General features: G+C 35.2%; 4 protein-coding genes across 6 annotated transcripts; 2 read left to right on the forward strand and 2 right to left on the reverse strand.

Moving 5' to 3' along the window:
• Positions 1 to 1294: 1294 nt before the first annotated feature.
• Positions 1295 to 38938, forward strand: LOC148951041 (beta-1,3-galactosyltransferase 5-like). The gene is made up of 3 exons (XM_089090579.1): positions 1295 to 1862; positions 14227 to 14664; positions 38680 to 38938. The coding sequence occupies exons 1-3, from the start codon at positions 1301 to 1303 to the stop codon at positions 38907 to 38909; spliced, it is 1230 nt and encodes a 409-aa protein (XP_088946705.1). The 5' UTR covers positions 1295 to 1300; the 3' UTR covers positions 38910 to 38938.
• On the reverse strand, positions 19579 to 41378 carry Rpp25 (ribonuclease P protein subunit Rpp25). 3 transcript variants are annotated; one of them, XM_089090584.1, is made up of 4 exons: positions 41295 to 41378; positions 30447 to 30757; positions 26123 to 26239; positions 19579 to 19757 (listed from the first exon to the last, which is right to left on the reverse strand). In XM_089090584.1, exons 2-4 carry the CDS (start codon positions 30728 to 30730, stop codon positions 19685 to 19687), a joined length of 474 nt encoding a protein of 157 aa, XP_088946710.1. In that variant the 5' UTR covers positions 30731 to 30757; positions 41295 to 41378; the 3' UTR covers positions 19579 to 19684. The 3 variants fall into 3 exon arrangements, with proteins under 3 accessions (XP_088946710.1, XP_088946712.1, XP_088946711.1); XM_089090586.1 differs by having other exon boundaries at positions 41344 to 41374; XM_089090585.1 differs by having other exon boundaries at positions 30447 to 30848; positions 41295 to 41350.
• A 38420-nt stretch (positions 41379 to 79798) lies between these two features.
• LOC148951043 (uncharacterized) lies at positions 79799 to 182109 on the reverse strand. Its single transcript, XM_089090587.1, has 12 exons — positions 181750 to 182109; positions 178788 to 178902; positions 176243 to 176458; positions 168199 to 169189; positions 155528 to 155699; positions 125266 to 125403; positions 102742 to 102837; positions 100348 to 100440; positions 98295 to 98410; positions 94160 to 94317; positions 85453 to 85637; positions 79799 to 79934 (listed from the first exon to the last, which is right to left on the reverse strand). Exons 1-12 carry the CDS (start codon positions 181990 to 181992, stop codon positions 79860 to 79862), a joined length of 2598 nt encoding a protein of 865 aa, XP_088946713.1. The 5' UTR covers positions 181993 to 182109; the 3' UTR covers positions 79799 to 79859.
• LOC148951044 (uncharacterized) lies at positions 119375 to 124591 on the forward strand. Its single transcript, XM_089090337.1, has one exon. It carries the CDS (start codon positions 119420 to 119422, stop codon positions 124589 to 124591), a length of 5172 nt encoding a protein of 1723 aa, XP_088946463.1. The 5' UTR covers positions 119375 to 119419.
• Positions 182110 to 207582: the final 25473 nt, after the last annotated feature.

Consider the following 207582-nt stretch of genomic DNA (forward strand, 5'->3'; position numbering starts at 1 on the left):
ATTATTTCAGGCTTTTTAGTATAATGAATTAAATAAAGATGAAACATCTTGCGTAATAAAGTATACATTTTTGTGAAAGTGGAACCAGATGTTTTTTTGCAGGTGTCAGCTGTGTTTATTATGCACCTGACAGCTACTTTACTAGCCCACGTGGGTGAAAAAGTAAACATAGACACCGTTTTATAAACTTCTAGAGTCCTATAGCATCTGTTGTAAACAGGGGCGTCGTTTGGGGGAGGGGCAAGGGGGGTAGTTGCCCCCCAATAGTTTGGAAAAAATATTATACAGCCAATGCCCCTTGACTATCTGGATATGAAGCCCTCTTGCCCCCCTCCCTCCAATGAAAATGCTGGAGATTTGCCCCTGATTATAAAATAACCTTTTTGTATAGCATGTGATGACAACACTAGTCTTCGTATTGTACGTGATGAGAATCAGGTACAATATTGTACGTGATATCTTCATATTGGTATGATGAGCTTAACTTCATATAGCAGCGGCTTCAAGTCTAAACCCATCTCTCAGCTGATTTTCTTAAATTAACTACTTTAGTCTACCAAGTATGGGTTTTTACTTTTTGCTTAGTGTTTATTTTTTTTCATTTTATGCTATTTTTTAGCATGTTTACTGTTTAATCTAGTTACTTTTTTCCTCTTTCTTTATTTCGCTGATAAAAACCGTATGTGAAGAGCTATTCTAGAGGTGAAGAACATTGGGACTTTTATTTGTCTATGCATAGAAAAAACATCAACTTTCATTATCTTAATGGAATCTTTTATCCGTCATTACATTTTCATTTCATCTAATTAAATAAAAAAAATGTTATTTTATTAAAGCCAACACTGGTAGTACCACTTCTTTTTGCCATTTTTTCATTTCATTTTTTTTCATTCACTTTAATTTATGTTCGCATTAGGTTTCATTTGCTCATTTTGTTCCCTGTATATTGGACTTTGTGTTTTTAATTTGCTCTTATTATTACTGTTTGTGTTTTTTTCGTACTTATTATTACTGTTTTCTTTCACACGCTGCGGAAGCAAGCCGGAATATTTCCCAGAGAGACGGTCGGAGAAGAAAATGTATTGTAAAAACACGGCAACGTTTAATAAAGTTTCTAACTTTTATGGAAAACCTATATTATGCCATTTGATAAATTATCATATAGTGGACTAACCTTTGTGATATGCCATGTTACCCGACCGATAACAAACGCCCACATATGGTTATGTCCAAAAACGGAAAGAAGTTACCGACTGCTCGCTTCCATATCTAAGTGCCAACATCCGTTTCTCAGTATAAGATGAATTCTAAAATTAAACTAGTGCTTATATTCTTATTAATTCCAACTGTTGTGATTATTATAGTGATTATCCTTAATGAACAACAGAAAGTGTTATTAAGAAACCAAACTTTTGATATTTCCAAACGGATTGATATTATATTAAATAAAAGGTGTAACCAAAGTGTCCGGATTGTCTGCTTGATTTCGTCAGACCCAAAAAGAAAAGATTTTCGAATGGCTTTGCGAAATTTCTTTATTAAAGTAAAAGAACTGAGGATAATCGGGTACTTTTTGATTGGAGAAGCAAAAGAAGAATCCCTCGATCAGGATGTTTATTCCGAAGACAGGATATTCCAGGATATTATTAAAGGGTCCTTTATAGATCATTATAAAAATTTAACTTTGAAACATTTAATGGGGTTGCAGTGGGCAAATGAAAGTTGCCCAGGAGCTGAATACTACATAAAGCAGGACGATGATACAGCAGTTGATATTATACAGCTAGTAGACGAGTTTAAAGTCAGGGTGAATGACGAAAATAAGACCAAGGAGCTCATAATTGGCGGAATATCTATTGAAGGTTTGATTTTTTTTAGCATTAGCACAAGTAAGCTGGAACTTAATTTTTAAACGAGAAAAACATAGCATTTGAGGCTGAATAATTGCTATTTCTGTCAAATTTAGTTCAACTGAAAGTACATAATCATCTGATCAAATATAAAATCCTTTGTGTGATAAAAATATGAACTTGCGAGAAAGTAGAATCCTTTTGCACTGGGAAGTTTTAGATTCATATGTATTAAATTCTCCTCTGAGTGGTTATAAATCTTGCGTCATGTACTGTATTGAGTTTGTGAAAGCCATGTCAGCCAGGGTCAGTTCCTGAAGTGCTACAATTGCCTAAATGTGCGTGCTAAACAGCGATTTCTGGTGCTACAGTAAAAAAAAATGACTGTAATAGTGCTAAAATAGTAATAAAAAGCACTTTTGTGCTATTTTAGTGCTATTTTAGCAGCCCTGAGCTCATGCTACAGTGCTAAACATAAAGAATAGTGTTAAAATGGCACTTTCGTGCTACAGGAGGCAACCCTGGTGTTAGCTGGTAAACAGATTTTTCTGCCGATACACGCGGTACTCATTTTCTTTTCAGCTGCGCCTCCCTTTATCCACTTAGTCATAATCGGTAAACACCAATTGATCAAAGGCATGAGTTTTTGGATCAATTTTTCCGTCAAATTCGTTAAAGACCTCGTATTGATAAATCTACAAGCTGCCAAAAGGCTTTGTCTATGAAACTTTAAAAGACTAGGAATTTATATCTTCAAAAATTGAAAAAATCGGAAATTTAATTCTTAACGAAAAATACCTCCATATACACTTATACCTTTTTGGTATTAATAGAGGTCTAGATTAAAAAAAAAAAAAAAAAAAAAATGTCGGTGAAAAATTAACACAAATTAACAAAAAACAAATGACTCCAAACAGCCTAAGACGCCGGAGCTTTCCTTTGACTAAAGAAAAATCAATTTTTTTTTCAACTGAAGCAACATTAAAACGCACATAAATTATTATTTATATTAGGGGGGCTGCCCCATTTTCAGTACCTAGCTCTTTAGTCTACGCCAAAGTTGGACTTTTTGTTCTAATCATTTATAAATGACTCCTGAAACACAGGGGGCGTTGAGTTAGAATAATATGCTGTTTTAAAAGTTATAAAAAAAGCTTAAGCGTAAAGACCGAGGTGTTGAGGATCCGTAATAATCTCTGTGCGATTCAAGTTTTAATGTTGCTCCTTTCATTTAGTTGAAAAGACCTGTTTTTTCTACTTAATTTCTGATTGATTGTTAAATGATGCCAGGAAATCCACCCCCTTCCTCCATGGACAACTCCCTTACCCCATGAAAAATTCCTCCATGGAAAGATCCTCCCACGTACCTCCCCCCCCGGCCAGAAAAATCGCCCTCCCACCGAAAAAATGTCTATATATTTCCCTTTAACAAATACTATATGTAAACAATGGACAAAGTTAATTACTTGCAGCCCTTCCCCTGGGGATTGTGGGGGTCAAGTCACCCTCAATCACACAGCTATTATATTTTTCGACTATGCTGACCAAAATGGCCATTCTAAAACTTTGATCAAGTAACTTCAGGGAGAAACGGGCGTAGGAGGGGGGATAGCTGCCATCCAATATGTTTGGTCACTTAAATAGAACACTAGAACTGTTTATTTTCGATCAAACGAGCCCTCTCCCGATCTTTTAGGATCACTGGTTCGATACAACCACCTCTGAAAAAAAAAAAACATGCATCCGTGGTATTTCTTCTGGCAAAAATGCAAAATTCCATATTTTTTTAATATATAGGAGCTTGAAACCTCTAAGGTAGGGTTGTTGGATATGCTAAATCTGATAGTGTGACTTTCATTAAGATCGTAAATACATAAATGTGATAAATGCGAGCAGGCCTCACAAAGAAAATTAGAGGAAAATTCAGCTTGGTCGGACTTCAAATAGTAAGACGAATTCCTCCGTAGTTCCATCCCAACTTAATAATATTCCCATAATTTGTCCGCTGTCCTCCTTTTCTCTCAAGCCCGGTCCAGTCCCGCCTTTTAATAATGCCTCAAAACTACCCCCTTACCCACAGCATCCTCCTCATAAACTTCAACCCCAAATAACTCCATCCCGAATTGAGAAAAAATCCCAATACCCAAATCGGATTAAATTTCCAACTTTCCTGCTTACCAATGCCGAGAGCCTGAATTTTGATAAAATTACAAAACTCGAGGGTATCTCTGAAATTCATAAAATTAATATTATTGCTGTGACAGAGGTTCAGTCCCAGAACCCAGATTTCCTAAAAATCAGCAATTATGCTCAGTTTATAAAACTTCGCCCTCCCGATCACCCTCTTGGGAAAAAAGGGGGTGGTATATTATTTTTTGTCCGAGATAACCTCCAGCCTAAACTCAACCCCACCACCAACTTATCAGATTATGAGGAAATTCTATGGCTGAGCCTTAGACCGAAAGTACTTCCCCGCCCTTTCAATTTAATTGTAACCGCCGTCTTTTATCATTCCCCTAACCAAAGTATTGACCAGAAACGCAAATTTATACAACAATTTTTTATAAGTGCTGACTGTGTTATCAAAGTATCCGAACGCTGGTATTTGCTTACTTGGCGATGCGAATGGCCTGAGGATAGACTCTATCTGCACCTCTCTTAATATTAAACAACTGGTTAAAATATCTACAACAAAATGTAACACCTCTCTCGATGTCCTTTGTTCAAATATGAGTAAGTATTACAACTCCCCGCAAGCGCTACCACCATTAGGAGGCAGTTACCACTATTGTCTTCTTTTTTTCCCTCTTCAGCCATTGAACATTCCTTTACTACTTCCATTGGGGTGTGCCGTCCCCTCACTGACACAGGCCTTTTTTCTTTTGGATCATGGCTGACCAGTGAAAGTTGGTCAGACCTTTATAATTCTAATAACCTTGATGATAAAATTTTGATTTTTCACAAAAAACTATATGATTCCTAATCATTATATTTCCCAGAAAAAAAAATCAAAAAATGCTCCAGTGATAAACAATAAATAACCAATCACATACAAAGTTAAATCCGCACGAAACTAAGATTATTTAAAAGGGTTAATTAAGCTGACGCAAACAATTCAATAAGGTACATATGAAGTAAAATTAGAAAAGATGCCCAAACCTAATATAAAAATAAAATTATATACTTTCGACCTCATAAGCAAAGAACCAATACTCTAAAATCAAAAAAATTACCAGCAAGAGTCAAGAACAACTAAATTTTTATATAAATGAACCTCCAAAGACCACAGCTAATGACCTCAATAAGTTTCTGGCTTCTATTGTCTAGAGTCTCCCACCACTATCTTACGCATTTCCAGATATTCCTGATCCTTTTTCACTCCCACATATTTCTCCACTTGATGTTGTAAAAAAAAATTGAAAAAATAAAACGATCAAGTATTTACCCTTTAGATATTCCTGTTCCTCTGACTAAAGCTTTCAGTGATTACCTCTCAAAACCCCTATCCACCCTGTTTAATGAAATTACCAAATCTGGACAGTTCCATCAATATTGGAAACAAGGCTTTATTACCCCAATCAAAAATAAAAATGGAAAGCCTGGCTTTGATGGCATTCATCTTATTACCCTCACCTCAATTTTTCAAAATTGTATGAAAGTTTTCTCGTAGACTGGCTTAAGATGAAAGTCCTCCCCCTCATTGATCTTAGACAGTTTGGTAATCTTAAATCCACATCAACCTCTCATTATCTGATCTATCTTGTTGATACCATGGGTAAACTACTTGAAAAATCTAACAGTTGGCTTAACCTGATTTCAATTGTTCTTCAAAGAGCTTTCGTTTTGATTAACCAAAATTTACTCATAGATAAACTTATAAAAGAATTCCACATTAAAATTGTCCTTGTTAAGCTCGTTGTCTCTTTTCTCTCTAATAAATCTCAAGCAGTAACATATCTAAATTGTTTCTCAGATCATCTCCCCACATTTAATGGCATTCCTCAGGGGACTATTCTAGGCCCTCTCCTTTTTTCTCTTATGATTAATAGCCTTTCAACCCTTTATGACAATAGGTGGAAATTTGTCGATGACTTGACAGTTTAAGAGATATGTCATAAAAACATGTTTAGCAACCCAATGGGCATAGTCCAAGATATTGCCTGTGAGGCCTCTTCCCTTGACATGACAGTTAACCCTTGTAAATCCGCAATAGTCCCAGTAAGTTTCCTTAAATCCCCTCCCCTTTTTCTTGCTCCTATTCCTCCTGAAACCTGTCACATCTCTTAAGCTCCTTGGTGTTACAATTTCTTCAAATTCGAAATGGGATGCCCATATAAATAATATCCTACGACAAGCAAACTCCTCGCTTTCCCTCCTTAAACTTTTAAATAAATTTTGTTGCCCCCAATCACATTTACTACAAGTATACACTTCTTTTGTGCGTCCCATATTAAAGTATACTTGTCCTGTGTGGCACCCTGGCCTCTCAACTGAAGCAACACAAAAAATTGAAAATGTCCAAAAGAGAGCTCTAAGAATTATTTTTAAAGAGGGCAAGATACCATATTTGTATTTGTTAAATATTTCAAAACTAGAGACCCTCGAGAGACGAAGAAATAATTTGTGCCTCCGTTTTGCAAAATAGGTCATAACAAACCCTCGGACGGCAAGTATTTTCCCCAAACATCACTCCCCATCCGGATTATGGCCGCCTCGAGCTGTTTCTGAGGCCATCCCTGTTTTGTCCCCCATTCGCTGCGTCACTCAGTTGCTATCAGGTGAACATCTAAAGCAGATTAAATATATAACGGAAATTAAGGATTATAAGTTGACGGAATTTAAATTATATTGTGAAAGTTATTGGAATTTATTCGAACTTGACATTTCACATGTGCAGAATTCCAGCTGTTAACATATTGATTTCGACTATGCGTTTGATTGATTAAGCCCTTGCTAGGGGTGCCTAGTGTTTATGAAGAGTGGATTTACGATTTTCTAAGTGGCACTTCGGATTTTTTTTTTTCTATTTGAAATTTGGAGCAGTTTTTATAAAGAGGGGTGAAAGCCGTGCCCAAATTAACGGTGGCTTAGCAAATTGCACGTAACGGATCCATGTGAATAAAAAAATTGGTCCTTAATGAGGTAAGCAGATAATTAAATCTAATTTTGTTGTCTGGAAATAATCATGGGACGTGAAAGAAAGCAACCTCGTAATATTGGTGATGATACAGAAAACACTTGGAGGGGAGAAGGGGAATGGGATCTCAACGTTACTGCTAGTAGCACTGATTCTACAAATGAATTCATGATTTCAGCAGTTGCGGAGAGTCTAAATGCTGTTATCAGTTTGGTAGTAGAAAATGGGAAAAAGCTCTATTCTTTAGAAAATAGGATTAAGGGATTTGAAGACAAAGTGGCAGATTTGGAGATATCATATGTAGTATTTGCAAGGCAGCTGACTGTAAATGATGAGCAAGTGAGGCAGCTTCAGCAAGTCAAAGAATCTCTTAAGAATCAAGTAAAAGTAATTTCTGATGATTGTACAGCTCAGAGTACAGAATCAAATAACTTGAGTATGAGATTGGCCAGGCTGGAGTTTGATAAACTGGAAAAGAATATTATTGTATGGAATGTCTCTTGTAAATCTGAACAAAATGCGAAAGATATCTTCAAAAGTATTTTTACGGAAGGACTCGAAATGGCTCCAGTCCCAGCATTCAAGGTAACCCAAGTGAGTGAGCAACAGAAATTTATTCGTGTTGAAGTATCTGATAAAAAATCGAAAATTGATATTTTGAAAAATGCCAAGAAATTAAAAGGTAAAGCAGTGTCGTTGTTCCGTGATATTTACCTCAGTGATGATGTCCCAGCTGAAGTTCGCAAAGCAAGAAATAATTTGTTGATTAAAAGGGCGAAATTGCGTAAATTAGGAATAGACGCTTGGATCTCGAAAACTTTTCCGCCTGTGTTACTTTTCAATCGCCCCAATGGGACGCGTGCTAAACATTCACCAGGCAATTTGATTCCTGAACTTGATTATGCACCGAATAGTCATTCATTCCGTAACCAACATAGCGGTAATTAATGAAGCTTACAAGGAAAAATAGTTGTTCGAATTCATGTTCCCATTGATTAGGGAGTATCTGGTGATTAATTAGTGATAAAAAGAAATTTTGGCGGGAAATTGAAATAGATAATAGTTGATTGTTTGTAGCGTAAAAAATTTAAATATATGAGAAGGCACCCAATATGCAAGGTGTACCCTTTTGAGTCATTGTTGTTGTTGTTTTTGTTTTTTTTTTTTTTAATATTTCTTTATTCTTTTTCTTCTGTTTTTATTTTTTTATCTCATTATTATTATTGGTTTTATTATTGTTATTTGGCAGCATTTAATATATTTATATTTATAATGTATTGAATAAAGATTGGAGTCTCCTCCAGGACAAATTAACGTATTGGGGCTGGAAAATAAGAAGGTAAATTTTGAAAGTAGGTATAATGAAATTTTTGATGGAAGTGGTCGGCCTGGTAGTTATTATAGGTTGGAGTTTGAAGATTCTAAATATTTATTCGTAAACCAAATGCAGATGGCATGTAGTAATATTTTGGATAGATTTAATGTGTTCCATTTGAATTGCCAAGGATTGAATTCAAGTTTAGATTTTATAAATGAAATTTCCAGTTTATCTCTTTTTCAGGTAATTGGACTGACTGAAACTTGGTTAAATGATTACAATTCGGAACTTTTACATATTTTAGGTTATAATCTTTACACGAAAAATCGTCAACTTTGCCGACACGGGGGACTGGCACCGTATATACGTTCTGACATACGGGTAAGTGTACGAGAGGATATTTTAATATATAAGGAAATGGTTTCTGAGTCTTTTATTTTGCAGTTAGGGCTGTCTGGATGTTGTGGTTATGTTCTGATTGTATATAGGCCACCGTCAGGATCTCTTATTGAGTTTTATGAGTTACTTGAAGAACAATTTGAAAAGATCCCAAATCGAAGTCCTATTTTTATAATGGGAGATTTTAACGTTGATTTATTGGATAATGGATCAAATACAGACCGATTTTTAAATTTGATGATTTCATTTGGTTATATCCCTGCTATTAATATTAGTACTCGTGTTACGAGGACGTCATCAAAATTTCTGAATAATATATTTTCAAATTATATGTTGGGTAGTCCAAGTGTTCTCATAAGTGATACTTCTGATCATTTTGGTGTATTTGCAAGTTACTCGGTATGCGTAGATAATAAAAACTCCACAAAGAAGAGCAGTCTCAAGCTGAGGATGTTACTCGATAAAGATGCACTTCTGAAATGTAGAAATGAGCTAGCCAATAAGGATTGGAATACAGAATTTTCAGTCTCTGCGGATATTGACTCTAAGTTTAGAGTCTTTTACCAAATAATTAAGCAATCCCTGCAAAAATGCTCTATGAATATTAACAACAATAGAAGAAAACATTCAAAGAAGCCTTGGATTACTCCGAGTTTATTGAGATTGATAAATAAGAAGAATAATTTGTATGAGAAAAAGGTACGTCATCCCTGCGATATAAATGAGCGAATTTATAAGAATTATCTTAATGCCCTAAAAAGACTCCTGCGAAGAGCTAGACAAGATTATTATAAAATAGAATTTGAAAAAGCATCTGGAAATCCGTCGAAAACATGGAATGTGAAAAGAAGCGCTTTAGGACAATCATCTGGAGGAATCTCTCAGGAAATATTCCATAAAGATGGAACCAGTCTTACAAATCCAGAGGAAATTTGTGAAGAATTTGCTAACCATTTCTCGACAGTTGGATGGAGAGTGAAAGAGTCGATTATAAGCAAAACAGGCGACCCTGCTTTTAAAAATTAACTTAATAAGGAGATTGAAATAACTTTAAATCTACTCCCAGTTCAGGAATCTGAAGTTTGAAAAATTGTTTATGGCATGAAAGGTACCGAATCTGACTCTGATATTGTTTCGATTAGATCAATGAAAGCATTTTGGTAAGTGATTGTTCCAACTTCTGTTTCATTAGTTAATTAGTGTCTAAAAGAGGGAGTGTTTCTGCGTTTTTTTAAATCAGCGAGAGTTACACCAATGCATAAAGAAGGGAATACTCGTGATGTTGAAAATTATAGACCAGTTTCGATTTTACCCATTATGTCTAGGATACTAGAAAAATGCTTTTCGGTCAGAATTTATCAGTACCTGGAAGACCAGAGAATATTTACTCCTACGCGATTTGTATTCCGTCAAAATCGCACTACTGAGCAATAAAACATATATTTGACTAGTATTGTTAATATGGCGTAAGATAATGGATATAAAGTGGCAACTGTATTTTTAGATATTGTAAAAGCTTTAGATATTGTCAGTCACGATATTCTGTTAATAAAGTGTGAAATTTATGGGATTAGGGGTCCAGCTCTTTCTTTTTTACTTTCTTTTTTGTCTTGTAGAAAACAATATGTTCAAATTGGTAATATGGGTTCTCATGAAAATGGTATTGAGTGTGGAGTTCCACAGGGTTATCGCGTAATTTGGGGATGATTCGTAAACTTAAATATATGTTTCCAAATAGTATACTTAGGCTTCTCTATTTTTCGTTAATCCATCCCTATATTTTGTATTGTTCTTCTGTATACATGGGTACATTTTCTTCAATTGTTAATCCTGTGCGAATTATCCAAAATAAGTCTATTAGAGTCTTATCAGGAAAATCAGAGAGAATCGGTTTGAGAAGTCTATAGGGATTTTAGGATATTGCCAGCGGCTGGTCTTCATAATTTTTATATATTAATGTTAATGTATAAATACAAAATGAAGCAGCTGCCGGAGTGTTTTGACGGTTGGTTTTACAGCCGATGGAATATAAATAACCTAAATACTAAGGGTTAAAATGATTATTATACTCCCCCTATAGTGTCTGCCAGGTCCACGTTTTCTTTTGTTATGAAGGGTATAAATTTATGGAATAATTTGGATAATGATATGAAGAAACTAGAAAATTTTAGTGGTTTTAAAGCAAAATTGAAAGAAAAATTATTAAGTAAGTATGAATTCTAGTTTTGTTTGTTTTGGAGGTGACTTGATTTGATTTAATTTAAATTAAGTTGTAATTGCTTTTTGGTTTGTGAGTGCGACCCCACAACATGAATATGGTATGTAGTTGCTGTCCCTGTACTATTATTATTAATCTTTATTTATTTTTTTTATTTTTTTTCTTTTCTCTCTTTTTATCTTTCTTTCTTATTATAGTGTGTTTGAATGATGTTACATGTATGTATTATTTTTTTTTTTACCTGTTTTACCCCACGTCAACCGTTTGGTTTTGGGTGAATCATATTGATTTTTGTATTTAAACTTTTTGTTAATTACATATATCACTATCACTACTTCGAGTACAAAAGAACTTTTGTCCCCTTTATTACAGAAAAAATGAATAAAATGTCCCAATAGTTTCTTTTTTCCCCCTATTTCCCCCCCCCCCCCTTCTTGACCAGTTTTTATTTTTTAACTCTTTTATTGACTTACTGTAGTTGGATTATTGACACTTTCTTAGTGTCCCTTTTAATTTATTTGCATTTATGTCTCGCTCTTTTTTTTGGGTATATTTGCTTATTCCCCCTTCCTTTTTTTTCATATCCGTGCTAATTATTTTTCCGATTCGTATTTGTGTAAGTTTAGTTTTACCAGTTTCGATCTTTTTAACTTTTAATTGTATTTTTACAGTTTTGATTATTGACTGTTGAATGATTGTTCATAATGATGTTTCTATTTCGTTGTTGTTTTTTGCATTTTTGCCAGTTTTAGTGCAACCATTTATAATGTCGACTCCGAAGTCCGAATTTGGCCCTTTGTGGGCTTGTGATAGTGATCTTTTTGAAATAAATATCTTATCTCTTAAACAAAACTTTGGAAATTGATACAATAATGACCCTTGTTCGTCTTTGCAACAAGTTCTCCTTGTATTTTAAATTCCGACAACAAATTTCCCTTCAAATCATGGGCCTATCCATGGGTACTGTCTTGTCTCCTTATTTGGCAGATTTTTACATGGATTTCATAGAACAGTTTGCTTTGAATAGTTTCCACTTAAAACACTCTATCTGGTTTCGTTTCGTTGATGATATCCTTTCTGTTTGGGAACATGGACAAAACTCTCTAAGAGATTTTTGGCACATTTGAACTCTTTTGATTTGAATCTCCAGTTCACAATGGAACTCGAAGATTCAGGTAAGCTGCCTTTCTTGGATTTTTTGATTATAAAAACTACTCCTAACCTTGAATTTTCTATATATAGAAAGCTGACTCATAATGATCGATATCTACATTTCTCTTCCCATCACCCTCCTTCTGTGAAAAAAGGGGTAATAACTTCTTTAGTCTACAGTTTTAAAAATTTGTTCCATATAAATTCTGAATTAAACTATGTCAAGAATATTCTTTTCAGCAATGGTTACCCGATCAAACTTATTGAAAATATCATAGATAGACGATTAAAAAAGATAAAACAACAAAATAGGGAGCTCGTCTCCCTTGATTCAGTTACCCCGACAATTGAAAAAAAAACTTTCATCACTTTACCATACATCCTGAAACTTGGCGATAAACTTGTAAAATTAAAAAAAAAACATAATCTCTCTGTTTCTTTCAAAACCGAACAAAAAGTTGAACATTTTTTCAACTCAGGAAAAGATAAAACTGACCTTGTACTGGGTAGTGGTGTCCCCCAGTACATTATATTAAGAGCACCATTTGATGAACTAAGCACTTACCAAAGCAAGTCTCACAGTGCTATTAACATTTCCAGTTTATATGTCAAGGTCACGAGTATCATCACGAAAGTGTCATGCAAATATTGTTACTACTACTACTACTGCTAACAACTCACCGCAGCACCAAGCCACCTGAGGCCAACACAGCTACGCCCACTCCTCCTCCACCCTAATCTATTCAAAGCCTCTCTTTTTACACCCGCCCACGAAGTTCCCATTTCCTTTAAATCTTTCTTTATGACGTCCTCCCACCCCAGACGGGGACGACCTGCTTTCCGTTTAGCCCTAGATTGTTGGCCGAATTGAACAATCTTCGGCAATCTGTCATCCTTCATCCGCACAACGTGTCCTAGCCACCTAAATCTTTCTTCCAATATAGCCCTAGAAAGTGGTACTAATCTCAGTTTTCGAAAAGCCTATTGCTTGAAATCCGGCCAGTCAGCCGGGTGCCCACACCAGTACCTGTGCAATTTCTCTGGAAAACATCTAGCAAATTTTCATCCGCTTTTCGGAGCGTCCATGCTTCAGAGCTATATTTGACCGCTGTCATCACTGTAGCTTCTAATATTCTAATCTTGGTTTGCAGACTTATCTTCCTATTCTTCCAAACTTGTTTTAACTGTGAAAAAACACCCTGAGCCTTGGCTATTCTATATTTGACATCTTCACTGCTTCCAACATCTATACTAATAATACTACCAAGGTAAGTGAAGCTGCCCACGTGATTAATCTTTTCATTACCAAACGTCACCTTTCCATCTTCACTTAGTCCTAGCCTTAGTGACTTAGTCTTCCTAACATTAATTTTCCAACCAATTCTAGGACCCTGAACTCGTAAAACCTGTAAAAATTCATTCATATTATTCACACTTTCATCTAGGATGCTTTAATCATCAGCATAATCCAAGTCGAGGAGACTTGTTCCTCCCCATTTGATTCCGTGGTCTCCCATTGCCTTTTCTGTACTCCTTAAAACAAAGTCCTTCAAAATAATCCAAACAAAGGGGGATAGAACACAACCCTGCTTAACTCCTGATTTAATACAAAACCAGCTGCTAACCTCATTTCCTACCTTAACCGCAGCAGTGTTATTCTCGTACGTAGCACTAATCACTTTAATTTATATACTGACACCATCGGTGTCAGGCTGTTGGAAATCTAGCAAGAAAATACAAATAGTCAAAACTTGAAATAAAAAAGCTATGGGCCTAGAGTGCAGATGGACGAAGGGCAATGCCCCTCTTGGGCGAGGCTTAGGAGGGACTCAGCCTCCCCCATGAGGCTTAAGGTTCTGGTTTGTCTAGAAACACTCTAGTGTTTTCGGTACTAGCCTCAAGCCTCCTCCGGAAAGGCATCACATTGATCTTCGAACAGGTAAATTTTAGCTGCTGAATGTCATAAAATATGTGACATTGATGATGAATTGAAATCAGCGGTATTAATTTTTCTTATTGTATGAAGTGTCAGGATCACATCCAAAATTGGTCATAATATTGTCTATCATCATGATAGATTTGAGCAATTGTTAACTTAAACCAAGTAATCAGTAAAAATAAAGCTTAAACAAAGAAATTTATTACTTTTTAGGACATTATAAAGCACCTCAGAGGGATCCAGATAGCAAGTGGTATGTTAACAATCATGAATACAGCAAGGAAGTATATCCTCCATTCCTTTCAGGATGGGCTTACATAACAAATTTACAAACTATAAAATCGATACTGAATCAAACATATTGCCACACTTTCTTCTGGATTGATGACGTACTAATTACTGGGATACTTGCAAATGCTGCAGGAATAAAGCATACAAGCTTGAATGAAAGAGCTGGCAGCACAGAAGATGATATAAAGTGTTGTAATCGATATCCAACTGATAGATGTTGGATAGTGATTGGGCCCACTTCTCATCCACAAATACTTAATGAATATTTAATGAACGTTGAGGCATGTATAATAAGTAAAAAGTGCGTAACCAGTGTTCGTCGTGTTTGCCCAAGACAAAAAAGCAAAGCAGTTGGAGGAGGTAGGTCAGAAATAAAGAATATGCATATATTTGATTAGAAGCGCATATATAATATTGAAATCAAAACATAAGTGATACAAGTGCCGTGAATCTGGGGAGCTTACCGTTAAACAAATTTCCGCGTAATGTCTGGGTTTCAGGTGGGGGCGGAAAATACCTGGTGCAGCTCCAAGATTAAGAAGAAGAAGTGACATAATTTAGAAATTAATTGGACCTACTTTAATCCATAAGTATTGGAAATGCCTACTAAAATAAGTACTCGGAAATGTTTAACTAAAAACGAGCTAGAAATGAAGGCTCTACTTGCCATTCACATGAACGAAACATAGTTGAAAGGCATTTAGGAAAGTACGCCAAAATTAATTCAACGCTTCGATTAACGCCTCAATTCACTAAAACCAACAGGAATTTTCGAGTTGAGTAAAAAAATTATAAATGTATACTTGCCTGTTAGAATAAAGAATAAACAAGTAACTGAAAGAAGCACACAAGAATTTGGTTCTAAATACCCTAGAATGTCACTGAGCAAATATTCATTTTAGTGGACGAAATGTCGCTAGAGAAACAATCAAAACTGATGTTTAAACAACCTAAGTTATCTTTACTTCTTAATCTAATTTTACAAGGTTGAATAAAATTTAGAAAAGCTTGAATTCGTCTTTCGGTCACCCTAGTTGATTAGATGAAACAGAGTTTATATATAACCCCTACCTTAAAGAACTGAGATACAGGTAAAGGTAAGAAGCTACATTTATCTACTTTTAGGGTTCTTCTCTCTAGATAACGTTTGAGCAGGTTCAATGCAGGTGTACATACACTGCAGTTTTTCCAGCTTACTAAAAAGTATATGGCAGAGACGGAGTTAGGTTTTTTCTCAGAAGGGGGGGGGGGCGGTAGACTTTTCCGCCCCCTGCCGCATTATCAATACTATAAATATTACAATTTTTGTCACAAAACATTACAATTTAAGCTTGTCATAGCGCCCCAAGGCGTGCCGCCTGGGAAGCTTCCCACCTCTAACCCCTCCCCTAGACTAGGCCCTGGACTATGATGAGATATTAAATATAATCTTTGTTTACATTGAAATAAATTTTTCAAATAAAGCTTTTGGTATTAATATTAATCTTGATAAACTCCCCTTTCCCCTTAATTCCTTTCTAAGGTCTCAAATAACCCTCTTGGTATTACTGTTAATCTTGATAAACTCCCCTTTCCCTTACTTCCTTCCTTAAATACTGGAATGGTGATAATTCATCTTTTATACCTCCACCAGAGATGTTCAAATAACCCTCTTAGCATTAATACTAATCTTGATAAACTCCCTTGTCTCCTAATTCATTTCTTAGTTGCTAATATGGTGATAAGGTGTCTTATATTCCTCCACCAGACAGGCTCAATCAACCCTGGCATTCGTCCACAACAAGCATACAATTTTACTTAAAAAAAAGTGGGTTCGAAAATAAACCCTTCTGAAAAGAGATGATGTTTAAGCAGATAGTTTTATTGATACTATGTTTTCAGATCTCTTTGTTATAGACACAGTTTATAGAATTAGCAGTTTATAGTTTATAGATAATTAACACAGTTATAGATAAGTAACACAGTTTATAGATAATTCTATAAACTGTGGTTATAGATTACTTCTTAGCTGATTATTCTACGGCTTACCTATTCTGATTTCTTTTTCCCCAGAAAATTAATAGCTCAGAGAATAAAAATATAGTGGCAAGAATCTGTAACATTTTGTTAACAGAATTTGCTGTCATCCCATATTCTTGATTAATTTTACAATGAAAATTTGGGTACTTGGGCATTATATGGGCCTTTTTAAAAAGTCAAGTTTGGTTAATGCTAATTAAATAAAATAGGATGAATATATAATAGTCTATAAACAATTTTTGGCTATATATTTGCACATTAGGGGGTGGGGGGTAAAGCAAAGAATATATTAAATACGTAACCTAACCTAGGTACCTCCCTCCCCCCGAAACCCAAAAAAACAACAGTTTAACTTAAATATCGTATACGCAATGAAAACCATGCTATGAATTGCATTACTCTATGGCCGTCTCTTGAATTAACCCGTCAAAAACGGGTTTTTCGTGACTGGTTTCCTTGTAAAGGCCCATATAGTACCCAAGTACCAAAATTTGCAGCGTAAGAAAAGACTAAATAGAGACCGAGTACTGGGAATGTGGCCTCCAGCTCTCTTCTCTATTTATGGTAAATTCATAAAAAAGAACTATTCCATAAAAAACAGTTTTCAGAATTTTTTTTTGTTTGAAGAAGAAATTTTCTCAAAGAACTTTAATACCGGTATCAGTAATAGCTGTAGCAGATATAGTATTAGTAGTAGCAGAAGTAGTAGTTATGATAGCAGGCAAAAACTGCCTTTCGGATACGAACTGCCTTGAAAATGCCCTGTAAATTTTAAATTACTACTCAAAATCGTTTCTGAGATATTGCTGATACGCCCTTCTGACAAAATGCAAGCATATTATGGGTTGTGATTTAGTTCCCTCAAACACTTCTCTCAAAATTCCCTGAGAGCTTCGCGTTAATACCATTAGTGTTTTTGGACACCAAGAATAAAATATCCCCTCTTACCCTATAATACCTGCTATATGAAAGCAATTAGTAAACTGCATAGCCTATAACCCTTGCCCCAAGGGCTCTGTGTGCCTTGCCCTCTCCAGAGGCATAGTCACTAGACCTTTCAACTATGCAGAACGAAATACCACCTAAAAACTCTTTTCAGGTGTCTTTGGGGAAGTAAAGCCCGTAAAGGGGGGGGGGGGTCTTCTGCTATTCTTCCCATCATTGTTTATTCTTAAATTAAATAAAAAAAACAAGTTTTTTTTAACTGAAAGTAAGGAGAAACATTGAAGCTCAAAATGAACAGAAATTATTCCGTATTTGAAGGGGTTGCCCCCTCCTCAATACCTGGCTCTTCAAGCTAAAGTTTTCAGCATTAAAAAAAACTGTCCTATTTTAATTAAACGGCGTTTGTCAGGAGCCGTTTTTAAAAATTGGGAAAAATAGTCAAACTTTGACGTAAGGAGCAATGTATTGATGAGGGGGGCAACCCCTTCATATACGGAATAATTTATGTTCGTTTGGACTTTTAATGCTGTTCCTTACTTTCAGTAAAATAAAATGTTTTCTTATTGAGTTTTGATCGTTTTTCAAGTAATGCCGGTAAACCTGGATCACTTTCCATGAAAAATGCCCCCTCCCCTCACAGGAAACTACTCCATTGAAATTTCCTCCAACGTAAAAGACACCCACACACCCCTTCGTAAAATTCCCTCTGTGCAATTCCATCCTCGCTGAAAATCCGACTTCCCTGAAAAATATCTTGCGAACGATTCAGCCTGAAGAAATCTCCTTGGCATACTTTCATTTAAAAAAGACTTGTCGCTTTTCCGATCGTTCTGAAAATCCCTTTTTTCATGGAAATTTTTCCCGGAAATCCAAATACGCTGAAAATAGCCCCCGGATAATTCCCCCGCAATATCTCCAAATGCGAAATTGAGTTGGCAAAGAGAAAGATAGACAAATGAAAAGAATTTCGTATTGGAATTCTGTCAAATTGCTCAGTGTAAATTTTCCCCTGGAAAGTTCATCCTCGGGAATTTTCATCCCCATGGAAAATCATTTGTGGTTTCTTAGCTGGAGTTGTAAAAGTGTTTTGTATGTGTTTGTCAAATAAAATTATCTTATCTTGTTCGTATTAAAAGGACCCCGAACCAGTTCTTTCTTTCTATTTTTTTTTCCTTCTATTTTTATCAAACGCTTTCTCAAGTTTAAGTTAGAACAACTGTTATAATGGTTTTATCCATGGGTAATTCGGATTAAGTGATTCATCAACGAACTACACTGGGGTAAAATCTTTAAATCCCAGGGATAATCTTTAGTTTTTAAATAAAACCTCGTGGACATTAGAACCTTCCTCTCTCTCTAATCTGTATTAAAAAGCGTCTGATAAAAAAACATCATCGAAGGATATTCATCGACGAATTATCTAAGGATAGTATCTTAAATTCCCTGGGACATTCTGGTTTAAAATCTGCAGATCCCGGGGATAAAATTTTGGATTTTAGTAAAATCCCAAGAATATCAGAATCTTTCTGACTTCCCAGCCTAAGTTTATATTCGAAAAAAAAAGGAAATTGTCCGAAAAAAAACAGTGAGTACTTATTCAAGGTCCCTTTCCAGCTCAATATGATGTTGTGCTATATATGATGAGCAACAAGTATCCAATAACTAAAACTTCTTACTTACAGCAAATACTTTTTTTATTTAAGGAACTAATTTTAAATCTAGCAATATCTAATATATCAACAGCCCGAGAACTATCTGATACCGTCTATCCGAGGGTATGAAGTATATACGGCTTTTATTCTATATGCATCAAAATATTTTCACTTAAAAAGTAATTCAATTATAGACAAACTAACCATGAAATTTGTTTCATCGCGTTTTTTTTTTTTTACTCATGACGCTTCAAGATGGAATTTTGAGCATCTTTTACTCAGAGTTTGTAAAAAGCACATAAAATTTGAGTTTATTTTAAGGGGAGTATTATTATTATTTTTTTTTTTTTTTTGCATTACGTCAATTTTTGCATGCTACAACAGCGTAGCTTGCTTCTACAGGCGGAATTCACTGGCTTGAAAGTCAATAGATATAAGAGTCAACAATAATTTATAGATATAACAAAAATATCCTGTGAGATAGAGATTTTTAATACCTAAGCGATGTTTAATATCTTAATGTTTTAACTAAGTTCCCTAAGCCACAATAAAAAGGTTGGCATCCGGATATCTACTTTCAAGTACAGCGTTTTTTGTCACGGGATGAAATGCCTTTTCAAATTCACAGATTGCCGAGGCATTTGAAAAAAAAAATCGGTAAATAAGGAATCCTTTATTATGTGTGTCATCCTCAATCTCAAATACAAAAATGTATCAGCGATTTCATATTATTCTTCAGATACTGCTTCCTTTTCTTGTTTTTTTTACTTTCTAGCTCTAGGTTTTTTCTTCGCAGTCTTAGGCACATCGAAAAGATTCGAATCATGGGCTTGATACCTGAAAGTAATTTACGAAGAAAAAGATGTATCACAGCTATACATACATACCACCCATCATAACTATTTATTAATAGCCTATACTTATTTGCTAGCACAGCTCAGCTCTGGAGGGCTCAGACGCTTAACGTCCTTCGTCTATTCTTATAAATCTAGACATCTATCTAAATATAGAGTAGACAAAAAAAAACTTCACACGCATTTCAAATAATTATTAACATGGTGCTTAATACATCTTTATTATTTCAAATATTTACAAGATCTTTCATTGCGCGCGCTGTTTTGTTATTACATCTTCTTAAACTGATGTCCAACTTTATGCAGACACTGTTAACAACACGAAGCAATTGAATCGCAAACAGGATGGAACAATTCCGCAAGTATTTTGTTTAAGCATGGAGGAATGGAAAAAACGGCTTTGGCGAGAAAACCTTTATGTTTGTATGAATAATGCACATTTTGCCTATTCAACTGAAACCCCCTATCTCCGCCTCCAGAGAGAGTATAGGAGGTGGGACCCTCCTCCACAAAGATATTTGTGTAAAGAACCCGTGGAATATATTCGTGTAGAATTAAAGTCCCGCAGAGTAAAATATGCTGCAAAAGAATGAGATTTGATTACACTCAAGTTTCAAGAAACAAAAAAAAGACCATTTTACTTTTGAGGTAGTTGATATGTAAAAAAGATATGATATGCATTCGTTATCATCTACAGATAAATATCCAATGGCTGAAGCTCGGCCGAAGCCGTAATGTCCGTATTTCAAAAATCTGAAGCAATTGTTGAGGACCTGTTTTAAAGAAAATAAGTGATGAGACTTGTGCAAAACGATCTCCCTTATACTACGAGTATCATGGTTTCACCCAAAATTTTCCAACAATTCTGATTTAAATCCTGCGTTAATAACTCCTTTTTGTGAATTCCCTCAAGATTTATTCTTAAGCAACATGAGACTTTTCCATCAGGAAAAAGGAAAAAGGTTATTTTCCTCAGCTCCTTTCCCTCAGGAAAAAAAATAAAGATAATGAATGTTGGACCAAACTTTGTTTACTTGACTTATATAATAGCAATTGTTTTCTCTTTTCACTCTTAATAATCAAATCCTCATTTCCGTAGCATCAAAAACATTGAACAAACCTTCCAAACCTTTGCTATGCAGACACAAAGGTTAATATGAAAATTGCTATCAGCAAAAGCACTTTATTTTCTCTCAGGGTGAGAAATGCAACATTTCATAACTATTCAAATGACAATTTTATGCAATGACTACTCCAAGTCTTATATTTTAATGTCAAATGCCTGATAGAAAAAAAAATCTTTTAGTTTTAGAACATTTTGAGATAAAAACTTCATTTTTGTAGATGGCACCATTAAACTTTGTTCTAGGGTTCTTGGCTGTGTTAAATATAGTGGTCTAATTGTCACCAAGGTCACAGTTCTCAACGGAGGTGTTTATCTCCATTTTATAAAATCATGTAAATTTTAAATGCAGATAACTATTTTTTGGTAACTTTAAACTTAACGAATCTTGCAAACTTAGAATCAGCATAAAAAAAAGCAAAAAAGTGTACATGGTAATTAAAATTCATTTTTAAGAGTTTCGGCTTTTATTGACAATGACCACTATACGGTAACAATTCGTTATTTCATCTTTTTGATCCAGGGATCTCTTAAATATGAGGGGCTGGTGCCTCCCCCCCCCCCATGTTTGTGTTCAAATTTCATTTTTGCTTTTAGAAACACTGCCGAACATAAAACGCTGCTTCGAGAAAATTATCCTCCCTGCGAAACCGCGCCATTTAAAATTTTCCTGGGGGGGGTGGTGGGGGGGGGGCTAAAACTAAAAAACAATTTTTAAGGCCCGTGACTTTCACGTTTTTCAGGGAGTATTTTTATAAAAATCATATTTTTAGGGATGTCTTTCACCCCTCCTATTTCTTTGCAGGTGAGTATATGTATATATTAAATTCAATATATTTGCGTAATGAGAGGGGATCTGTCATCCGGCAATACCCATGCTTCAAATATATTTTTAAGACTTAAGGAGTTTCGGCGGTAAATGCCACTAGCTTTAGGTGGATATACAAAAACTTAATGAATAATGCATATTTGAAATTACAATGAAAATTACTTTCTTTTAACGTTTATGTTAGTACTCAAAATTCCTTACTAGGGTTTATGTTGCTATTAGAGCGACTTGCTCTTTACTAACAGTCTAGTAGCTTTAGATGGATAAACATAAACTTAATGAATTATACATACTTGAAACTACCACGAAACTTAAATTCTTTTATCGTTTATGTTGGAACCCGAGACTCCCTTTTAGGGTTTAGATTGCTATTAGAACGTCTTGCTCTTTATTAACAGTTCATATCCCACGAACTAGTTGATATATATATATATATATATATATATATATATATATATATATATATATATATATATATATATATAAAATCAAGTGTATTTGTTTATATGAGTCCGTGTGACCTTGGGGTGAATACAAGCCTAGACTATTCTTTCACAAGGACCAAACGTGCGAGCCATTGACAGTAGTGAATGGAAGGTGGGTCCACGTAGTTGGTGTTTTCCTCGATAAAGAGCCGGCGCTGGACGATTTTTCTCAACAGTAGGCGATTTGGGTATTTAGATTAAGGAAAGACTCATTTTCATTTAGAATACTAACCTTGCAAGTATCCCTAAGTTCTAATCTTATCATGTTTACAGTTTAACTGTAAATACCAGTTCATTTTTTAAATTTGAATTCTTGTTTCTAGAAAATGTTATATTTGTATGAAGCACACACTTTTTTTTATAATAAAAGTCAGAAAGAATCATTTTTAGAAAATCAAAAAAGCCACTTGGAACAGTAGAACTAAAAAGTTATTTCTGCAATAAGACTTACAAGGGGTGCAATGCCTCTCATTATATATATATATATATATATATATATATATATATATATATATATATATATATATATATATATATATATATATATATATATATATATATATATATATATATATATATATATATATATATATATATATATATATATATATATATATATATATATATATATATATATATATATATATATATATATATATATATATATATATATATATATATATATATATATATATATATATATATATAGATCTACCAATGTTTTTTTTTCTACCAAGTAATAATTTATTTATAAATCAACATATTATTTTATAATATGTTTTACTATTAACATTTAATAATATTATTTTATATACTCTCTTTAAACCAGCAATTAATGTTGATTTATTTAGATTTTTTTTGGAAAAAAAAAAAATTCTCCATACTTTTTTTGAAAATTGACACCTTGAGATTTTCTGGCCTGAAAAAAACCATCTAAATAGGATACGAGTTTTAGAGAATTCGTATGGAGCCTTAATCTTGGAGAAAAAAATTTCATATGAGTTTCGTCATATTTATGAGCGTATTTCCAGAGCATAAACTACATCATTTCTGGCCCAGGAGTGGTCGTATCGTTTTTAGTATCTATGACACATGCAGAATTACACAAGATAAAAAACTGTTTTGAAGAAAATTACAGTTGAATAAGGACCGTGATATTTTAGCGCCAATAAAGGATAGAAGGAGGAACTAGTATTTAGTATATATGACACATGCAAAATTTACACAAAATAACAAATGACTATGAACAGCTAAAGTTAGACACGGAACAAGAAACAGCAACAATTCGCGTTGAATTACAAACCAAAATGTGACTTAAAACTGCAGAACAACACGATAATTATGCTATTGCGGGGTTTAGATATTTCAGAAAATCACGATTGAATAAGGAAAATGTTATTTTACCGTCTGTAAAGGATAAGCAGGAAGGGGGAATTTAGTTTATGACGGAAGTTCTCAATCCGATCAGAACTGCTTTTTTCCTACCCTATGAAGTGAAACTAAAGAATAAAACAATGATTGTGCCAATAAATAAAAGTTCAAATAGGGATAAAATCCTTTGAACAGACAGTGATAAATTTCACAAAAATACTAGATATTTCGGTCACATATGCAGTGACCGTCATCAGTGTTAGTTCATTCAATGCTAACGAACCGGATCCAAGAAGGCCAAAGAGACTCGCTTCCGTTTTTGCTTTGGAAAGAATAAGATCGTTAAACAATATCTAGTTTATTTTATTTTGTACATAAATTATTTTTTTTTAATTGTTTTAGTTTAGTATTACTACTGATGATGGTCATTGTATATGCGACCGAACTATTTATTATTTTTGTGAATTTTATCACTGTCTATTAAAAGGACTTTTATCCCTATTTGAACTTTTATTTATCGCCATGGAAAGGCAGTTTGGTCTTCGAAATTAATTATGCCAATGCGTATTTTAGATTTCAGAGGGCATAGGTATTGGAAGACATGATTTTGAATGAATCCAAACAGCTAAATTAAAAGGCATAGAAAAAAATTGAAGGTAATGATGCACAAAAATGAAGCGCTAGTGAGATGTGACAACAGAAACTTTACAATCAGTACCACAACGAATACATCGAATCGTTAATAAAATCTGCGGTTAGAAGAGAAGCAACGGTGAAAATCAATACGAGTTCCAGAAGAAAACAAATCCTATAAAATGGATGATTCTTTGATGCATTAACAGGAAGGAGAAATTGAATTCACGCCAGACCTTCTTAACTCAATTTTTATTGCTTAACTGACACCTCGGAACTTCAAACAAAAGAATAACAAATACGTATACATTCCCTTTAAACAAGCAATTGTGTATTTATTTAAAACTCTTATTGTTAGAATTATATGCAATTTCACAAGAAAACTTTTGTATAATTTTTATAGAATTCGTTTTTTAAAACAAGATACAAAGGGAAGGTAATTTTCAAACTATAGGAGTCAATTTTCCCTTCCAATTGGCATACCTGGTAATTTTCAATTAATGTAAAGTTTCTGCTGCAATGATGCCAAGAACTGTTCAGATTTTCTGGATATTCTTCGTCAAACAATGCCCAATGGATAAGTTAATAATTCTAACTTTATTTTTCGAATACTTTCAAATTTGAAATATGGTCGCTCTTTAAATGTGGGGAATAAGTCACAATATAATGTTACACAATCTGTGACAATACTTTGACTTATCATGTATATTTACTTAGACAGCACTGTTGCACTGCCTATAATTTTTGTTCGGCTTTATGTACCCCGCTCATATTAATGCTATTTATTAATATAAATCGCCATACCCACAAAAAAACTCTTTAATAAGGAATCATAAAAAAAATTTCAATAAATCACGTATATTAAAAGTTTAGTACAATAAATTAAATATTACAGAGTCAAAATCCATTCAAATTACGAGCAAATGAATAGCGCGATACCCGGGGCTATAAGAACAGAGCTTGGTCTAATTATGAGATTGAACATCCTGTCCTGGGCGTGGAGGTTGGGGAAAGAGGAGGGGGATGTCTACTGCAGCATTATTGGTTAATCTGGCTGAAAAAAGCCGAGTGTATACGACATTCACTTTCGCCCACCCGAAATTTTGTTTACGCTATACTACTGTCGTCTGCAGCAACTCATTACTGACAATTTTAGTAAAAGCCAAGCATGAGCACTTACATTTATGATTGTTTAATGTTTGTTTATTGTTATAATGTATAGCGTAATGTTTTTAATTCACCAAGTAGCGTGTTTGTTAAATATTTACTTTTCTTTGTTACCACTTGAATAGAACCTACTTCAATGGTACCCCTTCTTGCCTCCCCCCCTGCCCTAGTAAAATACTGTAGCTAAGCCCCTGTATATATATATATATATATATATATATATATATATATATATATATATATATATATATATATATATATATATATATATATATATATATATATATATATATATATATATATATATATATATATATATATATATATATATATATATATATATATATATATATATATATATATATATATATATATATATATATATATATATGCAAATGAAAACGGATGTCAAAACTTGAAAAGAACAGAAATAATCCTATACAAGGGGGGAGGGGGCGGTTTGTATTTCAACATATGAGGGGTAATGCTGGTAAAAAAAAATAGTATAGCCACAGTTCTTGAGTATCTAAACAACCCCAGGGAAAACCCTCTAATCGTCCCCGCTCACTCCCAAGGGTCAGACATGTCCTGGCCTGTAGTCCCAAAAGTTTTATATGTACCCCCAATTTTTTATCCACCAAACTTTTTAATTGAACAAACTTACTCAGCCTTATAATATTCCCTAAGTGTATATTCAGTAGTATTTTTTGTTTTGAACAACAATTCAAAGAAACACTTACCCTAATTCTTGAGGATCCAGAGGTAGCTTAGACAATAGTATATGTACTACTGGGACTTTCCGAACGACTTTCAATTGATCTAGTCCTTCATCTTTTGGATCCCAATATTCTTCAAAACTGAAATTAGTAGCAACATTTTCAAGTAGAAGGAAATGCTTATATTTGTATAATTAAAATTTTTGTCTACAACTCAGTATCATAAATGCTTCAACATCAATAGATTTTTAAACTTCAACAAGATAAATATTGTATATTTAAAATACTTTTAATGAAACAATTACAATCACGAACGTTTTCAATGAGTTAGGAGGATGTTTTCCATGTTATTATGTTGCAAAAGACATAGCTTATCGGAAACAAACAAGTTCAAGTTCAATCATTTTATTATTAACATATACATGTATATAATTAACATAGGCCCATGGGGAGACAAGCTCGAAAAACTAGGCCTAGACAAAGATACAATAAGAAATTACACTACACTACAAAGATAAACATGACGGTAAAGATACAATAATACAACAATAATATGAAAGTAGCAGCTAGCCCAGGATCCATAAATAAACATAAAAAAAAATTCAATATGATTAAATATAAATTAATACTAGAAGGTAGCCGAGAGGCCCACATTCACCCAGAACAACAAACCAAACAAATAACTTATGTCCTTTTAGAAAGATGCTTAATCAAAAGTAATCCTGAACTAAATGAAATTTAAGATTCCTTTTTATTAAATGGATAGAAGAAAATTTACCAATAAGATCCTTGTGAGCATTCCAGCACCGGGCTATTGACACTAACGGAGCGAATTTAGATCTCTCAGTACTATACTTGTCAATGTAGATACTATTTTTTTGTCGCGTGTTATAATGATGCGAATCATGTGATTGGGATAACAAACTTTGATTGAGGTAATATGGCGGTAATTTCTTAATGTCATAATTGAACTTGAAAAGAATCGCTCTGAAAGTAAATTGTTGAGAAACTGAAAGTATATCTAGATAAGTATATAAAGATGCTGCAGAAGACTTATTTGGAAGTGCAATAAGCGATGGAATAAAAGTTTCAGGATTCTTAGGGCTTTATTTTGTAAAATCTGCATTGGTTTAATATGGCTTTTAAATGTAGATAAATATACTAGGGAACAATAATTAATATTAGACTAAATCAGGGCAAAATAAATGCTTCGTAGAGCAGAGTAGGGCAAATAATGCTTCAACCTCCGCATTAAACCAACATAGCTTGAAATCTTTAAGCGTATATTTTTAATGTGTGTTTTAAAAGATAATCTTTCATCAATCATAAGTCCAAGGTACTTTATCATTTTCATCCGAAATATTGATAATAGATACTTTGAAGAAGTAACCCGGTTAATACGAGGGCATATATTTGACTTTCTGCCGTAAATTATGAAATTATTTTTTGATAAATTCAAAGCAATAAAATTTGAAGAACACCAATCAAGAACATTAGAAAATGCAGTATCAAGCTTTGCCTCCAACTTCTCGTCATTCCTCTCAGAAATTGAAACTGCCATATCATCAGCAAAATATTTGCTGAGGCATGGGATTGTAAAAGCGCGGTGAAGATCATTTATATAAATTAGAAAAAGCAGAGGACCTAGGACTGAGCCCTGAGGTACCCCAACCATCGAGGACTGAGGAACAGGCGAAGAGAGGAAATTACCTCTATCTATTTGTTGCTTTCTCTTATCAAGATAATATTTAACTAGATCCAACGCCGGTCCGCGCACACCACAATTATCCAATTTACGAAAAAGAATACAATGGGATATTGTATCGAATGCTTTTTTAAAATCTAAATATATTGTTGCTGGAATTTCACCTCTATCTAAGCATTCATGAATATACTGGATGAGAGCAATGATAGCATGTTCAGTATTGTGTCCAGACCTAAAACCAAACTGGGAATTTGTGAAAAATTAGACGATTTAAGAAAGTCATAGAACCTCCTATAAATTGCCTTCTCAAATATTTTAGGAAATGCTGAGAAAACAGAAATAGGGCGTTAATTTGATGGGTTTTCAGGAGAGTCACCTTTGTGAAGTGGAATTATCCTCGCTTCTACATTGGTAAAGATGAAAAGACAGCAGCCATATGGCTGCTGTCATTTCATCTTTACCAATTAAAGCAAATTTTGCTGTTTTAAGTGATATATCGGATCATTTCCAGCTTGTTTCAGATTTAGCTTTTACTTATAAAATACCGCAGGTAAGTAAGGAACGTCAAGTACGGTTAATAAATTAAATTACATTAAAGCACCTGAATAAAAGCCTTGGTCTGTTGTTAGACAGACCAAGAACACTTTCTTTTAGACAGAACACTTTCTCTGTTGTTAGAGCCAAGAGAGACAATTAGTTAACAATTTGTGACTCACATTTCTGTTGTAATACTGTTCCAAAGGGAGGAGCAGAAATTCAAGCTTCCAGGCGTTCAGATACATCTTAATTAATTTAAATGGTCGGCATTCTTAGGAACCAATTTATCTAAAAGGCCAATCCAAAAAGTTATCGATAGTGTGAATCTAACTTAATATAAATAACTCAGTTTAAGAGGTTATGAATAATAATAAAAAACCAGTGGTGTCAATTGGTTGAGGGAGTAGAGTTGTCCCCTTCTCCTAGATTTTAAAGGAGTGAAAAATCCCCATTGCTGGTGTTATCATTGAAAAATTTTTGAAAAACAGCAAAATAATCACCTGCCCCCCACATTTAAAATATATATATATATATATATATATATATATATATATATATATATATATATATATATATATATATATATATATATATATATATATATATATATATATATATATATATATATATATATATATATATATATGTTACCCCCCCCCCATATTTTCGTGAACTGACGCTACTGTGGACAACACATAAATGATGAAAATCATTTAAGTATGGAAGTGTTAGGATTTTATTCTATTTAGAAAGCCTCAAAGCCTTAACCATAAACCGCAAAAATAAACTATCAGCTTCCAATATTTTACTTGATATGAGTACGGTATTATGTTCCTATGAATTATAAGCTTTTATAATTTCATAAGCTGTGTAATTATACATGGATTTCAGTCTAGTTATTGACAACTTATGGTCAAGCCACACTATAATCCCACTTCTTGATAAGATAAAAAAGAGCTGAGCATGCTTAACGTCTTTGTAACGTTGCGCTTCAGAAGTAAACAATCTAAGTGACAAGAGCTTGGTTTTAAAATCCTATTCCAACGCTACTTTGTTTCCATGTCTTTGTTGTTGTTTGTCTTGTTTTATCTTTTTGTCTTGTTTGTTTTGTCTGTTTGCGTCTTTATTTCGTCTTTTGTTTATTTTATATGTCCTTTACTTTTTTCCACACACTATGTCTTTGTAGCCTATATTTGGTCTAACTCAGCATAAAGATACAGAAACTGTTGTATCAGGCTTCCCTATTCTCTAATAAAAAAAAAAAAAAAATTCCCTTAAACCTTTGCTGTAACTGATAAATCATAAACCTCACATTTGAAAGTTGAAGACAGATCAACTCCATAGATTGCGTATGGATTATTATTGGTGCTGCTCATGTGTAATTCCATTTTTATCCACAGGTGTGGTCATAGTACGGCTTGAGCTGCATACAAGTAACTTAATTTGCAAAACTTCTTCTTTTCATTTATAAGCTTAATTACAAATTTTGGAGGAACTTCGATATAATATACAGGACGTGGCACTGGTCTAGTGCTTTACGTCCCAATAGATATTCAATTGAATATTGGCCAATTAATTGCCTAAATATTCAGACCTTGACTGACTAACTTGCTACCTCAATTAGCTAAAGAGAAAAAAACAGTTTTGAAACCGATTCATGCATTCTGACATAACTGTCCCAGGGACAGTCGTAGTTAGTAAAGTCAGTTTTGAATTTCGAAATGGAAGCCAAACATTCCAATTTTGCAAATATTTGCTTCAAATTTTCAATTGAAAAATTGGCGTTTGAATCACTAACTACATAAAGCAAGGCAAGCTAGGAAGAAATACAACCAGTTTTAAGCCCAAACTGAGCCATGGCCATACATTTATTTATGTAAGCCCCCCCCTCTCTACCTTTTATAAGAATTCAACCTGTAATGCACATTTCAGCATTAAAAACCAGAAACAAAACAGCAATGGAAATTGTACAAAATCCCCAACAAAGAAAAACTGTAAATGAATCCCCAATTTGATGCTAGCCATCTGCTTTTTATGGTGCAATCCCAAGATACCGATACTATCCTTCTTTGCAGGAATTTTAAAGACTGAATATGTATCACTTACTCAATATAAGATATTTTTGTGACCTGGCAAAGTTGTTTCTTTCTTCTCTTCATCATTTCAGCACAGGATACAACTTTTCCAACAGCATGACCAAATCCAGACCATATTATATAATTCTTGGTTTTTAAATCATTAAGTGCATAGCTCATTAAATTGTGAATTTTACTTCCTGCTTTGACTTTCATCCATGTTACCAATGAATCTTCACCAATAATTGTACTGAAAGGATGTCCAACACTTTCAAGTGAGGGTTCTGAATTTTTCCCTTTGGTGTAGTTTTCCATATCTCAATAAGGTAGTACCAAAGTATCCTACAAGCCAAAGAAGAAGTAATTACAGGCATAAAATCTTTCAGTGAGTTGGGGGTGCGAAAGCTTTTTTAGAGACAGAGGGAGACCAAACCTCAAAAAAAAAAGAATTTCAAGACTGAATTCTTTCCATATCCCTAATAGGAGCCTGGTCCACTATTATAAACAGGAACTACCGCCCCCCCCCCCCCTGTCCCCATTTCTGTGTGTGGGTATTGCTTCTTACTTAAGGCTCTACAGCTCCCATGCATTTTTTTTACCCCTTTCTGTAGAACTGGCGGTCAAAAGAACTAACGAAGGGGCTCATTTGATGGAAAATCGTACATCTTGATTAGAAGTAAGGTTCAAAGTTTTTTCCCTTTTGTTTAGTTTTCCGTGTCAAAAACTGGATCAAAATATTCGAGATTCTTATTCTCCCCAAGATGGTCAAAAAGTCCAAAAATATACTTCCAGTGTGCACATAACCAAGAGTGCCCCAGGTATAAGGGCGCAAAATCATGGAAATGACCCATTCTTCACTGGAATATTTTAGCAGAAAAGTTGTGTGCGTTAACCTTCTTAAAACTTAAATCACGTGAGGAATCAAAAATTGCACAGATCAAGGACCTAATTGAGCCCCTGATCCCTCAAACCCTGCCTCCTTGACTAACGCCTTTTTAGCAAGAAGAAAGACATCTTGCACTTTGTTAATTTTTTAATCTACACCCAAAACGAGCTAAGAAAAATACTAAGCCCTAGTTTGGAGCAAAAATATGCTAAGTTTTGACTCAGTTCAAACACAAAATAAGCACTAATTCGTTGCGAAAACGAGCTAAGTCGTGATGTAGTACAAAAGTGAGGTTAGTTTGATCTACAGACTGAGTTAGTACATAAACAACTGAAAACCGAGGTACAGACAGACTTTGTGCATAAACAACAATCTAAGTCCTGACTTGGTGCGAAAATAAGCTACATCCAAACTACAAAATTACTATGCGACTTGGTGGAAAAAAGTACAAAAACAAACTAAGTCTAGATCAGTCAAAAATTGGCCTAAACCCTGTTCAAAAACCAATAAGGTCTGAACTGTAGAATTTCACAGCTTCAGTGCAAAACAAGCAAACACCTGACTTGGTGAAAAAGCAGGGTGAATACCTTACTTGGTGGAAATTGAGCTATATCCTAAAACTAATGCAAAAACAAGTAATGTCCTGAATTGGTGTAGAAATGACTTAAACTGAAAATGCAAAGTTTCAGGGATACATCACAAAAATAAGTTAAGTCCTAACTTAGTGCAAAAACAATCAATAGACTGACTCACTGCTCAGGCAACCTAAGTCCCAATTCACTGTAAGAACAAGCTATGCCTTGGCCCAGTCCAAAAAGAGTCCACGGTCCCTCCAACAGCCTCTCACCTAACAATACCATTTTTTTTTAAGAAGGTTAGTCATGTGGCTTACTAACTTTATTTTTAACAGGAACTAGATGCTGCTCTGCCTCACCCAATCTCCATAATTTCATCAGAAAATGTTTTCCTTGAGGCACAGTCTTCTGAAACAGCTTTGACATGATATAGCCAGTCCTTGTCCAAGAGCCGACTGAAGAGGCAAAAAATTCCGAGAAGCTTTTATACCATTGACCACCAATCTTTTTTTCCGGGCTCCAGGTAGTCACTTCCAATTTTTGAGCAGCTGTACTTTAACAGAAGACCTTGAGATGCACAGGTGGTCTTCACAGCATCGACAATGACCCACCCACACAAGCTATTACCTCTTTACAATATTAATCTTAAAAAAAAAAAAAATCCACAAAACAAGTTTTTCAAAGAAAAGTTATTTCCCAGGCATAAAACTACCACAAATCATCATCAATAAATAAATGAAATCTAAAACGAACAGAAATTACGATAAATAACCAAGCCAAACTCAAAACAAGCAAATATTAACATGAGTAGTGCTGACAACCCCCATGACTTTTCAAGACCAGAACATAATTAGCATTTTACTGAAAACGAAATACATTTTAATTGTTTTCACTTTTTGACTTTAATAAATAAAAAATCCACGGTCATTTGTTTTTTGTTTTATTCGGTAAAGTTCATATTGATTTCACTAGAAACTAGATTCACTAGAAACTAATGAGGCACAAACCTTGAGGTGATGGGATAGAGTTTTTAAGGTATATATCATTTTGTAAGCCCAACCTAACTTCTGAAAAGTAACCTAATCAACTTCAATTTAGTAGGAACACAGCTTCAGTCAAGAAAATTTTCCTCAACAGATTTTATACCAAATTATTCTTTAGGCTGAGGCCCTAATAGCAGCCTTAATGTTTTAGATGTTTGAGATTCGTGAAGCTCTAAAACTTTGAAACCAAGTAGTGTCTGACCAGTAAATGTCAACTCTGGTACTACTCAGCTTATGCTCTAGTGCTGTCAGTAAAAATCAGACAGCTGACAGAGAGACCCACCCCATGTCTCCAAGGTTGTAGGTACCTACTTACCAATTTTCGAGCAAAGGTTAGCCCTTTTGACTTTTCACAAAATTCTGCAATAAGCTTCCCTAGAAATTAAAAAGTCCCTGGTAGGGTAAAGGTGCCAAAGATTTGACAGTTTTTGTAAAAAAAAACAGCTTTTAAGACTTTTGGTTTTGAAAAGAGTTTCAGTACATAGGAAAAACATCTAAGAATCTAATTGTTTGATGAGAAGCTTGAAGGTTTATCTGAAAAGGATGCAAAACTCTGATTTTCCAAAATTAGAGCATTTTCACTTACAAATTCGACACAACAAAAAAGTTACCTGTTTTTAATGCAAGACAGAAATTCGACACGTGTCGAAATGCTTGGGGAATATCTGTGGGTGGAACCTGGTGTATTTGACATGTATATTCTTGTCTCTTTGTTTTTCTTCAACTTCATTTAATGTATAAAAAATAAAACACTATTCAAAAAATAGAAGTAATAAAGCTAATAAAATTGTTTCAAGTATATAGTATTTAGTATAACAAAATTGGTTAATTTATTTATTTATTGATTGACAACCCGTCTACAAAAACTTGAAAAGGACGGAGCAAAATATAAGAAAAAAAGAAAAGAAAACAATAGTACGAGACAAATATTGACAAAACCAATAAGATCAAATAAGAACGTCAATTATAAATAAATCAAGGATAAAATAGGAACAAAATCAAACAAAGCAAAAGCAAATTCACACATAGAACATCAACATATTCATACATAATTATATATGTAAAAAAAAATAAGAAAAAAAAGAAACAAAAGAAAAAAAAAAAAATCAACAACAGACAAAGGTATTGCACTAGAAGTGGGCCTAGCTCATGACCAGCTACTTTTCTATTGTATTTTCCAATAACTCGAGAGATAGCTATTTCTGGGTCTGCAATTTTGTATATTTTAACTATAGGTGAATTTCTGTGAAAAGGTGGTAGACATAGTAAATATTTTACAAAACGGAAAAACAGCAAACGAATTTTTTACTTTTCAGAATTTGTAAACATTTTCCAAAATGGGGTGATAGACAATATATGGGGGAGGGCTACTGCATTGAACAGGCTAGCTAAGAGATGACGATTGAAGCAGAACTTGCAAATGACAATATAGGTGTAAGATGCTGAAATTCGACGGTTAAGATGCTCGATGAGAAGAGATCTAGTGTGATGTAATGAGGACCCGATGGGGAGGCCTAAGTATACTATATGATCAGCAGGCTCAGCCGTTGAGCTCCCAAGTGCTATTAAAGGGGGAGTAGGACTCTTCCAGTTGAAAAGAACTATTTCGGACTTTGCCAAATTGAACTGAAGCCCAACCTTTAGGTATTCATCTTGAAGGATAGCAAAAATTTCACTGATTCGCGGTAGCGTACGACTGAGATTCAGAATATGATCCGCGTAGCACTCAAACTACAGATTAGTAGATGCCAAAATTAAAGAGCAGGGGCATTGGTCTTGAGCCTCAAGGATGTAATTATTGAAGAAATTGGGGGAAGAAACTGCACCTTGTCGAGCACCCTTTAAGACTAGTATGAGCCTTTTATTAGGAATCGGAGGCAAATTTTTATCTGGCGGAAGTTTCAGTCAAATGGATAACTGTGTATACATATCCCTAAGTGTACAAATTATAACCGGGTTCAGTCCGAGCCTACCAGCTTTAAGAAATATTGCAGAGTGACTGAGTGAGTCAAATGTGCGTCTTACGTCGTGGCCAGCAAGAACTAGACTTTCTCCCACAGAATCGACATCAATAAGAGCATTTTCTACTGCAGTAAGAGTGTCAGCACAGCCAGTTCCTCGTTTGGAGCCAAATTGGTGTGGGGGTGTATAGCAAGTTGCTTCGAGTTTGTCCCTAAAGAGAAGCTCAAAGAGCTTACAAAGAGAGGTTGCGATTGTATGGGCTGAAACGAGGTACACTGGGGTGCTGCTTTTCCCTTCTTAGGGATCGGAGTAAGGTCACCAATACAGCATATTGAGTGAATATCATCTGCATTAGCAGTGTGAGATATTGGGTTAAAAGAGGGCTTCCGTTCTTTAGATGCATAGCTCCCACACAATCAACGCCGCTGGAAGATTTCCACTTTAATTTTTGGGTTGCTTTTTTTATTGCTTGAGTTGTCATGGTGTAATGAGTTTTCAGTGAAGAAGCTAAGAAGGCATCTAGATCTTTATCATAATGATCCTGAAGATGGGGATCAGGAAACGGAAACTCTGATTCAAAGTGAGCATGCCATTCATTGTCAGGAATATCAGAGGGATGCACAGAGGGGGCGTGGTTACGTGACTGGGAAACAAATTTGAAGAGTAGTGCATGGTCATGTCTGGCTCTAGCAGAGTTCCGATCGACAAGCATCTTCCAATGAAAACCAAGAGCCTTCGAAAATTGTGTTTTTGTACTGAGGCGTAGATTATTCACAATACCAGATCACGGTTTATTGCAATCTTTCCACAGATTGAACCAAAATTTTGCTTTTCTCCATGATCTAACTAGATCAGGATTTGATGACCAACCCATGATAATACCTTTATAATTTCTTTGGAAAGGAACTGCTTGGCTCTCGGCAAAACGAAGGGCATGGCAAATCTCGGCAGAATACATGTCCAGGCTAAGGCGTGTTTCTTTTTTGATAAATTATCTGAAATCTGTAGAAGATGAAATGGTACTCGAATTTTATTTAGGATAAAATCCAAAGAAGACTTAAAAAGATCACTTGACCAATCACATGACTTTCGCGTGATTGACCAATCACGCAAAAGGGGAGGTGTTCGAGGATTAGTTTGGTGTGTATGCTGGGGTGGTGTGTGAATTATAATGGAAGATGAAATGGGAAAATGGTCCAATAGCTGGTATTCACTCAAAACAGAAACTTGTTCCATCTCAAGGTTGCAAGATATCGCGATGTGGTAAATTTACACTATATTTAGTTAGGAAATGTTCTTGTATAAAAATTACAATGTAATTTGCACGAAAACCATTAAGCACAGGAAGTCTATTCGCAAAAGAGCCGTTGATGTTCCAGGTTAGAAACCTAACTGATGAGCTCATGTATTCACGACCTTGCGAGTTTTAGGGCAACTAACGTTGTAGCAAGTATGCCCAGGAACTTTACAATCTACAGAGAAAGGACTCTTCTTGTAGGGAGAGTCAAAGCTCAACTTATGGTCACTGGAACCACATTTAGAGCAGATAGCACTGTTTAAACAATTCGCAGCTACTTGGCCAATCATGTGACAATTAAAACAGTGACGAGTCATGAAGAAAATTCTTGAACCAGCAGTCTCTCATATCCTATTTTCAGAGAGTCCCTTAGAAACTGATCTCGCTCAGCACGAGTTTGGAAATAAACTTTGAATGCACGAGATTTTCCGCATTGTCCAACTTTGCCACACTTTGGGATTAAGTCTTTAAGAATTGTGTCATTTAAATCCCTGGAACTTGCTTCAGAATGGCAACAAAGAGTGGTTCTTTGACAGAGAGATTCAGACTGGGATCAGAACGTTTTACAGTATTGGCTATTTGATTCACAGCTTTCTTTCACAAGACGACGAGCTTCCATTCACCTTTTTGACGCCTGAGTTCACATATATCACCACCAGAAGTAGGGCATAGATTGTCTATAAACGCTTTATGCTCAGATGGATCTTTCAGGTATTTTGGTGGATTTTTCAGAATCACTGCAAATAAAGGCTTGGGGGTTGGGTTTGGCTGGGAGGCTGAGGGGGAGGGGTACTTGATGAGGGATGAGTGATGTTCATAATAAAACCATCAAGTTTTCTGGACAGTTCATTAACTTTTGACACAACTGTAGAATTGACAGCATGACCAACAGTTGGAATGTTACTTGGGTTTAAAATCACGAATTTTGGGATATTGGCATTTTGCTTAACCTGTGAGACCAGGTTCTTACACATATCAAGAATTTTCTCTTCATGCCTAGCATGAATCACAACTCGCGATGTGATGCTTAACTCTGTGCATAGAATCTTCTTTGCTTGTATAATTTGATCATGATCAAAAAACACAACAGTTGCCTTCTGAATTGTCTCTTGTTTGACCTCATCAGTCAAAGACCAACTCAGGAAATTCAAGACAGGGCTCAGAATCAGCTTTCCCACCATAGTGCACAATAGTCCAAAGCACAATCTGTAAATCATATCCAAACAAGCAGGCAGTGACGTGACAGTAGGGTTATAGCTTTGTAGTCCCAGAAATTGTTTTCAAGGTCACAGAATTAATGAGATTTCAAAATCTAAAAAGATAATCTCACACTGAATCTAGGTCAGACATTACAATCACTTAAGTTCCTTATCAAATATACTTGGGTTGCGCAATAAATTATCTTTTTGTCACTTCGAATATAATCCAATTAAAAATACTATTTATTTGGTTAGATGTTCACAGCGTGGGAGCTGAAAAAAAGGAGTGTGACATTATGACCTAGATCACTTACACCTTCTTTTTTTCTAAGTGTTGCATATATGCCACAGGAATAGCATCTCAGAATGCTATCTGGAATGGCCCACTTCCTGTCAGTTTTAATGGTCTGGCAAAGATTTGTTCATTGTTGACAGTGTAAATGTCATCAACATTTGGTCTTTTCAAAGTGTGATCTGCAATTCTAATCCACTTGAAAAATTTTAGTTTGCCCACTGTCAGTGGCCAAAAAAATTAATGTGGCATTAAAAAATTTTAACAGCCCAGCAAAGATTTGTTCATTGTTGGCAGTGTAAATGTCATCAACATTTGGTCATTTCAAAGTGTGATCTGCAATTCTAATCCACTTGAAAAATTTAGTTTGGACTGTCCTTTGTCATGAAAGTCCAGAATCCTACCAACAAAATATGGCACCTTGCTTTTTTTGTCACTAAAAAGAAAGGGAAAAATGACTTCTATGTGAACCTCTGCAATTTTTGGCAGTAGCAGGCACCCATAAATTTGACAGCTATATTTTTGTCAGTGGACTGTGGAATTTTGACACCAACTATTTCTTGTTTGTTTCACATGTTCAGTGAAGTTTTGGCAGTCACCTATATTTTGACAGGGCCTGTTGCTGTCTGTTGAAAATTTTGACAAGGTTACTACAAGATATTCACAAAAGAAATAAATCAATTTACAGAAGCCATTATCTACCTTTGAATTTGACTAAAGGACCATTTTTAGTGTGCCTGGTTTCCTACTACATTAAACAAGAATTTTCGACACTTTGAACCTAGTTTTGACAATGTAATATCTGTTGCAATTTTAATTTTATCAAGAAAAAGCTAATGTGACTAGAATTCTAGATAAAATCAGATGTATCTTGATGCATTGGTGCTAGTCCAAACTTTTTTGTAATAAATGACCAAGTAACAGCAGCTTGAACATTGAAAAATTGTCGCAAGCTTGTTTCTTGTCAAAAACAGGAAACTGACTGAATTAAATGTTCTTTTCTTATCTAGGTGTACTGGATATTGTGTCAACGTTTCCTATTGTTGAAATACAGAAACGGCTTCAAGAGGTGGCACTCCAAGTTACATCTAAGCAGAGTTATTCTGTTTTGAAGGAAAATATCAACAGGGGTTCCAAAATTGCACTGTTGAATCATAGGTACCTTAACCCTATTTGTTTGAGGGCCAATTTTTGCTTACCATGCTACAGTGTGAATCTCAATATATTTAAAGAAGATTAGACTATGCAAATTAATAAAATTGTTTCTTTTGAAAAACTTATTGTTTCTCTCTTTTACTCAGCTGTCTGAATGTTTAAAGCAATTTGTACAATATGATATGTTTTGTAATACTTCTATTTAAAATAAAACTGGAGCTTTACAGAAATATTTTCAATATGCTAATAGACATGATATTAGCCTTCTGGTAGTGTTATAAGGTTCATAGTTTTTTTTTCTAAGCATTTTCCATATCAGTTCAAAAACATCAAAGTTTTCATTGAAATCAATATGTAAGCAAGGAAGTTATACACAATTTTCCAAAGAAACAGAACTTGGTGTGTATCCTCCATTATACAAAAAATCCATGCTCAGAAAATTTTGAACTAGCAGTAAAACTAAAGCCAAAAAAGGTAGTGTACACAAAATAAATTTGCATGGTCAAGTATATATATGAAATGAATTAACTTATCAAGTTTCATCAATATCTATGACCACGGGTCTGAAACTTTGTTTTTATATACAAAATATTTTTTTTGCCCAGCTGTACAAATTCTGTTGCATTGGATTAGTTTAAAAAAAAATCCTAATGATAGGCTGAGCCACACAAAGTGGTTAAGTTAGGTGAATGAAGCTTTCAGCAATAGGACTAATCTAAATAATGCCTGAGCCTTAAAAAGAAAAAAATTACTCACAAAAAGCAAAATAAAACAACAATGTGACAGGCAAAAGTGACAACACAAAAGTGACTAAATGTTTAATTTTTCAAGGTAGGCTATGACAGGTCAGTTTTATCTTTATAAGAAAAAAAAAACTTCATTATTTTTGTTTCTATCTGGTTTTCTTTCATTCAAGATTTTGAAAACAAAACTTTAATTAATTGAATAGGATTTTAAGCAATTTTTTCCAAAACTATGAAAAACATTATAAAATCTTTAAAACTATATAATTAGAATTTAATGAATATGTGAAGCACCAACAATTTTTCAAACCCAAAAATATTTCCACATATATTGCCTGTTAAAGGCAGGTTTATTTTGAACTGATTTTTTTTTGAATTGATTGCCATTACTGTTTAAGTAGCCTAAATCCATTACTTTTTTAACCCCTTCTACATGATACCCATTTCTAGTAGTGGTCACTATTTATGTGGTGACAAAGATAACTTTCAGGGTTACTTTAAGGGCTCAAAAAGCAATTTACCCTCAGATGATTATAATTTTTGGAAAGAACATAAAAAAGGAATCAAGTGATGTTTTCACTTTCCTTTTAGCTAAATAAGGCTATAGAAAAAATTATCTAATTATTATGGTTAGAAAGAGTAGGGGCAAAAAGTAATTGAGTTGTATGTTCACCCTGTTCCTATGTCAGTTATGTAATCTTATAAATATGTACAGAAGTAAACTTTACCAAAATAGGACCTTGATAACACATTCTGGGCATGAAATATCATGATGGCTGGTGTTTACCCAACCCCCTCTCCTGCAGAAAATTCCCCCCCCCCCCATTTTTTTATTTCTGCAGGGGGAAGGAGTTTTGGTACTTGTGTATTATGCACCACTCACTCAAGTTAATAACAAACCAGTTTCTTTGTTAGTTTTTTATCAGTTTAGTGAGAGACAAGACAAAGGACAGAATATGTGAGAAATATATAATTTGGACTATATATTTGCACACAAGGGAGGGGGAGTAAAATATATGGACATTTTGAGGTCAGAAAAACAATTCTTTCTAGGTATATGGCCACTAAAAAGTACAGAAGAATAGCAAGGTATCTGGAAATTTTGTCAACTTTGAAAAAAAAAGTCTCACAGATACAGGCTTTAAAAAGTGATCTTGATAACAATTTAGAGAACAAAATGAAGCAGTTGATAGTTAAAGATAGAGACAGGGAGTCATGCAAGATGAACCTTGTTGTGTTTGGAGAGCCAGGAAAACCAGGTGATGATCAGTCTACCCAACAGTATTTGTCCCAAGATTAAAACCTCCCAAAAATTATTACCTGCTTGTGGAACTCCCTCAGTTATAAAAAAGTGACATATACCAGCATGGACACATTCAATCTATCAGCTGGCAGACATAGGATTAATCCTATTACTAGCAAGTGCAATTTAAGAAAATTTAAGGTAGCCTAATAAGCTAGGCTAGAGGCATCAAGGCTCTGAATTCATTCCTGTTAGTTATGAACTCAAAACTACCCTAAGATATAACATTTTATGTTGAAATATAGGCATTTGTCATTTATGCAATCTTCAGGAATTATATATAAGGAAAAGCTAGAGATAATAGGCTAACTAGATAACAACTTCCCAATGTAGCCTCAGTTTTAGGTCATTGGTCCATTCCTGAAAGTTTCATTCACAAGATTAATTTCTAGACAAGCAAGAAGCCTCTTAGCTAGACATTTACCATCTATACTAGCCAAAAGGGTATGTTAGCATTAGACTGTATTATTTACTTCTCCTGTTTTTAAAAACATGAACTCGTATTTTAAAAGTTTTGCTCAAATATTCTAGATGACGTTTGAATTATTTTCGCGGTGCTATGCACAGAGCACTGTAGATAGATATAAACCAAAATACCAACTAAATATTTAATTAAAATATATCTACAATATAGTTTTCCAACGAACCGAAGCTAATTTTCTGGTACAAAGACCGTGACAACCAATTATTGTCTGATCTTCTTGATCCAAAATCTTGAGTGTATAAAATATAATACGGAAGTACCAAAGAAAATCCTTAAAAGTGCGCATAACAGGAATCATTTGTTTTTGCTTCTGCAAAGTTCTTCTGCTATGAAATATTAAAGCTTAATAATTAAGCTACAGCAAATTATACAAGCAAGGACATTGGTGAATTTAATGAGGGCTATACCCCCTCCATCTCGCTCTAAACATGCCCTGGACAAAAAAAAGTTTGATTAGCAACTGACAATAAACTTGGTAACTAGAACGATTAAATAATTTTAAATAATCTTAACACAATTCTGAAACATTCCAAGCTTTATACCAAACTTGCAAATAACCCAAAACTGGAAAGATAATGAAAAGAACCGCGAGGATTAACTTAATGAGTTATAAAAAAAATGCTTTCGGATGAGAAGTTTTATGTAGTATGCAAGTTCATGGCAGAATACTTGCAACAATAATAACAAAGAGAATTACTTTATATTCTTCTTATAATACAAATACAGTTTTTTGTAATTTCGTTCAATTTCCTGAAAACTCACTAAGAATTTCATGAAAAACAGTTCTTAACACACGTTTAGTATTTTCTTGGATAGGGCTATTCCATAAATTATTAGAAGAAAAACAAAGGTCATATATTAAATTTCGAAGAACAATTTTATGGCCCAAAAAGAGTATAAAAGAAGAAAAGTTAAAGGGAGTATTTCTCCTTATTAAGAAGAAAAAAGTTTTGACACTCAATGGCACAACATTATTATCTAAGACCACAGAGTATTGTAAAACCTAATAAATAATATGTGCTATAACTATTAGGTTGCTCCTTTTTGGTAAAACATTTTTTGGCAAATCTCTAATGCTCCCGCCACTTTGAGGATCCCTCTGCCTCTAATTATGAAATTATGGCTAGGAATTGAGATTATAAGCTGGCTTCGTGTTAGGAATTAAGCAGGGTTGTGTTCTATGTTCATTTATTCGGATCATTTTGATGGACTTTGTCCTAAGTAACACGACAAAGGCTATGGAGAGCACTGACTCGAAAGAGAGAGTAGAACTCTCTTGGACTAATATTATGCTGATGATGGAGGAAATTTCAACGGATTGCTTTGTGTACCTGTATGACTCACCGTATTTGAAACAGTAAATTACAAAAAAAACATGATTCTATCCCACTTGTTCGGGCCATAATGAGAACAAGACTGAGATACAGGGACACGTTTAGCAGTTGAAAGATTGGCAAAGATCGTCCTTTTCTACTATCCATCTAGGGCCCAACAAAAGGCAGGTTGTCCTTCAAATGGGTTGAGAAGAAGTCGTAAGAAAATATTTGAAGGAGATGGGAGCTTCTTCAGAGGGCACAAAAAGAAAGCTTCGAAGAGATTTAGATGGAGGATGAGCGCCCGCAGTTGTATTGGCCTCAGGTGGCTTGATACTCCAGTAAGTTGTTGGCAATAGTAGTAGCATATATATATATATATATATATATATATATATATATATATATGTGAGTGTGTGTGTGTGTGTTTGTGTATAATTAAGAGTGCCTTGGGCACTCATAATTACTAAGTATGAGTGGCTAGGGAGCGACAGTCCTCCTCTTTGCGAACACGATAACTTATTCTGCAGAATTATACTTTATTTTGAAAAGGAAATACGCTACTTAAACTCTTTTCATCAGAGTTTTGCTGCGAAAAAAAAATGATTTAAAGAGTCGGGCTTACGTCGGCAGTAGTCTTCCTTGCATTTGGTTAACCTTGAAAATGCTGTTAAAAACTAATAGACATTAAATAAAAAAAATATATAGATACAAGTAAAAGTGACATTAAAACTTAGAATTAACAGAAATACTACAGTGTTTAGGGGACGCTGCTCCTTGCTTCATCTCCTCGCTCTTTACGCTAAGGCTTGATTATTCTCCCAAATTCTTGATGAATAAAACTGATGACTTAAAACTTGATGAATAAAACTGGATGAATAAAACTGGACTAAGATGTATTATTATAGGTGTTATAAGAGTTCTTTGTAAAGAGTGGGGAAGTCCCCTAATATAAAAAAAAATATGTCCGTTTTAAGTTTTGATGTCTCTCTTCACTTTCATCCCAAAAACATTTTTCTTTTTTATTTAATTGAAACCTTAATTGAGCGAAAATTATTGCTTCACAATTTATGCAACAAATAGCTGCAGAAATCAAACAGTTCGCGATAACGAACTGTAAGTAAGGAGCGACCCGGCTCAATAGTAACCAAAACTCTAAAAAACGGAGTTTTGATACCAGTAGATACATCAATACAATCATATTTTTATTCTGATTTCAAATATATAAGTTACATTAAGTTTAGTCTTACCCATCAAAAGGTAAGCGCCTGAGGAAATTTGCCTTATTTTTGAAAATAGGGGGAAACACGCCCTAAATGTCATAGACCTTTAATGAAAATCACAACGTCAGATTCAACATATCAGAGAACCTTACTGTAGAGATTTTAAGCTCCTATCTGCAAAAACGTGGAGTTTTGTATTTATTGCCAGAAGAAAGATCAAGGATGCATGTTTATTTGTTTTTTTTTTTTTGTTTTCTCCTAGAGGTGATCATATCGATCCAGTAGTCCTAGAATACTGTGAGAGGGCTCATTTGAACAGAAATTAAAAGTTCTAGTGCCCTTTTTAAGTGACCAAAAAAAAATGGAGGGCAACTTGGCCCCCTCCCAAGGTCATGTTTTTTTCGAAGTCACCCAATCAAAATTTTGAGATAGCCATTTTGTTCGGCATAGTCGAAAATCTAATAAATATGTCTTTGAGGACGACTTAATCCCCCACAGTTCTTGGGGGAAGGGCTTTAAGTTATTAACTTTGCCCATTGTTTAGATATAGTATTAGTATTGGTTAATGGGAAGTATACAGACGTTTTCAGGAGGGATTTTTTCTAATGGAGGAGGGGGAGGTCAGAGAAGGGGGTTACGAGGGAGGATCTTTCCATGGAGATTTTTTCTTGGGAGAAGGGACATTTCTATGAAGGGGGGGGCGGATTTCCCAGCATTAATTAAAAAACCATCAGAAATCAAATAAAATAACTAGTTTTTTCAACTGAAAGTAGAGGCAATATAAGAAAGAAATTATTACGAATTATTAGAGAAAGAAATTATTACGTATATGAGGGGCTTCTCCCCCTAGTCAATACCTTGCTCTTTACGCTAAAGTTTTTTTAGTACTTTCAAAAGAGTTATCTATTCTAATCACTGTATATATAATAGGCAGTATGATCTTTCCCTATCTCACCCATTATAAAAACCCGGACCGAGCTACGAGTGCTCCAGAGAACGTAGAAACATAAGCAACATTAGATCTTTTCACGGGTAGACAAGTCAGATATCTCTTGAACGCGAAACTTGGCTTCAGCGTTGGAACACTAAATTTTGAAGAAATTAATTTTAAATTAATTTATTCCAAAACATATATGAAAATCGGTGATTAGTAGTGCAATATTATTATTAGATGTTCTTAGAAATTAATTAAAAAATACTTTCTGTATAATATTTTTTAAAAATAAATTTAAAGGCATTTTTAAACTTAAGATCAGCATAAACAGATACCTGTTCAAATTAAAACTGAACACGACCAGTAATTCCTATTAAAGAATAAATGAAACCCAAAACCGAACAGAAATTAAATAAACAATCATAGCAAAAAACATACAACAAGTAATAATATTAATGAATAAATACGTCTCAAAGATAGTAATGCTTAAATTGAATATGAAAATCAAGCTTAAACCGAAAACAAATTTTTCTATATTCAATTATAAATGAAAGTTAGAAATAACATAAATTAGATAAACAATCAATAGGAACAAGCATAGAATATACGTTAATCTAAATGAATAAATAAATCTTAAAACGAGTGAAACTTAAATTGAATATGCAAATCAAGTTTGAATCGAATAAAAATAACTAACAATAACTAAATAACAAACAAGAGTTTGGGTATCGTCTCACTGCAGAAGCCTAAAACCTACTGGGTCATTGGCGCTTTACTGAAAACAATTCTTTGAAATACTTTCACTTTTGTAACTTTAAGAAATCAAAAATTAATTAAGATTTTATGGAATAAATATCAGCATATGTATATTAAATTGACAATGCACATTTGTTTTCAGTAAACTCATTTGAATTTTTTTTCAGTAAAGTACAAATTATATTCTGGGTTTTAGAAAGCATAGGGGTTTTGAACCCTACTCAAATTAATCTAGGCTCGTTTTTAGTTTGATTCTAAAATTTATTTTAATTTTTTTTTGTCTTGGGTTTCATTTATTTATTGATACTGATTTGGGGTAGTTGTATGCTTGGTAGATTATATGAGAGTCCGGACACCAGGTGTTGAAAATGTGAACCATACCACGACAGAATGGGGCTGCTACGAGAATTAGCCTACCCTCCACCCCCTAAATTGACCTTGTGGATTCAAAAATACCAATGCACTTGCTTGCGAGTGGTGGAACACTCCGAAACTTGACATTTTATTATACTTTGGTGTTTCATGCAAGAAAATGCATGTTCCACAAAGTTTGAGGTGCAGTTTTCCGCTCAAATAGAAATGCCTAGAAGCCATAGAATGTTTTCATAACAAACTAACACGATTAGTTACAAAAAATGGTAGAGTTAAAAAAATGGCAAAACTATATGAGTCTTGAACAGTCATGGAAAGTATAAACAAAATCAAATTGACTTTCACTGTAATTTTTATTTTCATTTTCAATGCTGTAAGAACTGGGAAATAATAAATTTGTAATATACGTATTGGGGTGTATTTATGGGTGTCGCCACTTATTGATGCAAAAATGGCGCAAAAAGGTTGCTATGCCACTTACTCGAAGGGGAAAACCCCTTGTCGGCCCAAATGTTAGTGAGATTCCCGCTCTTACCCCAACGGTTCTGCAAATATCGGGTTTGGTACTACCGATTTACAGTATACCCTGTCCCCGGGTATGATAACGCGATCGAGTGGTCAAATGGCCACTTTCTAAAGCCAAATGTACCCGCCTTGGGTTACGGCTAGAAATTTTTTTAACTCTCTACTTGGAGGTAACAAACCTCCCTGTCAATATAATAATGACGGTACCACGTAGCTCTATTCTTACCCTATCTGGGTTACGGAAACTAGTACACAGTTTGTAGAAAATACCTTACTTGTATTCTTCCAAAAGGTCACAATAGTTCCACAAAAATATATATATCCCCGAATGGGGTCAAAATGCAGACTAAAACAAAATAAATAAAAATAATAATAATCTTTACAGCACTGTTCATATGGGTGGACCTCCGCTTGGCCCAGCCAATCAGCTACATCCCCATTCAAACCCAATTCACCCTCTTAGATTTATTTTTCAATGACTCCCAAACCCGGAAGTACAAAAATAACTTGGTTCAAAGCTTACCTATTGCAAAACCACTATCGCTTAGTAACGGGAATTTAACCTGTCTTGTGAAATTATACTATAAGCAAATGTAATTAAGAAAAAGAAAAAAGGTCATTTATATGAAAGGAAAAGAAACAGGGGTGGAACCCCAACAATACGACTAATTCGTTTTCAGTGAAGCACCAATGACACAGAAGGCTTTAGGTTTTCACAGTTAAAGAAGATGACAGTATCAAAATTTTCCTTGTAGTGAAACTATATTTGTCTTGACCAATCTTGAAAAGAACTAATAAATTAAATTGAATATTTGATGCATAATGATATTAATTGCTAAAAGCTCATTAGTTCAAAATTTCACTGTAATTTTAATATTTATTTTCAATATTAAGTACAAAAGAAAACATTTGTAAAATAATTCTTTTTCAGTAAAGCGCCAATGACGCAGTAGGTTTTAGGCTTCTGCAGTGAGACGATACCCAAACTCTTGTTTGTAGTTATTTTTATTCGATTCAAACTTGATTTGCATATTCAATTTAAGTTTCACTCGTTTTAAGATTTATTTATTAATTTACATTAATATATATTGTATGTTTTTTCGCATTGATTGTTTATTTAATTTCTGTTCGTTTTAAGTTTCATTTATACTTTAATAGAAAAATATTTGTTTTCGCTTTAAGCTTGATTTTTATATTCAATCTAAGCATTACTCGCTTTAAGATCTATTTATTCATTTATATTATTACTTATTGTATGTTTTTTGCTATGACTGTTTATTTAATTTCCGTTCGTTTTTAGGTTTCATTTATTCTTTAATAGTAATTTCTGGTCGTTTTGAGTTTGAATTTTAACAGGTATTTGTATCTCCTGACTTTACGTTTAAAATTGCCTTTACTTTTCTTTGAAAAACTTATTTTTCGAAAAGTTTTTTTTTAATTAATTTTTGTTCGTTTTTTATTTCAAGAAGCTTCAAGTTTGTATGGCATGGGATGGGTTGCTTAATGTTCGATTATTAGTCACTTTAAAAAACGGATATAGAACTTTCAATTTAATTCGAATGAGGCTTTTTTCAAAGTATATACGATTATCTCTTTGATAAAAACCTTATATATGAACAATAGACAGCTTGCATAACTTGTGGACAGCGATTGACAGCAATGAATGGATTGAAAAAATAGCTCCAATAAGGGGGTTTAGACCATTTAACTTGCTGACACAAAGGGATCACGACTGTTTGGAATTTACCTTAATAGGATTTTGTGTGCCAAAGCAATTTTGCATCTATCACAGAGTATGTATTTTAACCTTATAATTGGATAATTATAATAGATTTCCTATGTGTTCTTCCCATACAAAACCCCTTCCCATAAGTTATAAACCCCCCTTAATAAGTTATGCCCCAGGGCATAACTTACAACGCCTACCCCTGGGCCCTGGTCGGCTGTGTCGACACCAGAGTTTTTTGTTATCAGAACTTTGAACTATTTTAACAAAATCTCTATCTCAAAATTTTTATCTGATGCATTTAGGGCCTGGAAGAGGGAGAGGGGCTAGTTGCCCTTCAATCTCTTTTGACTCTTAAAAAGCGAACAAGAACTTTTAATTTTCAATCAAATGAGCCCTCTCTAGAGTTTATACGAGCATCCCTTCCATAAGAAATAATATGAAGGATTCGGAGAATCCTTAAATTATAACCCTTGCCCTGAGGGCTTCGGGGGAGTTGTAATCTTCAAAGACCTAATTTCCAGAACTTCAAACTACGTTTAATAAAATGGCTGTCTTAAAATTTTGATTGGATGTGTTTGGGGAAAAGGTGGGCGTGAGAGGGGGGTTAGTTGCCCTCAAATCACTTTCGACTATTACAAAGGGCACTAGCCCTCGGACTTTCCAATCGAATGGGCCTTTTTTGAAGTTTTTAAGACACCGCCTTCTATAAAATCCTTATATGCCCCCGGGGCATAATTTAAAACCCTTGCCCTGAGGGTTGTGGCGGATTATCCTCCTCAAAAACATATTTTCTATCTGGAAATCAACGACGTTGAACAAAATGGCTGTCTCAAAATTTTGATTGGATTTGTTTGGGGGAATGATGGCCGTGGTGGGGGGGGGCTAGGTGTCCTCCAATCACTTTCGACTGTTAAAAGGGACACTAGCCCTATGAACTTACAATGGAATGTGCCTGTATTGACGTGTCTATGACAATACCTCTATAAAAACCTAATATGCCCCAAGGCCTAACTTAAAACACTTGCCCTGAGGGTTGTGGGGGTGTCCTCCTCAAAAATATATTTTCAATCTGGAAATCAACTACGCTGAACAAAATGGCTATCTCAAAAGTTTGATTGGATGTGTTTGGGGAAATGATGGGCGTGGGGGAGTTAGTTTCCCTCCAATCACTTTCGACTATTAAAAAGGGCACTAGCCCTTTAATTTCCAATCGAACGAGCCTATTTTGAAGTTTCTACAACAAAACCTTTTATAAAAACCTTAAATGCCCCCAGGGCATAACTTAAAACCCTTGCCCTGAAGGTTGTGGGGGTGTCCTCCTCAAAAATATATTTTCAATCTGGAAATCAACTACGCTGAACAAAAATGGCTGTCTCAAAATTTTGATTGGATGTGTTTGGGGGAATGAGGGGTACCGGGGGGGGGGCGCTAGTTGCCCTCCAATCACTTTAGACTATTAAAAAGGGCACTTACCCTTTGAATTTCCAATTGAATGTACCTTTTTTGAAGTTTTTATGACAACGCCTTCTATAAAAACCTTATGTGCCCCCAGGGCATAACTCAAAACCCTTGCCCTGAGGGTTGTGGGGGATTGTCCACTTCAAAAACATGTTTTCTATCTGAAAATCTACTACACTGAACAAAATGGCTATCTCAAAATTTTGATTGGATTTGTTTGGGGAACGGAGGGGCGCGAGGGGGGGGCTAGTTGCCCTCTAATCACTTTCGAATATTTAAAAGGGCATTAGCGCTTTGACTTTCCAATCGAATGAGCCTTTTTTAAAGTTTCTAGGACAACGCCTTCTATAAAAACCTTATATGCCCCCAGGGCATATCTTAAAACCCTTGCACTGAAGGTTCTGGGGGACTGTTCACCTCAAAAACAAATTTTATATTTGGATATCAAATACGTTGAATAAAATGGTTATCTCTAAATTTCTATTGGACCTGTTTGGGGAAATGATGGGGTTGGGGGGGGGGGCTATTCGGCCTCAAATCACTTTTGACTATTAAGAAAGGCAATAACCCTTTGAATTTCAATCAAATGAGCCTTTTTTGAAGTTTTTACGACAACTCCTTCTATAAAAACCTTATATGCCCCCAGGGCATATCTTAAAACCCTTGTCCTGAGGGTTGTGGGGGAGTCTCTTCCTCAAAAACATATTTTCTATCTGCACATCAACTACTCAGAACAAAACGGCTATCTAAAAATTTGATTGGATATGTTTAGGGGAAGGTGGGGCGTGGGAGGGGGGGGGCTCGTTGCCCTCCAATCACTTTCGCCTATTAAAAAGGGCACTAGCCCTTTAATTTCCAATCGAATGAGCCTGTTTTGAACTTTCTACAACAACGCCTTCTATAAAAAACCTTATATGCCCCCAGGGCATAACTTAAAACCCTTGCCCTGAGGGTTGTGGGGGAGTGTCCTCCTCAAAAACATATTTTCTATCTGGGAATCAACTACGCTGAACATAATGGCTATCTGAAAATTTGTATTGGATGTGTTTGGGGAATGATGGGTATGGGGGGGGGGGGTAGGCGGGCAAGTTACACTCCAATCACTTTCGACTATTAAAAAGGGCACTAGCTCTTTAATTTCTAATCGAATGAGCCTGTTTTGAAGTTTCTACGACAACGCTTTCTATAAGAACCTTATATGCCCCCAGGGCATACGTTAAAACCCTTTCCCTGAGGGATGGGGGGGAGTATCCTCGTCAAAAATATATTTTCTATGTGGAAATCAGCTATGCTGAACAAAATTGCTAGCTCTAAATTTTGATTGGGTTTGTGTGTATGACTGATAGGCGTGGGGGGGGGCTAGGTACCCTCTAGTCACTTTCGACTATTAAAAAGGGCACTAGAACTCTCGATTTCCAATCGAATGAGCCCCTTTTGAAGTTTCTAAGACGAACCCTTCCATATGAAGTGCCTCTGGGGAAAAAATAAATAAATAATAAATCATTGGAGCCGTATGGCCTTTACTATAGGCAACGCTACAGCGTTGCCTCTGATTACAAGTAGGTTTCGAAGTCTCGAGTTGGTTTCAAAGGCGTTTTCTGAACGTTTCTGCCAAAATACGTGTTCCAGGGTAATTGGACCGCTGATGGCAGATCAAATGAGAGGAGCTGTTTATACGCGCCGATTTATATATATATATATATATATATATATATATATATATATATATATATATATATATATATATATATATATATATATATATATATATATATATATATATATATATATATATATATATATATATATATATATATATATATATATACTACGAAAACTTTACGAAAAAGAATTTTTTTTTTAAAGAAAAGTAAAGGCCATATTAAACTTAAGATCAGTAGAAATAGAAGCCTACAATAACTCAAACTCAAATACGTTTACAATAGCTCAAATACGTTTGGTATTTTCTTGGATTGGGCTATTGTGGCAACTTGAACCACAGCAACCAATAATTAGAACCCAAGTCCTAAAATTGGTCTCAATCGAGACCCTTATCGCTATCTAAATTCACAAAGTGCAAAGATTTTCAAACAGAGGTGTTTATTCTTTAAAGTTCAGGAAAGGTCTGCCCATTTCATACGAAAACATTGATTGAAAACGAAACTAGCTCTTATCTCGGCATTCCGCTAAAACAGGTAATTAGCCTTTTTCAAGTCACACACAAACTACAATCTGAGAAAATAAATATCACGACGAAAAAAAAATAATGATGAACCATCCAGTGGCGGATCCAGAGGGGGGTATCCCCCCCCTAACGTAGTCTAAAGTAGTGTAATTAACCTAATTAACTCAAGTTTGCCTTAATTAAACTTGCTTCTAACGGAAGTTTATCGGATCAACCTATTTTGCGCCCCCCCCCCTTAAAAAAATCCTGGATCCACCCCTGAAACCATCACATCTATTCTACCATTTATTAGAAGAAAAACAAATATCCTTTATCAAATTTCCTATGACATTTCTATGGCCCAAAAAAGAGCATAAACGAGGAAAAATTAAATGAAAATTAATGGAAATTAAAACGAAAATAAAATAAATGGAAATTAAAGGGAATATTTTTCCTTACCAATAAAAAAAATTATAAGGAAAAGCTTTGATGCTTCTTGGCATAACATTACTACTTAAAACCACAGACTATGGTGAAACCTAATAGATAATCTGTGCTAATACTGTTCGGTTGCCCTCTTTTGCTAAATAATTTTGTGGCAAATTTTAAAGACTCCCCCCACTTCCTGGATCGCTCTCCACTATGAAATTTCGGCTATTTCCCTGTTGCGGTATTGATTAGAAGTTAACACTAGAAATTTCCTTTGGTAATACCCAATTTACAGTATACCCTTCCCCAGGGTATGATAATGTGATCAAGCGGTCAAATGGCCACTTTAAAGCCAAGGTTACCCACCCTGGGTTACCGCTAATTTCTAACTATCCTCTTGGAGGTAACGAATCCCCCTGTCAATATAATAATGACGGTATCTCGTAAATCTGCTCCTACCCTGCCTGGGTTCCGGGAAAATTAGTACACAGTTTGTAGAAAATATCTTACTTGTATTCTTCCAAACGGTCACAATAAACACATCTATAAATTCCCATTACAGACTCCCTATACGGGGTCTCTTAGTAGACTACTCAAAAATAATATTTTGTACAGCAACTTTTCATAGGGGTGGACCTTTACTTGGCCCAGCCAATCCTCTCAATCCCCATTCAAATCCCATTCTACTTTTTCTTACCTTTACCTTTCAATGACTCAAACCAGGAAGTCCAAAATAGAATTTAGTTCAAAGCTTACTTATTACGAAACAATCTAACTTAGCAACCAAAATTCAACTTAGGATTAAAAATTATTTTATAGGCAAATGTAATTACAGAAAAGAAAATGGGTCATTTATCTGAAAAGAAAAGAAACAGGGGTGGAACCCCGAGAGCATTGTTATATGTTCTTTGGACCATTTTCATCAAAATGACTATCTCAAAGTTTCTGTTGGATGTATCTAGGGAAAAGAAGACGTGGGTGGAGGGGGTGGATGGTTTGCTTCTGACCACTTCTGACTCTTAAAAAGGGCGCTAGTACTTCTGATTCTCAATCCAGTGAGTCCCTCCAAAGTTTATAAAACCATCCCTTCCATAAAAATCTTAAATGTTAATAATTGGGAACTAGTATAAGTCGTACCCCTTGCCCTGAAAGCTTTGGGGTGGTATCATCCACAAAAACACAATTAATGGACCTTTCAAATATGCTGAACAAAACGGCAATCTCAAAATTTTGATTGAACATGTTTGGGGAAATGAAGGGCGAGGGGGGGCTGTTTTCCCTCCGATCACTTATGATTCCTTAGAAAGGGCATTAGAACTTTCAATTTCCAATCGAATTGCTTTCGAAGTTTCAACGACAACCCTTTCTACACGATGTGCCTTGGTCACAAGTAAAAAATAAATTGTAACCTTTTCGCTTTTTCATTCATTAAATAAAAAAAAACTAGTTTTTTTCTACTTAAAGTAAGAAGCAACATTAAAACTTAAAACGAACAGAAATTATTCCGTATATTAGGGGAGCTGTCCCATCCTCAATACCCCTCTCTTCACGCTAATTTTTTTTAAAGAACTTTAGAAAAAGGTTTTGACGGCCTTTGTGTTTCAAAAATCGCTCTTAAAAAAATAGAAAAAAGGTCGTATATTAGCCTAGAGAGGGGGATATTGAGGAGGGTGTAACCCCCGTCATATACGGAATAATTTCTGTTCGTTTTAAGTTTTAATGTCGCTTTTTACTTTTGGTAGAAAAAACTTCGTTTTTTTAATTTATTTTTAATCGTTTTTCAGATAATCCCAGGAAGTACACCCCCTTTGTGGATAATCCCCCTACGAACAATTCCTATATATAAAGTTCTTCCCATGTAAAAATCATCCGCCAGGAAATTGCCCCCGGACAATTCCATCCCTGCTGCAAAAACTTTCCAGAATTATTTTTTTTTGCTTACAATTCTACCTGAAAAATACTCCTTAGCATACTTTTATTTGAAGAAAGACTTGTTTTCATTTAGTTTCTGATCCTTTTTAAGGTCATTGGAGAAGATATGGAACCCCCCCCCCCAGGAAAGTTTCTCCACCAGAAATTTCCCATGGAGAATTTCTCATGGTGGTATTTTACCATGGAAAAATTCTCCCATGGAAAATCCTCCCCATAAGGATCCCCAGAGAATTCCAACTCCACTGAAAACTTCCCCCTGACAATTCCCTCAAAGTGTTTCCATATGTACAATGCAATGGAATCAACAACGAGAAAGTAAGACAAGTAACACAAATTTTGTATACGAATTCTGGCAAATCCCCATGTAAAATTTCCCCTGAAAAGTTCACCCCCAGAAACTTCCCTTCTCAATGGAAAATTCTCCGCGCAGAAATCCATCCACAGAAGATATCCTTCCCCCCTCAGAAAATATCGGTATACTTCCCTATAACAAATACTATATGTAAACAATGGGCAAATTTCATAACTTGCGGCTCTTTCTCTGGTGGTTATGAGGGGTCTTGTCATCTCCAAAGACATATCTATTGTACCTTTCAACTACACTGAAAAAAATGACTATCTCAAAATTTTGACCAGACGACTTTAAAGATAAAAGGGTGTGGGATGGGGGCTAGTTGCTTTTAATTTTCGTTTGAACGAGCCCTCTTGCGATATTCTAGTACCATTGATTCGATACGATCACACCTGTAGAGAGCAACAACAAAAATAAATGAACACGAATCCTTGATCCTCCTTCTGCCAAACACTACAAAATTTCACATTTTTATAGATAGGAGCTTGGAGCCGCGACAGTAGGGTTCTCTGATACGCTGAATCTGATGGAGTGATTTCCATTAAGAACCTTTGACTTTTAGGGGGTGTTTTTGACCTTTTTAGAAAATTTGGTAAATTTTCTCATGCCCTTAGCCTTGGATGGACAACACTAAACTGAATAAATATTATATATTTGGAATCAGCACAATAAGCTAATTCTTTTGATACATCTATTGATATCAAATTGATTTCAGATCGTCAAGAATACAAATTTTTTCTTTTCAACTTTTCATTTTCAGTTCGTAATACTTGATAAAAATATAGATGTTTTTGCTTGGTTTGGTAAATGTCTTGGCTAAGTGGTTGGCGTGCTGGGTTGAGAATTATATGGCCAGGGGGCACGGGTTCGATCCCTGACGTAGTCAGTTATTTGGTTCGGGACGGGGGTCAGAGGCGTTACTCTGTAAGCTCAGCCAGAGTCAACCCAGCTCTAAATGGGAATTGTCTAAATGAGTTTGATACATCTATTGATATCAAATTGATTTCAGATCGTCAAGAATCCAATTTTTTTTTTTTGCTAACTTTTCATTTTCAGTTAGTAATACTTGATAAATAGATAAATGTTTTTGCTTGGTTTGGTAAATGTCTTGGCTAAGTGATTGGCGTGCTGGTTTGAGAATTCTATGTCCAAGGGGCACGGGTTCAATCCCTGGCGTAGTCAGTTAGTTGATTCGGGACAGATGTCAGTGGCGTGACTCTGTAAGCTCAGCCAGAGTCAAACCAGTTCTAAATGGGTAGCTGGAGAAATATGGGGAAGGTAAGCAGGAAGGGCGTGCGAATGCACAGGATTGCTGGCCCCCAACACTTCCTGGCTGAAGGGCCACGAAACGGAGATCAGCACCACCGGTTTGGACCTTAAGGTTTTATTGCCGTCATACTTACTTACTTTTACTTAAATGTTTTTGCTTGACTATTGGAAGCCGGAAGCTATTGTTAATGAAAAAGGTGCCTGCTTGCCAATTATTTTCACTGCAGCGTAAAAGCAAGGGGAAATAAAGTCGTTTATAGATGAAAGAATACAAACTGGTAAAGACTTTCAAGAGTATTTACAGATACTTGACTACAGGAAAGAGCAAGCAACTCCAGAAAATACAGTATAAAGCGTAAAAAATTAGTAGAAAGTAAGTAATTAAGTAAATAAAGTGCTAGATAAGTAGTTTAACACTAATTTGGTGATAAATGACAATTTTTTTTACAAAAATATGTATCCACCAGGGAAATATTCTATTTTTTGTCATAAATTTGAAAAATATGTCCCTTTTATGTCCCAAATTTCAAAAAAATGTCCCTTTTTTGTCCTATTACGTCATTGTGTTCCGGCACATAGAAATATGTCCTTTGGATATAAAACATGTCCAGTTGGCAACCCTAAGAAGAAGTGGGAAGAGCTGTTTGTTCACACCGAGAAGGAAGACCAGAAATGATCTGTGGTAAACTTATTGCTATATTTTTATACTGTGATTCTAATTAACTAGCCTTTGTGATTCAGGGGTTTGTGATTCGAACAAAACTCGAAATTTAGCGTAAAGAGTGAGGCATTGACTAGGGGGTGAACTCCCTAATATACGTAATAAAGACATACGAATATAGAAGTTCGTTACGTAAGTTAATTCTAAGTTACGTCAGAACAATATTTCGGGAAAGCCATATAGCCAAAAAAAGAAAAATTAATATGCAAATTTCGTTTTAATGATTCATGTACGGTGAGCCAAAATCAAAGCTGCATTAATTCAAAAACGTTCAGAAATTAAATTTTAAAAAACAAGCTTTTTTAACTGAAAGTAAAGAGCGACATTAAAACTTAAAACGAACAGAAATTATTTCGTACATGAAATGAGTAGAGATGGGGGTCCGACTCCGGGACGACACCCCTGCTGCCACCTGCAACTTTTTTTGCACCCCAAATAAGGGCATAGCCTCCCTAGGGAGAAAGATTACGTAATGGGGTCAATGACCTCTTTTTCCAAGGTCGATTTATTTTATGTTTCTATGTGTAATAGCTCCGGAACGAAGGTTGCACATGCGCATTGAATTCTAACGGGAACAATGTTATTGATCTAGGACTCGAGGGGGAAGTGAATTTCCGAGAAATTGATTGCGTGATCGTTCGTGAATGTCATGGTGTCCAGAAATAATATTTGTTGTTGTTGCTCTAGGCAATGTTATGAGTTTCCCGGAATTTGGAACACCTGTGCTGTCGACCTCAATTCACCTATCGTGAATCAATAATTCCCCTTAGAAACAACAAATTAATTTCCCCTTTCTTGACAGATCAATCAATCAATGACATCATCTGTCAGACTTTAAAAATTTTCGCCCTAGAAACATTTCTCCAGGAATAGATCCAAATCATTAATGTCTTTGCCTCGGGAACAACTCTTTTGGTCGAACTCCAAAGGATATTAATAACCAAAGGCCATGGAAACAATTAGGCAAGAAACATCTTAGCGATGAATTGTTTTAGCGCGCGAAAAGGTTTCTTATTAATTTGAAATGCGTTAGCGCAGAGATGCCAATAACAAAGGAACACGCTGAATTTACGTTTAGGGATTATTTGGGCGAAACCGTTTTAGACAGGTTATGGAACTATTTCGGCGAAACAGATAGAGACATTTTAAAAGAAGATTTTTGAAGAGATTTTGGAAGAGGTTTTGAGTGTGGTCGTTATAATACACAAGTTTCATTTGAACAGTGTTGTGAGGTCCTCTAACCCAACCCCCAAGGGTTCTAATCCTCCTACCCCAACCCCGAAGGAAGCCCCCGGTACTCAAAGGCCCCCCAAGCTCCCAAAGGCCCTCCACCGGTCCCCAAATGTCCCCCAGGCTCCCAACTGGCCCCCCGGACCCCCAAAGGCCCATCGAGCTCCCAAAGGACCAACGGGGCCCCAAAGGCCCTCCACCGGTCCCCAAATGTCCCCCAGGCCCCCAAAGGCCCTCCCTGTTCCCAAAGGCCCTCCCTGTGCCCCAAAGGCCCTCCCCCGGCCCCCAAAGGTCCCCCGGACCAGAGAAGCCCCGCCGGGATAATACACACACACACCACACACACACACACACACACACACACACACACACACACACACACACACACACACACACACACACACACACACACACACACAGAAAAAAACAAACAAAAACAAACAAACACACACAAACACACACACAAAAACACACACAGACACACAAACAAAAACAAACAGAAAAACACAAAAAAAAAAAAAAACAAACAAACACACACACACACATAGGTGAGTGTTGTCTGAAACCTATGATTTGGGATATGTAATTTGCTATTTTTGACTTTTCTGAGCTAAGGTTTCTTAGTATTTCGTAGGTGTGTGGTGTCTGAAACTTATGATTTGGGATATGTAAATTACTATTTCGGGCTTTTCTGAGTTGGATTTCTTAGTCTTTCATAGGTGTGTGATGTCTGAAACCTATGATATGGGATGGTTAATTTGCTATTTTCGACATTTCTGAGCTAGATTTCTTAGCCTTTCATAGGTGTGTCCTTTCAGAAAATTATGATTTGGGATGTATAGTTTGCTTTTTGGACTTTTCTGAGCTGGATTTATTAGCCTTTCATAGGTGTGTGTTGACTGAAACCTATGATTGGGATGAGTGGTTTGCTATTTTTGTCTTTTCTGAGCTAGATTTCTTAGACGTTCATAGGTGAGTGTTGTCTGAAACCTATGATTTGGGATATGTAAATTACTATTTCGGGCTTTTTTGAGTTGGATTTCTTAGTCATTCATAGGTGCGTGGTGTCTGAAACCTATGATTTGGGCTATGTAATTTCCTTTTCTGACTTTTCATAACCGGATTTCTTAGTCTTTCGTAGGTGTGTGGTGTCTGAAACCTATGATTTGGGATGTGTGGATTGCTATTTTTTGACTTTTCTGAGCAGAATTTCTTAGCCATTCGTAGGTGTGTGTTGACTGAAACCTATGATTTGGGATGGTTAATTTGCTATTTTTGACTTTTCTGAGCTAGATTTCTTAGCCTTTAATAGGTGTGTCCTTTCAGAAAATTATGATTTGGGAGGTATAGTTTGCTTTTTGGACTTTTCATAGCTAGGATTCTTAGTCACTCATAGGTGTTTGTTGTCTGAAACTTCGAGTTTGGGATGAGTAGTTGGCTATTTCAGACTTTTCTGAGCTAAGGTTTCTTAGTCTTTCGTAGGTGAATGCTGTCTGAAACTTATGATTTGGGATATGTAAATTACTATTTCGGGCTTCTCTGAGTTGGATTTCATAGTCTTTCATAGGTGTGTGATGTCTGAAACCTATGATTTGGGATGTGTAGTTTGCTATTTTCGGCTTTTCTGAGCTAGGTTTCTTAGCCTTTCATAGGTATGTGTTGTCAGAAAATTATGATTTGGGATTTGTAGTTTGCTATTTCTGGCTTTTCTGAGCTAAGGTTTTCTAGTATTTCGTAGGTGAATGTTGTCTGAAACCTATAGTTTGGGATGAGTAGTTTACTATTTTTGACTTTTCTGAGCTAGGTTTCTTAGTCTTTCGTTGGTGTGTGTTGACTGAAACCTATGATTTGGGATACGTAGTTTGCTATTTTTGACTTTTCTGAGCTGGATTTATTAGCCTTTCCTAGGTTTGTGTTGACTGAAACCTATGATTGGGATGAGTGGTTTGCTATTTTTGTCTTTTCTGAGCTAGATTTCTTAGCCGTTCATAGGTGTGTGTTGTCTGAAACTTATGATTTGGGATGTCTAGTTTGCTATTTGAACTTTTCAGAGCTATGATTCTTAGTCCGTCATAGGCGTTTGTTGTCTGAAACTTCTAGTTTGGGATGAGTAGTTTCGATATTTCAGGCTTTTCTGAGCTAAGGTTTCTTAGTCTTTCATAGGTGAATGATGTCTGAAACCTATGATTTGGGATATGTAAATTACTATTTCGGGCTTTTCTGAGTGGGATTTCTTAGTCTTTCCTAGGTGTGTGTTGTCTGAAACCTATGATTTGGGATGGGTGGATTGCTACTTTTGACTTTTCTGAGCTGAATTTCTTAGCCTTTCATAGCTGTTTGTTGTATGAAACCTATAGTTTGGGATGACTTGTTTGCTATTTTTGACTTTTCTGAGCTAGGTTTCTTAGCCGTTCTTAGGTGAGTGTTGTCTGAAACCTAGGATTTGGGATATGTAAATTACTATTTCGGGCTTTTCTGAGTTGGATTTCTTAGTCTTTCATAGGTGTGTGTTGTCTGAAACCTATGATATGGGATGGTTAATTTGCTATTTTCGACATTTCTGAGCTAGATTTCTTAGCCTTTCATAGGTGTGTCCTTTCAGAAAATTATGATTTGGGAGGTATAGTTTGCTTTTTGGACTTTTCTGAGCTGGATTTATTAGCCTTTCCTAGGTGTGTGTTGACTGAAACCTATGATTGGGATGAGTGGTTTGCTATTTTTGTCTTTTCTGAGCTAGATTTCTTAGCCGTTCATAGGTGTGTGTTGTCTGAAACTTATGATTTGGGATGTGTAGTTTGCTATTTGAACTTTTCAGAGCTATGTTTCTTAGTCCGTCATAGGCGTTTGTTGTCTGAAACTTCTAGTTTGGGATGAGTAGTTTCGCTATTTCAGGCTTTTCTGAGCTAAGGGTTCTTAGTCTTTCATAGGTGAATGATGTCTGAAACCTATGATTTGGGATATTTAAATTACTATTTCGGGCTTTTCTGAGTGGGATTTCTTAGTCTTTCCTAGGTGTGTGTTGTCTGAAACCTATGATTTGGGATGGGTGGATTGCTACTTTTGACTTTTCTGAGCTGAATTTCTTAGCCTTTCATAGGTGTTTGTTGTCTGAAACCTATAGTTTGGGATGACTAGTTTGCTATTTTTGACTTTTCTGAGCTAGGTTTCTTAACCGTTCTTAGGTGAGTGTTGTCTGAAACCTAGGATTTGGGATATGTAAATTACTATTTCGGGCTTTTCTAAGCTAGATTTCTTAGTCTTTCATAGGTATGTGTTGTCTGAAACCTATGATTTGGGATGTGTGGGTTGCTATTTTTTGACTTTTCCAAGCTGGATTTCTTAGCCGTTCATAGGTGAGTGCTGTCTGAAACTTGTGATTTGAGATGGTTAATTTGCTATTTCCGGCTTTTATTAGCTAGGTTTCATAGCCTCTCATAGGTGTATGTTGTCAGAAAATTACGATTTGGGATGTGTAGTTTGCTATTTGAACTTTTCAGAGCTAGGATTCTTAGTCCATCATTGGTGTTTGTTGTCTGAAACCAATAGTTTGGGATGACTAGTTTGCTATTTCAGGCTTGTTCATTTTGAATTTCTGTCATGAAATGCAAGAGTTGGAACATTAGGGTCTTAGTCCACCAGCTCAGTATTGGGGTCCCAGTCCACCAGCCTGAACGGTGGAAATTCACTAGCTCAGAAGTGTGGTCTTAGTCCACCAGCCAGAATGGTGGAAATCCACTAGCTCAATATTGGGGTCTCAGTCCACCAGCCTGAATGGTGGAAATTCACTAGCTCAGAATTAGGGTCTTAGTCCACCAGCCCAAATGGTGGAAATTCACTAGCTCAGAATTGGGGTCTTAGTCCACCAGCCTGAATGGTTGAAATTCACATTAGACGACACAAAAACTTACACACACACAAAAACTTACACACACACACAAAAACATACACACACACACAAAAACAGACACACACACACACATGAACACTAACACACCCACACACAAACAAACACACACACTCCAACACTAACACACACACTCACACAAAAACTTACACACACACACACACACACAAACTTACACATGCACACGAAAACTTACATGCACACAAAAACTTACATGCACACAAAAATTTACACACACACACACACACACACAAAACTTACACACACACACAAACACGAAAACACACACCCACAAACCAAAACTTACACACACACAAAAACTTACACACACACACACACGCACACAAAAACTAACACAAGAACACAAAAAAAAACACACACACACAAGCACAAAAACTAAAACACACACACACACACACACACACAAACTAACACACACAAACACGAAAAATTACACACACACGCAAAAACATACACAAACAAAAACTTAAACTCACACACACACACACACACAAAAACATACACATGCACGCGAAAACTTACATGCACACAAAAACTTACATGCACACAAAAACTTACACACACACACACACACAAAAATTACGCAAACAAACACACAAAAAAAAAAAAAAACACACGCCAAAACTTAAACACACACAAAAACTAACACACACACACACACACACACACACACAAAAAAAACTTACACATGAACACAAAAAAACTCACACACACACGCACAAAAACTTACACACACACACAAACACAAAACTAACACACACACACACGAAAACTTACACACACACGCCAAAACTTACACACACACAAAAACTTACACATGCACACGAAAACTTACACACACACACACGAAAACTTACACACACACGTCAAAACTTACACACACACACAAACACAAAATGACACACACACACACACACAAACTTACACACACACACACACACAAAAACTTACACATGCACAATAAAACTGACATGCAGAAAAAAACTTAAATGCACACGAAAACTTACACACACACAAAACTTACACACACACACACACACACACACGAAAACACACACACACAAGCAGAAACATACACACACAAAAACTTACACACACACACACACACACACACACAAAAACTTACACATGAACACAAAAAACTCACACGCACAAAAAATAACACACACACACACACACACACAAAACTTCCACACACACACACGAAAACTTACACACACACACCAAAACTTACACACACAAAAACTTCACACACAAACACACAAAAAAACAAAAACAAAAACTTACACACACACACAAAAAAAAAACTAACACACAAAAAAACTTACACACACACAAACACACAAAAAATAAAAAACACAAACAAAAAAATACAAAAATATCGAAAAAGATAATAACAAAAAAAAAAATAAATCACTAAAAAACAAAAAAAAAAACACGAAAAAACTTACATTAACAAAAAAACTAACAGGCACAAAAAAAATTACACACACACACAAAAACTTACACACACTCACAAAAACATAAACACACACACACAAAAAAAATAAAACAAACACAAACGAAAAATTACACACACCCGACAAAAAATACACACACACACAAAAACTTACACACACACACACACACACACACACAAACAAAAACTTACACATGCACACAAAAACTTACATGCACACAAAAACTTATACACACACACACGAAAACTTACACACACACGTCAAAACTTACACACACACGACCTTAGACACACAAAAACTAACACACACACACACACAAACAATTACACACAAACGCAAAAACTTACACACACACACACACAAAAACACACACACACAAAAACTTACACACACACACACAAAAACTTACACCCACACTCAAAAACTTACACACAAACACACAAAAACTTACAAACACACACAAGAAAACATACTCACACACAAAAACTTACACACACGCACACAAACATACACACACACACAAACTGACACACACGCACAAAAACTTACACACACACACACACGAAAACTTATGCACACACAAGAAAACTACAATATCACAGTTACATTGTCTTAATTATTAAAATTTAATTTTGAATTTATATCGTGAAATTAAAGAGTTGGAATATTTCAGTAGTGACTTGCTGTGCTTTACCTTATCACAGTTACATTCTCTTGATTTTTCGAAGTTCATTTTGAATTTCTGTCAAGAAATGCAAGAGTTGGAAAATTGGGGTCTTAGTCCACCAGCTCAGTATTGGGGACCCAGTCCACCACCCTGAACGGTGGAAATTCAATAGCTAAGTATTTGGGTCAGAGTTCACCAGCCTGAATGGTGGAAATTCACTAGCTCAATAGTGGGGTCACAGTCCACCTGCCTGAATGGTGGAAGTTCACTAGCTCAGAATTAGGGTCATAGTCCACCAGCCTGAATGGTGGAAATTCACTAGCTCAGACTTGGGGTCTTAGTCCACCAGCCTGAATGGTTGAAATTCACATTAGACGAGGTTACCTGCGCACACATACACACAGAGAGACGACTAACACACAGGGACAACACACACACAAAGAGACGACACCTAACCTTTTCCGGCGAGTATGGTTAGGTTAGGTTAGGCTAGATTAAGTTAGGTTAGGCTAAGTTAGGTTAGGTTAGCCCACGTACGCTTCACTTAGGTTAGCTTAGGTTAGGTGAGAGACAGGCAAAAAGTTAGGTGTATGATTAGGTTAGGTTAGGTTAGATTAAGTTAGGTTAGGTTAAGTTAGGTTAGGCTAGGTTAGCCTACGTACGCGCGCGTACGTAGGCTAACCTAGCCTAACCTAACTTAACCTAACCTAACTTAATCTAACCTAACCTAACCTAATCATACACCTAACTTTTTGCCTGTCTCTCACCTAACCTAAGCTAACCTAAGTGAAGCGTACGTGGGCTAACCTAACCTAACCTAACTTAGCCTACGTACGCGCGCGTACGTAGGCTAACCTAGCCTAACCTAACTTAACCTAACCTAACTTAATCTAACCTAACCTAACCTAATCATACACCTAACTTTTTGCCTGTCTCTCACCTAACCTAAGCTAACCTAAGTGAAGCGTACGTGGGCTAACCTAACCTAACCTAACTTAATCTAACCTAACTTAATCTAGCCTAACCTAACCTAACCATACTCGCCGGAAAAGGTTAGGTGTCGTCTCTTTGTGTGTGTGTTGTCCCTGTGTGTTAGTCGTCTCTCTGTGTGTGTGTGTGCACACGTAACCTCGTCTAATGTGAATTTCAACCATTCAGGCTGGTGGACTAAAACCCCAATTCTGAGCTAGTGAATTTCCACCATTCAGGCTGGTGGACTATGACCCTAATTCTGAGCTAGTGAATTTCCACCATTCAGGCTGGTGGACTGAGACCCCAATAGTGAGCTAGTGGATTTCCACCATTCAGGCTGGTGGACTATGACCCCAATTCTGAGCTAGTGAATTTCCACCGTTCAGGCTGGTGTACTGGGTCCCCAATACTGAGCTGGTGTACTAAGACCCCAATTTTCCGACTCTTGCATTTCATGACAGAAATTCAAAATGAACTTCGAAAAATCAAGAGAATGTAACTGTGAGAAGGTAACGCACAGCAAGTCACTACTGAAATAATCCAACTCTTGCATTTCACGATAGAAATTCAAAATGAAATTTGAAAAATTAAGACAATGTAACTGTGATATGGTAGTTTTCGTGTGTGTGCATAAGTTTTCGTGCGTGTGTGTGTGTGTAAGTTTTTGTGCGTGTGTGTAAGTTTTTGTGTGTGTGTAAGTTTTTGTGAGTGTGTGTAAGTTTTTGTGTGTGCGTTTGTTTTCGTGTGTGTGTGTTTGTTTGTGTGTGTGTGTGTGTGTTTGTGTTCTTGTGTGTTTTTTTGTTTGTGTGTGTGTGTGTGTGTGTATTTGTGTTTTGTAGTTAGATTTTGTGTGTGTGTGTGTATTTGATATCGTTTTTGAGTTTTTGTTTGTGTGTGTGTGTGTGTAATTTTTTTTGTGTGTTAGCTTTTGTGTGTGTAAGTTTTGACGTGTGTGTGTAAGTTTTCGTGTGTGTGTGTATAAGTTTTTGTGTGCATGTAAGTTTTCGTGTGCATGTGTAAGTTTTTGTGTGTGTGTGTGTGTGTGTGTAAGTGTGTTTGTGTGTGTGATATTATTGTCGTGTGTGTTTTATTTTGAGTTTGAGTGTGTTTTATATTTTGTGTGTGTGTGTGTGTAAGTTTTTGTGTGTGTGTGTAATTTTTTGTTTTTGTTTGTAATTTTTTTTGTGAATTTAATTTTTTGTGTGAAGTTAAGTTTTGCGTTTGTGTGTAAGTTTTTGTGTGTGTGTGTAAGTTTTTGTGTTTCTAATCTTTTGCGTGTGGTTATTAGTTTTTTGTGTGTTTGTGTATGTTTGTGTGTGTGTGTGTGTGTGTTTATTTTTGTGGGTGTTTATGTTTTTTGTGTGTGTGTGTGTGTATTTTTGTTTTTTTGGGATGTTTTTTTTTTGTGTGTTAGTTTTTGTGTGTGTAATTGTTGGTGTGTGTGTGTATTTTTTCGTGTGAGTTTTTGGTTGTTCTTTTTTTGTGTATTTGTGTGTGTTTTATTTTTTTTGCGTGTGTGTGTGAGTTTTTTTGTTCATGTGTTAGTGTTTGTGTGTGTGTGTGTGTGTGTGTAAGTTTTTGTGTGTGTGTTAGTTTTGTGTGTGTGTGTGTGTGTAATTTTTTGTGTGCATTTAAGTTTTTGTGTTCTTGTAATTTTTAGTGTGCTTGTGTTAGTTTTTGTGTGTGTGTGTGTGTGTTTGTATGTTTTTGTTTGTGTGGGTGTGTAATTTTGTGTGTGTGTGTGTAAGTTTTGTCGTGTGTGTTTTAGTTTTAGTGTGTGTGTGTGTGTTAGTTTTCGTGTCCATGTGTTAGTTTTTGTGTGTGTGTAAGTTTTTGAGTGTGTTTGTAAGTTTTAGTGTGTGTGTGTGTTAGTTTTGTGTATGGGTGTGTGTGTAAGTTTTTGTGCGTGTGTGTGTGTGAGTTTTTTTGTGTGCATTTGTATGTTTTTGTGTTTGTTTGTGTGTGTGTGTGTGTTAGTTTTTGGGTGTGTGTTTGTTTTTGCGTGTGTGTGTGTGAGTTTGTGTGTGTGTGTGGGTGTTTGTTTTGTGTGTGTGTGTGTGTGTGTTAGTTTTTGTGTGCATGTAAGTTTTTTTGTGTGCTTGTTAGTTTTCGTGTGCATGTGTAAGTTTTTGTGTGTGTGTGTGCGTGTAAGTTTGTGTGTGTGTAAGATTTGGCGTGTGTGTGTTAGTTTTCGTGTGTGTGTGTGTAAGTGTGTTTGTGTGTGTGTGTGTGTAAGTTTTTGTGCTTGTGTGTGTGATTTTTTTTTGTGGTCATGTGTTAGTTTTTGTGTGCGTGTGTGTGTGTGTTTATTTGTGTGTGTGTGTGTTTTTTTTGGTGTGTGTGTGTGAGTTTTCGTGTTTGTGTGTGTGTGTAAGTTTTGTGTGTGTGTGTGTGTGTGTAAGTTTTTGTGTGCATGTAAGTTTTTGTGTGCATGTAAGTTTTCGGGTGCATGTGTAAGTTTGTGTGTGTGTGTGTGTTTGTTTATGTTTGTGTGTTTGTGTGTGTTTAAGTTTCGTCGTGTGTTTTTATTTTTTTGTTTGTTTGTTTATGTTTTCTTTTTTGTGTTTTTGTTATTTTTTGTGTTTGTGTTTTATTTTTTGTGAGTGTGTGTAAGTTTTTGTGTGTGTGTAAGTTTTTGTGTCGTCTAATGTGAATTTCAACCATTCAGGCTGGTGGACTAAGACCCCAATATTGAGCTAGGGAATTTCCACCATTCGGGCTGGTGGACTAAGACCCTAATTCTGAGTTAGTGAATTTCAACCATTCAGGCTGGTGGACTGAGACCCCAATATTGACCTAGTGGATTTCCACCATTCAGGCTGGTGGACTAAGACCCCAATTCTGAGCTTGTGAATTTCCACCGTTCAGGCTGGTGGACTGGGACCCTAATTCTGAGCTGGTGGACTAAGACCCTATTTTTCCAACTCTTGCATTTCATGACAGAAATTCAAAATGAACAAGCCTGAAATAGCAAACTAGTCATCCCAAACTATTGGTTTCAGACAACAAACACCAATGATGGACTAAGAATCCTAGCTCTGAAAAGTTCAAATAGCAAACTACACATCCCAAATCGTAATTTTCTGACAACACACACCTATGAGAGGCTATGAAACCTAGCTAATAAATGCCGGAAATAGCAAATTAACCATCTCAAATCACAAGTTTCAGACAGCACTCACCTATGAACGGCTAAGAAATCCAGCTCGGAAAAGTCAAAAAATAGCAACCCACACATCCCAGATCATAGGTTTCAGACAACACATACCTATGAAAGACTAAGAAATCTAGCTTAGAAAAGCCCGAAATAGTAATTTACATATCCCAAATCCTAGGTTTCAGACAACACTCACCTAAGAACGGCTAAGAAACCTAGCTCAGAAAAGTCAAAAATAGCAAACTAGTCATCCCAAACTATAGGTTTCAGACAACAAACACCTATGAAAGGCTAAGAAATTCAGCTCAGAAAAGTCAAAAATAGCAAACCACCCATCCCAAATCATAGTTTTCAGACAACACACACCTATGAAAGACTAATAAATCCCACTCATAAAAGACAGAAATAGTAATTTACATATCCCAAATCATAGGTTTCAGACATAATTCACCTATGAAAGACTAAGAAACCTTAGCTCAGAAAAGCCTGAAATAGCGAAACTACTCATCCCAAACTAGAAGTTTCAGACAACACACACCTATGAAAGGCTAAGAAATCTAGCTCAGAAAAGTCGAAAATAGCAAACTACACATCCCAAATCATAGGTTTCAGACATCATTCACCTATGAAAGACTAAGAAACCTTAGCTCAGAAAAGCCTGAAATAGCGAAACTACTCATCCCAAATCAGAAGTTTCAGACAACAAACGCCTATGACGGAATAATAATCATAGCTCTTAAAAGTTCAATTAGCAATCGACACATCCCAAATCATAGGTTTCAGACAACACACACCTATGAACGGCTAAGAAATCTAGCTCAGAAAAGACAAAAATAGCAAACCACTCATCCCAATCATAGGTTTCAGTCAACACACACCTAGGAAAGGCTAATAAATCCAGCTCAGAAAAGTTGAAAATAGTAATTTACATATCCCAAATCCTAGGTTTCAGACAACACTCACCTATGAACGGCTAAGAAACCTAGCTCAGAAAAGTCAAAAATAGCAAACTAGTCATCCCAAACTATAGGTTTCAGACAACAAACACCTATGAAAGGCTAAAAATTCAGTTCAGAAAAGTCAAAAGTAGCAATCCACCCATCCCAAATCATAGGTTTCAGACAACACACACCTATGAAAGACTAAGAAATCCCACTCAGAAAAGCCCGAAATAGTAATTTACATATCCCAAATCATAAGTTTCAGACAACACACACCTATGAACGGCTAAGAAATCTAGCTCAGAAAAGACAAAAATAGCAAACCACTCATCCCAATCATAGGTTTCAGTCAACACACACCTAGGAAAGGCTAATAAATCCAGCTCAGAAAAGTCCAAAAAGCAAACTATACCTCCCAAATCATAATTTTCTGAAAGGACACACCTATGAAAGGCTAAGAAATCTAGCTCAGAAAAGTCGAAAATAGCAAATTAACCATCCCAAATCATAGGTTTCAGACATCACACACCTATGAAAGACTAAGAAATCCAACTCAGAAAAGCCCGAAATAGTAATTTACATATCCCAAATCATAGGTTTCAGTCAACACACGCCAACGAAAGACTAAGAAACCTAGCTCAGAAAAGTCAAAAATAGCAAACCACTCATCCCAAACTATAGGTTTCAGACAACATTCACCTACGAAATACTAGAAAACCTTAGCTGAGAAAAGTCTGAAATAGCAAACCACACATCCCAAATCATAATTTTCTGACAACACATACCTATGAAAGGCTAAGAAACCTAGCTCAGAAAAGTCGAAAATAGCAAACTACACATCCCAAATCATAGGTTTCAGACATCACACACCTATGAAAGACTAAGGAATCCAACTCAGAAAAGCCCGAAATAGTAATTTACATATCCCAAATCATAAGTTTCAGACAGTATTCACCTACGAAATACTAAGAAACCTTAGCTCAGAAAAGTCTGAAATAGCCAACTACTCATCCCAAACTCGAAGTTTCAGACAATAAACACCTATGAGTGACTAGGAATCCTAGCTATTAAAAGTCCAAAAAGCAAACTATACCTCCCAAATCATAATTTTCTGAAAGGACACACCTATGAAAGGCTAAGAAATATAGCTCAGAAAAGTCAAAAATAGCAAATTAACCATCCCAAATCATAGGTTTCAGTCAACACACACCTACGAATGGCTAAGAAATCCTGCTCAGAAAAGTCAAAAAATAGCAATCCACACATCCCAAATCATAGGTTTCAGACACCACACACCTACGAAAGACTAAGAAATCCGGTTATGAAAAGTCAGAAAAGGAAATTACATAGCCCAAATCATAGGTTTCAGACACCACACACCTATGAATGACTAAGAAATCCAACTCAAAAAAGCCCGAAATAGTAATTTACATATCCCAAATCATAGGTTTCAGACAACACACACCTATGAACGGCTAAGAAATCTAGCTCAGAAAAGACAAAAATAGCAAACCACTCAACCCAATCATAGGTTTCAGTCAACACACACCTATGAAAGGCTAATAAATCCAGCTCAGAAAAGTCCAAAAAGCAAACTATACCTCCCAAATCATAATTTTCTGAAAGGACACACCTATGAAAGGCTAAGAAATCTAGCTCAGAAAAGTCGAAAATAGCAAATTAACCATCCCAAATCATAGGTTTCAGACATCACACACCTATGAAAGACTAAGAAATCCAACTCAGAAAAGCCCGAAATAGCAATTTACATATCCCAAATCATAAGTTTCAGACACCACACACCTATGAAAGACTAAGAAACCTTAGCTCAGAAAAGTCAAAAATAGAAAATTACATATCCCAAATCATATGTTTCAGACAACACTCACCTTTGTGTGTGTGTGTGTGCGTGTGTGTGTGTTTTTTTTACACAAACACACGTGTGTTTTTGTGTTTTGAGTGTGTGTTTGTGTGTTTTTGTGTGTGTTTGTGTGTGTTTGTGTTTGTGTTTGTGTGTTTGTGTGTATGTTTCTGTGTGTGTATGTGTGTATGTGTGTGTGTATATGTGTGTATGTGTGTATGTATGTGTGTTTGTATGTGTGTGTGTATGTGTGTGTGTATTTGTTTGTGTATGTATGTATGTGTGTGTGTGTGTGTGTGTGTGTATGTGTTTGTTTTTGTGTGTGTTTGTGTGTGTGTGTGTGTGTTTTTGTGTGTTTGTGTGTTTTTGTGTGTGTGTGTGTGTGTGGTATCCCGGCGGCGCTTCTCTGGTCCGGGGGACCTTTGGGGGCCGGGGGAGGGCCTTTGGGGCACAGGGAGGGCCTTTGGGAACAGGGAGGGCCTTTTGGGGCCTGGGGACATTTGGGGACCGGTGGAGGGCCTTTGGGACCCCGTTGGTCCTTTGGGAGCTCGATGGGCCTTTGGGGGTCCGGGGGGACAGTTGGGGGCCTGGGGGACATTTGGGGACCGGTGGAGGGCCTTTGGGAGCTTGGGGGGCTTTTGAGGACGGGGGGCTTCCTTCGGGGTTGGGGTAAAAGGATTGGAACCCTTTGGGGTTGGGTTAGAGGACCTCACAACACTGTTCAAATGAAACTTGTGTATTATAACGACCACACTCAAAACCTCTTCCAAAATCTCTTCAAAAATCTTCTTTTAAAATGTCTCTATCTGTTTCGCCGAAATAGTTCCATAACCTGTCTAAAACGGTTTCGCCCAAATAATCCCTAAACGTAAATTCAACGTGTTCCTTTGTTATTGGCATCTCTGCGCTAACGCATTTCAAATTAATAAGAAACCTTTTCGCGCGCTAAAACAATTCATCGCTAAGATGTTTCTTGCCTAATTGTTTCCATGGCCTTTGGTTATTAATATCCTTTGGAGTTCGACCAAAAGAGTTGTTCCCGAGGCAAAGACATTAATGATTTGGATCTATTCCTGGAGAAATGTTTCTAGGGCGAAAATTTTTAAAGTCTGACAGATGATGTCATTGATTGATTGATCTGTCAAGAAAGGGGAAATTAATTTGTTGTTTCTAAGGGGAATTATTGATTCACGATAGGTGAATTGAGGTCGACAGCACAGGTGTTCCAAATTCCGGGAAACTCATAACATTGCCTAGAGCAACAACAACAAATATTATTTCTGGACACCATGACATTCACGAACGATTACGCAATCAATTTCCCGGAAATTCACTTCCCCCTCGAGTCCTAGATCAATAACATTGTTCCCGTTAATGCGCATGTGCAACCTTTGTTCCGGAGTTATTACACATAGAAACATCAAATAAATCGACCTTGGAAAAAGAGGTCATTGACCCCATTACGTAATATTTCTCCCTAGGGAGGCTATGCCCTTATTTGGGGTGCAAAAAAGTTGTAGGTGGCAGCAGGGGTGTCGTCCCGGAGTCGGACCCCCATCTCTACTGAAATGGGCTGTCCCCTCCCAATGCCTCGCTCTTTACGCTAAAGTTTGACTCTGTGTCACAACTTAATTTTTTAAAACAATAAAAAACAGTAGCGTAAAGAGCGAGGCGTTGAGGAGGGGACAGCCCCTTTCATATACGGAGTAATTTCTGTTCGTTTTAAGTTTTAATGTTGCTCCTTACTTTCAGTTAAAAAAAACTGTTTTTTTTTTTTATTTAATAACTCAAATAAACTGTCTTGTTATAATATATATCTTTTGCAGAATTCTGATAAACTTTACTGAAGACATAAAGCTGATGCGAAAAACGGGATGCTCTGTTAAGAGCAGAAAAATACATAAAACCTAAAAAAAAACAAGACTAATTTATAACACCCTCAATAGCCTTTCACCAGTAGTGATATTGATAGATTTAAGTGTACAATTAAAATTCTAAAAAAAAACTCAAGAAAGCTCATTTTTCACTAAAGCACTAACAAAACACTACAAATATAATGTTTCCCAAAACACTACAAATATAGGGAACTACCAAGATTTTATTTGAGCTAGTTTTATAATTATATGCTGCATAAACTGCAAAGCAATAATTTTGTTTGCTTTAAGTTTCCACTTATCTGTTTGCTTCCATCGTAATTTTTGAATTGGTTACTGATATAAACTGGATATGACATAACAGGCTTCAGTGAAACCTGGGTTCTGTATCAGTGGAGTATGTCCATTTCATTCTTACGGTCAAAGTGAAAAAAAGGACTTTTGTCCGTTTCCAAAGAAAGGATTAACTGCTCTTTCAAAAGAAAGAGCAGTTAATTTAATGTGCAATAAACAATCACGTCAGGATTATATTACAGAAACAGATGGACAATATGTTTGTTGTTTTAGACAAAGGGGTCCTTTTTAAAATATGACCCAAAAATTAATATTCTCATAGACACAGAATCTTAGAAGGATACAAGATCCATTTAGTGGGGACTCAGATAGGGGCTAAAGCCTCTTATAGCCATTGCCAAAGTTTTGTATAAATTAAAAAAAAAAAAAAAAAATGAGGAGAATTAGGTGAAGCACGGAGTCCAGTCGATAATTCTTGCATTAAAATACAGATAAAAGATTTATGCATCTAGGTAATATAACATTTTTTTCTTTAATGAACCAGTCAAAAAAGGGTAGCGATTCATTGGAAACCTCTCTTTATCCCCCTTGCAACAAAATGTCCAGCAAGTGCTTCGGGAGCCAAAGCTCCCAGTTGCTCTCAAAGCCGTCTGCAAAGGTTATGCGAGGCATGTTTTTTAAGTAAGTACCGTTTTGCGATTCCGCCGCCGCAGCGCTACGGTTGGCGTTCTGTGCATGCGCGCTGGTTATCTACATCTCTTGTCTACGCACTGACGCCATTACAGTCTGATTCTTCATTGTATACGTTGTTTACTGAGTGTTTAAGATGCCTCCGACAATCGTGAGTCCCGCCGAATCGGAACGTGAGATCTGTCAAGTTTACGGACAAAACATTATGAGTGATGGAATGGTAAGGAAATGGGTGAGAGCATTTAAAGATGGCCGCACAAATGTGCATGATGAAGAACGGAGTTGACGTCCTTCGGTCTTTATTGAAGAGTCTCTTTAATGAAGATTTGGTGCAGAAAGTGGAAGAAAAGGTGAGAGAAAACAGACGCTTTACAATTTCATCAATATGCGACTGGTTTCCTCAATATTCTCGTAGTGTCTTGTATTGCATTTTGTTGCATTGCGTCTTCAAGACGATATCGAAGTCAAAACAGTTGTGATATAGTGGTTAACGAGTCAGGCGGCAGAATTTTATGAGGAGGGTATTCAAAAACCGGTGCCACGTTATGACAAGTGCCTCAATATTCACGGAAATTATGTAGAAAAGTAGATTAAGGTACAGGCTTTCATGTAAAAATAAAATTATTGCGATATCTTCGCCCGTCTTTTTTTTAATTCCAAAACGGTACTTACTTAAAAAACATGCCTCGTATATATATATATATATATATATATATATATATATATATATATATATATATATATATGCAATTATATATATATATATATATATATATATATATATATATATATATATATATATATATATATATATATATATATACTATGTATTTTAGCATATAATTTAGTTAATTGGTTTATTGTACAGAGTAGTACTATTCGGAACGTCAAATAGCCCTAACTTCTACCCAATGAAGTAGGGCTCTCATACCCATAAAGTAAATGCAACAAAAAAAGCAGCTGAAAATGGGCAGATTTTTTATGATAAGAGTTCAGGGCGATAGTAGAAATCCCAAAACAATAACATAAATATAAAAACGATATTTATTGAATGTATAAGATACAAAGAAATTGGTATAAACAATAAGAAATTCCGACACCAGACGAAATTATCCGGGCTCATTCAAGCTTAGGTAATACCAAGCACGCAATACTTGTTCAACCTTTTTGATTAGTACCACAAAGGTATCGCAGCGTTGCCACAGAGGCTAACGTATGGGCGAACACTCTTGCTTATTTCCACCCTGTTAAAAGCGTATGCGTTGGCCATCTGGCTACATAGCAAGGTTGTGAAATAATTTCTTCCGATAAAATTAGTAGAGATAGTTTTTTTTGGAACAGTTGGATGAAAAAAATATAATATATTAATCTTTAATTTGTGTCTTACCAGCTTGTTTTGGTTTTGCACGTCTTATTCAGAAACCGGATAGACGTAAGCTGAACGTTTCTTCCAAGCGTGGCTGTTACATAAAAGAAGCAATAATGGAAATCCAAAGGTATCACCAAAAGCATATAAGGGGGTTGCAAAGTAAAAAAAAACTTTAGGGTCTTTAATATCAAAAAGGCTTATTATTCTGGCTTGGATGCTCTTGCGAAAAATTATATCCAAAGTAAATACACACATGATCGCCATGGGTAGCCCTACTTTTATCGAAACCCTCCCAGCTAGGTATTTTCGTTCTTTTCTATATCTACGTATATCTAATAAAACAACGTAGAAACACATTAATAAATATATAAATAAAAATACAATTAGAAGAAAAAAGAAATGTGGAGTTTTTTGTGCGTGTCCACATTTACTGAATTCCCCAAGACAAAAACAGTAGGTGTCTTTTTTCTTTAAATTCAGGAAGTTCATTAAGTATGGAACTAAAGATATGAAAATGTATATATAACCAATAATGTATTTGTAGAGCTTTCCAGGTTTTGTATGTAAAGCTGTTACCAAAGAAGCCATTAGAAATTGTGCATGCGATGAAGATGAGCCAATTGTTGCCAATTGTGCAAGAAAGGCGGTCGTCCAGCAGTTACTTTGAAGAAATCCAAAGAAATACGAAATTATGTGGATACAGTACCAAATACATGAAAAATATATGACTACTTTTAAATGAAGCTTCAATTTTGTGTTCATTTTTGCCTTTTTAATTAGTTTCATACATGTCGCTACAACAATCCACGAAATTATGGTTAATAACGTTGATATAAAATAAGCATACATAATAGTGACTTTCGTCGTCATACGAAAAGTATTTTTTAAAATTTGTATTAATAGTTATGCAATACTTGGTGCTATCAATGTAATTTCTGAGAAATAGATTGAACGTTTGGATCACTTTGCACATGAACAATCCACGAAATGATGGTGAAACATAGTAAGTGTAAAACAAACATTAGATCGGGTCTTCCCCAAGCGAAAAGACGTAGGTGGTATCTTTTTCGAAAATGCTTCAGAAAACAAGAAAGGTCCCCCAACAGATCTTATTCATATACAATATTCAGTGAATCATATCGACTGTCCCCCTACAAGCTGAAAGGGCTACTATATTTCAAAATCAGACAAAAATACTCAGCTGCGCCCTCAAATTTTATGGAGTACTTCTCATTTAAAGTACGGAGTTTTTTTTTTTTTTTTTTTTTTTTTTTTTTTTTTTTCTATAAAATTATGAAAAGTCTGATATACTGTTTGTTTACGTACAAATATATGTGATGAGGTGATTTACAACCTTAAGCAGAAAAAAAAGATGGAAAATCCACATTACTAAAATTATACAATGTTTGCTACAACAATTAGGGAGTATTACGTTTTTATTCACTTTGATCTTATAATCAGCTTTCGTAATGTCACTATACTAATCCATGAAATGATGGCCAATATAGGTGATGTAAAACCAGAGTACATGTGTCTTTGCGAGCTTCGCCACCGATTCTTCAAGTCAGATGATCTAAACTAGTTGATTCAACCAGTGATCACATCATTGCATCCATATTTCAATATTTTTTCTGTATATTATCTGATATCTGTTTAGATAATAATTATATGTGTACAACGGAAATAAGGAATATAACAAATTTGAGAATGATAATTTTGTCTTTTATTAACAGTTTACATATATATCAATAGTATAGTTAACACGATTCTGTCACTACTACTACAAAATCAGTCTAACACCAAACCGTCTGAGATCAACACACCTGCACACACACCTCCTCCCAATCTTCAATCTTTTCAGAGCTTAATTCTTTACCCCGGCCCATAAGGTTCCATCCTTTGACTTCTTGATGCTTATTAATATTAAAATAACACATTCACTATTCCACGGTAAATAATCCAATAATATCTCTTTCTCGTTGAAGTTCACTTAAGCTACTGTATCGAAAAGGAAAACTAAAAAGAGCCTTCTTGGGTTTTATTTGCTGCTATGATACGGGAACAATGGTATGGCCTAGCTTTTTGTTTTGATCCCTCATTTCGTTTCAATTTAATTACCGAAATAATATTCTATAGTAGCATAAGATCATAGGGTAAACACGTGTACATTGGCGTCAGTTGGCGCGTCACATATATCCCCTCTATTCCTCCCCCTTAGATTGCATAAAATACCTTTTTCGGGATATTTTCACTGGAAATGCCTTATTTTGCTATTGCCATCGAAAACATAGAAAGAAAATTACAAATTTAGTACCCATAGATTTTGAAAATAAAAATTGCCTGCTCTCCATAAATATTCTTGGAGCTGCACCACTGTACGTGTACAGTATTTCATTGGGGGAGCAGCCTCAAATTGCAAGGTGGAGACGTAGGTCGAAAGAAAGTCTTGAGGTTCAGAGCAGTGGCGTAATTTCGTAAAAATTCTGGGGGTGGGGAGCGAGACTATTTCACCCAAAAAAAAGCGCAAACCGCCTTTTTGTAGTATTTTTGTATGTACCGCCTTTTTGTATGTTTCAAAAGATTGGCGCGAAGTTTGATATAACCAGACATGGGTCCTAAGATCAAAATCAGAGGTTCGGCTAAAGGAAGATATTTGTCGTCGCCATTGGCAAAAAGTAACGCTCCTTCATCTAGAAAGAAATTGTTAATTCTATAAGCTGTTGATCTGTGAGTTTCAATAAAAAGGATCTTCTGTTCTGCTTTGAGCTACGAGAGATCTACACCGCGCTGTATAGGTTTGTATACTGGTACACTCTAATAGCTAGTTTTCCAAATCTCTGGATAATAAAAGAAATAAAAATGGTGAAGTAGGGAAGCTACATAAAAATATGTGTTAGAAATTTTTTTTTCTATGTTTGAAATTAATCTAAATACACTGAAATACGGGTGGCGCACGTGCATTTTCCCATTCAGCGCACCGATAGCTCGGGGTGCATTTTTTATTCTTTTACATTTAAAGATAAAAAGTTGACATAAAAACAAATTTAAGTACACTTAACAGACCGTGCGTGCGTCGCGGCGATAGCCGCGATACACTTTTATGAATAAGGGCACTTGTTAATTAAACGAAACACAATCAAGAATTATGCTTAGGTTAGATATGAGAAAACCGGTTTCATAGCCCCAAAAACAAGTGACAGAATAGCTGAGAAATAATTTGAGCTATATATTTGCGCATTAGGAGGGGGGGGGGGTAAATATAGCAACTCTGCTTGCAAAATGTGTTAGCTACAATTATTCAGCATATTATAAAGTAAGAATTGTTTTCTAACTTCACGCTGTCTAGATACTTCACACACCCCCCCCCTAACTTGCTAATACATAGCCCAAATTATATATTTCCCATCTATTCTGTCACTTGTCTTTGTGGCTATGAAACCGGTTTTCTCAGATCTAAACCAAGCATAATTCTTGAGTGTTTCGTTTCATTAACAAGTACAGAATAAGATAAGCGTAAATTTTTTGTGCTTGACCATTTGTGAAGGAAACATGCTAAATAAACAAAGGTGATGTCATTAAATTCCTTATTTTATGCTCTTTACAAATGTTTTGGGTCCATTTTTCTGAGAATACACCACCAGCCCCCCCCCCCCCCTATTCGGATGGTCCCAGATATAGAGGTCTAGAACGCATACAAAAAACTAAAAGAAAACATTAAAACAATAAGATCCTTACTACTTAATATTATGCAGCATGTTTGTATTGACTAGATTATTGTGATCCTTCAATTGTTACCCACTTTTTAAAACCATATCAAATGATATTTTCTATCCAATTTTCCAACCAATCCCAGACGAAACCAGATTTCATCGAGTCGAGATTGCAGAAACCCGCTTTAACAAAAAACATATCACAAGATTCAACTAACAGAGAAATATATTATTAGGGCTATAAATGGGACCATCAGGGGGGTGGGGTTGCATTGGGAAGAAAGCTTTTTTAAGAGATTCCCATTAAAAAAAAAAGTGATTGCTCTGCGTAGAAATTTTATTCATACAAATAGTAAAGGAAAATCTTCCTGTCTTTCAACCCCAAATTAGTTTTCTTCTCAAAATTAAACATGAAGTTAATTATGATACGGATTTGAGAAAACCGTTTCCTTGACTCAGAACTCACCAAAAAGCTTTTGAAAAAAGTTCCAACCAAACCTTTTTATCAACCTTTGTAGGGGCTCCAGGAAAAGCTTGTCGCACGCTCTAAGTTATCAATTAGTTCTTATTTACAAGTTGACTTATTTTTGAAAATATTTTGTTGATAATTATGTAATCTTTTTTATAACGACTGAAATAACTTATTTTCATTACCAAAAAAGTACTGGACTCTAGCTTGGAATAGGATTTCGGCTTATTGTTTATTCTAAAAGTAACTATCTAGACACAAGCTCTGGAATGAACTGATTGAAATTGTGTGCTTTCCTTTCTTGGGAAAAATTAATTTCAGTAATCAATCGTGAGACAATGACGGAGCAATCATCTGGTAGAAGTTTATAGCGCTAACCAAAGTATTGACAGTTAGGCTTGATTTACTATTGTTAGTAAAGGACATCACGTGCTTTTAGATTACTTTCACACCTGCCAATAGATGGCAACAGCCGTGAATGAACTAAGACTTAGCTCATGACTACACTAGATACTAATTCTTGGCTAGATAATGGTGTCGATATTATGAAAATGTCAAAACAGATTGCGCTTATTTTAATTAGACTGGTCCGTCCAAAGCTGCCTGACAAGCGCTGAAAATGTACAGTAATTGAACTTCGGAAAAATGGCGAGGATAAAAATATTTATTCAGTTCCGGTAAAGCGACTAAAATAAGATTAAAAAAAAAATTACAAGCAATCTTCTTCAAGCCAAGCTACGACTTTGCCGTCAAAACCTGGTAATATTCCATCATCATCGGTTATCTAAAAAAAATGGAAGATAATTAATTAGTAGAGGTAATTTAAAAGAGATAAAGGCAAACATAAAGATATTACAAAGTTATATTGGATATCTTTCAAAATCTGGGGGAGGGATTTTTTTTATGAAAATACTAAAATTATTTTTGTGTTTTTCTCGAAATGTGTTTTTCTTACCCCCTACTCCCTCCTCGAAAAAAAAATTAAAAGTCCCCCAATAAAAAAAAAGATTCTGCATCGCTGTATTTTCGCTCATATCTTTGTTATGATCGGGAATGCAACAGTCTACCAAGTGAGGCACAAAAATCCTCGTCTATGTTTGATTTAGTGATCGTCTTCATTCTCCCTCGCTCTCACTCCTTCTTCACCTACTCCTATATCCTCCCTCTATCCTGGAACAAACTCTATTGTGTTGTACTGAATGTGTTTTTTTTTCTACATTGCAAAGTCTTTCGGTTTAAGCATGGTTATCCAATACATCTGTCGTTTTTAGTTGCACTATTACATAGTACAACATACATTGAGTCACGAGTCACTGTTCAACCAGTTAACACCGTAGTGCTTGCTATTGTCTACTCTATGAATGATGTAATGAAATAAATGAAGAATGATTATTGTCAAATTATCTGTATGGTGATCCAACGAAAACTTTATATAAGCTGATAAAAGACGATTTGAAAATACCCGCCTTTCACTAAACAAAACTCAAAAACTGAAATCATTAGATATTATTCCCCCAAAGTGATTTAAAGATGAAACTATTTGTGACATGGCATTAAAGCAATAGTGCACTTGAAAAAACAGAACAGTGGAAAAAAGTACTGATAAAGGACTGGTGGTTTCTTCTTTTGCCGGTAAGTCAGTTTTAGCCATTACTAAGTTAAGATGGGTAAGGAAAAAATAAAAGGAGTCGTCCAGATATTGATTCTAGCGAGGATATTACTACAAGCACAACAAATAAATCAGGAAACCCGGATATTCGGAAGCAAGTGACAACTCAGGTTTCATTACTGACGCTATCAGAGAACTTTGCGAAGATGATGGCCATTATGCGTGAAACTCGTAGCTCAGTCCAATCAACTGAACAGCGATTTATTGTAGTAGAAAATAGAATTCAAGCAATTGAATCGAAGCAAATAGCCTTACGGTCTGAATTCTCCGGTCTGATTTCACACATTTACGTGAGTGATGGTGTTCCTTTTTCTGTGAGAGAGGCAAGAAATAAATTTTATGAAAGAAAACTGTGTCTTAAATTGATGGGTATCATTTCATGGATATTAAACACAGTTCCACCATATCTTCAGTTCGAACGTCCGTGTGGTATGAAGTGAAGTTTACATGTAATCAATGGATTGAGGAACTAGCATTTAAGCCTCCCCCTTCCACAGCTTCCAGAGGTGCTAAGAAATGAGTGTTTTATTAAATGTGTTATTACTGACTAATCTAATATTGACCAATAATGTTATTATTGACAATAATAATTATTATTGACTTATTTATTGACTAATCGTCTTCTCTTTTTCGCTTGCTTTAGTCAAATAAATACAGAAAAGTTGATAAGGATGAAATTGAAAAAGTATTGGTTGCTGCTGCTATTTATTTGTAAGCAAATAACTTCACACTTTTGTTAATGAGAAAATTCTTTGAGTCAGTAGTAGCGGGCGGATGCCTTTTTGAATGGTTTTGCTTCGTGTCATGAAGCTTTCTTTAATATGTTTTTTAAAATTGTATGTTGGCTTTGACGGAATATATTGCATTACTTTGTTTTTTATTTGTCTAGGTCTAAATATATGTTTAGTAGATATTGATTTTTTTGCCGCCTCCACCCTATACCACCACCTGCATTAACTTTTATTGATAATGGTTAGAGATATTGTTTTACCTCCGGGGAACAGTAGTGTCATACAACTTGAAAGTCGAATGGTTAATTTTTCCAGCCAGTTTAATGAAACGATAAATAGAAATTTAGATATTAATGCTTCTGAGATTTTCACAAATGAACCATCAAGGTATATTTTTAAGGAGGATACACTACCCTTGTATTGTGATAAGTGTGATTACTTTGGCCTTAACATTTTTCATTTGAATTGTCAGGGACAGAGTTCTGCGCATAATTTCTTATCAGAATTAATGTCTTTCAGGTGATCGCTTTAACTAGAACGTGGTTAAAAGAAAATAACTCACAATTAGTGAATATCCCTGGTTACGATTATCGCAATGGCTGGATCTCCCTAAGGATTTAATAGGAGAAAATCTTACAATATATAGAGAGAATGTTTGCGAGTGTTTTGTTCTGCATGTTGCTTGAGAGAATTTGAACTTTTGTACTGTTGTGGTATATAGACCTCCACAGAGCCAGCTCCATAATCTTATGGATATATTTCAAGAACAATTAATGAAACTCCCGATTAAATCTATTCCATGTTTTATTATGGGGAACTTTAATATTGACATTATAGATCAGTCATTTGCTAGCATTCAATTTATTAATAGAAGTCTATCTACTCTGTTTCATCCTTGCATAAATATCCCTTAAAGAATTACAGTAACACCAACTAAGCTTCAAGATAATATCCTTTGTAATGGCCTTTGAGTCTTCCCAGGGTCCTTATTAACGATGTATCGACCACTTTGGAGTTTCAGCTAGCTTTAGAGCTGCAACAAAGAAGGTTAAAGGCAAAGAATCAAGGGTTCCTCAAGGGATCAATCAAGAATCAATCAAGGATCAAGGGATCAACCAAACTGCTATGGTAAAACTTAAAATTGATATAGAAAAGGTAGATTTGTATGAGGTTCTAGGCGAAGTTCAAGACGCAATTTCGAGGTTTGTTTTAATTTCTTACAGTTGCAGAGTTTGATACGTCAAGTAGTCACGTTGAAACCGTTCAATAGAAAACATTCAAATAAAAATCCCCTGTAATTTTGAAGCAAAATCACAAAATAAATCACAAAGATAAATTATTTAGAGCTCTAATAATTAACCCGACACAAGAAAACAAGCATTTATATAAAATTTATCGAAATAGGTTGGATACAATTTAAAAAATGAAAAAAAAAAGATTATTTTGAGAAAAAGTTTAAGGAAGTCGAAGAAAACCTGGGGACTAATAAGAGAAGTGATTGGATTAAAAATAAATGTGTAATGGATGAATTAATTAGTGCAGTGGGACAGACTAAAGATTGAAAAGGATATATGTAATGAATTTCAGAGTTATTTTTCGAATATTGGTCCGAATCTAGTTGTGTCAGTTGTACCTGTATGTGGTGATCCAACGTTCGAGTCCTTACTGAGGGACCCCATTGATGTATCTCTTCACCTTGGACTTGTAACAGTTGATGAACTTTAAAAAATTATTTATGGGTTGCGTAGTAATCAATCTGGTGGCGATCACATTACTTTAAAAACACTTAAATGTATTTTCCCTGTTATATCTCAAGATTTATGGGGGTTAATTAATGTGTTTTTGTCAAGGAGAATTTTCAGATTTTTTCAAAGTTGGCCATGTAACCCCTATTCATAATGTGGTATTCAAAATGACCCAGGAAACTATAGAACCGATATCTGTTTTACCGATCATTTCCCTTGTTTTAGAGAAGCGTTTTAGTAATAGAATGATGAGTTTTTTAGATGATGATACGTTACTGGTAGAGACACAATTTGAGTCCCGTAGAAAAAAAAGAGAACAGAATAGGCGATGATTTATTTGACAACTATTTTTAATAATGTATTAGATAAAAGTTTTAAAGTAGGTGCTGTATTTTTAGATGTGATGAAAGCTTTCGACACTGTGGATCACAAACTTCCACTTAAGAAGTGTGAGGTGTATGGTTTGAGGGGATACTCGTTTAATTTTTTAAGAAGTTTTTTAAGTAATCGTTATCAGTATGTCCAACTAAATGGTTCTTCTTCAGAAAAAAAACTGTGTTGAAATAGGTGTTCCGCAAGGATCGTGTCTTGGTCCAATATTCTTCTTGATATTTATTAATGATTTACCAATTTGTCTAAATAATTTTTGCTTATGACACAACAGCCATTAGCACAGATAAGACAGCAGAGCTGCTGCATATTTCTATGAAGGAATCAGTTAATGGAATTATAGCATGGCTGAGGGTAAATAAACTAAGAATTAACATGGCTAAGTCTAATTTTATTATTCTCGCGATCGCCGGACTTTATGTTTATATGTTTTGTCAATAAATCCTTCTCTCTCTCTCTCTCTCTCTCTCTCTATAATGTCTTTGTCTTAAAAAAACTAAATTGTGTACAGATGAATGGAGGTTTCGGAACAATAAAAACAAAGTAGTATTCTTGAGAGGCAAATCAGCTTTCAAAAGTCAAATTCTTTTGTCAGAAAGTTTACTTCTACTGCTACTACAACTCCCTGCAGTGACCTGTCACTTGAGACAAACACAGCTACGGACGTTCTTTCCCCACCTCAATCTATTCAAAGCTTTACTCTTCCCTCTCTACCCTAAGGTCCCAATCCTTTCTTGTATCCTTTTCTTTCAATCCTTTCTTATAGCAGCTTCCCATCTCATTATGGTACAGCCTATTTTTCCTTGGGCTGCATACAACAGTCCACTTGAGTCTTAATTCACCTAAGAACACAAGTGACGTTTCAAACAGTCCGTCGTAGCGAACTGTAAATAAGGAGTATGTTGATTCTAAATATATAAGATCTATTAACCTTAAAGTTACCCATCAAAGGCTATGAACCTTTGAGAAAATTTGCCTGATTTTCGAAAAGGGGGACATACCCCCAAAAAGTAAAAAAATCTTAATGAATATAACACCATCAAGAAGCTGCCGGGAACTAGAGAACAACAAAACAGATTTGGAAAGCAACTATAAATGGAGAAACAAAAAAGGGCAGTTTATCTTCAAATAAAATGTGCTCACATCATCAGAACTTGATTTTAGTTTTTTAACAGATTTGCGGAAGAGCTAAAGCAAGCAAATTTGAATAAAAAGCATGCATTGAATAACTTATTTTGGAAAATATTTTGGAATAATGGTCTTACTAAGAGACTGGAGCAATAGGACAGTTTGCATTCAACAGTCTATACAACCTTGCAGAATTAATTGCCAGGTCCCATTCTTTCTTATTCGTGAGACAATCTCATCTTTCTTGTCATCTAGATCACAAACTTTTTTGAAACGTCGCTTAAATTTTTGGCTTGTTTCAAACACGTTATAAGAACACTTGATCAAGATAATATACTATAAGGTTAATGAAAAAAAAAAAATCCAAAATATAGTTATCTTCCCAATGTCACTCTCAAATGGAAAAAAAGAAAGAAATTATATGAACAAAGTTGTCATGGATAGCTTCCGGAAACTATTTTTGGTGGGTAAATATCTTTTTTTTTTCAAAAATATCCTTGTTAATGTAGTGTTGTATCTTAAAATTTTTTGTTCGGGAGACATGTAAATGCGTGCCAGAATAATAAGTTAAGGGTATCTATGATGTTGTTAGCCAGTATTCATTCTATTATCCTATTTTGAATACAAGATGAACTTTACCTCCTGCTTAACAAAGCCATAATCAGGATCAGGAGTTTTGAACAAGAAACGGTATCGATTTGGTCGGTCAATGGCCATCTTAAAGTCTCGGAGCACAACCTCTCCTAGTCGACCTTGTAAAATGATTAGAAAAGGAGTAAGAGAGCGATCGGTAAAGTATAAAGCTTTTGTCGTTTCTTGAGGACCTAGAAGTGATGCAAATTTTATTATGATGCAAAGTGATGCATCACCTAGAAGTGATGCATCAGACGTTATCAGAAGCATTAAACGTCAGATTCAAAATCAGTCAAGAAGAAGAAAGCTTGCAAGGATCCAAAGCCACGAAATAAATTTAACTAAAATAAATAAGTTTCTATAAAAAAGTATCTATAAAATTTTTCTATATATTTTTAGAATTCTAGAAGGTGCATATAAAAATATATAGAATTTATAGAAATAGAAACATCTATAGAGAATAAAATTTCTATAAGAACGTTGTCGGTCATAAAAGAAAAGGTCGTAATTTTTTTTTTTTTTTTTTTTTTTTTTTTTTTTTTGGAAAATGTGTGCGAAACTGAAAAATATTTCTTTAGTGGGTTTTAACAAATTGGATGACTTAGTGTGAATAAAATTGCTTAATAGAAGCCAGAGAAGATCAGTCATGATTGTAACAACGAATGTTTCAAACCAACTACCTCCGAGATTACCGAATATAGTTGTAAATAATTTCATAGACAACAATGGCTCTCCAATTATAAATAAAATTCATTAAATAAATACAGGTTAGTTTTTTAATTAAGACAGCGCAAAAATGTATATACTAATATTCCCGCAAAAAAAAATCAAACAAACACAAAGATAACATTAATCCGCATCCGTGAACTTTCTTCTGACAAAAAATAGATGTCCGAATTTTTTTCAGATAGGAGCTTGAAACCCCTACCGTCGGGTTTTCTGATTTACTGAATCTGATCGTGTGATTTTCATTAAGATATTTTGGATTTTGGGGGGTATTCTCCTTTTTTTGAAAAATCAGGCAATTTTTCATAGGTTCGTAGCTTTTGATAGGTAACATTAAACTTAATGAATTTTAAATATTTGGAATGAGCATAAAAATCCAATTCTTCCATTGTATCTATTGTTATCATAATCCCGTTTTTAGAGTTTCGGTTACCATTCGGCTGAATCGCTCCTTACTTACAGTTCGTTTCCCAAACTGTTTGATTTTCTTATATATTTTAACAGTTCAGTCTATTTTTGCTCTTTTCGTTTACAAAGGCTTTCAGAAGTAAAGCCACTGCTGGGAAATAAAACCTATCAATTGTATTGGAATTGTTATTATTTTTATACCTGGTGTTATAACGTATGTTGCTATGATACTTTTCATCCAAGATAGACGCATAAAGATAAAACATGGCATTTTTACAACCTCTTCAAAGTCCTTACCGGTAGCCAAAGACAAGAGAAATCCTATCAGAAATTGGGAGTGTTGAAAAACAAAGACTTCAAACAGACATAACTCAATGACACTACAAAATAAGCAGCAAAAATAGCTGAAAGTAAAGCAGAATGGAGATTAAAAAAATATATATAAAAAAATGTAAATATACAATTGAGTTTTTGTCCTGTTTGGTCTGCTTGGCTTTAGATCTTTCACATTCGAGTTCCCCCACTTATCAGCTTTTATTACTCTTTGGATACTAATTCTTTAAGTTAAGCAACAATAACAGCGAAGACTTTTGGGAAGAACAGAGATCAACAGAGATTCGAGCACTAAAAAGAGAAAGCTCCAGACTTCATATTCTTCTTCATTGTTGCGGAGTGATAGTCATCATAAACGAAAAATGTGTATTTTTAGGAGCAGTATTACTGGGAGGCTTGTTGCATTTTCGGAATTTTTATATCAAGCCATAAGAAATATTCAAATACAATCAAGATAATCAAAAGATAGACGGGGAGCGAAGTATGCATCTAGCAGCAGGATCAATTGAGTGGGGTGCCCGTGTCCTTCTAGATTTTTTAGCCTCAGCCTCTCCCCAGGTTTTTAAAGATACATTTGAGGGCGACTTTTATTAAAAATCCCTTTTATTGGTATTTCCAATGAAACTTCTTTTTTTTAAGTCGAATTCCCTCCCCCTCCTGATTTTTCAAGAATTTGTTTTTATTTTTTAGCAAAGCCCATTTGAAAATATAAAAACAAGTTCTCTCATCATTTAGCATTAAAATAAATGCTTAGAATTCTTACATAAAATAATTGGAGAGAAATGAAGTAGAACATTAAAACCGAAATATTCACAGATTTGGTAGCCCTATGTTCAGCATATTTGAAATGAGAACAAAATCCCCTCAAATTTATATAAAAGAAATGACAAGTGACCCAAATGCGTGTCAAACAAATATTTTCTGTACTAAGCAGTGATTCTATAAACACCGATTAATCGTGCTATCTCAATATTTTCTGGAAATCTCACGATGTCAAATCCACTTTCAAGGTCTGCCGGCAAACAGCCAATACCAAGTAAATTTAAGTCAATAATCCAGAAAAAATTAACGTCAGTTTTATTCGGTATTTTAAAAATATAGCTCAAGCTTATATAGCTCAAATTGCAGACTTTGAACAAAATTGTTTTGTAATAGAATATTTTTTTTTACAAATTCACACCCTCGTACTAGATACTTGCCCCCTCCCCTAGAATTCGAAAAATACCGTTTTTAGTATTTTCATTGAACAATACCCTTTAAATATGACGTGCACAATTTCGGAGACCATACAGCCTTTCCATGACATATGCAGTGACCGTCATCAGCAGTAAAACTTCTGATCAGGACTTTTACTACTGATGGCGGTCACTGCAAATGTGACCGAAATATCTATTAGTTTTTGTGAAATTTTATTACTGTTCGTGAAAATCACTGTCATCTAAAAGGAGTTTATCCCTATTTGAATTAGTTATTTATCACAATACCCTTTTTTGGAGTTTGAATTGAAAAGAAGAAAAACAAACAAAATTACCAATCCCCCATCCTGTAATATTTCTTGAATATAAAACATTTCCTTCAAAAGAAAATAGAGTGACATTAAATTTTCCCAAATGAGGGTAGCTATCCCTCCCTAGTTCCCTAGTCCTCCCCTGTTTACGCTGAAGTTTTACCCTTGCATAACTGAAATTTTTTCTGAGTTCAACAGAACAACTATTTGATAATTATGCGGAACTTTACTTTATTTTCTGACTTCAATACATTTTTAACCAACTAATTTACTGATTATCAACAAAACCTTTTACTGATTTACTCAATCAAGTACGCAGCATGCTCTGTGGGGTACACGAGGGGATACAAGCAATAAAAAGGATAAGGACGGTTCAAACCCCTACTCCCCCCCCTGAATACGGCCTTGGATAAGGATAAAATTCCTCCAGAGCCATTGCTAGCGCATAAGGCGTCGAGTCAAGGTTCCGCTTCCTCGATATACGCAACACTAAATTTTTGATTCAATTCTTTTTCTCCACTTCTCCACGCACCTGTTAGAAAAAAGGAAATTTTCAACTACCCGAGTTGAAATCCGAGGATAAAATAATTCTTGTTACGTTTCGCTGAAAAATCTCAGGCACCAGTTTCAACAGGGACGCGAATATGGAAAAAGTAGTCAATATTCTACATAATAAAAACAAGGATTGATTTATTTGGGTCTCAAGACGAATTCCTATTCGTCTCTTTTGTTGTTCCGATTCGTTCCTCGATCCGTCTCCGACAGACCCTTGGTTCGTTGAATCCTGACCATCTGGAAAACGCATAGGAAAGTTTTCTGCGAGTCTACAGAGATCTGCTGATTTTAAGCCAAAGAAAGGAGAGCCACCTGATTGAGAGCCACAAAAGAGATCCACCCAAATTCGGCAAGCGATAGAAAAAACGGAAATGGAAGCACTGGTACTAAGATGAGTATTACTTAATTAATTACTAAATTACTTAATTACTTAATTGTCACAAAGATATTTCACATTACTACGTCTTATAAAAAAGTTAGGTAAAAAATGTGAAAATAGAATTTGTTTTTAATCGATGTAATAAGTTTTATTGAAAAGTTGAGCTAACAAAAGCTGAGTTTTTAAACCCTAAAAAGTTTTTTCTATTACCATTGCAATATACATCAACTCTGCGTTTAATTTTTGGAGCTGATAACTCCAATAAAACTAAAAAAAAATTCGAAGAAATTGTATGACTTACAAAATTTAGTTTCAATTATTTGCAATAAGTTATTTTTAATATTATTAAAAACAAAGAAAAGAAAAAAACAACAAAAAAGAAAAAATATACTAAAAAATATAAAAAACAATATAAAACAATAGAAGTATAAGAAAGGAAAGAATTTTATTTCATATATCTTTTTATCTTTTTTTATATTTTTATTTTATTATATTATCTTATATTATTTTTATAAGAAAAGGATACCTACTTTAAGGTGTTACGTTTAAAATACGTCGTATATGGGAAATAAGAACAACCAAGTATACAACTAGAAACTCAACATTTAGTCAAACAGTTCGTGGTAACGAACTGTAAGTAAGGAGCGACCCGGCTCAATGGTAACCGAAACTCTAAAAAACGGAATTTTGGTACCAATAGATACATCAAAAGAATCAGATTTTAATTCTGATTTCAAAAATATAAGTTTCATCAAGTTTAATTATACCCATCAAAAGTTACACGCCTGAGACAATTTGGCTGATTTTCAAAAAAGGGGGAAAGACCCCCTAAAAGTTATAGAACCTTAATGAAATTCACACCATCATATTCAGCGTATCAGATAACTCTACTGCAGAGGTTTCAAGCTCCTATCTACTAAAATGTGGAATTATGCATTTTTTGCCGGGAGAAAGATCCCGGATGCGTGTTTTTTTTTTTTTTTGTTTTTTTTTTCCCAGGGGTAATCGTATTTCCCCAGTGGTTCTAGAATATCGTAGGTGGGCTCATTGGAACGGAAATCAAAATTTATTGTGCCTTTTTTAATTTACCAAAAAAATGGAGGGCAACTAGGCCCCTTCCCACGCTCATTTTTTTCTCAAAGTCACCCAATTAAAATTTTGAGATAGCCATTGTGTTTAGCATAGTCGAAAATCTAATAAATATGTCTTTTAAAATGACTTAATCCCCCACAGTTCCCGGGGGACGGGCTGCAAGTTATGAACTTTGCCCAGTGCTTACATATTGTATTGGTTATTGGGATGTATACCGACATTTTCAGGAATGATTTTTTTCTGGTGGGGGGGGGGGGGGGCTGGAGGAGGGGGTTGCGCGGAAGAATATTTCCGTGGAGGATTTATCTTTGGGGCAAGGGACATTTATATGAAGGGGGCGCCGGATTTCCAAGCATTATTTAAAAAACGATTAGAAATTAAATAAAAAAAAAACAAGTACTTTCAACTGAAAGTGAGAAGCAAGATTAGAATTTAAAACGAACAGAAATTATTACGTGTATGAGGGTGTCATCCCCAACGTCAAAATCTTACTCTTTACGCTACAGTTTTTTTTTTAGTGCTTTCAAAAGAGAGATATATTATAATTAAAAGGCCGTCGGTATTATGGGGGTTGTTGCTTTAATATTGTTTTAAATTTTAACGAAAATAGAGTGTTATTGAATAAGGGTACAATCCCATCATATACGTAATAACATATACTTAATAAAAAAAAAACAATAAAAAAAAAACAAGCGATACAGCTCAATAGTTGTCAAAAATTTTAAAAACGGAAATTTGATGTCAATAAATGTATCAAAAGAATGGGCTTATAATACTGATTCTAAATATATAAATATTATTAAGTTTAGTATTACTCATCAAAGGCTAAGAGCCTCAGAAAACTCACCTGATTTTTTAAAGAGGGGGAAACATCCCCTAAAAGTGAAAAATTTTTAATGAAAATCACACCGTCAGATTCAGCGTATCAGAAAACCCTATAACATAGGTTTCAAGCTCATATCTGCAAAAATCTGCAACTTTGTATTTTTTGCCAGAAGAAAACTATACGAATATGGAAGTTCGTTACGTAAAATAATTTGTAAATTACGTCAGAACCAAATTTAGAGACAGCCATTTAGCAAAAGAAAAGTCAATTTTTTATGCAAATTTTGTTTACTTATTCAATGACGGTGAACCAAAATAAAACCTGTATTAACTAAAAATCGATAAGAAATTAAATAAAAAGAAACAAGTTTTTTAAACTGAAAGTAAGGAGCGACATTAAAACTTAAAACGAACAGAAATTATTCCGTATATGAAAGGGCTATCCCCTCCTCAACGCTTCGCTCTTTACACTAAAGTTTGACTCTGTCTCACAACTTTATTTTTTAAAACAATAAAAAACTTTAGCGTAAAGAGCGAGGCGTTGAGGAGGGGACAGCCCCTTTCATATACGGAATAATTTCTGTTCGTTTTAAGTTTTAATGTCGCTCCTTACTTTCAGTTTAAAAAACTTGTTTTTTTTTATTTAATTTACAATTAGAAGACACACAAAACTGCCACCTTCATTGGAAATATATCTTACATTTAGCCAAGATTAAAGAAGAAAATTTGTATCAAGACTTTGAATGAGCTTTATCATTGAACTCTCTGTGAATGACCCGAATATTAATTATTTTGTTTCTATAAATATGTTAGTTTCAATTTTAATACTTTAGTATTACCACTGATGACGGTCGCTGCATATGTGATATGCAGCGTATGCATATGTGATGCATATGTGACGGTCGCTGCATATGTGATCGAAAAATTTAGACTTTCGTAACTGTTTTCATTGTCTAAATAAATGGATTTATCCCCATTTGAATGTTTATTTGTTCATCATAGAAAGGCAGCGCGGTCTGAGAAAATAATACCTACTTTAAGGTGTTACATCGAATAATAGCTATGCTAAGTCCTGTATTTCTAGGTCCCAGCAGCAGCTGAGATTGAACCTTGGACCCAGTATTGTCAAGTAGAGACCCATCCACTCTGCCAACACAAGTTGTAGTAAGTTTAAATTCTGGATATCTCATGGTGTAAATTCTGGATACCTCCAAATATACTTGGGAATTACACTCCTCCTTCACGTGAACTGTGGTTAAAAACTAAACCTTCTTCACGATATTTTTCGTTTACTCCCACCTTCTATTTCGAAAATGCTTTCACAATAACATATACTTTCTAAAAAAAAAGGCTATACTATACTTTCTAGAAAAAAAACTATACTTTCTAAAAAAAAAGGCTGGCAGCCATTTTTCTGCTATTTTTTTTTTTATTAGAAAAGACATCCTAAAAAAAAATTTGTTTTTACACCAACAGAACAAACGAGAATGGTTTCGACAAATTTTGTTCGATGGGTGTTTTATGCTGACAGGGCTTTTTATACAGACTATCTTGTTTTCTATATATGTTAATATTTTTTTCTGTGCAATGAAAAATTCTCAAAAGCTTTTCGACAGAAAATCTTATCCAAAGCCAGCACATTCGCTGACGATAGCTTAGGATACTCCCAACTTAGGCTACATAATTCAGAAGATTTAAGTCTATTTTAACAGCAATGGCCTAGCTCTTAATGCCTTTGCGTTCTGTTTTCGGGAAAACACTTAAATAGCTTGCAGATATTACCAAAATTACCGTAAAAAATATCTGACTTACCCAGAAATCTTTTTTTTTTCGTATACTTCCGAACTATTGGCTTGTTTTGTGTCTGATTAGACAGAAGATTTGGTTTTTGACCATAATACTAACTTTTGCAAATGACATATATCTAGGAAACTAGATATCTAGAAATACTTTATCTAGAAAACTGTATATCTAGAAAATAATGTATTCTAAGTTTATATAGATATGATTTGAAAATTGAAGAATGTCCAGGAAGAAAATTTTTTTAAACTACTATTTCATTTAGACATAATCTTCCGTCTCCTGTAACCAATTAAAAAGCCATATCTTTTATTTTAAATTTATAGCAAGTAGTAACATTATACCTTAAAATAAGTCAAAATTATCCAATAAGCGAAGGGAGATGCAAGACATTATGGGGGGGGGGGCGACTTCATTTTCGCTCCATTTGGAATTATTTGACCGGGGACTGAAGAATTTTCCTAGAAAAAGTGACAAAAAAATAGCCTAAAACAAACGTTTCAGATTTTAACCAGCCATTCACGGAATTCAAAGGGAAAATAGAATTGAGCGAGCCGTGTTCGAATGCTTAAAACTCTAAGACAATTTTTTATTCGAATCTCAATTATTTAGTTTTTGACACATAATATCTTTATCAACTGATTAGTCAAAACTGGAAGGAATCAGAGATTGAGGCCAAAGTTAAAATTGATAGTCACGCGGGCACGTACATGCATTTTTTTTGTTGGATGAAGGATGAGAATTTTTTGGTCAAATAAAAAAAAGTAAATTATAATTTAAATATTAAGTGATTTTTAAATTCCAGAAAATTAGGAGCCCAAGCCTCATGCCCCATCTCCCCCAATGCATGTATCCCCAGAATCAGGATCAGTGTGAATGCTAGATTGAGCTATTTCACGATTATAACTGGTTGTTAAATTTTTCTGGCTATCAAAATATGAAACAAAATCTTTAAAAGGCAGCGTTGCAAAACTCGGCAGGCAGTTCAATCAGTAGAACTCAGTCAAATCTGGAGTCAAAGTTGGCCTTACAATTTACCTTCCGATTTGGCAACCTTTATAAAGTAAGAGTTTAAATAGTTGGCTCACCTTGAGAATTAGGAATTGATTTCCTGGCTGCAATGGATCCCTCGCTCCCTCGGCTTAGTGGCGTAAGAGCTGTTTGCTCTGAAGTAGTCAATCGCTCTAAAAGCATGGATATGCACTGTTCTAAAGTGTCAATGGTATGCTGGTTTGGATCTTCGTTTCTGTAGAACAAAAAACAACAAAATGATTAAAAGAATCCATAAACATAACAGACAATTTACAAACCGTCAAGTTAAAATTTCAAGCTCTTATAGAACTTAAAATGGAACTTCCTCAGAAAAACGATTTAAACCGAAAAACATACTTTTAACCGGAAATATGCCGGAAAATCTGAGGATTTTACACAAGGATTTTACACATTTTTTATACAACTTTTTGTTTGTCATACGATAAGTCAATCTTTATAAAACTTAAATGATATTTTTCTTAAAATTAAAATTATGAATGGAAAAATAACAAATAAACCTATTAGAACCCAGAACATTTCTCGTAAAATTCAGGAAATGCGATGCTGAACGAATAGTTATATCCAGTGTTGAAACCAATCCTAAATGTTTATATTTTGAGACATACCCCTTTGTTTCTCTCCTGCTGGAAGCTTGTATTTCCCCCTAGGAATCCTGTATACGACTTCGATGTCTCTTCGTTGAGCAATTTTGTTTCATTATTTGTCTTCATGTATTCAAGTATTGGAAGCTAAAGTATAACAGTGGTCAATAAGACTATGAAGCGTGAGAGCTCCGAAAAACGAAGGAGAATTTGCTAGATGTTTTCCAGAGAAATTGCCTACCGATTGTTTTGGGTGTCCAACTGACTGACCGCATCTAAAACAGCAGGCTGTACGATAATGTGGTTCAATCTTGCTTTTTAGGGTTAAAACGAAAAGCAGGTCATCCCGAGTGGGGTGGGAGGATGTCGTAAGGAAAGATTTACTGGGAGGGTGTAAAGAAGGAGACTTTGTACAGATTGGGACGGAGGAGCGTGCGTAACTGTGCTGGCCTCAGGCAGCTTGGTGCTGCAGCAATTTCTTAGTAGTGGCAGTAGTACTTGTATTCAATTCCTAGCAAGAAAAAAAGAATATTTTCAAAAATTAAATAATTGATTTGAGAACATTATTTCCTTCCAGAGTTTTTGATGCCGAGAGATATTTGACAGTTCTTGGTAATTTGATGCTTTTAATTTGATTCTTGTTTTATTCTTCGTTAGCCGATTTGCAAATCATCCGATGAAAGAAATACGTTCAGGTGGGTAAGTTAGGCTCATTTTTTGCATCGTCTGATCAAAGCTGAAAAATTTTCTTCTCTCTACACCAGCAAAATAGTGCACAAGACTAATGGGAGCAACCATTTTTTTTATCGCAGTTTTTTTTAAATGGATGTATTTTTAGGTTAAGCATTTCTATATTCTATTTTGTTATTATTAAATTTATTGTTCACTTTTTCTTCCTTCCTGTTTAATTTTTTTAATTCTTCGTTTATATTAGCAATGATGGTTCAATACATTCTTTTATTTATCCAAACAAACAGATGAATTAATTTATTCAATTAATTGGAATAGATATCTGTGGCTTATGGTTTGTTTGAATATTGTAATATTCTATCGAAAAATAATGATTTAAGAATAAACTTTGGTCTGGAATGCTTGCAGTCTGACCTTAACTGCCTCCCTCTTTACGTTGCATTACCCTTCTATCAAAATAACTTTAAAATTAAACGTAACACGAGACAAGCCAAAAAAAATAGTATATTTTAACAAAAAAGAAAATTCCCAAGGGAATACTGAAAGACATCTATTTTACAAAATTACACACATTCTACGTCACGAAATTTAAACGTCATTTACTTTGTTTTTCATTTTCTTTCCCTTTAATTTTCTTTCTCCACATTTTCTCTTTCTTTGCTTATTTATCATCACATTTCTTTAATTTGATATTATTCACTCCTTATGGTGTGTTTAAGAAAATTGCTAATATTACAAATTCTGACGTTTATTTTTGTGATTCTCTAAATATCCCCTAGGCAAGGCCGTGCCCAGGATATTTTTCGGAGGGGGTTTTACTCAAAGATTTTTTTTGGGGGGGGGGGGGGGCGGGGGGTTACACAAAAAACCTCAAAAAACGCATACAAAATTTGTTTATATCCATTTTTGTTGCGTTTTTACCAGTCAAACAAACATTTCGGGGGGGAGGGGTTCAAGCCCCCCTAAACTCCCCCCTAGGGCCTAGTTCTTCGAGCTTGTGTATTTTTTTTCTTCTCGTTATTCATTTTAATATACTAATAGAGCTACATAAAATGGATGTATACTTTAAATTACTTCTAAAAATTATTTAGGGAAAATTCAGAGCATTCAACAGCCCTTTGAATGCTGAGGTTGACAGGATTTCCAAACAGCACCTTATATCTTCCTAAGTACGTTTATGAGCTATAGTCATGCTAATGACCTATGACCAAAAGTGTTTGAACATTATTTTTTACTCCTCCTGCCCCCTTTTTTGCTGTCCCCTTGACAAAAGAAATAATGTAAGCTTTATTTATTTTTCAAAACATATATGAGCAGGACAAAACGGAACATTTGCATGTCATTTACATAAAAGTGTTTATATTAAAAACAGGAATAATAAAAAAATAATCTTTCTCAGAAAAATATTTCAAAGTTTTTTCTACTGAAATAATTTTTCTTTTCATTCCCTCAGATGTTACCTTTCAAAAGCTATGTCTATTGATAATTCAAAACACGCAGGTAAAGTCACATGTGGCTTCCCACTTATCTGCTACGATAAATTATAAAACATTGGGTTGTATCTCTGACCTCAGGTCAATACAAATTGGTCTACTCATCACATGCATCACAAAAAATTAAAATCTAAAAAATAAAAAATTAAACATCACAAAAAATAAAATCTAAATTACTCAGTCTTTAAAAAAATATATATTATATTATAAAAAAAAATTATATTATATTATAAAAAAAATTATTTATAAAAAGGATTATATTATAAAAAAAAAAATAATCAGAGAACTCCTCTCATCCCAATCCCAGAATATAGGGATAGGGCACTATATAAAAACATGCTCTTTTAAATGCATCATGAGCATATTCCTTAAGAAGGTTGACCATACCCCCTCTATCCTCGAATGAGTTGAACCATGTTCGAAATGAGCTTCTGGGTACACCCTTGGCCAAAGGAAGTATTTTCGATTGCCACGTAAAATTCACTAATAAATCAGAAGGATTGAAGTCCAAACTTAAAACATAATTTCTACCAGCTTCTTTCTTTATTTTGAAATTTAAAACAAAAAATGCTTTAGAAGCAAATACGAAATGGCTGATATTCAAGAACAAAGTTACCTGAAATTACTTCGCAGAGGCAAGAGCATCTCTGGCTATTTGAAAAAAAATGCTGGAAAAGCAAATACGATATGGCTTATGTTCAAAAACAAAATTACCCGAAATTGCTTCGCAAAGAGATAAGAGCATCTCTGGCTATTTGGAAAAAAATGATGGAAAAGCAAATACGATATGGCTAATGTTCAAAAACAAAATTACCCGAAATTGCTTCGCAAAGAGATAAGAGCATCTCTGGCTATTTGGAAAAAAAAATGCTGGAAAAGCAAATACGATATGGCTTATGTTCAAAAACAAAATTACCCGAAATTGCTTCGCAAAGAGATAAGAGCATCTCTGGCTATTTGAAAAAAAAAATGCAGGAGAAGCAAAATGGCTAATGTTCAAGGACAAAATTACCTGAAATTGCTTCGCAAAGAGATAAGAGCATCTCTGGCTATTTGGAAAAAAAATGCTGGAAAAGCAAATACGATATGGCTTATGTTCAAAAACAAAATTACCCGAAATTGCTTCGCAAAGAGATAAGAGCATCTCTGGATATTTGAAAAAAAAAATGCAGGAGAAGCAAAATGGCTAATGTTCAAGGACAAAATTACCTGAAATTGATTCGCAAAGAGGTAAGAGCATCTCTGGCTATTTGGAAAATCAAATGCTGGAAAAGCAAATACGATATGGCTTATGTTCAAAAACAAAATTACCCGAAATTGCTTCGCAAAGAGATAAGAGCATCTCTGGCTATTTGAAAAAAAAATGCAGGAGAAGCAAAATGGCTAATGTTCAAGGACAAAATTACCTGAAATTGCTTCGCAAAGAGGTAAGAGCATCTCTGGCTATTTGAAGCTCTTCTCTGCCCTTATTTCTTCTATGCATCTGTGGGGTGGTGGTAGCTAAAGAAATGCCAGGGTTGTCCTGAAAAAGAAAAGAATTTGTTATTGGCTCTTAAGCAGAGACAACTCATGAATTTATTTAAGAAGCTATACGTGGAAAATTAAAGCTAAAATATTCAGCTTAAACAAAACACGAAAAAAGTAAAAGAAGTGAAAAAAACAATACATCATATAAAAAGAAATATAAAAAAGAAGAAAAACTCACACCTAAATGAAGTTTTATTTTCTGTTATATTTATATTATCGAAGACAGCTTCTTTGGTTCTACTGAAGTTGAAAATTCCATAACCATTTGAACAACTTATGAAGAGAATTTCATTTAAAAGAACTTCACTAGGTTGTAATTTACTAAATTATACAAAAATAAAAGATTGCGCAGTTTTAAAACGCAGTAGGAAACTCATCATTCATAAATAAGTACATTTACCAAGGGCTGTATTAATTACATATTTAGTTAATTAATCTAGTTCATTAATCTAATTTATTAATTAATTAAGTTTTATCATATTTCAAAGAAGCTGTAGTGACGGCTGTCGAACTAATAAAACTTCTCATCCTTCAACTTTTTGCACTTGGTTCTATCCTAACAGAGTTTTAAACTAAAGAACAGTCTTGAAACCATTTTAGAATATGCTTTCAAAGACTATATTAGATTACTGTTCCTGTTAAATGTTGATAAGTTAATTGCAAAACTGTTTAACAGAATTGCCAGTTTCGTCTCATCACAAATGCTTGGCGCACAGAATTTCAGTTTGATTACAAAAAAAGCAAGGTTGCGTATCTTATAAGTAAAGATTAGAAAAACAAATAATAAACTAAGACCGCTCCCCATTTTTACCTAATCATAGGATAAAATCCCAGTTAAAATTTGACTTTCTTGGTAACTTGCGATATTTGACTTTTCAAAAAAGGAATATGTTGACTCAGATCCTCGAAAGGCTACAAACTCCAATAAAGAAAACAGAAGAAGAGATTCATCCTTTTTAAATTTAGGGCACTAAAAAATTAATTTCTTAGAATGTCACCGTTTTATTTCCTTATTTTTCTTTTTCTCATATCATTTTTTCTTGATGAGGCTAAAGGCTATAGTAAAATTGCAATATATAGACAGATAGAAAGAAAGATAGAACGATAAGCCCATTTCAAACTAAAGCTAAAAGACTAAAGCCCATTTCCCATGACATAGGAAAAATTCGCGGACAAATGCGAATTGAAGCATGAATCATCTTTTTATTTTTAAATTTTTTCTTTGCCTCATTCTTTATTTCAGCAGCCATTTAATCATTTTTCTGGCAAAAAAACTACCATTTTCCGAAAAAAAAAGCGTTGAAAAAAATAGTATTTTTATTTTGATCTTAAAAAAAAAGAAAACACAAAAATAAGTTATTTTTTTCTCAAAAGCAAGGTTAAGATGTTTCACAGCTGGCAAATAAAGATACCTCAAGTGCCAAGATAAATGAGATTGTTGATTTGACAGCATCAGACTATAGCTTACATTTCAAGAAATGCCAAAAACAAAAGGAAAAATTAAGTTTCCGTTTAGTAGAATTTCGTTATGGTAGCCATCAAGGCCCTCTACGATTTGAGCTCAATTATCAAAAAAAAAAAAAAGAGAATCCATCTCAGAATGGAGGATAAGAGGTTGTACGCATAACATGTAAAAAATACACCTTGTGTCAAAAAGAATGACGAAGGTTTGATTTCCTCATAGCATTATTTCGTGAGTAAAGTTGGTTTGAGCTTCAGTGAGGTCTCAGTTATTGAGGTCAGAAGCTTTATCTAGCATTTCCATTTGGTCTCAGGAAAAACGTGGAAAACTGATTTTTTCTCAAAGGTAACGTTAAGAGGTTATGCGGCTGAAAAAAACTTTATTGTCAAAAGGTCTGAGGTTATTTGCGCTTTAAGTACAAAAAGTGACAACAGCAATAAAAATAGCTTCGAAAAACACATTGATCTCACCATTAATCGTGACATCCTGTCTGAGTTTATTGTCTGATTCCTTAATTCATTCATCTGCCATTCCTTTTCTTCAAGTTTTTTCTGTAATTCGGCCTTAAAAAAAACTGAGAGTAAAAAAAAATATTGTAAAAAAGGCTTAAGATCTTACACCATTTCCTTCTGGATCTTGATTATGTTACACTGAAGAAAACAAAAATGCAAGTTCCGTTTACTTTTCATATTCTTCAGCTTCCAGCATAGAACGACAACAATACTACTATAGGCCAATAAGCACAACTTAGCTGAGCATTATCTAATTCATAAAATGAATAAAAATCTATAGTTATAGCTCATTCAAGAATTTTGCTATAATTGTTTAGATGTTAATTCATAGTAAAATAAAGGGTAAAAAAATTAAGCTTAGTTGAAAAAAAAGTTTCAGTTTTTAAATGATAGGATGTGCTCTATTAGTCCCCAGAGGAATTTCAGGAAATCTATCCACATAGGAAATCTATCAGGCCCTATAGATATTTTTACTAAACATCGAAGCTGTTTTGGCTAAATCACCAACCTAGTTATTCCAATATTGGAGCACTTGACAGGGATGGAAAATGTGTTTAATTGTTGGGAATACATGTGCAAGGATACGTTGGGGTCTGTTACCTATTCGACCCCATCCTACCAATTCAGTTACTATTTTATGGAGACTCATTGTGAAAAGCTATCCACCATTATCACAGAAAAACATGAATACACGCCCAAGAGCGATTCTCAATCCCGTGACAGTTTGCATAATCATGACCATTTGGTCATAAACATAACCATTTGGTCATAAACATGAAAATGGTCATAAACATGACCATTTTCATGCATGCCCACGACACGAATAAAGACAAGTGTTTGCATCATCCTTGCTATTTCTTTCAGTTTTCTCCATCGCAAAATCCCAGTCTTAGGTCTTGAGATTTTGGGATTTCCGCTGATTACCCGTATTTTTCCTATCAGTTGCCTTTGTTGTCAAAGGAAGAATCCTTTGAAATCCCAACTCCTTCTACCCTCTACTGAAATAAGTTCTTGTACATTTACGGTTTTTTTAATTATGCAATATTTTTTATGGATGAATCTCAAAACCTCCCACTTTTTACTTAAGAATCAGCAGGAAAGATAAAAAAGAAACTATACGAATTTAAAAATAGATATACTTTAATAAATAATCAGCATTAGGCCTACCGTTTTCTTATTAATACCATATATGCTATCAAAAGTTATAAATCTACCAAGGAAACAGAATCAATTTCTAGTTTTAAACCATTTCCCTCTTGACAATTAACCCTTTCTGGCAATTAGTTTAACTATTATTTGTCTTTCTTAGTTTATTATCAAGGAAAACAGATACAGCTGAAAATATATTTCTGTAAAAACCATATTTGCTTGTAGCAATGCGTTTCTGAGATCTATTTATCCCAGAATACTATTATAAAGACTAAAATTTTTTTGAACAGATAAACCGTGACATGTCTTACGAAGTCCTATGTTAGATCAGATGTTACGAACCGGGTCTGACAAGTTCCTTTCAGCTCAATCGAATTCTATTCGAGTCCCAACTAACTTACTTGAGATAGATACTTTGATTCCTCAGCATCTTGCTTGATGAAAATCTTTCTTTCAAGCATCATATTCATCTGATCAAAATGTCGGATTTCAACCCCCTGACAGCTTGCAACATGATTAGACATATGCTCCCAGAGTTTGCACGAAGCTACCACTCGTTTGCTACCTTCATAAAGTATATTGGAAAGTTTCTAGTTAATACCAAAGTTTTTCTCAGTTTTCCTTGTAATTGATGTCTCTGAAATGGGTTGAATGTTTAATAAAGTTGGTGGAATCATGCCCTACTCCTTCCATAGCTTGTAATTTTGGAAATTGTTAAGATGGGCGACTGGATTTGTTTATATTTTTTGGTTGCTATTTGTTTCTCCTCTATTCCTCCAGGCCATGGAGTCTTGCAGTTTAGAAAAATAAAAGAACTCAGAATTGTGAATGTCAAAGACATCCTAAGCGCGTCAATGCCGGTTGTTTCAAACCCCAGACCCCCCCCCCCCTCATCTCACCCCCACACACAAATATACACACAATAGTGAAGGACGTTGCCTAACTTTCAGAAACCTCAATCAAAATCAGGTAAAAGAAGCTTGTAAAGCTACTAACTAAACCTAAATGATTTTCAGTTTTTTTTTCTTGACATAAAATTCCAAAAAACATAAATAATTTTCATATCTTCTTCTTGACAAAGAAATATAGTACGTGTTCTAACGCTAGGAACAAAGAGGGTTTTACTATAATCTTATTATTTAAAGGTGAAATGGTTGTATGTATGATTTTCTTGTATAAGGATAATTTGAGTCACAGTTTTACCTTTTCGCTGCTAAGCCTGTGTTGTCTTAAAGCACTCTTCATTAAAGCCTGTCGCAACTTTTCTGGACTTGTCTCCTCAAGCATAAGTTCTGATACCTGCAAATAAATAATGTGACTTAATACTCTGTTTAAATAGTTTGGGAAACCTAAAAGAAAAGAAACTTAAGAGTCTTTCTAAAAATAAAGAAAAAAAGCTGTTTCTTTTATAAATTTTGGGAAAAACTAGATTTTGTAAATAAGTTGTGGGATTCAAGTTTCGGTTCAAAGAGTTTGAAGAAACTTGATACATGAAACTCAAGACGAAAAGAAAAACAAACAATACCCTCCATGGCTACCAAGCAGCATCATAAAGTTAATAATACTAACTAATTTTTTTTTGTATTTTTACTTTAGCTTAACATTGGAAAAAGCCACTTTTGCCAAAAAAAGTGATACTTATGCACTATTTTCAAAACCAGATTATTTTCTATATACTAACCTTTGTAATTTTATAACAATGGAAATAGCTCAAAAGTAAAAAATCAGTCTGTTTTCAGAAAATTTCACGTTGGATCCAAATAAACTTCCGACCTTCAACTGAATTTTAAATTCAAACGCATTAACACTAACCCAGCCATGTCAACGCTTTGAAATAAACTGTGCCAGTTTTTGCGACTAAAACTGTACAACAAGAGATTAATATAAGTCAAGAAGGGGCAAGTAAAGCATAAATGTGCTGAAAATGTTTTTGCACCGAAAAGTATCTAAATTTGTACCAAAAACAGTACATTTGTACCGCGCTGGCAACACTGCGTTAATACTATGTTTAATTTTCTAATCAAGCTGCGTAACACTACATTTTCAGTGGTATCGCTAGATTCTGATTCCTGTTAAGCCCTACTACAGCCCTCTCTCAACCTTGGTCCTTTCATTAAGTTTATATAGAACGATATATTCTATTGATATTATTGACGAGTAGGACTTCACCCAGAGAATAACGAAATTACCCGAAAGAGCCTACGCTGTTGAAGTTATAAAACACTACTACTAATACTACTACTACTAGCAACTCACTGCAGCACCAAGCCGCCTGAGGTCAATACAGCATCGCACGCTCCTCCTGCATCCCAATCTATTCAAAGCCTCCCTGTTTACAACCTCCTAGGAAGTCCCTATTTCCTTTAAATATTTCTTTATGACGTCCTCCCACTCCAGACGAGGACGACCTGCTTTTCATTTAGCCTTAGACGGTTGGCCGAAAGGGATAATCTTCGGTAATTCCTTCATCCGCACAAATTGCCCCAGCCACCTCAACCTTTCTTTCATTATAGCCCTAGAGAGCGGTATTGAACCCATATACTTGTGAAAAAAAGGACCGTAAAATATTTGCTTTTAGATGGCAAAATTTTCAAAAACAGATTTTCCAATAATGATTTTTACGAATGGAATAACTGTCTTATTTTTGTCACCTCGCCAAGTAGATGGTACGCTAAATTTTAAATCCTGTGTTTGTAATTGCCGGAGTTGGGGTCCAGGTGTCGCTGATTATTTGGTTTGGAATGAGGGTCTGAGGTGTGACCCTTTAAAATCAACCAGAGTCAGAGTTCCTCATAGGCACCTGGAGAATTCTGGGGGAGAAACATAGGAAGTGGTCCTTAGTCATGTATTGCACTCCCTGCCAAAGGCAGAGAATCAGCAGAAGTGTCCCTACACCACGCACACCATTGGTCAGCATTAAATTTTTTTTTATTATTATTATTATTATTAATTATAAATGAGACCTACTCTAAAAACCAGAAATCTTTTAAGCTGCATCCTAGAAATGAATTCTCTTCGTAATCTTAACCATATCCTATTTCCTATTCACTGGGATGGTGGCCAGAAATCATATGCAGCGCAATTTCACTGTTCAGGAAATTGGAGTGGATTGTGCCCTTGATTATAGTCGAAAGTAATTGGAGGGCAACGAGCCCTTCGCCCCACACCCACCGTTACCCCAAACACATCAAATCAAAATTTTGAGATATCCAGTTTGTTCAGCGTAGTTGATTTCCAGATAGAAAATATGTTTTTGAGGAGGGAGCCTCAGGGCAGGGGTTTTAAGTTATGCCCTAGGGGCATATAAGAACGATGTTAGCTCAATGTTATTTTTTTTCCTTTGGACCAGGGCACATGCCTTGTTGTCGTAGAAACTTCAAAAAGGGCTCATTCAATTGGAAATTGGAGTGGCTTTTGCCCTTTTTAATAGTCGAAAGGGATTGGAAGGCACTAACACCCCTTTCACGCCCACCATTTCCCAGAACACATCAAATCAAAATTTTGAGATATCCATTTTGTTGAGCGTAGTTGATTTCCAGATAGAAAATATTTTTTTGAGAAGGAAACTTCCCCAAAACCCTCAGGGCAAGGGTTGTAAGTTGTGCTCTGGGGGCATATTCATATTTTATAGAAAGCGTTGTCGTAGAAACTTCAAAAAAGGCTCATACGATTGGAAATAAAAAGGGCTAGTACCCTTTTTAATAGTCGACAGTGTTTGGAAGGCGACTACCCCCCCCCCCCCACCCATCACGCCCACCTTTTCCCCAAACACATCCAATCGAAATTTAAAGATAGTCATTTTGTTCAACGTAGCTGAAAGTTCTGAAAATTAGGTCGTTGAGGATGAAAACAACCCCCCCCCCCACAGCCCACAGGGCAAGGGTTGTAAGTTATGCTAAGGGGGCATATAAGGTTTTTATAGAAAGCGTCGCCGTAGAAACTTCAAAAAGGGCAGATTCGATTGGAAATTGAAATGGCTAGTGCCCTTTTTAATTGTCGAAAGTGACTGGAAGGCAACTAACACCCCTTCCAAGCTCACCATTTATCCAAACTCATCCAATCAAAATTTTAGATAACCTTTTTGTTCTACGCAGTTTAAAGTCGAGGAAATCATACCTTTGAGCAGGACACTCCCCCCAGTCTTCAGGGCAAGGGTTACAATTATGACCAGGGGGCATATAAGTTTTTATTAAAATCTTTGTCCTAAAAACATGAAAAGGGGCTCATTCAATTGAAAATTCAAAGGTTTAGTGCCCATTTTAGTAGTCAAAAGTGATTTGAGGTCAACCAGCCCCCCTCTCACGACCACCTTTTTACCAAACTCATTCAATCAAAATTTTTTGATAGAAATTTTATTCAATATAGTTGAAAAATTTGGAAATTAGGTATTTAAGGAAGACAACCCCTCCACCCCGAAAACCCTTAGGGCAAGGGTCGTAAGCTATGCCCTGGGCCATATAAGGTTTTTATAGAAAGCTATGTTGCAGAAACTTCAAAAAGGGTACATATCCATTTTGTTCAGCGTAGTGGATTTCCAGATAGAAATTATGTTTTGGAGGAGGACACTCCCCCACAGCCTTCAGTGCAATGGTTGTAAGTTATACCCTGGGGGCATATAAGGTTTTCATAGAAAGCGTTGTCGTAGAAACTTCAAAAAGGTTTATTCAATTATAAATTCAAAGGGCTAGTGCCCTTTTTAATAGTCGAAAGTGATTGGAGGGCAACTAACCCCTCTCTCAAGCCCACCTTTTCCCCAAACGCATCAAATCAACATTTTAAGATAGCCATTTTGTTCAACGTTAGATGAAAGTTCTGGAAATTAGGTCTTTGAGGACGACAGCCCTCCACAGCCTTCAGGGCAAGGGTTGTAAGTTATGCCCTTGGGGGTCATATAAGATTCTTATAGAACGCGTTGAAAGTCATAGAAACTTCAAAAAATACTCATTAGATTGGAAATTGAAATGGCAAGTACCCTTTTAAATAGTCAAACATAATTGAGGATGACAGCCCCCCACAGCCTTCAGGGCAAGGGTTGTAAGTTATGCCCTTGGGGGTCATATAAGGTTCTTATAGAACGCGTTGAAAGTCATAGAAACTTCAAAAATACTCATTAGATTGGAAATTGAAATGGCAAGTGCCCTTTTAAATAGTCAAAAATGATTGGAAGGCAACTAATACCCCTTTGACGCCCACCATCTACCCAGAAACATCCAATCGCAATTTATAGATAACCATTTTGTTCCACGCAGTTTAAACTTCAGGAAACTATATTTTTGATTAGAACACTCCCCCCACAGTCTTCAGGTCAAGGGTTATAACTTATGCCCTAGGGGCGTATAAGTTTTATTGTAATCGTTGTCATAGAAACTTGAAAAGGGCTGATTCGAATGGAAATTCAAAGGGCTAGTGCCCTTTCTAATAGTCTCGAAAGTGATTTGAGGGCAAATAAACCCCCTCTCACCCCCACTTTTCCCCCAAACACATTCAATAGGTTTAAATAGAAAGTGATGATGTAGAAACTTCAAAAAGGGTTTATTCAATTGGAAATTGAAAGGGCTGCCCTTTTAATAGTCGAAAGTGAATGAAGGGCAACTAAACCCCCTCTCACGCCAACCATTTTCCCAAAAACATTCAATCAAAATTCTGAGATATCCATTTTGTTTAGTACAGTCGAAAGTTCTGAAAATTATTTCTTTTATGATGACTACCTCATCAGAGCCTTCAGTGCAAGTATTGTAAGTTATGCTTTTGTGGCATATAAGGTTTATATAGAAAGTTGTTGTAGAAATTTCAAAACGGGCCTATTTGATTGGAAATTGAAATTGCCATTTTTAATAGTTGAAAGTGAGTGGAGAGTAATTAACCCCCTTCACACACCCACCATTTCCCAAACACATTGAATCAAAGTTTAGAGATAGCCATTTTGCTAAATGTAGTTGAAAGTTCTGAAAATTATATATTTTAGTATGATAAACCCCCCAGATTCCCCAGGGCAAAGGTTGTAAGTTATGGCTTGGGGCCATGAGGTTTTTGTACATAGAGTTGTCGTAAAATTTCAAAAGGGGCTGATTCAATTGGAAATGGAGAGGGCAATGGAAATTGGAATTCCATTGGAAATTGGGAAAAATTGGGAAATTGGAATGGAGAGGGCAATGGAATTCAATTGGAAATGGAGAGGGAAATGGAGAGTGTCCTTTTTAATAGTTGAAAATGATTGGAGGGTAACTAGTCCCCCTCTTACGCCCACCATTCCACCAAACACATCCAATCAAAATTCTCAGATAGCCATTTTGTTCAACCTTAAAGAAAGTTCTGGAAATTAAGTCTTTGAGGATGAAAACCGCCTCCAGTCCTCAGGGAAAGGGTTTTAAGTTATGCTCTGGGGACATGTAAGGTTTTTATTGAAAGTGTTGTCGTAGAAACTTCAAGCGTTTCTAAGCGTTTCCTGAGCGTATTCTAAGCGTTTGAGGTGCTAGAGTACTCTAAAAATAATGAAAATATAACAATGTAGGCCTAGTGTATAGTATATTTTTAATCAAAAAATAACATGTAGAATATTAACATAAGATATGATTAATATATTATTATACTTTTTAGACATTCTATACTTTTTAGACTTTTTAGACATTTAAGAACTTTAGACATTCTGAATCTGCATCATAAAATAATATTTTAAGTTTTAAAGTTGTTCCTTACTTTAGCTAAAAATCTTTTCCATTTGTTTAATTACATTTCGTAAAACTGTGAAGTCTTAAGAATCCAATACTTTTGGTAACGTAGAAAAAATTATCTGTGTTTGGATTTTAAGTGTAATCAAACAGTTTGTGGTTACGAAGTGGGAGGAGAGTAGAGTTGACCTTTTGAATTCTATGGCCCCTCCGTACCAAACAGGTTTTTCTGGTAGTCCTATTCTACAGGTCATTACACCTTTGCCAAGAGATTTACGCAATTTAAGGACAAGTTTTTCTGACATAGATTTCTAGTTCATGATATACAAGTTTTTTTTAGGTTAAATCCGTGGTCATTCATCTGTAAGTTGATTAGTGGTTTTTTTTTTTAAAACTTGGCTAATAGGTTTTTAAACCTATTGCTACGAACGCTACATGCATTCCATTTTTGGAACTAGGAGCGAGATTGTGTGATGCTATCAGACTGGTTTCGTTTCATGGGTTCATTAATAGAAGTACTAATGTTTTTGAAAAGGGTAATTACTTCTTTAGTTTACGAGATGTGTGAATTTTTTGCGAAAAGGTATTTGCGTAAAGGTATTGCGATGGTTAAGAATGCCTCACGGGTAATTAAAGAATGGGATGCTTGCATCAACAATACAAAGAATATGCTCAGATACTTAATAGATTTGACGCCTACAAGAGACATTGGTAGAAGGTATTCAATAGCTTAATTGAAAAGTAACGATAGAATGACATTGTGACTTGACCTAGCTTTACCTCGCCGATGTGGTCTGTATAATACAAAAGTGATGATTTGCACAGTGTTGTCAATTTTAAATAGTTTAGAAATAAAAAAATTAACAAGAAATGGCTGAAAAGTGTTTTGAGGGAGTTGAGTTGCACGGGGGTTCAGTTACATGCGGATTCAGTTACACGGGGATTAGTTAAATGGGGTCGAGTAGCACGGCGGTTCCGTAGTCCAGGGTTTCGGTTAGCCAGGGGGTCTGGTCCAGGGGGGGTTCAGTTGTACGGGGTGTCGGTTATACAGGGGTACAGGTACATGGGGGGTTCAGTTATTTTTTCTGATTTTGTGTGTTTTCGCAAGAAAATAACTGGTCTTTTAGCAAACTTAGCCATAGCTACCTGAAACTCTGCATAAATATCTTCATTTTTAATCTAATTGCATAGCTACTAAAGGAACATTGAACATTTTTTCTGATTTTGTGTGACCACCCGGCACCCCAAAGACTCCTGAGCCTCCATTATAATACTTTTTAAGGCTTGATTATATCTTTTCAGAACAAATTATTATTTTAGGGAATTATTTCGGTGAAACAGTTAGAGACATTTGAACGGTGTTGTGAGGTCCCTTACCATAACCCCAAAGGGCTCCGATCCCCCCACCCCAACCCCAAAGGAAGCCCCCGGACAGCAAAGGTTCTCTAGACCCTCAAAGGACCCCCAGCGCCCCGATGCCTCCTGAGTCCCCCATTATAATACTTTTTAAGGCTTTATTATATCTTTTCAGAACAAATTATTATTTTAGGGAATTATTTCGGTGAAACAGTTAGAGACATTTTAAGAGATGATTTTAGAAAAGGACTTGAGGGTGAAACTCTGTGGTCGTTATAATACACAAGTTCCATTTGAACGGTGTTGTGAGGTCCCTTACCATAACCCCAAAGGGCTCCGATCCCCCACCCAAACCCCGAAGGAAGCCCCCGGACAGCAATGGTTCTCTGGACCACCAAAGGACCCCCGGCGCCCCGATGCCTCCTGAGTCCCCCATTATAATACTTTTTAAGGCTTTATTATATCTTTTCAGAACAAATTATTATTTTAGGGAATTATTTCGGTGAAACAGTTAGAGACATTTTAATAGTGTTGTGAGGTCCCTTACCACAACCCCAAATGGGTCCGATGGCCCCCACCCCAACCCCAAGGAAGCCCCCCGCCAGCCAAGGTTCTCTGGACCCCCAAAGGACCCCCGGCGCCCCGATGCCTCCTGAGTCCCCCATTATAATACTTTTTAAGGCTTTATTATATCTTTTCAGAACAAATTATTATTTTAGGGAATTATTTCGGTGAAACTCTGTGGTCGTTATAATACACAAGTTCCATTTGAACGGTGTTGTGAGGTCCCTTACCAGAACCCCAAAGGGCTCCACTCCCACCACCCCAACCCCCAAAGAAGCCCCCGGACATCCAAGGTTCTCTGGACCCTCAAAGGACCCCCGGCGCCCCGATGCCTCCTGAGTCCCCCATTATAATACTTTTTAAGGCTTTATTATATCTTTTCAGAACAAATTATTATTTTAGGGAATTATTTCGGTGAACCAAAGGACCCCCGGCGCCCCGATGCCTCCTGAGTCCCCCATTATAATACTTTTTAAGGCTTTATTATATCTTTTCAGAACAAATTATTATTTTAGGGAATTATTTCGGTGAAACAGTTAGAGACATTATAAGAGATGATTTTAGAAGAGGACTTGAGGGTGAAACTCTGTGGTCGTTATAATACACAAGTTCCATTTGAACAGTGTTGTGAGGTCCCCTTACCGCAACCCCAAAGGGCTACGATCCCCCACCCCAAACCCCAACGAACCCCCCCGTCCGCAAAGGGTCTCTAGGCTCCCAAAGGGGCCCCCGGCGCCCCAAAGACCCCCGAGCCTCCATTATAATACTTTTTAAGGCTTTATTATATCTTTTCAGAACAAATTATTATTTTAGGGAACTATTTCGGTGAAATAGGCCCTCATAGGTGTTTGTTGTCTGAAACCTATAGTTTGGGATGAATAGTTTGCTATTTTAAGCTTTTCTGAGCTAAGGTTTCTTAGTATTTCATAGGTGTGTGTTGTCTGAAACTTATGATTTGAGGTATGTAATTTGCTATTTCCGACTTTTCATAACCAGATTTCTTCGTCTTTCGTAGGTATGTGGTGTCTGAAACCAATGATTTGGGATGTGTGGGTTGCTATTTTTTGACTTTTCTGAGCTGGATTTCTTAGCCTTTTGTAGGTGTGTGTTGACTGAAACCTATGATTTGGGAATGAGTGGTTTGCTATTTTTGACTTTTCTGAGTTAGATTTATTAGCATTTCATAGGTGTGTGCTTTCAGAAAATTATGGTTTGGAAGGTGTAGTTTGCTTTTTGGACTTTTAAGAGCTAGGATTCTTAGTCCCTCATAGGTGTTTGTTGTCTGAAACTTCTAGTTTGGGGTGAGTAGTTGGATATTTCAGACTTTTCTGAGCTAAGGTTTCTTAGTATTTCGTAGGTGAAGCTTCCACGTCAGTTTTAAGTTCACCAAGACATAAAACATTTAAAGTTCAGTTCTAATTTTTCCATAGAAGATAGGAAGAGTTATACTATTATTGTGATTATTTTCTATGAAGATAGAAAGTTTCACTTTAATTCTAAATTTTCTTAAATTCAGTTCCGACTTTTCTCAAAGAGATGAGAAAATTTAAAGTTCAATTCAAAATTTTCTCAACGAAGTCAAGGAAAGTTCAAGTTCCCTTCCGAATTTTACCAAAGAACACAATTCAATTCTAATTTATCCAGAGAAAATAAAAATCTTCCACTTAAGTTCTTTATTTAACAAAGAAATAAAGAAATTTAAAGTTCAATTCTAAATTTTTCAGTGGAAGATACAAAAAGTAATACCATACTTGTGAATATTTTCACGGAAGATAAAAAGTTCTAGTTCAATTTTAAATTTTCTCAATGAAGTGAAGAAAAGTTCAAGTTCCCTACTGAATTTTACCAAAGAACACAATTCAATTCTAATTTATCCAGAGAAAATAAAAATCTTCCACTTAAGATTGGTGGTTATCACCACCATTATTAAGGTTATCAAAAAGATATTTTCAAATTTAGAAATCAACTACGCTGAACAAAATCGCTATCTAAAAATTTTGATTAGATGCGTTTGGGGGAATGATGGGCGTGGGGGAGGGGGGGCTAGTTGCCCTCTAATCACTTTCGACTATTAAAAAGGGCACTAGCTACTCCAAATTCCAATCAAATGAGCCTTTTTCGGAGTTTCTACGACAACTCCTTCGATACGAAGTGCCCTGATCTGGAAACCAAAAAAAAAAAAAAAAATAATAAAAAAAAAATAATACATTGTGCCAACATCGTTCCTTACTTAGGCAGCGCGATTGCGTTGCCTATGATTATTTTTTTAATTTGAAAATTTTTCCACATTTCGAAACATAACGAAAATTGCAAACTTTGGAAAACAGTCAATTACAATAGTGTTTAAATTGCAAATTTTGTAAACAGTCAATTACAATAATGTTTACACTTGTAAAGAACAGATCTTTCCCAAAAAAACCATCAATTTTTAAAGAAATGGCTGCAAAAACTCATTAAATAAAAGTGAATTTTGAAACCAAATTTCAACTAACCAAAAACTGTCATGGTTGCACCGGTAGCTGCAACCTAATAAAGAACAGATTTCTCCAAAAAGAAAACATCCATTTTTGAAGAGACTAAATAAGAAATCTGGCTACACCTCCAAGAAAAAATCCCTCTTCCTTACGGATTTATCTTCTGGACCAGCGGTTCTCAAATTGTGGTACGCGTACCCCTTAGAGTTACTTAAAAAATTTTTAGGGGGTACACGGCTAGCCAACAACAAAAAACAACCCTTTAACTCTAGGACTGGCAATTTCATTTACATTTTAGCTATAGTTTACTTAGTACCGGTAACTGAGAAGGGGTACCTAAAATGTTTTGTGGGTAAAAAGGAGTACATTGTCGAAGTAAGTTTGAGAACCACTGCTCTAAACAATTCAATCCTGGTAAGAATTCACCCTGGACACAAACCCTTGACATCTCCACGCTTAAAATTGAATCAACAAAGAGAAAATAAGACATAAGAAGAAATCTCATATAGGAATTCTGGCAAATTTCACCATTGTAAAATTTCCCCTGAAAAATTCACCGCCTGAAAAATTTCCCTCCCCACGACAAATTCTCCCCGTGGAAAATCCAACCTGCAGAAAATTCTCTCACCCAAAAATCTATGCATACTTCCCAAAAGCAAATACAACACGTAAACAATATGCAAATTTTGTAACTTAAAGAACTTTCCCCAGGGTCTGTGGGGGCTGGGATGTCAAATGGACACTTTTAGTGCCTTTTGGACACTTTTTCACACTGAAGGACACCGGGACACTATTGGATCAAAAAAGGTAGCTTTTTGAAATAAAGGACACTTTTTGGACATTTTTCCAAATCAAAAATTAAATGTCTTTATTTTCTTCTTTTTTTTACTTTTTTTTTAATTTGTACTTTACTTTTAAGCTTTGGTAACAGCTTTAGGATTTTTCGTAGATGTTTTTTTGCACTGTGCAAGCACTATTTATCAAGCAAATAGGACCTAAAGTCTTAACCAATGTGGTATGCTAGAGCTATCAAATCCATCCTCTTCTTCTATCCTACAGCTGATGTTTGTCATCAAGTCGGTCAACTTCAAATACCTACCTACTACTGGTGGTAAAATCACCAATGCCAATGAGAAGACTAGAAAGAAGAAGTGAATGGCATTCCCTCCAGCCACGTCCCGCGTAAATCCTTGCGCTGTGTAGCTGTATGCACTCGGCTGATATTATAAGCCTTCTGAAGCCTATTACTGATTCTAAGTGGGAGCACTGGGGTAGCGAATCCTGGAAATTTACATGGTGATGGTGGGCATCCAGGCACTGAGCCTTGACTCTCTGTCCGAATGCTGGATAGGAATCTACAGGCGAACCTCAATGTGATGTAGGGGTGTGAACATCACCGATCTCCACGCCGAGTAAGGTGATGGTCAACGCGCTTTGGGTAACCGCAAGACTGGGGACCTTGTGATGTACCTTATCCCCAAGAAACCCTCAAGAATGATAACAAATATGATGATTGAAAGTTAGGCTATGGCATCCCCGGCATTCTGCAATGTGACGAGAATGCCGTTCTCGCCGAAAAGTATGCTAGCTACCGTCCTATCAAGAAGACAAGGCCTGAATATCGGCTGCTGGAACCTGTGCTCGATTTAATGTTTGTTGACAGAATTTTTTGTAGCAGACGAATATTATCTTTATAACTTTGATAATCTGTGTGTTTCTGACACGAGACTAAATGGACATAACATCTTGACCCTTGACTTCTCGGCTGGGAAGGCGGTCTCTTTTTTTTATCTCAGGACTATTAGATGGATCTGGCCGGGCAGGAGTAGGTATCCTGTTGTCCCCCATTCCAATCACTGGGCTCATCGAGTATGAGCCTGTGTCTGAGAGAATCGTACTGGCAAGAATTAAAGGTCGCACGAACAATCTGACTATCCTTAGCGTTTACGCCCCAATAAGAGATACCACTGAACAGGAAAAAGATCAGTTTTTCAGTGACCTGCAGACAGTCATTGATAAGATTCCCCGGAAAGATATCCTCCTAATTGGAGGCGACTTCAATGCCAGAATCGGAAGAAAGCTGAATAACTCGGAACAGGTGATTGGCAAGTACGGCCTCGGAGACCGGTGCAGAAATGGAAACAGGCTTCTGATTTTTGCAATGCAGAACAGCCTTGCTGTGGCTAACACCTGGATTAGGCACAAGTCGTGTCATACGTATACACGGAAATCTCGTGAGGGACGAGCAAAGGCCCAAATAGATTATCTCCTTGTATCCCGATGATGGAAATCCATGGTGTTGGACCCGAGAGGGCGCAGAGGTGCTAAAACGAAATCACAAAATAGATCTTATCGCTTCTTTCTGAAGACAAGGCTAAAGTACAGACTTAGCTCAAGGAAGACTACTATGCCGAACCAGAAAATAGACGTGTCGAAGCTGAAAGTAGATGAGTACTGAGGAGCGTTTGTTCTTAAACTCTCAAACCGACTCGTTGTCCTTCAAGATGACACCAAGGAAGCAACCCCGACTGATGAGTGCCCCAACTGCCCCAAGATAAAGATTGAAAAGAAATGGAACAAACTCAAGGACCACATCAATGAAGCTGCGTGAAACATACTTGGGTTTGTGAAGCGTAAAACCAAGAAATAGATCTCAGAAAAGACACTCAAACTCTGCCAAGAAAAAAGAAATGACCAACAAGAAATCCCCCACATACAAAGCGCTGCGACAGGAATGTCACAAATCGGGAAGAGCTGACAAAAAAACCTACTGGTTTAATGTTCCCAGTGATATGAAAAGAGCCACATAACAGAACGATACACGAAAACTCTATCAGATACTTGGAGAATGCACTGGGAAGAAGAAGAAAACTACCATCCTCTCGCTTAAGGTGAAGGTTAGGAAAATACTAACAAGCAGCGAGGAGCATATCGAAAGATGTTGTGCTCACTTCCAAGGACTATCGAGACCAGAAGACAATAGTAATCGAAAGCAGCCACTTATTGCACCGCAGAACCGCCCACACAACCAGGCTTATGAAATGTATGTACGGACCCAACCTCCAGGGATGAAGTAATTAAGGCGATCCAAGTTTTGAAAAACCATAAAAGCCCAGGAATAGCTGGGATTCCTGCCGAGCTACTGAAAGCTCTCCCTGATGTGGTGATGGATAAACTTCATAGCGTGATAACTGAAGGCTGGGACAATGAATACATCCCAGATGACTGGAAAACCTCAGTAATTGTCCCTATCTTCAAAAAAGAAGGCCTAATGGACTGCAAAAACTACCAAGGTATATCCCTTATCCCCATTGCTGCCGAGCTGTTCCCAGTTATACCTTTAAATAGATTCAGAGACACCAGAAACAGACGAACGGGACTCAACCAAGCAGGATTCAGACCGGGCATGGGTTGCTGTGACCAGATTTTTAGCCTGTGGCAACTCCTTGAACATCGGTTTAAACGCCAGCAGGAGACAATCCGAATCTTCATAGACTTCATTACCGTGTTTGATTCGGTCCATTGTGATGCAATACGGGAAGCAATGAGAGAGGACGGTGTGCCTGAGAAGATCATCAATCTGCTCAAGGCATATTATGCTGGAACAAAGACCCGGGTAAAAGTCGATAGCGATCTTTCAGATCTGGTCCTGATCGAGGAGGGTGTATGTCAAGGCTGTGTCCTCTCACCAACTTTTTTCAATTTCGTCATCGATTGGATCCTCAGGGTCCTGGACAAGTATAAAGGCGTTGCAGTGAGTCGGTCCTTCTCCATCACAGATCTTGACTATGCTGACGATGTGGACATGCTTGCTGAATCTGTTGCAGAAGCCCAGGCTATGATAAATGACATGACAGTCAAGGAACTCTCGACTGGTCTCCAAATGAGCCTACCAAAAACAAAATCCATGCAAACAGATGGGATGGATGGAACCCCCTGTTGACCTAAATGGTAATCATATAGAGGACGTCCAGTCGTTCAAATACCTTGGATTGATGGTAAACCTTGCCGGCAAATCTTCAGAATAAATCCAGAGCCGCATATCGTCAGACTGGAGTGTCTTCCTTCAACTACGGAAGCATGGAAGCAGAGAAAAATATCGCCACGCACAAAGCACCGAGTGTATGAAGCTATGGTTCTCTCTGTCTTCCTCTATGGATGTGAAACATGGTCACTTAAAGTAACCAAAGCACTGAGCTTGAATATATTCAACCACAAATGCCTGCGATATGTCCTGGGTATCCGCCTCTCAGATAGAATCTCGAATGAAGAAGTAAGGAGAAGATGTGGGGATCGCCCACTTGTCTCTGGAATTATTAAGCACAGGAGATTGAGATGGTTTGGCCAGACAGTGCACAGACCAGATGACCTTATAAGCAAAAAATGCCTTAAATGTTTACGCCTACCTGCATGGAAGAAGAGGACAGGAGGCCAAAAGAAGACGTGGCTAACAATAGTTAAGTCTGATCTGGAGCCAATCGGAGGATTCCAAAAACACGGCCGTCGCTGGGATCGCCAGTGGCTTGAAATGGTGGAGCCTGCCACTCTCGAGCGAAACCTATGGAAGGAGACATGTCGTCATCTGCTGGGCGCCACAATGAGTCTGGATACGGCTTGAACGTGCAACAAGTACAAGTAGGCACAAGGTTGTTATTATACTGCTGTCATAGAAAGAAAGGAGTTTCACCGAAAAGCTGTGTTGCAGCTCAATTTTATTTATAGCCGTTAGCGAATCTTTGTTTTATATTCTATACTTTCAGCTGTGATTTTTCGTCTAACGCTTGTCGCCAGTTTCTATCGAGTATTACTCAAGCATAATTGGTTAAGTTGGTCTTTTCTTGTCACTTTTATAGTTCTCAAAAACGTAATTTTTTCTCCAGGCTAATTGTAAATTTTCCTAAAACGGCAAGAAGAGGAGTTGTTTATTGATTATAAATCCATGATCAGCCATTTGAATTAGTTGTTAAGGATGCTGACTTATTTTGTTGAACTTTTAAACCTTGGAGGTAAAAATAGACATTTCGTTGCTACAGCCGTTCGGACTTTGTTGCACAGACATATCCTTAATAGCTACCAAAGATCAACGACTTGCATCTTTTTCGCATAACTTATGAAAATGCCGAAGTGAAAATGAATCTCTATGATTGGTTCTTTACCTTTCGAATAAGATAGGTAGCGATGTTGATAATCGATATAAAATTTCGCTCTGTTGACATTCTAATGACGATTTTTTATGCCATATCTTCAAGTTGAACTAGTATTAAACTTAATTTATTGGTAGAGTTAATGATAAAGATGGAAATACTTGCCGAAATCATGCAGGTAATAGACCGCGAGGTAGCGGAACAAAGAAGGACGAATTTCACAGATTTTTTGGCACTTTTTTCACAGGCTTTCAAAATTCATAGTGGCAACCCTGTATATTGGCTAGTTTTCTAGAGGGACACTAAAAGTGTCCATTTTTGGCTGATTTGGACACTTTTGTCCTTAAAAGTTTTGGTAACCGTGTGGGGGTTATGAAATCTCCAAAGGTGTATTTATTCGGCGTTTCAACTATGCTGAACAATGCCCATCTCCAAATTTTGATCGGAAGATTTTGAGAAAAAAGGCCGTGGGAGGGGACCTAGTTGCCCTCAAATTTTTTGGTCACTTAAGAAGGGTACTAGAACTTGTAATTTCCGTTCTAAAGAGCACTCTCATGATATCCTATGAGCCCTGGGTCAATACGATCAGCCCTGGAAAAAAAATAAACACGCATCCGTGATCTTTCTTCTCGCAAAAAATTCAAAATTCCACATTTTTGAAGATAGGAGCTTGAAACCTCTACAGTGATACACTGTAGAGGAGTGATACACTGTTCTCTGATACACTGAATCTGATGTTGTAATTATCATTAAAATTTTATGACATTTAGGGAGTGTTTCTCTCTTTTTTCAGAAATCAGGCAAACTTTCTAAGGCTAGTAACCTTTGATTGGTAGGACTAAACTTAATGAAACTTATATATTTGAAATCTCTAACACAAGCCGATTCTTTTGTTTTGCAATTTTCTGGATTTTCTCCGGCTTTTAATCTTTGATGGGTAAGACTTATACATTAGTCTTGTTTTTTGTTTGATATAATCAACGAAAGTTTTATTTTATCTCTCACTGCAAAGTTATAAATGTATCCTGGAACCAAACTTTTTTTTAGCTCAACTTCTAGAGTGAGGATCTTTTGTGCTATATTTCAGCAGAAAAGAAATTCCATTTTTATTTCATTTTAGTTTTCAGTTCAGAATCGCTTAAGGATATTATGTAAACCGCAAAAATATTTATGGTGTCCAAACAGTAATTTTAACTTTTTAATTCAAATTAGAAAACTACCTGAAAATTTTAAGATTAGTTTTGTTTTTTCGTTCGATTTAATCAACGAAAGTTTTATTTTATCTCTCACTTCAAAGTTATAATTCTCTCTTGGAACAAACTTTTTTGGCCCAACTTCTAAAGGGCGTATCTTTTGTGCTACATTTCCGTAGAAAAGATATTCAGTTTTTTTTTCTAGTTTCCAGTTCAGATTCACTAAAGTTATTATGTAAACAGCAAAAATATTTATGGCGTCTGAGCAATAATTTTTATTTTTTATTTCAAACTAGAAAAATACCTGAAAAATAAAAAATTAGTTTTGTTTTTTGTTAGGTTCTTGCTACTCGACACGTGGCTTTAAACGGTCTTGTCATTTTATAGTAAGAAGTTTATCCATTTAACAAGATATTATGGTCTCAAGAAATAATATACTGAAGAAATCAAAAATTCACCTTGTCCCTTGTTTGAGAGGTGGTATGCAAGTTTTCGTTAAGACCTTGACTGAAAAAACCATTACTCTTGAAGTAGAACCATCAGATACTATTGAGAATATCAAGGCCAAGATTCAAGACAAGGAAGGCATCCCCCCCGACCAGCAGCGTCTTATTTTAGCAGGTAAACAGCTTGAAGACAGTCGCACCCTCTCTGACTATAACATACAGAAGGAATCAACAATTCACCTTGTCCTTCGTTTGAGAGGTGGCATGCAAATTTTTGTTAAGACACTGACTGGGAAAACCGTTACCCTTGAAGTAGAGCCATCAGATAGTATTGAGAATGTCAAGGCCAAGATTCAAGACAAGGAAGGCATCCCTCCCGACCAGCAGCGTCTTATTTTCGCAGGCAAACAGCTTGAAGACAGTCGAACTCTCTGTGACTATAATATACAAAAGGAATCAACAATTCATCTTGTCCTTCGTTTGAGAGGTGGTATGCAAGTTTTCATTAAGACCTTGACTGGAAAAACCATTACTCTTGAAGTAGAACCATCAGATACTATTGAGAATGTCAAGGCCAAGATTCAAGACAAGGAAGGCATCCCTCCCGACCAGCAGCGTCTGATTTTCGCTGGTAAACAACTTGATGACAGTCGCACCCTCTCTGACTACAACATACAGAAGGAATCAACAATTCACCTTGTCCTTCGTTTGAGAGGTGGTATGCAAGTTTCCGTTAAGACTTTGACTGGAAAAACCATTACTCTTGAAGTAGAACCATCAGATACTATTGAGAATGTCATGGCCAAGATTCAAGAAAAGGAAGGCATCCCTCCCGACCAGCAGCGTCTTATTTTCGCAGGTAAACAGCTTGAAGACAGTCGCACCCTCTCTGACTATAACATACATAAAGAATCAACAATTCACCTTGTCCTTCGTTTGAGAGGTGGCATGCAAGTTTTTGTTAAGACTCTGACTGGGAAAACTGTTACTCTTGAAGTAGAGCCATCAGATACTATTGAGAATGTCAAGTCCAAAATTCAAGACAAGGAAGGCATCCCTCCCGACCAGCAGCGTCTAATTTTCGCTGGTAAACAGCTTGAAGACAGCCGCGCCCTCTCTGACTATAACATACAGAAGGAATCAACAATTCACCTTGTGCTTCGTTTGAGAGGTGGTATGCAAGTTTTCGTTAAGACCTTGACCGGAAAAACCATTACTCTTGAAGTAGAAACATCAGATACTATTGAGAATGTCAAGGCCAATATTCAAGACAAGGAAGGCATCCCTCCCGACCAGCAGCGTCTTATTTTCGCTGGTAAACAGCTTGAAGACAGCCGCTCCCTCTCTGACTATAATATACAGAAGGAATCGACACTTCATCTTGTCCTTCGTTTGAGAGGTGGTATGCAAGTTTCCGTTAAGACTTTGACTGGAAAAACCATTACTCTTGAAGTAGAACCATCAGATACTATTGAGAATGTCAAGGCCAAGATTCAAGAAAAGGAAGGCATCCCTCCCGACCAGCAGCGTCTTATTTTCGCTGGTAAACAGCTTGAAGACAGCCGCACCCTCTCTGACTATAATATACAGAAGGAATCGACACTTCATCGTGTCCTTCGTTTGAGAGGTGGTATGCAAGTTTTCGTTAAGACCTTGACTGGAAAAACCATTACTCTTGAAGTAGAACCATCAGATACTATTGAAATTGTCAAGGCCAAGATTCAAGACAAGGAAGGCATCCCTCCCGACCAGCAGCGTCTAATTTTCGCTGGTAAACAGCTTGAAGACAGACGAACCCTCTCTGACTATAACATACAGAAGGAATCAACAATTCACCTTGTCCTTCGTTTGAGAGGTGGCATGCAAGTTTTTGTTAAGACTCTGACTGGGAAAACTGTTACTCTTGAAGTAGAGCCATCAGATACTATTGAGAATGTCAAGGCCAAGATTCAAGACAAGGAAGGCATCCCTCCCGACCAGCAGCGTCTAATTTTCGCTGGTAAACAGCTTGAAGACAGCCGCACCCTCTCTGAATATAACATACAGAAAGAATCAACAATTCACCTTGTCCTTCGTTTGAGAGGTGGTATGCAAGTTTTCGTTAAGACCTTGACCGGAAAAATCATTAATCTTGAAGTAGAACCATCAGATACTATTGAGAATGTCAAGGCCAAGATTCAAGACAAGGAAGGCATCCCTCCCGACCAGCAGCGTCTTATTTTCGCTGGTAAACAGCTTGAAGACAGCCGCACCCTCTCTGACTATAACATACAGAAGGAATCGACACTTCATCTTGTCCTTCGTTTGAGAGGTGGTATGCAAGTTTTCGTTAAGACCTTGACCGGAAAAATCATTACTCTTGAAGTAGAACCATCAGATACTATTGAGAATGTCAAGGCCAAGATTCAAGACAAGGAAGGCATCCCTCCCGACCAGCAGCGTCTGATTTTCGCTGGTAAACAGCTTGAAGACAGCCGCACCCTCTCTGACTATAACATACCGAAGGAATCGACACTACATCTTGTCCTTCGGTTGAGAGGTGGTATGCAAGTTTTCGTTAAGACCTTGACTGGACAAACCATTACTCTTGAAGTAGAACCATCAGATACTATTGAGAATGTCAAGGCCAAGATTCAAGAAAAGGAAGGCATCCCTCCCGACCAGCAGCGTCTGATTTTCGCTGGTAATCAGCTTGAAGACAGCCGCACCCTCTCTGACTATAACATACAGAAGGAATCGACACTTCATCTTGTCCTTCGTTTGAGAGGTGGTATGCAAGTTTTCGTTAAGACCTTGACTGGAAAAACCATTACTCTTGAAGTAGAACCATCAGATACTATTGAGATTGTCAAGGCCAAGATTCAAGACAAAGAAGGCATCCCTCCGGACCAGCAGCGTCTTATTTTCGCAGGTAAACAGCTTGAAGACAGTCGAACCCTCTCTGACTATAACATACAGAAGGAATCAACAATTCACCTTGTCCTTCGTTTGAGAGGTGGCATGCAAGTTTTTGTTAAGACTCTGACTGGTAAAACTGTTACTCTTGAAGTAGAGCCATCAGATACTATTGAGAATGTCAAGGCCAAGATTCAAGACAAGGAAGGCATCCCTCCCGACCAGCAGCGTCTAATTTTCGCTGGTAAACAGCTTGAAGACAGCCGCACCCTCTCTGACTATAACATACAGAAAGAATCAACAATTCACCTTGTCCTTCGTTTGAGAGGTGGTATGCAAGTTTTCGTTAAGACCTTGACCGGAAAAATCATTACTCTTGAAGTAGAACCATCAGATACTATTGAGAATGTCAAGGCCAAGATTCAAGACAAGGAAGGCATCCCTCCCGACCAGCAGCGTCTGATTTTCGCTGGTAAACAGCTTGAAGACAGCCGCACCCTCTCTGACTATAACATACAGAAGGAATCGACACTTCATCTTGTCCTTCGTTTGAGAGGTGGTATGCAAGTTTTCGTTAAGACCTTGACAGGAAAAATCATTACTCTTGAAGTAGAACCATCAGATACTATTGAGAATGTCAAGGCCAAGATTCAAGACAAGGAAGGCATCCCTCCCGACCAGCAGCGTCTTATTTTCGCTGGTAAACAGCTTGAAGACAGCCGCACCCTCTCTGACTATAATATACAGAAGGAATCGACACTTCATCTTGTCCTTCGTTTGAGAGGTGGTATGCAAGTTTTCGTTAAGACCTTGACTGGAAAAACCATTACTCTTGAAGTAGAACCATCAGATACTATTGAGAATGTCAAGGCCAAGATTCAAGAAAAGGAAGGCATCCCTCCCGACCAGCAGCGTCTGATTTTCGCTGGTAAACAGCTTGAAGACAGCCGCACCCTCTCTGACTATAACATAAAGAAGGAATCGACACTTCATCTTGTCCTTCGTTTGAGAGGTGGTATGCAAGTTTTCGTTAAGACCTTGACTGGAAAAAACATTACTCTTGAAGTAGAACCATCAGATACTATTGAAATTGTCAAGGCCAAGATTCAAGACAAAGAAGGCATCCCTCCGGACCAGCAGCGTCTTATTTTCGCAGGTAAACAGCTTGAAGACAGTCGAACCCTCTCTGACTATAACATACAGAAGGAATCAACAATTCACCTTGTCCTTCGTTTGAGAGGTGGCATGCAAGTTTTTGTTAAGACTCTGACTGGGAAAACTGTTACTCTTGAAGTAGAGCTATCAGATACTATTGAGAATGTCAAGGCCAAGATTCAAGACAAGGAAGGCATCCCTCCCGACCAGCAGCGTCTAATTTTCGCTGGTAAACAGCTTGAAGACAGCCGCACCCTCTCTGACTATAACATACAGAAAGAATCTACACTTCAACTTGTCCTTCGTTTGAGAGGTGGTATGCAAGTTTTCGTTAAGACCTTGACCGGAAAAATCATTACTCTTGAAGTAGAACCATCAGATACAATTGAGAATGTCAAGGCCAAGATTCAAGACAAGGAAGGCATCCCTCCCGACCAGCAGCGTCTGATTTTCGCTGGTAAACAGCTTGAAGACAGCCGCACCCTCTCTGACTATAACATACAGAAGGAATCGACACTTCAACTTGTCCTTCGTTTGAGAGGTGGTATGCAAGTTTTCGTTAAGACCTTGACCGGAAAAATCATTACTCTTGAAGTAGAACCATCAGATACTATTGAGAATGTCAAGGCCAAGATTCAAGACAAGGAAGGCATCCCTCCCGACCAGCAGCGTCTGATTTTCGCTGGTAAACAGCTTGAAGACAGCCGCACCCTCTCTGACTATAACATAAAGAAGGAATCGACACTTCATCTTGTCCTTCGTTTGAGAGGTGGTATGCAAGTTTTCGTTAAGACCTTGACTGGAAAAACCATTACTCTTGAAGTAGAACCATCAGATACTATTGAGAATGTCAAGGCCAAGATTCAAGAAAAGGAAGGCATCCCTCCCGACCAGCAGCGTCTAATTTTCGCTGGTAAACAGCTTGAAGACAGCCGCACCCTCTCTGACTATAACATACAGAAGGAATCGACACTTCATCTTGTCCTTCGTTTGAGAGGTGGTATGCAAGTTTTCGTTAAGACCTTGACTGGAAAAACCATTACTCTTGAAGTAGAACCATCAGATACTATTGAAATTGTCAGCGACCTAGCTCGGGACTTTACTAGGTCGGGACCTAGTAAAGAACGGAGTTCTCCCAAGCAAACCATCCATTTTTAAAGAGATGGCTCCAAAAATTCATTGAATTTCGAAACTAAAAACTAACCCAAAATTGTCATGATCGCATCAGTAGCTACAACCTAGTAAAACTGGGTTTCTTCCAAAAGAACCATCCATTTTTAAAGAGATAGATGGCTGCAAAAAAGTCATTGCATAATGGTGAATTTTGAAACCAAATTTTAGCTACCCAAAAAAAAACCCGATGATTTCACATCTGAATTAAATAAAGGATTTAGTTGTAATGTCAGTGTTTTGTAAGAAGCAGAGTGAGACTGTATTAGAGATGTGAGCAGATACGTTCAGCTTGAATTCACCTCGGCGATTGTTCTAATCCTAGTTCATATCCTCATGTTCAAAACAAACAAGCTTCCAGAACAAATTTTAAATTACATTTAAACATTCTATGCATAAACCGTTGGCAACACGGGGTTCGATCCCCGCCGCAGCAAGGATGGGCGACAGGCTTGCTATGGTTTCTGTAAAAAAAAAAAGAAGACTGAAACGTCAATCCAACACCTTATGCGCCTGCAATGGCTTAGGTGAATCTTTATCCATCACTGTTACCAATAACTTTTCACATTGGAATATTTCAGCATGGATCAAATACCACGTTTTAATTAAAAGAATTATTTAATGATATTTTTAGATCTTAAGCAAATAAAAACTTTATTTACCCTCAAATTTCCCATTGGGATTGGCTTTAAAACATCATATACATCTGTGTCTTCATCAAAAACGGTACTTGTGCCCCGACTGTCTCTAACAGTCGAAGGGAGTTCTTGTTGGCCAACATCAGAACTTGCTGATAGGAGCTAGAAAAAAGAATAATGAAAATGAAGCAATTAAAAGCTTATATTTTTATTAGTTACTTTCAAAACAATGAGTACATAAGTAATTAAATAGACCTAATTAAGTTCATAAAATTCAGTGTCAAAATGACGCCAAAATGTGTTCTGAAAAAGATTCTAAAGTGTTGCCCTGTTTCGTGTAGTTATTCCGAATTGAAGTGAATATGACAAATTTAATACTTTATTTCATTATTGGCTCAGCTTTTTCCTATGGTGGGATTTGCTACTCAATCCTAATTTTGATTCTTTTACGAAATTGAGCAAGGCCGTATCAGGGATTATTATGCGGGAGGGGTTACAAAAAAAAATTATGACAAAACACATCGAAAATTTGTTTTATACAAAAAGGCAGTTAATATTGAAGCTACAATTATATTAAGTTACCAAGCTGAGAAATTATTTATAAAGGTCGCTTGTTAACGTTCCATATTTATGAGCCATTCAAACAATAAATAACAAAACAATAATTATTTAAACAAATGTAGTAAAAAACAGTGAAATAGATGGTCAAAACTAAGCAAAACCTCTGAGATAGGATGGGGAGGGCATTATACGGAGCGCTTTCCTCCCCTTAATATCTGAGTAAAAAAACTACATAATTACGGAATCATGTGGCTTGAGAAAGTTTATTTCGTAGTTAAAAAAAAATGTTCCAATTAAAAGACTCTTCTGTTTCAGTAGTCATTTTAAAAAATTGGGACAAAAGTCAAACTTTGGCATAAAGAGTGAGGTACTGAGGAGGGAACAGCCCCCCTCATATACGGGACAAGGGGGCGAACCCAATCATATACGTACAATAATTTCTGTTCGTTTTAAGTTTTGATGCAGCTCATTGCTTTCAGTTGAAAAACTTTCTTTTTATTTAATTTCTGATCGTCTAGCAATTTCCCCTCCCACAATAGCAATTTCCCCTCCCACATGAAAACTTCCTCCATGAAAAGATCCTCCCATGTAACCTTATAATCTTTCTTAATTAGAATGCAGTTGGCTGTAATATATTCGCAAGAACTAAGGGTGTAGACTTTGACGACCATCTCGGCCAAACTTTTTCTAGGTGGCTCACAAAGCACGAAAAACATTTTTCAATAGGAATTTCAAAAAAAAAATATTTTTAAAATCTAAGAGGACAGACCTTTCAAATATGCTGAACACATTCGTTATCTCAAAATACTGATTAGATGACACTGGGGCAAAATGTGCCTGGAAAGGGTGGGGGGGGGGGCTATTTGTCCTCCAATCTTTTTGGTGAGTTAAAAGGACTAACTTTTGGTTTCTGTTTAAATGAGCCGCCCTCCAATCATCTAGGGCCACTGTTTTGATACGATAGGCTACCCCTTAGGAAAAAAGAAAAAAACAATGACCTGTTTCTTTCACGATCATTTTTCGGATTTCATTTAAATGAAACCCTCCTTTTTTTCAAAAATCATGGAAATCTCCTTAAGGTAGTAGCTTTTAATGGGAACATTAAACTTAACGAATTTTACATATATGGAATCAGATTAAAAAAGCCCATTCTTTTGATGTACGGTACCTATTGTTACCAAAATTTCGTTTTTTAGATTTTCGGTTACTATTGGGCCGACTCGCTCCTTTTACAGTTCGTTACCTCGGACTGTTCGATACTGCTTAAAACACATGACCACTGAATTTGAATAAGAGCTTTAAATAAGAGAACTAAAGAGAATAAAAATAAGAGAATTAAAAAGCTTTCTGACTTTGACTTAAAGAACAAAGGTTGAGAAAGAGGAAGCCCCCCTTAATTACGGAATAATTTCTGTTCGTTTTTTTTAATAAGGGAAAAAGTAAATAGAAAGTGAAACAGTTCAACTCATCACAAATCATAATAAAGCTGAGAATTTGTTAGAGACAATGTGAAAGTAAGCGAAAAAAGTTGCTTAACCGCAGTTATTTCTTCTTGCAAGCCTAGAGGAAGCTTAACTAATTAAAATCTCTATTAGGCATTGATTGAATAAAATAATCTGAGAATTAGGAAAAGTTGTAACTCGCACAGTCACGACTTCGCTCTCATTTATGTCTTATAATTTTGTAAACTATTAATTATATGTTCTAGATTACTGAAGATATTTTTAATAGAGTTATAGTCAAGCGTATACAAATAAACTATCCCAATATGCTTTACAAATAGATTATCTTAGTAAATTATGCTATACACATAAAGAAAGAAAAACGAGCAAAAATGGTATAAAAACCCCATTTTTGCTCGTTTTTCTTTCTTTATGTGATGTCAGGCCAATGTGGTTTAAGAAATTATCTATGCTATACACTGAATTTTTCTTTCTCCACTTTTATTTCTTTTAAATTTGTAATGGTAAAAACTTTTTTTCAATCCTTCCTATATTTAACTTATTAGTTTTTTTAAAGTATTTTAAGTGATTAATGAACTATAAAAATAGGATAGTGTATCGAAAACATATCAATGTTACATTGAGTAAAACAAAATCAAATTTACACTTGAATGCAGAACATTGTTCACCTCGACAGAAACCAACGAGACATAACTAATGCTTTAAATTGGACTTGGTATTTAACTAAATTGTAACCTAGGGATGGGACAAAAAAAAACAACTTCAGATACCTATCTAGTTAAAAAAACAACTATTTAAAAACTAATTTTAGGCTACTAAATATAAGAAATTGTAGAGATTTATTTAGTTATACATAGTAACTTCAACAAATTTCCCATATTTAAATTTTTGAAGAAAAACTGGATACTCGAAAAATTTGAAAGCCTTATTGGTACTTATGTATTATACGAGAAACATTCGAGAAGTGAAGTTTGTGCTAATGAAGGTTAGGTTAGGTTACACATCCAAAGATGTTATCCTAAGAGTACAAAGTCATTGTGTGTCCATTGACGCACTCCTTTGTGGGGGCAACAACTCCTTATCCTGGAAAAATATAATGGCCTGTTTTCCGGTCCTTGGCAAATCCCAAATCTTAATTTGAACATCCATGATGAGACACTCTATTCTATCACTAAGCATTGCAAACTAACCGGTTATTGTCCTATCTGATCTCTGCGATCTAAGTTCTCGAATGTTTCTCGTATAGTACATAAGTAACTCCTTATTTTCGCAACCCCATAAACTCGTGAGTTATTGTATTGTGTCTGATTAACGACGCTTCTTGACTAGTAAGGTCTTTGCGTCGGCCCTTAAGAATTTTGCTACAGCTGGGTTCGAACTCGGATTTCCCGTACTACTAAGCTGAGATCAAACCCACTTCGCCACCACGGAACTTAAAATTTTGGAAATGTTGATATTATTTTGCATTGGAAAGATCAAGTATATAGGCTCTACATTTTTACAGATACGTTTCCACTGTTAGACGGAGGTTCTAAGAAGAGCTTCGATTGACGATGCTTCGAGAAAACGAGCTCATTTAGTGCATTTGCTTTTCAAAATAAAGTATATTTATCCATAATTAACTATCCCTAGACGACACCAATGTGCTTCCTTGATGTAATTTAGACTTTATATTTCCTTCGAAGCATAAAAATAATGAATTCAACCCATAACCATCTCAACATTCATGGAATCGATAAGGAAAATGAGAGATTTCACAATTCACAGATGCTGGATTTAATGATGGCATACACATTGCATTTCGCTGCATAATTTCCTTCGGGGTCGCATTCCTTTTTGGGGGAGTTTAATTTCTGTTTCTAAAACTGCAAATTTTTCATTTGCTAATGGCAATAATGAGCAACTTAAAATTAATATATTTTACATATTTAATCGACATGAATAATAGATTTTGTTGTTACACATTTTATAATCAAAAGTTTAATTTTTCTAGTTTCAGTTTCTATTGACAACGATAACTCTTTGTACTTGCCTGTTAAACGAAACACACTCAAGAATTACGCTATGTAAGATCTGACAGAAACCGGTTTGCCTCTCTGGGATCGCCTATGATTTGCTTATTTTGATAGAGAAAAACTAAGCTGAATATATTTTCAATTGACTGGGGAAAATATTTTCCCCAACTTTTCCTCCTCCTTCTGGAATTTGACGAAATTACTCCCTTGTATTTATTAACGAAAAATTAAATCAAAATAACTGTCCAAGTTCCCCTTAAGGCCTGGGATCGATCAGCTTACTCACGCTTTTGCACAAACCCCTACACGAGCTTTTAAAGTCAGTCTAATAAAATGTCAGTCAAAATTAAATTAATTATCTGTAAATTTAAAAACCAAAAAAGTGGCTTCTTGTTTGTAATTCCTTTACTCAGTATACATACAGAACAGAAAACAACATTCTGTTTACTTTCCCATGTCGCTATGCGTCAGTGTAATTTGTGAATAATTATTTAGTTTCACTTTTAATACTTCCTTTCCTTGAAAATAGAATAAAACTAACGAGCTGTCTACTTTATTATAAAATTGAATTTTTTAATTAAAAGCGCAAAAAAAACACTTAGCAAAAATGGTCTGGGTAATTCGACTAGATAAAGGCTTTGACTGGGCTAAAAAAGGAAGAAAGAAGAGAAAGAACTATTAAAAAAACAGATGCTTCTTTTCATGTCGTTATGTTCGTTATCTACGCTATGTCCGCACAACACTAAACCAAAAGAGGAATAACAGGCTAATGGAAAATGGTTTGCACATAAGCTGCTTTTTATATACAAGCCTTATGTTATGTGATATTTTCAAAACTAAATATCATGGACACCATTAGGCAACTGTAGGACTTTGATTATGCTGATGTCAATGATTTAAGTCTCCTAGATAAAAGTGTTAGCAAAATGAATGAACTTTTAAAGGTTTTGCGAGTTCTGGGTGCAAGATTAAGTTTGAGAATCAAACAGTTCGGGGTAACGAAGTGTAAGTAAGGAGCAACTCGGCTCAATAGTAACCGAAACTCTAAAAACGGATTTTGATACCAATAGATATATCAAAAGAATCGGTTTATCATGCTGATTTTAATTATATAAATTTCATTAGTTTTAGTCTTACCGACTAAAGGCTACGAGCCTGAGAAATTTGAATCGTAATGAAAATCATACCATTAGATTCGTCATATCAGAAGACCCTACTGTAGTGGTTTCAAGCTCCTATCTGCAAAAATGTGGAATTTTGTATTTTTGCCAAAAGAAAGATAACGGATGCGTGCTTATTTGTTTGTTTTTTGTTGTTGTTTTTTTTTTCATCCTTTTTTTTATCAGGGGTGATCTTATCGACCCAGTGGTCCTAGAATATCGTGAGAGGGCTCTTTCTAACGGAAATTAAAAGTTCTAGTGCCCTTTTTAAGTGACCTGGCCCCCTCCTTCGCCATTTTTCTTAAAGTCGTCCGACCAAAATTTTGAGATAGCCATTTTGCTCATCATTGCTGAAAGGCCCAATAACCATGCCTTTGGATTTAACATGACCCCCCATAGCCTCAGGGGAAAGGTCTAAGTCATAAAATGTGCCCATTTTTTGCACATAGTATTTGTTATTGTGAAGTATGTATACATTTTCGGGTGGTGCTGGGGGGGGGGAGATAATTTTTGCTGGGTTTTTCCACGGGGGAATTTTCAATGGGGAGGGAAGTTTCCAAGGGGTGAACTTGTCAGGAGAAATTATACACTGGAGGAATTTGTCAGTATCCCTGTACAAAATTATTTTTATTTGTTTTATCTTTTCCGTCTCAATTGTACGCGTGGAGTTGTTAAGAGTAATTGTCGGGGGTAAATTTTCACCGGGATTGAATTGTTTATAGGATATTTCCATGAGGAGGGGGATTTCTCAGTGGAAGTGGGGCTAGATTTCATGGCATTACGTAAAAACGATCAGATATTAAATAAAAAACAGTTTTAAAGTAAGGAGCAACATTAGAACTTAAAACGAACAGAAATTATTATGTGTTAAAGGAGATTGCCCCCTCATCAAAACCTCGCTCTTTACGCTAAAGTTTGAATTTTATCCCAATCCTTTATGAACGACTCCTAAAACACAGGGGTCGTTTAATTAGAACAATATGAAGATTTTTTAAAATACTAAAAACTTTAGCGTAAAGAGCGAGGTGTTGAGGAGGGGGCAATTCCCTTCATGTAATAATTTCTGTTCATTTTCAGTTTTAATGATGCTCCTTAGTTTCAGTTGAAAAAACTTGTTTTTTAATGTAATTAATGTTAAGAAGATAAGTCGCTAAGGCTAGGACTCAGTGAAGACGGAAAGGTGACGTTGAGTAACGAAAAGCTGGATGAAGAGAAAAGCTTCAATTACCTAGGCAGTATCAAACAGTTCGTGGTAACGAACTGTAAGGAGCGACCCGGATCAATAGTAACCGAAACTCTGAAAAACAGAATTTTGATAATATAGACATCAAAAGAATCAAATTTTTATGCTGAGTTAAAATGTGTAAATATCATCAAACTTAGTTTTACCTGTCAAAAGTTCCGAGCCTGAGAATATTTGCCTAATTTTCGAAGAAAGGGAAAACGGCCCCTTAAAAGACAAAGATCCTTAATGAAAATTTCGCAATCAGATCCAGCGTATCAGAGAAACCTATTTTTAAGTTTTCAACCTTCTGTTTGCACAAATGTGGAATTATGTATTTTTTGCCGGAAGAAAGATCACGGATGCGTTTTTTTTTTGTTTTTTTTTTCAGGGGTGATCGTATCGACCCAGTGATCCTAGAATATCGCGAGAGGGCTCATTCGAACGGAAATTAAAAGTTCTAGTGCCCTTTTTAAGTTACAATAAAAATGGAGGGCAACTAGGCACCCTCCCACGCTCATTTTTTTCAAAAGTCACCCGATCAAACTTTTGAGATAGCCATTTTGTTCAGCATGGTCGAAAAATGTAAAAACAAAGTCTTTGAGGATAACTTAATCCCCAACAGTCCCAGGAGGAATGGCTGCAAGTTTTGAACTTTGCCCATTATTTACACATAGTATTGGCTATTGGGAAGTATACAGGCGTTTTCAGGGGGATTTTTTTCTGGTAGTGGGGGGGAGGGGTCCAGTGTTACGTGGGAGAATCTTTCCATGGAAGAAGTTTTCATAGGGGAAGGGACATTGCTATGAAGAAACGCCGGATTTCCCAGCATTATTTTAAAAACGATCAGAAATTAAATTAAAAAAACAAGTTTTCAACTGAAAACTTTTCAACGTCAAAAACTTAAAACGAACATAAACTATTACGTATATGATAGGGTTCGCCCCCTTAGTCAATACCTGGCTCTTTACGCTAAAGTTTTTTAGTACTTTCATAAGAGCTATTTATTCTAATTAACGGCCTTTTTGATGAAGGGGCCAGTCTTAAAAAAATGGAAAAAAATTCAAACTTGAGCTTAAAGAGCGATGTATTGACTAGGGCGGAACCTCCTAACAAAAGTAATAAAAATATACTAATATAAAAGTTCGTCACTTAAGTTAATTCGTTAGTTACGTATACTTATTACTAATAAAAACGTTCGTAAATAAAATTAAACAACTTTCAAGAAAGCCATTTAGCCAAAAAAATAAAATTAATATGCAAATTGATTTTTTATTATTCATATACGGTGAGCCAAAACATGCATTAATTCAAAAACGATCAGAAATTAAATAAAACAAACAAGTTTTTTTTAACTGAAAGTAAGCAGCAACATTAAAACTTAAAATGAATAGAAATTATTCCGTTTATGAAAAGGACTGTCCCCTCCTCGACGCCTCGCTCTTTACGCTTAAGTTTGACTCGGTCTCACAACTTTAATTTTTAAACAATAAAAAACTTTAGCATAAAGAGCGAGGATGCTAAGAGAGGCTTTGAGCAGATTGGGATGGAGGAGGAGCATGTGTGGCTGTGTTGGCATCAGGCGGCTTGGTGCTGGGGTGAATTGTAGGTAGTAGTAGCAGTAATATCGTGGTAGCAGCAGAAACTGCAACCTAATAAAACACGAACGAACCTCGGCCAGTAATAACTCAAAATTAATTATTTTGAAACCACATCAGATCGAAATAAAAAGTACGTCATTGGAATCGCTATGGTTGAAAACATGAAACTTACAGTCCCCTGGCTTGAACAACAAAAATCTCTTTTTTGCATGGAAAGCACTGGTGTGTCTTTTTTACCTCTTTACTACTAGTGGGGCACTGCAATACCATAGAGAGCTGTTTAAGGGTTCTTGTTAAAGAAAATTGCTTTATCTAGCGTATTTTATAATTAACAAAACATAATATTTAAAATAAAATCCCTTTTTTGTCAAAAAAAACTGCATCGTCGTATACAAGATGATGTTTGACGTCATAATCGTAGGTCTTAACTATAGATGACATTGAAGTAAAAACTATATTATGACGTTGGTTATAATAATTATGCGAACGAACTCCAGTCCATAGTAACCGAAATATTAAAATAAAATACAATTTTTGAAAAAAAACAACTAAATGATAGTATGCAGGATGATGCAACACCCTCATCTTTTGACAAGATAATATACCACGAATATCTTCTGAAAAATTGCTTTTCTGGTCTGTTGTGTCATATTTGAGCGACTTCGCTGCCTGATTTCCTGTGTTTCGTTCTTTACTATTCCAACTAGGAAAAATCCAAAGAATTCTTCCTGTATGTTGTACCATACAATGGTAGGACCTTCGCTAAATATCTTCTATCGGATGAATCAAATGCTTTTCCATAATTTAGACAAGTGAGGACTTAAGGGGTCTACATGATTGAGGCACTTCTCTATTTTATTAATCATGAATAACAGCATAGTAACAACAAATTAGAATATAAAAAACAATATAATAATCATGAGTTATAATTTATATTTATAAATATTACACTACTATATACTATTAAAATTAAATACTTCTCAAACACATAAACATACTATGTACATACCCCTCAGCACTTTAGTCTCTTATGCCGCTGAAATGGCATAATTTTAACCTCTCAACACTTTTAACAAATTAAACCACTTTTAAATTTCAAACTTTTTAAATTTTGCACAATAATTGTAGCAGTTGTTTTTACTGTAGCAATTATGTAGCAATTGTACCAATAATTTTTGCAACTTTTTTGAAAATCTGTTTGCTTAAAATAAAGATCATCAATACATTATTTTTTAGGCTAGCTTAATTGTAAAAAATGGTGTTGTGAACTGGGCTATCTTAGGCCTATATACATTTTTTTTTTGCTTTTTTATGGATATTAGCGCTTCCTACTATCTCATGCACATAGGAGCCCTCTCCTTCACTAAATGTTAAGACGATAGTGATTTCTTTCACTATATTTCCCGATGTTTTTATACCACCCGTCTTGTTTTTCTATTTAGGCCATGCCCTCCAAAAGGAGGGATGTAAATTCACGAAGATGTGACTGTGAAATGTCCTCTCCCCGAAGAGGAGAATAGAAATGCAGAGGAGCAATACAGGAAAATACATTTTTTTCAATGAAAATACCCAAAAAAGCTTATTTTTCGTAAAATACGAAAAAATGGTATTACGAAAATCTTAGATAATTTCTTAAACTACACTTCTTTTCCATTTACGAGAATCTAATAGAGAGAAATGGGTTTAATTAAAAAAGGAATAACAAAAAAAGTAAAAACAAAAGCAGCAACTAACTGTTAATTAATAGAACTTCTGAATGTTTCGACTCCAAATCCGAAAGCCTGTATCAACGGAAAAAAAATAGTTAAATCATATAAAGAAAAAGACAAAAACGTCACAACACGAGAAGAGAAAAAAAAGAACAAAAGACAAGCAAATAAACGAAACACACATATTAAATTTTTGTTAATTTGTTCTTTTTTTTTCTTGTTGTGTTGTTTTTTTGTCTTTTCCTTTGTATGATTTAATTTTTTTTTTCTCTCTCTATTTTTCCCCCACTGATAAAGGCTCCCAGACGTAGAGGTGAAATAATCGGAATTTTTATCAATTAATATTTAGTTGTTGTTTTTGTTTTTAGTTCGTTTGTCACTGCTTTATTTAAATTAAACCCGTTTCTCACACTTAAATTCACGAACAATCTAGAAGGCAAACACGAATTCCTCAAGAAGCAAATTATACATTCAATTTTTAAATTTGAAATAGTTACAAGGTTTTTGCTGGCCAAAATGTGGTAAAATTTACCAGAAGAGCATACATCAATAAAAATGCATGCCCATGTACGAATGGTGGAAAACAATCACAATTTCAAAGACTTTCGAGACTCGATTGGCATAAATCTCTAGAAAAAGATCTAATGTTATTTATGCTGAATTATTTATGATACCCTATTATTCAAAACGCCAAACCCTTGGGAATGAAATACTATATTTGTGATATTCGCGAACATAACAATAGGGACCCAAACACATGTAGAAGGCCATATTTAAGACCCAAACATGTGATACATCAATAAATAGTAGCTTGTGGATGTTAAACTTTTCAGAGGAAGTCTTAAAAAAATTTCTGTTAGGTCAAGGTTCATAGTTTTTTTTTTTTTTATTATTATTATTGTTTGTTGACCCTTTGTTTATAGTTAATCATTAGTTAGTAGATGAGTTGCATGTACCCGCCCAGTCGCAAGTGCTTTTTTGTATCTTTCTTGGGGCGGGTATTGGAATATTAGTTAAATATATTTTCGATGTTAAATAAAATGAACTGAATTGAATATATAAAGACAAGTAGTTTAAAACACAGTGATTAATGACCCTGCTAGCCGAGTCAGTAGAACATTAGACTTTCAATTTAGGAGCTTCTGGTTAGAGTTCAATTTGCAGTAGATCGATTTTGGGTATGATGGGTATAAGTATATTGTAGATGTGTGATGCCTATGTAGGTGGATAAATAGCTCGATCAAAGATGGAAGAATATATTTTCTCTTGGCGAATTGGTATAATTTTCAAAAATTAAATAATTTCGTGTATAGCCTGCTACCGCCAACTGAATGAATAGGTCCAATTTATTCGCCTAATCTAAGCAAACGAATTGCCTACCGCAAAGTTCAAAGCCCGAGGGCTCGTACAAACAAAGTGAGAGCCGTATGTGAGGGCAGAAGCAAAGCCAGCTTTTTCACAGTATTTAATGATATTCAAAATATTCGAATGCAACCTATCAATTTAATGGCATATCCATTACCTATCTATTTATTCTAAATATATTAATTTCTATCTATTTATATTATAAATATACATTATTAATTTTCGGAGATTTTCCAGAAAAGAACCGATGATAGCTATATATGAAACGACAGAAATAGGATACGTCTAGAAATCTAAATTCTGCTGAGATAATTCAAAACCAGGCTTTGGTGAGAATTAAATTACAAAATGCAATGAATTAAACCATAGATATAATGTGTCTTAAGTTTGTTGAATTCCGTCCTATAATAACGAAAAAACCATTATAGTTGTTTCATAATTTTCTTTCTGTGCATGTAGTCTATACAGCCTTCGGGCCCGTGAATCTCCGGTAAAACCTCAAGATTGTTGTGATTGTTCAAATACATTCCTATGTCTTCCATATGTTTAACCTATTTTGAATATTTACCACTTCTATTAAGCGTAGAGAAATGCCCATTTTTAGCTACAACAATGTCAGTGATTGGAGAGGGGGCAATTGCCCCTTTTCATTTTAAAAAAATACCTTCATTCGTCCAGTATTCGTCCATTTATATCCCCCCCCCCATACCGTAAGATTTGAACACATTAGCCAAAGATTTCTCAGAGCAGCGAAGTCACGGCTACCCCCTTTTTTGACATGTCTGCTCAATTTTCTCCTATTATAGGCTATGTTTCTTCATTTAAAAATGCTTGCCCCGATCCCCTACATTTTCGTAAATCAATGCCACTGGGCCATACTTAGAAAAAGGACATTTTGATACCAGCCTCATATTTAAAAAGTATTTATTTTAACCTGCAATCATAATAGCGACAGCAATAATTTCTAATTATAAGAATCACAACAATAATATTAACTCTATTTTTCAAGATAGTGAGATTTTTCAGGATTAGGAATCTAAAATAATTTCTTTAAACATATTTCAATTTCGCTAATTCTCAATACATGCTACAGGACCAGACGAGTCGCCTCGCCCAGCCTTAACAAGACTTCGAGCTTGATATTCCACCGTCTTCAAGGGAGCAATAAGATTTCAGAAAGTCAGAGTTACCAGCTGTTTCATCGCATGATTAATTTGAAAATACCCCCAATGACATCATGGTCAACATCACAAGGGGAAGGGGGTCTCCTTGGCATCCATTATAAAGCAGCATAGAGATTTTCAGAACACAGTCCCGTATGCTTAGAGCATTGTTAAAAATTTTCGGTACTTGTCAATTAGTCGGAACCCATACGAGAAGTCAAGTTTGGTTCATACTAATGAAATAAAACAAAATATGATGAAAGTATGATAGTTTAGAAACAAATTTGGGCTATATATTTGCAAATTAGGGGGGTGGGGGTGAAGCATAGATAAATATATTAAATCAAGGCCGTATCCAGGGGGGCGGGTACCCGGTTTGAACTCCCCCCCCCCCAAAAAAAAAATTTTGACCGAGTCAAAAGTAGTAAAAATTGGTAAAAATTAGCAAAATTAGTCGAAAACCGAGTCGAAAATTAGTAACCCCCCCCCCCCGAAGAAAAATCCTGGATCCGCTCTTGTATTAAATACGTAACCTAACCTAACCTAGGTACCTTTTTCCCACCTAAACCCCCCAACAAAACAAAGCTTAAATGACTCGTTTGACTAGTTTCTTAAGCAACTTCCCTAAACAATATATCGCGTGGGTTCCGGCTAATTGACATGTACCAAATTCTCCAAGTGAGGAGGGGGGGGGCTTGTGCGGGTGCGGCAAAGTTATAGTTTAGGGGCCTCTCGCCATCTTGGAAAGTAGTTAAGTTAGATAAATGAAGCAAGAACGAATCCAGGGCCTAAAATATATCCTGGAAAGATGTTATCAAGCTACTTACCCTATCTTTTCCTTTTTTCTAGGGCTCAGAAAGTTGCATGCATGACATGTCTGCATATATCGAAATTTTGACAAAAAATATTTTACCTTAATTTTGGGTTTTCAATATCTCTCATTGGCTCTAGTTTTTCAAAACACAGTTCCTGTTATTTCAGTAGAATTTAAGCCATATTTAGCGGTTTTTCCCAACTGTAAGAAGCAGATTGGCAGATTTTTAAAACCTTATAAATTGGGATTGAGCAAAGATATGAGGCTCAAAACACTTTTCTTGTGTCTCATTTGAGCACCTCCGTGTACCCCCGGTAGAGGGTACACAGAGGCCTTGGAGACTCAACCAAATTTTAAGATTTAAAAAAACGTAAATCTAGAATTTTACACCCACTCGTAATGTTTCATTTTTTTTTGCATAAGTGGCACGTAAAATGATGAAAAGCGTTTTCTTTAAAATCTACACATCCTAGGTAAACTACTGACTTTCAGCAGGGGGTGAGCAATCAAAATATTTTTTATTTTTTCCCTTTTAATTAATATGGGCAAACCTACTCACAATCTGCTCCCCTTTTGCAACGAGACTACGTGCATTAAAAAATACTGAGCCCATAAGCCACATCAGCCATAATGAGAGATAGCAAAGGTTCATAATACTGCTACTACTAATGACTCACCACAACACCAAGCCATCTGAGACCAACACGGCTATGCGCACTCCTCCTCCTTCCCAATCTATTCAAAGCCCCCCTCTTTACACCCTCCCATGAAGTTCCCATTTCCCTTAAATATTTCTTTATGACATCCTCCCACCCCAACCGCGGACAATCTGCATTCCGTTTAGCCCTAGACAGTTGGCCAAAAAGGACAATCTATCATCCTTCATCCAAATAACGTGGCCCTAGCCATCGCGATAAATTTTTCATTGTTCATATTATTGATTTATGAATAAAGTAAACATACCACTACATGCCTTTTTTATGCTTTTTCTGAATATAATGATCATTTTTGTCGGAAATGAATTTTACCCCCACCCCTATATATACCAATTCAGGATATATATTTTCACATGAGGGGGGTGGGGGGAAAGTTTAAAACGGCACTCCTGTATTAAACATACTCTTTTATATACTGAAATGGGAACCAGTCACGAGAAACCCGTTTTTGACAGGTTAATTCAAGACACTGCTATAGAGTAATGCAATGCATAGCGTGGTTTTCATTGCGTATACGATATTTAAACTGTTGTTTTTGGGGGTTTAGGGGGGGAGGTACCTAGGTTAAGTTAGGTTACGTATTTAATATATGCTATGCTTCACCCCCCCCCCTAATGTGCAAATAGCCTATATAGCCCAATTTCGTTTTTAAACTATTATCTATTCATCCTATTTTATTTTATTTCATTAGCATTAACCAAACTAGCAGTATATAAAAGAGTACGTTTAATACTCGAGTACCGTTTAAACTTACCTCTCAGTTAGAGCCTACATCAGAAATAAAATTTGCCCCTACCCCCCTAATATGCAAATATATAGGCCTACCCTAAATTGGTATACATAAGGGTGGGGGTAAAATTCCTTTCCGACACAAAACTGATTACTATATTTGGAAAGAGCATAAAAAAGGCATCAAATGGAATGTTTACTTTATTTATAAATCAATAATATGAACAACGAAAAATTTACCGCCATCGCAACCTTTTTCTCATTATAGTCCTAGAAAGCATGATTGTACCACACTTTTTGCACAGCCTACTAGGCTACATCCTTGAAAATAAAATCTGTCTTGAAAAAATACATAAGCAAAATAATTGAGAGTTATATTCTGAAAAGAAATGTCTATATTTATGACGGGGAGAACCTTCAAATTAGGCTAGTCTTCACAAAATAACAAAAACCAACCCCGGACTTATAGCAGATTGCACATCCAGAGAATTCCCATAACAATAAAACGGCAACTAAAATACCTTTGAATCACGATCCCGTAGTCTAAAGCTTCCACCACGCACAGTTGGCCATTTCATAATTCTTTTAAACTCGATATATAAAAAACGGAAGAAAAGCAAACTACTACAACATTTATTTTGGCACCGAGTTCCACAACCAAACACAAACAAAAGCTGAGATAACATAAAAACATGACGATAATAGCCTTGGAGGCTGGCTCGCCGTAGGCAACCAGAAATGCCATCTTTTAAACCTTTAATATTCAAATCTTAAAAAAACGAAAGTGACAGGAAGTGTTTTTTGGGATTTTATGTATGCTGAAAAGGAAGTGGTTGTAATTAATTTTGAAAGAAATTTGTTTAGCCCCAAATAAATGATCTTGGTTATAATATAACCATTCAGTCTTGTAATAATCTAATGAGATTTAAATGAGGTAAAATTAAGCACCGTATTTCGGCATTTATAAAGACATGTAACCAGAATCAGTTTAAGTAATAATTTGACATGCAAGAGGTTCCGTAGACGGGGGAGGAAGCTTGCAACAATTCCCTACGGGGCAAATGTTTTTTCTTTGCATATGTCCTCAGGAGCAGATCCAGGAAGCAGTTTGGGGATGTGTTCTCCCCCCCCCCGTCTGGAAGGTCATAAGTTTTACTAATACAGGGGCAGAGAGGTTAAAATACTAACGGGGGAGCCACAGTGTCATTGGTGTATTATAGCATTAATTTTTTTTATCCCCGCCCATCTGTGTGTCCCATTTCCAAAAATAAAAGAAGATTTATATTTTACTTTTTGTATTTCTAGTTTTTGAGGAAAAGGAAGTATAACATGAAGGCAGATTTTATCAAGGTGTGTTCCGAAGAATCCTTTCATTCCATAGGATAAAGCAGAGGAACCATGGCTACCGCTAGATGGGCGATACCCATATCCCCCTTTGAGAAACAAGTGAATATTAAAAGTATGTATCAAACAAACGAGGAAAATGACAAAGACTCCCTTTTAAATCCTGTTAAAACAAAACTCATCTTAATATTTCCCCCCAGGAAACCTCATGGAGGCGTTCTTGTAAAGGATAGTGAGAAGTCACCCATATTCCGCCACCCAGTTTGCATCTTGGAGCCCTGTGTTTGCCACACAGTTCCGCCACTGCAAGGATTTTGGTACGGATCCACCATGCTTGGAAGGCGCCATCTGGTGTACGGGATTTATGAAATTCGATGCACCATCGAGATGCACCATGTGTTGGCAATACAGAAGAATTTCATGTTCTCAAAATAACTTATGGAAATTAACAGCAAAAAGAAACTCCTGAATCTCTACTTTAGAGACCTCATTATGGTTAAAAACAAAGGAAAGGGTGATTTTCTGGAGGGGGCAGAAGAAAATTCCTTAAAGAGCAAGCAAAAAAAAAAAGAATTACAGGCACAGTAGGGAAAAAGTCAAAAGATTTTTGACACGGGAGGGGCTTCAGGAAAGTATTTACTCAAGAATTTAATTCGACTCTAACAGAGCCGTATCTAGAATTTTTCGTAGGAGGATTTTTTTTTTGGGGGGGGGGTACGCAATTTTTTTAAAATAACACATCAAATTGGCCTTCGACTCTAATGAATTGTGGTTAAGATTTAACAACTGTTTCCGATTCCAAATCTTGTTTTAATACTGATTAAAAATAAGTAATATTCATTTCCTTTTCAGATCATAATAAGTAAAATTCATTTCCTTTAAGATCATTCCTTAAAAGTTATTATCATAATAACCTTTGCAGGAGCGAAAGACCCCCCCCCCCCAGAAAGAGTGATGTATAAAACAGTGATGATAGACAGAGCCGTTCCAAGGGCTAGTGGTGCCTGCGAAAAATAATTACAGCACCCCCCTCCCAACTCAATAATAAGCAAAAAAGCTGAATAAAAGTGAAAAATTTGATCAAAGTGGGCAATCCCCCATTTGCGAAGCCCCACTCCCCCCTCCCCGCTGCAGAGGCCGGAGTGGCTTATTTGGTTACCCCCCCCCCCTAGGAACGGCTCTGATGATGGGCTAACTCAAGTTAGAAACAACTTTCAACTGGAGTTTCCTCATTTAAGATGCTTATAACAGTAGAATAGGTCTTTTGAATTCTAAGACGCCCCCGTACAAACAGGTTTTTCTAGTAGTTACAGATCATCACACTCTTTGCCAAGAGGAACGACGCAGTTTCAAAGTTCACTGCCTTTTTGGTGATAAGCCCAGTATTCTACAATGCTCGCGTAAAGCATCTAGTACCACAGCCAGTGATTGCGGTTTTTTTTTTTATTTTAAATCCGTGTTAATTAATCTGTAAGTTGTTTAGTAGGTTTTTTTTTTTAAAACTTGGCTATTCGTTTCATGGGTTTAATTAATAGAACGAGTAATGCTTTTGAAAAGGGTAATTACTTCTTTAGTTTGCGAGATTTGCGAATTTTTTTTGCGAAAAGATATTTGCGAAAAGATATTTGCGTAGACGCTTACAAGGGACATTGCTAGAAAGTATTCAATAGCTTAATTGAAAAGTAACGATAGAATGACATTGTGACTTGACCTAGCTTTACCTCGCCGATGTGGTCTGTATAATACGTAAGTAACTTTTGAAAAATATTGTCAATTTAAAAATAAATGGCTGAACAGTGTTTGGAGGGGGGGGGGTTGCATCGAGGGGTGAGTTGCCCGGGGGTACAGTTAAAGCGGATACAGTTGCACGGCGGGATTTCGGTTAGACACGGGGTCAGTTACACGGGGGGTCCAGTTGCCCGGCGGGCATCCATTTTTTTTTTCGTAAATCGAGCTCCCTGTTTTCAGAATCCCTTTTTCTTCTGAGGCTTGGAGAATTTGGTGGCTAGATATTAAACGTAATGAAATTTAGCACGGAGGTTCAGTTGTACAGGGGTTTCAGTTATACAGGGGTTCAGTTACATGGGGGTTCTTTGTGTTAATTAAGTAGTTTTTGTATCTTTTAAAAGATCTTTACGGGGATTGAGAGACTCAGTTGCCTAATTCCGTGTGATTTTTCTTTACTTGATGCTCATTAAAAACGAAATTTTTGTGTTTAATAAGTAGTTTTTGTATCTTTTAAAAGAGCTTTACGGGGATTGAGAGACTCAGTTGCCTAATTCCGTGTGATTTTTGTTTACTTGATGGTAATTAAAAACGAAATTTTTTTGTTAAATAAGTAGTTTTTGTATCTTTTAAAAGATCTTTACGGGGATTGAGAGACTCAGTTGCCTAATTCCGTGTGATTTTTCTTTACTTGATTGTCATTAAAAACGAAATTTTTATGTTTAATTATTTGTTTTTGTATCTTTTAAAAGATCTTTACGGGGTTTGAGAGACTCAGTTGCCTAATTCCGTGTGATTTTTGGTTACTTGTTGGTCATTAAAAACGAAATTTTAGTGTTAAATAAGTAGTTTTTGTATCTTTTAAAAGAGCTTTACGGGGATTGAGAGACTCAGTTGCCTAATTCTGTGTGATTTTTATTTACTTGATGGTCAATAAAAACGAAATTTTTGTGTTAAATAAGTAGTTTTTGTATCTTTTAAAAGAGCTTTACTTGGATTGAGAGACCCAGGTTCCTAATTCGGTGTGATGTTTATTTACTTGATGGTCATTAAAAAAGAAAAAGTACATAAATTTACGAAGTTAAAGAAAAATATAATAGAAAAAAACTTTTATAGATAGACTCAGTTGACAAATTACGGGTGATTTTTCTTTACTTTTTGGTCATTAAAAACGAAATTTTAGTCGTAAATAAGTAGTTTTTGTATCTTTTAATGGATCTTTACGGGGATTGAGAGACTCAGTTGCCTAATTCCGTGTGATTGTTCTTTACTTGATGGTCATTAAAAACGAAATTTTGGTGTTAAATAAGTAGTTATTGTATCTTTTAAAGGAGATTTACGGGGATTTAGAGACTCAGTCGCCTAATTCCGTGTGATTTTTCTTTACGTGATGGTCATTAAAAACGAAATTTTTGTGTTAAATAAGTAGTTTTGTATATTTTAAAAGAGCTTTAAGGGGTTTGAGAGACTCAGTTGCCTTATTCCGTGTGATTTTTCTTTACTTGGTAGTCATTAAAAACGAAATTTTTGAGTTAACTTAGTATATTTTGAATCTTTTAAATGAGCTTTAATGGGATTGAGAGACACAGTTGCAAAATTCCGTGTGTTTTTTCTTTACTTGGTGGTCGTTAAAAACGAAATTTTTTTGTTAAATAAGTAGTTTTTGTATCTTTTAAAAGAGCTTTAAGGGGATTGAGAGACTCAGTTGCCTAAGTCCGTGTGGTTTTTCCTTACTTGGTCGTCATTAAAAACTAAATTTTTGTGTTAAATAAGTAGTTTTTCTATCTTTTAAAAAGAGCTTTAAGGGGTTTGAGAGACTCAGGTGCCTGTTTCCGTGAGTTTTTTGTTTACTTGGTGGTCGTTAAAAACGAAATTTTTGTGTTAAATAAGTAGTTTTTGCATCTTTTAAAAGAGCTTTACGGGGTTTGAGAGACTCAGTTGCCTCATTCAGTGTGTTTTTTCTTTACTTGGTAGTCATTAAAAACAAAATTTTAGTGTTAAATAAGTAGTTTTTGTATCTTTTAAAAGAGCTTTAAGGGGCTTGAGAGACTCAGATGCCGGTTTCCGTGTGGTTTTTATTTCCTTGGTGGTCATTAAAAACGAAATTTTTGTGTTAAATAAGTAGTTTTTTGTATCTTTTAAAAGAGCTTTAAGGGGTTTGAGAGACTCTGTAATGCACTAGTTTTTCAGTAAAGACACTCAATATCCTAAAAGTGTTTAATTCAAACTTTTTTAGAAATTCAAAATTTCTCAACTTTATTTATTTCTTTCTTTCTGTACATAACTTACAATGTCAAAATATGCTTACAGTTCTAACAATTTATCTCTATGATTGTTCAGAGACCCGATGTGACTTTCCCACTGTCATTCTATGACTGGTTATTGACAGCGCTCTGTGATTGGTCAGAGACACGATGTGACTTTCCCACTGGTATTCTATGACTGGTTATTGACACAACCTAATCTATTGCATGTATTAAATCATTATTTTTTACGCAGTGGAACGATAAACACATAAGTCATATCTTTTAAAAAAAAGTGAAGATGGAACATTTTAATAAAGTGTGTTTACATAACAGGGTTATTGTAGCATTGAATGACGACAAAAAGAAATATTTAAACTTTGAAACAAGTACAGGTGGTAGCACTATTGGAAATGTATGCATGCATTGTCATGACAGTAAGGAATTAAATTTCTTTGGAATACCGAAAAAATTCAACTCTTATGTTGGTGGTTATGCGAGATTGAGATCTCCAGAGATGATTGCACTCAAAGAGAATGCCAACATAAAAATAATCATTGATGATAGAGGACAACTCCTTGCTACTGTTGCAGGTAACACATTACCTACTGATACATCCAATCGTCACCTTTCAGGTATTAGCATTCAACGGAAGATCAATAAAAGAAATGCCTACTCTTCTACTAATATCGTAAACCATATCTTGTCTACGTGCCGAAACTGTTACCTGTTTAAAAATAATGTGATAATAGACAATGAAATTGCCAGAAAAATAAAAAGGGCATTGTCAGAAAATATCACGATGGAATATAAAGATGAATCAATGAAAAATAAAGCACCAGCAAACGTGACTGCTATTGCTCAAATAGTCATTGAACCAATTAATACCAAAGATGAAAAGCATATTCAGCCTTTTGATGAGACACCAGTAAAAATTGTGTATGACTCAAAATGGAATAATGATTATTCTACTGATTATGAACTAAGAGAAGACAATAGCTATAATATCAAGAGAGAACATGGTGAACTATTTTATGGAACAGATCCAAAATGTCCAAAGTTAATTGTTGATATTAATAATGTATCATAATATATTTATTGTATTAATATTCTACATAGCATTATTTCATTAAAAATATATTTTGCATTACATTGTTATGTGTTCATTATTTTTAGAGTACGCTAGCATATCAAACGTTTAGAATGTCTAATAAAACGTCGGATATGTAAGAAAAGGAATTTGCATACATCTATTGTCAGACACATGTTGACAAATTTTTTATTGAATTCACCTCCTGGATAAATAAAAAAAAGACATTTAATTCAAGAAATTATGACGAAACTCTAAGTAAGCTACAAACTCTGTCTTGAAGTTACCTCATGGATACACAATGCAGAAATTTCATTTAAGAAATTGTCAAAAATTGTAAGTAAGTAGCAAATTCTTTCAAAAATATGTTAATACGTTTAAGCAATAAATATCTTTAAGCTTAACCCGTCTTTATTCTTCAGAATAGTTTTATTCATTTCATTAAATTATGAAGAAATTGTAAGTAAGTAACAATAGCTTTCTTGAATTCGCTTCCTGGACACAATACAGATATTTAATTCAAGAAATAATAATAAAATCACACGTAAGTAATAAAGTCTTTATTATTTTCCCCTATTTGATACACAATACTGAAATTTCATTCAAGAAATTCTGAAGGATTTCTAAATAGGTAACACACTCATGCTACCTCATGGATACACACTGCAGAAATTTCATTTAAGAAATTATCATAAATTTTAAGTAAGTAGCAAATTCTTTCTTGAATTCGCCTCCTTGGTAAATTAAAAAGACAGTTCATTAAAGAAATTATGAAAAAATTGTAAGTAAGTAGCAAATTTTTTCTTGAATTCACCTGCTGAATAAACAAAAGACATTTCGTTCGATAAATTATGACAAAATTCCAAGTAAGTACCAAACACTTTATTGTTTTCATGACTTAGATACACTTTGTAGAAATTTAATTCAAGAAATTATGAAAATATTCTCAGTAAGTAGCAATTTCTTTCTTGAAGTCAACTCTTGGATACACAATCCGTAAATTTCATTTAAGAAATTATGAAAAAAAACAATTTCTTTCTTGAATTCAACTCTTGGATACACAATACATAAATTTCATTCAAGAAATTATGAAAATATTTGTAAGTAAGTAACAAATTCTATTTGTTTTCACTTCTTGGATATACAGTAAAGATACTTCATTAAAGAAATTATGAAAAAATCGCAAGTAAGTAACTTTTTTTTTCTCTTTATCAAAAACAATTTTCACTTAGCTACACGATGTAGAAATTTAATTCATGAAATTAGAAAAAAAATTCTCAGTAAGTAACAATTTCTTTCTTGAAGTCAACTCATGGATACACAATACGGAAATTTCATTCAAGAATTTCATGACTTAGATACACTATTTATAAATTTGATTCAAGAAATTATGAAAAAATTCTCAGTAAGTAGCAATTTCTTTCTTGAAGTCGTCTCTTGGATACACAATGCGGAAATTTCATTCAAGAAATTATGAAAATATTTGTAAGTAAGTAACAAACTCTTTATTGATTTCACATCTTTGATATACAGTATAGATACTACATTCAAGAAATTGTGAAAAAATTGACAGTAAGTAACTTTTTTTTCTATTTATAACAAACAATTTTCACTTAGCTAAATGATGTAGAAATTTAATTAATGAAATTATTGAAAAATTCTCAGTAATTAACAATTTCTTTCTTGAATTCAACTCTTGGATACGCAATACGGAAATTTGATTCAATAAATTATGAAAAAATTGTAACTAAGTAGCAAATTCTTTCTTGAATTTACCTGCTGGACAAACAAAAAAGAAATTTCGTTCAAGAAATTATGAAAAAATTCTAAGTAATTAAAAAACTATTTATTTTTTTAACGATTTATTTATAATACATAGAAATTTAATTAAAGAAATAATTAAAAAATTATAATTAAATTTAGAAAATTATTTATTTAATTATCCGTTTTTAAAAAAAAAAAAAAACGGAAAAAAAAATAAAACGCTTAAAAGAAATAAGTAAAAAATTAAAATAAATTAAAAAAATTTATTTTTTTAAAGATTTTTTAAAAATATTTAGAAATAAAATAAATTAAATAATTAAAAAAATTATAAGTAATTAACCATTTATTTCTTGAAGTTAACTCTTGGATACACAATACGGAAATTTCATTCAATAAATTATGAAAATATTTGTAAGTAAGTAACAAACTCTTTATTAATTTCACCTCTTGGATATACAGTGCAGATACTTCATTCAAGAACTTATGAAAAAATCTCAAGTAAGTATCTTTTTTTTTCTTTATCACACCAAATTTTCAATTAGCAAATCTATTTGCGAAAATTTAATTCCTGAAATTATGAAAAAATTTTAAGTAATTAACAATCTATTTCTTGAAGTCAAATATTGGATAAACACAAAACGGAACTTTCTATCAAGAAATTATAAAAAATATTTGTAAGTCAGTAACAAGCTCTTTATTGATTTCACCTCTTGAATATACAGTACAGATACTTCATTCTAGAAACGTGATTAAACACGTTTTGAAACTACATGCTATTTGTATGCCTTTCCTTGGCACCTGTCCACACGAACAGGGATTCCCCACGGGTTCCTACACCTTGCAAAAAAGTGAGCAGTAAGAAACCTCCACGTTTTCAACCCGCCTGTGTGTTGAGTCCCAACGACGGAGACAAATGCAAAGCCTACCCACAGTTATTTAATTTTTTTAAGCTACATTGCCCCCTCGTTACGGGGCGCCACGTAACGTCGGCTTAATGAACCTTAAAAAAATGAAATAAAGCGGGGTCGAATTTGCATATATCTCCGTATTGGTCCCTAAAAAAACAGTCGGGTTGTAAACGTGGAGTTTTCGTACTGCTCACTTTTTGCAATGTGTAGGAACCAGTGGGGAATCCCTTTTCGTTTGGAAAGGTGCCAAGGAAAGTCATACAAATAGCATGTAGTTTCAACACGTGTTTAATCACGTTTCTTGAATGAAGTATCTGTACTGTATAGTCAAGAGGTGAAATCAATAAAGAGCTTGTTACGTACTTACAAATATTTTTTATAATTTCTTGAATGAAAATTCCGTAGTGGGTGTATCCAAGAGTTGACTTCAAGAAAGAAATTGTTACTTACTGAAAATTTTTTCATAATTTCTTGAATTAAATTTCCCACATCGTGTAGCTAAGTGACAATTGTTTGTGATAAAGAAAAAAAAGCTACTTACTTGCGATTTTTTCATAATTTCTTGAATGAAGTATCTGCACTGTATATCCAAGAGGTGAAATTAATAAAGAGTTTGTTACTTACTTACAAATATTTTCATAATTTATTGAATGAAATTTCCGTATTGTGTATCCAAGAGTTAACTTCAAGAAAGAAATGGTTACTTACTGATAATTTTTTTAATAATTTAATTAATTTAATTTATGAATAGTATATATAACTCGTTAAAAAAATAAATTTTTTTAATTAATTTTAATTTTTTAATAATTTATTTAAATAAATGTTTTTTTTTTTTTTTTTTTTTTTTTTCCAAAAGGTGAATTAAATAAAGAATTTTCTAATTAGAATTATAATTTTTTAATTATTTATTTAATTAAATTTATATGTCTTATATCTAACTCGTGAAAACAATAAAGAGTTTGTTACTTACTTAGAATTTTGTCATAATTTCTTGAACGAAATTCCTTTTTTTGTCTGTCCAGCAGGTAAATTCAAGAAAGAATTTGCTACTTAGTTACAATTTTTTTCATAATTTCTTGAATCAAATTTCCGTATTGCGTATCCAAGAGTTAACTTCAAGAAAGAAATTCTTACTTACTGAGAATTTTTCAATAATTTCTTGAATTAAATTTCTACATCATTTAGCTAAGTGAAAATTGTTTGTGATAGAGAGAAAAAAAGTTACTTACTTGCGATTTTTTCATAATTTCTTGAATGAAGTATCTGTACTGTATATCCAAGAGGTGAAATCAATAAAGAGTTTGTTACTTACTTACAAATATTTTCATAATTTCTTGAATGAAATTTCCGCATTGTGTATCCAAGAGATGACTTCAAGAAAGAAATTGCTACTTACTGAGAATTTTTTCATAATTTCTTGAATCAAATTTCTACATCGTGTATCTAAGTCATGAAATTCTTGAATGAAATTTCCGCATTGTGTATCCATGAGTTGACTTCAAGAAAGAAATTGTTACTTACTGAGATTTTTTTTACTAATTTCTTGAATTAGATTTCTACATCGTGTAGCTAAGTGAAAATTGTTTTTGATAAAGAGAAAAAAAAAGTTACTTACTTGCGATTTTTCATAATTTCTTGAATGAAGTATCTGTACTGTATATCCAAGAGGTGAAAACAATAATATTTTTTTTATTAATAGAAATTATTGTATTTAGGAATAATATTATTTGTCTTTTGTGTGTATCATAGATTTTAATTCATGAAATATTTTGTTTTTTTTCATAATTTGTTTTATTAAATTTCCGTCTGGTGTATAAAAGAGTTGTCTTCAAGACAGAAATTGCTCCTGAATGATAATTTTTCATAATTTCTTGAATTAAATTTCTACAACGTGTATCTAAGTCATGAAAATAATAAAGTGTTTGTTTCTTAATTTTAATTTTTTCATAAGGTCTATATCGATCTGTCTTTTGTTTATTCATAATTTTAATACAATAAAGACTGTGCTCCTTACTTACAATTTTTTTCATAATTTAGTTAGTTAATTGTCATTTTAATTGACCAAGGAGGTGACTTAAGTAAATACTTTGATTCTTACTTAAATTTTTTTATAATTTCTTAAATGACATTTATGAATTGTGTATCCATGAGGTAGCACGAGTGTGTTACCTATTTAGAATTCCTTCATAATTTCTTGAATGAAATTTAAGTATTGTGTATAAAATAGGGGAAAATAATAAAGACTATATTACTTACTTGAGATTTTATTATTATTTCTTGAATTAAATATCTGTATTGTGACCAGGAAGCGAATTCAAGAAAGCTATTGTTACTTACTTACAATTTCTTCATAATTTAATGAAATGAATAAAACTATTCTAAAGAATAAAGACGGGTTAGGCTTAAAGATATTTATTGCTTAAACGTATTAACATATTTTTGAAAGAATTTGCTACTTACTTACAATTTTTGATAATTTCTTAAATGAAATTTCTGCATTGTGTATCCATGAGGTAACTTCAAGACAGAGTTTGTAGCTTACTTAGAGTTTCGTCATAATTTCTTGAATGAAATGTCTTTTTATTTATCCAGGAGGTGAATTCAAGAAAAATTTGTCCCCATGTGTCTGACAATAGATGTATGCAAATTCCTTTTCTTACATCTCCGACGTTTTATTAGACATTCTAAACGTTTGATATGCTAGCTTACTCTAAAAATAATGAACACATAACAATGTAATGCAAAATATATTTTTAATGAAATAATGCTATGTAGAATATTAATACAATAAATATATTATGATACATTATTAATATCAACAATTAACTTTGGACATTTTGAATCTGTTCCATAAAATAGTTCACCATGTTCTCTCTTGATATTATAGCTATTGTCTTCTCTTAGTTCGTAATCAGTAGAATAATCATTATTCCATTTTGAGTCATACACAATTTTTACTGGTGTCTCATCAAAAGGCTCAATATGCTTTTCGTCTTTGGTATTATTTGGTTCAATGACTGTTTGACCAATGTCAGTAACGTTTGCTGGTGCTTTGTTTTTCATCGATTCATCTTTATATTCCATCGTGATATTTTCTGACAATGCCCTTTTTATTTTTCTGGCAATTTCACTGTCTATTATCACATTATTTTTACACAAGTAAAAGTTTCGGTAAGTAGAAAAGATATGGTTTACGAAATTAGTAGAAGAGTAGGCCTTTCTTTTATTGATCTTCCGTTGAATGCTAATACCCGAAAGCTGACGATTGGATGTATCAGTAGGTAATGTGTTACCTGCAACAGTAGCAAGGAGTTATCCTCTATCATCAATGATTATTTTTATGTTGGCATTCTCTTTGAGTGCAATCATCTCTGAAGATCTCAATCTCGCATAACCACCAACATAGAGTTGAATTTTTTCGATATTCCAAAGAAATTTAATTCCTTACTGTCATGACAATGCATACATACATTTCCAATAGTGCTACCATCTGTACTTGTTTCAAAGTTTAAATATTTCTCTTTGTCGGCATTCAATGCTACAATAACCTTGTTATGTAAACACACTTTATTAAAATGTTCCATCTTCACTTTTTTTTTAAAGATATGACTTATGTGTTTATCGTTCCACTGCGTAAAAAATACTGATTTAATACATGCAATAGATTAGGTTGTGTCAATAACCAGTCATAGAATACCAGTGGGAAAGTCACATCGTGTCTCCGACCAATCACAGAGCGCTGTCAATAACCGGTCATAGAATTCCAGTGGGAAAGTCACATCGTGTCTCTGACCAATCATAGAGCGCAATTTTTAGAACTGTAAGCATATTTTGACATTTTAAGTTATGTACAGAAAGAAAGAAATAAATAAAGTTGAGAAATTTCGAAGTTTTAAAAAAGTTTGAATTAAACACTTTTAGGATATTGAGTGTCTTTACTTAAAAACTAGTGCATTACAGAGTCTCTCAAACCCCTTAAAGCTCTTTTAAAAGATACAAAAACTACTTATTTAACACAAAAATTTCGTTTTTAATGACAACCAAGTAAAGAAAAACCACACCGAAAAAGTAATCTGAGTCTCTCAAACCCCTTAAAGCTCTTTTAAAAGATACAAAAACTACTTATTTAACACTAAAATTTATTTTTTAATGACTAACAATTAACTAAAAACCACACGTAATTAGTCAACTTAGTCTCTCAACCCCCTTAAAGCTCTTTTAAAAGATGCAAAAACAACTTATTTAACACAAAAATTTCGTTTTTAACGACCACCAAGTAAACAAAAAACTCACGGAAACAGGCAACTGAGTCTCACAATCCCCATAAAGCTGTTTTTCAAGATTGAAAAAATAATTATATAACACATAATATTAGTTTTTATTGAATCCCAAGTAAGGAAAAACCACACGGAATTAGGCAACTGAGTCTCTCAAACCCCGTAAAGCTCTTTTAAAAGATACAAAAACTAATTATTTAACACACAAATTTCGTTTTTAACGACCGCCAAGTAAAGAAAAACCAAACGGACTATGGCAACTGTGTCTCTCAATCCCATTAAAGCTCTTTTAAAAGATACAAAAAATAATAATATCACAAAAAAATTTATATTTTAATGACTACCAATTAAACAAAAATCACACGGAATAAGGCAACTGAGTCTCTCAAACCCCTTACAGCTCTTCTAAAAGATACAAAACTACTTATTTAACACAAAAATTTCGTTTTTAATTACTACCACTAAAAGAAAAATAAACAGTTATGAGGCGAATTCGTCAAAATAACACCGCTTATCAACTCTAAAAGTAAAATTAACTACTTATTAAACGCAAAAATTGAGTTTTTAATGACAAGACAGGCCTTAAGAATCAAACGGACTTAGTCCCATGAGTATATCCAAAAACGTCCGCCACTTTTTAAAATTAAAAACAAAAACAAATATAAAACAAAACAATATATTTTAATGACCAACAAGAAAAGAAAAAACACACTGAATTATTCCTCTGAGTCTCTATAGCACCTTATATTTCAATTAAAATATACAATTACTACTTATTTAACACTAAAATTTCGTTTTTAATGACCACCAAGTAAAGAAAAATCACACGGAATTAGGCAACTGGGTCTCTCAATCCCCGTAAAGCTCTTTTAAAAGATACAAAAACTACTTATTTAACACACAAATTTCGTTTTTAATGACCATCAAGTAAAAAAAAATAAAACGGAATTAGGAAACTGAGTCTCTCAATCCCCGTAAAGTTATTTTAAAAGATAAAAAAACTAATTATTTAAAATGAAAATTTATTTTTTAATGACCATAAAGTAAAGACAAATCACCTAGTATTATGCATAAGGTTCTCACAATCACAGAAACTTTCATTTAAAATATACAAAAAACTTCTACTCGAACATAAAAATTTATTTTTTCATGATACTACATGCTAGAAAAATCCCATGTACGATTTACCCTGAGTCTCTGTATACATATCCAGTTCTTTAATTGTTCAATATCTATCAAAATTAAAAACAATAAAAAAGAAATAAATTTAAATAAATTAAAAAAAAATCACAATTCATTATTAACCTTACTCTATCAATCCCCGTAAAGCTCTTTTAAAAGATACAAAAACTACTTATTTAACAAAAAAATTTCGTTTTTAATGAACATCAATTAAAGAAATATCACACTTAATTAGGCAACTGTGTCTCTCAATCCCATTAAAGTTCTTTTAAAAGATACAAAAACTACTTATTTAACACAAAGAACCCCCATGTAACTGAACCCCTGTATAACTGAAACCCCTGTACAACTGAACCTCCGTGCTAAATTTCATTACGTTTAATATCTAGTCACCAAATGCTCCAAGCCTCAGAAGAAAAAGGGATTTTGAAAACAGGGAGCCCGATTTACGAAAAAAAAAAGGGATACCCCCCGTGCAACTGAACCCCCCTTGTAACTGAACCCGTGTATAACCGAAATCCCGCCGTGCAACTGTATCCTCTTTAACTGAACCCCCGTGCAACTCACCCCTCTATGCAACCCACCCCCTCATAACACTTTTCAGCCATTTCTTTTTAAATTGACAATATTTTTCAAACGTTACTTACGTATTATACAGACCACATCGGCGAGGTAAAGCTAGGTCAAGTCACAATGTCATTCTATCGTTACTTTTCAATTAAGCTATTGAATACTTTCTAGCAATGTCCCTTGTAAGCGTCTACGCAAATATCTTTTCGCAAATATCTTTTCGCAAATCTCGTAAACTAAAGAAGTAATTACCCTTTTCAAATGCATTACTCGTTCTATTAATGAAACCCATGAAACGAATAGCCAAGTTTTAAAAAAAAAAACCCTACTAATCAACTTACAGATGAATGACCACGGATTTAACATAAAAAAAAAAAACCGCAATCACTGGCTGTGGTACTAGATGCTTTACGCGAGCATTGTAGAATACTGGGCTTATCACCAAAAAGGCATTGAACTTTGAAACTGCGTCGTTCCTCTTGGCAAAGAGTGTGATGATCTGTAACTACTAGAAAAAACCTGTTTGTACGGGGGCGTCTTAGAATTCAAAAGACCTATTCTACTTATAACTGATCTCAGTCAGTCACCTAAACCTAGAGTATATAACATACCTTGTGGCTCAAATAAAGCAATCCCATCGACTACTATTTAACAAAAGCCCTTACCAGTGACTGCAATTCCACTAACTGACTTCTAGCTGTATGCAGGTCCTTTAATACGACGTCGTAGGGAATAATTCCCTCGTCCTTGTTTCTTTCTTTTTCTGTTTTGTTTTCGGAATCGCCAGTCACTGTTTCAAATAGCCATTTTTGAACCTCGTGAAGTTTCTTCTCCATTCTTAAATTAGATTATTTATAATTAATTATATATTTATTAGTATATTAGATTATGGAGTATAATAATGATATAATAAATAAAATTTAAAATAATATAATAAATTATATTATGTATAATAAATTATGCATAAATATAATAAATTAGATAATTAAAATAGGTATTTTTTAAACGGGTACATTCAGGCACAAACGGGCTTTAAATAGGACTTAGTCTCTAATAGGTTTTGAAAATTACACAGAAATGTATGTAGGGTCCCGTAAAACTTAAGAAAGACAAAGTGCGCTGAAATTTATTAATATCGACAAGTGTCCATTGAAACTGGGCCAGCAAATGTTATTTTCGCCGATTGGCTTAAAATTACAAGACATGTAAACAGGGACAAGAAGGTCAATAATGAAGACAAAATTATTGGAAAAAAAAAACTGTATTGATTGGCGACACTCAAAATAAGCCTAAATTTGTTTTGTCTCTTATTGCCTTGAACTCTGATTGCCTTGAAACATATGAACACTGGGAATGAACATGAACACGAGTATGAACACTGGGAAATACAAACCTAAGAGGAGGAAAAAATTGGTCGCATCGATTCTTGGCACGCCAAAATGGACCAAAATTGTTTTTGCCAATCATTGTGAAACATTCAAGATAAGTAGACTGGGTCAAAGGGACCTTAATGAGGGCAACAAACTGAAAAAAAAAGTTCTATCGGTTCTTAGCATGAAAAATTTGTTCTTTTTTAATTGATATGCTTGAAAAGTGCAGGGCGAGTAGCCTGAGCCAAGAGAACCTCCATTAGGAACTAATACTTAAGGAAACAAATTGGTTGCTATAGCTCAAGATGTCCAGTTTTTTTTTCTATTTAAAGCCAAAAAAGAGAACTTTCTTTACCACTGGATGAGAGTACCTCTTCTGAAGAAAACCCTGTAAATAATATTATTTCAAAATGCTCTATTGTAAAAGTTTCCAATCTTCGCCAAAGAGTTCTTCAGACCATTAGGCATGGGGGAATGATCCTATAGTGTCCCTTTATTTGAAGAAATTTATTTGGAATCGGTGTGTCATATGGACGATAAGCGGCTGGAAACTCCCATCTTATTACAGAATTAATTTGAGCGTTTGATAGACAGTATCACATCCGAGTTGCAGCGGTAGCTAGCAACCTAGTATCATGTCCAATGCTAAGAAATATTATAACCCTAGACTCCTAAAAATAGAGTCAGATCAAAACAAAAAGTACACCATTAGAACCGCCTTGTCCGATACTAATATAAAAAAGCCGCACAAAGATGGGAGTAGAGGACATCCCCCAGAACCACTGTTTGTCAATGGAAACTCTTTACCTTTCATATTTTTAAAAATTAACGAATGAGGACAAAATTATTGGTATACTCATCCCCACAAATTAAAGAAAAATTAAGAGGTATACGTTTTTTGGTTGATTTTCGTTCTCAAAATAAAGGCGATTTTAATTCTCTTTCATTTCACGAGACTTATACTTTAGGTAAGAGAAAAGGGGCTAAAGATGCAACAATACTCTGCGTATCTAGGGAAACCCTGAAAATTATGCTAAAAATATATCTTATTTATAGTTATAATGGTATTATACATAAATGGATCTATTTCTAATATACATAAAGAAAGGTCGAATATTTCTGGTATATACACGATGGGCGGATCCAGGATTTTTTTTTTTTTTGGGGGGGGGGGGGCGCACAAAATAGGTTGATCCAATAAACGTGCGTTAGGAGTAAGTTTAACGCAAATTTGCGTTAATTAAGTAAATTACACTACTTTAGACGATTTTAGGGGGCGCCCCCCCCCTTGCCCCCTGGATCCACCACTGATATCCACAGAACCCTTCCAAAATGTACGTTATTAAAAGAAAAATAAAAATGTCTACCTTTCAACTGCAGAATAGCTATTTAAATCCGTTTTTATAGTTACTTTTTCAACCCCCCCCCCTCTATTGAGTTGGGCTTTTCTCAAAATGGATTCATGACAAAATACTAGCCTTCCCAGTTCCCACCTTGAAGTTCAATAATCTTTTTGGAAGACAAATTCACACGTCAGGTGAGAAAGTATTTTTCATTACTGAAATTTTCCGGTATTATCTGTCATGGCATGAAGCATGCTAGCCTAAGAATGCTTATAATTAGTGAATCTTCATTAATTTTTTATCCAAGGCACGCAGATGAATAAGACAAGGTATGATTTATGGATGTAAGTATGCAGGATAAAGGTAAAGAATCTTTCAATAGGCTTTACAATCCCTACCGACAGTTCTAATCTCCGTTTCATGGTCATTTAGCCAGGAAGTGCAAGCGGGGGGGGGGAGCTTGGGACCAGCCATCACTTTCACACAAACACCTCCTGTTTACCTTTCCCTGATTTTTCTGGGTACCCATTTAGAGCTCGGTCGACTCTGGCTGAGCTTAAAGAGTCACGCCAATGATCCCCGTTCCAAACCAAATCATTAGGTTGCAAGCACAGTTCATATAATTATCCAGTAAGCTTATCGCACATCATTTCTGGTCTTCGTTCTCGGTGCGAACAAAAAGCTCCTCCCACTTATTTCTGCATTAGCGGGAATGTGGGTTAGTCTGTTTCCGACTGTTTCCAACAAAGTGCATTATTCGTAATAGCGGGTTTCCACTTGTTTCCGATTAGATCACAGTCTGACTTGTCTACCCATGAAAAGATCTGACTTCGCTTATGTTTATATCTGCAAAAACGTTCTCCGGAGCACTCGCACCCCGGTCCAGGTTTTTATAATGGGTGAGATAGAGAATGATCATACTGGATAATTATATGAACTGTGGTTGCAAGCTACCGCTGCTACCATCAATCAAATTACCAGCGATACCAGGAGTCCAACCCGTGTCCCCATGGGCAAAGGATTTTAAGTCTAGCGTGCTATCCACTCGGCTACGACTGCGTATGCAGGGTTTTATATTTCTGAGAGGGAGTGGGCGAGTCTATTAAAACTGCCAATTACAGTGTACGAAAAACATGGAGAAAACCTGGGCATTTAGGGAAGGGGGACTGGAAGGATTCTCCCTCCATCCTTTGTATGTATTGAACGGAAAAAACAAAACAAGTTTTTTCAATTGGAAGTAAGGAGCAACACTAAAACTTAAAACAAAAGGAAATTATCATGTATACGAGGGGGGCTGTCCCCTCGTCAATACCTCACTCTTGACGCTAAAGTTTGGCATTTTTTTCGATTATTTAAGAATGACTCCTTTGAAAAACAAGGGCCGTTTAATTAGAATGATAAGGTTTTCAAAAGTTCTTTTAAAAAAATCTAGCGTAAAGAGTGAGGTATTGAGTAAGGGGCAACCCCATCATATGCGTAATAATTCCTGTTCGTTTTAAGTTTCTATGTTGCTCCTTACTTTAAGTTGAAAAAACTTGTTTTTTCTATTTAATTTCTGATCCTTTTTTAAATAATGCCTGGAAATCCAGCACCAACTCCATGGAAAACCCCCTCCCCCACGATAACTCTTCCATGGAAATATCCTCCCACGTAAACTCCCCTTCCCAGAAAAATCCCCCGAAAAATGTTCGTATACTTCCCAATAACCAATACTATATGGAAACAATGGGCAAAGTTCATAGCTTGCAGCCCTTCCCCGGGGTCTGTGAGGGGTCAAGTCATCCTCAAAGACATAGTTATCGGATTTTTCGACTATGCTGAACAAATTGGGTATCTCAAAATTTTGATTTACTTCCATCAAAACTCCGTCTAAAAAAAAAAAACTAATCACTCTTTGAAATGATGGCAAGCAATTTTTATTTGTGGGCCAATTTGTAAAATAATACTTAAATACTCTATATGTATTTATGGCAGATTCATTGCAAAGATTGTGTACAGTACAAATGAGACAATCAATATTATAAGACTATATTTATGAAACATTCCTATACCTGCAAGGTATAGGAATGCTGAAACCTATTCACTCATAAAGGTTTCAGCATTAATGTGGATCAAGTAAATTTTCTAACATGGTTTTAGGCTGATTCCCCCTAGAAAACTCCCTCCACTGGCAATCTATCCTGGAAAATTCCCCCCGCAGCCTATTACCCTCCAGGGAATTACTCCTACATGTAAAATTGAGGAGCCAACGGGAAATTGAGACAAATATAAGGAATGAAGAAAAGAAGGGATTCTGGAATATTCCACCTATATTCCAAAATGGTACTTGCCTATAATCCAGTAGTCACGCGAGATGTGAAGTTTCGTTAATGCTAATGAAATAAAACAAAGTATGATAAAAATATAATAGTTTAGAAACAAATTTGGGCTATTTATTTGCAAATTAGGGGTGGGGTGGGGGTAAAGAATAGCATTTATTAAATACATAACATAACCTAATCTAAAGTTTGAACATTAAAACTAAAGTTTAAACATTTGTCACGGACGGAGTGAGCAATAACTCACAAGCAGCGGAAACCTGTTTTTCATATGAAATCTCGGTCTTTCTCGATGCTGTCTTTCTCGCGTGACTACTGGATTCTAGTCTAGTACCTCCAAAATATAGGTAAATATGTAGTGTAGAATATCGTATTGTATTTATTTTTATATTTCTATTTCTTTTAATTTTTTTTTGTGTTTTGGGGGTTGAGTTACCTCAGTAGAGTAAAATAAAAGTTAAAGAACATAATTTGCTTGCTTATTTGAAATAAGGAATTTTTTCCATTTTTAATTTACTTGGTTCTAATTAATTTAATTTCTGATCATTTTTAAACAATACCGGGAAATCCGGCTCTCTCTCCATGAAAAATTCCAGTATTTGTGTATTATACGCCACTCGCTCAAGTTTACGATGCGCAAAACTTGAGAACAAACTGGTTTCTTTGTTACTTTAGAAACAAATTTGGGCTATATATTTGCACATTCTGGGGGGAGGGGTAAAGTATAGTGGGTCTGCATTTAAAATGTGTTAGGTTCGGTTATTCTGCATATTATGAAATACGAATTGTTTTCTGACTTCAAACTGTCCAAATACTTTACCCCCCCCCCCCCCCCTTTATGTGCAAATTATAGCCCAAATTATATATTTCCCATTTATTCTGTCACTTGTCTCACGCTAAGCTTAAAGAAACTAACGAAGAAACCGGTTTGTTCTCAAGTTTTACACATTGTAAACTTGAATGAGTGGCGTATAATACATGAGTACCAAAAACTTCTTCGCCCTTCGGAAAATAGAAAAACGAAACTGAAATAAAATTCTCAAATTTGGAAAGCCTTATTTTCCACGGAGGGATATATTCTGGGGGGGGGGGGTATTTACCGGGGGTATTTTTCGGAGGGTATTTTCCATGGGGGATATTTTCCTGCTGGGAGTATTTTGCGTGGGAGGGGGTGTTTTCCAGGGGGTATATCCCGGCCACCGCGCCTAGTGAGCGCGGTCTCGATCGCAAGGGGTGTACTGGTGTCATGTACTGTAGATGTTAGTGCCAGACCAAGTCCACGGGAAGTAATAACTTTTGCTTCTTGGTCCCAGCTTCGAACTCTGTGAACTTCCATCATAGGGCAGTTGTTCTACAGTGTTGCCACGAATTTCATCTTTAAAAACTGTCTTCTTTAACCTTTATCTTACCCTAATATGCCCTAATATGACAAACCTACCCGCAAAAAGACGAAAAAAGAATAAAAAATATAAACTATAAAATCAAATGCTAAAAGATATTCTACACCATTTATTCTGCCAACCTTTAGGATATAGAAAGAAAATTCCACTGGAATCCCTTCTTTTCTTCGTTCTCTTTATTTGTCATACAACTTTCCCTTTCGCTACTCAATTTTATATGTAGAGGAATTTTCCGGGGAGGTTATTCGCAGGGGGGGGGGGATTTTGCAACGAGAACTAGGTGTGGGGAAAACTGTTGGGAGGACATTTCCACGAGGGAATTTTAGGGGGAATTTTCAGAGGAGATTTGTCTATCAAAGTACCAATACCAAAGCACCTATTATCAAATTGGACATACCAAAATAGCCAACATTTATAGGAAAAAGGAGGGAAAAGGGTATACGTTGATACCAAAGGGCGTACGTAGATGCCGCATAGGTCGTCTATAATTGTTCACGTTTCAGTTGCCTCTTTTATTTTATTTTATCTTTTTTAGGGACAGGTAGAAACAGGGCCGTATCCAGGATATTTTTTCGGGGACGGGATTCCGGAAGGGGGGATACACAAAAAAAACTTTAAAAAGACATCAAAAATTTGTTTATATGCATTTTGTTGCGATTCAAAGGGCGGACAATTATTTCGGGACGAGGCTTCCCCCCCCCCCCCCACCTCCTAGATACGGGCTTTGGTAGCAAGCTAAGCAGATATCAATCCACTAAGCTACTGTATGTTACAACTTTTATACTCGACATTAAAGAAAAGAAACTGGAATAAAATAAGCACGTTGCTTTATCTGCAATTATATTTTTGCAGCAATTAAAAAGAATTGTTTTTCCGAGGATAAAAACGAGGTCAAAGAAGCTGTCTAGACATAGAGAGTGCGGATATAATTCTTTGTACATCAAATGTCTGTGGGACCTGTAGACAATGTATAAAAAAGATAATTTGAAGCTAAAACAATGGCTATTCAAAAATCATTCCTAGGCCGATTTATCATTTTTCTAAAACGTCGTTTCTTAAGCCTTCAATTTCACAATCCAAAACAGGCCCAAAAAAGTCAGTCGTCTCGTCACCCCCTCATGATAAATAAAAATGTCAGTCTAATTATCTACTTTTCAAGCTTCGCTCACATTACAATGTGAGGAATGTGAGCTTTGCTCACAGACAATGAAAATGTTACAAGTCAGTTTATTTGAGCTAGTTTGGTAGATATATTCTGCGTAATTAGGGATGCAATAATTTATTTTATTTTTCAAACAGCTAATGGTAACAAACTCGGAGAGACTCAGCTCAATGGCAACCGAAACTCTAAAAAACACAATTTTTATAGCAATTGGTACATCAATAGAATTGTCTTTTAATTCTGATTTTCGAAAGAGGGGATAAACATCCCCAAAAGTAAAGCGATCTTTATCGAAAAACACCCTCAGTGCAGAATTTTGCACTTTTTGCCAGAAGAAAGATCACGGTTGCGTGTCCATTTTTTTCTTCTTTTTTTTTCCAGAGGTGATTGTATCGAATGATTGATCCTAGAAGATTGGGAGAGGGATTATTTAATCGGAAATCAAAAGCTCTAGTGCCCTTTTTAAGCGACTAAAAAGACTGGATGGCAACTAGTCCCCCTCCCATGCCCCATTTTTCCACAAAGTCATCCGATCAAAATTTTTAGATAGTCACTTGATTCAGCATAGTTGAAATGCCTTATAGCTATGCCTTCGGGGATTACATGACCCCCATAGTCAAGGCCGTATCCAAAGGGGGGTTTGAGCCCCCCCCCCCGAAATGTTTGTTTGACTCGTAAAAAACGTATCAAAAATGGATATAAACAAATTTTGTATGCGTTTTTTGAGGTTTTTTGTGTAACCCCCCCAAAAAAAAAATCCTGGGTACGGCCTTGCCTATAGCCCCTGGGGAAAGGACCTTAAGCTATGCAATTTACCCATTGTTCACACATGCTATTTTATTCCGAAATATAAGGAAATTTTGGGGGTATTTTCTGTTGAGTGGGAATTTTCCAAGGGGAGAATTTTCTGTGAGGAGGAAAGTTCCCAGGGGGCTTTTTAGAAATAAATTTGACAGAGGGAGAGGATTTCCTGGCATGGTTTGAAAAACGGTCAGAAATTAAATAAAAAACAAGATTTTTTCTACTGAAAGTAAGGAACAACGTAAAAACTTAAAACGTTTGACTTCTTGTCGCAATTCTTTAAGAAAGACTGCTCAAACACAAGAACCGTTGAATTTGGATGAGATATATTTTTAAAAGGACTTTAAGACTTTAGCGTAAAGAGCAGGGCTTGAGGAAGGGCTAGCCCCCCTCATAAGCGGGATAACTTCTGTTCGCTTTTAATTTTAATGTTTACTCCTTACTTTCAGTTAAAAAAAAGTGTTTTTTATTTAATCAGTTTCAATTTCAGTATTACTTGCGCAAGGAAAAGTTGGTTCAAAACTAATTTGCTCATTTGTATCTTTAGGCATACACAATAAATCTTACCAATAATCTATGTTTAGTTTTGGCCATGAAACTAAAGAAGTCAATACGATTTTTTTGTGAAAATGTAATAAGAATAGCAAAAAAAGTTTTTTCAACTTTAAGTAGGGAGCAAGATCAAAACTTAAAACAAACAGAAATTATTTCGTATATGAGGGTGGTTGCCCCCTCTTCGATACTTCGCTCTTCATGCTAGTTTTTTTTTTTTTTTTTTACTGCTTATTATTGTTCTAATTAAACGGCCCTTGTGTTTCAAGAGTTGTTTTAAAGAATTGGTACAAGAAGTCAAACTTTAACGTATAGTACGAGGCATTGAGGAGGAGGTTGACCCTCCCTCATAGACGTTATTATTTTGTTCGTTTTGATTTTTAATGTTACTCATTACTTTTAGTTGAAAAAACCTTCTTTTAATTTAATTTGTGATTATTTTTCAAATAATGCCACAAAATCTCAAAAATCATATTTTCGAGTTTCGGTTGCTATTGAGCTGTATCACTCGTTACTTACAGTTCGTTACTACAACCTGTTGATATGACGTCAGCTACAGGTATTACTTCAGGCCTTCCTTAAAAATTCCCAATGACATGTTCATCTATGTTACATTAATACAACATCCGAGGGGTATGTTGTCACCGGTATCTTTGAGAATTTGCTCATCAAAAATACAATTATATTCAAGGAATAAAAATAAATAAATGACAATTATTTCAGTAGACAGTTTAAAAAAAAAGTTTTTTAGTTTTTCCTTACTAAGGGGCAAGGTGTGTAGAACTCCAATCTGAAGTTTTCGACTCTGGAGATTATATTGGCACCCTCTTTATGCTTTTTAGCCTTTCAGAACCCGCAAGGCATGGCAGAAAAAAAAATAGAAATAAAAAAGGAGATGTATCTTAACGTCTTGAGTCAATTTGTCATGACAAATTGACTGGTTATCTTAGAATTCACATTATCTGTCATTTAGACCCTCTCTGGGCCAAAATTGATGTTTTGTGGCAAAAAATGGCAGAAAATGTCACTGTCCTATGGCAGAATCTCTATGTTACTGAAGAACCTTGATAAAGCTACAGGAAAAAATATAGAAGACAATGAAAAAGTTTGTAACACTTTGGAACTAAAGGAGGATTTTTTTTTCTTTTTTTTTAGAAGAATTAGTAACAGTACTTAAAAGATAAAAAAAAAATAAGACCCAGGTGCTGATAGTGTGGTAATTGAGTTTTTAAGTATGGTGAGTGTGAATTTCGAAACAGATTACTAATGATCAGTGGCTTTGTTTCGCGGGGGGGGGGGCCGGGGGGCAGGCGCCCCCCCAATAAATTGAAGAAAAAAATATTATATAGCCCATGCCTTTTGACTCTTCGGATGGAGACCCCTCTTAACCCCCCAATAAAAATGCCGGAGCTACGCTCCTGCTGATGATTATGAATATGATTTTTGAAATAGGGGAATACCTAGAAATTTTAGGGAAACTTCATTTAAACTTCTCTATAAGAAAGGTGATAAGAGTGAGTATGGAAATTATAGAGGTATTATCTTGGTTTCTGTAAGAAGCAAGTTACTTAGTATGATGATACTTTTTACACTTAGAGATGTTATAGATAAGGTTTTAAGCGAAGAAAAGTTTGGTTTTAGGAAGGAGGGAGGATGTTTCGACCAAATTTTCAATCTTAGATTAACAATTGAGAAGTGCCTGAGTCATCAGATTCCTCTAGTCCTCAGTTTTATAGATTATGAAGAATCGTTTGATTCAGCCGATAGAATAGCTTTAGCGAAGGTCCTGTCTTTGTATGGTATATCAAATATATATATATTAAAGTGATTAGTACTATGTGCGAAAATAAAGTTTCTGTGGTTAAGGAAGGAAATTAGGTGAGTAGGTGGTTTAATTGAATGAGGAGTTAAGCGAGGACTGCGTTCTATCCCCATTTATGCGGACTGTTTGATGGACTTCGTCCTAAGGAGCACAGCAAAGGCTATGGGGAGCACAGAATTAAATGGACACGTAAAACTCTCCTAGACTTACATTATGTTGATGATTTGAGCGTCCTAGATGAAAATGTTAGTAAAATGAATAACATTTTCGGAGGTTTTGAGAAAGTTCAGTGAAGAGGCGGTATTGGGTAATAAGACGATCGGTCAAGTGAACAGCTTCATTTACCTAGGTCGTATTTATCAAAGACGGTGGGTACAGTGAGGATGTTAAAAATAGAATAGCCAAGGCCTTAGGTGTTTTTCACAATTGAAAAAAAAAGATTGGAATAATAGGAAGATAAGTCTGCAAACCAAGATTAGAATATTGAAAGCTACAGTGGATGACAGTGTTCAAGGATGGTTCTAAAGCTTAGGCATTCCAAAAGACGGAGGAGGATTTGTTAGATTTTTTTCCATAGAAATTGTCTACGGATTGTTTTGAAGTATCCGTCTGACTGACCGTACCTCAGACAGTAAGCTCAACACAAAATGTGGTTCAATCCGACTTTCTAAGGCTATAATGAGAGAAAGGTTAAGAGGGCTATAATGAGAGAAAGGTTAAGAGGGCTATAATGAGAGAAAGGTTAAGAGGGCTATAACAAGTTCTGCGGATGAAGGACGTCAGTTTGCTAAAGATCGGTGTTGTCGACCAATCATCTAGAACCAAACGAATTTTAGGTCTACCCCAAATAGGGTGGGAAGATGTCGTTAGGAAAGATTTAATAAAAATTGGAACTTCTTGGGAGAGTGTAAAGAAGGAAGTTTTGGACAGATTGATGCGGAGGAGGGGTGGGCGTAGGTGTGTTGGCCTCAGGTGGCTTGATGCTGAAATGAGTTGTTAGTAGCAGCAGAAGTAGTAGCATCTTTAAACGAGCCTTAATTGAATATATACATATCTTCTCGAAAACAACTCGCTAATTTTTTCTGAAAACTGGCAAACTAACATGTTCTGGCCAAAAAACGATCTAAATATGCTATGGGATTTTTTTTTCAAGGAGTGATCGTATCGGATCCATGGTCCTACAGATAACGTTGTGACATTACGCGAAATTCCCCTTGAAATAACGGTTCATTTTTTAGAGATTTTTGAGTTATAACAATGGCTAATATTATATTTCAGGAAAAAGGCCACATCTTTCAATATAGCTTGAAAAACTGCACATGATTAGTACAATGGCTCAAATTAGGGGTTTCATACTATCATTCGTGAGAACTGCTCTTTCATATATTTATGCATATATTTCTTTATACATCTTTTCTATACATATGTGTATACTCGTACATTTATTTCTTTATACACCTTTTCTATAGATATATCTATATGTTATCACGAAAGACTGAAATCTAGTGATTGTCAACATTCACCGATGAAAGTCTGAAATAAGGATATTTAACAAATATTTCAGACATACACAAAGCGACTATGTTTTTTTCGACCGGTCAGCTTTGTCAGTCTTATGCAAGGTTTAATGGTGATAGGTTAGGTTCTTAGAAATCTTTGAAATTGGTTATAAACTAGGTTAGAATCTCAAAAACATAAATCTCAGAAATGCTCAACATTCACCATTAGTGCATGGTGAATGTCAACAGACACATAGTCGCTTGGTGTATGTCCGATATATTTGTTAAATATCCTTATTTGGGACTTTCACCGGTGAATGCAGACATTCATCAGATTTCAGTCTTTTACCGTAACTTATACATATTTGTTTATACATCTTTCCTATACATGAATATATATTTCTTTTGTATTTATTTCTTTATGCATCGATAAACATCTTTATCTATTTCTACGAATTTTCAATTAACAAAGAAAAACAGTTTTCACGAGTCTTTTTATTATTATCCTGCATTATCATAAATACTTGGTAGGAATCTCTTGAATAGTATTTGGCTAAAGGCGCCACACTGTATAAGATTGTTTTCAAATTTTTTTTAATATTGGTGATATTTTTTTTTGTTTAAGAAAGTAATTTAAAGAATTATGTTTCGTTAGTATGATTTTAATCTGTGTTTCATTCTTTTATGTATTGTTGTATTGGGAGGTTAATATCTTTGGGTATAACCAAAATGTATCTATGTTATCATTTATTGTAAGGTTATTGCTTTCAGAAGAGAAATGCCACATTTTTGGTTGCAATTTTCTATTGTAGCAGCGTAGGCTCTTTACCATCCCATTGGACTAATTTTTATTTCTTAAATTAGTCGTTAAACTGAGGTCTTTTTTCTTATTTTATTAAAATATTTTTTATCTCTCTGAAAGTAAATTATGGATTTTTTATTTTTTGACAATTTTTTTAATGTAGTTTTTTTTCTTGGCTGGACCCCCCCCCCCCAATGTTGAGAAGATTATTAAGAATTTGAAAGTTGCAAATCCAGCATATATTAATCAAATTTTTGGAAAACTGACCTGTCGTACACGTCTATTTTCTGGGGATGATCACTCCCGGGAATTGATGCAGATGTAAGACGAATATCATGACTCTCTTCGTGATCACTTGTTATGGGGCTTGTATTGTTAGAAGATCCCTCAACTTCTCCCCTACTTTCCAAAGGACTTAGATTTCCCCTACTATCTGACTTAGAATTGGCTTTACAGCTTTCGCCTATAGAATCATCAGCAGAGAGATCAAGAGGTTTTTCTTCAGTTTTTTTCTCGATTTTTGGCGACTCTGGAAGTTTCCTGCGCCCTTTGTCAATAAGACTTTCCCAAAACTTAAACGGGGTATCCTTCTTTTCTTCAGTACTACGAAGAAACGATTCTGATTTCGATTTGCAGTCCATCTTTGTTACTTTTGGTACTGCGGCCGAGTTACTTCTGTTCAATTGGAGTCGACGATCAGCATATTTCAATTCTGTTCTTTTCACGGGAGAGTTTGTTTTATGTTTTTCAAACTTTACAGTCGGTATTACTGCTGTGGGTAGGCTTTTGAGACTAGGTACTGTATTCATAATCGGGGGTACGCTACCGCTTCTATTTCTTTCTGCACTTGTTGGTTTTCGATCAATGCGTGCACTTCTAGATACAAGAGGTGTTGGTGGAATAGTTCCATTATTTCTACTACCACTAGCAATATTTGTCACTCGGCTGTCTTTGGGATTTGTCAAAAATGTCTGCGATGAGCTATCTGTGGTCTTTAAAGAAGCTTGAATTTGAGCATTTACCATATTCCTATCTAAACTTTCCATTGATAAGTTCACACGTTTTCTGTCAAAGATTTCAGTGGCATAAATTGCAGGTTTGGTTTCAGACGGTTGAGTTTTTAGAGGTCGCCGAAGAGTTGCAACGGCTCGGACCGTAAGACCCATGCTTGGTTGACCAGCATTTGAGGACGACGACTCATTGACCTTTCGATTGAACGGCTGACTCAGGTTGGGCGTTGCATTTTCTGACCCTTTTACTGAAAAAGAAAAGTTAAACTATCACACATATAACTGGCACACATGATAAGACATATTCATAAATAAAAACAAAAATCAGACAACAATTACAGAGGACTGGTCTCCAGAAAGGATCCATGGGACGTAAAAGAGGGGGAAGATACATATATTCTAAAAATTATTCTGGTTATTCGGCAAAACCAGACCAATTTCAATGGAAGCTAAACAATTTTAATGGTAGAAAAAAGAAATTGTAATAATCAACAAAATCATACGGAAACCAAATTCTTTTCATAATACTCTTGAAGGTACCAAAAGAGTTGTATTCTCGAACAGAATCAGGAAGGGTATTCTGTATAGCAGGATACACAACCAAAAGATTAATAGCATTCCTACTTTTGGAATAATTCCTGCTGTTGGAATAAACAGAATTTGAATATTCATAGAAGTACAGAGGTGATAATTCAATGAAGATCTATAAAAGTTTTTCAAGATTAAGTAAGGGTTTAGTTACTGAACGATGTGTTTCCTAGATAGTGTTTATAGTTTTATTATAAGTGTTAAAAACTATTTTAAGGAAAGAAGGAAAAGTAGACATCCACACACTTGGGAAATAAAGAACAAATTATGCATTAAACTGTGAAAGAACATTTTCAGAAATGCCCCAGGAAAAATACGTTTAAGCTTATTTAGAATACCAAATCTGATTCTGCAAAGTTACTGCATGCCTTTGTTTTAATGAAATCAATTTGGTACTTGAAAGATAAATTTACGTCAGGATGCTTAAGGAATGCAAATGACCGTTCTTGGGTTTAGTATGAGAGCCTTAGGATGGATGAATTTCTGGTATATGATGAATAACTTGATTTATGCATGAAAAAATAAGAAACCTAGATTTAGAAACATTTAGTGCAAGATAGCCGACATCAAACCGAAGTAAAGCTATTTCGAACAGGTCCACTAAACTCAAATAGATCGAACAAAAAGTCCACAACAATAATACAAGGGTTACCCCTACTGAATGAAAATTAGGCCGTTTACATATACTAGACACAGCACTAGCCATAGAAATGACCTTTGAGGGATTCCATGCTCAACTTTTTGGTTTGAACGGAAAATGGATCAATAAAGTTCAATTTAGCAGATATGTAAACTAAAGTAATCTGTGGAATGAAATGGTCGTAATGCATAGGCATATGCATGATCCATGACAATCCATAAGAATGCATGATACAATCCATGAGAATCAGCTCCAAAAAATTCCAGCTGATTTTTTTCAAAAATATTGTATATCTTATAATTTGTAAATGCTTAAGTTTTATGTGTTAGAACAAAAAAGCTACTCTAGGTTTAGCTTACTCTAGGTCCTGACTTAATCCTCAGCATCTAGATGGGCAAAGAGTAACTTAATAAATTTTCTGGATTGAAACTAGAACACTGGAAATGGCAGAGCTGAAATACTAATCTTCCAAAATTGAATTCTACTCCATCGCCCAAACGCTGTTTTGGTCGTGGGTAAAAGCTTGGTTTTCTAGATCCCATAGCTCTTGAATCTCTGTTTTACTCATCCGATTCACTTCTTTGTAGTAGTAAATGTCGACATCCCACGTTTTGTCCGACTCGTAAAAACATAACAAAAATGCATAAAACAAATTTTTGATGCGCTTATTAAAGATTTTTCTTATGGAAAATTCTCCCCGAAAATAACCCCCCCCCCGCCAACAAAGATCCTGGATGCACCCTTGCCCACCTAGGCTCAGCGGTGAATTCAAGGACTGTCATCTCCTTGACCTGCTAACACCTCGCCATCTATTATATTTATTTTTTGTTTCAAACATCAGCAGACATTGTTTTGCTCTAATGATGCAGTAGATTTTCAAAACGGGTCAGCTTTTAATATAGTTGGTTGTTTAAATTAGTGGTTGATTTTTTGGCTCAAATTTAAGGAATCAAGAATCTTTGTTTGAATTAGCCTTCTCTTTATATTCTAAAACCCTTATTTCGATAGGATTATCCCAGAAAAAAGTGCATCCCTAAAATGAAAATTTAGCATGTAGGGGGAGAGATCTTAAATACCCAAAAAAAAGTACATAATCTTCTAAATTTTCAAGGAGCGGGAGTCTTTTGGACATATCTTACTCTTGGGAGAGTGCCACCATTCCTCCTCCTCAACGTCGCTATAATTTCCTCGACATCGCTCGAATGCTTAGTCCAACTATAATTCTTCAGATGAAGGATCTTATAAGGTATATTGTCAAATCCCTCCGTGTGTGAGTGCTTACAGACAGTCAGAAAATTTGAGCATTAATGTTCTCTTGAAGCTTAACAGCCCCCCTCCCCTTTATGCCATTGACAGGATATATGTTTAAGGTAAATGCATCAGCACGGCAGTATGTCAGGAACAACTTACAAAAAATATTTTCGACAATTTTAAAATGACTAGCTATCTCTGAACTATCGATTGGTAGTATTCTGACGCTTGTGTGCTATAGTTGATGCTTGTTTGGGGTACAAAAGGACCAAAAATGGCTCTTAACTGTAAGATAGTCTGTTTTACTGCTTAAAAAGGCTGTAGGTTAATCTCCATAAGAAACTGTAGTTTATAAAAAAAATGCACGCAAATGAAAATATGATACCCTTTTGGAAAAATTAGTCCTTTTTGTAGTCCATTATAATGACAAAATAAAGAAAAACAATTACCAAATTGTGTTTTACTAAGGTTCTTATTAACCTTTCTGATTTTACTGGGTATGATTAGATGGCGGTAGCTGTTGCTTCCTCAGAGCCCCTTACTCTTTGGCGCATCAATTTAAATGTGAGCGATAGATCGCGTCAGCAAATGATTTTAACAGAAACAGCAAGTTAGCTCTTCTTATCGTTATTTGAGGGATATTTTAGGAACAGCTTATTTAAACCCCCCAATAAGAAAGATGATGTGAGTGAGTGTGGTAATTATATAGCCACTACCTCGATTTCTGTAGGAAGCAAATTAGTTAGCATGAGGATACATTTTAGACTTAGAGATGCTGTGAATAGATTTTTGAGAGAATAAGAGTGGGATTTTAGTAAGGGAAGAGGAAACGTCAGCAAAATATCCGTTCATAAATTAATATCCGTTCAAATTTTCAATCTTAGATTAATAATTGAGAAGCGCCTGAGTTATCAGACCCCTTCAGTCCTCAGGTTTATAGATTATGAAAAAGCATTTGATTCAGCTGATACAAGAACTTTAGCAAAGGTTCCGATCCCTGTATGGCATAGTCGATAAATACATTATAATGATTAATGATATGTACGAGAATAACGTTGCTACGGTTAAGTAGGAATGAGGCTTGTAGGTGGTTTTTTACTGAACCAGAAGTTGTTCAGAGTTGTCTTGAATCCCCATTTATATGAATCATTTTGATAGACTTTGTCCTAAGGAACATGCCAAAGATTATGTAAGTGTATGGAATCAAATAGGAAAGTAAAACTCTCCTAGACTTAGGTTATACTGAATAGTTCAGCGTCATAGATGAAAATATTAGCCAAACGAATCTTTTTTTTGGAAGTTTTGAGAGTTTGGGGTGCAACAATAGTTTTGAATATTATTGCTAATATTCATTAGGGGTCTAATAGTAACGAGAAAATCGATCAAGTCGATAGCTTTGCTTAGCTGTTTAATATTACTCGTAAATGGTAGAAGCAGTGAAGATGTTAACAGTAGAATAGCCAAGGCCCTGGCATTTTTTGACAAATGAAAAAAGTTTGAAACCAAGATTAAAATTTTGGATGCTACAGGGTCCAGTATAGTTCTGAAACGTAGGCACTTAGAAAGACGGTTTGAGGTCTCCCAGAGAAATTGCCAGTGTATTCTTTTGGATACCTGTCAAACTGACTATATTTCGTACAGTTAACTGTAAGAAAAATGTGGTTCTACCCTGCTTGACAGGGCTATTAAATAAAAAAAACAAGTTTTTTAAACTGAAAATAAAGAGCGATATTAAAACTTAAAACGAACTGAAATTATTCTGTATATGAAAGGGGCTGTCTCCTCCTCAACGCCTCGCTCTTTACGCTAAAGTTTTTTTATTATTTAAAAAAATAAAGTTGTGAGACAGAGTCAAACTTTATCGTTAAGAGCAAGGCGTTGAGGAGGGGACCGCCCCTTTCATATACGTAATAATTTCTGTTCGTTTTAAGTTTTAATGTCGCTCCTTACTTTCAGTTTAAAAAACTTGTTTTTTTTATTTACTTTCTGATCGTTTTTTAGTAAGTGCAGCTTTTATTTTGGCTCACCGTCATTGAATAAGTAAACAAAATTTGCATAAAAATTTTACTTTTCTTTTGCTAAATGGCTGTCTCTAAATTTGGTTCTGACGTAATTTACATATTAACTTACGTAACGAACTTCTATATTCGTATATTTTTCTTCTGGCAAAAAATACAAAGTTGCAGATTTTTGCAGATATGAGCTTGATACCTTTGTAATAGGGCTTTCTGATACGCTGAATCTGACGGTGTGATTTTCATTAAAATTCTTTCACTTGTAGGGGATGTTTCCCCCCTCTTTAAAAAATCAGGTAAATTTTCTCAGGCTCGTAGCCTTTGATGAGTAATACTAAACTTAATAAAATTTATGTATTTAGAATCAGCATTATAAGCCCATTCTTTTGATACATTTATTAACATCAAAATTCCGTTTTTAAAAGTTTCGATTACTATTGAGCGGTATCGCTTGTTTTTTTTATTGTTTGATTTATATTACGTATATGTTATTACGTATATGAATGTGGTCTCCCCTTAGTCAATAACACACTCATCACGTTAAAAGTTAAAAAAAAAATTTAATTCACAAACCCCTGAATCACAAAGGTCGTTGAATTAGAAGAAATAGCTCTTTTGAAAGCACTAACAAAAAATGTAGCGTACAGAGCGAGGTATTGACTTGGAGGAGAACCCCCTCATATACGTAATAATTTCTGTTCGTTTTAAGTTCTACTGTTGCTTCTTACTTTCAGTTGAAAAAACTTGTTTTTTTAAGTTAATTTCTGATCGTTTTTTAAATAATGCTTAGAAATCCGGCGCCCCCTTTATAGAAATGTCCCTTACCCCAAAGAAACATCCTCCACGGAAAGATTCTCCCGCGTACGGCCCGCCGCCCGCGGCCCCCCCACCCCAAAAAAATCCTTCCTGAAAATGTCTGTATACTTCCCAATAACCATTACAATATGTAAGCAATGGGCAAAGTTCATAACTTGCAGCCCTTCCCCTGGGAACTTTGGGGGATTAAGTCATCATAAAAGACATATTTATTAAATTTTCGACTGTGCTTAACCAAATGATTATCTCAAAATTTTAATTGGATGACTTTGAGAAAAAATGAGCATGGGAGGGGGCCTAGTTACCCTCCATTTTTTTTTGGTCACTTAAAAAGGGCGCTAGAACTTTTAATTTCCGTTCCAATGAGCCCTCCTAAGATATTCTAGGACCACTGGGTCAATACGATTACCCCTGGGGAAAAGAAAGAAAAAACAAATAAACAAATAAACACGCATCCGTGATCTTTCTTTTGGCAAAAAATGGAAAATTCCAAATTTTTGTAGATATGAGCTTGAAACCCCTACAGTAGGGTTCTCTTATACGCTGAATATGATGGTAGGATTTTCATTAAGGTTCTATAACTTTTAGGGGGTCTTTCCCCCTTTTTTCGAAAATCAGCCAAATTTTCTAAAGCGCGTAACTTTTGATGGGTAAGATCAAAGTTGATGAAAATTATATATTTGAAATCAGAATTAAAATCTGATTCTGTTGATGTATCTATTGGTATCAGAATTCCGTTTTTTAGAGTTTCGGTTACCATTGAGCCGGGTCGCTCCTTACTTACAGTTCGTTACCACGAACTGTTTGATAATGAGAGAAAAATTGAGATGGCTAGGACACATTCTGTGGATGAAGGATGATATATTGCCAAAGATTGTCCATTTAGGCCAACAATCTAGGGTCAAACGAAAAGTAAATCATCTCCAAATGGGGTGGAAAGAGGTCGTAGGAAAAGATTTAAAAGAAAATTGGACTTCTTGGGAGGGCTTAAAGAGAAAAGCTTTTGAATATATTGAGACGGAGAAGGAGCATGTGCAGCAGTATTGGCCTCAGGTGGCTTGGTGCTACAGTGAGTTGTTACTAGTGGTAGTATTATTAGTAGATAGCACTTTTTTGTTGATACAGAATAATGAATTGGCTTAAGTTGTTAATTCACCAATAGTTAAAAAACAAAAGACATTGTTTAGCACCCTGGGTATCACTAGAGTAATATCAACGTTTGTATCACTATGGTAATAAATTGTCGATTACATCACTTTGCACCACCGTGGTAGTGGTTGTTTTTAGATATGTGTAATTTTTCAAGCAAATTGATCTTTTCGACGCGTTAAAATAAAATCAAAATCTTAAGCGTGCAAAGTAATTGTAAAATAAACGTTGTGTTAGTACGTTCTTGGTTAGGACCATCAGATACCACCATATGGTTTCATTTCAGTATAATGTCACTTTTCTAGATATTAGTCTTTTCAGGCACAAGGGGTTGAAAGAAACTTAAACTTGATTTAATTTATAGCTTTTCATGGCAGTTTGGTAGCTTGAAAAGGAGATATCTTACGCTTCCAATATCAGATCTCCTCCCCCTCCCCAAAAAAAGGAAACGAATATTAGCATTTTCAACCACGGTTTGAGAAATTGCACGAGAAAGTTTATGTTGCGATTTTTTCTTTGTTCTGAAACAGGCCATGCCTTTCTCTACACCTTAATTGTTCACTGAATCTAGCCTTGTAACTATTATAGTCGTATCGGCAAAAAGGAGGCATACCCTCCCCCAACGAAACCATCTGAAGGACTCCATTTTCAGGGATAATTAAAACTATAGCCTGGTAATGTGTTCTTTCCGTGTTTTGAAGCCCCCTTTTTCAAAAATCTTAACAATACTCGACAATGCCCCACTTCTAAAGCTTGGACTTGTTTTCTCAGGCATAATATTACAGATTGTGTTAAATATATTATAAGAGTACATTAATGATTCGTATTAATGGAAAATATACCTCTGCCACTCCCTACACTATGAGGCTTGTAGAATGCCGCCAATGATTGGATAAGCTTCATAATTGCTTTAATATTGCCACCAGCTAAGTCGTGAGGGGTTATAGTAGCGACTTTGACCCTTTGTTTTGCTAAATGTGCCAAGATTCTCTCCATATTGATGAGGCATACTGCTTGAGTTTGAGGTCGGTTGTCGAGGCCAAGCAGCGGCTTGGACGCTGCAAAAGGGGCATCAGTTCTATAAACATTCATTACATAAACACTGTTTGTATAAAGGGTTCCTCCAAAATCAAATTGCATTCCAAGCAATAGGCTATTTTTCTCACTGTAAAATGGCTATAATTAATGGTTTTTATAGTTCATTCACCTTGAAAAATAGAATTTTGCTCGAATAGAAAGATATCATATCTAATTGTTGCTAATACATTTTTACTAAATACGTCAGGCATACCCAGCCACACATTAAGATAGATGAGAGTTCCGAACACCAAAGGGTTCTTATACGAAAACGAGTGTACTTCGGGGATGAAATCACCGAATTTTATAGTGTCTGCGAGGCCCTTTATTTTTACCAATGATTTAGTTTCATCATTGTTAGCGTCTTGGTGTTTAGTTAGGTTATAAAATTATGTAGTCGGATCGGTCAGTTCCACAAAAGAAAAAACCTTTTCTTTTTTACCCAGTTTCATAGGTTATTCTAAAATTCTAAATTGACAGTACATCTAAGACAAAAGTAATTATTTTGCAGTGTTTTTTTCTATAAGTGGCACAATTTTGAAAAGATGTATTTTCCTTCATAATCATTATTTTCAATTATCTTTTGGATTCAGTGCAAATTTGAAAAAGTAGTAAAAATTGTTTTCTAACTTCACACTGTCCAATACTTTACCCCCCCCCCCCTAATAGGCAAATATGTAGCCAAAATTATATATTTGTCATCTATTATGTCACTTCTCTTTGTCTTGTCTCACGCTAAGCTGAAAGAAACTAACTTTAAAAACCAGTTCTGCATTGTGTCAATGAATAAACAACTAGAGCGGTAGGGCGTTGATCATACAAGTTCCAATATGTCTTCAAAACACATCAAGGTTATAACTGACTTGAGACTTGAGTTAGAAACACCATGCTTTTGTCACGTAGTTGCTGTCACAGTCGCTGCCGTCTTTGATCTGAAATTAACTTATTTATTTATTTTTCTATAGACCATAGGGTATAGCATATTTCAATGCTTTCTCCATTTTCCCTACATTCATTTTATTTTCATTTGATCTATCATTCAAATAATATCAGTCAGTGATTGGAGGGCAACACCTTCCCCCCGCCACACCCATCATTTCCCCAAACATATCCAATGAAAATTTGGAGATAGCCAATTTGTTCAGCGTAATTGAAAGGTCCAGTAATTATGTCTTAGAAGATTACCTAACTGTCATCTACTGTCTAACTAATAAATAATTAATAATAAATTAATTAATTCTTAAATAATTCTTGCACATGCCCCTCCTCCGCTCTATTAAACTTAAAGCATTTCCACTAATATTCCTAGGTGCGTTTATGGCTTCCTTCCCTAATACACCATCGGTGACTTCGAAAACTATTTTCATAAAAAAAAAATTCCATTCCCCTTCTACATTGTCAAATTTCAGACTCTCCAGCTTAGATTTAAACTTTAGATTAAAATAAATTTTGCGGTAAATGTATAAATTAAAATTATAAATGAAATAGTAAAGAAGAGACAAAGCAAACATGAAAATAATGTGGAGCGTCAAGAAATGGATTCTAAAATTTTAAATAGCTATGTCTTACCTTATATATCAGGTCTTACTTAAAGATTTAAGCGGACTTAACTTAAACAAAATATGGAAACTAGCTTCAAGTCATTGAGGCTAATAAGTAGCTTTCTAAATTTTGGAAAAGATAAAACTTGCTGAAATTTAGGCATTGTAGTGTATAGTGTATCCCTATTCCTGTGACAAGGCCTGAATTGGCTGAACTAACCAACAATTTACGCCCCCACCTAAGATTTGTCTGTGTTTTTTTCAAATAAACTTTTGAATTTGGTCAATTATTGGTGTCCTTGTCACACTGGGGCCTCCCCAAAATTTTACTCTAAATCCACCTTTGCTACTGGCCATAGACACGTTCTTTTTGGATTTAGATTTTGCCTATTACGAATTGCAATTGGTACTAATAAATGTATTAGGTAGACAAAAGAAATGTCAAACAAATAGAAATAAATTCTGATATATGTGATTAATCATGCATAACCAAGATAAGCACTGCTGAACTGCATTGGAAGTTCCAAGCTCAACTTGAGTCAGATCTTTTTGCTAGAATATAAACAAGTAAAACTAAGTATGTAGGGTAGCTTCGACATAAATGGAACTTGCAGTATACTATCAAATATTGCTTACGCAATATGTACATGCATAATTAAATCACATATACCATAACTTATTTGATTTTTCTTTTGTCAACCTAAAATTTTTGTTACTTCCTAGTTAAAATGCATAGTTGGGTATGTACTAGATCAAATGAAAGACTTACAGACAATTTGCACCAGTGTTGCCAATACTTTGTCCTCCTTGAGCTGAGAAAGGTCTTTTATGGCTTTCATTCCTGGCTTTTTCTGCAGTTGCCAGTTCACCCATGCCAAATACGCCTAGAAATATGTTAAAATGTTAGTTTTTAAATAATCCATGGGATTTCTCAAACAGTTCGTGGTAAGGAACTGTAAGTAAGGAGCGACCCGGCTCAATCGTAACCGAAACTCTAGAAAACGGGATTGTTGATACCAATATATCCAGCAAAATAACCAAATTTTACTGTTGATTTCAAATATATAAACTTCATCAAGTTTAGTCCTACCCATCAAAAGTTACGCGCCTGAAAATGTTTTGGCTGATTTTCGAAAAAAGGGGGAAAGACCCCCTAAAAGTTATGGAACCTTAATGAAAATCACACCATCATATTCAGCGTATCCGAGAACCCTACTGTAGAGGTTTCAAGCTCCTATCTACAAAAACGTGGAATTTTGCCTTTTTTGCCAGAAGAAAGATCACGGGTGCGTGTTTTTTTTTTTTTTTTTTTTTTTTTTTTTTTTTTTTTTTTTCACAGGAGATCGTATCGACCCAGTGGTCCCAGAATATCGTGGGAGGGCTCATTGGAACGGAAATTAAAAGTTCTACTGCCCTTTTTAAGAGACCAAAAAAATAGAGGGCAACTAGGCCCCCTCCCACGCTCATTTTTTTCCCAAAGTCACACGATCAAAATTTTGAGATAGCCATTTTGTTCAGCTTTTTCGAAAATATGACAACTATGTCTTTTAGGATGACTTAATCCCCCGAAGTCCCCAGGGGGAGGGCTGAAAGTTATGAACTTTACCCAATGTTAACATATAGTATTGGTTATTGGGAAGTATAAAAACTTTTTCAGGGGGGATTTTTCTGGTAGTGGGGGGGGGGTAGGTCGGGGGTTATGCGGAAGGATCTTTCTATGAAGGAAGTCTTCATGGGGGAAGGGACATTGCTATGAAGGGGGCGCCGGATTTCCCATCATTATTTAAAAAAAGATCAGAAATTATATAAAAAAACAAGTGTTTCAACTGAAAGTAAGCAGCAACATCAAAACTTAAAACGACAGAAAACATTACGTATATGATTGGGTTCACCCCCTAGTCAATACCTCGCTCTTTAAGCCAAAGATTCTTTAGTACTTTCATAAGAGCTATTTATTCTAATTAACTGCATTTGTGATTAAGGGGTCATTTTTAAAGAATTGGAACAAAATTCGAACTTTAGCTTAAAGAGCAAGGTATTGAATAGGGGGCAAACCCTCTAATATACGTAATAGAAATATATGAATATATAGAAGTTCGTTACGTATGTTAATTTGTAAGTTACGTATATTTATTACTAATAAAAACGTTCGTAAATAAAATTAAACAAGTTTCGAGACGGCCATTTAACCAAACAAAAGTAAAATTAATATTCAAATTTTGTTTTAATTATTCCTGTACGGTGAGCCAAAATCAGAACCTGCATTAATTCAAAAACGTTCAAAAATTAAATAAGAAAACAAGTTTTTAACTAAAAGTAAGGAACGACGTTAAAACTTAAAACGAACAGAAATTATTCCGTATATGAAAGGCGCTATCCCCTTCTCAACGCCTCGCTCTTTACGCTAAAGTTTGACTTTCTCACAACTCTACTTTTTTTTAAACAATAAAAAACTTTAGCGTAAAGAGCGAGTCGTTGAGGAGGGGACAGCCCCTTTCATATACGGAATAATTTCTGTTGGTTTTAAGTTTTAACGTCGTTCCTTACTTTCAGTTAAAAAAACTTGTTTTTTCATTTAATTTCTTAAAGAGACTAAATACAAGAGAAAAAAGGTTGAAAAACATAAGCAATAGGCATAAAGGATTATCTGGTCAGGGAAGTTAGAACTATTTCTTTTTGATTTTGTGATAGCAGAGAAGATGCTAAAAATTTAATAATTATTAGATACATTTTAGTCTAAAACAAAATTTCATGTTTTGAACTCTCAACTTGATTCTCAACTCTCAGCTCTTTATGACGTTTTGTTTTTGGTTTTTTCTTATGTAACTATTAAAAAAACTGTTTAAGATCCTTACTTAGGCAGCGCTTTGACCCCCCCCCCCCTTTCGCCCGAAATGTTTCCCCGGCCCGTTAAAACGTAAAAAAAAGTTGATAAGTTTTATATTTTTATAGCCCCCCTCCCCCCAAAAATCAATATTTCATTATTTCCATATAATTTCCGATATTTAGCACACAATTTCCATATTTAGAAAAACTTGATTCACATATTTGAAAAATGTTGTCCACCTTCCCACAAGCAAATTTCTATGCCTGTGCATGGAGCTATGAATCAAAACAAGCTTTGAGTTATTGCAGTTGAAATTTCGAAAGTTACATAGACAATAATTACGTACTGTATATAGTGAACTAGTTTTGTGGAGAAAAAACTGTGCTGGTAGGGAGTTGTGTGCTAGAAAGTGGTGCACGGGTGGATATTTACACAGGCGTCTGTCCTCCGATCGAGCCCTATGTGAATGGTATGCGTTTGGCGTGGGTTTGATTAGTTGACGTATGTATGATTATTATATGACTTAATAAAGTTAATGTTTGGTAAGCTATCAATGAGAACCGTTTTGTATCGACTAAAGAAAGTTTTGTTTAAACAAGCCAACTAAATTAAAAAAATAAACATAATTTTCCCGTAATTTATTCTTAATTTATCATTAACCGAGCGTAAAATAATCTAATATTTTGTAAGTTAGTTAGTTATGTAACCCTTTTTTTTTTAACCGACGAGCCATGACGAGCCGTTTGTTATTTGACGGCTAAATGCCTTGTAGTTTTTCTGTAGCTTATTATTTATGAATAGAGTGATAAAATGTGAAAGCTAAATAAAGGAAAGCAAGCCAATACATAGCAACAACTATGAACGTCCAAAAAAGAAACTATATTTGTAGGAATAGAAGGCATACTTGGGTTTGAGTTGTGTCGGAAGTTGGGGTCTCTCTATCTATCGTCTTTGGTTCGTGTTCCAGCTGAAATCCATGTCGAGCTTCGTAGGTAGGTGGTTGAACACTGTCATATTGCTTATAATTATTGTTGGAGTGGTCATAAGGACCACTATAAATTCCATTTTGAGGAATTTCTTGGAAAGTTGTCCGTGACTGATGAGACGTCATTGAGTAAAAGGGGTTACTATTCTGTTCTGAATACATGTCTACCTGTCCATAATCCTGCAATGAATACTGGGCAGGAACCACTGGCTGTGGGAAATTTTGACTTTCTGGATAGTATCCTGTGCTAAAAGGGTGTTTTGGTAGCTGTAGGGTGTTACTATTACACCTAGAAAAGGAATTAGATGAATTAAAATTCTAGTTATTCGTCAGTCAGTAATTTACCTTAAAAATTTCTAAGGCTTCATTGCCAGCAAAATTGATAATTAAAAATTTTCGGGACGAAGGTAAAATTTTCTGTGGAATTGATCGTTCATAAAGAACAAATGCTTGATTATGGTTCTGGCATTCAACCCTTTTTTAAATAGTTTTTCTTATATATTTTTTTTATTTATAGCCATCTTTTCTCTATATAATTTTAAAAAATTTTAATATTAAATCTTCATAATTTCTTTATTGTATATTTTCTTATACGGTTTTTTCTTAACTGTTTAATTTTGAAGCAGTTTCAAATTTTTTTTTAAACTAATAGATCAGGAAAAGCGTCAAATAGATTTTCGACTGGGGGAAGAATATTTTCCGGGGAGATTACAGAGGGAAATCTTACATAAGGTAAATTTTGCCTCGTCCGCAAGTTCAAAACTCTGGGATACAAAAAGCACAAGTCCACGAATGGGCAGATTGGGAGACGGTCTTAAAATAAAGCATTTTTAGGCCCGAAATTTGATTTCCTTGCAGTTTCGTTAGAATAAGACAAGATATGTATTACAAAAATTACTATTACAAGCCCTGAAGGACCGAATTCAAATTTTGGAAATGAAAGAGGCAGAACAAACAAAAGATCATAAAAAAAAACAAAAAACTTAGAACACTTGCAAAAGCTGTCAAAATTAAAATTATGGGAATGAAAAAAATATTTTTTAATCAATAATTAAAACTGGTAAAAGTTAAAAAGATAAAAAGCAGGACATAAAAAAAAACTGTAAGCAAGTATAAAACTTGGGCAGCTAAGCAAGTATAAAACTTGGGTAGTTCTGTAATAAAAGGCAAAAACGTTTGTTCATATCTAAAGGTACAGTATCGAACGGAGGACAAGGAAGGGACAGGCTGGGACCCAAGGAGGAGAAGGGAATATAGCTTTTTCCAAATTTAGTCGTTTTTTAAGACGGACACCCTTGAAAAATGTTAGCTTTCTGAGTTTAAATACGTAGAACCACGTGACTTCATTTTGAAGTAGAAATCTATGAATTGGTAACAAACGACATTAATCGCCAGATATCAAAGTATCGAAACACTTCAATTTGAAACTCATAAAAGTATGGATAATTTAAAATCGATACTAACATATTGCCTAGTTCAAGTTCAGTTAAAAATATATTTAAATGTTTTCCAAATGAGGTTTGTCCTATCTTTGCAGACCCGAGCGATCTTTGGGCGTAAAACTGTGCTAGCTTCTTAACATGAAAACCTCTATGATTGATCACAAATTACTCTCATGTAATCATATTTACTAAAATTCAACAGTAGTCTTTGGATTATCATAATAATGAAATAGTTGAACATTTTTAGCTGCTCTGATTGAGAGTCTTATAATATTTGGTGGTTATTGACTATAAATTGTATAACAAGAAAATCTATTGGAATTCACTGTAAAATTTTACAGTGATAGTTGGAAAGAGATGGCGTAAAATAAAACACATTTTGCATGGGTAAGGAACTTATTTAGACTAAGGGGCTGGGCCGTAAACCATAAATTTTTGTCAAATCCATCCCAACGACATTTGAATTACTATATTTTTTGCTTCCTTAGTTTACTTCTTAGTCAACTATTTCATCCTCTCTAATGAAAAGGTCAAGACATTGCGTTATAAATAGCAATTTAGGAAAAATAAGAATTTTTTTCTAAAACGACGCATAAACTGTCTGTATTAATATTTCCTCTCAAGGGAAAATAGTGATTTAGGAAGCATAGGATATTTCTTCCTAAAACAATTCTAGTGAGAAGGCCCAAGACATAAGACATAGTGTTATAAACGGCCATTTAGGAAAGCTAAGGATTTTTTCCCAAAAAGTTCAATTTTTCCTAGAGCAATGCATAAAACACTATGCATATCAGTTCCTATGAAGCATATACTGTTCAGTTCATCCCTAAAATCAAAATATTGTGTACTAAATCTTTTGCTATGACCCAGATTACAGCACCACTCCGTTGTTGCAACGTCTTAAGGTCAAACCCACTATTTGGTGATGAGAATTCGTGTCATATATGGAAGTAAAGTTTGATATTGTATGTTATATTTGCAGATCATAAAAAGCCAAAAATTGCATGTTTGGAAATTCACTTGGGACTGAACCATAGTAGAGGGAATATACAGTGTCGACAAAGGCTATACTCTCTGTTAAAATAAAGTGAAACACATTTAAAACCACACAAGATTCATACTCTGGCTTCGCGCATGCGCGATTCTGGTGTACACATCAGGATAAACCTATGAATGTGACGACACGACTCAGAGCCTTGTGACGCGGTATTAAATGTGTTTCATGTTTGGAAAAAGAAGACGCTACAGTTCTACAGTGGACTGAACCAATAGCGAATGCCATCAAACGGAGTGACAGCTTCATTGGAATCTTCTGTGCATTTGTCCTGTCACTTTAGAGTAGTAGCACAGTGAAGTTTCAGCAGAGCGACGTGAAAAAAACGTTCACAGCTGGGTTGACAACAGGCGGTTTTGTACTTAGCTGTTGTTTGTAGTAGTAGTAGTATGACAGTTAAAAGGAATCCATTGAATGATGATTTGTTTTGTCTGAGCTTCGATTATTGCCTACTGAAAACTAGGCAAATCTCTTGAACTATGTTAATTCGCGAATCAACGTATGGTACATGGGTATTATACACGCCGTAGTGTCGTTGATTAAAGTATGTTAATAAATGCTTAGTTTCTCACCGACGTTTTACCTGAATGTTTAAGTTTTTGATAAAATCTTTATGCGCAATCTTTAAAATTTTGAAAAAATTCTGGAAAAAAAATACATGTTAGACAAATTGCAAACAAAACTTCAAGAATTGCTTTCCAAATAGCTTTTTGTTTAAAGGATTAGATAATTTACCATAAAAAATAATTAGATTGCATTCAAACTCTTAATTTTGTGGAACAAAAGTTGGTGTTTGTACAGTAAGAGTTTTTTCCATCAAGTGCTTGTAAGACTTTTTTTTTTGTCTCAAAAAGGCTTTGCGAGAATTCTATTTTTTCCATGTAGAAACATCAGAAAATTTAATTTTGGATTAAGTTAAAGATTTCAGAAGAGGCCATCCAATATTGGTAGAAATAAAACAAAACTAGAAACTTATGTTGTGTATATTAGAGATGGCGCCAGCGTCAAATCCCAGACATACTATTCGAATATGGAAAATATAACAAATTTACCTTTTGATATAGATTTAACAATTATAATATAGAATAAGTGATTAGATTGGTAACAATTTTTGCATTAACTGCTTTATGACCCAATTTTCAAACAGTTCGTGGTAACGAACTGTAAGTAAGGAGCGACCCGGCTCAATGGTAACCGAAATTCTAGAAAACGGTATTTTGATACAAATAGATACATCAAAAGAATTAGATTTTAATGCTGATTTCAAATATATAATTTTCATTAAGTTTAGTCCTACCCATCAAAAGTTACGCGCCTGAGAAAATTTGGCTGATTTTCGAAAAAAGCGGAAAGACCCCCTAAAAGTTATAGAACCTTAATGAAAATCATACCATTATATTCAGCGTATTAGAGAACCCTACTGTTGATGTTTCAAGCTCTTATCTACAAAAATGTGGAATTTTGCATTTTTTGCCAGAAGAAAGATCACGGGTGCGTGTTTATTTATTTGTTTGTTTGTTTTTTCTTTTTCCCAGGGGTGATCGTATCGACCCAGTGGTCCTAGAATATCGTGGGAGGTCTCATTGGAATGGAAATTAAAAGTTCTAGTGCCCTTTTTAAGTGAACAAAAAAATGGAGGGCAACTAGGCCCCCTCCCACGCTCATTTTTTTCCCAAAGTCATCCAATCAAAATTTGAGATAACCATTTTGTTCAGAATGATCGAAAATATTATAATTATGTCTTTTAGGATGACCTTATGCCCCAGGGGGAGGGCTGAAAGTTATGAACTTCAACCAACGTTAACATATAGTATTGGTTATTGGGAAGTATACAGACGTTATCAGGGGAGATTTTTTTCTGGTAGTGGGAGGGAGGTTGGTCGGGGGTTATGTGGGAGGATCTTTCCATGAAGAAAGTTTTAGTGGGGGAAGGGGCATTGTTATGAAGGGGACGCCAGACTTCCCAGCATTATTTAAAAAAATCAGAAATTAAATATAAAAAAACAAGTTTTTCAGCTGCAACAGCAGCAACATCAAAACTTTAAACGAACAGAAAATATTACATATATTATTAGGTTCACGCCTTAGTCAATATCTCGCTCTTCAAGCCAAAGATTTTTTAGTAGGTTCGTAACAGCTATTTATTCTAATTAACGGCCTTTGTGATTAAGGGGTCATTTTTAAAAAATGTGAACAAAATTCGAACTTTAGCTTAAAGAGCAAGGTATTGACTAGGGAGCAAACCACCTAATATGCGTATTAAAAATATATGAATATAGAAGTTCGTTACGTAATTTAATTCGTAAGTTAAGTATATTTATTATTAATAAAAACGTTCGTAAATAAAATTAAACAAGTTTCGAGAAAGCCATTTAACCAAATAAAAGTAAAATTAATATGCAAATTTTGTTTTAATTATTCATGCACGGTAAGACAAAATCAAAACCTGCATTAATTCATAAATGTTCAAAAATTAAATAAAAAAAAACAAGTTATTTTTAACTGAAAGTAAGGAACGACGTTAAAACTTAAAACGAACAGAAATTATTCCGTATATGAAAGGGGCTGTCTCCTCCTCAACGCCTCGGTCTTTACGCTAAAGTTTTTTATTTTTTTAAAAAAAGCTGTGAGACAGAGTCAAACTTTAGCGTAAAGAGCGAGGCGTTGAGGGGGGGACAGCCCCTTTCATATACGGAATAATTTCTGTTCGTTTTAAGTTTTAACGTCGTTCCTTACTTTCAGTTAAAAAAACTTGTTTTTTTTTATTTAATTACAACCAAGACATGAAAAACATGAACAGAAATTTTATTTTAATATTTCAGAGCATATGGTCCAACATATGTTTGAAAAAATGGTAAGCAAAAAGTTTAAGGGTAATTTGTCCTTATTAGGATTTCCAAATAATTGGAAATGCAATTCTAATTTGGAAAAAATTAGAAAATGTTGAAAAAATAATCCGAACTAGATATATTTCAAGCTTCATTTTAGAGAAGAATCACGTTGAAATTTTCCTATTTCAATGTCAAAATTATTTGTTTTTTCTTTTTACTGTTTTTTCCTATTATTTTAATTTTTTTATTTTAGGTGATTTGGGTGTTTTACCCATGGACGACTGGCCCAACTGTTTCCAAATTCTTCGTAACTACTCAGGGAGTTGACATCAAAACCAAAATACAGATCAAGGCCTTAAAGTGCTTCAGTATCATAATTTTTTTTATATCTAGACATATGTTAATAATTATTTGGATAGCCTAATTTCTTATTTAAGATATTTTCTTTCGAAACATTTCGAATCTTTTGTATAGCCAAATCTGTCGAATATTTAGAACCTCTCGTTGTATTAGGCACATATTCTTCAGGGGAAAATCCTCAGGGAGATAATCTGCTGGTCTACTTAATTCTAAGAGCGTGTTCCCGGTCCGAGTCAATAATATTTAATAAAAGTTTAATATTTCGTTTCAGGTAAGACCGAATTAACAGCTGGAACGATCAAAAATTAAATTCGTATTAAATTTTGCATTAATTTTTTGTGAATTTTGTGAAAAAACGGTTAACTAGCTTATTTACTGAATTAACTTCGGTATATTCATCATCAAAGTTGGAAAAAATGGAGACAAATGACCAAAGTCAAGGCAAATAACCAAACTAATGAGTATGAGGAATATGAACCCTTGAGTGTGTTCCAGGTGGAAATTCCAATTTAATTCGTATTTACTTCAAATTTAATACGAATTAACTGCAAACCTGGAACAGTTTATTAACTAAGGCCTTAATATAAATTGTAATTTATTATTAAAACACGAGTAATTTTAATGAGGAATGAGTAAAATATGAAAAATATGAGGTTTGATCCCTTAATACTAATTAATTACTATTAGATTGGTCATTTTCCTCCATGTTTCCCACTTTGATGATGAATGTACAGAAGTTAATTCAGTAAATACGCTAGTTAACCGTATTCACAAAAATTTAATACAAAATTTAATACGAATTTAATTTTCAATCGTTCCAGCTGTTAATTCGCTTTCACCAGGAACGAAATATTAAGTTTTTATTAAATATTATTAACTTTTCGTCGGACCGGGAACACGCCCCTTGTGTAGGCAAAATGGTGGAACTGCAATTGTGCTATAACGGAATTGTAAAGATCCATTTGTGAAAATTTTTATGTGTTATGTTGCGTTTAAAAGTTTCGCCGGAAGAGAGCCACTGTTTAATAAACCATTCCAGGTTCGCAGTCCATTCGTATTAAATTTGCAGTAAATATGAATTAAATTGCATTTTGGACCGGGAATACGCTCTAAGATTCAAATAAGTTGAGGAGTGAGAGGATTCGAATATAGGTAACGATTTGGATACTGAAATTGATGGCATTAAAAAACAAAAGATGAAAATGTTTGATCGATTAAAAAATTCAGACATGGCAAGGTGAAGAAAGATGTAGCTGATTCTTTAGAAATTTATTTTCGGGTTAAAAAAATTGGGAAGAGTCTATTATTCCTAAGGTTGTTTTAAAGAGATGGTTTAAGGCTGCTATTGAACCAAGGGATAATAGTTTGTATCTTTTATATGGAAGCGAGTTAGAAGGAAAGTTTATGAGAAAAGAGGTATTTGATGAACGAATTTGAAACAATAATAATCTAAGAGATAATTGGGGACGTAGAATATGATAAAGTAGGTGTTAAATGAGATTGGAAGTGAGTGTTGTGGTGCAATTAAACAATTTGGGATTCCTCAGAGTGGATCTAGTGTTCATTTAATGTGATTTTTTAATTTGATCCTTTTTATTGTGATTTTTTAAATAGTTTAAGTTACTAAAATATTCATTTATCTGTTAAAAGCTGTTATCATTTTGTTTGTTGCCACACACCTTAAATTCTCTAAAAATGCATTTTTCAATATATTATATACCTACACTTCAGGATCGTGCTGATTATTTTAACTAAAATCATTGTGGAACGAGGGCAATTGTAATATAGTTAAGATTCGGACTGTCGGTTGGCCATAAAATTTTAACCGGTCTATTGGTCAAGTTTAATCCGGCTATGTAAGTTCCTAAATAAGAAAGGGAAACAAATAATCGCATCTTAATAACTTCCAATACCACCATGCCAATAGCACGAATATACACAACAAAATGATGATCAAATAGGCTGTCTCTGGTACCAGTGGAATTTGAAATATCTAAATAACTTCCAATATCACCATGAAAATAGCACGAAAACGCGCAATGGAATGACAAGTTAGGTTGTCTCTGGTTCATTTTGAGTTTAGTAATGAAAAGCCTCAATAGCTTCCAATGTCGCCATGCAAATACCACAAAAATGTAAAACAAAATTGAAAAGTTGGATTGTCTCTGGTACAGTTTGAGCTTGGTAACGAAATATTTTAATAGCTTCCAATGTCACCACGCAAATAGCACAAAAATGCAAAACAGAAAGACAAGTTAGGCTATTTCTGGTAGGCCTACATCTTGAGTTTAGTAATGAAGTATCTCATTAGCTCATTAGCACAAATATATCTCATTAGCACAAAAATGAAAACAGAATGACAAGTTCAAGTGTCTCTGGTACAGTTTGAGTTGGACAATGAAATATTTTAATAACTTCCAATATCACCCTGCATATAGCAAGAATACACACCACAGAATGATAAATTAGTTTGTCTCTGGTACCATTGGAGTTTGAAAAATTTTGTATTATTGAAAAACCTGGAGTTTGAACCTAGCTTGTCATTTTGTTGAGCGTTTTCGTGCTATATGCATGGTGATATTAGAAGTTATTAAGATGTGAGTTTTGTTTATTGCTTTTTTTTCCTTTTCTTCATATGCTTTGTTTAATTTAGCTTAATTCATTTTTTTCCGTTGATAAAGGCTTCTGGACTTGAAATAATAATAGTTCGGATTTGTTTATTATTTAAAGTTTGTTGCTTTTTTTTGGTGTTGTCCACTGCTTTTTAAAATAAACATTATACCCTTTTTCTCTATATTGTCATTTGTTAAATTCTTTTTTTTTTCGTTGCAACGGCCAGTGACTTTTTTCGTAATTGATGTCATGATTCGGCTGAAAAATAATTGGAAAATGTTTCGGCTTTTCAGGCCCCTATTAACACCTCTTAAGGGTTCATATTTTCCCTGAGTAATTTTCATTTTCGAAGCAATCTTAAACGAAATTTAAATGTTACCGTCCAGGATCCAGAACGGTGGGGATGTCCAAAAATCCAGGATCGATTGGGATGGAAACTCCTACTACTCATATTACACTGCCTATGATGTTAAGTTCATCTTTAAAAAAAAAAATAAATAAAAAACAACTTTTACTCAAATGAAGCATAGAGGGACATCAACACTTTTAACGATTAAATAAAAAAACAATTTTTTTAACTGAAAGTAAGGAGCGACATTAAAACTTAGAACGAACAGAAATTATTCCGTATATGAAAGGGGCTGTCCCCTCCTCAACGCCTTGCTCTTTACGCTAAAGTTTTTTTATTGTTTAAAAAAAATAGAGTTGCGAGAAAGTCAAACTTTAGCGTTTGACTTTGCAGGTTTTGAATTAATGCAGGTTTTGATCTTGGCTCAAAGTACATGAATAATTAAAACAAAATTTTCATATTAATTTACTTTTATTTGGTTAAATAGCTTTCTCGAAACTTGTTTCATTTTATTTACAAACGTTTTTATTAGTAATAAATATACGTAACTTACGAATTAACTTACGTAACGAACTTCTATATTCATATATTTTTAATACGTATATTAGGGGGTTCGCCCCCTAGTCAACACCTTGCTCTTTAAGCAAAAGTTCGAATTTTGTTCCAGTTCTTTAAAACTAACTGCTTAATCACAAAGGCCGTTAATTAGAATAAATAGCTCTTATGAAAGTACTAAAAAATCTCTGGCTTAAAGAGTGAGGTATTGACTAGGGGGTGAACCCAATTTTTCTGTTCGTTTAAAGTTTTGATGTTGCTGCTGTTGCAGTTGAAAAACTTGTTTTTTTATATTCAATTTCTGATCTTTTTTTAAATAATGCTGGGAAGTCCGGCGCCCCCTTCATAGCAATGTCCCTTCCCCCATGAAAATTCCTTCATGGAAAGATCCTCCCACATAACCCCCGACCCCCCCCCCCACTACTAGGAAAAATCTCCCCTGAAAACGTCTGTACTGTATGCTTCCCAATAACCAATACTATATGTTAACATTGGGTAAAGTTCATAACTTTCAGCCCTCCTCCCGGTAACTTAGGGGTATTAAGTCATCCTAAAAGACATACTAATAATATTTTCGAACATGCTGAACAAAATGTCTATCTCAAAATTTTGATCAGGTGACTTTGGGAAAAAATGAGCGTGGGAGGGGGCCTAGTTGCCCTCCATTTTTTGGGTCACTTAAAAGGGCACTAGAACTTTTAATTTCCGTTCGAATGATCCCTTCCACGATATTCTAGGACCACTGGGTCGATACGATCACCCCTGGGGGAAAAAAAACAAATAAACACACACCCGTGATCTTTCTTCTGGCAAAAAATGCAAAATTCCACATTTTTGTAGATAAGAGCTTGAAACATCAACAGTAGGGTTCTCTGATACGCGGAATATGACGGTGTGATTTTCATTAAGGTTCTATAGCTTTTAGGGGGTCTTTCCCCCTTTTTTCGAAAATCAGCCAAATTTTCTCAGGCGCGTAACTTTTGATCAGTAGGATTAACCTTGATGAAAATTATATATTTGAAATCAGCATTAATATACGATTCTTTTGATGTATCTATTTGTATCAAAATACCGTTTTCTAGAGTTTCGGTTACCATTGAGCCGGGTCCCAATAACCAATAGGCTACTATATGTTCTGTGTAATTAAAAAATAATGTTGCTCTTGTCATTGGGTAAAGTTCATAACTTTCAGCCCTCCCCCTGGGCGCTTCGAGAGATTAAGTCATCCTAAAAGACATAGTAATAATATTTTCGACCATGCTGAACAAAATGGCTATCTCAAAATTTTGATCGGGTGACTGGAAAAAAGTGAGCGTGGGTGGGGGCTTAGTTTCTCTCCATTTTTTTTGTCACTTAAAAAGGGAACTATAAATATTAATTTTCGTTTAAAGGTGCAATTTCAATTTATTATAGGACAAAGGGTTTGAAACGAATAAACCTGGGAAAAAGCAAACAAACAACAAAACAAACCAAAAAAAAATTTAACACGCATCCGTGATCTTCCTTCTGGCAAAAAATGAAAAAATTCCACGTTTTTGTAGATAGGAGCTTGAAACCTCTACAGTAGAGTTCTTTGATACGCTGAATATGATGGTGTGATTTTCATTGAGTTTCTATAACTTTTAGGGGGTCTCCCCCGCTTTTTCGAAAAGCAGCCAATTTTTCTCAGGCGCGTAAATTTTGACGGGTAAGATTAAACTTGATGAAACTTATATATTTGAAATCAGAATTAAAATCTGATTGTTTTGATGTATTTATTGGTATCAAAATTCAGTTTTTTAGAGTTTCGGTTACCATTGAGCCGGGTCGCTCCTTACTTACAGTTCGTTACCACGAACTGTTTGATTGTTAAATCTAAATCCAAAGGAGACTACCAACTCCTCAGCCCTATTTCTCTTTATGTAAAGTTCAACAAGTAATTAGCTGAATAGAAAGTATTCCTTGCATAAAGGGGGCTGCATCCCCCCTTCATAATCGTCCACTCCTTATGTTAAACTTTTATATTACTTTACTGACGGCACTTATGGGTAAGAAAAATGTTGTTAATGGGTAATGCAACCCATTGATCAATGGTGATCAAGGTGATCAATGGTTTCTCTACAGCTGAAGATTGATTTTGTGTTCCAATTATTTCAGAATGGCTCCTGATACCAAAGGACCGTTTAATTAGAATAATAAGCTTTTTAAAAATTTAAAAACACTTTAGCGTGAATAGCGAGGCAGTGAGGAGGAGGCAATCCCCTCATATACGAAATAATTTCTGTTTGTTTTAAGTTTTAATGTTGCTCCTTACTTTCAGCTGAAAAACTATTTTTAAAAATTTGATTTCTGATAGTTTTTTAATTAATACTGGGAAATCCAGCTCCCCCCCCTTTCCAAGAAAAATTCCCTTCCTCCACGAAAACTCCTCCAAGAAAAAATACTCCCGCGTAAGGAATCCCACTAACCCCCCCCCCCCCCCGAAAATATCATTATCAAACAGTTCGTGGCAACGAACTGTAAGTAAGGAGCGACCCGGCTCAATAGTAACCGAAATTCTAAACAAAGAATTTTTTATACCAATAGATACATCAAAACAATCAGATATCTATGCTGATTTCAAATATATAAGTTTCATCAAGTTTGGTCTTACCCATCAAAAGTTAACCGCCTGAGAAAATTTGCCTTATTTTCGAAAAAAGGGGGATACACCCCCTAAGAGTCATAGAACTTCAATAAAAATCACACCATCAGATTCAGCGTATCAGAGAGAACCCTACTATAAAAGTTTCAAGCTCCTAGCTGCAAAAATGTGGAATTTTGTATTTTTTGCCAGAAGAAATATCACGGATGCGTGTCTATTTATTTTTTTTCCCCCAGGGGTGATGGTTTCAAACCAGTGGTCCTAGAATGTCGTAGGAGGGCTCATTCGAACGGAAATTAAAAATTATAGTGCCCTTTTTAAGTGAACAAAAAAATGAAGGGCAAATAGGCCGCCTCCCACGCTCTTTTTTCCCAAAGTTACCCGATCAAAATTTTGAGATAGCCATTTTGTTTAGTATGGTCGAAAAATAAAATAACTATGTCTTTGAGGATGAATTAATCCCCCACAGTAGAACTTTTCCAAATGTTTGCATATAGTATTGGTTATTGAGAAATATACAGATGTTTTCAGATTTTTTTTTTGGTAGTTGGGGGGTGTAGGGGGTTACGTGAGAGGATCTTTCCATTGAGGAAGTTCTCATGGGGGAAGGGACATTGCTAGGAAGGGGGCGCCGGGTTTCCCAGCATTATTTAAAAAAAACGATCAGTAATTAAATAATAAAAGAAAAAAACAATTTTTTAAAATGAAAGTGAGGAGCAACATCAAAATTTAAAACAAACATAAATTATTACATATGTGATTGGGTTCGCCTCCTAGTCATTACCTTGCTCTTTACGCCAATTTTTTTTTGTAATTTGATCAGAGCTATTTATTCTAATTAACGGCCTTTATGATGAAGGGGTTATTATTAAAGAATTGGAACAAAATTTGAAATTTAACGTAAAGACCGAGGTATTGACTAGGGCGAGAACCCCCTAATATGCATAATAAAAATATACCAATATAGAATTTCGTTACGTAAGTTAATTCGTAAGTTACGTCAGAACACAATTTCGAGAAAGCCATTTAGCCAAAAAAAAGTAAAATTAATATGCAATTTCGTATTAATTATTCATGTACGGTGAGCCAAAATCAAAGCTGCATTAATTAAAAAAACGTTCAGAAATTAAATAAAAAAAAAACACGATTTTACCTGAAAGTAAGGAGGGACATTAAAACTTAAGACGAACAGAAATTATTCCATATATGAAAGGGGCTGTCCCCTCCGCAATGCCTCACTCTTTACGCTAAAGTTTGACTTCCGTAAGCAGAGATTTTATCTGGTAATAGTTTTACTCAGGCGAAGGCGTGGTATTGGTTTGGGGTAGCCCCCTTGCATTTCCTTAGCGCATAGTACCAAGTCAATATTTATATGTTATTATTATTAATTGATAAATGGCTGCCGTGACTTCTGAAAAGTTGTACAAGACAGGGTGCAAAGTTTGCAAAGAGAGCTTCAGCCTCGCAACCAGAGGAACAGTTATTTCCAACACATCTGCTGGGGGTTGTGGTCGCCTCCGTCATAACCGCTGTGAAATTCTTCAGAGTATTGAGAAAGACAGTATTATAATATATCAGTGCTCTGACTGCTGCGAGAAATTTTCTGATAAACCTGCTTCCCCGCAGATCCCGCCTCCTTCAGAGACTCTTGTTGATTCACCAGTTTTAAATTTTTTCCGGCACTGTCTACAGTCAGGAATTTCGTCCGCCTCCTGTATATCTTCGTGTACAAACTTCTATTCTTATGATCATCTTGTTCAAGCTAGAAGCCTCCTAACATCTCTAGTAAACCCCACGCATAAACTCCTTGCACGTCGCGGCCCCTCTGCTATGCAAAGCCTGTCACAGGATATTTTAGACATCCTTATTTCTGAAGATGCAACCCCTCGCTTGCCAAATCTGAAAATCGTTATGACTGCAAGTGATGCGATACCTGCGATAGATACGGATAAAAATGCTCGCTTCAGCCGTGCCATTCAAACCTGGGACCGGCATCTTTTTAGCATAATTGATAAACTTGATTACGTCACAAGTAAGGTAGCAGAGACTCCTGCTTTGGAGAAAGAGTGTTGTGACGCAGTACAGAGTGAGGTTTTGAGCTGTATAAATAAAGAAAAACTCAATGATAAATCCTGGCCTCCGCTGAATAACGAGTCAGAAACAGTGGGTCTTGTAGTAGATTCTCCACCACAAGATTGTAATGATCCCTTAAAGCGTGAAGCTTTTCTGAAATCGTTGGATAGAGCTGATGGTATAGTGCGGATTTCACTTTCTAAGGAATCAGGATCCCAGCAACAGAAATGGGTCATTCATACGAAAAGACAAAACGCCGAAAACTTGAAAGCCTGTTTGAATGAAAAGGTCGGTAAAACTGAGGTTCGCAAATCGAGAACTGTCGGTTTATTACCACGATTGGACTTCCCAATCAACCCAGAGAGTGTATGTGCTTCTAACCATGGTATCGAAGAGATACAGCGCATCGGTGTTTTAAATATCTTGTAAACTTCCATTCGGTGACGGCCAAGTCTCATTATTTGCGTTATGGGATTCACATTGGCTACGAACATTTCAGGCTTACTGAGTATAAGTTTTTACCGCGAATGTGCTACAAATGCGGGTCGCTAGAGCATATATCGTCGGGCTGCTCTAGCGTGGAACGTTGTCTCAAGTGCCTTGGTAGTGGACACTCTCATTCCAGGAACAACCCTTGCCAGAATGAACCTTGTTGCTTCCATTGTGGATCTCATGAGCATACTGGATTTAGCTTTCGCTGCAAACAGTTAACCGAAAAAGTTGTAAAGAATAAAAAATGATTAGTGCAGAGACTATATCTCTGAATCTGAATGGTTTTGGTGATAAACAACATGTATTGCAGTCTATGCTGCGCGATCTGGATATTTTGTGTCTGCAAGAGCATCATCTTCTCGACCACTCTACTAGTCTTCTTTCGAGCCTGTCGCAGCAGTTTAAGTGTTTTATATCTCCAGCTACACCTACAGGTGGACGCCCATCAGGAGGCGTTTGCATTTTTATTCCAGAGAATATTCCAGTTTCAGTGTTTGCCGTTAATCGATATTTTGTTGCTGTTCGAATCCCAGGGATTATTGTTTTTTCGTGCTTTTTACCAACAAATTATCATACTATTTAGTCGGATTTTGATTTCAATTTTGCATGTTTAGAATTATCGCGATGTGTGGCGAAAGTTCCATCGGATTTCCAGTGGCTTATTTGCGGGGATTTTAACTGCAACATTGCTATCTCTGATGTCCGCTCCTCCGCTCTTTTATCTTTGTTTTCGGCTTTTACTATAGTTTCAAAAGATGCGAATTTTACGTATGTCCATAATTCTGGTTGTTCCTCTTATCTAGACCATGTGCTGGTTTCAAATGCAGCGTTTTTACCACAGCCTGTTGATGTTGGGTTGGATATGCCTATTAGTGACCATTTTTACCTTTCTTTTCATTTAAATATTCAAATCCCATCTTTTAAAATTATCCATCGTTCTAGTCAAATTGTAAATAAAATGATCTGGGATCGGGAAAAAATGTGCAATTATCATGAAGAATCAGATGCACTTTTAGCTAAAATAATTGTAAATTATTCTAAGGATGTTGATCAAATTGATATAGATCTATTTTACCTTGAAATTGTTCATAGTTTAAAAGTCGGGGCTAATAAAGCATTTAGAACTGATTCTTTCCGTCGTGGATCTCGTGTTTTAGGTTGGAACCTTAACCCGATTTTAAAGCAAAGCCAAAAGAATGCTTCTCAAGCTTGTTACCTTTGGAATTGCGCGGGAAAACCGCGGTCTGGACCATTTTATGATGGTGTGAAATGAACTAATCGTTATTTTTGGGCCGAGTTGCGTTTGCATAATGAAATGATAAAAGATGAAATTGCATCAAGGATTACTAGTGATAAGAAGGAGCTTTGGAGTTTGTTTAATTCAAGAAGTCGTAATAATAATTGTTCACCATATTCTAATAGTTCTCTGAAACTAGATGATTGGATAACTCATTATAATCAAGTTTTTTCACCCGGTGATGCGGCAGTTGAATCACGGCTTGACTCTTTATTATCGGAAGAAATTTCAAAGCCCCGCCCAAATAGTAAAATATCTGTTTCTGTTGATGATGTAACGGTAGCTATTAAAGCTCTAAAAAGTAAGCAGTCTTTTGATCATGATGGTATACATTCAAACCATATAAAATTGGCATCCCCCAAAGCACTCCTTCTCCTCGCTACTCTTTTTACTACTATTCTTTCTTCTGGAGTTCTTCCAACTAGCTTTTCTCGTGCTACCACTTCACCCCTTTCAAAAAAAGGAGGGAATACGAATCGATGTTCTGATTACAGGCCAATTACTGTTTCGTGCCAGATTAGCAAAGTTTTTGAGTTAGTTTTATTAAAGTATTTGGAGTCTTGTAACCAAGGCCTGAATCAAACTGGGTTCCGTAAGGGTTTAAGCATGGATGTTGCTCATACCCTCCTTTCAAGAATAATATCCTTTTGTAAGCAATGGGATAGAGTTTATACACTTGCGTTAGATTTTGCGGCGGCGTATGATTCAATTATCCATTCTTGGGCTATGACTGCGCTTCTGAAGAATAATGTCCCACTACCAGTAGTGTTGGTTTTAAAAAAGTGGTATGGCTCCTCTTGTATTCGTATTAAGTGGAAGAATCAGTTTAGTGATTATAATGTTAAGTTATGTAGGGGGCTGAGACAAGGAAGCATTATTTCTCCTTTGATTTTCAATATTACTGTTTCGGGGCTGTTTGATCAAATTAAGTTGACTTTTATTTATGGTAAAGGTTATGTTCTGTCGTGGATTGCTTACGCAGATGATTTACTCCTTTTGAGTCGATCGCTTCAGTCACTTCAACAAAATGTATATTTTTTAGCAAAGGTTTTTAGTGAGCATGGACTTCGTTTTAGCCATGAAAAGAGTCAGTTTTTAATTTTTGGTCCTAAGGCTAATGATCTCGTTAATTCAGAAATTTCTGTTCTTATTTATGATAGTATTTTAAAACATTTGGAATATTTTTTATATCTTGGTGTACCTTATGGACCGACTTTAGCTCTATGCCGTGCTTCTATTTCTAAAGCAGTTAAAAGTAGAATAACGTCTAGTTTTGGGGCTGTAATTTGTCTTCGCGATCTTCTTTCTCGGAAATCACTGGCTCGGGTATATAATACAGTCGCTTTGCCTCAGATTTTATTTTTTTAATAGCTTCTACCGTTTTTTATAATTATTAATATTTCGCATGTAAAAAACACATTTTTTAATTTTGCTAAGTCCCTTTTCCGCTTTTCTAAATCTGAATCAAATACTTTTTTAAACAATGTATACAAAATAAAAAACCTTATTGATGTTTTGGAGAAAAATCAAAATAATTTTTTATCCAAATTAAATGTTTTTCTCATAATTTATAGAGAGCTGCGCACGAAGCTTAATTTCTTTTATTTTATTTAATTTTTGAATGAAGTGTTAATTTGTGAACTGTTAATTTATTACCTATTGAATGAAGTGTTAATTTGTGTGGTAATTTTGATTGAAGGCCTTTGCGTATTTGTTGTTATATAGTTTAAGATAATTTTATGGCCTGTTGATTAGCGGTTATTATTTTTATTTATTTCTTTTTTTACTCTTCGTATTCGGAGGAAATAAAAAGTTTGAATTTGAATTTGAATTGAACTCTGTTTAAAAAAAAAAAACACTTTGGCTTAAAAAGCGGGTCATTGAGGAGGGTGCGGCCCTTTTGATATATAGAATAATTTCTGTTCGTCTTAAGTTTTAATGTTGCTCCTTACTTTAAGTTAAAAAAAATGTTTTTTTTTATTTAATACTTCCAAATCGCCAATACTATTTGTATAAAGCCGTAAGCAATGGGCAAAGTTCAAATCTTGCAGTTCTTCCCCCGGAGGCTGTGGGTCATCCTCAAAGAAATAGTTATTAGATCTTTCGACCATGCTGAAGAAAATGGCTGTTTCTAAATTTTGATAGGACAATTTTGGGTAAAAAAGGGGGGTCGAGTGGGAGGGGGCTATCTACCCTTTAATATTTTGGTCACTTAAAAAAGGACACTAAAACTTTTGATTTATGATCAAATGAGCCCTCTGCTAATCTTCTAGGATCACTGGTTCGATACGATCACTCCCTGGGGGAAAAAAACACGCATCCGTGATCTTGGTTCTGGCAAAAATTCAAAATTCCACATTTTTCTTTGTAGAAGCTAGAAACCTCTACAGTAGGGTTCTCTGATATTCTGAATCTCATGATGTGATTATCATTCAAATTACTTATGTCTTGCGGGTATTTCTCCCCTTTTTCAAAAATTAGGCAAATTTTCTCAGGCTCGTAAATTTGATGAGCAACATTAAACTTCTTGAATTTTATATATTTTTAATAAGCATCGAAATTCCATTCTTTTGATCCATCTTTTATTATCAAGGCATATTCACAAACTATTACTTCACAACCGATTTCTTATAATACCATACGTCGTAAGCAACGAGCGTTCAAAAAAAGCTTCACACAAAATGACATCTCAGGGTGTAATAGCCATTCAATGTTTCATGCATTTATTTACTTACCCTTTCATCATGGCTTAGAAAGGGCCTATATTACTTTAATGTTTTGTTGTTTTTTTTTGTTCGTTTTATTTTGTTCAACATTCCCTAATGTTTTCGGTATCACCCAGGATCAAACATTCCCCCTTTCCCAATAATAAATCCTATATGCAAGCTATAGGCAAATTGCGTAATTTACATCCATTGCCATGAGGGCTATGGGGGTCAGGTCATCCCGGAGACAGTTCAGGGAGCTTTTGACTCTTTTGAACAAGATTGCTATTTCAAAATTACAAAGGTACCATAACTTTTAATTTCCAATCGAGTGAGCCCCTTTCGAGAATTTTGCAACCACCTCTTCCATATGAAGTAGGCCTGAAAAAAAATACATTGAAATCTCTGATTGCTCATTTATTTCAAACTTATTCAAGGAATTTCTTCTTCAAATCCTCCTTTTTCTGACTTGCTTCTCGTTGTGGAATCGTATGTACGAGTACATCAGTTTTGTTATCTTGTGAAGAATGCAACTGTAACCAAGTCATCCATTTCAGAACAGAAATAACCCCGTCTAGAATTGACCCATTAAAATTCTTAGAAGGGGGATGAATCTGCACGTTGACAACAAATCAAAGAAAAAACTGTCATATTTATTATTTACTTTCCAATTTAACAAATGATGGCAAAAAAAATCTCCTGCGTGCTGGGGTGGATTCAGGTGGACAGGGGGGAGGGGGGCGTCCAATTTTCTTTTTTTTTGTGACAACAAAACAGAACTTTAAAAAACAAACAATTCCAACAAGTTTGAACATGTTGACAACGTTTGCACGGGGGTTTAGTTGTACAGGAGTTCAGTGCAGGGTGGTTCAGTTACAGGAGTTCAGTTGCTTGGGGTTAAGTTACACGGTGGTTCAGTCACACGCACACCAGTTGAATCAACTTTGAGGGAATGAAAACTGGAAAACAAGTTTTGGATGGCAGAATGCATTGAAAATATCTAATTGTGGTTATATATTTGCATATTAGGGGGGGGGGGTAAAGTATAGCGGGCATGCATGCAAAGTGTGTTAGCTAAAATTATTCTGCATGTTATGAAGTAAGAATTGTTTCATCAGGATTAACCTAACTTCACTTCTTGGGTGTGGTGGCTATAATGCATAAGTACCCATTTTTACTCTAATATTGGTTAATTAATAAAATTATTAATATTGAACTTGTAATTTTGGACAATAATTGGTACTCTTGTCACATTGCAACCCCCCCCCCCCAGAATTTCGCTCTAGATCCAAGTTTGCCTGTGTGTCAAGGTTTATCCACAAACTTTTTTGTGGACACATGGCCTTGTGCATGCAAATGCTATTAAGAAAATGATTGTCTTCTGGTTTGACAATTGCTCTGCTTCAAAGAAGTACGCTTGTTCACACAGAAAACCAAAGATAAAGTACCATCAACTAGGGGAATAACGATATTTGTGAGGGATTTCCCTCTACAATCCTACTTATTCTTAGTTTATATTTTATGTGCATACCCTTTGTTTATTCATATTTATTGTATTGGACTCATAAAAGGATAATTTATTTTCTCTTGTGTTGCTCAAAATTCTTCAGTGTTGCTCAAACTCATTGCAACCGGTTTCTTCAGAAAGGACTATGTCACGTGGCACATAGCTGATAATGATGGGCTATACATTATAACTGTTTATATATCCTACTAATATATTTGCTTACACTTCTCAAATGAAAAATAATGATGATCAATGCATGTCAAATATTGTTTTTGATGTTATTGATTATGATAGAGGTCAAAGGTTTAATGAATTATGTATTAATAGATCAAATCATACACTATTTCATCCATAGGGAAAGACATGTTTCATTTTTTTTATAATTTGGCTTGATTCCCAATTATCAGTCTTCTCAAATCTTTCCCTCCGATTCTTATTTTCTGAAAATCTTTTACTGTACGAAAAATAATTTAGAAATTCTGTCAAAGTAGAAAACAGTATTGGTGATATTTATCTCAAAACCGTAAACTTGGTAATCATGAAATTTATAAAATCGGGATTTTTTACTAGAGCACAATAGCGTTTTGAAGATATTTTGATCGAAAACCGCCTTTTTGTACTTTCATAGAAAATAAGTTGATCGACTAAGACAATTTGACCTCGGAGAATTAAGGGTCAACTGGGTTTTATTTAGATGAATTTATACTGGAATGTTCATAAGTAGAGGAGGGGGTGCCAGTCCCACGAGAACCACGTGGTTTATGGTTTTCTCAGTGAGAATGAAAAAACAGATGAAATTCTCACTTGAAAAACCATGAATTTTGTCACATTTATGAAATTCTCACTTTTAAAACCTTGAATTTTGACAAATTTTTGTGTGTGTTTTTGTTTTTTGAGGTGATAATTTAATAATTGGGACCAAATTCATGGTTTTTAAAGTGAGTATTTCATAAATGTGTCAAAATTCATGGTTTTTAAAGTGAGAATTTCATAAATGTGACAAAATTCATGGTTTTTCAAGTGAGAAAAATTCTGTTTTTTCATTCTCACTGAGAAAACCATAAACCACGTGGTGCTGTCACGAGTCAGAACACCTGTGCTGTCGACCTCAATTCACCTATCGTGAATCACTAATTCCACTTAGAAACAACAAATTAATTTTCCCTTTCTTGACAGATCACTCAATCAATGACATCATCTGTCAGACTTTAAAAATTTTCGCCTAGAAACATTTCTCCAGGAATAGATCCAAAATCATTAATGTCTTTGCCTCGGGAACAGTTCTACTGGTCGAACTCCAAAGGATATTAATAACCCAAGGCCATGGAAACAATTAGGCAAGAAACATCTTAGCGATGAATTGTTTTAGCGCGCGAACAGGTTTCCAAATAATTTGAAATGCATTGACGCAGAGATGCCAATAACAAAGGAACACGCTGAATGTGCGTTTAGGGATTATTTGGGCGAAACCGTTTTAGACAGGTTATGGAACTATTTCGGTGAAACAGATAGAGACATTTTAAAAGAAGATTTTTGAAGAGATTTTGGAGGAGGTTTTGAGTGTGGTCGTTATAATACACAAGTTTCAATTGAACAGTGTTGTGAGGTCCTCTAACCCAACCCCAAAGGTTACGATACCCCAACCACAAACCCCCAGGGACCCACCCGGCCGCAAAGGTTCTCTGGGCTTCCCCAGGGCCACCGGCGCCCCCAAAGACCCACCCAGACCCCCAAAAGCCCTCCCTGTGCTCCAAAGGCCCTCCCTGTGCCCCCAAAGGCCCTCCCTGTGCCCCAAAGGCCCTCCCCCGGCCCCCTCCTCCTCCTCCTCCTCCTCCCACCTCCTCCTCCTCCTCCTCCTCCTCCTCCTCCTCCTCCTCCTCCTCCTCCTCCTCCTCCTCCTCCTCCTCCTCCTCCTCATCCCTCCTCCTCCCTCCTCCTCCCTCCTCCTCCTCCTCCCACCTCCTCCCTCCTCCTCCTCCTCCCCTCCCCCCCCCCATTCCCTCCCCATTTTTTATACTTTTTTGTGCATTGAGACACAGAACGATCCCCTGCCCCCGCCCCTCCCCCTCCAAAGGTCTGATTTCTTCAAAGTTCATTTTGAATTTCTTTCATTGAAATGCAAGAGTTGGAATATTTCAGTAGTGTTTGGTTGTGGTATACCTTGTCACAGTTACATTTTCTTGATTTTTCAAAGTTCATTTTGAATTTCTTTCGTTGAAATGCAAGAGTTGGAATATTTCACTAGTGTGATGTTGTAGTTTACCATGTCACAGTTACATTCCCTTAATTTTTCAAAGTTAATTTTGAATTTATTTCTTTGAAATGCAAGTGTTGGAATATTTCACTAGTGTGATGTTGTAGTTTACCCTGTCACAGTTACATTCCCTTAATTTTTGATAGTCCATTTTGAATTTCTTTCTTTGAAATGCAAGAGTTGGAATATTTCATTAGTGTTTTGTTGCTGTTGACCATGTCACAGTTACATTCCCTTAATTTTTGATAGTCCATTTTGAATTTCTTTCGTTGAAATGCAAGAGTTGGAATATTTCAGTAGTGTTTGGTTGCGGTTTACCTTGTCACACTTAAATTTTCTTGATTTTTCAACGTTCATTTTAAATTTCTTTCATTGAAAAGCATGAATTGGTATATTCCAGTAGTGTTTTGCAGTGGTTTACCTTGTCACAGTTACATTTTCTTGATTTTTGATAGTTAATTTTGGATTTCTTTAGTTGAAATGCATGAGTTAGAATATTTCAGTAGTGTTTTGTTGCGGTTTACCTTGTCACAGTTACATTAACTTAATTTTTCAAAGTTCATTTTGAATTTCTTTCATTGAAATGCAAGAGATGGAATATTTCAATAGTGTTTGGTTGTGGTTTACCATGTCACAGTTACATTCCATTAATTATTCAAAGTTCATTTTGAATTTCTTTCGTTGAAATGCAAGAGTTGGAATATTTCACTAGTGTTTGGTTGCGGTTTACCTTGTCACAGTTACATTTTCTTGATTTTTCAAAGTTCATTTTGAATTTCTTTCATTGAAATGCAAGAGTTGGAATATTTCAGTAGTGTTTGGTTGTGGTTTACCTTGTCACAGTTACATTCCCTTAATTTTTCAAAGTTCATTTTGAATTTCTTTCGTTGAAATGCAAGAGTTGGAGTATTTCAGTAGTGTTTTGTTGAGGTTTACCTTGTCACAGTTACATTTACTTCATTTTTCAAAGTTCATTTTGAATTTCTTTCTTTGAAATGCAAGAGTTGGAATATTTCACTAGTGTTTGGTTGTGGTTTACCATGTCACAGTTACATTTTCCTGATTTTTCAAATTTTATTTTGAATTTCTTTCCTTGAAATGCAAGAGTTGGAATATTTCACTAGTGTTTGGTTGTGGTTTACCATGTCACAGTTACATTTTCCTGATTTTTCAAAGTTTATTTTGAATTTCTTTCATTGAAATGCAAGAGTTGGAATATTTCAGTAGTGTTTGGTTGTGGTTTACCTTGTCACAGTTACATTTTCTTGATTTTTCATAGTTCATTTTGAATTTCTTTCATTGAAATGCAAGAGTTGGAATATTTCAGTAGTGCTATGTTGTTGTTTACCTTTTCACAGTTAAATTTTCTTGATTTTTCAAATTTCATTTTGAATTTATTTCGTTGAAATGAAAGAGTTGGACTATTTCAGTAGTGTTTGGTTGTGGTTTACCTTGTCACAGTTACATTTTCTTGATTATTCAAAGTTCTTTTTGAATTTCATTCGTTGAAATGCAAGAGTTGGAATATTTCAGTAGTGTTTGGTTGTGGTTTACCTTGTCATAGCTACATTTTCATGATTTTTCAAAGTTCATTTTGAAATTCGTTCGTTGAAATGAAAGATTTTAAATATTTCAGTAGTGTTTGGGTGTGGTTTACGTTGTCACAGTTACATTTTCTTGATTCTTCAAAGTTCATTTTGAATTTCTTTCGTTGAAATGCACGAGTTGGAATATTTCAATAGTGTTTGATTGTGGTATACCTTATCATACTTACATTTTCTTGATTTTTAAAATTTCATTTTGAATTTCTGTCGTTGAAATGCAAGAGATGGAATATGTCAGGAGAGTTGGGTTATCGTTTACATTGTCACAGTTAAATTTTCATTATTTTTCAAAGTTTATTTTTAATTTCTTTTTTCGAAATGCAAGAGTTGGAATATTTCAGTAGTGTTTGGTTCTGGTTTACCTTGTCAAAGCTACATTTTCTTGATTTATCAAAGTTCATTTTGAATTTCTATCCTTGAAATTCAAGAGTTGTATTATTTCTGTAGTGTTTGCCTGTGTGTGACCTTGTCACAGTTACATTTTCTTGATTTTTCAAAGTTCAATTGAATTTCTTTCGTTGAAATTCACTAGCTGGAATATTTCAGTAGTGTTTGGTTGTGGGTTACCTTGTCACAGTTACATTTTCTTGATTTTTCAAAGTTCATTTGAATTTCTTTCGTTGAAATGCAAGAGTTGGAATATTTCAGTAGTGTTTGCTTGTGGGTTACCCTGTCACAGTTACATTTTCTTGATTTTTCAAAGTTCATTTTGAATTTCTTTCATTGAAATGCAAGAGTTGGAATATTTCAAAAGTGTTTGGGTGTGGTTTCCATTGTCACAGTTACATTTTCTTGATTTTTCAAAGTTCATTTTGAATTTCTTTCGTTGAAATACAAGAGTTGGAATATTTCAGTAGTGTGTTTGGTTTTGGTTTACCTTGTAAAAGTTACATTTTCTTGATTTTTCAAAGTTCATTTTGAATTTCTTTCGATGAAATGCAAGAGTTGGAATATTTCAGTAGTGTTTGATTGTGGTTTACCTTGTCACATTTACATTTTCTTGATTTTTCAAAGTTCAATTTGTATTTCTTTCGTTGAAAAGCAAGAGGTGGAATATTTCAGTAGTGTTTGCTTGTGGGTTACCTTGTCACAGTTACATTTTCTTGATTTTTCAAAGTTCATTTGAATTTCTTTCGTTGAAATGCAAGAGTTGGAATATTTCAGTAGTGTTTGCTTGTGGGTTACACTGTCACAGTTACATTTTCTTGATTTTTCAAAGTTCATTTTGAATTTCTTTCGTTGAAATGCAAGAGTTTGAATATTTCAAAAGTGTTTGGTTGTGGTTTCCATTATCACAGTTACATTTTCTTGATTTTTCAAAGTTCATTTTTAATTTATTTCGTTGAAATTCAAGAGTTGGAATATTTCAGTAGTGTGTTATTGTAGTTTACCCTGTCATAGTTACATTTTCTTGATTTTTCAAAGTTCATTTTGAATTTCTTTCGTTGAAATGCAAGAGTTGGAATATTTCAGTAGTGTTTGGTCGTGGTTTACCTTGTCACAGTTACATTTTCGTGATTTTTAAAAGTTCATTTGAATTTCTTACGTTTAATTGAAAGATTTGTAATATTTAATTAGTGGTTGGTCGTGGTTTAAATTGTCACAGTTACATTTTATTGATTTTTCAAAGTTCATTTCGAATTTCTTTCATTTAAAAGCAAGAGTTGGAATATTTAAGTAGTGTTTGGTCGTGGTTTAACTTGTCACAGTTACATTTTCTTTATTTTTTAAAGTTCATTTGAATTTCTTTCGTTGATATTCAAGTGTTGGAATATTTCAGTAGTGTTTGGTTGTGGTTTACCTTGTCACAGTTTCATTTTCTTGATTTTTCAAAGTTCATTTTTAATTTCTTTCATTGAAATGCAAGAGTTGGAATATTTCAGTAGTGTTTGATGGTGGTTTACATTGTCACAGTTACATTTTCTTGATTTTTCAAAGATCATTTAGAATTTCTTTCATTGAAAAGCAAGAGTTGGAATATTTCAGTAGTGTT

This window comes from Artemia sp. Qi Xiang Cuo, chromosome 6 (assembly GCF_049724085.1).
Source record: "Artemia sp. Qi Xiang Cuo chromosome 6, ASM4972408v1, whole genome shotgun sequence".
NCBI lineage: Eukaryota > Metazoa > Arthropoda > Branchiopoda > Anostraca > Artemiidae > Artemia > Artemia sp. Qi Xiang Cuo.

What these genes read in the sequence shown, in the direction of transcription:
- LOC148951044 (XM_089090337.1), top strand. Translation starts at nt 119,420, where the DNA reads ATGCAAGTTTTCGTTAAGACCTTGACTGAAAAAACCATTACTCTTGAA.
- LOC148951041 (XM_089090579.1), top strand. Translation starts at nt 1,301, where the DNA reads ATGAATTCTAAAATTAAACTAGTGCTTATATTCTTATTAATTCCAACT. An exon ending in TGGCGGAATATCTATTGAAG is followed by an intron (nt 1,863 to 14,226) that starts GTTTGATTTTTT and finishes ATTACTTTTTAG; the next exon opens with GACATTATAAAGCACCTCAG. An exon ending in AAGCAAAGCAGTTGGAGGAG is followed by an intron (nt 14,665 to 38,679) that starts GTAGGTCAGAAA and finishes TTTCTTATCTAG; the next exon opens with GTGTACTGGATATTGTGTCA.
- Rpp25 (XM_089090584.1), bottom strand. Translation starts at nt 30,730, where the DNA reads ATGGAAAACTACACCAAAGGGAAAAATTCAGAACCCTCACTTGAAAGT. An exon ending in ACAAAAATATCTTATATTGA is followed by an intron (nt 26,240 to 30,446) that starts GTAAGTGATACA and finishes TACTAATTTCAG; the next exon opens with TTTTGAAGAATATTGGGATC. An exon ending in CTGGATCCTCAAGAATTAGG is followed by an intron (nt 19,758 to 26,122) that starts GTAAGTGTTTCT and finishes AATTACTTTCAG; the next exon opens with GTATCAAGCCCATGATTCGA.
- LOC148951043 (XM_089090587.1), bottom strand. Translation starts at nt 181,992, where the DNA reads ATGTATTCAGAACAGAATAGTAACCCCTTTTACTCAATGACGTCTCAT. An exon ending in TCTTTGCGAAGCAATTTCAG is followed by an intron (nt 94,318 to 98,294) that starts GTAATTTTGTCC and finishes TTTGTTCTACAG; the next exon opens with AAACGAAGATCCAAACCAGC. An exon ending in ATCAATTCCTAATTCTCAAG is followed by an intron (nt 85,638 to 94,159) that starts GTGAGCCAACTA and finishes CATCACTTCTAG; the next exon opens with GTCCTCAAGAAACGACAAAA.